General features: G+C 41.8%; 5 protein-coding genes across 19 annotated transcripts in view; 2 read left to right on the forward strand and 3 right to left on the reverse strand.

The window, feature by feature from the left end:
• Positions 1-26523: 26523 nt before the first annotated feature.
• Positions 26524-59207, reverse strand: TTC8 (tetratricopeptide repeat domain 8). The gene is made up of 14 exons (XM_033141456.1): positions 58995-59207; positions 47743-47863; positions 47292-47355; positions 46404-46563; positions 45070-45159; positions 42280-42324; positions 40523-40608; positions 39875-39962; positions 37966-38076; positions 35645-35784; positions 33758-33932; positions 32334-32456; positions 27660-27743; positions 26524-26941 (listed from the first exon to the last, which is right to left on the reverse strand). Exons 1-14 carry the CDS (start codon positions 59106-59108, stop codon positions 26822-26824), a joined length of 1521 nt encoding a protein of 506 aa, XP_032997347.1. The 5' UTR covers positions 59109-59207; the 3' UTR covers positions 26524-26821.
• Positions 59208-66409: 7202 nt separating this feature from the next.
• EML5 (EMAP like 5) lies at positions 66410-154266 on the forward strand. Of its 7 annotated transcripts, XM_033141516.1 has the most exons (46): positions 66576-66666; positions 71325-71351; positions 81927-82086; positions 84675-84736; positions 86108-86206; positions 89099-89167; positions 93754-93939; positions 96797-96932; positions 98859-99060; positions 99783-99920; positions 100420-100676; positions 101289-101501; positions 102226-102393; positions 102733-102839; positions 103756-103874; positions 105700-105886; positions 106762-106867; positions 107619-107712; positions 109107-109207; positions 110017-110219; positions 110857-110968; positions 111587-111714; positions 115973-116114; positions 118443-118595; positions 120268-120399; positions 120604-120692; positions 122520-122696; positions 126873-127074; positions 127991-128117; positions 129693-129707; positions 132417-132425; positions 136663-136741; positions 137179-137308; positions 137437-137535; positions 139632-139652; positions 141287-141460; positions 141582-141790; positions 143687-143844; positions 144756-144870; positions 146656-146844; positions 147070-147242; positions 149384-149546; positions 150649-150752; positions 151016-151169; positions 152114-152214; positions 153434-154266. In XM_033141516.1, exons 5-46 carry the CDS (start codon positions 86174-86176, stop codon positions 153468-153470), a joined length of 5511 nt encoding a protein of 1836 aa, XP_032997407.1. In that variant the 5' UTR covers positions 66576-66666; positions 71325-71351; positions 81927-82086; positions 84675-84736; positions 86108-86173; the 3' UTR covers positions 153471-154266. The 7 variants fall into 7 exon arrangements, with proteins under 7 accessions (XP_032997391.1, XP_032997360.1, XP_032997368.1 ...); XM_033141509.1 differs by lacking the exon at positions 84675-84736; XM_033141469.1 differs by lacking the exons at positions 71325-71351; positions 84675-84736 and having other exon boundaries at positions 66411-66666.
• Positions 154267-164749: 10483 nt separating this feature from the next.
• Positions 164750-192420, reverse strand: ZC3H14 (zinc finger CCCH-type containing 14). Its single transcript, XM_033141527.1, has 17 exons — positions 192304-192420; positions 189048-189090; positions 187485-187599; positions 185919-185959; positions 185388-185583; positions 183519-183939; positions 177826-177986; positions 176709-176809; positions 174725-174880; positions 173940-174014; positions 171776-171935; positions 170771-170994; positions 169754-169874; positions 167621-167757; positions 166211-166305; positions 165282-165388; positions 164750-165026 (listed from the first exon to the last, which is right to left on the reverse strand). Exons 1-17 carry the CDS (start codon positions 192337-192339, stop codon positions 165020-165022), a joined length of 2196 nt encoding a protein of 731 aa, XP_032997418.1. The 5' UTR covers positions 192340-192420; the 3' UTR covers positions 164750-165019.
• A 10223-nt stretch (positions 192421-202643) lies between these two features.
• On the forward strand, positions 202644-252386 carry PTPN21 (protein tyrosine phosphatase non-receptor type 21). Of its 6 annotated transcripts, none has more exons than XM_033141537.1 (20): positions 202644-202743; positions 206389-206746; positions 219479-219648; positions 220651-220748; positions 225328-225395; positions 227118-227188; positions 227892-227979; positions 229173-229261; positions 229607-229694; positions 230141-230220; positions 232498-232599; positions 234476-234536; positions 236860-236950; positions 238086-239554; positions 241386-241526; positions 242203-242424; positions 244082-244210; positions 245483-245717; positions 246464-246624; positions 247665-252386. In XM_033141537.1, the coding sequence occupies exons 2-20, from the start codon at positions 206567-206569 to the stop codon at positions 247791-247793; spliced, it is 3672 nt and encodes a 1223-aa protein (XP_032997428.1). In that variant the 5' UTR covers positions 202644-202743; positions 206389-206566; the 3' UTR covers positions 247794-252386. The 6 variants fall into 6 exon arrangements, with proteins under 6 accessions (XP_032997428.1, XP_032997437.1, XP_032997446.1 ...); XM_033141546.1 differs by having other exon boundaries at positions 241389-241526; XM_033141555.1 differs by having other exon boundaries at positions 236863-236950.
• Positions 252387-256234: 3848 nt separating this feature from the next.
• Positions 256235-270986, reverse strand: part of SPATA7 (spermatogenesis associated 7) — a 59371-nt gene continuing 44619 nt past the window's right edge. For all 4 annotated transcript variants that reach the window (XM_033141591.1, XM_033141606.1, XM_033141598.1 and 1 more), the window contains 6 exons: positions 266951-267017; positions 265525-265589; positions 263094-263147; positions 259157-259234; positions 258155-258212; positions 256235-256729 (listed from right to left, as the gene is read on the reverse strand). In XM_033141591.1, coding sequence (XP_032997482.1) covers positions 256250-256729; positions 258155-258212; positions 259157-259234; positions 263094-263147; positions 265525-265589; positions 266951-267017 — 802 coding nt within the window. In that variant the 3' untranslated portion in view covers positions 256235-256249. The remainder of the gene's footprint in view (positions 256730-258154; positions 258213-259156; positions 259235-263093; positions 263148-265524; positions 265590-266950; positions 267018-270986) is intronic.

Genomic DNA, 270986 nt, shown 5'->3' on the forward strand with positions numbered 1-270986 from the left:
TGAACTGGGCCAGGCAAAGTAAACCTTGGCGACCTCTGGCTTAAGCAGCCCCCTTCCAGACGTGCAATGAATATGAGGGTGAGGTGGGATCGTATGTCAGTGTCTTCGATAGCTCAGTCAGTAGGGCATGAGATTCTTAATCTCAGGGTTATGGATTTGAGCCCCACGTAGGGCAAAAGAATCCTGCATTGCAGAGGGTTGGACTAGATGACCCTCGCGGTCCCTTCCAACTCTACAATTCTTGCCTGGAAAGGGCCACACCAGTCTTCTCACTTGGGCGCCACAGAAACCCAGAGTCAGCCCAGTGAAGCTGCACAAACACGACCTCCTCCCAATGCAGCATCTGTGCAGCGCTGTACCTAAAAATGCTTCGTTTTCGGAACAGCGGCTCATAGGGCTGGACTATTAGACATCTTTGAGCACAAAGCTGCCTTTGTTATATAATCGCAATGATTCTCCCATGAAGCTTAAAGGGAGCAGAGACTGTCTGCCAGCTCTCCGTGTGAGCATTCTCCACTTGTGCCCATCCTGCCCTTTACAGGGAAACACAGGTCATATTCTTGACATCAGCTTTGCTAGCTGCATCGAAGTCTCAGTTACAGATAGATGCGGATCCTGTTCTTCCCTTACCCTCCAGATTCCCTTCCAGCAATTGTAACTTATACTGCTAACTGTTGTGTTAACAGCAAAGTGTAATTGTAGATGCTATGGTTCTTGAGTCACACAGAAGCTTACAGGCAGCTGGAGCTTTAGGCTAGAAGATGTAGCTGACTTCTGTTTTTCTTTTTTTCTGGGAGGGAGATTTGCCTCCTTTTGCAATTACATAATGACTTCACAGCGCTCTCAAGGGGATAACGACCTGCCATCTCTCCCCATGCAAATGCATGATTTCTCTTAAAGCAAACATTTACTCAAATTCATTGCTTTTTCACACAGACAATCTGGATTTATATGGTTTTTTTTAATTGACATGTAAAGTCTAGGCTGATTTTAAGAACGCAGAATGTGGATAAAAGTAATACAAACGGGTAGTGGTGATTGCTGAGAAACGCAGGTTGTCTTGGGAAGAGTCTTGGGAAAGATGCTGTGCTGTGCACTACAGGCCAAGGGCATGCTATGAAGGCACATAGTTCAGTTGGTAGAGTATTAGACACTTAATCTCAGGGTCATGGGTTCGAGCCCCACGATGGGCAAAGGATTCCTGCATTGCAAGGAGTTGGACTAGATGACCCTCGTGGTCCCTTCCAACTCTACAATCCTATGATTCTATAATGCAGCAACCTTGCTGAAGCTAAGTAGGTCTGGCTTTGGGGAGTGCTTGGATGAGAGATTATGTGTGCCACCTAGAGGACTGCAAAGAAAAAGTGGGATACATACAAATAAAATCTGTTTCGCTCCCTTGGCCTTTACGTAATGCTTCCATACTTTTAGAGATAAAAAGGTCTGGAAGCAAAACAGGAAAATGGGGGGGGGGGTTGCCCTTCTCCTCATTTGTCTGTTTTTATTTCTGGGCATTTTCATATTCCTTACTACTATCCCATCCCACCCCCCACCCCCATTCTGCCACTAAATTGCTCCCTGCACAAAACATTCAGCAAGTTTTAAAATCCAACTCAAAATCAAGCATGCAAAAAATAATGCTTCCAGTCCCTGTTTCTTTGGGCTCACAATCTGCTGTCCTCTTTGGCCTTGGCGTACACAGCGATGGAAAGGAGAACTTAAAAGAGTCCTTCTGAAATTGTGTGTGCAATATAATAATGACTGTCACAAAAATTTTAAAACGTTAAAGAAAACCTTTCCCCTTTTAAGCAAAAAAAGGCCTATTCCCTTTAATTTGGTGGCTTGGCGCAGGTCTGCCATGTGACCGTACTAGGACACATCAGTAGGCATTGCATGACATGATGGGAGGCAACCTAACTGAATCTGACACAATGTCACTTCGATACACTGGGGAGATGTATATTATTAGCATGTTAGGAGCTGCTGCAGTAACTAAAATATCCCATTACCTGAGGTTTGCCTAGTTCCTCCAGCCTCCATATGAAAATGCTCGTGTTTAGGAGCAATTCTGCTCCGCTTCAAACCTGTCCCAGAATAAACTCTCTTGTTTCGGGGGAACCTTTTGCTGGCTTCCCACTGAAAAACGTCTTTGGCTCTGTGGCTAAAATACAAACTAAGCTGATCCACTTGAAGAAGGCAAATAATTCAATTAGATAATTCAATTAATAAATAAACAATAAGGCTGGAAAAATGCAGTGGTGAATGCGAAAGCGCAACAAAGCAGGCTCTAGTCTAGTTGCAGCTTGCCAAGTCCTTCCCGTTGAATTAGAGAGTTGTCAGCCAGCACAGAGTCATATTTAACTCTGTTTGCTGCTTAAACTGGAGCTGTGCTGATTAGTGGTTGTTGCCAAGGTCAAATTACTGCAGAACTCCCTCGGTGTAAAGAAAGAGATTACTAGGTGCGCGGCGGATGGGATAGATAAATAAAAACAAGGTTGCACCAAAAGTCGTAATCCCCTCCATCGGAAGTCAATAATTACTCCCATTGATGGCAGGATTCCGCCCTGCACAGTCAGAAGAAAGTGAAAAATTGTTCTTTCCCACTCCCATTTACCAGTATATATTTGTTTTAGAGTAAAGAGATAAATTGTCAAAATAAGAGTTTGTGTTTCATGGCTTATCCCTAGAGAGGTCACCATAATTTTTCAGGTGCTACACCAAATGTTACACCTAACTCTAATCAGAGGAGAGGGAGAGAGGAGAGCGAGAGCGAGAGCGAGAGCGAGAGAGAGAGAGAGAGAGAGAGAGAGAGAGAGAGAGAGAGAGAGAACTGGTTCCCTTGCTCAACAAATACTCTGTATCTTATTTATTAAATTAGCAATATACCGCTTAGCTACAATTGGTTCTAATGTGGGATTTGATAGTCTGCTTTTCCTCTGACCCTGCTGCCAACTCTAGGGGGCCCTGTGTGCTAGGCCACCCACAATTTATTTTATTTGTTAGCGGGTGCTCAGCAGCCACAAAATCTCGGAAGCGACTTCTGGTAGAAACTGGAAGCTGCGTTGAAGTCTCATGAGGCCTCCCACATGACCTCTAGTTCTTAGAAACACACACACACACACACACACACACACACACACACACACACCATTAAATGAATAATAAGAAATATAATTTCCAGATTTGTAGCTATATTTGTCTGTTTCAGCAGAAACAACAGTCTTCCCAGTCTTTAAGGTGCCACAAGACTCTTTCAAGAAGATTCAGTTTTAGCAGAGGAAAGGATGACCTCAGAATAGCTCTGTTTAATGTTCAAAAGTATTCAAAAGTTCTCAAGTGTCACACAAGATTCATTTGCACTAAATTTTAGGGGGAAAAGATAAAAATTGCACTAACTCTCCTTTGTTTCTCCTTTATATAGCAAGACAGTTTACTCATCATGACGGAATTTAACATGTATGGGGAAAGGCATGCATAAAATCCCAGAATCTTCCAAGTTGGACTGGGAAAGACCCCCGAAGAATAACTATCTGTAGATGTAGACAGTATTGAACTAAGGCCAGGCAATAGCCCTCTGATATGGTGTTCCATTCTCTTAAGACTTTTAATCATAGGACTTCTTTCTTTTCTATTAAATTCCATAAACCAATCTAGATTATAAGCAGCGCTGTCTTTAGCATATGCGACGCCAGGGTGCAAAGAGCCGCCCAGCGCCCCCAGATTTAGTTTAGCCCCCAGATTAACTTTTATTATGCTTATGTCAGACACCACACTTACGCCTTATTTCTTGTTTATGAAAAAGAAACCAACTTTTTTTATTTGCTCATTTATTTACAATACAGATATACTTAAGTATACAACACCACAACACTTAAACTTATAAGTATTGTTTAGGCACCTACTTAAGAGAAACACCAGTTGTGTCAAAGGTGCCACTGACCCCGCTGCCGCATAGCAGAGCAATACAACACGTAACATAATATTTTAGTTTTTAGAGTTAATTTCGTGTGCAGGGCCGTCTTAGAGGGATTGGCCGCCATGGCGCGGTGATCCCTCGGCGCCCCCGGCCTGCCGCCTCTCCGCCCACCTCCCTCCCGCGCTGGCCGCCCCTCGGGAGGGGTGGTGGGCGAGCGGGGGATGGGGGCGGACGGGCGGGTTGGGGAGGGGGAGCCCGGTATGCCGGCGGGCTCGCAGGGGCGCCCCTGGGCGGCCCGGCACCCTGGTGCGCCGCGCCACCAGCCCCTATGGATGAGACGGCCCTGTTCGTGTGCATGGCGCCGTTGTGAATGACAAGCGCCGCGCTGCCGCTGGTAAATGAGCGCACAAAGTCAAAATTCCTCTAGTGAAACAGTAGGTATACATTTCGGTAATACCTAGGTATATACGTATTTTGTTTTTCTAGCTTGATCAAAATTATTTATTACTTCATAACAGGTAGATAGTTAAGGGCTTAGGTGGCTTTTTAAAAATTGTTTATTCATCATTTATACACTGTTTAACAAAATTGTACATCAAATGTTCCAAATACAAATAAATAGAAATAAAAGCTTTAAAGAAAATCCATTAACAATTATTGTCATCACTTTGTTTGGTTATTATTCTTAACTAATATCCTATTCTATTCCCTATAATTTATTACAAAAGAATCTATATTAATTTAAATAATATATACCAAACGTAACCTATCATTAAGCCAAACATGGACAAAACAGCAAAAAGGAAAAAAAGAAAAAAGAGATACGCTCACCCCCCTACCCACCTCCCCAAATTAAGAAAAGCAGTACCAACAAATATTTCAAACCCGTTCGGCTTCCTGTCAGACCCAACCGTATAACTCACTCTTACTTATGAGTGTATGTCGACATGTCTACCTATCTTCCCATATATCTTTCTTTCACTGCAATATCAACCTTTAGTGAAACAGTAGGTATACATTTCGGTAATACCTAGGTATATACGTATTTTGATTTTCTAGCTTGATCAAAATTATTGATTACTTCATAACAGGTAGATAGTTAAGGGCTTAGGTGGCTCCAGCGGCAGGCGCCGGGCGCCCCCCCCCCAAAAAAAATTCAGCGCCCAGGTGCCCCTCACCCCTTGCACCCCCAGGTGATAAGTGGCACTTCTTTAGGAATAATAAAAAGCATCATTCTTTTGAACATCTGCAGGCACAAACAGGAAGGCACAAACAGTTTAGTCCCTAATTACCTTTTATGATCAGTGAAATGAGGTGAATAATACGCCAGACTGTAAGATAATTATGAGGCACCCTGAGTGCCATATAAACAGAAGGATGACTTGCAAAGAAGTATTTCTCACACATTCCTAGGTGAAAGATCTGTATTTTTGTTTATTAGCTTTAAACTGTAAATTAGGTGTTTTTAAGATTAAGGTTGGACCAATTCATTAAAAAAAAAAAACACTACTTGCACTATTGTGATATCTATCATGGATGGTCATTTATTCATTCCTTCATTTGTTTGGTAAGCAGTTAGTTATTTTTTTACCAAAATAGATCTCAAAGCTCATGGTACCATTTGGAGGCAGGAATGGTTTCTTTAAGCCTGGTGAGGCACAGCAGGAATAGGAGGAGTACAATAAGCAAATTCATTTGTTCTGAATCACCGAGGAAGAACCTCAAAGGAGCTGTAGAAAAGTGGCAGAGCAGATTTAATCTTTAGCATCTTCAACTGAAGAGTTTTGGGTAACAGGGATGAGCAAGATCACAGTCCTGAGACCTTGGGCTGCTGCTGCTGCTAGCAATATCCCAGCTGGCCAGCTAATTCAGTTGATCAGAGCATCATGCCAATAACATCAAAGCTACAGGTTTGAGCTCATCAGGTGGGTGGCAGAATCTTCCTTTTATAGTCTGAAAGTATTATAAATCGGTTAAGTAGCGTTGCATGCAGAATTCAATCCACGGGAAAAGGAATCTGTGTGAGCCCCACTTCCAGTCATTGAAAAATGACACCGAGCGAGATAGTCCAATGATTTGATTTTGTGTTAGTTAGTTTCTTTCCTATTAAAAGCCCTGCTGGATCAGGCGAAAGGCCCATCTAATTCAGCTTTCTGTTTTCACAGGCCAGGCAAGCTAGATTTGGGCCACGTGCAAGATATTTTCCAGAAAAGGTGTGTGGATCTGCTTCCAACAAGGGGCTCTCCTAACAAGGGATATATCTCATATACACAGGAAGGGCAGAAATTATGATGATTATTGGGTAATTGTTGAGTGATAATGCCGAGGCTGGTGCCTTCCACCCCACCCCCACACGCAGCATTGCCTGGGATTCATGCCTCCGGTCTGATGTGACTCATATCCAAGGACATGAGCACACGACTAGCAGAGTCCAAACAGAAGCTCAGCCTTGAGGAGTAACATCTAAGACTAATTTATTGCAAATTAAATCAAACGTAACAGAACAAAGAAGAACATGGCTTCTCTCTCTGTCTTTCTTTCTCAGAGAGAAAACTGCAAAAACAATAGGTATACAGAGTGGAAACAGCATATCTTCATTTCTGCTCACAAGACTCCGATAATTAGTGCTGGAATGTAGACAGATGTGAGACATGTAACAATCTCACACATCTGCAGCAAGGGTGGAATGGAATTCTCAACAGCTATATGTGGCCTTTGCATTGAATTTCTAAAATGAAAAAATTGGGGTCTATGGTTGTCTCATTGTTACTGCACACCCTTCCCCAAACCTGGAAGACAGAATCCCAAATCTCAGATGTAATAGAGGTTGATTATGATTGTCCTGGTGTGATGAACTCTGCACATGAGCAGAGAATGTTACTTCACATTTTCAGGACTGTGCCATGCATTGTAAATGTGCTCTGATGTGCCCTGGTTCAAAGGAAACAATCGCTTTTTGTCTGTTCATTTGGTTGGAATCACTGGCGGAGGAAGAGGAGTGTGGGGGAAGCGCACCACCCCCGGCAGTGTGATCCTGGTAGGGTGCCATCACGGCTGCAACCCCCCCCCCGCCCCTGTTGACTCTTTCTCCCTGGAGCATTGGGTGTGAAGTCTCCATACAACATTTGAGTGGCTGTGAGTGAAGTTCCTGGTTCTGGGAGCAAGGCGGTGGAGTTTGGAGGGACTGTGTGGAAGAGCTCACATTGTACTATAGTGGAATTTCTCTCTCCTTGAAGTGGGATCTCTCAATCAAGAGCTCCCAATAACTTAGCAGCACAGACATCTCTGTTTAAGGCAGTTCTTTTAAGGAAGAGCGGAGGAAAAAAAGAACCACTGAGCCGTTCCGTGGCAGAGAGGGAAGTTAGGAAGCAAGCATTAGTACAGTGGTACCTCAGGTTAAGAACTTAATTTGTTCTGTAGGTCCATTCTTAACCTGAAACTGTTCTTAACCTGAGGTACCATTTTAGCTAATGGGGCCTCCTGCTGCCACTGCGCCGCCGAAGCACGATTTCTGTTCTCATCCTGAAGCAAAGTTCTTAACCCAAGGTACTATTTCTGGTTACAGGTAGGTAGCCGTGTTGGTCTGCCATAGTCAAAACAAAATAATAATAATAAAAATAAAAATCCTTCCATTAGCACCTTAGAGACCAACTAAGTTTGTTCTTGGTATGAGCTTTCATGTGCATGCACACTTCTTCAGATACCACGAAAGCTCATATCAAGAACAAACTTAGTTGGTCTCTAAGGTGCTACTGGAAGGATTTTATTTTTTATTTTGTTTTTACTATTTCTGGGTTAGAAGCATCTGTAACCCGAGGTACCACTGTAATGGTGCAGGCAAATGGAGCATGGGGTGGGGGGTGGGGAGTGTGATCAGACCAATTCTTATTTTGCAAGATGGTCTTCAACCCAACCTCTATGCTCCCCCAACATCCATGTATTCAACTGACGTACCAAAGTTCACACACAGAGTTCCGGGTTGGGCCCAGGGCCACACGGGGAGCAACTCTATGCATGTACATTGCTACATTTGTAGAACTTTCTGATGTACTTTGAACATGTGGGTGTCAAGGGAGCATGGCAGTTGCTTGTGGCAGTGAAGGGCGGAGCTTACTCACATGACTCCATGGCCCCCCCACCCCGCACATGGAAGGTGTTGTATGAGCCCCCATATTCTCAGCAGTATTTTGGTTTTCTTTTATTTATTGTTGGTGGGAATCTATGGGTTTTACATCTCAGGTGCCAAAATATATTGGGGTTAGTTCTGACACGAGCTGACAATGCAGGCCTGATTTTGAGTAACTCACACTTCTCTTTTTCTTTCTTGTGGGGATCCCATATCTCAGCAAACCACAGCTTTGATGCATTAATTAACTTATTTCTTGGCTCACATTTCTGCACAGTAGGTGAGAGTTACTTAGCTGAATAGAATCCACTTTGATTTCTAAGTCTATCTGTCACTGACAGGAGGAGTCTGTGCCGCATGTATAGTTTCAGTATCTTGGGGGGAAGCATAGAAGTGGAGGAGAGAATCCCCATTGATGTAAGTGGGCTCAACTTCATTTATTTCTGTGAAGTTTTATAACAAGGGAGCCTTTCACTGTCTCATTAATTTGCTTCTGCAGTGAAGTCCACTAATCAATATTTATCAGGTCTGCATTAATGCCAAGACTGAGACGGCAAACACTTTATTAACTAGATAGATGGGCTGCCTACTTGCTTCGCTTCAGGTATTTATTGAATCTTTGTACTGTTCTGTGTTTTTGGTTTTTGTTTTAAAATAAAATCCCTTACAGCTACACCTGTAATTTACACCATGCATTCCACTTTACACACATGACAAAGTTGTTTCTGGACTGAAGCATGCAAAAACACCCAAAGCCACAGCTGAATATGGTATTTTGCTGAACATGGTTGTCCATTAAATTATTCCCTAATTTGGGGAAATACTAGCATATCAACGAGGAATTTAGACTAGAGTCTAAGGTTTTCTTTTGGCAGCGATTTATGTATCATATAGGAGCAGCATTCATCCATGTTATTCCTGCAACCAGAAGACGTAAGAGTCCAAGTTCTACCTCATCTGTTCTGTTTTTAGACTTGGTCCAAATGTGATGTGTCATCCAAGTGAGGCTCAACCAACTTCTTTCCAACTATTGTCCCCTTTAGGGCAGGACTACTTCCCATCTGATACACAATTTTTGTTCTCAATCACAGAATTGCTCTGGAAAATGATTCCAGGGCTCACCAGAATTGGTTTTAGTGCAGACTCTAGCACATGTGAAGTTAATGGCCCTTTCTACAATCAACCTTATAATCACTAGTTCATCTTCTAAAAATTAACACAGATGCTCTGTGTGACCTAAACTATCAAGTATACATTGTATACAGCGTGGATATGTTGTCCACAAGATGCCTGGAGAGGAGCAGGCCCCTGGGCCTATAGAGGTGTAGAAGGGCCTTGTTTTTGGGGGAAATGGCTAGGCATGCTGTAGTCTACCTGGGCTGCATCTACACAGCAATAAAAAAACACTCTGAAAATGCTGTGGTGGTGGGGAACTGTTTTAAAGCTCACCATGGAAAATTTCAGAGTGTGCCACAGTGTTATAACGCATTTATAACGTTTTATTTTTTACTAATGTAGCTGAGTCCCTCATGTAATGCCAGTGGTGTGCCAGGCTGAAGACACTGAGTAGAATAAATATGAAAAGGAGCACTTGTGGAAAACTTGGCACACACAAGTGTTGATGGAATCCTGCTTGTGTTGTTCCTGATTAAGCTAAAGTACCCTTTAGGAAACTGATCATTAAATACATGTGGTGAGGAAACTGTCATACATTTAGGGATTGGGCAGGGAAGGCACCTTAAATCTTTATTCTCTGCCAGTTTTTTACCCCCAAATCAGCCCCTCCACCAACCGATTTTTGATCTCAAAAGGAAAACGATATAGGTACACCTTTCTTTTCCTTCGCAAGGCCACAAGGTCGTGGGAGAGGCAATTTGGAGGTGGAAAACCAGCAGAGATGAAAATGTCTCCCCTTCCTCTCCAGTATACAGTATGCTGCCCTCCTGCTGGAGACTGCAGGATCCCCTTAAGTATGCTTACCGTCATGTCTAGTTTGAGCCTTCTCATAAGTGTGCTAGTAATTCAGTGAAAATGCTAATTCATTTACATGATTCCGGTACATTTGTACTCTTGTTTGGTACGAATATTGCTCATTATGGTCAATCAGCCCTAAAAGCTCTTGCTGTCTCCTGAAAAATAAAGACTGCTGGCTCCTGAAGGCTGTCTCTGGCTAAGCAAGGATGAATGATTCTCCTCCATCTTATCACTACTGGTAGGTTAAATCTGATTTACTCTTAGGCATATGTATGCCAAGTTTGTTTTAAACTGTTTTTAAAGCCATATTTTATATTGCTGTAACCCTCCCTGGCACTTTCTGGGAAAAGGCTGGTGGCAATCATCATAATTGTTATGTATTGAAGTTCTCACCCTAGGCCACTAGGGGTGTGTGTATAAAGTTCATTCTGCTGCAGTTCTCACTCAGGTCCACACATGCAAATGAGGGATTGAAAGTGACGTTCAGGGATTGGGTAACTACAGAAAGTTGTTACTGTTGCTTGTTGCTGAGTTCCATATAAGCAGGCTACTGAGCCCTTCAATTCAGTTCTGTTCCAGCCTGAGAATAAACAGAGCTGCTTGGAGAATCACTGTGTCGTCTGCTATGCCCACCCACTATTTAATAATAATCATCATTTTATTAATTAACAAAAGGCCAGAAGCAGTATTCAAAATACAGAATACCACGATAAAATGCACTAGAATCAGGCTGGTATGTGGAGCTTAACAGGAGGAAAAGAACTAAGAAGTGTGTGCTACATAGATATCATATCATAAAGTCATCAAACAAATTATCTACAATTAAAAATGTATTCAAATCAAAGAATAAATCGTTCATTGCGTGCATTTCTTCCAACACATTTTTAAACATCTTCCTGCTTTTGCTGTGTAAAGTTCATAAATGATGCCATTCCTCCAATAGGCTCAAGTATATACATGGATAAACTACGGTGTCAGGCTGAGCAGGGAAACGGAGGACATAAAAAAATGAAGCCAAAGCTGCAGTATATGGTGTAAAGGGTTAACAGGAAGTGCGGCCATTGCTCCTCCTATGACTCGGTGGGTGAGCTTTATATTCTGTGTGCGTTTCAGCCCTCTTCCAGTTCACTTCTGGGTAAGCTGGCCTCAGACCTAGTCTTGTTTACCCTCTGCTTAACAAAGCAACTCTTCTGTTGTTCTCTTAAAGTCACTGCAGTGCTGCATGGTTAACACAAGGGTGTGCAACTGTGAACAGATGCACACAAGACCCGCTTAAGAATATTACATTCACCCAAATGTGGGGAACCTTTGGTCCGCCACACGTTGCTAAACCACAACTCCCATCACCCCTGCCCATGGGCCATGTTTGCTGTGGCTGATGGGATCTGTAGTTCAGCAACATCTACAGGGCCAATATGTTCCCCAAGCCTACTTTAGGCTATAGTCCTGCTAGTCTGGAGGTTGATACGACCCTGATTAGGACACCCACAATAAGAACAAAACTGTAAAATCACTATAAAAACAACACATGGAACAGGTAGGTTTATTTCACCAAAAGCACAGCAGAGGAGGACGAATGCCATGGTACCAGCATGAGCTCAAAAAGTCCCTGGTATTCTCATGCTGACCCAAATGCTGGGACTGCTTATAAGTAAGGTAAAGGTAAAGGGACCCCTGACCATTAGGTCCAGTTGCGGATGACTCTGGGGTTGTGGCGCTCATCTCGCTTTATTGGCTGAGGGAGCCGGCGTTTGTGCGGAGGCAGCTTCTGGGTCATGTGGCCAGCATGACTTAGCCGCATCTGGCGAACCAGAGCAGCGCACGGAAAATCCGTTTACCTTCCTGCTGGAGCGGTACTTATTTATCTACTTGCACTTTGACGTGCTTTCGAACTGCTAGGTTGGCAGGAGCTGGGACCGAGCAACAGGAGCTCACTCCATTGCAGGGATTCAAACCACCGACATTCTGATCAGCAAGCCCTAGGCTCTGTGGTTTAACCCACAGCGCCACCCGCGTCCCTTATAAGTACCCCGTTGTAAAACAAGTATACATAGTATAATCCTGCCACCAACAATGCAGGGTACTTGCGGACAGAATTGATTGGGCTTTTCTGTTGCCACTTATTTATTCCTTTATTGGATTTCTGTCCTGTTTTCCTGTTTGTTTGTTTTTAAATAAAATAAAATATCGAAGCGGGTATGAATTTGTTCATCCACCCTCACAGTAGTAACCCCAGCCGTTTCCATATAGCAAATTCTCACTCCAGGGCACAATAACCATCTGTGTTGTCAACACCACAGCCTGCCTCAGAATTGTAAAAGTTTGCTGTTAATGCGTAGGCACGGTTTGTATTACTGGCAGATTGAATGTTCAGGAGAAGTTTCCAGTAGTATGGCACTGACAGCAACATTTCTGAGATGTGGGCATCTTTGGTACAAACTCACCCCACCAACACTTTCTGCAAATGACACGTTAAATTGCCCTTTTGTTTTCAAGGGCAAGTGCTGGGTTCATCTCATCTGAAACTGATTGCAGGTTAATCAAGGGTAGTGCTTCTTGACATTAAAGCCTAAGAGAAAATAATTAGAAGCCCTGGCCAGGATAAAGAGCTGTTAAAACAATTTCTATTTGGCAGTAATTTCTTTCACACAGCAGCTCAGAAAGAGACTACTCAGCTTTCCTCTCACCTGCCTGCTTTAATTTTTATTTTATTTAGATGCGGAGAGAGAAAAGAATTTGGTTTGTCCTGATATTGTTCCAAGCTGTTTCTGGAGTTGGTTAAGTTTGAAGAATCGTTTACTTTCAGAATTTGTAGAACTAGATAGTTCTTCATTGAGTCGTCGTACCCACCAGACGTGTAAACCTACATTTAAGATTTCTTACAACAGTGAGCACTGGAATCCCCTCCCCCTTTTTCTGCTTGGTTCAAATCAGGTGCTCTTCCCCTCATCCTTGTGCACCAGTCTACATCACTAAAACATGCAGGGTGATATCCAACTAAGTTAGGGGTTCCCAAACGGTGATCCTTAGACCACCACAGATCCACAACCTTCATTCAATGGGTCTGTGCAATTTGATTTCTATCGACTGCAATAAAATGCAATATAAGAAACAAAAGAAGCAATCAAACAATTAAAACCACACAGCAACTAGCCATCACATGGCAATTACTACAGCAAGCAGAAAAATCATTAATTGGTCCATCAAGACTTTCAGCAGTTTTAAAATGTTCCACAGGGAAAAATATTTTTGGAACCACTGAACTGAGTCACCCTCATAATAGTCCCATTGATTTCAGTTAACCTGAGTTAGCTGGGCGTCACCCATAACCTTTTACAAAAAAAGAAAAAACGCTCAAATTGACCAGACCTTATCAATTGATTTTTATACAGTAGGTATTAATTGTTACTTCAATCACATTCCCGGGGTAGTTTACAGAAAGAATCAAACAATGTATGTATGTATGTAGGGGCGTAGCAAGGGGGGGCGGGGGGCGAGGGGGGCGGTCCGCCACGGGTTCCATAATGGAGGGGGTGACAAATTATCAAAAAAAAAATTTGAAAAAAATATTTTGAATTTTTTTAAAAATGCCTCCTCCGAAGGTCTTATCATACTATACTAGGGATTATATAGCTATATATGAAACTTCATGCATATCGGTTAATATCTTGACCCTCCACCAAAATAGCTGTTCACTTGGCTGTTTTCCTATGTCATGAAGACTGGAACACTTCAGAGAACACTTACTGTTCCCAACCCTAACCCTGTGGAAAGCCATCTAATTAGACTTTAATTTGATTTTGAGATGTTTTTAGGAGGTAATTTAATTATTGTTTGATTTTATACCAATGTTATGTATCTGATGTTAGCCACCCTGAGCCCGACTTTGGCCGGGGAGGGTGGGATATAAATAAAAGGTTTTTTATTATTACTTGTTATTATTCCTTTGTAAAAAAATATATGAAATAACGTAAAACATTTTTTGCCGGGGGGCGGGAATCAGTGGGGGGGGGGTTGACAATAAATTTTCCGCACCGGGTACCACCTGACCTTCCCATGCCTTGGGGGGGGGGGGTGACAAAAAAATTTTTGCCCCCAGGTACCAATATACCTTGCTACGCCCCTGTATGTATGTATGTATGTATCTGGCTGGTGTTTTCCAGTCTCGGTGAAACAAAATCAGGCCTTTTAATTCTCTGTCTGCCTGAGTGATCAATCATCACTTTATCTTCCCAGTCAACATCTGATCCGACTCCATCTGGATCAGTCTGCTTATCAGCTGGAATTATCTTCTTTTCTCTTCGCGATTCCCTTTTTCCAAGAGGCAAGTTTCTCTTTTTGCTGAACAAATCTGCAACCCGCCTCCATTTTTGGCTGGGTATATCCACCAAGCTCATGGTTCTGCTTACAGCAACCTGTCCTATCGCCTTCCCTTTTCTACACTCTGCCTAAGCTCCCTTACAAATGCATGTTAGCAGGCTCTGCCCTGTGAGGCTCATGAGCAGCCGTGTTTCTGGCTGCCTGTGCTGGCAGCACCACTATAGCTGGACGTAAACTTTTGACCTCCCTGTGCTGTATCATGGGCCGTGTTGATAGAAGCAATTAACCCTGCGCCATATGAACAGTTGCCCTAGCCAGAAAGGACCATTCAGCAAAGCCCATTATTGCCGTCAAAATGCAATTTAGGAACTAATATAACCAGTTCTTGCTTCTGCTTTTTAATTCGTTTGCATTTGTCTTCTAGCTGCTTTTTCTCTTCTCTGGCCTTTATTGTTATCTTATTCCTTTTGGAGCTATTATTTATTTGTCTGTCTCTTGCCGGTTTGGAATCCATTATGAAAGGCTGCAGTAGCGCACTGTAACCTTGGCTGAGCTGCTAGCTAATCCCTGCTTTGGAGGAAAGCAAAGCAGGAAGCAGAAAAAAAACCAGAAGCTTCGGAAGAGAAGAAACAGAAAGAAGCTGAGAAGGGGGCAGGGTGGAAATGCACTTAGAAAAGCGACTGCTTTCTGTCTGCGGTTGAAATAATGCCACGCTGATTCTCCCTAAAAACAAGTTTTGTTTTGCCGCAGATGGATTCAGCTCAACAGCCATTTCCATTGTAATAAAGCGCAGCTGGGTAGATTCTGTAATAGCAGCAGGTTCTGTAACAGCAGGTTGGCAAAGGTGCATCTATCCTGATGAAGAACTCTGGAGAACCTGAAAGCTTGCACATTGTTTTGTGACAATTTGATTGGCCTAATTCAATGCATAACCCTAATGTGAGTTTTGCTTTCTTTCTTTCTCTTTCTTTCTTGCCATACTTTTTGTATGCATAGCTACATAGTTTTCATTCTACACATCCAATATCTACGGTGCTTATTTATTTAGTGCCCCAACTATCACGAATTTTGCTTGGTGTGTTTGTGGTGCCATAAACCTATGTTGAATAGAACAAAAGAAATGGGGGGAAAGGAGGAAAGGAAAGCATTTCTAAATAAAATATCAGCATATGAAGCGGCTGTTAATGTCCCAGTTATGGACCTGTTCCTTTTAAAATGCGCACTCCAAATTAAAAACTACAGAGCAGCTGTACTCTTGACAGGAATTGATAAAGAATGTGGCTTTGCCTTTTAATACTCAGAAAATCCCTATTTATCCAGTCATGGAAATGACAAATAACATGGCGCTTTGTTCCATATACGAAGCTTATCCAATTAAATCTTATTACCTCATAACTTTCTTTGATTTTCAGACCCTTATTGATACTGTTATCTCTAGAACAGTTCTGTGGGGTTGTCAGCGGCTGCACACCCCACCCATACCCCAAATACCAGACACTGACTTGACAATATTAGCAGGTGCAGGATGAGGATGTAGCTAAGGGGTGCTTCACCTGTTGAATTTCTGCCTGCTGTGCAGACAGGAATCTGAGAAATGGCCTGAGGTCTGGTGGGATGTTTTTGGTGTCCATGAAGTATCCTTTAGAATACCAAAGCAGACATCTAGCTTTACATTAACCTAAATAAACTACCAGTTGACATTCACAGCCTGAACACATCTCACAAATCAAATCCTCAATCTACATAAAACCAGCTCAACCCTATGGTTGTCAGCTTCATCATTCTGGAATAAATAACTTGAATACTATTGCACTGGAAGGCCCTTTTCTATCAAAGAGGTACCATTCTGTAGCACAGCACAGGAGTGAATTAGCATAGGTTTAAGTGCAGATTAAGTGGTCTGCGATTTTGCTGCAATGGTGCATGTTTGCCTATGAAAATATAGCATGGCATTTACAAAATATTTTTTATTAAGATTACCTATTAATAATATTTTGATCCTCATTTGGTCCTTCCTCTTGGTCCTAGTTTAGCACTTGCATATGTTCTCCTTCTCCTTGCAGAAATTGTGCCTGAAAAGGCTTCACCGCCAACAGATGGCTCCCCTCCCCCAACCCGGCTACTTTTAGAGCCAATGGAAAAACAACAGAAAGTCAGCACTGACATTCTGCAGTTAAATCAAATTTATTTGGGGAAAAAACCCAGCGTCTACAAAACAAAACAAGCAAACCCCCATAGTACACATACAACACGAGTCATATGTTGGCAAATAGTTTACTAGCCTGCGGCTGCAATTCTAGCTCAATTTACCAGGGAGTAAGCCCCATTGAACTCAACTAGGCTTACTTCAGAGTTGACACAGGACTGCAGGGTGAGAAGGAGAGCAAGGCACAAGTGATATTTACTTACTAGGTTTCGCGTATAATAAATGTTTTCATCTGCCAAATTCAGGTTACATATTTAAAGCATGAGACTTCCTCCAAAGAGTGCTGGGAACTGTAGTTTACCCCTCACAAAGCTGCAATTCCCAGCACCCTTAACAAAATATCATTGGCGATTATTGGATTATTTGGCAAAAGCCATGTGCTTTAAATGAATGGATGATGATGGTGGTTATTCCGCTGTATACTGGCAGGCCTCAGGGCAGTTCACAGGATAAAATCACAATATAAAAACACAGAATACATACTCAAAATAAGAACAGAAACAACCAACCAAATCCTCTCCACCCACCCACCCCTGGTAGATGTAACGTGAGTCATTTGTAAGTGTACCTGGAAGCCCTAGGGCAGTAGTCAGACTCAGCACCACACTGCAACATTTCATTTATTTATTTATATTTCGTAAAATGTATACACCTATTGATTGTGGAAAAACTTCAAAGCAGTTCACAAAAAGATTTTTAAAAACCAAGGTTGGGGGGGGGGAGAGAGAGAGAGAGCGAGGAAATACAACCATACTTAAAAGCACACAAAAGTTAAAATACTAAAACAGATTTAAATTACCTCAACTTATGATATAAGCTACTAACATGAGTTTGGCCAAACTGCGAGAGGCAGTGAAGGATAGGCGTGCCTGGCGTGCTCTGGTCCATGGGGTCACAAAGAGTCGGACACGACTGAACGACTGAACAACAACAACAAAATGATATAAGACATGCTGATATTTTATTTGATGTTTAAGAATAATGGTGAATGATTGTTAAATTAGTTACAAAGTTACTAAAGTAAATTAGAAATGAACGCAGAAGGGAGAACGGGGGAAGTCCCCCAAATAAGATTCAAAATAAGAGTACGATATATAGATTGGTGTGTTCCTGTTTTTTTTTTGTAGTGTCAGAGGTTTGTATTAGTTTTTATTTGATTGTTATTTGTATTGTGTGTTGAGTTTGTTTTTACATGTATAACGTATGTTTGCTATTTGTTGTTTTCAGGTGGAAATACAATAAATTTTCTTTAAAAAAAATAAAATAAATTACCTCAACTTTCTAAGCTTGCCGAAACAATAATGTTTTTAGCAGGCGCCACAAAGAGTACAGTGAGGGCGCCTTCTTGATAGGCAAGGAGTTCCACAGTGTGGGTGCTGCCACACTAAACGCATCCACAGAGGCATTCTGTGTGGTATCGTGGTTAAACGTGTCGGACTTGGATGGAAGAGAACTGGATTCTCTTCCATAAGGTTTGTTGAGTAGTCTTGGGCAAGTCTCGCCAAGTCTTGACTTAACCTACTACCTTGTAGGGTTTCTACAAAATTATAGAACTCCCTGGCTTGCTTGGAGAATAAAAACAAATCAACCAGAAAATGATCTGAAGGCAAGTAATGCTGTTCTACTACTGAAGCTAAGCAGGTCTGACCTTGTAAGCTGCTTCAATGGAAGACCGCCTGCCTGGAAACCAGGCATAAGCTGGGCTGAGCTCCTTAGAGGAAGAGAAGGGTGTAAGTATAGCCAGAGTTGCAGCCTTCCGATTTTCAACGCGACAGACCCGTTTTGGGCTTGCAGCTGAACCAACTGTTGAAATAACCAAAAGAAGTTAATGGAAAGCTATGTTAGTGCCTGCATTTGCACGGGTGTTACGCAAGTTCCTTAGTGTGTCCTCTGCTCTGAGCTTGAGTTTGCGTTAACAATGCGGGCCAGGCTTTCTGAGGCCTGCATTGTGATTCGCTGCCCTGGCACAGAACAGCCAATCAAGCACAAGGTGGGTGTCGCCAATTGTCGCTGGCAATTATGTAAAAAACTGGAGGTGTTAAAAAGTCATAATGTAAACAAGTTCGTAGGAGTAGTATCTTACTTTAATAAGCCGAAACGAATAGAAATATTTTCTGGCTCACAAGCATATCCAAGTGGGTTTTTCATCCAGTTAATGAGATTGACCTTTTAATATTGTTTTCCCAACATCCCACTGCTTCATCACATTGCATGTAGATAAGTTTCCAGGGACAATGTAATTATTCTTATTGATACACTTCATAAAGCAATAGAGTATTAACTGAAATGCCTTTGGTATAGTATCACCCAGGTCTTACAGTTATGCAATCAGTTATTTAATTTTATCTTTCTGGGTAGATGAGTTGCACATAGTTACATTTTAGCCTAATATTTTTTTCCATTTGTACTGTATTGGCAAATGATGCCATTTGAGATAGCATCAATTAAGAAAAGCAAGTTTTTGCTAATAACTGTTTACATAACAGCACAGTACAGGGAGAAGAAAAAATATTAGATACAGTGGAAGCCAGCCATGCATGGCAATGCAATAATCCATCAGGCATGTGGGCTTAATAAAAAGCCGGTCAGACTCACATATAGGTCAGACTCATTTTAACATTTCCAAAATCAGAGTCAAGCAGAGATAGAGCAAAGATGCTCTCAGAAAGAGCGAAGCATGCTCAGCTATACTTTTCTAAGATTAGGTTGTAAAAAGATGCACACTTTCTGTGGGGAATTGCATTCAAACATGAGTGCTAGTTGATGCATGAAGGGGTTAAGACCACAGAGTTGCATTGCTAGACTCAGGTTATGCCCCTTTACCTTTGATGAGAGAGGAAGTGAGGCTTCTTCTCTTCCCTTTCCTCTCTCTTTCTGCCATGTAATTGAGCAGGAAAAACATGTCTGAGCTTGCTCCAAACACCTGCTTCGTGCTGTACCTGGAAGCACTATCTGTACACTACAAGTGTATTTGGGGGGCTCTATGCACACACCACATACATGCACAGAGTTCCTCCTCACAAGTGGGTAGGTAAAAGGGTAAGGTAAAGGACCCCTGGATGGTTAAGTCCAGTCAAAGATGACTATGGGGTTGTGGCGCCCATCTTGCTTTCAGGCCAAGGGAGCTGGCGTTTGTCCACAGACAGCTTTCCAGGTCATGTGGCCAGCATGACTAAACTGCTTCTGGCGCAACGGAACACCGTGATGGAAACCAGAGCGCATGGAAATGCCATTTACCTTCCTGCCGCAGGGGTTCCTATTTATCTACTTGCACTAGCATGCTTCCAATCTGCTAAATTGGCAGAAGCTGGGACAGAGGAACAGGAGCTCACCCCGTTGCGGGGATTCAAACTGCCAATCTTCTGAACAGCAAGCCCAAGAGGCTCCGTGGTTTAGACCACAGCGCCACCCACGTCTGGGATATCATGATTGGGCCAGGGCTTCCCTTTCTGTGGGAGACATCTATGTACATGAATGCCATAGAGCTTCTTCCGACATGCTTCAAAGTAAGAGCCCTGTAATACTTATTTATGCATCTAGGTTTATTAAACTGAGACCTGAACATCTAAGTGCAGCAACAATATACAGTCAAACCTCAGCTCCTGAACTCCTCCGTTTTGGAACGTTTCGGCTCCCGAACGCCGAAAACCTGGAAGTAAGTGCTCCGGTTTTTGAAACCTTTTCAGAAGCTGAATGTCTGACATGGCTTCCACTTGAGTGCAGGAGGCTCTTGCAGCCAATCGGAAGCCACACCTCAGTTGCTGAATATTTCAGAAGTCGAACAGGCTTCTAGAATGGATTACGTTTGACAACTGAGGTTTGACTGTATTGTTGTCATCCATCTGTCTTGAGAGACAATGAAGTGCACATCTGGAGGAGAAGTCAAACCACTGTGTTAGCAGCACTGAAGGGACCTCTCTGGGGCGCAAGCCTGGGCATTGTGTATGGAGGTCCTGGGCTGCCCAGACAACAAGACTCCCATCTTGGCCTCGCTGATGTGGTCCAAAGGAAAACAGAGCAATACGTTTGCCACCAGCTTGGCGGCAGGAGTTGCTGGAAGGAGGAGTACAAGGCACCGTCCAACTGTCTTGGGGACTCCGCTCTGGATTTGTGCAGGGTTTACTCCTTAGCCTTTTCTTTTCCCAAAGGTGTCCCATAAGGCAGTGGAGGTTTAGGGTAAGAGTTTCCCTTCTCCTAGGTGGGCTTCCTTCCCAGGTTGACAAGCCCCACCTGACCTTCACTTCCCTCTACACAGCATGTGCAAAAGCCACCTTCTTAACCGTTGGATCCACTATAAGTCTCGTCTGATCAATCCGCTAGAGCCAGTCTTCACACTCAGGGGAAATGCCTATCTCATGGAGGGTTGAGACCCATTGGCTACCCTCACCTGGTTTAGCTGGCCAGTCAAAGCCATTCCTGGGGTGTGGTCGCTGTTGCATGATGACAGCTTCTAGGAGCCAGAGGTGAGAGCTGAGTGCAGGGTGAGGATCAAAGGTGGACAAACTACTCCAGAAGGAGCAATATGTGTCTACACCAAAGGTACCCCTCCTCCCCTAACACCCCAGTATATACACCCTGGTTATAACACCTTCATGAAGTTGGTCTCCTTTCATTGCTCTTGCACGTGGAATCAAGATTGCCATCAATAAATCTGGTTCACTCAGAATAGTAGCATTCGATTTCTAACAAGAATCAAGCAGTCATTGCTTGTTTATTAAGAGGCACAAAACTGGACTTCTGCCATTATATATGTTCAATATGGGTAATTGGGCATTTGTGGCAGCTGTGTTAAATAGAGCTGGATAAAGTAGGAGCCTAAAAGTCACACTTCTTAATGTGATGTGTAGGACTTTGGAACTCATTTACTGTGAGATCCCTCAAAGCTGCAGGAGTCAATCGGGGAGCTCAGGGATTCCACTCCAGACAAAGTAGTACAGTAGGCAAGTCCCACTTTCCACATTACAGCAGAAGCTGGGAGAACTGAAGAGGTTCTCACCCATGCTTCATTTCCCTACTCCTATGCACATACTGGCTCAAAGGCAAACCAAAAATGGCTTTGCCCCCCCCCCCCCACACACACACTAGCAAAGCAAAGGGTAGAGTACAGTTCAGTGCACAAATTATGCGATGCAAACCTCAAGAACAAAACAAGTTGCCTGCAGGGAAGCAGCAGCGTTCAGAATTCCTGCAGTTTAATAAAAATGTCACACAACGGGGTAAGTGGACTCGCTCTCTTTTTTTACCCTGACCACCTGCTGGAAAAGCAGCTTTGCTTATCGCTTCATTATCCAGGCTGTTGCTTTTGCCAGTATAGGTCTGTGTCCTGCAGGACTGCTCTCGTCTGGGGTGGTTTTGTGGTTGTGGGGGAAAAAAGTAATGTTATTAGGTTTTCCAAGTTCCCTTACTCGGAAGCCCTTTTCTTAAGCAGTGCTGTCATGCCCCTTTTACGTTCTTTCATTTTGGCTTTTATTTCCAAAATGGATTTGTATTTGTGTGTGTGTGTGTGTGTGTGTGTTGCACTTGTTTGACTGCTGAGAGTCTTATCTCAGTACAAGACTGCCCTCCCTGAAACAGTTGCAGGTGCCAAGGCTGGGTCCTTTTTTGAGGCTTTTGTCCAGCTGTAAGATTTGGGGTTCACCAAGATGCAACTACATAGCTCTAGTTATAGGAATTGCAATTTTGACTCTCATGAAAGTCAATGGCTATTTTCCCTACAGACTAAGAGAACTACCGTAGATTTTCTTTATTTAGCTACCAGGCTCGGTGGTTCAAGGTGCTGGTATTGGTGTCCAAAGCTTTATTTCAGGGTTTCGCAAACTTGGGTCTCCAGCTGTTTTGGAACTAGTTCCCAGCATCCCTACCCACTGGCCCTGCTAGCTAGAGATGATGGGAGTTGTAGTCCAAAAACAGCTGGAGACCCATGTTTGGGAAACCCTGCTCTATACCATTTGGAACCAGGATACCTAAAAGACCATCTCATCCAATACATAACCCCACACACCAGGACCTGATCAGTGCATTCTGCAAGAGGCCATCCTGTAGACACCACCCTATCAGGAGGTCTGACATGACATCAGAATTGGGCATTTAATGTGGCAGCACCTCCCCTTTGGAACTCCCTCCTAAAAAAAAGGTAAAGGATGCCTGGACGGTTAAGTCCAGTCAAAGGCGACTATGGAGTTGCAGCGCTCATCTTGCTTCAGGCCAAGGGAGCCGGCATTTGTCCACAGACAGGTTTCTGGGTCATGTGGCCAGCATGACTAAACCACTTCTGGCGCAATGGAACACCGTGACGGAATCCAGAGTGCAAGGAAACACCCTTTAGCTTTCCGCCGCAGTGGTATCTATTTATCTACTTGCACTGGCATGCTCTCAAACTGCTAGGTTGGCAGGAGCTGGGACAGAGCAACGGGAGCTCACCCCATCATGGAGATTCAAACCACCAACCTTCTGATCAGCAAGCCCAAGAGGCTCAGTGGTTTAGACCACAGCGCCACCTGCATCCCTTTGGAACTCCCTCCGATTATATATCAGACAGATGCCTTTTTAGCATATGCTAAAGACATTCCTCCTTCAGTAAGCCTTCTTTATTCCAGTTGGTATCAGCCTTGAATTGATTTTATGTGTGAGCTACTTTAATCTTTCTGTATGTGCGTATGCACTTTTTTTAAACTGCTTTTATGTTTTAACTGCTTTTATCTATGGAACTGTTTTTTATGTTTTTATTATACAGGTGTCCCCCCCCTTATGTGGGAGTTATATCCCAGGCTTCCATGCACATAAGTGAAAATCATGCAAGTGGGGAGCACCCTCTAAGCATGTGTTTTTCCTGCTCTCTCTCTCCCCACACTTGAGTTGAAGCTCTGGGATTGGCTGGAAAATCACCAGCTGCTGCGCTACCACACGTGTCAGCTACTAGGCAGGGAGACTGAGCAGGCTAAACAGTGCTCTGCTGTATCTGTTGTCTCTTTGGGGCTTCCTCCACCCTCGCTGAAGTCTTCAGGGTCCAGGGAAGGTCTCCTTATGAGCCACGAGGACTCTCCAGCTCTCCCTTGCCATTTCCTGGTTTTTATCTATTCATTTATTTCCCAGCACCGCACGTATATGCAATGACACATGAATTTAAGTAGGGGGAAATCTGTATTGCAAATTGCTCTGGGGATGCCTCACAGGAAGAGATCAATTAAATAATTTCATAACAATTTACTTAGCAGTAGCTTGTAAGATACAGGCAAAACGCCGTTCCTCTTGAGCTACAAATTAAAATAGGAAATGCACAAAGCACTGTGTTCTAGGGATACTGCAACTGTATGAAGAGGTCACATCGTCTGAACAGAATTCTCCCAGAGAGATGGATACCATTTCTGAAGCTTTGTGTTATGCCATGTCATACCAAATTAACTAAAGGCAGCTTGCTCCAGGGCCAGCCGATTCGCCTGCTTATTGGTGCTCATGCAAATTAAAGGAAAACCGAGACATCCTTCCATGACTAACTGCCTGGTATGAGGATCTGCTGTTCCTGTGGTAGTGCTGCTGTGTTCTCATTTCAACATTGGCGTTAATTAGTATGCATCCAGCTCTCTGCAAATATTGGCATCCCCTTGCTTAAGGGAAGGAAAGGGTAAAAAGAGCAAGCAGCAACTAGCTTATTAAGCAAACAAATCCAGCATGCAGCTAGCTAGCCAGACTGATTATTAGTGGCTTCAAGCTGATGTTTGTTAAAGCGCTACACAATTTAATTGACCCAACTTTGTACTTCTATATTCCAAAATGTTATTATCTATATTGGATTGAAAGGAAGTGGATTCAACTTAGCTGACTCCTTCTCAGAGACTCATTCCAAGATGCTAATTACAATTGCAGCAAAATTACTATATATATTTTAATCTCTGATTTTAAAATGGTTATGCCTCTGCTTCCTCTTTACTCCCTTTTTGAGGACCCTTAAGGACAGAGATGTCATCTTTCACTTACTTCAAAAGCTAACTAGGTTCCCCTGAAAACTCAAGCCTTTCCAAATGACTATGCTTTAAATAAAGGTAAAGTGTTTTGTTAAAAAAAAAACCTTGTAAAAATTGAAGTTTGCAAACTACAAAGTTGTACATGAACTGACTGAAGGTTAAGCAGGACACAAAAGTGCCTTTGTACTCATGCCCATAATCTCGAACCCCATTAATTCCACCGGGAGTTGCAAACATAAGAGCAAGTTCAGTTTGCAACATTATTTTCTCAGGGGGGGGGGGACTAAAATGTAAGCCATTCCTCAATGTTCAGAGTTTGTGACCCATTGAAAAGAGAAATCAGACTCTTAATAAATTATAGACTACGCTTTATTATAAATAGTATTAAAAGTTAAATATACATAATAGCTTCACAAATGACAATTTAGGTTTAAATGCCTGAAATATAATAAATCACTGTGGAGTGCAGTGAAAAATTGGAAGAAACATTAACACAGATACATGTTTTACTGTAAAGCTGAACCTAAAAGGATTAAGAATTGCCTCTCCCACTGAACTGGTACAGTTAAAATTGCTGCACTCCCTGCAATTAGAATGGGGCAAAATTACTTAAGCAGTTGGGGGCAGAAGAGTGACGAACTGGATTATGGAAAGGAATGATGGGGGAAACTGGTGGCAGTCTTTTATTTACTGGCACTGGTAAAGAGATATTCTTTCATAACATACCAACCCTAGCTTGGAAGATAACCTATATGATGAATTTCTCTAGGCGGGAAGCATTACATATATATTGGCCTACAGTTGCACATATTCTGTTGATACTTTTAAACTTTAGGTGAAAAACCAAGTACTTTTTAAAAAAAAACAAAGTCCATTTTAAAACGGCTAAGTATTCCTCTTCCTCATTAGTTTTCCAACTATAGACACAATCTTCCATCTTAGAAGTGGTGATATTATATAATACCTGCTTATTTTGAAGGGGCTTGTGTGGAAGAAGATTAAACTCACAAGGTACCCTAAATTATAGCTTGGGATACTTCTCCCAATTTATTAGTCTTACTGACTTAATTTTAAACCAGACTCTTCTGAAAAAGCATTTCTGAGACAAGCTTAATGGAAATAACGCTTCCGATTTGTAACAAGGAGAACAAAAAATAAAAATAAAAAAAAATGACACGGCATATCATAAAAAATGTTTGGCCTGGTTCAGCCTTCTCCATCCTACCACCCTCCAGATGCTATTGGACCAGAGCTCCCATCATGCCTGACCAATGGGCCATGCTGGGTGAAGTTGATGGTAGTTTTGAGTCTAACATCTGGAAGGCAAGAGGTTGGGAAGGTTAGCCAAGTTCAATCTGATTAGACTCAACTAAAGGGACAGCTGCCTTTTGAGTTACAAGCAAAACAATACTTCTCTGAATACAACACTAGGAGACATTCCAGAAAATGCTTTTTTAAACTAAAAGGAAAAACCACAGCATCCAGCAAACGTTTGCAAGCACCAACTATCAAAAACCAGCACAGATTTATTTATTTTTTTAACTGCAGTATCTTCTGACTTTTCACATCTCTTTGGTCGGAAGGAATAGCTGCCTCTCCATCACCTTCTTAGTGGAAGTTACAGTTTAAGAAGCAGGATAAGTAATGGAGGGGAGGTATTTCATAGATGCCAACTGCCTGCATCTGTGTCTGACTTTTCTTCTCGTTGGAAAGTGCTCCACTCATGCTCAAGCAGCCTTTACACACACACACACACCTCATGACTCAAAAGTCTTTTCTCTCTGGGGGAGTAAAGGCAACAGCTTCTCACATTCTTTGCTAGGGCCTTAAACCCTAATCTGATGGTTCAGGTATGACTCCAACTGCTACACTTGCTGTGTGACCTACACTAGCCCCCAAATCATCAGAAATGTGTGGAAAAGGGTGGCACGGGCAGATCTTTAGAACCTGAACGCATCAGTTTAGACTTAAGGGATTGGCGATCCTTTAGTGTGCCTTATACAAATAGGTTGTTTCTTAAAAAAGGACCATATGCTAGACTTGCTCTGGTGCAACAACTTAAGCAACATGACAGCTCATGTTTCAGCTTGTTAACTGTTCAAAATGGTGGAGCACCACTACTATAATCAGATGGTGAATAAAAGGGGGAAACATTCCCTTGAAGGAAACAAGACTAGCACTTTCTGCTTAAGGAAACAGCTCTGCCTCTAGTCTGCACAAGCAATACTTCACTATAAATAACATTCTGAGGATTCAAGTATTAACTCATCGACTCTGCAAAACTGCACAAGTCAGCAGCTTTGAGGGACAAAGGTGTTTCACCGAAGTCTGGCAAAGTGCTGTTTTAACTGTTTGATTAGTTGCTTCGTATCCACGTGCTCTGGAAAAGCTTCTTCAGACTTCTGACTGGCTGCGTAACTCCTTTGGATATCTCCAGCCTGCAAAAAAGACACACAGGCCGAAGGACGTAAACATGTCATCAACACACTTGTTTTACTAGGTTGCTCACACTTCAGTCTCTTTAATAAATTCCAACTCCCAAGACACAATCCTGACTTGGCTCCAGTCACTCACACCCTCATTTATTTCCACGGATTACAGTAATGCATTCAACAGGAGACTGTTTCAGAATGCCAAGAGTTCCGATTTGAGTCAATAGATCAGATCTCAAAACATCACTCTTTTATACAAAGGAGGAGGAAAATGTGTAGAAACTAAAAAGCCCATAAAAACCAGTGATAAAAAATACTGCTGCCTTCCCCAAAGCTTCTAATATTGGATATCTTTAGCATACTCAGGAATCAAAGTCTTGTGTCTCTTTTGTAGGAAATGCATACTTTTTGTGTGTTCTGCAATTTGTTTTTGGGCTCAATTGGCAGTGCTTTAGAGTCCCAAACTTCCTGGGACCAATAGATCTCAAGCATATCCACACCCAACATGAGCTTGCCCAAGTATTCTGGATTAACAAAACTTTCAAACAATCTACAAAACATAAGGCACTTTTAAGAAAACCACTTTGTGAAACCCATCACTGGAAGTTTGAAAATGCTTCCAAAAACTACAATTTTCATACAGAACTTCCCTTGATAACCTAGAGAAGACCGTACGCTTCCTGTGCCTATTGGAGATAATGAAAGCATAAAGCAATGATGTTACCTTATCAGACAGTACAGCAAAATTGAAGTGTGGCTCATACATATGAGGTGCTATTCGTGCAGCAGTCTGCAGAAACACTCTTGCCTGAAGAACAAGAAGCAGACACACAACTGACCTATAGATTTGTCTAGGGCAAGATATTCCTACTTTTCATTTGTTATACAGTTGGGACAGTCAGAATATAGTGCATTTTAACTAGAGAGCTGGTGGGGTTTGGGTGGTAAAGTTGTAGTTTCCTTGTGCGTAACCACCACTTTACCTGATGTTTAAATAGTTTTATTGCACACTTTATTTTCAAATGAAATCATTGTATCCTAGTTTTCCCCTTGCATACTTTGTACCCTATATTCTCAATCCCCAATACTCTTTTCTTTATAATGTGACTTTGATTTTCCTTTGATTTATTATTGTTTGCATCTTTCATAAACCGAAATACATTCGCTGGTCTTCTGTTGATGTAGTTTAAATAAATTTTCTAAGCTGATCTCAGTATCTCATCATATTCCATCATAACCCTCTCATCCACAGGGGAAATTAAGGTTACAGTTTCAGATACGGGTCCATCTAGCTCAGTTTAGGTACAGGGATTGGCTGCAGGTCCCCATGGTTTCAGACATAGGTCTTTCCAACCCTGCCTAGAGGTGCTAGGGAATGAACCAGGGACCTTCAGCATACAAAACAATTCTCTACCACTGAGCTACTGCCCATTTCTCAAGCGGGGCTGCTGTAGCATTCCTCAACATTAGCAGCCGTCAGTGTTAGTAGGAGATATGTTATGCAATGTTATATAATTTTATAAAACATTATATGCACCCACACACATGCAGCCTACTCTGAAATTAGCATTATTCCTCAAACCCTGCAAATGTGCAGCTCCCCTCCCTATCTGCTCACCCTCCAGCTTTATTCTTGCAGGATGGCGAAGGATTAGAATTGACAAATGTTCTGTCCTTTGAAGTGCTTGGACAGCAGAATTCTTTTCTTAGTGTTTCCCGGAGGCTCACGGAAAAACAGACTGTCACAGGAAGACATGAAGGATGATACACTGTGCATATATGCAGCCTGACCCCCAATTTGCACAACACTCCGTTGCCCAGCCTAAGCGGCAAAGAAATTGCCAGCATCGTGATCTGCTTCTGAGAAACCAGAAGTACAATTTATGAAAGCCACGGATCAAGCAATCATGGGGTGGAATTTGGTGATGGATTTATGTGTTTTTTAATCAATGTTGTCACAGAGCTACTACTTCAGGATTCTAATCACATCAACTTTGGCTTCTAAGCAGCAACAGGGAAGTTAATTCAAGGTAACAGCAAGGATGTGCACTGTGTGCATGTTTCCTAGAAAACACATGGCTGGAAATAACTTAGAGCAGGGCACCCAACCTTGTTTTAGCCAAGAGACACAATGACTCACAGTCAACCTTCTGAAGCCTGCATGGTAAAGTGAGCACGGCTAGGATAGAAAAGTAGGTGTGGCTGATGTGGAAAATGGAATACCTTTAATTTTCTTTCTATCCAAAGTCAGACTGTTCACTTCCTTAGTCCCCACCTCAACTCATTTGCATTTCTTTCATTTTTTTAAAAAAGTTTTTTTTCCTTATTATGGTTCCTTCAAAGTCCCTCCTCCCCTCAGCCAAAATTACCCCAAATACTTGCAATTTGCTTACCAATGAGATGAACAGGTGATGCTGACTTCAATACTTTTATTCCCTTCAGTTGTTTCTATTAACTTCACTTCTATTAATTGCTGGCTGGCTGCACTGTTTGTCCTGCTTGGATGCCTTTGGCAGCACTCTGGAACGATCATTAATCATCAGCTGCTGCAGGCATCACAGTGGGAGGGACAATGCAACCAGCAGCTAATAGAAGTAAATTGAAATGGCTTTTAAGGAGTAGTGCTATTAAGAGCACACCTAGAAGCAGCAACAGGATATAATCGATTAGACATTTGGGGTTTTTTAAGAAGCCCCAGGGCTTTTCTTCAGCTGGAACTCACCAGGACTCAGTTCCAGCACCTCTCAGGAGGGGGCCATTGCCATTCTAAGAGAACAAGGGAGGTGTTTGTGGTGAGTACCAGCACCTCTTTTGCTAGAAAAATAGCTCTGAGAAGCCCCAACTAAGTTAAAAAGCAGCAAAACCTATCTAAGGGCACTTGTGAAAGCCCAATGAAGGTAATTAAACATGGAAAATTATTTTTTTTGGGAGGTCTGCAAGCCACCCCAAAACCCCTTGGCAAGCTGTTTGTATGCTGCAGTCTAGCTACCCTTGACTTAGAGGCACTCCTGATTATGAAGAAGAGGTCGTTGCTGAGTGGCTGGGTGGGGAAAAGTGTGGTGATTTCTAAGCTTCAGGAGGTAAACCTCAAGCACATGAACTGCAAATGCACTGAAAGTTTCTTGAACCCAAGTGACAATGGTTTCTTAAACAGCTTGCAACAAACACAAAAGCTCATACCAAGAACAAACTCAGTTGGTCTCTAAGGTGCTACTGGAAAGAATTTTCTATTTTGTTTCGACTATGGCAGACCAACACGGCTACCCACTTGTAACTGAAGCTTGAAACAAGCCACTTCTTCTTTCACTGTTATCATACCTTAAGCTACAAATGAAGCCTAAGCATAGGCCAACTGAATATGGCTCTGTAAAACTGATCTTTATCTATCACTACAAGGAATGCAGGAGTACATTTGAATGTTGCCATGGCAATTGCTAGAATATTTATATAGTGGCCTCAAAAGCAACTTGCTGCTTAGAAACAGAGATCTAAGGACTGCATGTTGTACTGTAGCTTATCTGCTGAAAATTTAAATCCCCCCCAAACACTTTCACTATTCAGTTAAGAAATTCATCAATCTTGTTCACAGTCAACCAAATGGCAAGTCGAAAGCACACTCTATTGATGACATTTACAGAAAGGTGCATGCAATTTGAGTAATGACAGATATTTAAGATCTGTGGGTTGTATCTAACAAAGTTGTCCCATTAGTGCACTATGGGATTTCCTCTCCCTCTCTTCCCGCTATGCGTCCCCAAATCTGTTCTGGGTTTCCTCGCAATACTCTGAAGCAGATCAGAGGGGTTGCAGGAGATGTACAAGGAGAGGAGAGGGAGAAAAGCACTAACAGGGTGACTTTGTTGGATACAGCACTTCATTTGAATTTGCCCAAAAATGTATTAATGGTACAAAATAAATGTCATGTATGTATTTAATTCTTGCATAATGCTGACTTCTTAACTTTATAGAAAGTATCTCAACAGACATTCCCTAGACATTTTTAGATATTCACTAAAGAAGTCAGCATACCAATTCTGAACAAAATGGTCATTCTAGTAGGAATCCTTGAAGTCTTGTCCCAAACTATAAGACGTTGTAAAGAAGAACAACTTAAAGATTATTCCAACACTATCTCTTCATTGTATGTGCAACAACCCAATGGTGCAAGATCCCACTGCATTTCTATTGTTGCTCTCTACCAGCAAATATAGTCCACTCTGAATGCTCAGTTTCAGGGTGGTGCTTATGGTCCTTTCATCTTGGTCTTCAGATCTGTTTCCTAGCTTTAGAATTCTCAAACAGTGCATGCTGCAAGAATGCTGTAAATAAACCTGTGCTTGTTTCCAGCCAGGTTCTTACAATGGAATTTTTATTTTTATTTTGCATCCGTCTGTCTTGGGAAACAATGGAAGAGTGTGCCATTGTGAGTAAAGTCAAACTGTTGGAGAGTTACAGCGCCTGCTGTGGTTGTAAAGACCAATATGGGAGAGACATTATTGTAGGTGGGGCAAATGAAGCTGTCGGTTTCACTGTTACAGAGGAACCATGGCATTTCTTCATCTCTGTGCTCCTCCCAGCAGTCATGTCTCCTCTGGTCACTGCTGTGGATAAACCACCTGTCTCTAGGCACTGTGGTTGTCTGCAAGGGATTCCTACACAGCAGGGTTAATGTTGCCAGCCTTCATGTCATATCTACAGGCATCTTTGTAACACAGAATTCGTCTGCCAACAGGCCTATTGTATGAAGCCAGTTCCCCGTAAAGCAAATCCTTGGGGATCCTGCCATCTTCTATTCTGTATACACGAACAAGCCAGCGTAGACGTCACTGAGACAGATACGTGAACGTGCTGGGTATGTAGAAGAAGAGTTTGGATTTGATATCCCGCTTTTCACTACCCTAAGGAGTCTCAAACCGGCTAACATTCTCCTTTCCCTTCCTCCCCCACAACAAACACTCTGTGAGGTGAGTGGGGCTGAGAGACTTCAGAGAAGTGTGACTAGCCCAAGGTCACCCAGCAGCTGCAAGTGGAGGAGCGGAGCCGCGAACCCTGTTCCCCAGATTACGAATCTACCGCTTTTAACAACTACACCACACTTGGGAGAGCACATCTTTGTTTGAGACTCTGTCCTGCCATGTGATGCCCCAAATCTTTCTGACACAGCACCTATGGAAGGCATTGAGGTGTCACTCCTGGTGGGTGTAAATTGTCTGTGTCTCACTTCCTCCTTACAATGGAGATTACACATCAGAGTATGAAATCAGCAGGAAATCCCAAAGATATGAACTTCCAAAGCTCCGGAGACTTCTAAGCCTCTTAACGCCTTCATTCATCTCAAGCAACAACTACCCTGAAACAATATGTAAGCTACTGTTTTCCTTAAGAGCAAAATACCAACCTGCTCTATGCGGCCTTTCTGCATCTCCAGCACAGCCAAGTTATTGTAAGCTTCTGCATGATCATTGTTGTTGGCCAAGGTAAGTTTGAAGCACTGGTAAGCCAAGTTTATATCCCCTATTCCCTGAGAAGGAAAAGCCAAAAACACATATTTTTTTTAAAAAAGTTGCCATCGTTATCACCCTTTACCATAACCAAGAAACAGAAGCAATAGCTCAAGGAACAGTACCCAAACCACTTTATTTTCCCTTATTTCCTTGAGAGGCCATTGATTCCTATGGTTAAGATTATGCTGCACTTGAGGGCAATATTAAGGTGAGAAAACCTGCTCAGACACAAGTTGAGCCAGCCTCCCTCCTCCCCCACAGAGATCTTGCTTGGGGAGGGGGTAGTGTGTGTGTACACATAGGAGCTTATCCGTCATCATGCCTGGCATATTCTACTAACCATTTTGTAATGCTCTATAGCAGGGGTAGTCAACCTTTTTATACCTACCGCCCACTAATGCATCTTTCTTGATGGTAAAATTTCCTTACCGCCCACCAGTGCTCAATGGAAGGAGGATTCAGCTTGTGCCGTAGAACCCCCTACCGCCCACCTAGAATCCTGAAACACCCACTAGTGGGCGGTAGGGACCAGGTTGACAACCCCTGCTCTAGAGGAAGAGTAAGTATGTGGCTGGACTATAACTCTCATCATCCCTGATATCAGGATTTAAACCAGGGAAATTTTGAATGCAAAGCATTTTCACTACCGCTGAGCTCTGGTCCTTGGCTACATGCTAACTCTAGGCTTACAGACAATATGCTGCTGAATCGCATAATTTCTCCCAGTGACTGGCAGAGGGCACTGATTTATGTTTGTGGTGTGTATGCATCTCAATCAATTATTGCACATCTGTTAATACACAGAGATGTAGACAACGTAAAGAGGAAGTCCTTTGAAGTTACTCTGGCATAGCATTGCACTGCATTAGGTTGATTCAGAGCCAGGCTTTAATACCAGAGCAGTTTTTAATGCTACGATTGCAGCATAGGAAATAGTGTCCTTGAAAGGTGTGTGCAGGGTGTTTTGCCACAGAAGAACAAAAGCTTGTCCAGAAATACTCTGATATGGCTTGGGCTGGGGGACTTTTAAGTGCAAAGGACAGCTTTAAGCAGCCTTCTGCAGTGTCATTATCTATTTTTGCTGCAATTCCCTCCTGTTTCCTTTCCTGTCTTCCCCAATATTCACATTGATTCTGCTACGTAGAACACAAAAGCACTCCTCCTTGCATCCTTTTGATCTTCAAAACTAAGTCTGTATCCCTAAACTAAGCAGAAACTGGGCAGTGTTGTTGACTTGCAAATAGCTTTCTAGGATAACGTTTCATTATTTCCATACAAATGTTTCAATGAAGTATTCTTAACTAGTACTAGCTCTTACCACAGCCACGTGTCCCAAGTTGTACCACACATCTGCAGCCTCCTCCTCACTTTCAGCAAGAGAGAGGGCACGTTCAAAGGAGCTGAGAATCATGTCATACTGCTGGGCATAGAAACAACATAGGCCCAGGTTGTTGAAGAGCTGGCTGTTATAAATACCCATCTGCAGGAGCCGTCTAGTTCAAGGGGGGGGGGGAGAAATGTTTTTCTTTTGTAGTATGGATCATGAAAGCAACTTATATATTGCATGAACACTACTCACATAATTTTTAGTAAAAAAGAAGGTATAAATAGTAATTTGACCCTTTGCTGTGGCATGATTTCTTTCCACGCAACATCAGAAAACCAAAACCTCACGGGAGAAACGCAGCCAGCGGTTCTTCCCACACTATTGCCAACCCTCTTGAAAAAACTGCATCAAAGAAGATAATGAGAAAGAACTGCAACATGGGACTCTTCCCAGCTGGCATGGAGTCCACCTGTACCTCTATTGACAGTGATGGGTCTTGGAGCATGCCCAGATTACACACCTGCTACTTCAGAGGGAGTTCATCTCCACCCAGAAGAGGCAGCTTCCCAAATTCCCAGACAAGGAAATAGCCTATCCACAGGGCCTCTGTCTTGGTCAAGAGTCAAATTCAGCATTCACCGTAGCTTCAATACCCACTTTCTAATATAGAAAGCTGGCCTTAAAATGATTGAGTGTCACTATTGTAAAATTTATATTAAAATGGGTGAAATTATTGTTTGGCACTCATGTATTTCTCTCCCGCCCCAAAAAACCCCCCTATCGTCTCCCAAAAGCAAAACAATTTGATGGGACTTTTCTAAATACTGCCCAGCCATCATCATCTCCCATGATTAGCACCTCTAAGTAGAACAGTCAAACAATGCAACCCCAGAAAGCACTTCTGTTGTCATGGGTTCCATCAGGTCCAAAACATTTCTAATGGCATAACCTTTCAAATACCAAATATACCTTTGCAATATCTAGAAAGTAAAGGGGGGAAGCTTTCCCCTTTGTTTCTGGGTTTCTGCGGAGGCTCATTCTGTCCAGCACTCAAGCACACACCTCTTTGAAATTTTATTTATCATTTAAAATTATATCCCATCTTTCTACCAAAGAGCTTTCATCAGACAACAAAGCCACCCTTTGTTCTGTGGAGTCATAATTGCTACAAATGGCTCACAGAAACTGCTGGGGAAAGCCCAGAAAAGGAATTCAAGTGCATTATTTAGGCAGAAAATCTATGTTCTGGACAAGAGGAAAAACAATTTTAACACTGAGAACATTCAGAACACTTAACAGAAAAAGGAACACAAATGTTTGCCACAGCCTTTGGGGATATGTGGTGAAGTAATGGGCTGTATACTACAGGCAGGTAGAACCAATAAAAGCTGCTCAGAAATAAGGAACTAATTCTTCTAGTGCATTTTGGAGAAAAGGTTGTATAGAAACCTACTGGGGATGCTTTATACAAACAGGACTACAGATCCTACACAGGTTCCTACTAGGGCTATCACATTAGGATTCTTGCAAAGATGATGGCCAATAAAGCTTAGCACGCCCCCATCTCCAGATCTGCATCAGCCATTACAGTCACACCTTGGGTTGCGAATGCTTCAGGTTACGTACTTTCGGGTTGCGTACTCCGCAAACCTGGAAGTAAAGATTGCCGCGCCATGCAGAAGTGTTCTGCGCAGTTCGCGCATGCACAAAAGCGTGATTATCGTGCTTTCACGCATGCACAAAATGGATGCTCGGGTTGCATATTTTTCGGGGTGCGAACAGCACCCCGGAACAGATAAGGTACGTAACCCGAGGTACCACTGTATTTTTCCTTTTCAGCTGACATAAGACTTGAATAAATGCACATGCACAGCCTACCTGTAAAACCGCAATGCTATCTCCGGCTGGTCAGAATAAAAGTGATTACTTCCAATGCATGCAATGGCTTCCACATGGGTGTTGTCTTGTTTTAAGACATCTTTATAGCACTCTGCAGCTGCAGAAATGTTGTTCATTTCCTACAGATGGGAGCATTAACACATTATAAGAATAGCTTTGATATATACATAGAACTGTAACAGTAATATTTCAAATAATAAACAGAGACCAAACAGAACAGAGATTATACAAGTTTTATTAGACAGTATACAGCACCCCAAGTTTATATGCCTTCTTGCAAATTGCCTCTTCTTCACCTACCTCTTTATTGCCAAAGAGCAACTATACTGCAGAACGATAATTTTAAACAGCACTCCATATGTTTTCTCCAAGCCTACTCACAGTAAGTAGGCATGCTATTGGGTTTCTCTTGCTATTTATAGGCTGCAACAAGGTAAACAGTACTGCATAGTAGCATCAGTTTCCTATAGCACGGAAACACACTCTTCTGATTGACAGAGTAGGTTAGGTAAACAATCATCGACAAAAGTTTTTTTAAGGGCCAGTTAAAAGCTTGGTTCTTAAAGTGCAAGGCACTGGCAAGCCTCCCTGGGGCTACAAGCCCACTTACCTTGAAGTAAGTGCCATTGAACTTAATGGCACTTACTTCTGAGTAGACACATTCACATCAGAGTGGTTGATCAAAGGCCAAACTGCTCTCTCAGTCCTCTGCTATTAGAGCAATTCCACAGAAAAGGGAGAACGAAAAGCACAATGTGGAATGTTCACCATATAGCTACCCTGAGCTTTTCTTTTTAAAGGAAATTGCAAACAAAACATTTCAAATTCTTTCTGAAACAACGTTTCAGCAAATGTTAGATGGTAGTTGTTAAACAACTGTTCTCTGCATAAATAGATAATAGTGCCTAGCAAAGTGAAGACAAGGTTACACATCAGACAAAATGACAAAACTCTTGAAAAATATTGAATTCAAAAACATCTGTATCTTCATTATAAAATAAGCACTGCAAACCCTTTAATAGCATTAACAGGCGTTCATCTTAAAAACAGATGCACTGCATTCCACCCATATTTTATATATATCCAATATTTTATATTGCTGAATGATCCTCTTCCCCCTCTTAACTCCTGTTATGTTACAAGTTGGCAAATAACTGTCTTTTCAAGATAACTGCTATCTTTTTTTTTTTTTAGCTTATCTTGAGCTATTCTGTTTATTATGTGTGGATGGTTTATTCAGAAATAAGTCTCCAGTAACTGTTTTTAGAATAGTGACCTTAATTTATCTTAAACACTGAATGTTTATCTTTGGAATTTTATCTTTTGTGAACTCCTTCACTGAATGTTATATTCTGTAAGCTCCTTCAAGCATATGGGGAAAGTATTTTGTATGTATATATAAATAAATACTGAAAAAGATGCACTCTGCTGAAAGTGAAGTGAAGTACGTAATTTATTGCAGGAATCCTTACTGGCATAAATGAATCCCCAAATGACAAATACTGATTAACTCAGTATCAGTCTATGAAAAGTCCTTCTGACAGCTTCTTTGCTCGCTCAGACATTTGCTTCTTCTGTTTGAAGTGAACAACAAATGCTAGAGGAAGACAGAGGACTACAAGGTCAATATCAGGTGATGTCTCACTGGACTAAATGCAGATTTGCCTTTGAAGTTGTTTGAAGCTAGAAAGACAATTGCAACAGAACTCGGAAGGGCTGTGCACTGAATGCAAAAAGCCCCAGGGCTCAATCTATACCATCTTCCAGTTTGAAAATGTGGAGAACCACGTCTTGCCAGTGTAAAACGCTTCAGAGCTAGATGGATCAATGACTTGACTTTCTGTATCATACAGCTTTCTACATTCCTATATTCCAGAATAAGGCTACAATAATGGGTAGGCTTGGTTCATGCTTCCCACATCAAGCACTGAATAATCTGACTTGCATTAAAACATGCTGGAAATTAGTGCAGTGAATTTTTGAGGACCAAAATGGGCATGTTGAACACTTAACTTTGTTTAATAATAATAATAATAATTTATACCCCACCCATCTGGCTGGATTTCCCCAGCCACTCTGGGCGGCCTTCAACTAAGCATTAAAACAGAATAAAACTTCAAACACTAGAAACTTCCCCAAACAGGGCTGCCTTCAGATGTCTTCTAAAAGTCAGATAGTTGTTTATTTCTTTGACATCTGATGGGAGGGTGTTCCACAGGGCGGGCGCCACTACTAAGAAGGCCCTCTGCCTGGTTCCCTGTAACTTCACTTCGTTTACAATAGAAACTTGTTTTACATACCTCGTGGATCCTGGCAATACCACAAATGAGGGAGACTTCTCCAGGAAACCGATCTAATCCTTGCTTGAAAACATTTAAAGCTGTCAGAGGCTGATCTAAGCGGGAATACACCTGAGCAAATAAATGATGGGTGCATCTGCATCAATGGCTGGAATGATTCTAACATCTGACAAGTAGCTGTTTGTTGTATAGGTGCTGCATAAAAGTCTTTGAACAAGGCAGCATCAAGGAATAATATGCCTCTCCACACTTTCCAGGACTCAACTCAGTTGTATGCCAGAGTCATAGCTCCATTCTCAGTGAAGAACTACATGGTGGAAAAGGCCCAGGGCTGCCAGGGAAAACACTAAGTTTCCCTCTGCAGATTTAGCTAGATTTAGCAGATTCCCTAACAGATTTAGCTAGAGGAATAGGCATATAACCTGTTATGCAGGTGAACTCAATACTCAACCAATTTCTTCAAACTGCATGGTGTAAATAGATTATTTTGTGAGAGCAAAACCTGTTGAGATCACGCATACCAGTGAAATAACATAAAATATGTAATGCTGACACCGCATACAGAAGAACAGAAAGTCAGCTGTCACTGGTGTTCTCATTAAATGTAATAGGCAATAAAGCAGAGCACAAAGTGGTACAAACAGTACCCAACTCTTTTCGCGAGGAAACAAATTACTATGACTACAATAGCAAATCCTCCCAAATTTTGCACTGAAACACAACCATCTCCTTTCAAAAGGCACCTTCAGCAAGAATTATGTGACTAACAGGATACAGAACAGCTTGAAAATGTGTCTTTGTAAAAAGCAATAGAAATAAGAACACCAGGATCACTGCATTCATTTGGCAACTACTCCCTACTGTCTCTTCTATTGACAAACAGAAGTAATTGCTTCCTGGAGAGAAGAAATAAATGAGATTGGCTAGGTTCATTTTTTTTTAAAGGCATGCTAGACTCTGACCATCTCAAAATGATATTACGAACAAAGGAGGTCATTTTAAGCAGTTTAACCACAACAATCGACCCTCTGAAACACTCGTTTCTATACGTCAGTCTTATATTGCATCTAAAGCAGTCTTCACTATAAATTTCTATCTGTTTATAAGCTATATAGCAGCTGCCAAAGGATTGATCCCAGCAATGCCTGCATTAAAGAGTTTTTTAAATGTCTGCATTGTGATTGTCTTGTTTCTTCTCGGTTCTTTAACACCTGAACCTATTTCTCTTTCAACAGCTTTCCATAATTGCTCCCCTTGATATAAACACATTCAGTAACAAATTTACATATAAAGGAATATTACATGGTACCTTGTTAATTCTGAAAAGCAACATAAGGGGGGGGGGGGAAGGGAGAGATGGGAGTTTCACACAGGTAGAGAAGTTTCAGTTGAAGCCACACAAAACTAAGCAAGGAATTCAACTGTTCTGACCCTTCAGTGGTGCGCACCACTACAGGTGAAAAGCCAGCTCTACTTTTATCCACAATATTGTACATATAGCTAATTAGACATGCTGGGTTTTGCATAAATAGGGGAGGGGGGTGGCAATACATGTGATGCACGAGGAAATCAGTGCAAGTTTGATACTTGCAGCACCAAGGAGTATTACAGATACCAGAATTGCGGTAAGAGCAATGGCCTAGAGAGTTATTAAAACTAACCAAATGCATGCAGCTAAAAAGAAAGGAGATCTAGAAAACTGCATTAGTAACTGAAAAACAAAGCCAAACAATTTTATTAACAAGAATAGATAAAATCCTTGACCAACCTGTAAAAAGGTTAAAATATTAGTATTTTGAAAACATTCAAATTCAAGGGCTTCAGCTCTGCCGTCACTGCACTTCCAGGTTACAGTTTCAAACTTTTAATCTGAAATGATTAATTTTTTTCATTGTAAAGTCCAACTTACTTTTGCCAAATACAGTACTGTATCTACCATATCCTGTTGTCTCAAAGCGGATTTAAATTGTGTTTCTGCTTCACGATATAATCCGAGCCTGAGGGAAAACGCAATAAAAGGTATGACAAAACTGTAGAAACATGGCAGGGGAGAGATTACATTTTTATAAATATTCTAAATTAAAAGCATCATCAATGTGGAAAAATATGGGGGGAATAGGACATTGGAAATTAAAATTTTAGTCTTCTCCACCTCCCTTTGAATTGATCTTGCTAAACCCTGTCAAAGGAAGTAGATAGCCCATGGCGGGGGAACAAGAAACTCTCAGCCTGTCTTTTTCTGCTTGGACTGGACAAAATAGATGGGGAAGCTGGACAGGGATAAGGAAAGTCCTTAAAACTGGTGTGGATCAGGTCTCTGTTATGTCCTATGGCAGGGACAGCCAATATGGCGCCCTCTAGGTGTTTTTGGGATACAACTCCAATCATCTCTCATAATTTGCCAAGCTTACTGGGGCTGATGAGAGCTAGAGTCCAACAATACCCAGAGAATACCATGCTGGCTATCCCTGCCCTATGGGGATCTCCCTCTGGGACATTCACTGGGTTGAGCAGACTGGACTGAGCCCCGGGTTTTAGAATGGGTGAGATGTTTTACCTGTAATAACATTTCCCAATTTGAACTTTCCACCACCAGTCCTTGAACTGAGCATGTTGCGTGGCATATGCTGCCAAATCTAAAGCCTTAAAATACAAAACACTTATGAGATTTAAACACACACACACACACACAAGGATTAGTAACATGTAAATAAAAGAAAAGAAAAAAGATTAAAGCGAAGAATACAACACGAGAGAAAAATACTGGGTTTTGACTGTTTTTAAAATGCTCTATTAGGTGAAAACCAGAAGTGAAAGTAATAACATTATCAGTTTTAAGGACTTTCAGAATTAACAGATGTGTTTCATAAATGCATTAAAAAAAAACCTCTCAAAGCCAAAAAATATAATTAATTGCTAAGGTGCTGCAGCACGACTCTTCCTCATCTCTAGTATTATCTGCTTTTAATTGGATCAACACTTCAGGGCTTGCAGATTTAATACCAAAAATGTACAAGTTTCCCAAAACCATACTAGCCTGCTTATAAAGCTGGAGAATGAGGGAGTAGAGTTTAGAGAGCTGTAAAAGTGGCAGTAGCAGCCAGCTAATCATTAAATTCTTCACCATTGAACAGTATTTTGAAACACTGGCTGACACAAAGAGGGGAGCTTTGTCATACGTACACAGATCTGGCAATGTGCATTCTGTGTGTGCAACAGCATTTCCCTAACACGCTTTTGTATCATACCCAGTTTTTCAACAATCAGCAGTTTCAAGGGGGCAATCTGGGGCTGGGGGCTCTATTAATAAGGAAATTCTTTAAAAGATTTAAGACCCCTGGTTCTTCTCGGTCTTGGTTAAACTGACATAATTGTTGAAGAAATGGAACTTGGAATGTTTTAATTTAGATCAGTGGATGGGGTCACATATACTCCTGCTATTCCTAAGCCATTTAGATGCAGAGAGGTTCCACTCAAGAAAAACTGTCTTAATTCGGCAATGCACATGCATCAGCTCATGTGCCCATCATTCTTTATTAGACTCTTTTCCCCTCCAGCAGTTTCCTGCAAATATACACGCAAGCTTTTTTCCTTTCATTCATTCCTTCTAGCTGGAAAGACAGCTTGTAGCTTGGAGGGAGGGGGAAAGTGCTGGAGGAAACAAAGCCTCAAACAAGCAGTACATTTGTGCTGCTTGCATATGTGTAAAGCACCTTGCCCAGAATGGGTTGTTGCGGTGCATAGAACATACATGGACATATCAAAAATGAAAGCATTGTTTATCTCATCTAAAGGGAATTCTGTGAGGATTTATATGGCTAGTATACTTCTGCTCTGAAAACAATAATTTATCAAAGAATGGATGTAACTGGTGAAAAACCTGGTAGGCCACATGATGGGAGGGGGTGGAATAAGCAACAATCTTCATACCCACAGTACTGAGAGGGAAAAGCCACTCAAGAGTGAAAGTATCTAGGCACAGGAAGCTGGGTGACCTTGGGGCCAATCATGCACTCTTAGCCAAACCTACCTCACAGGGTTGTTGTGGGGATTAAATGAGGATGAGAACTATGTATGCCACCTTGAGCTCCTTGGAAGAAAGGTGGGATATAAATGCAATAAATAAATAAATATAAAGCAAGTAGTCTTCTTGAGTTGTGAGTTTAGATTCTCTTTTGCCTTTCCAGAACTTGCAACTTTGCCCCACTTAAAACTACTGTATACCAGATGAAGAAAATTCTAGTTCTATCTCATACTCAAAAGTAACATTTCAACTGAAAAGAGCCCTTTAAGTTAGAAATAAACAAGACTTACATTCTTGACATCATTTTCATGGTGAAAAATGTATTCAAACAATGCCTGTAAGGAGAACAATTTGCAATATCCTGTCAAACTGAAGAAAAGGAACAAAAGCTATTTGCAATTAAACAAAGCAAGCACTCAAGTTGTCTGTTTAAAAGTCACAAACATCTTTTATACAAACTGTTTTATGCAATAAGGAATTTACATTGTGAACACCAGCACATGTCAGGAAAGGATTCTTAATTTTACATCTGAATCAGTGGAGTTTTTCATTATACCAGATGACACTGAAAGATCCCTGAACACTTCTACACATGTACCTGGGGCACGGGGGGGACGGGACGGGGGACGGACACGCTGACCCCACTCCCTAATTGTGAATAATGCCCCCCTCCCTAGTACTCTTCCTAAATGTTCTCCAAAAATGGAGGCAAGGCCCCCTCTGACCTTCCTGAAATACTGAGCACCATTTAAATGTGGAAGGCTTCTTTTCATTAGACTGCAGGAAATGTCAAAGCTGGCCCTCTAACCCTGGATTCCTTCTAATACCAGCACCACCTCAGGAGGTTGCTTTCACGGGATAAGGGGTGATTTCAAGACACACAGGATGTCTTGGTTTAGTCCTTCATTTCTCCTAGTGGTGACAGAATTGTGATAGGGCCATGAGAAAGTGTGTCCCACAGCTCTCCTCAGGGAAAACCCTCTGGGAATGGGAAAGATCTGAATAGACTGTTGCAGCAAGCAAATGAGTGATGACTTCCAGCTCCTTTCTGTCATTTCCCTCAATTCTGAACGAGTCACCTAACCCTGCCCTGCCTCCAGCACTTTTCAAGTCCCAACAGGGAAAATATGAGAAATAAAAATTTGCATGGTATCTTAGATGGGATTGAGACACATCTTGGTGGCATCAGGATGGGGAGATAATGGACAAGTTTGCCTTTTTGTTGGCTTTTAGCTTCCTTGAATATCAATTATGTAACATGCATTTTTAAAAGACCTTTATTTTAATGAGCAGGGAGATAGCGCAAATGTACTACAGCTACAACCCTGAAATCAAAATGAAAAAATCCCATGCAATGAGAATTTTTAGATCAGCAGCACATATGCAAGTTTGTGCTCTGAGCCAAAGATTTGCACTGCTTTATCGACTTGCATGTATGCTTAAAAACCCATTAGCTAAGGTTATCATCATCTTTTCAACTTAGCAAGTGGCCTACTTTCATCAAATTATGGCTTTTGTAGGAAATGCCTACATTAAACGGTTAGAATTGTGTTTTCTGGCTAATGCAAGAAATAAGAGAGTATAAATATTCTTAAACATATAAATTACATAAAACGAAATTGTACCTCATTACCACTTACTCACATTTGGATTAGAAGTACGGGTTCTACATCTCTGAAAAATTATTAACTATAACATCGCTGTACTTTCTGGTGTAATATATAATCAAAGCATTAATTTTGTTTTCAATGGGCTATTTGTGTAAATCAAGGATGGGGAACATGCAGCCCTCCAGATGTTAAGACAACAGCCCCCATCAGTTCCAGTCAGTATAGCCAATGGTCAGTGATCCCTGGAGCTGTAGTTCCAACATCTGGAGAGCCACAAGCTCCCCAACTCTGGTATAAATTCTTAAAAGTTCTTTTCAATACCAGACTCTTCCAACAGAAGAATAGAAAGTTCTATTTTAACCCTTTATTGCCACTGTGTGGCCAAGCAAACAAGGCTAACTAGAAGAAGAAGAAGAAGAGTTTGGATTTGATATCCCGCTTTTCACTACCCGAAGGAGTCTCAAAGCGGCTAACATTCTCTTTTCCCTTCCTCCCCCACAACAAACACTCTGTGAGGTGAGTGGGGCTGAGAGACTTCAGAGAAGTGTGACTAGCCCAAGGTCACCCAGCAGCTGCATGTGGAGGATTGCAGACACTAACCCGGTTCCCCAGATTAAGAGTCTGCCGCTCCTAACCACTACACCAAACTGGCTCTCAAGACTATGACTTGTCTTTAGCTACTTGGCCTTTCTCTGGCGTAATATTTAACTACAACCAAGTAAACTTTAGCAGACTCTGGCACTATATGTTCCTTTCTACCACACCCATTCTGGTTAGGCATTGGAGCCATTCAGACATTGTTTGGCATTAAGGGAATGATCAGGTACAAGTCTTAGGTTTGATGCTCCTTTCTCCCCTTCAGCACCAAGATGAAAAGTTTCTGATTGCATTTTGCAGCCTATCATAGTTTACTGGCTTCAGACACAACACCAAGCTATGAGAGCCCCAGGAATAGGGTGGTATATAAATTTAATTAATAATGATGATGATGATGGCTGCCACAAGCCATAAACAGAAACTTCTAATTGCAAGGATGAATGACAGCCTGCTCATTTTTTGTAACACCAAACTATGGTTTGGTGATACATCTGAAATGCCTCATTAATGTTGCTACTAACATAAACCTAGTTAAGTCCAACCAGGGTTTCTGGTCAACCAGGATTCAAAACTAGCTCAGAACCCTGGTTTAATTACTAACATTGCTGCTGATGCAACTGCTTCCCTTTGAAGGTAGAAATTTGTGCTCCATTTGTGCCTGGAGAGGGCAGGCAACCCTCCAGTCTGCTTCTGACTGCTTAACCTTGTTAAATAATTGGCAGTGTTATGCCTAAACAAAAACTAATGCAGAAACAGATACCTATTTAACCAAAATCAGCAGGAAATTAGTTGCCCCTCATACTTAAACATTTGCTTATATATGACAAGGATTTTAAAAGATACAAGAATACTATGTTTAAGCAAACAACGCACCTTTGCCAACTTTGGTTTCTGAGCATAATTATTTAAGTTGAGTTTAGACACGTTTATAAATGGGCCATCAGGATGTGTGAGCATAGAGGCCTGCAGGGGGAAAGATACCACAGAACTGCTTAATATACATGTTTAAATACCGTATTTTCCGGCGTATAAGACGACTGGGCATATAAGACGACCCCCAACCTTTCCAGTTAAAATATAGAGTTTGAGATATACTCGACCGCAGATTCTCCACCCAGTGTATAAGACGACCCCTGACTTTTGAGAAGATTTTCCTGGATTAAAAAGTAGTCTTATACGCCAGAATATACAGTAATCACCAGCAAAAAATACTGTCTAGCAAACCAATATCTGAAGAAACAACGCAAACTTACTACAGCAGGCAACTGAATTTGGTTGCCAAATTCTCCCCCACCCTGCCATGGATCAAATTGAGAGGTGGGTGGGACATCATAATGTCCTCAGGTGACTGAACTCTGACAAGTGCCAAAGGCAACCACCAAACATCAGTTACAGCAACCTCCTGTGAAGATATACTTTTGAGTACATCTTCAAAAAAGGCTCTCTGTAACTCACCATCAGCTGATTTTCAGTTATAGGGAGCACCTTTGAAGTCCATTGTTTGAACATTTTCCTCCCTGTACAGAAAAGCAATTTATACTCAAAGCAATAGGAAGCACTTTGAAAGCAAACATTTTTAATGTTCATTTGTATTCAAAGCATTCCCTTGAATGCTTTGAATACAAACGGCTTTCGGTGAGGGAAGGATGTTCCTTTAAAAATTGGCCTTTCTTTCTTTGGCCTCCTTAGAACGCAGCTTGAGTTTTTAGGGCTGCAAGAAGCATTTTGAATCCAAGCCACTTCCCCCATCTCCCCTCAGCTGCACCAGGGAGTGCAAGGGAACTCCCTAAGGTAGGCAGTCCCAGCTGACTGTCAGGGTTTCAGCTGCACAGCAATCTCTTCAACCACCAACAATCAGCTGATCAAATATGATGTTCAATCTATTATCCTCCCTTAAATAAAAAGCAGCCTTTATATAAAGCACATAACACTCTTACCCAAGGAAGACATGCAAATTAAATGTTCTATTTTCTATTACATGTGCTAATATTTTGAAAATAGTTTTTGGATTACTATAGGAGAGATTGAAGAAAATGTAGCCACGTAAAACACCAAGGACTAGCAAGATGAAAGGGGCAAAAATCAACTTGTTTTCTTATTTTAATACACACATATGCACTTTAAATTTCCAAGGTCTCAAATACTGTTATTATTAATATTAATATTATGCTTATTAACAGCATGCTCAGTTCTTTCTCATAACTTACCGTTCCAAGCCTGACATATCGCCCTGAGGCGCTAGTCATTGGACGGGCAGTGTGAGCAGTCCTTGGAGTCCTTATGGCCTGTTCAATTGTACCTGGTCGTCCACCTTGTGTACTGGGTCGCACAAATCCTGTAAGGGGTCGTCCTGTCTGAGTCACTGGCCTGAAATGATCCACAGATTGAAAGACACCATGTGTCTGCCTTAGCAGACATGCCACTGGCTGTATATGCAAACAACTTCTGAAGTTTGTGTTGCACTCGGTTACCATTAGTTCTATACTTCTTTGGGGTTTACATGAAAATTAGTTCCCAGTTAAAGGAATACAAACCATAACATAAAACCCCATGTGATTATTTGGAAAGATAATTTATAACACCCTTCATACCATTTAACTACTTTGTTATTAAAGTGTTGTAGAGTAATATTTTAGGTTTGTGTGTGTGTGTGTATATATATATATAAACGTATGTATTGGTATATATATATGCACACAATATAAAGACCTCATGTGTGCTTGTTCTCCATGCTCTGAGCATCTTCCAAATCTCACTGCTTTTGCTCACATTCCAGCACAATTATATTTTCACATGTTTGCTAACATGAGGGAAGACCGGGGCAGGGGGGGGGGGGAGGAGGTGAAGGAATCATCTGATTCAATTACCAGTCCGTGGTTATGAGTCAATGAGGGCAGGAAATGCATAAACAGCAATACAGAAGCAACTGAACAACTTAAAAGTGTGAAGAACTGCCACAGAAGGTGTAGGAATGGATAAATCAAAAATTTAAGAGACACTACTCGCAGGACAGCATTTACTAGTGAAAGGCAACAATGAACTATATGTAGTGCACAGACACCTGGACTAATGAAATTTATCAATGAACTGAATACCTCACAGCTTGGCTAGGACCTCCACCCTGACCAGTTCCAGGGATTTTCAGTGAAGTACCAGGTCCTACAAACAAAAACAAGTATCATTATTTAATGTAACCAACAGATCAATCTCACCTCTCTAATTCTCTTCCCATTTATTTATTTATTTTAATCCTTCTAACTACTCAGTAACACAAGGCAGATAGTTTTCCTGCAGAGCAATCCTAAACTCAGCAGGGCATGACAGAGCGCTGCAGCCACTACCACAGTCAGTGAGGTTATATTCATTAAAAAACAAAAATAGCAACCAACTCATATAATTGCATTAACTGAAAGTGTTCAGTTATGCCACAGTATAGTCTGTGGGAACAATACACTATTTAAGGGAATTGTTAAGTATTTTTGAAATGCTGGGAAGGGAGTCATTGTGTGGCCAAGATATTTTGAAGGAACTACAGATATAGCTTACGTGCAACTTGAGCAATAGCATTTTCGTCAAGCATCATCTCAGCGATGCCTTCCTGATCCACATCAATTTCATCCACGTAAACCATTTCTGTTAATGCTCGTATTTTTAAGCACCAAGCAGCCTAGATGATAAAGAGAGGAACCAAGGTTCAATAAGCCAAAACATCTACAAAAAGACAATGCAGTATCAAATTATACAGATAATACAGATCATAGAATCATAGAGTTGGAAGAGACCACAAGGGCCATCCAGTCCAACCCCCTGCCAAGCAGGAAACACCATCAAAGCATTCCTGACAGATGGCTGTCAAGCCTCCGCTTAAAGACCTCCAAAGAAGGAGACTCCACCACACTCCTTGAAGCAACTAAGGAATAGGTCTGTTGGCAGATATGAGCAAAGGAAGAATAGCAATATAAAAGGTAGAGACTGTGGCATAGTGGACATTGGCTTGGATGCCAGCCTGAGACACAAGAGTGAGGGAAAAAAACAGTGGATGGGGGAAGGCTATAGTTCCTCTATAGGGTCCTATACACCGAAGTTCTAGCTGAGATCTCCTTTCCCCATTAGCAAAAAGGAACAAATCTGTCAGAGCACTATCAGAACATAGACAAAGGGATTTTAAAAAACAGGATTTGTGATCTGGAAATGTATTTTACTATAACATCATAGGTTTTACAGAGTAGGATCCAAACTGCCCTCTAATGTCTGATACTTCGCAGAATTTGCTTTTAAAATACCAGAGGTGCTGTTGGTATGTGTATGGCATTTTCCTACAACTTTTCCTTTTTAAGGGCCCTCGGGCCACTTCCTGCTTTTTGAATTCCTGGACATATTTTGAGGGGGGGGGACTGTGCATAAGTATTTTGAGGGAGAAACTCAGTAAAAGTGAAGGTACAGATCCAGCACATTCATCTTCTGAATCATAAGCAGATCACTTCAAATGAAATTAATCTTCAGCCTTGCAGAGAGCACTTTTTGGGAAAAAAATACCCAAACCAAATAAAAATAATCACAGATCTGATATTCTGCTGCATGTGATTGGCTCTGCTTTAGTTGTGTACTGACACAAATTATTTAACTTACTAATAACCTGAAGGAAGGTATTCCGTGCAGACCAGTCAGTTTATCAAACAAGAACCAAAAGTAGCTTCTTCCTAATGGCTGAAAAACTCTCAACTCTCTTTTTTTGGGAGGGCAAGGAAGAGAGGTGTGCACCATCTCTACATATTCTCCCAGTCACTTAATAAAAACCTAATGAGCTAACTGTAGTGAAAGAAAAGAGCTAAAATGGTAAAGTGGAACTGCCAATACAGACCACCATCTGTTCCTCAGGCAAAGATTTGCAATCAAACTAAATATCAGGCTTTTTATTCACCACAGACATATGCTAAAAGCGATGCAAAGCAAGCATTTCAAGTATCAAAGGAAACCTTCCAGATCACAGAAAACTCATGGTTTTTCAAAGCCAAAGAGGTTTCCTAGCGGCCGCCTGCCCATAGTTTAATACAGGGATAGCTTCAAGAAACCTCCAGTTCTCTTACACAGACTACCCCACCCCCTGAAAAAAAAAGTTTCATATATTAATCTCCAGGGCAAAGGCATCCATGAACAAGATGTAAAGAAAGCAATGCACTTTAAGGCAGTTTAGCAGCTGGAAGTAAAGAGAAAGTTATATAATCAGCTCAGCCATACTTTTAAAAACCTACATGCTGCAATAATCACAGTAAAATGTCTGGAAGATCCCATGTTAGAGATCATTAGGAAAACAAGCTGAAAATAAAACTGCCAATATTGTTATGTATTTTTTTTTATAAAGAATTTATTGGGTTTTTTTCATAACAAAGAAAAATCCAACACCTACACCAACATTAACCCAGACAGTTACCCACCCACAATTATAACAAAACAAATACAAACATACCAAAGATTCTTTTTCTTGTTTAGATACAAAATAAAAAATAAAAAATTCTTATTCGAATCTTTACGGTTGACTTCCCCTGCCTTCTCTCCTTCGGTTTCAATTCCAAAATCTGCTTTAATAACTTCACCTCTCTAAAATTAAATTCATTTTAAAAATTCAAAACTAAACTTTTTCCTTAAGTTCTTATTTTTTAGTTTACAGTAATGTCTCACTTCTTATCTTAATTAAAATCATATCTTATTGTAACTTCATAATATTTAATAACAAAACTTCATTTCTTAACAAATTATTCTTAAATCAAATCAATACAAACATCTTCTTTCCTTTAAACTGCTGCTAATAACAAAAAAAATCAAAATATCCCTTTTCTGGTTTAAAAAAGACTTAAAATCTTGACACACCGGTTCCAGGGTACCATAACAGACCATTTATGTTTTACCTTTAATACAGTTCACCCTATCCCCCCTCTAACCGTTGTCCTTCTCCACCTTGCACCGGAACCACTCCTCAAATTGTCCTCTTTTCTTATAAGTCCACAGATCCAGACACAGTCCACATCATTCCTTGCATCGAGCATCAGGGTACACAGTTCATCTTCTTCCAGCTTCTCCGGTTCAATAATCCATTCTTCTTTCATTTGTAGATATATTAATTTTTTGCCCATCACTCCCGAGCTCTCACCCCGAAAGTTGGATATAGAAATCTTCGCCGTCCTGGGTCTGCCACCCCCGAAGGACGTTTCTTTTTTCCGGAGTCGCCAGGCCATTTCGCTCTGTTCTTCAATCATCCCCTTCAGCTCTTTGCCAAGGCTCTCTTCCATTGTATCAATAATCCAAAAGGTCTCCTCTGTGGGAAATACTTTTTTCGCCATATCCCGGTTCAAAACCACCAATTTCTGATTAAGCAGTTCCAGTCTCAGAAAAATAATCCTTTGTTCATCAGTTAATTCAGGGTTCAAAACAAGCTCAAAAACCAAACCCAACATGGTAGAAGCGGGCATAGGTATCAAATTTCAGTTTCAATTCCAGTGTTTTTCCGTCTTAGTACCAGTAGTTTTCCACTAACTCAGACTTTCGCAGCCATTTTCCCCGAGACCAGGGCGCAAAGATCATAACTTTAACAAGAGATATTCTCTATCATCTTACTCCCCAGAGGGAGATCTGAATAGTCTCACTTGTCAAAAGATCAAAGCCTTGTAACCATCATTGTAGCAGCAGTCTGTCAAAACAGTTATTTTCTTACCACCGAAGGGAGGGAGGCAGGCTTCCTTTCCCTGAAACCTCCCGGATCGTTAAATTCCACAAGTTAATCCAATCATGTACTTACAGCCACCGGGCTTCCTTTCCTTTCATCTTTTAAAGGGAGAACGATGTCGCTCGTCGCGAGCGGCGGCCGCCGCTTCTCCGACCCGGTTGGGGCATATCCCCTAATGGCCCAGCTCCGCCATCCCTTCACCCCCACTCCCCCTTTACAGGGGGAACGAGGGAAGGGCACGGAGCCTAGCGGGCCCGCCGGGGAGCCCGAGGCGTGGGACGCTCTTCCCGCGCCTCACCGGAGCCCCGCTTAGCGGTAGCGGGGCTCCAACCGCCGGGCCGGACTGGGTCGCCTCGCTGCCGAGGCAACCCACGACCGCCCGCGATGGCGTCCTCGCCGGAAGTCAATATTGTTATGTAAACTGATAGCCCCTCTCTGTGTCACTGCCTGCGCGACTCCCTGTGGAGTCTACGAGTGGAGCAGGGAAGCACCCTGCGATCCCAGCGCCGAGCGAGGATGGCACAGCCGGCAAGCCACCTGATCTGCTTGCTGGCCCTCCTGTAGCGCAGACTTCCCCATATGGGCACCAGCTGCTTAGAGGGAGGCTTCGCGGGAGGGCATCTGGGCTGCGATCCAGACGCCTCTTTCTTAGATGCAGCGCCAAGCGCGTGTCGGACCACGCGATGCAAATGAGCCGGACCGAAGTCCCCCCCCCCTTAAAAAAGGTTGACAACTATGAGAAACGAACGTGAGAGAGATATTTGCACTAAGGTGTTGGATACGCTTAAGATGGCCCTGATTGAGTTGATCATTTTAGCTGCTCTGAATATGAATACATTTGAACTCCCAGGACCTACCTTAACGTGGCTATTCTTGAATGAAGGAATTTCAAAGGGAGACAACAGGAAAATGCTAAATAACAATTTATAGATTCAACTCTTATCCCCTGTGGCTTAAATCGGGATAATGGGTTTTGTATCATCTTCTATGAGATTATTAGCTTATCAATGTCAGAATGTTTGTGTTTTCAACAATGTTTCACAATTAAGCTTTTGTCACTGTCTGTACTTTATTTCATTTCCCTCAGACCATATTGTTTACAATCCCCTCTCCCAGGTGCACACATAACCAGCAAGTCAGGATAACGTTTATGCATCTGATGATAATGGACTCCAGTTCATTACGCCGTAAATTAAAGTCAATACAGCAAAAACAACAGTCTTGATTGGAACACCTTAGACTGATAATATGTATCTTACTCATTTTAGCAACCACTGAACAAAGCTCTCAGTATGCCAAGTTTTCCCAACTTTTTAGTATTGGGTGCATATTTGGAAATCTAATAAAACTTTTATGGGGATCACAAAATACCTGTTTTACAGAAGAAAAATGGCAAGGCTCAGAATCTCCACTAACAGAAAAACATTTATGTATAGCCTAAACCAAATGAAAAACGGTGGAGAAACAGACAACCTTCCTAGACAAACCACAATGATAAGTTTTTTAAACTCCTCCATTTCAGGTTTTTTAACAACAACAACAAAAATTGGGAGGGGCAGGCACTAAGGGAAGATTGGTGGATGCTGTTGTGCCCACGGGGACTATGTTGGTAACCTGAGAAGTATGTCCTTCTATAGTCCTACATTTTACGTTTCACAGAGGCTTATGGAAAAAGGGTTCTATAAGCATTAAGCAGTCAGAAGTAAGAAACTACAGACAACAATCCCCAGAGTGTATTTTAAGTTAAACTCCTATTTTCCAGTTGCTTGGCAGGAGATCGCAGCGCCAAAGCCCTCATTCACACCATCTGGCTGGGATCAATACCACACAACCAGGCCCCTTCCCATCCCATCTGCTGCTAGGATTAAGAGAACAAAATTTTAAATATTACTTATTTCAGATTTTATGGACAAATTTATGCAATTCACAGTCTGGAAAAGATATATACAGAACTTGGATTACGTTTTGGATTGCGTCCCACCCTCAACTCCTTTGAAATCAACATTTCAGCTAAACGTGTGATAAAATATACATACACGTGTATGTATACATAAGCTGGCCCTGTAAGTCCCACTGAACTCCATTTATAAACTATTTTATTTATTTAAAAAAACCTATGTATCGCTTACTCTAAGCATTTCACAAAGAAAAATATAAAACTTTCTTTTAAAATAGTGGTTAAAATGAACACTAAAAAGGTTAAACCTAACATTTGCAAATATAAACAAATGTAAACCAAATATAAATAAAATCAGCAACTCAAAATAAACTGTACATAATAAAATTACTTGTTAAAATTGCATGCCTGGATAGGCTTACTGGGAGAAAAAAGCCCTTAGCATGAGCTGAAACCAACATAACTAAGGTGCCTGCTTCATATTAATGAGCAGGGAGTACTGCCACATTAAACAATCAATTCATTTTAAGAGCAGAATGAACATTATGTGGCAATACACTTCCACAGATCGAAGCAGTCAAGTGGGTACATATGGGGTAAGACAAGCCTTTAACTAAACTAGGCCCTTAAAAAGTGAAGCCACTTGAGATTAGCAGTTCCTTGCAAATGTCCTGGGTGTACTTGATGGAAATGACTTCATATATGAAGAATCGGTCAGTGAAGGACATACTGATGGACAGCAGGACCAGGATGAGGTGAGGGAACACAGCCACGTTCACCAGGCTGGTGTTTCTGCTGATCATCTCAAGCTCCCTGGATTTGCTAATGATTGCTGTGGATTCTCCTCAGAGGTTACAGGAGAACATGTCCCTTCCCACAACTCTTATTCTCATATTCTAGAGGGGACTATGAAATCAAGCGGTGTGCCTAAAGTCACCTGGAGAGTTTATACATAGCTGAAATTGTAATAAGGCATATCCCTATTAGTATTAGCTATTAGTTATTATACTACACTCTGATGTGAATTTAGACATTTATTTTTCATTAGCAAATATTCTGAGAAGTTTTCATCACCACTCCATCTCTTATTATTTCACCACTGATTCAGAAGGCACGGAATTTGCATCAATGATGAAACATGTATTAGGCAGCAGTAAGAAATTAATGAACATGGAACATTGAGCACCAGCAACAAAATACTATACGTATTTTATTGCATACATTATATAATTATTATACAGTTCAACAACAGTTGACAATTTCTTTTCTCATGTCAACCAGTACTACAAACCAGTGTTAGTTCCTTGCCTTCAAGTTGACATATGGTACACAAAGAACAATAATCAGATTAGGCAACTAATCAGGATGATCAACCACGACAGCAGCACAGAAGCATGTTCCTGCTATAAAACAAAGAAACCCAATATACATTTTTTCCTATGGTTGATGATGAAAGGTAATTTCCAGCAGCAGAAACTGACAGATTGCAATCCTGTATCCACTTGTCTGGGAGGAAGCCCCACTAAAATCAAGGGGACTTACTTTTCAGTAGACAAGCACAAGACTACAGTTAGTTCCTCTCTCAAATGCTTGTTTAAAGTGATGTACATTTACTTGAAGTTTCAATGACAACATAATCCTAGGAATGTCTACTCATAAGTCCCATTAAGTTCAATGGAGCACTCTCTGTTAAGTGTGTATAGGATTGTGCCCTGGATCACATGTGTTGCACTCCCTATTAAGTGTGGGATTGCAGCTTTAATTTTTAATGTCCAGTACCAATTTTTCTGGCAGCAAGTTAATGCTGCTGCTGCTGTTTTAAATTGTACATTTTGCAGATTAGACTCATGGACACAAGCTACTACATGAAAAATTCTCCTGCCCCCCCAGTTTGTCTGTGTCTGTCAAATAATCACTTAACAATCAGATCTTGCGACCTACAGTACAATGCATTGCACTTAAAATGGGGCATATAGCCTGCAATACCAGCATGGTATCACAATAGTTATGTTCTCTGCCATGCCATTTTGAACTCAACAGTTTTAAATAAAAGCCTGTTTACAAAAGGTCAAGTTTATGTAGTATCAATACAATAAATAAGGTTTGATTTTTTGGGGGGGAGATGACATCAAAACGCTTAAGTGCTTGATATATTAATTGATTAGACAGGCACCCTCCTTGTTGAACTTCAGGTGCACGACTAAGACTCTCCTGTTCCCGCAGGTATTTTAAGGTAGTTTTAAAGTTTCACAAATTGTTATCCTTTCATTGTCCCATTTACTGTGGAGTGTTTCTATGTACACCACATAGAAATGTGACTAATTAAACTGTATATAAATGTCTTAAATAAATATTTATTCACTGTATTCCTTTCAGTGCCTGCTGAAGACATTATTTAGACAAGCCTTCCCAGGTGTTTCGAAAGTCTGCAGTGTCAATTTGTTTTAGTCTATTTTACTGCAGTTTTAACCTGTTTTAAATCATGGTTGTGTTTTATTTTAGTGATTATTTTATTGTTCTATCCTTTTGCAAACCGCTTTGTAGTATTTATATTTTATGAAATATAAAATAATATTCCTATGAACAAAACTATGTCATAAAGATAAACCTTGTCCCCATGTCCCACTCTATCTTCAACGAAGCAAATATATTTGATCCTGGTGTATATATTTTAAAGTAATTATTTTAAATTATGGTGATGACACTGAATTATACACCAGTACTGTACTTCCCATTAAGTCCTGAAGGACTAAATAACTTTTATTTGTTTGCTCTTTCAGCTTTTTCTTAAGGTGAAACCCTACATGCAGCCCAGGTTTATATGCTATATTTTAAAATGCCAATATATAGCATTAAACCGTTATCCTGAGCATCGTTTCAGTGCTTATTGTATTACAAATCTTGCAACGAGTCTGCAGATCTGATTCTACATGCATTGCATCATGTCATATTATATGGCTGAGAGAATGCTGGGAGCATATTACAGCAGTGTCCCAGATTCTACACTGAGTTACAATTGTTCTTTGATCTCTCAGGAACACAACAACTTGCACGCAGAATACACAAGAAACCACTTCTATCCTGTTCCAATATAATTTACGAGTTGTGTATACCTTATTGAGGTTACAGTCGGCTGATTAAATAGGGAAAACTAGAATGCTGAACTTTGGAGCTGCCTCTTCCTAAAGATCTGCCATATCACAAAGCAAAGCATGTTTCACGTGAGATAGTATTTAAGTTAGGCAAATAGGCAACTGAGGCTTTTAGCATGTAGTCTTTTAGTTGCTTTAACCAAATTTTAACAGGTTTAAAATCTGTTTTAAATCTACCATTACCTGCCCTAAGACTTTGGGATAGAATTAATTTATGTCTCAGTTCAGAACATCCTACAGCTCTGGTAGGACTGGAAATTATGGTTTACTTTGGCAAAATATAGAAGCGGAAAGCTTCTAATCTCCTCCTGTGATGTGAAGGCTGGAATACACAAGGCCTAAGTTTACTGTGGCTTTTTCATGAATCTCCAAACTATGGGCTGGATCAGACTTCCAATGAGTGTAGTTTCACTCATGCGACATTCCCACTGAAGGCCATTTTCATCCAGTTGCTAGGTTCACTGCTGTCACACATAGACATAATGCACTGCAGTTAAGGTCTGGCTTGGTCCTCAGTTTTGTCCCCATCAATTTCCCTGGAACAAAAATAATCAATCTTCAACTTGGGACACTGTTAAATGGGCAAGACTTGATACCTCCTGCACATGCTGTGTGACCTTGACTGATAGATCTGGGGGGTGGATTACAATAAAAAAGCCCTTCCTTAGCTGTCACAATGTCAGACATTCAGGCAATGTATTCAAAATAAATTAAAATATCCTCACTCCTGTGCCTTTCTTCAACTTTGAGCACACAATAAACCACAACACACCAAATTATATTAGTAATGAAAAGAGTGGAGCTGCTACTTCCTAAATCTTGGAAGCAATGCTCATGATAATATAGCCTGAAGTGGTACTTGTTGTTGTTCTTACATTCCAGATGTACCTTGTCGGCTCATGTTCAACAATAATTCTCTCTTCAAGTGCTATTGCCTAGCTAGACATCTCCCATGGTGTATGTAGGCTTTGTCCGTTGTTCTCATGGCTAACATTTTACATTTCTCTTTTGAATTCTCTCAAACTAATGTTCCAATTTAACCATGTTTAATCAGAGATAAGCCCTATTAAAGTCAATGTGACTTTCTCTCATCAGTGGGGTTAGGAATGCATTTTAAATTATCATCTGATATACAGGTACTTGCAGATTCTTCCAGTTTACAATGCGAGCAAATCTAATAAGTGAACAGTCTCCTTCACCCAAATAATTACTGAACTTATTCCCTCCAAAACCAGATCAAGAATAGAACCTTCCTGAATGCTACTGAATATTTCTTTTCAATGTAACATTATAACATAAATTATTTAATCTTGCATTGGTTTCTTAGAAAGTTCTCTGCTCATCTCACAATAGCACCTTCTAAAGCATAATTATCAAAGGATACTAGGTAGTTTGGGTGCAGTTTGTTCTAAATAAAATCATACAAATTACTTATTTTATAGATTATACAGAGAACCAGTTTGTTTCAGGTTTTTGTGGTCTTTTCCATTCTCCAGTATTTCAAAGTTTGCTTTGTCAAAGAGTTCAGTCTGTTGTTGTTCAGTCGTGTCTGAATCTTCGTGACCCCATGCACCAGAGCACGCCAGGCACCCCTATCCTCCACTGCCTCCCGCAGTTTGGCCAAATTCATGCCAGTCGCTTTGAGAACACTGTCTAACCATCTCATCCTCTGTCGTCCCCTTCCCCTTGTGCCCTCCATCTTTCCCAACATCAGGGTCTTTTCCAGGGAGTCTTCTCTTCTCATGAGGTGGCCAAAGTTTGCTTTGTCAAAGAGGTTCAGTCTACTTACTTAAAAGATGTATGGGAAGAGGTTGACACAGTTGTTGCTGAAGAACTCGTAAATAATTATGTTAATAACTAATAGGAAATCATGAGCTTGTATGAAAAGAAAGAAGCTTCCATTTCCATGCTCTTCTTTTCTTTTACCCTACTTCAAAACTAACCACTTTTGTGATAAAGCTACAAACAACCCTGTGGCACCTTAAAGATCAACAAATTTATTATGGCACAAACTTCTATGGACTTCAACTGTTCATTATCCAGAGTTGCAGGTACATGCACACATGCTTTTGTGTGTGTGTCAAAAAGGGAGGTCGGAGGGAAATGAATTGCATACAAGTACAAAGGGGGCAATCATACACTTAAAAAAACAGTTTTGTGAATTGCTGCTATTAACAGACAAGACATTCCAGCATTAGTCTGGCAACTAACCCATAAAATGTGTTTTAAATCCTTTGTCTAAGTTTCAGCTTACAAGTGGTAGCACTGGAACTGCATCATTCATGACACCATGGAGCAAGTTACAGGTAGGTAGCCGTGTTGGTCTGCCATAGTCAAAACAAAATAAAAAATAAAAAAATTCCTTCCAGTAGCACCTTACAGCAGTGTTTTTCAACCTTTTTTGGGCAAAGGCACACTGGTTTCATGAAAAAAATCACGAGGCACACCACCATTAGAAAATGTTAAAAAAATTAACTCTGTGCCTATATTGACTATATATAAAGTAATTCTCTTGAATTTTTCAATTTTTCCCACGGCACACCAGGCAACATCTCGCAGCACACTAGTGTGCCGCGGAACAGTGGTTGAAAAACACTGCCTTAGAGACCAACTAAGTTTGTTCTTGGTATGTTCTTGGTTTGTTCTTGCATGCACACGAAAGCTCATACCAAGAACAAACTTAGTTGGTCTCTTAAGGTGCTACTGGAAGGATTTTTTTATTTTTTATTTTGTTTTGACCATGGAGCAAAGAGAGCTCTTTGTATCTGGTACCTGGAGTCTTCTTGTCAAGGTGGTGCGTATTGCTGACGCGCTCGCACAGGTACACAAACAAACAAACAAGAGCAAGAAGTGCAACAGGCAGTCTTCCACTGCTATGCAAAATGCCGGCGTGTGCACGGTAAGGGAGGAGAACTCCAAATGCACAAAGAGCACCTTTTAAATATGCCAGACCACGGGCCCATTTTAAGTCCTTTCCCCCGGGGGCCCAGCACCTCATACGCCCACATCCCGGATCTACCGACTTGACCTGGTCGCCGGGCTCCTTTTCCAGCAGCTGGGAGCAGAGATCCGAGCACAGCTGGAACTTCCTCCGCCTGAAGTAACTCAAGGCGTGCAGCAGCGGGTCCATTTCCAGCCCCATAGCGGGCCAGAGGCGCGGCGAGTGGACGACGAGAGCAGCGCGCCTCCTTCGGCGTCCCCGCGCTCCCTTCCGGCTAGGCCCCGCGCCCCAACTTAGCTTTGCCCAGCAACGCTACAGCCAGGGTCCTCGCCGGCGCGTAGTCGGCTAAGCAACTGCCTGCGCAGGAAAAACAACAACTGAGTGGGAGCCTGAGCTCTCCTCTCCGCTCAGCCCTTCCCGCTCGCCTTGCGTGAGAAGCAGAGAGAGAGAGAGAGAGAGAGAGAGAGATGGTCGGCCTAAAAGACTCTTAGGAGTCGCGTCCCATTTCTCTTCTTCTGTGCTCTATTTTGTTTTGTTTTATTCCCTTTCCCCTTTGCAGGGAATTAAGGTTGCCGGTTCTTTGCTGGCAGGGTTCTTTCTCCTGGTGCTACTATATCATGAGGAATGTTTTTTTGTTTGTTTGTTTGGGGTTGTTTTATTTTAAGGGCAAGCTTTTAGCAGCAAGAATGTTTCGCCTGTTTTTGTTTGTTTGTTTGTTTTGACTGCAATGAAGCTGCTTAAAAGCTCAAGAGCTCTGTCCGGGGAGCGAGAGGGCAATCCTGTATTTAGCCGTGACTGAAGAAGGGACGTCCTTTTCACTTCTCAATTCTGGTGTGGTGGTTCACCCGAGTCCAGCAGTGAGGAACTTGTGGCCCTCCAGATGTTCGTAGCGTCGTGAAATTGTAGAGTTGGAAGCATAAGACCCAACTCCTAGGAGCCGACCCCCTCCCCCAAAGTTGATGCACATTGCCATTCAAATGGTGTGTGCGCATCATATCATGTGATCAATTGTGTGGGTGGGGCTTACCTGGGCCCCCCAATATTTTATTCAGGTTGGCACCCCAGGTCTGAAGAGACCTTGAGACTCATCTAGTCCAACTTCTTACAATGCATGAATCTCAACTAAATAAGAAAATCACAGCAAAACTTCTTCTAAGACACTATATCCTTTTAGGAACCAAAGAAACAGACACCATATATATTTTTCATATACTTCTATCATAAAAAACAAGCTGAAGAAGGCATCCATGCCGAAACGGGGCCCTGTCCTGGTCTCCCTGGTTTACATTTGACACGTATTTGAGAAGCCTTGACATCTATCTCTAGAAGACTTCAAGGAAAATTTCCATATGAAACTATTTTATGTTTAAGACTGTAATTCTTTACAGAATTGATATTACATTTGGAATTACTTACGAGTAAACGTATGCTTTTTGGTTAAAACTTTAGGCCAGAGTTCTTATTTGGATTCATTACAGTGTATTTGGCAATAAGAACTCCAACTTCTTTTATGAATCTCAACTAAAGCATCCCTGATAGATGGCCATCCAACCTCTGCCTAAAAATGGCAAATGAAGTCTACCAGCGAGTCCACCAGCTTCTGAGGTAGTCTGTTCTACTGTTGAACAGCTCTTAGCGTCAGAAAGTTCTTCCTGATCTTTAGTCGGAATCTCCTTTCTTGTAACTTGAATCCATTGGTTCAGGTCCTGACCTCAGGAGCAGGAGAAAACACCCACGAGGCAAGGTGAGGCAAATGCCTTGGGCATGCAGGATCCACCAAGGCAGCAGATCCAGTCTCCAAGGAGTGCATTGCCTGCTGCTGCTTCCGCAGTGGCAGTGACAGCTGGATCTGCCGCCACCTCGGCAGCCTCCTCCCAATGCTGCTGCTACAGCAGCCTCTTGGCAAATAGGAGTTGCTGCTCATCTCCAACTCTTGTTCCCAATGTAGATCTTTATTCTCCCACTTGTTCCTGATGTAGATCTTCACTCACTCCTTTTTCCCTGGTGGGCAGGGGTGCCAATTTGAATAAAATATTGAGGGGGAAGTAAGCGCCACCCCATATTGTTGATCACCAATGCTATTTTTCTAGAAAAAGAGGTGCCGGAACTCACCATAAACGCTTCCCTTGTTCTCTTATAACAGCAATGGCACCCACCCGAGAGGAGCCGAAACTGAGTTCCAATGAGTTGCAGATGAAAAAAAGCCCTGTTGATCACAATACGTGACACGCACACACTATTTGAATGACAATGCCTATCAACAGTGGGTGGGCTGCCTTCCTCAAATATTTTATTGGGGAGGGCTGAAGGGACCTTGGCTCCTAGGAGTTGGCTCTTCTGGGACACCATTTTGTGGTTTGCCACAGGTGTCTTGGACCAGCCCCCTAACCAGCAATCAGCGGTAATGGGAATTGTGGTCCCAGGAGTATCTGAATCATTTATTTATTTACTTCCTGTTTTTCACCCTGAAGCCCACAAGTTCCTCTTGTCTGATCTAAGACTAGGACTGAGGAGACCCAGGTTCAATTTCCCACTTGCTCATGAAATTCACTGGATTATCTTGAGCCAGTTACTATCTTTCAGCCTAAGCTACATCACAGTGCTGTTGTGATGATAAAAAGGGGCTCCAAGTACAGCTGGAGAAAACTCCTTTCTGAAACCCAAATGAACCATTGGCCTGACTCCATACAGAGCTCTCCATGGTCTTAGATATGCTGCCTTTGGCTCTTTTGATTAAAGGTGGGTTATAAATATAAGAAGCAAATAATAAGAAACTTTGTGAGGTCTCATTATTACAGTATTATTATTATTTGCTACCACTCTTCTGTGCTGTTGCAAGGTTTAAATAGTAAAAGCAGGGTGATGCTGTGTATAAAGTCCTTAGGAGCTAAAGAAAATCCATTTTGTGCTATGAAATACATTCATCATAATCCACTTCCTTTGCAAAGCCTTTCCTATAAAGTCAGTCTGACCTCTGCTTTGCTAACTACCAGTAAATCCCCATCTCTACTACTCCATTAGCAAGCCTAGCCCCCCTTCTCTTCTGTCTTATGTGGGATGTGATCCTGTGCATAGTCACAATTAAATTCAGTGGGACTTACTCCTTGGTAATTGTATATAAGATTGCAGCTTGTAGTCACAAGAGTCCTAATTCTGTTCTTTACAGGGCAATCAGAGAGTTGATAGCACATGAGATCAAAAATGACAGAAGGAAGCAACAGCTATTTAATATGTTAAGCATGCTCATCGTCAGTATATATTACCTGTGATATTATTCAAAATGTTGCACTATACATATAGAACTGCAGGTGAACAAACCTTGTTTTGGAAAAAAAATTCTCCTTGTTGCAATGATTTTTTACCCAGGACATAGACCCAGTAGATTGTGCCCTCTGTCTATAATCCTTTAGTACTACACATTGCATTCACTCCATAGTATTTCTTGATAGATTTGCATCTCAAGTTGGTTGTCCAGTAAAGCTGTTTTACAGTCATGTTCTATAAAGTATAAGATACTGGTGTAGCACATATATATGCATCAATCAAACATTTAAAAATGAAAATATTACCTTGCACTAATTATACAAAAAGATATTAAAAACATACTGGAAAACACCACAAATGGTGTTTAAATGCATATAAAGTATTGCTTTATGTCATTTTAGATCACATCATAAGATAACCAGTTCTGCAATTGCAGTCGCAGAACTAGAATTTTAAAGAATTCTATACTTAGTTTTGTTGTCAGTTCAAAATCAAATCAAGCTGAGAGATGGAAATCAGATTTTCAGTGAAAGAACATTTGTAGGAAAATGAAGCAATTTAATCAGCCTACTTTTTGTGTTTCATTTATGCCATTGAGGCTTTCATATACACTGTGTTCAGTATAAGTTAGTGGTGCTCAATACAGAACATCTATTTCAACTACATGGATTATATCCACTTTTTTAAAAAGCATACTGTGCAATATGAAAAGGATGCTATATGTATATGGCAAAATTCTTTTTGCATCGAGTGCACCTAGTGATTTGAAGTGTGCTAAATGGGTAAATGTGAAAAGTGCTGGGTGATTCTTGTCACTGCTAGATATCAGTAGCAGGTGTTATAAATAAACATTTAGGCAAAGGATGCTGTAATGTTTATAATTTAGAACTTAATTTTCAGTGAACTGTGGAAATACAAAGTTTATATATCTTTCATAATAACTATTAATAGGTTGCCTTTAGGGGTATGACCCACACAAGATGGCTTGCCTTATAAAAAAATATATTATTATATGCATTACAACTTTTCTGTATTAATTGGTAATATTAATAGCTATTAATGGTACTCCATTCCAGTGGCACCATAGAGAAGTGGATGTGCGACTTCACAAATTAATGCCTCAGCTAATAGAGCAGTGCCTCGACACAACACAATATAACCGGAGCCTCTGTTTCCATGTAAGAATAGAACATCAGATCTAATATATGCTCCATCACACATGTTGTCTCATTGCACTTCTTTACTCTGGTTTTTGACATTTGAGGTGCATATTTTTAGGATCCACTTTATTTTTGTGATTGTAAGTTGTTTTAAACTGTTTATAATATTGTGTTTTAATGTAGTAACCTATGCTGGGACCTTAGGGAGAAGGTCAGGTAAATAATCATTATCACCATTCATATTCTGATCACTATCATGGAAACCAAAATTCTAAACCCTGTTGTAAATCTTCTTCAAATTTAAGAGTTAAGAACTGATTTTATCGACCAATGTAAATTATAACGTTCTTATTGACTTTGTCAGGATCTTAAGTTCAGTTTCAATTCATTCAATTTTAGCCTATTTTTCTCAGTTTAATGGAATCCAGCAATGTTCTTGAAAAAAATATAGTTTTTTATAATGATCTTGGAAAATGTACTGTGGTACCTCGGGTTAAGAACTCAATTCATTCTGGAGGTCCGTTCTTAACCTGAAACTGTTCTTAACCTGAGGTACCACTTTAGCTAATGGGGCCTCCTGCTGCTGCCGTGCCACCGCCGTGCGATTTCTGTTCTCATCCTGAAGTAAAGTTCTTAACCTGAGGTACTATTTCTGGGTTAGCGGCGTGTGTAACCTGAAGTGTCTGTAACCTGAAGTGTCTGTAACCCGAGGTACCACTGTATATGCAAATTGCCAACATAACTCAATTAGGGAAGAGTTTTAAAAGGCAAAATCTTTACCAGCTGTTGCTTGAGAAAGTGTGCTCTGCAACATACAACAAGCAAAACTAGTAGCGTACACAGTAGCTCTTAGAAGTAAACATACAGTGAATCACTAAATAAGAATCACTCCAAGATAATTTGTGCCAATGTTTTTGATGGAGGCAGAACATAGGCAAGTATTCTGTCATGTCACTTCTAAGGAGCAAGCTGACCAATGAGGTTTGCTCTTGGGGTGCTCCTGAATCTACTGTTAAGGTTGGAGATCCAGGTTTTGATGGCATCTGTTTTTTGGTGTTGGACTTTGCAACAGTTACATCTCTGTAACCATGAGGTGAGACACAAGGTGCTTCTTTGTGACTATTTGGTAACTAAGCTGGTGCAGAATGTGGTAGTCTGCTTTCTGAGAGTGGACCACTGAGAGCAGGTAATACTAGCAGCCCAGTTTGCTCACTAACTCAGCATTGGCTTTCCCAATCAGCACAGGCTGATTTCTGGCCTATAAAGCTCTTCATGTTCAGACCCTAGACTGCTGCTACTCCCATCTCCATACTCAAACCAATTGCAATAATATCAATACCAAGTTTTCCAGTGATCCTGCTTATGCAGCCAAAACAGCATTACCCATGCACAAGACAAAAGTATCAGCAGACAGAGTAGCACTATGTTATGCATAATAATGAGAGACTAGGGAAGGCAAGGGCCTGGTAACTGAGTGGGGAGTAGCTGTGGCAGGAGGACAGATGCAAATTGATAAAGGGTAGAAGTAACTAATCCTTGCCTGGAAATGTCATTTCCTGATTTATACTGAAAAGCTACTTTTAAACGTTGCCAGAGACAGAATTGAGGGTCACCCATATCAATCAATGGAGAAATCCAACATTTTAATGTAGCTTGGAATGTGCTCCAGTAACTCATGCCTCCCCAAAATTGCCAAAAGGGCACCTGAACAGAATCTAAGGCTCTGAGTAGGTACTTTACTTATTTATTTAACTGCAACACACCATCTTTCTGGCCCTTTTAAAACGTTACAAAACGAAGCCAATGGCTACTTGTCAGGCTAACAACGGTTTGTAGATAAATTCAGCACCATGGAGAGTTATACAGAATCACGCCGCGTTCATGCGAATTGTACTGCAACGAATGCTGAGAAGAGAAATAGTTGAACGGAATTAATGCTGTTCACTTCAGATCTCTCTCTGTGTTTGACCTGTTAGAGTTTCGATGTGTCGATGTTTTTTAAAAAAACCTAAAGAACCACACCAGCCGGCAACTGAATTAAACGACAAGAGACGATTTTATAAGGTCTCGAGTAAGATAACTAAGCAAGGAAGACTATTCGGTCAGGGAAGGAGGGACAGCTGCATTCCTCATGCAGCGAAGGTCGTGTTTGAAGTCTTGAAGGGAAGCTTTTAAACGTTCGATATTTTATTGTGTTTTTCTATTTTTGTGGCAGCAGCCCAGAGTGGCTGGGGCAGCCCAGTCAGATGGGGTTATTTCGATGATGATGATGATGATGATGATAAAGCGTCGTTTGGTCTCTCTGACTTAACATTTTGACCCATAGCCGCCTCCCCTTTCCCCTCAGGTAGCCTCCTCCTGGCTGCTTCCCCTCCCCCACGCCGCCTCCCCTCCCTTTTCTCCTCAGGCGGCGCGAGGAAGCCGCGAGGACAAGGACGGCCATTACGCCTTGAAAGTCCACTTTCAAGGGCGGGGGAAGCTGTGGGGGGGGGGTTAAAGGGAAAGGGACATCTTCCAGCTCATGGAAAGGGCGCCATGAGGAGAGGACGACGACGGCAAGAAGGGTGACAGACTGCGCAGCCGCAGAGTACAGGGAAAGTGTGTGTGGCGGCGACGGCGGTTGAGGATTGACGTCGCGCGAGGCGGATCTCGAGCCGACGGAGGCAGAAGTCGGAGCGCCGAGCGCCCGGGTCGCTGAGGCGCGGAAGGGGCTAGGGGTCCGTCGCGGCGGGGCTCGGGCTGGAGTTTTCAGCCGCTGCAAGGGGGTGACCTCCAGGCCCAGCAGGTGGATGGTAGTAATCGAGGAGCCGAGGCCGAGCCGCCGCGCAGCCATGTCTAGCCGGAACGGTGGTGGTGGAGGAGGCGGCGGCAAAAGCAGCAGCAGCGGCGCTGCCAGGCTGAGGCGAGCCCAGCGCGTCCCGCGACGCCTTCTGTGAGGAGGACAGAAGGGACTGGCGGCTGTTCGGGAAGGCTCCATGCCGGCGGCCAGGGACTGAGCGAGGGGAAGACACCGATCCCTGGGCTTGAGGGGACCCTTTCTTTCCCCCTCCACCCTCACCCTCACCTACCCACCCACCCCGCTCCGGGGCTCCGGCAGGAAGGACCCCGACCTCCAGGCGGGAAGGTTGAAGGCGGGCCATGGCTGACCGGAGCCCCCCGAACTGCCACCTGAGGCTGGAGTGGGTTTACGGCTACCGGGGCCACCAGTGCCGCAACAACCTTTACTACACGGCCGCCAAGGAGATCGTCTATTTCGTGGCGGGGGTCGGGGTGGTCTACAGCCCCCGGGAGCACCGGCAGAAATTTTACCTGGGGCATCAGGACGACATCATCAGGTAGGGGGGGGACACCACCCAACCCCGCCGAGAAGCCCTTTCCTTCCTTCGTTCTCTCTCCCTCTCCCTCCCTCGTTTCCATTCCCAGGTCTCCTTTAAGCGCCGTCTCTGCAGGAAGACTTGTCAGAGGAGGAGAACGCGCTCGATCGACACAGACAAGCGCTGCCTTTCCTCCCGCCTTGCGAAAAACAGCAGCGACAGGCAGGCGCCCTCCTTAGGGCATCAGGGTCCTCGTTTGATCCCAGTCTACAGAAGCGCCGTATTAATCTGGGATTTTCCCCCACCCCCAACTCCCCTCCCTGTGCAATATTATCTCTCTCCCCTCTTCTCTATTCGAGGAGGGGGATGTCTGATTATTATTATTATTATTATTATTATTATTATTATTATTTTACTATCCTAGGAGGCGGCCAGCTCTTCTTCCGCGTTCACTGCAATTTCACTCTCTTTCGTGATCTGGCGAATAGTAAATAGCCGAGAAACAATCTTCTCTCTAGTTGTCAAGGGCAGTTGTTAATAGGCGGTTATCTCCTGCTCTCGGGAGTAACGGAAAAGTTTGTTAGGCTGATGCCTGAGGATCGATCTTCCTTCTTTCCTTCTCTTTCTTGCTTCCAGAAAACCCCAGAAATCAACATTTTTACCTTATAAATACAGACTGGATTTCCTGTATTCATACCCCAGCCCCCACTCTGTCTTTCTCACAAACACATCTGTTATCGGAGATCTGTACTGTTGCAATTGCTGAGATCAACCAAGGGTGCCCTCTTAACAACACTAACCTCTTGCCTGTTTCTCTCAGCCAAAGGCACATAGAGAGGTGTTCTCAGGCTGCTGCTTGCACCCTTCATTATGAAACTACCTCTCCTTGGTAGTTTACAATAGTCCAAGCTTAAAATCTTTCTGGAGCATTGTAAGATCTTCAAGTATCTTTTCTGACTGGTTAATGTGGGTGAGGAGTAGTGTGTACTCTGTCCCTAAAACACAGGCTTGAATTCTGACATGTATACATTTTTCAACATTTCCGCAAAGTACACTATGTAAATTCAGCTTATATTTGTCTAGTTTGCCAAAAGCAAAAACAAAACCTAGTACTGCAGTACAATATACCCACATATCACCTCTAGGTAGCTGATTTTCTTGAATTTCTCTTATTTATTAAAGTCAATAAATTCATAAATATTTACTGTTGGTAAATTATATAACTGTGACCCACTTCTGCAGCTTTAAATATTTCTTTATTTGTGTTCGGCTGTTAGAAATCACAGTTTTACACATTTCGTATGGGTGCTCATAGTTGGTAGAATTGCCAAACAATTATTAGAAGCATCAATTTTGGAATCTGTTTAGTCTTATGGGTGGCAATTGATGAGACTGAATCTCAATTTTGAAGCAGTTTTGCTTTGGTTTGCTTATGCATTTTATTTATTTTAGACTGGTGACAATGTATTTTCTCACAGTAATATGTTATTTTTGTCTTGAAATTGTATATTATATACACAACAAATGGCAGTTGTGGATCCCTACTATATGAAAAAGGCATTGCTTCCTGTTGAATTCTGAACTTCTGGTGGTCTAATATTTTTTCCTTGAATGTTACATTTCTGAACAGTTCTTAAACACTGGGTTGGTATTTTAATCATGGAGGAGTGTGCTGACTTGGTATTCATTACTGAGACCTGGTTGGGGGAGATGGGTGTGCCAGATCATTCATGGTGGTGCCCCACTGAGGATTCAATGCAGCACCAAGCTAGCTTAGAGAGCCAGGAAGGTGGAGTTACCAGAGTTCATTCTTCCTAACCAGGAAACCTCTCTACCTTGGCGTGGATGTAGATCAGGCATAGGTAAACTCGGCCCTCCAGTTGTTTTGGGACTACAACTCCCCTCATCCTTAGCTAATAGGACCAGTGGTCAGGGATGATGGGAATTGTAGTCTCAAAACATCTGGAGGGCCGAGTTTGCCTATACCTGGTCTAGAGGGTCTGTATTGTATACTGAGTCTTAGATTAGGGGTGCTGTTGTGTATTCTGTTGCCCAATAGCCCCCCTGACAGAGCTTGCTGAGGTAGTCTCAAGCATGGTGTTAGAGGAATGGCCTCCATGGCAACCATGGGTCTGTCTTAGGTTGTTATAGGACCCATGTACAGAGCAGGATTACCCTTGGTCATTACTCCAGGTGGTGACAGGTGTGACGAGTCAGGAATTGGGGGTAGCATTTCTGTGACTCCTTTATCATGGTTAGACAACTTTCTGATGAAGTTTGGACTCAAGGCAGCTATCCTGCTCTGCAGTGATGGGACCAGTTATGATGGCCTGCCTCCAGAGACTTATGGATCCTGATGGATTCCTGAATACTTGTGGGGACTTAGGGAGAGGCTCTTGTTTCATTGTTGAATGGTGAGATGCAGAGGGCTATTGACACAACAGCTCCTGAGCATTCTGTGCAGTGCTGTAGGTACTGATATTCTAGGCCACTATGGGTGATGAAACAGGCTGGATGATGGCTAGAGTGCCAGTGGTTTAGATCTCACTCTGAAGCTGACTGAGCACCGATTAGAGAGCATAATTGCACCTACTTTGTAATTTAGATACTACAGTTATGGTTCCAGTTCCAGCAGAGATGTCAAATGCTTTGTCTTTTCCAATTTATGGGATCAATTTCAGTTTATGATGACATCAACGGAGTGCTAGTAAGAATGTGCCCAACTTAGTGCCCTCCTGACCCCTAGTAAAATCAAGCTGGGGGATTGATTAGGTGGATCCAGAGTGTGGTGAACACATCTTCACATAGGTAGGAGGGCTGCAACTTTAAAGGAGGCAGTGGTGCAACAACTACTGAAAAAGCCAGCCCTGAACCTGGTTGCCTCCTTTCTGGTGACTGACAAGGTGGTGCAGGATCAAGTTTAAACTAATTTTAAACTTATAAAGATTTTTTTTAATCTTTGTGAAGAGCTCTTTGTACTGTAAGAAAATGCTAGCTATGCTGATGGAGTGAAAACTAAATTATTTACACAAGGAGACATTATTAGTATTTGTTTTGGATATGAAGTACCACCCCATATCATGCCTACTGTGTAAAGTCTAGAAGGCATTGTGGGCTCTTTTCTTTCGTTGTCTTTCTGCTTATAGCACTGCATGGGCTTGAAAAGTTGTAGCTTGCATTTGGATGTCTGAAATGTCATGCTTTAGAAACAATACATGTTGGAAATGAGGCTTAGTAAAAGTATTGGCTTATGGGATGTGTCTTCATATACAACAATAGGCTACAATATCTGTAATATGTGTGATTCTATGCACAGTTATGTAGAAATCACCGGAGCTTACTCCTGAGAGAAGATGGATAGAATTACATTGTAATAACACTGATAGTCATAGTGCTGAAGTGCACAAACCTGTAGATACTTTTTGTGTAACTGACTTGTTTGAAACTCTGAACGTACACTTAAAATCTCAAATTTGCTGCAATATTGCATACAATCTTTTTTAAAAAATTAAAAGGTTGATATCTATTGTCAGGTGCAATGTTTTGTGGTTGAGAGAATATATTTTAGCTACCATTCCTTTGATAGTGAGAGCTACAAAAAAGGCACTGGTAAGCATTTTGGTGGGAAGGGTCAAGGAAGAGTTTATTTGTCATGACTTTCAACCTGAGGAACTTGCAGTGTGCAGCAGAGGACTCAGATAAGGACAAGGTTCAGGCTGTTCCCCTGGCAGAAGAACCATCAGAATCACCACAACTCATATGATGAGTCCCCTGCAGTACTTCTATCACCCCCAGCCTCACAAAATCAAAGTTTGCAAAATAGGACAAATGTCATTTAACCACCTTGCCAACCAATTGCACTTCAGATCTTATTAGCCTATAGAAGACTTCAGGTGGCTAGCTCCAGGAAAAACATCTTCCTAAATATGCCTTAGTAGCAGGACACTTCAGCCAGTGACTGCTTTGGGCTGACTTGATTTGCCTCTAGCAGCCACTGTGTGCTTCCCTTGCTAGTCTTGCTACTTCTCTTTCAACTTCCCATACCCACTTTAAGAGAACCAACTCACACTTTGAGGATGATCTAGAGCAGGGATGGCTAATCTGTGGCCCTCCAGTAGTTGTTGGACTCTATCTCCCATTAGCCCCAGCTAACATGGCCAATAGCCAGGGATTATGGGAGTTACTGTCCAGCAACGTCTGGAGGGCTATTAATTAACCAACCTCTGATTTAGATCCACAGCAAATTCATTTCCAAAGTACATAGTTTCCCACACTCTAGGCCTGGTTCCTCCATTCTAAACTGGAGCAAACTTCACTTGCTTTTTGTATAAAGATTAGAAACACTGACCCCAGACCTTCAAAGCACTATTGTGATATAAGGGCTAGTCCAATGGCATATATGCCACAGTAAATCTGTTAGTCTTTAACACTTTAAATGTCAGGTGTAAAGTGCAGGTTTAACCACCCCACAATAGAAGCAAGTGTATAATCCTTTATTTTCTTCCATAAAAGTGTGTGACCACCGATGTATAAGGAAAAAAGTGAAGCACTGAAATTGAAGGAAGTAGAAATCTTGATTTGTTGGAGCATTATATCACGCTGCTATGCTAAAGGTTTTGTGTTTAAGTTATAAGGAACTGGAGGAGTACACTGTTATTTATTTCTGTTTCCCTCCAAAGAGCAGCATAAGAAGCTGGTAGATGGAGGTAGGTACTATCCACCTTAATTTCATCCTCTTGTTGACACATTATGCATGCCCTAGTACATGTTTTTATGTTGGCCAGTGGAGTGCAGTTGATAATTACTATTATTGGCCATGTTTACAAATAAGATATGGATTGTTTGGCTCAACTGTAGTTTGTTTGCACATGTGAGCCTGTTCTGGCAAGTTAATGATAATTAACCCAAAAAATCTCTGTATGAAGCCATGATTTGAAGTTGGCTTATGAATGGTAACGATGGTTTATTGTTACATCTGAACCTACAATGTTGGGTTAATCATGGATAGTTTTAGTGTTCAACCAAAACTGCTCACATCCAACTACAGATTCATGAGACAAGAGTGGCTAGAAAACAAAACCGTGCCCAATGCTAAGTGACTCTTGCTGATGCTTTTCCACTCCTTTCTCACTCATCCTGGTAACAGGCTCCTTTCACTGCTCACCTCCTCCCTGGCAAATCCTTGGTCTCTAGTTTGTATGCTTACCTTTACGAAGAGAAAATTTAGAGAGTCACTGACTATTTTGTTAGCATTGGTTTAGGTCTAGTTGTTGAAAGCACAGCCCTACACTTTGCTGGTTACCCTAATTGTTACACACATGAGGAGGAATATAGCAGTATAGCACTAAGGAGATTGCTCTGTTGCAGTAGCTGAAGAAGTCCTTGTGTGGGCTTCAGCTAGTGGGAGCAGTTTAATAAATCTGTCCCAAAGGAATTAAAATAAAAACTTCACATGGAGGAAACAGCAAAATAAGAGGATTCAATTTAAGATTATAGTCCTATAGCCACTTACACGGGACTACTTCTGAGCAGACATGCATAAATCTGCACAAGGTGACAGGTCCCTGCCCTGAGGAACTTTTCATCTAAAATTCAACACAGAGAAAACAGCAAAGGAAGGGTATTCAGTTCAGAAGTCTAGATCTAAACCCATTTATGTGGGAGCAACTCTCACTTTCTGTTATAAGCTATGATTACATTGTGTCCTATTATTTATTTTTTAAAAATGAGACCTTTTTTGTAAGCTCAGAGTAGTAAACATCAGCAGCAAACACAGTGGTTGTATTCCACTCTTGCATGCCCCTTGGGCTATTTAACTAAATTCTTTTTGTATTTGTTGAAATCTTGGGGTTCCTACTGATGCCTCCCACTTGTGCATGGATGGTGCCATTTTGGCTACACAAGCAATGACATTCACAACCTTAAATAGATGTTGAAATCATAAGAAGACAGGTCCCTGTCATGAGGAGCTTACAATCTAAAATTCAAAACAGAGGAAACAAGAAAAGGAGAATCAAATACTGCATCCTGTTCATAAGAGTAAGTACCAGGCAGGCCTATGCAGAGCCTGTCTGAGGCCTGTGGCAGGAGTCTTGTTAGAATAAAGTTATAAACTCAAACAAAAAAGCAGCCAGTCCCTCTGAGGCCTGGGGCTGCCCACCACATTTGCACGGGACTGGTATCATTGAAGTCAGTGAGGGTTACTTCTGAATAGACATGTATTGAGTTGCACAGGAAGACAGCTCTCTTCTTTGAGAAGTTCACAATCTAAAATTCAACACAGAGGAAACAAAGGGGATTCAATCAAGATTCCAATCCTGTACACAGTTACATGGGAGTAAGTTCTACTGAACTCAGTGGTAATTTCCTCCAAGTAGACATGTAGAGATTTGCACAAGAATACAGGTCTCTGCCCTAAGGAGTCTACAATCTAAAATTAAACATAGAGGAAGAAGGAAAATAAAGAACCAACTCCTATACCCACTTTTACACAGGAGTAAGTCACATTGAACTTATTGGGGAATTATTTCTGAGTAGACATGCACAGAGTTGCACAGGAAGACAAGTTTTTGCCCTAAGGAAGCATCAGTCTTTGGGGAGGGATCCCAAACCTGACCCCTCCTGCCATATTTTGTACTTGCAGAAGATGATCGCTGCTCACTTGCAAGTTCCTGGGTAAAGAATATGCAGGAGTTGCACACACAACAGTCTACTGTCTCTTGGGATTTGGGAGTTCTGTGTTTCTTTGTCCCAACTGACTAAGCTGATGGACTACCACCCATGCTTGGGCCAGATAGCCCAGAAGGTTGAAGGAAGGCAGACAGAGAAAAATAGAAGCAATACAGTTAACAAGATGGAGGGGTTGGTTTGGCTAGTACATTTGCTTCTCTCTCATGGAGCAGGCTACAACCTGTGCCATCAAGCTGGACTTCTTGGTCATTATAACTTTCACAATATGTCTGCCAGTAGCTTCATGTACAAATTTAACAGGATACAATGACAAGATTGCCCTATGTGTGACTCTTTGGGGAAGGAAATTGTGAGGAATTACAGAGGGCTGCTGTCCGGGATCTCTTTACCATAGCAATGTCACATTTGGAATACTGTGTGCAGTTATATTTGTTCAGTTGCATCTCTAAGATTTCTGAACAGTTCTTAAACACTGGGTTGGTATTTTAATCATGGATATATAAAGCTATATCTTCTGATGGCTATGCAAGAATGTTGACACAACTTGCTACTTAAAACCCATCAATGAAGAAGACAGACAAATCCAACTTGGGAGTTCTGTAATCTCTTCACTCCTGCTGAAAACCCCCAGTCCTGTGTAAATTGTCCACTATACCTCAGATAATGAAAGGAAAAGAAGCAGGGCCTCTGAATATTCTCTGAGTTGAATGAGTAGGTTCATCACTAGTTCATTCTACATAGTAACTAAGGCTACAGTCCTCCACAGTTAGTCACAGTAAGCCCCATTGAATTCCATATTAACAATTCCATTGTTAATATTGTGAAAGGGCATGCTCTGGAACCTGACAATTGAGTTTTAACAAGAAATTCAAATATATGAGAGAGATTGAAATTTCTTACATATATTATCATTAAAAAGTTAAAGAAAACCTTGTAGTGAATTTCATTATTAAACTTTAATTTGGATATATTCCTTTTATCACAACAGTATTCACACAGGATGAATGGATTAATTTTACAGTGCAGTTATCTGACAACAAAATAAATGTCTTCCTGACTTTTAGAACTATGTCAATCCTTGTTCTCAGTTTATAATCCCTCAGCAAGAACAAGCAAGGTGCATTTTGCTTTATCTTTCATCAACACAAGGTTTCAGACAGTATCTGGGTAATTTATGAAGATTTATTAAGATTAGTCTGTGAGTTTTTAAGCTTGATTTCTTTTTAGGACTCCAGAATAGAATTTGAAAACCAGAGTTTGAAATTTTGCACTTTTATATGAAACTGCAGCCATATTATTTGATCATTTATCTGGAGTTAAAATGGTCCTGAAAATAAGCTTTATTGTGGCAATCTAACCTCCAGAATATCACCTTACCTGCCTGGGTGTTCCTAAAGGCCTGTTCATGTACTACTTTGTTCCTGGGGGATCTGCCTGGCATGTTAAAACATATCACCTTGGTAAATGGACATCAGAAAGACAATATATAATGCATTTTCAAGCCAAAAGCACTGCTCTGCTTTCCTGCATGGTTCCATAGTATGCCAACATATTCATGACTCTTCTAGAACAATGCTTCCTCTGCTCCTATCCACAAAGGTATCTCATCTATCTAAGACTGATGGCATCATCTAGGCCACAGGTAGGAAGGTCTTGAGAAATTCCCCCGGGACTTCCAACAATATTCAACCCAGCATCACTCTGAGCTTGGACCAGTCCATGCAGCAGATTCACATTTTGCATACTACTCTGCAACCACACAATGGTTATTGGGAACTAGGGATAGATGAGAAACTGATTCAGTTTGCATTTAAAAGTGAGCCTACCTAATTTGTACTTTCCGAAACAACACAAGAACCGAAACATGACCTCAATCAATATTCACACTGAATTTTGCAATGTTGTTCTCTAGTCAGGTAATGTGTTCATATATGAGTGAAAACAACATACAAAAAAGCATTATATTATGGGAATGGGGGGGGAAAGTATATTAGGAAGTAGTAAGGGATGCGGGTGGCGCTGTGGTCTAAACCACAGAGCCTAGGGCTAGCCGATCACAAGGTTGGTGGTTCAAATCCCCGCAATGGGGTGAGCTCCCATTGCTCGGTCCCTACTCCTGCCAACCCAGCAGCTCGAAAGCACTTCAAAGTGCAAGTAGATAAATAGGTACAGCTCTGGCGGGAAGGTAAATGGCGTTTCTGTGTGCTGCTCTGGTTCTCCAGAAGCAGCTTAGTCCTGCTGACCACATGACCCGGAAGCTGTACGCTGGCTCCCTCGGCCAATAAAGCGAGATGAGCGCTGTAACCCCAGAGTCGTCCACGACTGGACCTAACAGTCAGGAGTCCCTTTACCTTTACCATGCAAAATGACCATGCAAAATGTGCTAGTAGTGTAGCATAGCAGGGAGGGCACATTCTGTGGTTTGGTTCGCCTCAGGTGCCAAAATGTATTGGGCTTGCCTTGACCACACCGGACAACTATCAGAAGAAAATGGACCCCTTAAAGGCACATTTGATATACCACAAGTATCCACCAAATAAACTGAACACGTTGATTGACATGCCCAGACTGGTACCCAGGAATTACCTGCTGCAACAGGGGTTCTTAACCTGTGCTCCATGGACCTCTGGGGTCATAATATTTATACACGCATTTGATTGTAGAAAACCTCAAAGTGGTTTACAAAAAAGGTAAATCTATAAAATAAGGAAAAAATTACAATACAAGAAGTTAAAATACCAAAGCAGTTTAAAATTCACACTAGCTTTTATGCGCATCTGGATAGGCTTGACTAAACAAATTATAGGACCTAATAACATCATACACTGGCTTATCTTCCAATGTAATATATGCCCTCATCTCAAAGCAGTACCATTCTGCTTTCTACATAGAACAAAATGGTCAATCTTTATGCTAAAAAGACCAGTTCAAACCAAAGTTCAAAGAGGATAGAAGTGAAAAGAGCTGTGAAGAAGAAACCCCAGGAAATTAGTTAAAAATCTTTTGAGAGGCACAGGGGAAGAGGAAACTATCCAGTAGACAGCAGCTGGATTTCTGATGGGCAATTTCTGAAGGCATGGGCGAGCCTTTAGAAGAAAAGGGGGAAAGGAGATTTAGAGGGATTGTTTGTGTTTTATCTGCTGAATTTCCTCTTTTTCTGTTGCAACCTTTAAGGCTAGGCTTGCCCATTGACCTGAACTCCCACAGGCCTCTTTGCTTGGCCTTAATTCTACATAATTTTAGACATTTGGTTAAAATGCACCTGTTTTGGTAGGCTTTTGGAGAAGAGACATGATTAGATAAATTGATTGTCATTGCTGTTATTAATAAATTGTTATGTGTTGCTATGTTTGGTGGTGTGTTTTCATGGGGTTTACTTTTTGTTTTAATCTTGTCTGATTTTGTTGTAAGCCACCCTGTAAAGGGAGGGGAATGAATGAATGAATAAGAAAGAAAGATCTGAAATTTTAGATGAGGAAAATCTGGTGGAAATATTTTTTGTCCTCATTTGACAAAGGGAAATATAATTTTGGACTGCACTGCTCTACAAGATTCACCTAGTAATATACAGTACCTTAAAGTTTTTGAGAGATAAGTGGGATGTAATGTCATGTGCCTAATTCAGGACCACTGTCATAAACACTAAAGCAATTATATCAAGAAATTAGGATCTATAAGCTGTGTTCTGCTGCTGTTATCTGAAGGTGAGAAATTCCAACACTCATTCCTATAAAAATATAAATGTAAATAGTTCATCTATTTTATTTGGCTTAGGGAACATCAATGTATAGTTTGTTGTGTATGTAAGATCCTGCAGATGTAATAAAATGACTGATTGAGATTTGCTGTTCTTTCTACTTAATGACACTGTTATTAAGGGAATAAAGGTGCTGCTGTCACTTCATGTGTTTCCCTCTCCTGTTTTCCTAATAATAATGTGTAGTTTAACACAACATGCTATGGGTGGGATTCCACTTGCACAATGAGGCTTAGCCATCCCCCTGCAGCCCTGAAATTGGCTCTGGGGAGGTCAGGAGAGCCCACAGAACAGGTCGGGGATTGTTCCATCTGGCAAGCTGAAGAGTATGGTGTTGAGTTACACCCTATATGCTTCTGTACCTTGAATATCAACAGCTGGTGATGTGATGTGGGCATGGTGAAACACACAGCAAAATGTATGTGGTGCTACAGTAGACGAGATGTTAGACGGGAAAGAGACCTATAGTGGTGGCAGTTCCATGGCTCTCTTAATGTAATTTTGAGTTCCACCTTGTGTTATATATTTTCTAGTGTCCCATGATCTGGGTTTCTATAGAGAACTAGCTGACCCGGCCACGCGTTGCTGTGGTTTTTTTATGTTTTTTATGATTGTATTGATTTAGTGAAATTGAAGAAGTTCCCCTGTTCAACTTCCGTCTGCCCCTCCTCTCCCCCCTGTTTTCAATTACTCTCTTTTTGCCCCCCTTTTCAATTACCCTCTTTTCTGTTCCTCCCCCTTTCAATGGTTTTGTGAAATTGAAGAAGTTCCTCTATTCAACTTCTGTCTGCCCCTTTTCTTTCCTTCTTTTCAATTACCCTCTTTTTGCCCCCCTTTTCAATTACCCTCTTTGCGGCACCCCCTGTTTTCAATTACCCTATTCCCCCCATTTTCAATTACCCTCTTTTGCCCCCCCCGTTTTCAATTACCCTCTATTCAACTTTCATCTGCCCCTTCTCTTCCCCCCATTTTCAATTACCCTCTTTTCGGGGGGCCCTTTTAAATTACCCTCCTTTTGGCCCCCCTTTTAATTACCCTCTTTGCGGCACCCCCCCGTTTTCAATTACCTTATTTTTGCCCCCCCCCGTTTTCAATTACCCTCTTTTGGCCCCCCTTTTCAATTACCCTCTTTTTGGCCCCCCCTTTCAATTACCCTATTTGCGGCACCCCCCATTTTCAATTACCCTATTTTCAGCCCCCCTTTTCAATTACCGGTTTGCAATATTGCAAATGGCTGACGGAGCTGTGCCAGGGGGAAGCTGTATTAGCTGCAGTACCAGTATAACCGTTGCTAGAGGGCTGTTTTGCTTGTGACATCTAATAGTGGTGCCAATGTTCAGCTTTTGTAGCTGCAGTACCAATATTTGCAATATTGCAAATGGCTGACGGAGCTGTGCCAGGGGGAAGCTGTATTAGCTGCAGTACCAGTATAACCGTTGCTAGAGGGCGCTGTTTTGCTGGTGATGTCTAATGTGTGCGACAAATTTTTGGCATTTATTCTTTATTTTAGGTATATCAGGTGTGGGTTTTTTCGAATTTATATGATGCCAGATCCTTCCTTGATGGTCATGTTATGCTTTGTCCTAATTTGATGCGATTTGGTTCAGCGGTTACAGAGCACAGTAGTCTCCGACGTGCACACAATGGGAACATTGATATATATATATATATATATATATATATATATATATATATGCGTGTGTGTGTGTGTGTGTGTGTGTGTGTATATATATATATATATATATATATATATATATATATATATATCTCAGCCCTTACCAGCAGTGTCTTCCACAAAGTGAAAATGGGATCAGAAATTAAAATGTTTTCCTTACTGCACTGATTCTTATGACAGTGCTCCCCCGCCTCATTCAGACTTATTTTCTAAATGATGATTCTTATTGATCGTAGAAATAGAGCAAGAAAATGAATGTGTGTGTATGAGTCAAAGACAATGTCTGTGTGCAATGACATGTTCCCTATTACCATTGTTGTGTACCAAGAAATAGTTAATAAGCTGGAAGATCACCAGACTGTCACTAGGCAGCTTAACTAGATGAATCTTGCCCTTTAATGAAGACTCTAAAAGTGCTTCTTTCTTGAGGATATACCAGATAGGGGTGCAAGATTACAACCTGCAGAATGATGCAGTGGAAAATTGTGCAGCTCATATACCTCTCATCTGATTTTTCACCTGGCTCCTCTTCCCGTGCCTGCCATTGAACAAGTAGGTGAAGGACAGGAGGAAGGTGTATAAGAGGAGTGGAGAAGGAAAGGCAAGAAGGGATGGTGGCTGCACAATCTCCCACAGCCTTGTTTGTTTGCTTGCTTTGATCATCTTGTTTTAATTTGCATTTTGTTAGATTCTTTGTCCTTCCTCACTTTTGGGGCACCAGGGGCTGCAGTAAAGAAATTGAGATGGGAGAATATATTTTCCAATAAAACATGGCAAACATGTGTTTACAAGCTTGCGTTTTTGCGGTATTGTGAATGTGGTAGCAGATGGGTTTTTTATAGGGGAGAATTAGCTGTTGGGCTGGCATCAGGGGTTGGTATAATAGGGTATGTACAAAGGCTCACACCCCAGTAGAGGGCCCACTACCAATCATTGGTGTCTGGTGGTCACGCTGCTTCTCCTTGATGCTTTCCTGTCCTCAGTAAATAAGCCGTCTGTGCGAATGAGAAGAAGCAGTACACTGTATCTGCTTTATTCCCTCTTCCTTCAGGAAGTGCTGCTGATTTGAGCCCAGAGGGAGAGGCAGTAGCAAGAGCAGGGAGGAGGTAGACCCATTGAGACCATTGTGCCCAAATGGGGAACCAGCCCTGGCAGAAGGAAGTGGTGTTGTTAAAGGAAGTCTCAGTGGGTGGGTATTACTTTACACCCAAGGTCTAATGGGGATTTGAGTACTCACAAAACAATTTCCTCTCATGTCACTTTGGTTAGTAACCCTGGGTACTTTTTTATTCAGAAGTGTGCAATGGTTGGCTTGCTTGACTCATTCTATCTTATTTTTTCTTCAAACACCGCTAGTATATTGCATCTTATTCGCTGAACTTCTCTCCTGCTATTTGCTTGTGGCAAATTGTGGTTTATCATTCATTTAATCTGTAGGGAATTATGTCCAGAAGATATTGCCTTAGAGGAACTGGACTAGAGGACTTTTCTTTGCCGCTATGATTCTAATCACTTACCCTATTGCCTTTTGTAGCTACAGTCAAATATTTAACTAAAATGTAAGAAAGCCTCAATGTTAAAAATAACATTTTAAACTGAGGGAGAGGGAAATGGGCCCTTTTGTGTAATAATATATAAGCCATCTCCTTGGTAATATATTACCAGTGCTTATTTCTATGCCACTTTACTCTGACTGCTTGACCTTTTTTGTCTTATGTATAATATACAGCTTTTCTTCAAATAATTAATCTTGCCCAAAGGCTAAAAACAGACCATCTGCCTAAGTACTTAAAACTAGGTCATATATTCTGGTTATATTTTAATTATAGGGGTTAGTTCATTTCTGTTGGTCTTTTTTCTTTTATTCTTAGCGGAGCCACACAGATTGTTATTCACCTGAGCTGAGGTTTAACTGCTCACAAATTTTCTCTCATTAGTCAGTCATCTTAGCCAGTTGCAATTAGTTTTCCGTTCTATATTTAGATACTATTAGCACTGCAGGCAGGGAAAAAGAGAGAAAAGAAAATGAAAAATAAAGCTATCGGAGCCTAATGACCTGGTTCCCTCTTCTTTCTTTTTTCCATTCTTCAAATACAGTATGTCAAATTTGCCGGGGAAATCTGAAGCCTCCCATATTAAATACCTTCTGGAGGACAGGTCAAATGATATTACCCTGACTGTGGCAAAGTTTCTTTCGGAGGTCGCAAGAAACAAAGACCATCATGCTCTAGACATAACAAAATGACTACCTTGGTCTCTTTTGCCTGTTGTTTGGTTGTTTTAACTGTATCTTGTTTTGAAACTGTTTTGTGGGTCCTATGGACCGCTATATATATATATATATATATATATAATGTCTAATTTCCTGCTTTGTATGTGCGTGAGTGCGTGTGTGCATGTATGTGGACCATATCCACCCAAGGAGAGGAACAAAACTCAACAAAAAAAACACAATAACAAAATATTAAAATTAAAACAAGTACAAACATTCAGCAATATATTAAAACATAATTCAGTAAGTTATATTCAGCTAGAATAAAAAATAACTTTTATAGCTACAGTAATGATACATAATTAAAACAACAGCATGATCAATAAAACACATCAGTTAAAATCTGTTTGAAAGGTGGTTTTAAAAAGTCTGTTTTAATACAGGGACTGATTAGCCACATATCCCTTAAGAGGAAGTTGCATAAGGTAGGAGCCATTACTGAGAAGACCCTGTCCCCAGTGCTACCAAACTAACTACAGTAAATGTAAAGACAGTCCAATAATCAAGGCCTTCAATACTAATCTTAAAAACAGGGCCAGCCCAAGACATTTTGGCACCTGTGGTGGACCCCAAAATGGCACCCCCTTCCCTGCCAGGGTGAGAGACAATCTACATCAGGGACAAGGGGGAAAGGAAGATTGACATCAGGATCTGCTGTCCTGTGGATCATGCGCCTGAGGTGGTTGCCTCACCTGGTCTCATGGGTGGGCCAGCCCTGTTTAAAACGCAGGTATAGAAAAAGATGGTTAGACATATTAGCTGTAACACCTTTGAATGAAAGATCAGAACTGTATTTATTTTTTATAGAAAGTTTTATTGTATTCAGAATGCTGAACAGCTGTTTTAAATTTTAATAACAACTTCCCCCTATGTTTCTTTTTTCCAAGTCTTGCTTTGCATCCTGAACGAGTATTGGTGGCAACAGGTCAAGTTGGGAAAGAACCGTATATCTGTGTTTGGGACTCGTATACTGTGCAGACAATATCAGTAATGAAAGATGTTCATACACATGGTATAGCTTGCTTGGCATTTGACGTAGATGGTCAGGTACGTGTATGTGTTTAGTTCTCTGGTTTAATGAGTGCATGATATGTATCATTTTGCTATAAATCCTGCTGTACATACTGAGTTTGGGAGACAAATTAACTGAAATGCTCATTTTTTAAACATACTTTTATAGACGTTTAAAAATATGGACATGAGACAAATTAAGGCACATTTACACAGCTAAGATGGGTCCTGCATCATTCTAAAAAACAGGCAGCAAAGTTATTGCATGTGAGTGGCCTGGTAAGCCAACCTATGGCTTACTGCAGTAGTGGTTAGTGGGGTGGTACAGGTGGTACAGCATTGCTTGCCTGCTTTCTGCTGTGCTGTAGAGTTTGTTTTTGTGTTTTCAGAATGAACTTTGTAAGTATACTGGTCAACCAGGGCCATGCAAATGCACCCTGAAGCTTCTGAAAGAATACACATTATGGTTCTGTAGTCAACAAAATCTAGCTGGGGCGGGGGAATATTCTGATGACAAAATAGTCGCTAGGATGTCCTTGCAAACAGATTGGAATAAATGTGTGAATTCTAGTTATTATGTTTTTCAGTCTGTTTGCCCACACAAATTCATGTTAGTCATTTGTGGCATATTGACAGCTTGAAAAGAAATGGAGGAAACCCTTGGCAGTTTACAAAAACTTTCCTGACTGGCCACATGGAATAAATTCTTACTCGACTTAGGCAAGCACACAAATGACTTTCTACAAACCTAATTTAAGGTTCACAGTATTTATGAGTTTATGACAGTGTTATTAATTGATAGGTTTTTACTGAGACTCTTGCTTTTATATGAAAGAAACATTAACCTTATGATGTTTAGTCGCCTATCACTGACATTCAGTGGTCACTGGGAAGCACCTATTCAAAGTCAATGTGCACTTGAAACCCTGTCAGGGTAGGATAGGGAGTGAAATGAATGGAATATGGTTTTGAATAATAAAAAAAAGGCAAGCAGAAGAAAGGTCAAGCACACACCCACACATTTTTTGATTCCCTCACCCCAAAGTAGCTTTTCATATTCTTTTCTTTGTGATGCTGTTAGACATTTATTACTCGTACAGTGCAATATTTTTCATTTGAGACACATCTCTAACTATCAAGAGCATTTTGTACATCTTGCTTAATGTGTTTCTGGTAGGGGTGGCTAAACTTTGTTCCCACAGATGTTGCTAGACTAAAGCTCCCAACATTTCTAACTATTGGCCATACTTATTGGAGCTAAGGGACTTTGGATCTAACAAAATCTGGAGGACCACAGGTTAGCCACCCCTTATTGATGATGATGATGATGATGATAGGCAGCTTCCAAACTTTGTTTTGAAAGGCAGTCCTTAAAGCAATCATTGAAATGTATGTAAACAGTATTTTCCCTTTATGAACTGAGAATCTGATGCAGAAAAGACAACTGCTATTTCTGTTACTCCCTTTGGGCAATAAATGGAAACAGTTTCACCAGGTACCTCCTATCTTGGAGGCCTAAACTTGTGACATGTAGTGTCATTACTTGGGGCAGGAGTGTGAGATGGAGCTCTGATCAGAAGATAGAATCGGTGCATGGAGGTTGGAACAGGACCAGTATGTGCAATCTTGTCCCACCCCTGCCCACAGGCAGGATTCTGCATAGCATCTCATCTACTGATCTGTTTTTGCATGGTGTGCGGAGTTAGAGAAACTTTTCCTCCATCATAATACTAGACCTGAAGACTATCTAGTTAATCTCATTGGCAGGAGAAGCAGGAATAACAGTGGGAAATGACTTTTGCCTTAATGTCCACTTCGTGTGCTTGCCACAAGCTGACCACTGTGGGATACAGGGACCAGGAATCAATGTTTCATGGAACAGGGTTCTTAAATTTCCAGGTGCTTGTGTGTCATTCTCTGAGATCCTCTATGCCAGTCCAGATTTTTGGCTATGGGTTAACCTAAACTGCAGAATGGATAGTACAAAATATTTTAAAGTGATGTCTGATGTCATGTACTGTACATAAAGGGCTTGCTTGCATAGTAAGCTCAGATGTTGTCGTCTGTATAATAATGTAGAGAAATGAAAGGGAGATGCTTGGAAATATATTAAAAGAAATAAGAATTATTGGCACAATTTTGAGTTTGCACGTCACTGCTGATAATTTGCATATATGAATAATTGGTTGTCATTGCTTCATGCGTTTCCTAACTACTAGGAACATAAATCTTTGATAGAATTTAGAAACAGCACACTGCACAGTACTGGAAGATGCTAATCCCAGTTTAGTGGTATGGAAAGATGCTTTGGAAGGTTGCCAGTTTCTGGACTGGCCTAGAGGATCAATAAGGAAATGGGATTATTTTTTCTTTCCCTTAATTTTTATTCTTTTAGATTCTCTATGCCAGCCTCTATATAGAATCAATATAACCTTTATAGAATTAATTTAAATTAATTACATATAAAATATGTGAAGATAATTCAATAATAAGATGTCATGTTTCACAAGAAATATGGGCTGTTTTCAAAATGTTGTGGGAGCTTACAGAATTGGCAAGCCCTTTGTATACAGGCAATGATATTACCAAAAAGGATTTGTGTACTGTTTCCATCTGCTTGGCAGGGAGGATCTATATACAAACATTTGGACTGGCATAGAAGCTCATGAAGAAATGAAACAATGAGGTAAGGAATTATTTTCATACCCTGAAAAGGTTTCTTCTACAATCTACCATGGGTTCAAATTGATTTCATCACATAACATAGGCACGAGATTAGGACAAATGAAATGCTAAGAAGTAAGGGAATGTAAAACTAAACCATGACTGTTCTCAGTTGCCAGCATGGTATCATCTAACTCTGCACTGTGATGCGAGGGTAATAAAATAAATCAAAACTACCAGCAAAAAATTACATTATGTTTATCTTCAGAGAAAACTCTCCTGGTGGCACCACAGCCTACATTAGCCCATTCTATGGCAATCCTAAAATGGACCTTATCTGTAATGGCACTGGCATTGAGGAACAGACTTCCCTATAGAACTGGGCAGACATCTACAGTGGTCTATTTTGACCACTGATTAAAAACATGCCTACATGTCAAAGCATCATATTATTATTATTATTATTATTATTATTATTATTATTATTACGACTACTGCTGCTGCTGCATTTATATACTGCCCTTCATCTGAAGATCACAGGGCAGTTTACAACATAAAACACAAAATAAAAACAAAATACATAACACAGTAAGGGGAAAAAAACCACCCAAATATTTAAAATGCCATAGATTGCTTAATTAGCTGAGGGCCTGGGAAAAGAGGAACATTCTTGACTGATGCCTAAAAATATGTAATGAAGGTGTCAGGTGAGCCTTCCTGGGGAGAGCATTGCACAAGCAGAGAGCATTCATTTTCTCTCTTTATTACTGAAAATGTTCTTTCTATGCCTTAAAATATGCACCTTCTTTCTGTAAGGTAATACATTTGGGTAGGATCCAAAGAACCCATGCACAAGTGCTTCCATCTAAATTGCCAGCTTCATGAAAACCATGGTTGGCATCCCAGAAGCCAACCTCAGGAGCTTGCAATCCCCTCCTCCTTCCTTTCTTCCTCTCTTGAGCAAATTCACTATCCTGACCCTCATCTGCTTTAACTGTGGTATTGTGTTATATCTGGATCAGTGCTAACACTGGTTAATGCTCATTCCATATTTAGGGTTTCAAACATTTTTCTAATCCTGTTGAACCTGGTTACTGGTTCTTTTCTTCTCAACTTCTTGTTTTTCATCAGAGGCTATTAATGAATTCCTTGTTGAGAAGAATGGCAGATGTGGAGAAGAAGCTCTGTAGCCCAAATACAACAACCCTATGGCCCTTTGGATCCTGGCCTCTGTCTTTAGGAAGTTTGTAGTATCTGGCTGACTTTTTCAAATAATGTGTGTCATTAGATTATCATTTGGTTGAGTTCTCCCACTCACAAATTACAGAGCACATTGTTATTTTAAGTGTTAATATCTTCTTTTATTCTCTTCTAACATTTTGGAAACGTTCAGCGTTTACTTTCTGTTGGTTTGGATTCAAAAAATACAATCTGTGTGTGGGACTGGAGAAAAGGAAAGATGTTGTCTATGGCACCTGGTCATACAGACAGGGTAAGTTAAATTTTAAAAATAAGAGTGTATATCGAATTTTGGGTTGTCAAAATTTTGCATGTATTTTAGGAATATGTTTTCTGGGTGTTTCTTTATGTTGGTTAGAGCATATTTTGATGACTATACTAGAACACAGGGGGTATTTTTTTTTAAAGTGAAATGACAATTTGAGTTTGCCCCTCAAAACATATTGGTATTCTTGGAATAAAGTAAATAAGTAGCACCTTAATATTTCATCATAACATTTTTGTACTGTTATATACTTGTACCCCTTGCTTCTTTATTTGCCTGGTTTGGGATGTCCCAACCCAGTGATCCCATGCGCCGACACAAATCTTATAGGCCTGGTTTGGAAGTACAAGCACCAGTTTGCTAAAACATAGATTAGCAATCTGTGAATGGGCACCATGCTTGCATAGGCATCCCATACTCCTTTATTCATGAGCATGACAATCCTGGTTAGCTTAAACTACAGTTCCCTGTTACATCCAAAACAAGGAACTTGGATTTCATGTCGGTTTTCTAACTAGGATCTTAAATGACATTCAGTCTGTAATTATTCATCTCTAGCTTTGCAGATTTACGAGTATAAGAGATTCATTTGTCAATCAGATGAAGGTCTACTCAATCCAGTATTCTGTTTCCAATAGTAGTCAGCCAGATGCTTCTCAGCACTCACAGTTAAGTTGTGAAGGTGGTTCTAACATCAATTTGTATTAAGAAGTATACAATCCTCAGTACCTAAAATGTCATTTAGTTATAGCTAATACCTGAATTATGGGACCCAGGTGGTGCTGTGGGTTAAACCACAGAGTCTAGGGCTTGCTGATCAGAAGGTCGGCGGTTCGAATCCCTGCCACAGGGTGAGCTCCCGTTGCTCGGTCCCAGCTCCTGCCCACCTAGCAGTTTGAAAGCACGTCAAAGTGCAAGTAGATAAATAGGGAGCGCTCCATGGGAAGGTAAACGGTGTTTCCGTGCACTGATCTGGTTCACCAGAAGCAGCTTAGTCATGCTAGCCACATGACTCGGAAGCTGTCTGCGGACAAACGCTGGCTCCCTCGGCCTATAGAGTGAGATGAGCGCCGCAACCCCAGAGTCGGATATGACTGGACCTGATGGTCAGGGGTCCCTTTACCTTTACTAATACCTGAATTAATCGTCTTAGATATTCATTTTATTTTTATTACAACATTTAAAGACTGGTGTTAGTCTGTGATGTTAGTTATGCTGAAAGACAGTGACTTGCCCAAGATGACATAATGAATTTCATGGCAGAGTCCAAATTTAAGCCATGACCATGCCATGTCTTGCTGGGCATAGAAACCATGGGAGCAACTCAGGAGACAGTCATTAAATATTCACATTAGTATACTTCATATTAATATATTATTAATTACCTTAAGATGATCAGTTACCACTGAAAATAATGTAAAAGCTTTAACATTGTACAGGTCATTGGAAACCTATGGTGAAATCAGATATATTCTTAAAATAATTCCGTTTTGTTTCAGTGCTTAGAATAGAGAACTGTCAAAATCAAACTTCTTTGAATTAAAAGCTGAAGTGTTAAACATTATATTTACTGTACTACTTTGAGTAGTCACCATGTGTTTACTAAGTCTACAAATATACCTTTTATCATATGTGGTGGACATGCCCAAGGGTCAAAGTCTTCTGGGATAAGATTTACAATGAACTCAAAAAGGTAATGAAAATTACCTTTAGTAAGAAACCAGAGGCTTTCCTTTTGAGCATGACCAATGAACAGATACCCAGTCAAGACAGAGTACTTTTTATGTATGCCACAACAGCAGCTAGAATTTTATTGGCAAGAAATTGGAAGGGTGAAGAGATCCCAACGGTGGAAGAATGGCAGATGAAGTTGATGGACTTTATGGAGCTTGCCGAACTGACCGCGAGAATCCGAGACCAGGGGGAGGAGAAGGTGTCGAAGGACTGGAAGAAATTTAAGGACTATTTAGTTAATGGTGTAAAATTGAATATCTGAGCAGAATTAGCTGTTAAATAGGCTTTAGCTAGATAAATTTAAATTAAAGTTTTGGTAAGAATTTTATAGTATAAGATTCAAATAAGAATGTCTGAAGATTTTGAGAATAGATTAAGAACTATGTTTCAAGTAAAGGAATCTGAGGATAAATAAGATGGTTAATAGTTATGAAAGTAGATATATAGCTACCCAAAGTATATTTGAATTAACAATGCAGTGGAGGGTGTGGGGGAAGTCCTCCATGCGTAGAAGATAGAATAAGAATGAGATAAAGATAAGTGTTTAGACAGGTTTGTATGTGCTTTTCTTATGTTTATTGTGTTGTTGTTTGATTTGTTTGATATTGTATCTTGTATTTTCAGTGTATTGGTGTATGTCTTGTTTTCTTTATATATGCATATGGAAAAATAATAAAATCTTTAAAAAAAACAAAAAAACAAATATACCTGTTGAGTGGTATCCAAGAAAGTACAGTAGTTCTGTTCATGCAAGGATTTCTGTTTGTGCAATGGAACTCCCCCTTCCTTTTGTCTCCCTCCATGCCCTCCCCAGATTTGTTCCAGAGGGTTGGGGGAACTACCAGAACAGATTTAGAGGGTGCAGATGGGGAAGAGGGAAGGAGAGGGAAGCCAGAAGTCCTTGCATAATAGAACAGCCTTGATAGATACTGCCTGGTTTATTTATTTTTTTGATCAGTCTAGAAACATTTAACCAGGTGAAAAATATTTCAAGTTGGTAGTTATTACCATTATTTCAATCTGGTAGTTTCTGGGTTTTTCTCGTTTTCATGCAAATGATCACCTTTCTTTGTTCATTGATATTTTCAGATTAAGTGAAATACATTTTCAAAACCTTTGATTTTTTTTCTTCTCTCCCTCCTGTAGATATTTGATATTTCTTGGGACTTGTACCAACCAAACAAACTTGTCAGCTGTGGTGTAAAACACATCAAGGTAAGACAATATGTTTTGTCTGAATGGTATTCAACTGTTTTATTCAGAGTACACCTATTCAAAATATTGGACCAAACTTAGTCATATTCCTTAATTTCAGTAGGTCTACTCTGAGTGAAACCTAGTTGACTATTGCCCTATATGTTTTATTTTTATTTTTAACAACTTTGTAAATTGAATAGCAGTTTCAGTGAACAGTTAGTGAACAGTTATTAGCTCATTAACATGTCAGTCTATGATTAGGTGGGTTTTCCATAAAATTTTGAACTGGAAATTTCTCATCATACCCCAACATTTGACGAATCAGGCAGTCTTGTCTTTAGGAGTCATTGCAGTGATGGATTTCATTCTCCTAGTGGGGATAATGCTGGAATGATCTACGTGTATGCCAAGTTTTCAATGCAGAAAAAGTCTCAGTTGGTGTAACAAGGCAGAATTGGGGGAGAAATACTCAAGGCCACTGCTGTCACCCGGCAGGTCCAGGAGAACTCTCAATCAGTAAATCTGTGGCAACTTCAGCCAGAACAGGCTGAAACCTAATCCAAGATCATCAGAACCCCCAGGCAATATTACCCTCATCTCGTCTGGATTAAGGTTCAAATTTGGTTCATCCTATCTAAAGCTTCTACCAAGCACTGACTCTGATCTTCCACTGCCTCCCCAGGAATGGTAGATAGAAATGAGACAGAGGGCTGGGTGCCATCTATGCCCTGATACCCTATCACAAATCTCTGGATGGGAATGGAATATGTCCATTTTCTGGCATGGTTTGAATTGACAGCAGAGCTCAATGTTTGCAGCAGCCAGCTGATCAATGCTGATAGCAAGCCCCTTTGATTGACAGGTGGGTGGCCCCTGTCAAAATGGCCCATGGGGTTTGTGGAAGGTAGGGATTAAGGCTCTTGGTTGGAAAAGGTTCCCTACACCTGTCATAAAACAAATCCACAGGGCAGAGCTGCAGTGTCCCAAAATCACTTTCTGGATCTTCTGCACCCCCAAGTATGACTGGGGCCACCTCAGAACTTTTCCTCCAGTCCCATCCTGGCAAAGCAGTCCAGAAAGCTACTTCAGCTGATGTATCAAAATCTTCAGAGAGATCCAGGAGAATCAATAGGGCTGTACTTCCCCTGCCTTATCCCTTGACAAAAGTGATTAGGGGGTGTCTTATTTCCCCAACCAGATTGAAAACCAAACTGAAACGGATCCAGATATTATTGTAGAGATGTAGTTTAAGTTTTCTAGGTGAAAAAGCTTTTATTGGGCTATGGATAACTTGCACAAATACCATACTTATGAGAGTCAGTAAAATGCTATGATTTTAGGAAGTTTGTCAAGGGGCCGAAACAGTAGAATATTTCAACTATTTGAGAGAATACTGTTTTGAAATAGTAATATAACTAGAAATGCTAAGGGATCTGATAAGCACTGGAAAGTTTTTTAAAGTGTAAAATTTTCACACAGACACACACACACACACACACACACACACACACACTTTTATAGTGTATGTTCTTCTGGTACTTACAAATTGGTACATGCTAACTAAGTTACCAAGAAACTGGAAATATGCATGGAGCTAGCTAGAAACAACAATTAGATAACATATATCCTGTCTGGAGATAACATTCTTGAAAATTGAGTACTAAAGACTAATTGAGGTCAGGAAGGATCACTGACTAACTCTGGACTGTAGTCAGCAACAAATGCATCCCCACTTAGCCTAGTTACTTCTGACCATTAACCCTCTTGTGGCTTGTCCTGATAGTAGCAGTCAAGATACAAAATGGTAATGAATGGCTAATGCTGCAGATCTAGAGTTAATAAGGATGTATTCCTGCTAAATTCTGCAGCAAAAGCTAGTCTGTTTTATAGCAAAGATAAACTGTGGTAACAGTGATAAAGATTTGTCATGGCAAATAGAGTAGCAATGACAGGACATGATACTTCATAGGATCTCATATTCTAACCTGATGTCTTTGAAGAAAATAAAGTGATTATCTTGTCAGGTCCTAGGCAGTCTTGTCTTTAAGACTCATTGCAATGATGGATTTCATTCTCCTAGTGGGGGTAATCTGCTAGTCATATGTGTCCCAGGCTGATTGTCATAAAATGGCCATGTTGCTGGGATAGTACAATAAGTCTTGTTCTGTCCTTTGTATCCAAGTTGCCTCCTTCATGCAATTCAGACAGGCCAAAGCAATGAAAGGAGAAGCAATTACATAAATTTCCTGCACCCACTGCTGACTTTCCAAACAGGTTTTAATGTGGAATTTTGGGCGGTAAGTTCAGCTTCAAATATCTATCTGTTCCATGAAATCTAATAACAATAGGGCTTTTTGGTAGCGGTAACACAGAGATGGATTTCCTTTGGGTAGGACTGAATTTAAATCAGGCTATTTCTGGTTTTGCATATTTACTTTTTTTTCTTGAGGCATACCTGAATAGCTTAGGAGAGTCTTTAATAGTGGGTTTTTCGGGGGGGGGGGGGGTTAATGACAGCATAACACAGTAGCAAGGGTTTGAATTAATCCTGGAAAAATTGATCTTCAGTTATCTTAATAACAATTTGTATTGTTACACGCCACCCCAATCTCTGCCAGGTGGTAGCAAAATTCCAGGGTTTCCAGTCGCTCACCCAGAGTCATGCTTCCCTGGGAATTCAGGTCACAGTGGATGCTGTAGTGCTTTAAGATATATGGCTTATTTTACACCTATACACAGTTAAAGTCTTCCATGGGGTGTGTGCAGAACATTATGCCCCAGAATGTCTCTCATTACCCTTCTCATAGCTTCAGCAAGCTTGGGGCCTAAGCAGTCAGTCAGTCATAGCTCCTGGTCTCTCGGTGCACCCTCCTCCAGCAAGTGCCATGATGGTTCTACTCTTTATTTCCCCCCACAAACTCTGCTTCAAGCAACTCCCCCTCACCCCAAGTCTAGTTTTTTAGAAGCACATTTTTCCTTGTGAGCACAGCCTGCCCCCTTCCCTGTTACCTTGGCAACATCTGTCCGCCCAGGTTCAAGGATTCCCATTTGATATGGGCCATCAACACTTTTCGTTAACACCTGTATACCAGGTGTGGTCCTGACATTAGAAAGGAAGTTTAGTTTGTATTTTTCCACTCGCCTGGAATCTTCCCTCCAATACTCCAAATAATGACATTCATCAATTTATTGGGTGTAGGAGGTGTCTTTCCCCACCCAAACCTATAACAGTATTTAGCAAGACTGCCCTTTATGTACTGGTCAGAGGTAACTATTCTCCATTTCTAATATAATAAAACAAAGTGTATCCATTTGCCCATTTTTTATCCCAGTCAAGTATGAAGTTCACTGGATGACCTTGGGCAAGTCAATTCTTAGTTCAGAGTGAGAAAAAGGCAGGTTTAAATCAACATTTTCATTGATACTGCTACATACATTTCCTAAACAAAGGTGTAAATCTGACCAGCAAATCATGTTAGTTTACAACTAGAGTTTGTTATTTTCAGGAAATGCGGTTAGTTAGGATTGCAACCATCTGGAGTTATATAGTCCCTGATGTGACTGTAAATCACATTGAACTCATCCTCTAAGGCAACATGCATCAGATCACACCATAGTAGCCAGTGGTGTGGGGACATTTACCTAAGCTCCCATCACTGCTGTTTCTGCAGCTGACTGGAAGGGACCAAAGGAGAGGCAAGGCACTGCAGTGTTGGCATGGCACAAATGCACCAGTAGAACCAGTCCACTCCTGCATCATGCCAGCCTCACCGCTATATCCCCCCTCTTTTTCCCAGTAAGCTGTAGCAATGCATAAGATGAAAGGTCAGGTAAATGCCCCTGTTCTGCCAATCACTACTGGAATAAAGTTGTAAATCTCTTTTTTGTGCTCCTTATGAAACAAGGGGGGAAATACTGCATATCAGGGCACACATTGATGTTACTAGTCCCACATAGCTACTATCAATAATAGCAGCTCTGCGACTACTTTTTTCAACTTTCCTCATAATGTCTACCATATTGTGACATTATCATGCTTCAATTTGCCTTCCCTCCACAAACAGCTGTCCATAAAGTGGAGCTGGGGAACAGAAGCATGAAGTGCAATGTCTGTTGGAGTAACTGGACATGTGAAGGGGTTAATTTCATTCATGAGTGTAAATCACCCCATGAACAAGCTATTCACAGATGCAAGGTCAGCCAAGCCAGCCGTTATGGTAGCAGCCCAGTGCCCTGACTTTATCTGTGATTAATGAATGTCAGCTCAGTAGTTAGTCTGTGAGCAACAGCGATACTTTGTATGTATCTATAATGCCTGTATCTACATCCAGAACTGTTTTACTTAGCCTTATCTTGTGCAACAGTAAACTATTTGTACTTTAAGCTGCTTCTGTGTGGTGACTGGTACTGGGACCAGCTTCCACTGCTTGGGTATCTCACCTCAGATTCCCAGTAATTAGGTTGTCCATCAAGAAACTCAGCAATTTCCAAGTGGTCTGTGGTGTGGAAAATTTAGGAATTGTATATAGTTACATCACAAAACTTAAAGTTGTAATTGTTTAAAATGCCCCATGTGGTTTACATTAAATCACTTTATCTTGCAGTTCTGGAGTTTATGTGGCAATTCATTAACACCAAAGCGTGGTGTTTTTGGTAAGACTGGTGATCTCCAAACTATATTGTGCCTCGCCTGTGCAAGAGATGAAGTAACGTATTCTGGTGCACTTAATGGAGATATATATGTATGGAAAGGAATCAACCTTATCCGAACCATACAAGGAGCTCATGCTGTAAGTATCATTTTCATGAGAGAATTGATTGACCAGTGAAATAAATTAAGATTTTGTGTGACATACACAGATTACTAAATGGATTGCATTGTGGTTGACAAATGCAGGAGACTTTATCAGATGTTGAATGTCACAGTTTAACTTCTGGCAGACCCTTTCTTAAGTTTCAGGCTGAATATACAAGAAAATGCAAAATTTATGACAAGTTTGCAGTCTGTCCTCATCTTGCAGATTAATGTTTATGAGTTATATATCTGGGGGTGGCTGAAGGCTAAGTGCATTGGTGTTCAGGAAGGAATCTTCAGCTGTGTCTGTATGACTTGTGTGCTACTCCTAGGATGTTATTGCTTCACTCTCAGAAGGGGAAGGGCAAGACTGATGGCTTTGTGTGCAAATTGAGGAGCACAGCTCCTATTCACAACTCCCAATGAGAGAGTTATTCCATATAATTTTCATCTGAACACCTGTGTGCAATTTTGGAAGCATAGTGTGGTGACATTTTGTTGATGGGTTGTATTTTATATCCTGGTTTTCCTTCCAAACGGCAGAGTAGCTTGCATATGGCTGTTATGTAGTATTTCATACAGACACTGCACAGGGCCCTCTTCAGTATTTGAACCTTAGCATATGTCTTTTCTGCAAAAAGGAAAGAAGAAGATGTTCCTTTTCATCATTCTTCATTCCACCTAACCTGTAAATAGGTTCAGAACAATGGGAAGAGGGACACCACTTCATGAAACCCATTTAATTTTTTACGAGGTGCCAAAAAGTCTTAAAAACATGGGGCAACATTCAATGTTGCACAAGCAAACTTCTCACAACTGCGGACAATTTAAAAGTAATGCCATTGCATCATCCTAAAACTACCAACAAAATGAAAGCTGGAATAAGTGGGCTTTAAAAACTTGAATTTATGTCTGTGTTGTATGTGTACACACAAACACACACACGGAAGGTTCAAAATCCAAGCAGTTGTGGGAAAGATAACACTAAGCATTCACTGCCAAACCTGTGATGGAAATATCAATATATGTATTGAACCACTGTTGTAGCATGCTTTAAACTTATATACTCTCTACTGCTCTACGGTCTTCAAGGGCAGCTCTATTTTAGAGCAGTAATGTAACATGAAATAAATGCAAAAGTCTTGAGTGACCTTCCCAAGCTATAGAATAGTGTATTGTATATCAACGTATGAAATCTTCTTTTGGATTTAGAATTTAAAAAATGGATCCATTTCAGGAATTGGATATAAAACAGGGAACAAGTAAACAATAATGATCTTGGTCTTGCATGGTTACACTGGTGGGACTTTTATATGAGGAATGTATATACTACACCTCCTTAGCGGGTGAATAATTTATTTCAGTATTCTTTAACAGATGTGAATACTCAAGTTGTGTGGATTGAAGCCAAAGCTGAGGTCAGATAACAGGCACCCTGTATAAAACATCACCATGTTGCTTGGGCAAGTTTTAATTAAATATAAGTGGAAACAATATAGCAAACTTAAATGAGTGCTTTAACCCTCTTGTGAGCCAACACATAACATCCACTGTTTTGCTGTCTCTCTTTACAAGTGTAAACCAGAATGGAACTCATGGACTTTCAATGAAACTGAATGTTGGGAGATTCAGGACAAATAAACAAAAGTACTTCTTCATGCAGTGCATAGGTACACTATGGAACTATCTCCCACAGGAGGCAGTGATGGCTCGCAACCTAGAAGGCTTTAAAAGAGGATTCGATAAATTCATCAAGGAGAGGGTTATCACTGACTACTAGCCATGATTGCTATCATCTGCCTCCACAGTTGGAGGCAGCAGTACTTCTTAATACCAGTTGCTGAAAAACAAAGGAGGGGAAAGGGTTGGTTTCTCACAGGCATTTGGTTGGCCACTGTGAGAACAGGATGTTGGACTACATGGGCCATTGGCTTGATCCAGCAGGGTCTTTTTATACTTACTATGTTCCTAAAGGATAGGGTTCTCTTCTCAATCCAGATAGGAAGATGACAAGGGGAAGAGAGCAGACTGCCTGATCTCCCTGTGGTGGTGATTATGTTTCTGGACTTGGTTTCAGACTCTTTAAAAGGGATGCTACAGAGGGCCTTTTTTGGCAGCACCTCTTAAGGGCAGCATTTTCATAGAGCTAGAGTGGTGAGAAAGGCTCAGGCTTGGGTACTCACCGAAGTGTGGACTCATATGCATAACATTTTAACTTCTATTGTTATATTTTTTCACTGAGTTTGCATGTACTGTAGTTGTGTTAGTGGATCTGTGGCTTCTTTATCCAGTCATGGTGATTAAAGGGAATAAAATAGTTTGATGTGCATTGCCTCGATATGAATTAAATTTAATTAAAGAAGAAAATAACCTGATGAAGGTCATGTGTCACAATATTGGATCAGTCAGAGACCAGCATTTGGAAGGTGCAGACAACAGTTTGTATAATAGTTCAGCTACGTGGTTACATAGCAATTAAGTGAAACTGTCAGAGATATTTTGCAGTTCTGTGGTTTAGTTGCATTCACAAGCAGGCTTTCTTAGAAAAGCAGATCAGAGTTTTATCAAAATCGAAAATTCTTTCTAGTAGCACCTTAGAGACCAACTGAGTTTGTTCCTGGTATGAGCTTTCGTGTGCATGCACACTTCTTCAGATAGAGTTTTATGTAGTTGTTCTTTTCAAATTCTGATTATTATTTTTTAAAGACAAGAGTCTGTTATTTCTATAAACACATAATGTATTCTAAAGGAAAATGCAGGGAAAATATTTTGTCCCATGTGATTTTTTTTAAAAATATCACCATTAATGCAAGTTGTGTACATACTTAAATATGCTCTTTACTCCTCTTTAGGCAGGAATTTTCAGCATGAATGCCTGTGAAGAAGGCTTTGCTACTGGTGGCAGGGATGGCTGTGTTCGCCTTTGGGATTTAAATTTTAAACCAATTACTGTGATTGATCTCAGGGAAACAGACCAGGGATATAAAGGTAAAACAAAACAAAACAGTATTTTAATTACATTATCAAATAAATGCCTTTTTCATTGCCCATTGTCCTTCATAGCCCTACTCATAATTGAGGAGTCATAGCCCTACTCCAGAACAGCAACGCTGGTGTGGATTTTCTGAGTATTATGGATGTTGTATGACATGTGAGCAGGGGCCTATAATAATGGATGTCTGTGTACGGAGTGCAGTGTTAAAACTTCTCTTTGCACAGTAGTGGCACTGTGTGGTGGGAAGACCCACGCATTTAGTGGTCTTGCAGGGTTCGGTTAATGTGCTCCCATAGGAATGCTTGCCTGACAAATGATTTCCAGAGAACTCATTGTATTCAGTAAGCAGGACCTGCATGTACTGATTTTTAGGCTGCTATAAATACATGTGTCAGAAAGAGGAAGAGACAGCAAGAAACAGGCAAAGAAAGAGAGAGAGAGAGATTCTTAATTACTGTGCATGTTTACTTGAAATAAGTTCTACTGAATTCAACCATATGACTGCCCATAGGATCATGACCTTCTCCCATCATAAATGATCTCCACAAAAGAAAAAGGAGCAGAAGCTTCCACACCACACTCCCATCAGTCAATATGGTCCTAAATGGTTGTGGTGGAATCGCAACCTTGAAGCTTATTCTGAAATAAACAACAAATGGTTTATTTGTAAGGATTGTGACAACAGCTGGGGATAGGATAGACTGATGAAGGAGGGTTGATGCAGTTATACCGTAGTTTCTCGTCGATTCCCTTTTAACATAGTACAAGGTGCAGATAAAGTTAAACTCAGTTGGACTTAACTTATGAGCAAAGTAAAAAAAAAAAAGGGCAAAGGACCCCTGACAGTTAAGTCCAGTCGCGAACGACTCTGGGGTTGCGGCGCTCATCTCGCTTTACTGGCCAAGGGAGCCGGCATTTGTCCGCAGACAGTTTTTACGGGTCATGTGGCCAGCATGACTAAGCTGCTTCTGGTGAAACCTAAGCGGCACACAGAAACACCATTTACCTTCCCACTGGAGCGGTATCTATTTATCTACTTGCACTTTGACGTGCTTTCGAACTGCTAAGTTGGCAAGAGCTGGGACAGAGTAACGGTAGCTCACCCCGTCGTGGGGATTCGAACCGCCGACCTTCCGATCGGCAAGCCCTAGGCTCAGTGGTTTAGACCACAGCACCACCTATATCCCCATGAGCAGGCCCGTCTTAGAGGGATCAGCCGCCCTGGCGCAGCGATCCCTCGGCGCCCCCAGCCTGCCGCCTCTCCGCCCGCCTCCCTCCCGCGCTGGCCGCCCCTCGGGAGGGGGGGGTGGGCGAGCGGGGATGAGAGGCGTGGCGTTGGAGCGGGCGCCCGCGCTCCGGCGGGCGGAGGATGAGGGGCGGGCGGGCGGGCGGGCTGCAAGCCGGCCGCCCTCGCCTCCCAGAGCCCCAGCTGGAGGGCTGGAAGGTCGTGCAAAGCCCCGCGCCGCTCCAGCGCTCCAGCTGGGGCTCCGGGAGGCGAGGGCGGGCGGCTTACAGCCCGCCCGCCCGCCGGCGCGCGAGTGCCCGCCTGCCCGTGGGGGCGGGGGCGGGTTGGGGAGGGGGAGCCCGGTATGCCGGTGGGCTCGCGGGGGCGCCCCTGGGGTGCCCTGCACCCTGGCGCGCCGCGCCACCGGCCTCTATGGATGAGACGGCTCTGCCCATGAGCAAAGTAGTGCTAGCCAAAACATTACTGCACGCCTCTAATTTTTATTTATTGCAATGTAAAAATAAAATTTGTCATTTGGGTTAAAAGAAGGGCTTGCCTCAATGTGTACTATGTGATTTAATTAAATTTCTTCCATTTTTTCAGGAACATTATTCGGGAATATTTTACGATTTCACAGTAAGTTTTTCTTTGCTAAACATATGGATAATAAAAGCTGCATATTTACTTTCCACAGGTCTGTCTGTGAGAAGTGTTTGTTGGCGAGGAGATCATATACTAGTTGGAACACAAGACAGTGAAATCTTTGAGATTGTGGTGCATGAACGCAATAAGCCTTTTCTTATTATGCAAGGGCACTGTGAAGGGGAGCTTTGGGCCCTGGCAGTTCATCCTACAAAACCTTTGGCTATGACGGGAAGTGATGATCGATCCGTCAGGTTAGTTCCCATGGATTCTCAAAAGGCACATAAGCATCAACAGTAAAACATACTTTGAATTTAAAAATAAAAAACCTTTTTTTGCATTTGTGATAAGTTATAATCTACTGCTTTGGTATAAAATATGAACCTTAAATTTTAGATATTACATTTAAGTAAATGATTATTACATGTATTTTATTCATCAAAGTATTTACATACGACCCTCAGAAAACATCAGGACTGTGTGCAGAAAGATAAAAAGCTTTTAAAATCAGTACAGAAAAATAAGTAAAATGACTGGCCACTTAAGAAAATTTTAGACAACTGCATAGCCCTGTCATTAAATTATGGAAACAATTGTGTTAAAGCCCCAGGAGTGCCAGTGTGACTTCAGTAATGTTACTGTATTTTAAATCTTAAAATAGCAGTGAGGCTGACCTTGGCATTATACCGTAATAAAACAGTTGACTGTGTGCTAGATGAAAATGGTTCTGCAGCCTGACAAAATACTGGTAGTTAGATGGCACCTTGCCATACAGCCAACCATATTAGGTTCTGAATGCTCTGTGACACTGAGAAATGTTTGTGAATTGGATCTGGGCCTCAATCCAGTCTTGGAGAACAGGTCATATGCTTTTTTTTGGGGGGGGGGTATTTTTAAAAAAGATGAGACAACCCACTACTTTTTTCTCTGCATGTCTGATAATTGTATTTTGTTTACCCTGAATACTTTCTTGCAGAATATGGAGCCTTATAGATCATGCATTGATTGCACGGTGCAATATGGAAGAGCCAATTCGTTGTGCAGCTGTTAGCACTGATGGAATTCATCTTGCACTTGGAATGAAAGACGGTTCCTTCACAGTACTTCGAGTTAGGTAGGTTATGCATTTGAGACATTTAAACAAAGATAAACTTTGCCATTAAGTTGCTTTTACAATGAATTGTAAAATTCTGCCACCGGCTAGCATGGCATCAGTGCCAGATAAATTTTTCTATTTGGACTTATTTGTAATGCATTTGTTTGTGAATGCACATGTGTGCCCCTGTGGATCATAAGGCTGGCACTTTTGAAGACATCTGATTTTTATGGTGTTGTTCAATAACTTGAAGAAATGTGTGCAAACAATATTTTAATGCAAGCCCATGGGCCTTCTGCTGTAATCTGAGTCCTCAGATGAGTAAATGTGTATACACATGTAAATAGAGGGTGCCTTATTAATGTGTAGATGCCTCAGCTGTGTATTATATATTGCACTGCTAAGTAGATATTCCATTTGGAAGGCTTTTCTTCACTTGGTGGGAGTAAAGCTGGATTTCTTTGTATACAGACAATGACTAAACTACATGATTTTTTTTTCTTTTTTTGTGTTACAGAGATATGACAGAGGTTGTTCATATTAAAGATAGGAAAGAAGCTATTCATGAATTAAAATATTCACCGGATGGAAATTTCCTTGCAGTTGGCTCTAATGACAGTTCGGTTGATATTTATGGTGTTGTTCAGCGGTACAAAAAGGTTGGAGAGTGTGTTGGATCAACAAGTTTCATCACTCATATGGATTGGTCATTGGACAGCAAACACTTGCAGACCAATGATGGCAGTGGAAAAAGGCTTTTTTACAGGATGCCTGGTGAGATAATCTACTACTATTACAATTATTCAAGAAAATACCGTAGGTAGTGAGTTCTGTGCTTAGGTTGCCTAATGCCATTATAACATAGCACATTCCTGGTAAAGTAGTTGTAGTGACTGTAGCTAGTCATTTCTCTCCAAACAATTTAAATTAGTGGGCAGGAGGGTTGCCCAAAATTGGGCAGAGGAATCTTAGACTGCTTGCAGAAGATTACTGATTTTGACCATTTCCTTCCTGCTACTGCACTTCCATAAGACATGTCCCTCTAGAGAGACTTTTGTGGGGGCAGGGGCATTATTTATTTATTTATTTATTTATTTATTTATTTATTTGTTTGTTTGTATCCCACCCATCTGGCTAGGTCCCCCAAGCCACTCTGGGCGGCTTCCAACAAATATTAAAATACATTAAAATGTCACGGATTAAAAACTTCCCTAAACAGGGCTGCCTTCATGTATTTTCTGAATGATGGGCTGCAGGGAAGGGAGGGGGAAGAATTGGTTGCACAAGCATCCTTCTCCTTGTGCAATATTAAATAAAATCCAGTTAATATGATAATTGCCCCTATAAAGTGAGTGAATGATTAAACAAGTATCTTTCTATATCTAGGTGGAAAAGAAGTGATGAATAAGGATGAGTTAAAAGGTATCCAGTGGGCTTCATGGACTTCAGTTGCAGGCCTTGAAGTTAATGGAATATGGCCTAAATATTCAGAGATCAATGATATCAATTCTGTAGATGCAAATTTTATGGGCCAAGTTCTAGTTACAGCTGATGACTATGGAATAGTAAAATTGTTTCGGTATCCTTGTTTAAGAAAAGGTAATTATTTAGTGTGTACTTGGAATGTAAATAACAGAATACCCAGGATGGAAAGTTCTCAAAAGTTAGAATCTGGCTTTTTAAATGGGAAAAAAAACTTTTAAAATAATAGTGGAATTTTATTCTTATCCAAATGACTGTTAGCATTTGTGACCCTTGTTTATGTTTCAGATAAGATATTTTGGGGTCAATGAGATGCTGCACTCAGATAAACCCCAAAAGTCCAGATGTCACATTCTGTTTTCCACACAGTAAAAGGGTATAGGGGAAGTGGGGGCGGGGAATGTTACAGTGAAATATCCTTGACTGGCTGAAAAGGGTTTCATATACAAAACAGCATTGGTTGTAGGTAGCTTGTTGCTCTAGTTTAACAAAGTAGCACAATTGTAACTGACTGCGCTGGCATGTCAGATATCCTGCAATATACTCAGTTGGATACTACAAACCTTGAGCAGACTTTTTTCTTGCACAATATGGCTTTCCTACCTCCTCCACCCCAGTGCATTTGCCTGGGAAACTTGGAAATTAAAGTGCCCCTCAGGGACAGTATTTGATGGAATGAAACTGCAGAGGAACCGTTGGCAGAAATTGGGACTCACCTCTTGCATAAGCAAAAGCATATATCTCCTTGGGAAAGGCACAACTGGTTATAAGCCATGGTGTAAAACAACTCTTTAAATTGATACATAATTTGACACATGATAATACTGATTTTTTTTAATAGGGGCAAAATTTAAGAAATACCTTGGTCATTCAGCACACGTGACAAATGTGAGATGGTCACATGATTATCAGTGGGTTGTTTCTATTGGTGGAGCAGACCATTCTGTTTTCCAGTGGAAATTTGTTCCTGAAAGGAAGCTGAAGGATGCTCTGCACATAGCACCACAAGGTGAGTGATGTATCATTTGATATGAGTTGGAAAATAATTTAAAATATTGTTAGTGATATGTGTTTTGCAGTGATGGTTAGGACTTCTGCTTCTTGATCTGGATGATTGTAAATACTCCAATGTTTTCTCAGTTTTGAATTGACTTTCTGTTTTCTGTTGTTTTGGTCCTGGACCATTGAGTACAAGTGGGAAATTACTATTTTTTTTATTTAGGTATATATATCACAGTTGTTGTCAGTAACCATGCTTAGGACTGTGCAGTTAACTGAGTAATTTTATTACCTTTACGTTGTTTCTGCTGTTTCAATATCTACTCTTTTATTTTTTTATTTATCAAAGAAAGCCTCGTTGACTCTAATAGTGAAGAATCGGATTCTGATCAATCTGATGTTCCAGAGCTGGACTCTGAAATTGAACAAGAGACACAAATCACATACCGTCGACAGGTATTGTCTTATATTATAAACATAAATATGTTAATACACCCTGCTGCAACAAACCCTGTGTACATCTAGATTATAGAATGTTGACACCACAAAACTCACAAACTGTATTAGAACTGATCAGAACTGTTATCATAGCTGATGGCCTGGAACCATAAGCTCCCAAAAGCGGATGAGGGCTGAATGCCGAAATAAACCAGATCCGGCCCCTGGAGCCAAAAAGCTCCCCAACCCCTGATGTACAGGGAGGAGAGCTTTGGCAAAGGGTACTGTGAGGAGGGTTGGCAAGGATTTAGAAAGGGCCTGGTGGGTTGGTAAGTTAAGCAAGCAGAGGAGCCAGCTTCTAGTATGTTAAAAATTTGTACTTCATCTTATAATTTAAACTTTGTAAACTTTGTAAGGTGTTTTACAGAGTTTAATATGAAAACAGCAATAAACAAATAATGATATTAGAAAACAACAGTGGCACCCTATGGCTTCCTGTTTTGCCAGGTGTGATTATAATTTCTCTAATCAGTTGCAACCAGCATTGGCAGTTGTTGCTCCACTCATATTTCATGCAGTATACTGGTTCCCTGTTATGTTTAGGTTTGCTGAGACATGGCTGTATGTCCGATCGCTGGAGCAGAATTGCTTCAGCAGAGCTGTGGGTCATCTTAATGCTGTCCATTCTTACCAATGGGTTTTATGAACCCTCTCATATAAACCTCTGGAGCTAGTAGAAAATACTCTGATTTGGTCAAAGTACTTTTACTATTCTAGTAACAGAAAAAGCAAAGTTTCAGTTCTAATATTGCAACCATGTGGCGTATGCAGTTCATGTAGGGAGCTAAGAAAATTACCTATCAACCTCTATTCCTCAGAGAGATTTGCTTTTCAGATATGCACAATTACAGAGAACTTTATATTCTCTGCTAAGGTTTACAAAGAAGATCTACCTCAGCTTAAAGAGCAATGCAAAGAAAAACGAAAAACTGCAGCTTCAAAAAGAAGAGAACGGGCTCCAATCAATAGTATAAGATTACACTTTGTTCATGGGTATGTAAATTTATCTTTTTGCCTAAAAGCAAGCAAATCAGATTATTTTGTTTTACATGGATTTAGACATTTAAGGGCCAAACCAGATGTGATCTATGATTGGATATTCCACTTTTTATTTTTAGAAAAACATGAAAGCATTCGTGGGGGCATTTGGATTGGGACCACAGTGCTGAGGGGAAAGTATGACTCCTTCCCTCAAACTCCATTTTTTCTGATTTAAATCTCCCCCTTCCCAAAAAAGTACTATTTGCTTGCAGGTGAAAACACAGAAAGACCATACTGAGAAAATGTCTTATACCTGATTTCCATTGAGGGCAAATAACAGTTTTGGGGAGAGGGGATATAACTAGGGGAAATGATGCAGGGTAGAACACTTTAAACCTTTCTCTTCCAGCATCATGGGGCCATTTCAAACAAACCCCATCCACAGCAATATTTATCCTTAAAAAACAAAAACCTATCCACAAGACAGAGAAATTCAATTACAGCTTTCTGAATATCATAACTAAAGAATTTGCTAGATTTGTGAAAGTTTTGTTTGTCTAATGCTTGGATTCAACGAATCACTAGGACAAATAAAATAAAAATTAAAAATTAAAAAAATCCTTCCAGTAGCACCTTGGAGACCAACTAAGTTTGTTCTTGGTATGAGCTTTTGTGTGCATGCACACTTCTTCAAATACACTGAAACAGAAGTCACAAGACCCTTATATATAGTGAGAGAGTGAGGAGGGGTATTACTCAGAAGGATGGTGGGAATGGGTGATTGGCTGCTGGGTGTGGAAAACCTGTTGATGACTGTTAACGACTGCAATTAGTCTAAAGGAAAAAGCAAGGGGTGAGATGGCTAAATATAGCTTTGTCATGTACAATGAGATAAGAATCCAATGTCTTTGTTCAGACCAGGTCTCAGTGTATCTGAAGAAGTGTGCATGTACACGAAAGCTCATACCAAGAACAAACTTAGTTGGTCTCTAAGGTGCTACTGGAAGGATTTTTTTATTTTTTATTTTGTTTTGACTATGGCAGACCAACATGGCTACCTACCTGTAACTAGGACAAATTAAGGATTCTTCTAGTAAATGGTTAATTTCTATTGGTTAATGAAAGGTTAACTGGACATTCTTCTAGTAAATGGTTAATTTGGAGTAATAGTTCTATGAGAAATGGGAGAAAGAAGCAGAACACACCCTTGAAGTTCAATTGACCTTCATTAGGGACTGAGCCTTTAGTGGCAGCCTGGCCTTGTGGTACCCCCTACCAGTATAGATTTGGCAGGAACTGCCCCTGCCTCCTTTCAGATATCTTATGAAAACTGTATTGCTCTTACAGGCCTTCACAACATGAATTCCTTTTCACAACGAACCTGCATTTACTAGTTTTTTAAATTATGTTTTATTGATATTTATGAACTGCTTTTGTTACATTTTGTACGTTTTAAACTGTTTTAGTACAATTTATGAACATGCAGATTATAACTATTAAATATTTAATTAAACAAACAAACAAACATTTTAAAGGACCAGCTACACAATACTCTTAGTTTATCCTCCAAAAACAGAGAAAAACTTTGAAATATATTTTTAACCATACAAGTAATTTTCAAATTTCTTTATGCCTCCTACAATCATCACTTGAAGAGGGAAATTGTTGATGTAACCTTGCCTGATTTACTGTTCTCCCATACTAGAGATATTTTCATTCTTTTGGAGTACTTTTGATGGAACTGTCAAAATAATTTTGCAGTATGTAACTATAAAAACTAAAATATTTAGTTGATTGTACTGTGTCATGATGCCTAAATGTCTAACTGTTTTATTAGTTACAGAGGCTATGACTGTCGCAGTAATTTATTTTACACTCAGACTGGAGAAATTGTGTACCATGTTGCAGCAGTGGGTGTAGTATACAATCGGCAGCAAAACACACAACGTTTTTATTTGGGTCATGATGATGATATTCTGTGTCTTGCTATTCATCCCTTAAAGGACTATGTGGCAACAGGCCAGGTAGGATTCATGTTTAGGTGAACTAGAAATCCTTTGATGTTTTAGTGAGCTTATAAATTTATATTTCATACTGTATATCTGTGGAATATGCATCTGTGAAAAGCATCTGAAAGCAGTACAGTTGTAGAAGACAGGTTTCAGCTTGGTTACTTGAGTAAAAACAAGTAGGCATAGATTTATTCAGCTATGAAAGAGTGTGAAACAAAGTCTTGTGGCACTTTAAAGACTAACAAAAATATATTTTGTTTTTGCTGCAAGAGGCTAACATGGCTACTACCCCTCTAGAAAATCTTTATACCTGCATCATGCACTACTGCATACTTCTCCCTGCAGGAGTTTTCCTGTTTTCTTCTATATAGAGAAATGCTGTATTCCTCTTTTGGGAGATTCCTCATTACATGACTTACATGAAAGTATGCTAAAGCAGCTGCATGTACATTAGTGCCCTCGTGTGGACACTGGAAATACTGAAGTATAGAATAGCTAGTGTTTATAGAATATCTGAAATAGGAGCATTCATATTTGTAGCTGAAGTATAGAATGTGCTTGATGAAGATACTGATAAAATGTGACATTCTGCAACAGATTGAATGCAATTGAATTAACCCCAATTTGATTAATCAAAGTTGAAAAGGGTGCTCTTTTAGTAGCCCTGCATATTTCTGTTTCTTTATACACATAGCTAACATTCAAAATAAGAACATTGTCTGAGACCTTTGAACCATATTTTATTTCTTGTATCCAAATTAGTGTTTTAACCATGTGAAAGAAACATGAAATGGATGTTATGCACAAATAAGCATTACACCTCTTGGAGTTTTTTTTAGTTGGTTAGTTTTCTTTCTGCATAATGTGTTCAATCTCTTTTGTTTAAGGTTGGTCGTGATTGCTCAATCCATATTTGGGATACAGAGACAATCAAACCACTGTCTGTGTTAAAGGGCTATCATCAATATGGTGTTTGTGCTGTTGACTTTTCAGGTATTTATGATTGATTATATTTTGACTTGGAAACTATAGTTGTTGGAAATGTGACACAGCTTTTTAGATCCTAAGAATAGATCACTATTACATTGCTATAAGAACAACTGCAATATTTTGCTCTTAGCTTTGAGGAGATTAGCCTCATTTTCAGGCTTTCCTCTCATTATGCTGTAGAAAATCTGATTTAGGCTTGAAGAAAAATGATTGTGGTAAAAGTCACTAATAAAGGTGCCCTGTGTCCTTTGAGGTTGGGGTGAGGGTCATATTACATAAATTTGTGGCCAGCACTGGAATGTCCCTGTCTTTGGTACTCATTTGCCTAACTCTAGGGGAGTATAGTCCATTCAGAACCAGCTGACTCCATTCAGATCAAAGGCCTATATATATATATATATATATATATATATATATATATATATATATATGTTTTAATACATATTTTAATAGTGTCCAGTGATTGCTAGTCAGTATGTTGAAAGCCTAAAAAGGAGGAAATTTTGGAGGGACTCTGGAAAAGTGGTAATGAGTGATATTCCTAATGAAAATGAAAAAGACATGGGAATAATAAATATGGGTATACAGAGTATACCCTAATCAACACAGCTGCTGCTTAGATACAAAAATGAGTGAGAATGAGGATTTGACCATGCAGGAGATTTCCATAGACATTAACACCAATTGATTAACATCTTGCTGATTACAAAATTATGACTATGCCCATCATTCTTATTATAATTTTCTTTTATAGCGGATGGCAAACGGTTAGCTTCAGTTGGAATAGATGACAATCACACTATTGTTCTTTGGGACTGGAGAAAAGGAGAGAAGCTTTCATCAGTCAGGTAAGAGTTTAGCTTAATTATGGAAAGTAATCAAGGCATAAGTGGATAGGATGAAAAGTACAAGTACTCTTGAGGAGGTTTGAGTGACCTTCTCCTATACACAGTGGGAAAGTGAGGCTGTGTCTTCTTGAGCCACTGGACAGCGAAGTATGGATATACAGTAGTATGCCTAGGGCACAGGTCTGAATTGCATGAATGATAACGTACATTTAATCCACGAATTGACAGTGCATTTTGACTTTATATGTACATTATACAGTCAAACCTCAATTCCCGAATTCTTCCGTTATTATCGTACATTTCGGCTCCCGAATGCCGAAAACACGGAAGTAACTGCTCTGGTTTTCGAATGATTTTTGGAAGCCAAATGGCTTCCAGGGAGTTTTCTTTTTCTTTTTCTTTTTTCTCCATTGACTTTGCCAACTGCCCTTTGATCTTCAATTGTCAAACATTTCGGAAGTCGAACGGTCTTCCAGAACGGATTATGTTCGACAATGGAAGTATGACTGTATGTGCATTGGACCCACTTACAAAAGTCCTGCGTTCCCAGATGTAGGATAAGAGTACCCAGTGGGAGGCCATACTTTTGCGCCCCCGCTCCAATAAGTGCAAGAAGATAACCAGATCTGCACTCTGATACATGGTGTTTCATTTAATAGCCATCTTGTGGGTCTGGGCCCTGACCAAAAGGTGGAGTCCACATAGTGAGTAAATAAAATGAATACAGTAAAAGGGCTGATACTAGAAGCCACCATAACTCATCACCACTGTGATGGTCAGAAGTCTTATAGCCTTTATTATTAACAAAGGAAGGTGTTATATGCATCATGTAATGCAGACATAGATAACCATTTCTTAGCAGGCTGAGAACTGCTTCATACTGCTATTTCTCAACACAATTGTGTATTCTGATTCATGAGTTTGTGAACTCGGCTTTTTAAAGTCAAAATACAGTGTTAATAGAGCAGAGGTAATCTTAATACTGAATATAAGCTAGTGAAAGTAGTGTTTCAGAGTCTACCATACCAGAGTATACCATAACTGTATTGTAAACATGATCCAAACCTCTTGAAATAGTTATTGAAATATAACTGAATATAATCGTTGAAACCCATTTAATTCACATGCATACAATAAAATACAAAAATAAAACACTGCATTGTGTTGGATCAATCTTCATGTTTTTAAAAGGGGAAAAAAAATAGACAGTTCTTCCATTTTCCCCAACACAATGATTCACTATTGAGTGTGAGCAATTCATAGAATGGTAGAGTTGGAAGGGACCTCGAAGCTCATCTGGTCCAACCCAAGATTTTTGTTTCCCTTAACTTTATTGCCACGGAGAAAGCTTTCCCCACAAATCAAAAGTCAAAATATTTTGTATATTGTTCTAGGGGGAGCAAAGACAAGATATTTGTTGTCAAGATTAACCCCTACATGCCTGATAAACTTCTTACAGCTGGAATGAAACACATAAAATTCTGGCGAAGAGCAGGTAAGACAAGTCAAATTAATTATTTGCATCTCTCTTGTAGTAGTGGCCACCAACTTGGATGACTTTAAAAGAGGATTAGACAAATTCATGGTGGAGAAGGCTATCAGTATGCCTCAATATCAGTTGCTGGGGGGCACAAGTGGAGAGTGCTCCTGTGCTCCTGACCTACTTGCAGGCTTTCCATGGGCATCTGTTTGGCCGTTGTGAAAACAAGTTGCTTTGGTCTGACCCAGCAGAGCTCTTACGTTCTTATGTTACACATAAGTGTGCATAAGACTGCAGTCATAGAATTGTAGAGTTGGAAGAGACCATGATGGTCATCTAGTCCAACTCCCTGCAATGCAGGAATCTTTTTGCCCAACGTTGGGCTTGAACCCACAACCCTGAGGCTGGATCTAGACACATCAAAGAAGTGTTTCAGTTAAATGCATTGTAAATTTAAACAGGGAAGACAGGTAGAAAAAATCGGGACTCCACGGTGCCATCTGGTGGCACAATGTTATATCGCATTTGCAATGCATATAAATCACCTTTTCTTTACTAATCTAGCTGAGTCCTAAGAGTCTCGTGCTTTACCAACTGAGCTATCGTGCTGTCTAAGTCCATTTGCTGATGTACACATTTTCTCTCAATTTTGGAACAAAAGAAATTGCATGTTTAATAAATGAAAGTGACAAAAAGGAAATTAAACTTCATTTAAAATGTTCCTGTATTGTCTTTTAGAAAATTACATCAATACAGATATATAGTTATGTTCATAGAGATACTGAATAATTATTTTTATTGCTATTGTTTCATTTTAATTTAAGGTGGTGGACTGATTGGGAAAAAGGGCTATGTAGGTCCAATGGGGAAGATTGATACAATGATGTGTGCAGTTTATGGCTGGACAGAAGAGATGTCATTTTCTGGAACTTCAACGGGGGATGTATGCATATGGAGAGATCTCTTCCTCATAAAAACTGTGAAAGCACACGATGGCCCCGTGTTCAGTATGCATGCACTAGAAAAAGTGAGTGGCTTATATTGAAAATGGATCAATAATAATTTATTGTGGTTTTTTTTTTAAATGTATAGCCAATATCTAAAGAGCTACTTTAGGCATGCCTTGGTGTTTTGTCAGGCCCAATGAGCTTTCTTCTTCTTTTAACAAGAAGCCATATAATGAAGTGCATTTGAAAGCTTTCTGGTGTCCCCTAATGCTTCACAGTCTAATATGGATGATGTTTTTTACAATGAAGAAATTAACTAGCTTGTTTTAAAGTAATATTTAAGTGCAAATAAATTGAAAGCACACAGATAGTCCCACTGTTCTTAGGACAATTAAGGTTAAATCTCTTTTTTGGTGATTTGAATAGAATTTCTAACACATCTTAGAATGAAGCTGCAATTGTCACTGAAATACTGTATCACCCCTGCTAATCTGAGTTTAAATAATATATTCATCTTGGCCATATTCATATTTATTTACTGTTCTACATGACTTCAGAAGTATGTATAATGAGGATTGCTGTAGATATGCTATCCAAGATTGCAGTACTGGGATGATTGAGGAGTAGGCTAGGATTAATATTTAAATAACATACTAAAGTTTACTGTACCACAGAACTTTTCTGCTGTTCACTTTCTAATATTTCTAATGTTTTCAGGGATTTGTAACTGGAGGCAAGGATGGAGTTGTGGCTCTTTGGGATGACACCTTTGAACGGTGTCTCAAAACATATGCCATCAAAAGGGCTGCCTTGGCCCCTGGCTCCAAAGGTAACATTTATTTATTTATTTATTTAGTTCAATCATCATGCCTCTGAACTTTTGTTAAAGCTTAGATTGCTGTTCTATATATTGATTTCTGTATATTTTGATGTGGGTCAAGGCAAAATTGGAAACAGGTTTCAGCTAAGACACCATTAATTTGTTTTTTATGTTGTTGTATTCTACATCATGCTAAGGAGATGGTTTTATCCATGCAAGCATCTCTGCTTGACTGACAAAACAATCTTCCCTTTCTTTCCCCCATGTGCTGTTCTGGGGGTTCTCCTGGACGTCCAGGGCAGATCGGGGGAGGGCCTTGGGGGAAAGAGAATATGGCCCTTTGTAACTGTCAGAAGGAAGATGTTTAAAAGTAGATTGAAAAGAGAAAACCCATACATGTCCACTCCCAAATAAGTCCTACTGAATTCCACTGGATTTATTTCCAGTTAAATGTGCACTGCATTGCATAACAGAAGCCAAAGATAAAATAGAGAGATTGGGAAGTCTGAACTTTCTGTGCAAGGCAGGATTATGTTAGAAATTAAACAAGCAAATAATAAGCTTTCCAATTAAAATATTGATTTCATCCAAAATTGAGCTTTTATATCTATATATATTTTCATTTAGGTCTCCTTTTAGAAGATAACCCTTCTATACGTGCCATATCATTAGGACATGGTCATATTTTAGTGGGCACAAAGAATGGTGAAATACTGGAAGTTGATAAAAGTGGGCCAATAACATTGCTTGTTCAGGTACAGTAAATATTAACTGTATATTTCTCTTTTTTAAAAACATTTTTGGTTTTGAAATGTTAAAATACAGCTGCTATAATAATGTTTCATAATTGGTAGTGTAAAATGCAAATTTAGGATCAATGTGGTAAGGCTGTGGCTGTGTACAAACAAACATTTCCAGCTTTCTCCTGCCTTCAGCATTTGACAAACTTACTGATTAGCAACTTGGATACTGGTTCAGTCATCTCTCTTGTTTTCCCCCATGTTCATCACCTTCAGAAGAAGAAAATCCATTTTAAAAGAATGGCAAAACTGTGCAGGGGATGGGGATGAGGTGGGTTTGTTTGCTTGTCTATTTGGGGCATTTATACCCTGCCGTTTCCCCTTCATGGATCACTGCCTTGTCGTGGCGAAGGGGCTTGAATTACTCAGGGAAGCTATGGACAGGTCAAGAAGGACAGGTCATAGTGGAGAGTTTGGACCAAACGTGATCCACCGGGAGAAGGAACTGGCAAGCCACTCCAGTATCCCTGCCAAGAAAACTCCATGGACAAAGACAACAGGCATATAAAAGATATGACGCTGGAAGATGAGCCCCTCAGGTCGGAAGGCGTCCAACATGCTACTGGGGAAGAGCGGAGGACAAGTACAAGTAGATCCAGAGCTGATGAAGCGGCTGGGCCAAAGCCGAAAGGACGTTCAGTTGCTGATATGCCTGGAAGTGAAAGGAAAGTCCAATGCTGTAAAGAAAAGTATTGCATAGGAACCTGGAATGTAAGAACCATGAACCTTGGAAAGCTGGATGTGGTAAAAAATGAGATGGCAAGAATAAACATTGACATCCTAGGCATCAGTGAACTAAAATGGACAGGAATGGGCGAATTCAGTTCGGATGACTATCATATCTACTACTGTGGGCAGGAATCCCGTAAAAGAAATGGAGTGGCCCTCATAGTCAACAAAAGAGTGGCGAAAGCTGTACTGGGATGCAACTTCAAAAATGATAGAATGATCTCGATACGAATCCAAGGCAGTCCTTTTAACATCACAGTAATCCAAGTTTATGCACCAACTACCAGTGCTGAAGAAACCGAAATTGATCAATTCTATGAAGACTTACAACACCTTATAGAAATGACACCAAAGAAGGATGTTCTTCTCATTATAGGGGATTGGAATGCTAAAGTAGGAAGTCAAGAGATAAAAGGAACAACTGGCAAGTTTGGCCTTGGAGATCAAAATGAAGCAGGGCAAAGGCTAATAGAGTTCTGTCAAGAGAACAAGCTGGTCATCACAAACACTCTTTTCCAACAACACAAGAGACGACTCTACACATGGACATCACCAGATGGGCAACATCGAAATCAGATTGATTATATTCTCTGCAGCCAAAGATGGAGAAGCTCTATACACTCAGCAAAAACAAGACCTGGAGCTGACTGTGGCTCAGATCATCAGCTTCTTATAGCAAAATTCCAGCTTAAACTGAAGAAAGTAGGAAAAACCACTGGGCCAGTAAGATTCAATCTAAATCAAATTCCTTATGAATACACAGTTGAAGTGAAGAACAGGTTCAAGGATTTAGATTTGGTGGATAGAGTACCTGAAGAACTGTGGATGGAGGCTCGTAACATTATACAGGAGACAGCAACGAAAACCATCCCAATGAAAAAGAAATGCAAGAAAGCAAAGTGGCTGACCAATGAGGCCTTACAAATAGCGGGGGAGAGAAGACAAGCAAAATGCGAAGGAGATCGTGAAAGATACAGGAAATTGAATGCAGATTTCCAAAGAATAGCAAGGAGAGACAAGAGGGCCTTTCTAAACGAGCAATGCAAAGAAATAGAGGAAAATAACAGAATGGGAAAAACCAGAGATTTATTCAAGAAAATTGGAGATATGAAAGGAACATTTCGTACAAAGATTACCACAATTAAGGACAAAAGTGGAAAGGACCTAACAGAAGCAGAAGACATCAAGAAGAGGTGGCAAGAATACACAGAGGAATTATACCAGAAAGATATGGAGGTCTCATACACCCCAGGAAATGTGGTTGCTGACCTTGAGCCAGACATCCTGGAGAGTGAAGTCAAATGGGCCTTAGAAAGCCTTGCTAACAACAAGGCCAGTGGAAGTGATGATATTCCAGCTGAACTATTTAAAATTTTAAAAGAGGATGCTGTTAAGGTGCTGCACTCAATATGCCAGCAAGTTTGGAAAACTCAGCAGTGGCCAGAGGATTGGAGAAGATCAGTCTACATCCCAATCCCAAAGAAGGGCAGTGCCAAAGAATGCTCCAACTACCGCACAATTGCACTCATTTCACACGCTAGCAAGGTTATGCTTAAAATTCTACAAGGCAGGCTTAAGCAGTATGTGGACCGAGAACTCCCAGAAGTGCAAGCTGGATTTCGAAGGGGCAGAGGAACCAGAGACCAAATTGCAAACATGCGCTGGATTATGGAGAAAGCCAGAGAGTTCCAGAAAAACATCTACTTCTGCTTCATTGATTATGCAAAAGCATTTGACTGTGTCGACCACAGCAAACTATGGCAAGTTCTTAAAGAAATGGGAGTGCCGGATCACCTCATTTGCCTCCTGAGAAATCTCTATGTGGGACAAGAAGCTACAGTTAGAACTGGATATGGAACAACTGATTGGTTCAAAATTGGGAAAGGAGTACGACAAGGCTGTATATTGTCTCCCTGCTTATTCAATTTATATGCAGAATACATCATGCGAAAGGCTGGACTGGATGAATCCCCAACCGGAATTAAGATTGCCGGAAAAAATATCAACAACCTCAGATATGCTGATGACACTACCTTGATGGCAGAAAGTGAGGAGGAATTAAAGAACCTTTTAATGAGGGTGAAAGAGGAGAGCGCAAAATATGGTCTGAAGCTCAACATCAAAAAAACTAAGATCATGGCCACTGGTCCCATCACCTCCTGGCAAATAGAAGGGGAAGAAATGGAGGCAGTGAGAGATTTCACTTTTTTGGGTTCCACGATCACTGCAGATGGTGACAGCAGTCACGAAATTAGAAGACGCCTGCTTCTTGGGAGAAAAGCAATGACAAACCTAGACAGCATCTTAAAAAGCAAAGACATCACCTTGCTGACAAAGGTCCGTATAGTTAAAGCTATGGTTTTCCCAGTAGTAATGTACGGAAGTGAGAGCTGGACCATAAAGAAGGCTGATCGCCGAAGAATTGATGCTTTTGAATTATGGTGCTGCAGGAGACTCTTGAGAGTCCCATGGACTGCAAGAAGATCAAACCTATCCATTCTCAAAGAAATCAGCCCTGAGTGCTCACTAGAAGGACAGATCCTGAAGTTGAGGCTCCAGTACTTTGGCCACCTCATGAGAAGAGAAGACTCCCTGGAAAAGACCCTGATGTTGGGAAAGATGGAGGGCACAAGGAGAAGGGGACGACAGAGGATGAGATGGTTGGACAGTGTTCTTGAAGCTACTAACATGAGTTTGGCCAAACTGCGAGAGGCAGTGAAGGATAGGCGTGCCTGGCGTGCTCTGGTCCATGGGGTCACGAAGAGTCGGACACGACTGAACGACTGAACAACAACATACCCTGCCGTTTAGCCTAAAAGGCTCTCAGAGCAGCTTATAAAAATCATTACTAAGACAGTCTCTTCCCTCAAACTCACAGTTGAAAAAGACATAATGTATGAGGAAAAAGGAATGGTAGGGAGGAGGGGAAAGCAAGCTCAAGTACAAGTTCTTAAAATATAGAACAGTTACATAGTAATGTCTGTGCCAGGAGTGGAGAACCTTTAGGTCTTCCAAGCTAGTGCTGTATCTATGGGGTGGGGGGGGGGTGCCATTGAGGCTCCCAGCCTGTGTGTGTGTGAAACTGGGTCTTTGACCTGGGTGAAATAAAGCCTACTTTTGCCCCTGCACCAAGCCCATGAGGCTGTTTTAGTCTAGCCATGCCTAGGTGTGGGGCAGGTAAAGCTGGAACTTGCAGAAAGGGGCTTTGCAGGCTATTGGTAGTGCCTTCAAAGCACCTTGAGCAGCACTTCCCATGTGTCACCAATTGGCTTGGGAAGCACTGTAAAAAGAAAGTTCAGATTTTTTTATTTTATTTTTTACAATCAGTAAAATATAGTAATTTACAGCCCTCAAACTCATAATAATTTCTAGTGTGGTTTAATAAGTTGGCTGCATCCTCTGCTGTTGTTTTTAAATCAGTTCTTAATTCTTGTTTGTAATGTAGCAAATTACCAGTAAATTGAATTGTTTTTGTTTCTTATAGGGTCACATGGAAGGAGAAGTTTGGGGTTTAGCTACCCATCCTCATTTACCTATTTGTGCCACTGTAAGTGATGATAAAACCTTAAGAATATGGGATCTGTCCCCCAGCCATTGCATGCTTGCTGTTAGAAAACTGAAGAAGGGTAAGATGATGGTGCTTTTCATCAAAATTTGCAAACATTTTGCCGTTCACTCATATTAGAATCTAAGTGAAGTTGAGTTAAATAATATTAGTATTAGAACAATAAAATGTAAAAAAGATTTAAACTTTTGAAAATGTAACATGGAATTAGGTTACCCAAACTTGGATGCAAGTTGTGTGAGGAGTTTGCCAACAACAACAACAACAACATTTCCTGTAGTGGTCCTATGGTAGTTCGACTAGAGTATCAGTCACTGGTATTTGCTGTCATCACAGTGAGTCTTATTCTTGTCGCTATTAATAATAACAACAACAACAACAATAATGGTGGTTCGCAATCTGTTAGAACCACCTTCGTCACCGGGGCCTGGTAGGGACCCCAAGATCTCCTGCAAAGTTTTTTGCAGATAAAGTCGCTGAGATTCGGAAGTAGGTAGACTCCACCGTGGGAGCAGGGCTGGGGCAGGAGAGTGCTAGAGCCCTGTCTAGTCATGTTTCATCGGATCAATTCCAATCTGTTACCTCCGAAGATGTGGACAGGCTGCTTGGACGAGTGAAACCGACCACCTGTCTCATTGATCCTTGCCTATCCTGGCTAATAAAAGCGAGCCGGGAAGGGCTGGGCGATGGGCTCCGCGGGGTGGTGAATGCATCCCTCTGTGAGGGAGTCCTCCCAGACCTGCTGAAAATGCTTCTTAAAGAAACAGCTTTAGACCCGGCCAATATGGCCAATTATCGCCCAGTCTGAAATCTACCATTCTTGGGCAAGGTGACTGAGCGGGTGGTTGCTGAACAACTCCAATCATGCCTGGAGGATGCGGACCATTTGGATCCCTTCCAATCAGGATTCAGGCCTCATCATGGGACTGAAACTGCCTTGGTTGCGCTGGTCGATGATCTCCGGTGGGCTAGGGACAAAGGTGAGAGCTGTTTCCTAGTTCTGCTGGACCTCTCAGCGGCCTTTGACACCATTGACCTTAACATCCTTCTGGACCGTCTAGAGGGGCTGGGAGCTGGGGGCACTGTTATACAGTGGTTTCGCTCCTTTCTCCGGGGCCATGTCCAGAAAGTGGTGTTGGGGGATGAGTGTTCAGACCCCTGGGCTCTCACTTGTGGGGTGCCTCAGGGTTCCGTCCTCTCCCCTATGTTTTTTAATATCTGTATGAAGCCGCTGGGAGAGATCGTCAGGGGGTTTGGGCTGGGTGCTCATCTGTATGCAGATGACATCCAGCTCTACCTCTCTTTTAAATCAGAACCAGTGAAGGCGGTGAATATCCTGTGTGAGCACCTGGAGGCGGTTGGAGGATGGATGGCAGCTAACAGATTGAGGTTGAATCCTGTCAAGACAGAAGTACTGTTTTGGGGGGACAGGGGGTGGGCGGGTGTGGGGGACTTCCTGGTCCTGAATGGGATAACTGTGCCCCTGAAGGACCAGGTGCGCAGCCTGGGAGTCATTTTGGACTCACTGCTGTCCATGGAGGCGCAGGTTAATTCTGTGTACAGGGCAGCTGTCTACCAGCTCCATCTAGTACGCAGGCTGAGACCCTACCTGCCCACAGACTGTCTCGCCAGAGTGGTGCATGCTCTAGTTATCTCCCGCTTGGACTACTGCAATGCGCTCTACGTGGGGCTACCTTTGAAGGTGACCCGGAAACTGCAATTGATCCAGAATGCGGCAGCCAGACTAGTGACTGGGAGTGGCTGCTGGGACCACATAACACCAGTCCTGAGAGATCTACATTGGCTCCCAGTACGTTTCCAAGCACAATTCAAAGTGTTGGTACTGACCTTTAAAGCCCTAAACGGCCTCGGTCCTGTATACCTGAAGGAGCGTCTCCACCCCCATCGTTCAGCCCGGACACTGAGATCCAGCACCGAGGGCCTTCTCTCACCGCAAGAAGCAAAGCTACAGGGAACCAGGCAGAGTGCCTTCTCGATAGTGGTGCCCACCCTGTGGAACGGCCTCCCATCAGAGGTCAAAGAGATAAACAACTACCTGACATTTAGAAAATACCTGAAGGCAGCCCTGTTTAGGGAAGTTTTTAATCTGTGACATTTTAATGTATTTTAATATTTGTTGGAAGGGAAACCCAGCCAGATGGGCGGGGTACAAATAAATTATTATTATTATTATTATTATTATTATTATTATTATTATTATTATTACCCACATACTAATTTACCTTATAGAGATGTAAGGATCAATGAAAGTATATGTAACAGTTTGAACACTTGAAAGTGCAACATAATAATACATCACATTTCCCAGAAAAATAATGCCTGCAGGTCTCCAGTAAGAACTAAAATATGTCTCTTTGCCTTTGGCCAGGGGGAAGATCTTGTTGTTTCTCTCCTGACGGGAAGGCATTAGCAGTAGGTCTCAATGATGGAAGTTTCTTAATAGTAAATTCAGACACTCTGGAGGATCTTGTTTCTTTTCATCATAGGAAAGACGTTATTTCAGATATACGATTTTCTCCTGGTAAGTACAGGCAACCCCCCATTTACATAGGGGTTACATTCTGGGTCATCATGCGCATCAGCGGAGCATGTGTAAGCCCACCCTGCCCTCTTCCAGTGTCAAACACAGCAGTCATGGTCATACATGCATCAAACATACACAAATTGAGAATTGCCTGTAATCGGCTTCAGATAAGTCACTCAGAATTGTAGAATGCCATTATGACATGATTTCCCCCACTCAATTGCTGTCAATTTAAGGCCTTTTCAGAATTAAGATTACTATGCTGTAAGGGTGCTGGCTGGGAAAGTGTTGCAGACTTAACACACGTGCACTTATTTGAATGCTCATGTAGCTGTATGCTTGGAGGATTTTCTGGACACAATTGGAAATCTTGAATCTCATCACTTTGGGGAGAAATTGTCTTGGTTGATTCCTCCAGTGCTGGGTTCACATATCAAAAAGAAGCTCTATTATACTGAATCAGACTATCTAGCTCGGTATAGTCTATACTAACTGACAGTGGCTGCCCAAGGTTGCAGACAGGGGAGTTCCCCAGCCCTAAGTGAAGATGCCAGGAATTGAGCCTCAGACTTCTTGCATGCAAAATATGCATTCTGCCACTGACCTGTATCCTTTCCCCAACAAATGCACAGTTAAAGACATTTAAAAAAACAAACAAAAACAAAGCATTGTTAATAAAATGAACCTAAGAAAAGAATACAAAGTACTGCAGGATGCGAGGAGGTAATAAGGCCACTTAGAATTTGAGGAAATAAATATTGGACAATTTGAAAGCTCCTTACATTTACAATACATTGTAATGCTGAGGGAGAGAAGAGATCATTAAGAAAGTGGATGTTGGAAAATGTTGGCTCTTTTGGAAAGAACTCTTGGAATATATTGGAATTAAAGGAAGCCCACATTTTATGTGCATTAGATTTTAACCCTTGCTGGATCCCGGATCCCGGTAATTACAAGGGCATCATGAAGGCACCATGAATGCTGAACCCCCCCCCAAAAAACAGAACCCCATAACATTATATTCATTAAACACTTTTAAAAGTGTATGAATTTGCCTTTTAAGATTAGCAATAGAATGCTTTTGACCCCATGAACCCTATTTTCCCTAAGTCTGTACTCATCATAAATTACATCTAGGTTGGCTAGTAACTGAAGATTAATTAAGGTTGTATCTGCATCTGCAGTCCATGCCACATTTTGTTTTTCATAAGATTCTTCCAGATGGATATTTATTGTGGGATGGGTGCTCCTCTTGCATGCAATAACATTGCTGGTATCAAAATGCCAGCCTGTATTCCCTCTTCCCCATTAATCAAGACCTGCTCTTCCTGGGGAAAATCAAATACATTAAAAAAATAAAATATTTCCCAATGACATATGTATAATATCTGAACAACCCATTTACAATAATAAGGCTTATTTAGAGATACCTATTGCCTCAGTATTTATCCTCACATGTTTTCCATATATAATTGCTTTTTTTTACTTATGGGCTGCTCCCCCCTCCTTGGCATAGGTTTGCAATAATTTGCAACAAGATAGCATGAAACATAAACCATACCTCACAACTACAAAGAAGACATTTCCAAAAATTATGTGATTAACATTTATTTTTGTAGAAAATCAGGTTACTTGGGAAAGTATTCATCTCCTTATGATTGCATTTTAGGCGCTGGAAAATACTTATCTGTAGCATCGTATGACACGTTTGTAGATATCTACAATGTAATGAGCAGTAAGCGAGTTGGAATCTGCAAGGGCTCTTCCAGTTATGTGACACACATTGATTGGGATGTAAGAGGTAAGAAATACAATTGCTGCAAAATGACTATATTTCTGTAGCTTGGAAAGTGTAAACTATGCATGAATTTTGTGCAGCATTTCCAAATGGTAGTGATGAATTTCTCACAAATTTTCATAGTAAGTGAATTAATAAATATTGTGTAAACAAACTACAAACAAAAAAGTCTTCAATAAGATTTTGTATTTTGTGAACATTTTTTAGGCAAGCTTTTACAAGTCAACACTGGTGCTAAGGAACAGTTGTTTTTTGAAGCTCCTCGGGGGAAAAAACAGATAATTCCCAGTACAGAGGTAAGATTTACCATTCAGTTCAAATACAATTTTATAAATAATATCTATATTTTCTTTTTGTCATTTACATAATTTTGAAGGCACTACAGGCAGCCCCACATTTACGTGGGGTTGCATTCCAAGGCATTGGTGAAATTGTGTATAATTGAAACCTATTGAAAAAGCCTGCAGACACCCCATTCCGCCCCCCCCCCCACCTTTTAGTAACGTTTCAGTGATGTATTTATGACGTTTCTGGGTCACTTCCGGGTTCGGTATGATGCGCACATACACGGTTGCACACATACAGAATGTGTGTAAAGGGGGGGGGGTGTCTGCCTGTATGTTATTGCTTGTGCATGTAAGATGACATCAGGTGGGACTTGAGGTCCACCTAGTGGTAGAATGCAGAGGTTGCTGTTCTAAAACTCCAAAGCTTCAGGAACTCTAATCCCTTCATTGAGCGAGATCTAAATTCTGCCTTACCAATTGTGATAGTGTTTTAAGACCTTGGCAGACTATGTGGTTCAAGCTTGTTGTGTTGGTCCTTGTCAGTATGTAAAAAAGAAATTGTGGAATTTCCTCCCTGTATTATTTCTTTGGTGACGGGCAAAGACTTAACCACGAAAGTAAATGCTGCAGTTTCTCTTTTCAAGATACCCAAAATTTAAATTGAAAATTAAATACCAGTAAAATTTTACTAGATCCCAATACCCTTCTAGGCAGACCTATTTTACAAAAGTCCTATCAGATGCCATTAAGGGTAGAATCTTCATCTGCAATACCAGCTTTCCCCCCTACAAAATCTGAAAACACTTTTTATCACCAAATAATTTTATTTCCTTGCTTAATGAAATTGTTGTCAATATCACTCCCCCCACCAGAGATACCAAAAAAGCTAGTATCTCTGCTTAATGCTGTGGTTTGTTGCATTGTTGCGGCACACTGGTCAGTATTCCTCAAATGAAATGTTTTCTTAGTGGTACAGCAAGTCTTGGAATCAGACTATTAGAAACTAAGAACAAGCCATGAAATAGTTTTACAAGATCAGAACAGATTAGAATAGTGAGTATTACTGTGTTGCACTTTCAGGAAAATTAAGACACTCGCCTATATGAATTAAATTCAAATGCTACAAGTATAGTGTATACTAATCACCAGCAAGACACAGGAAGTCAAGGTACGTCAGGGAATCTTTAAGATTTCCTTATATAAAGAAAACCTTCCCAAATTATGTCCTACAAATAGAAGTAAAGAACACAAACACATTAAGGCTTCAGTCCTTTGCACACTTACCTGAGAGAGAGAAAAACCTCTGAACATAATTGGGCTTACTTCCTAGAAAATTTGCATAGGCTTGTGCTGTAAGTAGTGTAAATTCTTCTCCCCGTAGTTTATCCTCAGGACATTAAAGCAAACCATGCAAGCAACCGTTCTTGCTGTTGGATATGGAAACAATAAAAAACCCCAAAAAATGAAAAACAAAAACCGATAAAAATAAATATATTTAAGGTATTACTGTACAATGGGAAAGTATCATTCACACAGTGTTCTATCATAGTTCAAAACAGTATTAATGGTCATAGTCGTATTAATTGTGAAGGTAAGAAGGTTAGAATGTAATTGGAATAAATTTTCTCAAATACTGGGTTATAACACATCCTCATAAAACACCCATATGATCTTCCTTCAAACTGAAAGCATTTTGTCTGCAGTTGTCATAGGTAATATCTAATTATTTCAGTGGGAGATGCGAATAGCGCATACCTCTAGGATTATTAGGTTTGCTCTGAGATCAGATGTATAACTATGGATAAGTATCCTTTCTCAAACAGGCTATCTTTATAGGCAGAAAAGATTTCCTGGACATCCTGGACAAGTGTTCTAGGCTCCTGCTGTGAAGGAATTTGGCCAATAATTGGAGAAGTTACAGATGTAACTGCTTCGTGCCTCACCAGTGATAGTACAGTTTTGGCAACAGGAGATGATTTTGGATTTGTAAAGCTTTTCCGATACCCTGCCAAAGTAAGTAAATATGCAGTGTTTGCATAATGAGTCTTAAATTAAGTCCTACTGTTTTCATACCTACAATCATTGAAAATACACTTGTATTCTTCTCTCTCATTGGTATATGTGAATCAGCTTTAACACAGATCAAAACTACAGATCAAGCATTCATATTGTACCACATTTTCTCAGACACAATGCATTTCAATGGAGACAATTCACATGCTCATCTGTAAGTCAACATAGAGTATATTTTCTGTTAAATATTTTTTTTTGTTTTTCACAATTTAATTCCACATTAACATCAATAAAAAAGAACATTTTTACCCCCAATCCCTATGTATAGCAATATCTTTTCAAAACATTTTCTTCTAGAATCCAGGAATCTCCAGACTTCCCTCCATCTCCTCTTCTGGTTCTTTATATAAACAATATTCTCTTACATTTCCATATCCATTTACCCAATTTTCTAATAATTACACATAGTTAATCAAAACTTACTAGCACTTCAAATCATTTACCATTATTTAATACAGATGTCATTTAAGCATCTAGAATATCATTTAAAACAACTTTCTGTATTCCAAATCTGTGCTTAACTATTATTTTTTTCTTCTAATTTTATCCCCATCTCTACTAATTGCAAGTGTTTCATCAAAGCCTGCTAATGTACCAATATCTACAATATTTTGCACATAAACAATAACCATTTCCAAGACTATTTCCCATTCTTTTTCCTAACTTTGGCATACTTAAATTTAATCAGAAGACATCTGTCAGTTGAGGCAAGTTCCAAATCCAGCTCACCTTTCCTCCAAACTTCTCTCAGTCTCAGAGGTTGTACTTTCTGCCTCGTTTTCTCCACCACAACCTCCTCAAGTGTTTCTGCCTAAACCACAAAACTTCCAAATCTACCCTGTTCTTTTGGACTTTCTTCATATCAGTCATCTTTTCCCAGTTTTTAGGCTTCCTCTCCAACTTTTGCCTAAGAACACCCCCTTCCTCAGTTCTCCCTGTCCAAGACTCTTATTATTTCAATTGGTTCTGTCACCCTTTTAATGCTTTGATCCATTTGGGTTGTAAACTCATTTGTTATTTTATTTCCATCATCTCTTTCATAAATTCTTTTTTCAATTCAGAAAAAAGATTTATCAATTCAAATTGAGATTTATCCCCCAGGTCCTGTACTTGGGCCCTTCTGTCCAGACTCAACTCTGATTGGTTTAATCATTATCATATTTTCATCTTTCCGTTGTTCTCAAAACAGCCAGTTTTCACCACCACCTTATCAGTTTCAAGGCCATTCCATGTAAGTTCCCAGTAAACAGTAACAGTTTCTGTGCTTTCCCACTATCCCTCTTCTTTCCACCCATTTACTTTATACACATATGCAATTTAACATAAAATCCAAATTTTAAGTTGATATTCATAGATAACAAATATCTACCTTTAAAAAGAGACTGAAACAATATATCCATAAGAATTACCACTTAATTGTCCAGGAGAGAGAGTACTAAATTCAGTATCCAATTTTCTGAAATGTCTCTGGGTGGAATGAGGAGTTGCAGCACTTGAAGATCCTTATCAACCTCTCTTGCCAGTCCACCCCCCTCCTTAAAATTCCGATTTATATACAGGAAACCGAGTTTAGTGCTCTGTAGATCCCTCCAGCCGAGATAAGTCTTTCTTATATTCCCCCAACAGAGTACTTTAATTATCTTAATCCAAATCTCCTCTGCTGAGTTCAGTTTTAACGATGGCTGCAGTTCAAAATCCAGTTTCCACTTTTATACTCCAGTATCGGTAACAAGCCAAGAAGAGTAGATTTCAATTGCCTTAACCTTTCCTGCCCGCAACCGAGGAAAAGCTTTGGAAGGGCGGCGTAAGGGCTCTTAGATGTTGTCAGAGTGCTGGCACCACATTCCCTTTTCCAGACACAAATACCAAGTCATGGCCAGCTTTAAAATCCTGTAGCAATGTCAAGCAATAAAGAATGGGTTTCAATTACTTTCAATTCTCCCATCAGCAGGCCCATACCATAAATATCAAAGAAGATAATAGTTTTCCACTTGCACTTTTTTCTTGCACTTTTTTTCCATGTACAGTTAATTACCCAGAAGACGAAGAACAGACTTCCTTTTTAATCCTTCGTCTGGTGCCGAATTAAGCTTAATTAATTTCAATAGTAAATCTTTTTACGTTTCTGTAGGCTTGAATGTTGGTTATGGAAAATCTCTGCTGGTGGCTGGAGCTTCTTTTGGCTCAGGGGTCTGGGAATTGTCGGAGAGCTCTTTGCAATCTGCTGCACCCCTCAACGTCTTGAGAACCCTCTCAAGACTTTGGGGGTGCGGTATGCCTTGCCTTGGCGTTTCCCCCTGACTCTCCGCGGAGTGTAACAGGTCTTAGTTGTCACCATTTTATTGATTTTGCTTTTGTTTAACCCTTGGGTAGGGAACTTCTGGCCCACAGGCCTAACTAGGTCTAATAGATCTTTCCACTTGCTCTGCCAGGCTGTTACAGTCAAGTTGTGCCATTCCCACCTGTCATACAGCTGATGTCATATATGATGACAGGGCTTGAATGAAAAGGGCTTTGCAGGCACTGCCAGTCAGCAAATGGTACTTGGAAAGTACTATGCACAGGTTTTTTTGCCCAGTTGGTTTGATTTCAAACTGCATGGGCAAAAATGGTTTACTTGACATCATTGTGACTCTAGGTGATAGATAGATACACCTGTCAAACTTGGTCCATGGGGATTTATAGAGCTAAGGTTCCAGCCCACTGGTTGAATCTAGTACCCCACTCCTAGTGACTATTTCAGGATGAAAATATTCATTTTTGAACATGTTTGAACATTTATCAGATCAGAGGCTAGTGTGCTGGACTTGGACTAGAGACACTTGGGTTTAAATGCCTGCTCTGCTGGTACCCAAAGGACTCGTTTTGAGTCTTACATACCTCACAGAGTTGTTGTGAAAATAAAATGGGAGATCCCTCATGTAAGAACTCCTTAGCTCCTGGATAAAGACACAAATGTAAGAAGAATGTGATTGACATCCCTTCATACTACACAATCCTCCATTCACATACCAACAACTCAAATCACACATCTAACACCATATTTCCATTGCACAGCTTTTCCCACTGATAATGCTGTAGGATTTTTGTTCTAACAGTTTAAAAAAAATGGGGGGAGAATGAAAGTGTGAGGTGTTTCAGTAAAATCTTTAGTCATCTTCCTCAGGCCATGCAAGCTCATAACCCAAGTAATGATATTCCTCTAGCATCACATCTCAGCTGGCATTGCAACACATCGTTGTGGAGGCAAGGCTACAGGGGAAAAAAGAGGATGACTATTTCTTCCCTTGGGTTCGCCTCCAGCATTCTTAAGGAGTCAGGGCTAGACAAAGCGGAGCAGTGTCAGACTGTGCCTTCAAATGTTTTCTAAAAGTTGTGTAATTCTTTATCTCCCTGACATCTGATGGGAGGGTGTTCAACAGGGAGTGCGCCACTGCCGAGAAGGCCCTCTGTCTGGTTAATTTGTGCAGCGGACGTCCATGTATATGTTAGAATGTTCATAAACATTCCATAACACCTCTGCAGCTGAGACAGTGGTTAAGGGTCGTTCATTGGAGTTCGGAGTAACTCTGGTAGTGAAAAAAGGGTATTAATGTTTCAAATATTGCAGCCTGTAACTACTTCGTGGTTGTTTCCTTTTGTTGAGTTTATCTGATTTGGCGATAATTTGGCAAACCATTCCGTTTCTGAGAAATTGCGTGTTCTATACTTTAATTAAACACTCCCTTTGTCTTTGTATGGCCATAATAGTAGCTATGTAGATATGTAGGATAGCAGTAGTGGATAGTGAGGAAGGGCTGTGCTCTCAGCTGACCTCCCTTCAGCTGCACTGCTGTTGCATACCAGGATTCTTTTGCAACAGTGCCAACAGGAATGCTGGACTGTCTTTTCCCCATTCTGATATGCAGCAGCATTGCAGCCAAAGGGAGGTCAAGTAAATGACACAGACGCACCAGGCCCTCCACTACTGCCCAGTATATTGTTCAGTGTTAGTTTGACTCATACAGAGATATTTTGTAAAAGGTAAAGGTACCCCTGACCATAGATGTTTTGTAGCCTTGCCTAAAAATGGTACTGAATGAAATGTTCTACATTCTTTGTATATTTCATATTCAGGGAAAATATGGGAAGTTTAAGAGGTATGTGGCTCATAGTACACATGTAACAAATGTTCGTTGGACTCATGATGACAGTTTATTAGTCAGTGTTGGAGGTGGAGACACCTCTTTAATGCTGTGGACCCATGAGATGGAGGGCCATCGAGAAACCAGGCAGTGTGACAGTGAAGAATCTGATCTAGATTCTGAGGAAGATGGGGGTAAGTAACCATTTTAAGATAACTTCAATCTTATAAAGCAGTTTTAATTCTTCCCATTATAAATGCAATTTCCACAATCTGAATGTCAGTTTGAAAGGTCCAGGGTTTTTTTGTGTGTGTGTGTTTGTGTTTGTGTGCAAATTAAATATTTAGCAAAACCAGTTTACTGTTTTAAATGCCTTTAAAAATCCTAAGTAAATTATATTTATTGTAATTTTATGTTATTTTGGCTGGGATCCAAAGATCCATTAACAGAGCTGTGCACATGGAAGTGGGGGAGGCGATTTTCTGATTTCTTGTGCCCACTAGAAATCTACACTCCTACACCCCAACAGTGTAGGAGATTGTGTAGGTGCTGCATGCAGTGAAGGAACTGGCAACAATTATCACTTCCACCAGCAGGAACTTTCACAGTATTGCAGCTGCTTCTGCAAACAGTCAGTGCCAGGTGGCATCCCGTTTTGCCACCTGAGGCGAAATGGGAATGTACCGTTCCCTGACTTCTCACCATGGCCCCCCTTCCACTGTTGCCAGATGCCCCCCTCTTGCCAAACTCGACAAGAACCAGAGCATTCCTCAAAGTGTTGCTGCTTGTCTTCTGTACCCTGGGTGGGTGGAGGAGATGAGCGGCAATGCTGTGCACTGGAATGCCTACCTCTGGTGATGGGGGACATTCTGCTGGCAGAGGAAGCAGTGGGGCAGGTGGGTGCTTCACCCTGCCTAATCAATGGGCAGGCTCTGCAAAGTGCTCTCCCATGAACTGAAGGACTCCTTCAACTTACTGAAGGGCTGGTCTTGATCCTATCTACTGTTGTTTGTTTTCTCTGGTGCACTTATATGCAAATAGAATAATTTAATAAATAATTCACCTACTTCTTAGTTTCAATAGTTCTTGTGGTTATAAATATTTTACTAGGATATGACAGTGATGTCACAAGAGAAAATGAAATTAATTACACCATCAAAGCCTTATCAACCAACATCAGACCTATGTTTGGAATCAAGCCTCATCTGCAGCTAAAAGAGCCTTCAGTTGATGAAAGGTAACTTGGGGGGGGGGGAATGTGTAATTTTATGGCATGCTGTAATAGATAGAATTTTAAGGGGCGTGTGTGCATAAAAGGGGCTGAGGTTTTTTTCCTATTTGGTTTTGAACCATTGTGCTTGAATATTGGATAATATTTCCATTTAACTTTTCATGGACTAAGAATGTTGGCCAAGAGTAAAATATTTTCACATGTTGTAGTGAATAGCACACATACACTGCTGCTGAACACCAGTAGTAGCAAACAAATCGTCAGTGATAGCTTTGACTGTTGTTGGGACAAGGGTGCATGGAATAATACTTCCTCGCTGCCAACACCATCAGGTGATCAGTGCTATTGAAGCTGACAGCACTAACACTCATGCAGTGCTAGATGTACTCCCTTCTCCCTTCTCCCTGCTGTACTGTGATCTTGTGCATATGCAGGCAACTTACAACTTATGCACATTAAACATGTGCAATTTCAATGTTCAATGTTTAAATAATGCAAATTAAAAGCATGGAAGGAGGATAACTTAAAAGCTTTTTGTGCAGGGTTTTCCCTATGCAGGATGAGCTTTTAAGCTCTCAAACTTGCTTACTGAGCTCTAGGAAGCTCTTGCGAGATCTTGGACAACGCTGCAAACTCTGCAAGAGCCTCCCCAAGCCCGGTAAGTTCCCTGCCTTGCAGGGCAGGGAGCGCTAAGACCCATTTGGGTGCACTGGCTCTGGGAGGTAATATTGCTCATGCAGGGGCAGTTCACAGAAGCTGGTTCAAACATATCCAGTTTTGTGTATATGTGCCATCCCCGGAATGTAATCCTTGATACGAGTTACCTGTATAACAGAACTGCAGGCAGGCAGCCAAGCACTGAGACATTTGAAGATTTGAAAGGATGAAATTTTTGAGAGGTAGGGTTAAACAAGAATTTAAATAATTGGCAAATAATTTTAGAAATGTGCACAAGAGGCATCTTCAGTCCTTGCATCTAAGTGGGCATGTTTAATTCTGCAACTTTAAATGTTGTTGTTCAGTCGTTCAGTCGTGTCCGACTCTTCATGACCCCATGGACCAGAGCACGCCAGGCACGCCTATCCTTCACTGCCTCTCGCAGTTTGGCCAAACTCATGTTAGTAGCTTCGAGAACACTGTCCAACCATCTCATCCTCTGTTGTCCCCTTTTCCTTGTGCCCTCCATCTTTCCCAACTTTAAATATTTGAGGGCAAATTTTCACTTTACATTTTGAACTGTGGTTTGGAAAACTAATTCCAAAATACATAGTCTGAAGCAAACATGCATGCCCGATCCATCTTTTGGAAAACAGTCAGAAGTGACATCCAGGAAAAGAATACTCCTCTGCTTACAAATATGTTACAGAGACACACACTGAATTTTACACACAAATGCCCTTTAGACTTGATGCATTTATTTCGTTCTTGGGTATTAATGCCTATGCATGATATGTGAGTTTAGAATTGGCTAACAAACATTTGGTCCATTGAATTAATTTCAGTTTTCTTTATCCTAGATTTCTGATATATATATTGTTCATATTTTAATATCCCTGCTTAATTTTTATGCTTCCTGTGAAGGCAAGGGGTTGTAAGGTAAGAACTTACTTACATATATAAAACATTCACTATAAAGTATATTTTATCTGATTTGGAAAATAATAACCTACAGAAGCGTCAATAATAGGTATATAGACAAAATCCTAGGGAATACAATGATGCAATGAATATACCGTATTTTTCCACCTATAAGACTCTCCCATGTATAAGATGCCCCCTATTTTTGGGGACTCAGATTTAAGAAAATGGGGGAGATATGTCAGTGTATAAGATGGCCCCTAATTTTTGACATTATTTTATAGGGGGGAAACCTAGTCTTATACACGGAAAAATATGGTACTTCCTTTTCGCTATTGGAAAGGTTCTAGCGCAATCAAATGAGGCTGATATAAACAGAGAAGATGCATTCTTCTGATGGCAGTTTTTGTGTCCATACCTTATACATCTTCTGTGTGCCATATAGGTTATAGCTTCTAGCTCAGCACCAGACAGGAAACTTATCATAATCAGTGTCTATAAGCAATGTCTATTAGTTTCAGTGTTCTGGAGTTGACTCTTCTTTCCTTCATTCTTTTCCAATTGCTAGCTTCGGTGTCTAAGGAGCTGATTCTAGAGCCAAACCAAATGTTAAATGTATGATATATCTTTAACCTTTTTTAAAAATATATATAACTGTGCATGTGCAATCTGCATTAGGATATTGGCACAGAAGGAAGGTGGTTAATTACTCCCCCCTGCCTGTTTCTGGAAAATCACATCACTCTCTCCAACTGATATTGACTTTAATCAATAATCTGCCGTAGCTGCCTGTTGCAGTTTCTGTGTAGAGCAAATAGAAATTTGTAGAGTATTGTGATTTTCATCACAAAAGCAGCGAAAGAACAATGACAATTTATTGATAAAAGCTGGTATCTTCAAAAAAAAAATCCATTGAGGAATTAAATGTTCAGATTTGTTGCACTTATTTGATTTTTTTTTAATCTCCAAATACAGTGTTGTGATTTATACCTAAGCATAAACAACAAAGCAGAACAACTCTTTTCAAATCACATATCTGTTCTGTGTATTTTGGAATTTGTATGAGTTGTTTGAAAAGCATTTATAAAATAGTAATATAATACAGAGGGGGAAATAGACTCAGGACCAGGTCATCAAAATAACTCATACAAGAGTTACATTACAGGTGGGTAGCCGTGTTGGTCTGCCATAGTCAAAACAAAATAAAATAAAAAAATCTTTCCAGTAGCACCTTAGAGACCAACTAAGTTTGTTCTTGGTATGAGCTTTCGTGTGCATGCACACTTCTTCAGATACACTGAAACGGAAGTTACATTATTATGAGTTGTATTCCTCCCCGTATGTGCTGTTCTGCTGATCCTCCAGAATTGGTTCTGGGGAAGTGGGGGGGGGGTGGAGAAGAGGGGGAGGAAGCCCCATTGCACTAGTGAGCATCATTGCAGTGTTTTTCACTACTGCTGTGATTTAGTTGAATATGGCCCAATGTGTACAAGCCCTTCCTGCTAACGGTTGTGATAAAAATGGCAATAGTATGCTAAGGCTGCTGTCTTTGTTGTAAAACTTTGATTTATTTCCCTGTCATGTCTTGGTAAATAAATACTTATTTAGAGGATTATCACACACCTCCTGCCCCACTCACTTTCATGGCCACTACCTCTTCAGTTCCCCATTGCCAATGTCATTCTGAATGCAATTCTGCTTTTCCCACTTTCAACCTAAGAGCCTTGAACCCGACATGTGGCTCTGTACTGCCCTTTGTTGGATAGTGCCGAGTCTGGTACAAGAGCAGCTCTGCTTTCCCTTCTTCTGGCCTCCAAAACCTAGGGGGGGGGGGTGATTGTAACCTGTGAGTCTTGGTTACAGTTTTCTGCTTGGGTTTTCACCTGGGGTACTTGCAATTACCTATATATGTGTGAAAAAATTACAAAACTGTCTCATTGTTAACAGCTGAAGAATTATGAAAAAGTAATGAGAATTTGATATGAGAATTAGTGACTAGTGTAATGATTAGAGGAGTACCCAGGCATACCCACAATAATTTGATCCAGAAACTTGGTAAGCAGGCAGAAGCATGAAAAATGGAGTTTTCCAAACCATCCTTTTCTGTACTAAAAAGCTATATGAGCAAATATTTTCTATCTGATTTGCGATTATATTGCCTTTGTTTAATAAAACCTGTGGAATATCAAGTTAGACATCATTTTCCTGAAAGCTTGTAAACGTTCTTCTCCTGCATCGCTGTTCTATTGTGCGGTGTTGAAGCATGCTTGATGAGACTTCTTTGCCAAATAGAGGAACTTGAGTAAATAGTTAGCAAGCTTACTCTTTTGTGCCCCAAAAGAGGTAATATGTTCCTTCTCATTTTCCTTACACTATGGACTCTTCCTCTCCCAACACTCCTTCACTTTCCTATTCCTTTTCTTTAGGCTGCCAAACTACTCCTCTCTTGCAAATAATGTCTCAACTTTTTTTTAAAATCCCTCTCCATCTTATACCTGTAAATATTACCTTTGTAAACAAAAACAAAAAACACAACCACAAAATAAAATCTCGTACACTTGGATATTGCCAGAAGATCAGATCAACACAATTCTACATAATATCTTTTCTGCTATAAAATAATTTTAGATGCTTGGTTTTCTTATCTTGAAACACACTTTTCACCAATTCATCATTAAACCAAACTGGAATAAGTAATCATTCTCTCTTCCTTCTGCTGCTGAAAAGAGGTTCCAGGTAATGCTTTTACTTTGCTAATGTCTTTTTCATATTTCAGCACCATCTTCCATTTCCACGCAAAGCTGCCTTGTCATTTTGGTGTCCCTAATACACATGTATATGTTCCTACCAGCCTTCAACATCTTGCTGTCATGCTACTTTCTGTACATATATAGAACTCTGCAAATGTAAACACTTCTATTCACCCTGCCCCTCATTAAATTTGCTAAATTTCACAATATTTTTAAAATACTGAACATAAATAAAATAAAGTAGAATTACAAGTTCAAGAAAATCTTAAGGACATTTTCATATGGTATGCTTCCATAGAAATATCTCTCATGAATCTAGTTAATTTATTATTTATTATTTTGTTTATTAGCACATTCATATCCCAGCTCAAGATGGAGTGCATGGTTATTCCCACCTATTTTACTTTCACAACATAACATATTTATAGAGAAGCTTTATTTAGTAGCTGGCTAAACAAAAACCTGCAGGAAGTTCTCTTTGCCTGTAGCTTTGTTATTTAGCACTATGCTCTTCAAAGAGATATTAGTACTATTTCCTTCATGTACTGAGGTATCTGTTAGGACCTGTTTACTCCATCATCTGCTTTCTTTTCAGAATCTCACTAACTGCTTTGGTGAATCTTCTGCTTTTCTGTTCTTTCTCTTACATTGTCTTTCTGTGTCCACTTCAGTGAAATAGGCGCCTATTTCTGTCCCGAAGCTGTTATTTGTCCTGTCACAGAGCAGTTTTCAGAAGCAGTTTTGACTTCTTCATTTAAACCATGTGCAGCTGCTACCTAAAATGACATCAGAATGATAGCTGTCACTATTATTTTCAATTTCAGTGGCAAATCTTGAGTCTGCTGTAAGGAATAATTGGTAACTTGTTTCATTGTCATCTATGCTTCCCAAACTAATAGAGTATGTTTAAAGGTGTAGGATGATGACTGTACTACCTCAATATGGAAGTGGGAGGATTGCATGCTTGGGATTATACCACATGCCCTCACCAATGCTTGAATCAGCTCTTAGCAAATGAAGTGTACCTGTATGTGTAAATCCAATATATTAAGTGGAAGTGGAACCACCTTAAAAACCTTGGGGAAGCAAATAATGGTAAGTTTGGGAGCCCTTTCCCTTCCTTAGTATGAGGCTGTATCATTTACTTGGGTGAAACTTAGGACTCAGCCACACAGGTCAATTATAACGTTATATGTGCATTATAAAAATGTGGCACCAGATGGTGCTGTAGAGCTGAAATCCAAAGTGAATGGTAAATTGCATTGGGAGCTTTTATAGTGGTCTTTTTTCATAGTTCTTTAAAATATCTGTGTAGATCCAGCCTTATATCTATCTATGTGGGTTATTGTTGGCATAGAGGTGTCATGTTTGTGTCATTGCCCAAACAAAGCTTTGGGCCCAGTGCAACTCTATGCCAGAATGACAGTTGTTGTTAACTATGGTTGCCATACATCCAGATTTCTCCAGAGATGCCCAGGATTCCAAAGGTGAAATCACTATTGAGGTGGATTTTTTTAATTTTGAAAAATATCTCTTTGGGATATCCCCGCTTCTCCCCCTTGCAAAGTTAAGAGCTCTGTTGGGCCTTCCTTCTTCTTCTTCTCCTCCCCTCAGTGGCCTCCAGGCCCAGGCCTGGCTGGAGGCCCTGCAGGCCCCGCCACAGCAGAGCCACTCACTGGAGGAGGGAGGCCTGTGAGGGAGGCTTCTTGTCCCACAGCCTCCTCCTCCTCCTCCTCCTCCTCCTCCTCCTCCTCCTCCTCCCGTTCTGGGAGCGCAACATAGAAGCAGCCCCTTTTCTTGCTCCCCTTCCCCATGGTGACCATGGCTCTTCCTTTCCCCCCTCCAAAGCAGATAAGCAGTCCCAGCAGATGCCCCGTCAACCTGAGGCAAGTCCAATGCACCCCTGCCCCACACAGTGGCAGAGCTTCATGCTCTGGCACTGGGGGCAGGAAACAGGCGGGGTTGGGGTTGGTGCGCGTTCTGGGGGCGAGGTGCGCCGCCTGCAGGGGTGTGGCACGCATTCTGGGGGTGAGGCATGCATTCTGGGGGCGGGGCGTGCCGAGATGGAACCCTATCGGGATCCCGCTGCCCGGGGTGCCCCGCCCCCTACGCCCCGCCCTTCCTATGCCAGTGGCCACACAACCTTCTTTCTGAAAAAACAGTTTAAAAAAGCCATCTCAAAGCAAAAGCTATGAATCTTGAGTCTAAAAAGTATACTCTTTTCATATGATAACTTATTTAAGATTGCATAGTTACTGGAAGTATGCCTCACTGAACTCAGTAGGGCATACTTCCATAAACATTCACTTTTTAGTTTGTGAGGGGTTACTGATTTTCTTGTTCAATAAGGTTTCCTTGATATCAATTCTGCAATATCCAAATAAATCATGTCTTTGTACCTGCAGCCTCATTTGTGTAACTTTAGATTTAGTATCATTTTAAAAATGTTTTAATAATGTGAATTGGTTCATCTAGTTTCTTAGAATTCTAGTACATTTTAGAGAACAAATCTACAGCTAGCCATTACAGGAGGGGTTGCCATATGGTTATGCAGTTTTGGAGGCTTAACTCTTATTTACTTCCACTACCATTCCTAAGTATTGAAGGAAGAAGGGGGGAAAGATCAATTTAAGTATAGGAATTACTAACATGTACTTTATACCAACCCCGAGCACAGAAAAGGTACTTCTTTTGGGAACTGATTTCCTTTCACAAACTTAGCAGACATTCCTTTCTTATTCTGCTGTGGCTTCCATAACATTGTGCTTTTTAGCCCTCTGTTATATACAGTATGTTCCCTGCCTGTGCCATGTCATCATATCATTTATGTTTAGCAGGGATCAGAGGGGGTCTCCAAGATCTCTGCTCCATGATCAGGAGCCTAGTAATAGCATACAAAACCCCATCCTTTCACTCAAAGCCCATGCCTTGTCCTCTGAGTCCAGCCCCCTCCATATTGCTCTACCCCATACACTGCCCATCAGTCTCAGAAGTAGTGCAGTAAGACTGGAGATCTTTATCAGTGGTCTGTGTTACATCACCAACCTGTGCTTGTCAAATTGTCTTCATTCTTTGCTTTTGTCATTAAAGTAATGGAAAGTGCATGTCATGCAATGCTTTAAAATTTGATGGTACTGAACATTAAAGTGTGTACAGTATTATAATATACAATCATGATTTTCTGGTTGAGCCCTTGATGTCTTTGGGTGCAACCAAGTCAAACGGGCGGGGTACAAATTTTATTTATTTATTTATTTATTTCATGTTGCGTATACATACATTTAAAGCACATTTAAAACAAAGAATATTGGGAACTAGTTTTTTTATAGATGCTGAAAACTGCACTTCTGTGAGGGATAAACTACAGTTCCTAGGATACTTTGTGGTTTGCCATGTGCTTTAAATGTATTATGAATGTATGGTGAGCATGCATACAATTAAAACTGTACTGACCAGATAGTAGAACAACAATGAGGGGATTAGGAACAGAGGAACTATGAGTGCTATAAAGCAACAGAAAGCTAATAGCTGCTAAGAAAAGATAGCTTTACTGTGAACAAGTGTAGGAAACAAACCAGTGTTGGCTTAGCATTTCATGTGAATCTCATGGTTTGTGTTCTTGCACAATACAAGGAGATGGATGAGTGTGTTCATTAAGAGCCATGACTTGAAGATCATGTATTCCATCATGTGTGCACTGCGCCATTGGATTATTACTTTCCACATGGTGGAATTATACAACATTGATAAAAAGAAGTAATGAAATATACATAATAAAACAACTGTTTATAAAATGGTCCCTGTGGTACAAGCACAGCCTTGTTTTTAAGCATGTGTCTGTCTGGTGGCCCATTGGTGACCAGGAATTGCACACACAAGAGTGAATGGAATCCCATGCAGGTGAGTAACTGAGCTGGTGGAAGAGGGATGGAGCACTCTGTTGACTTCACTGTACCCAACATAGTAATGAAAGGACTGCTGGAGGAGGGTAGCCTCTTCCTCCTCAATCAGTATAGAAATGAACCTCTCTGTCCCTTCTTCGCCAGCCCCCAGCAGACTGGTATCATTTCTTTGTAGGGTAATAACTTTCAGGGTTTGTTTACAAGGCTGTCCTAGCTAAGTATCTTACAGCTTTCTCTACCCAGGCGACAGTTCAGAAGATGCTGTTTTAGTACTGAATGGGTGACAGACAACCTTTTCTTATTCACAGTTCTTTGTTTCAGACCACCAGTTAGTAGGGCATTGCCTCAGCCTGAAAAACTTCAGACAAATAACGTTGGCAAAAAAAAGAGACCTATAGAGGTAAGAAAACTTGCTATTCTTATTAACATTCTCATTTAAACTTCATTATAACCAACTATATGGGGTGTAATAGAAATTTAATTAAACAGCTTCTGTAAACAATTGCCTTGTGGACAAACAGGCAGAATAAGTGATAATTTATTCTGCATCTATTTAAAGGGAACTTTCAATAGTCCAGACAGACTGGCAGAATAAAAGGGGAATTTGGGGGCAAACTTGTGGGCTGGTCAACACTGCAAGCAGAATATTCCCTGTTTACCCCCCAATATATACGTGGTGAAGTGAGTTATAGGATTTTTTCTTGATGCTTTGGAACACTATTAAAAGAAAAAAATTAAATTCATTAAACAGCTTGTACAGTGCTATTCAAAGATGAAATCATGAAATAGCTTTTATTCACAAGGAAGCTTGTGGTGATCATAAATCTGTTTTCTTAGGATCTAGTGCTGGAGCTGGTGTTTGGCTATCGTGGTAGAGATGGCAGGAACAATGTGCATTATTTGAATGATGGTGCTGATATAATTTATCACACTGCATCTGTTGGAATTCTGTACAATGTGGCAACAGGTAGGAAACATATACAGTAGATTCCACCTGGCATTGATGCAGTGTTTTTATTTTCTCTCTTTTTTTTCTTTCCCCGTCATAGATGTGATATTTGTACTTTAAATAATATACCGTGTTTGTCTCTGTAGGCTCTCAGTCTTTTTACCAGGAACATAATGATGATATTTTGTGCCTCACTATAAATCAGCACCCCAAGTTTACCAACCTTGTGGCAACTGGCCAAGTAGGTATGTTTGTATTTTTTTTAAAAAGAAATTAATATATATGCATGAACAGTTAGTCATGTGAATTCATAGATAGAAGAAAGCATTTGCTTATGCTGCTTCTTTTTGTATGAATGTTACTCAGTTACCTGTGCCAATTATACTTTTTCTTGTACCACTGAAAATTATTTTTAAAACACATTGATGCTTAAGGATGCTAATGCTATATTTTATTGCAGATTTATCAAAATGATTTTTTAAAACTATTGAGCCCCATTTAATCACAAAACATTTTATTTTTTGATTCCACACCTGCCACAATGTACACTATCATGTCCAGCATACACAACACAGAGCAAAATGCCCATTGCTATGAGATGGAGGAAGGAATGCAGGGACCCCTAGGGGTGCAAAGCAGGTCTGTGCGCTTTGCAGATAGATGCATTTTACAAACTCCACAATATCTTCTGTGAAGACTGAGAAGCTATAGCAGTGTAGGTTGTACCATCACACCAATACTGAGCCCATGCAGACTAGTAAACAATCCTGCAAACTCTGCCCCCCTAGGATAACTTGGTCCTCTGTAACATCCTGCCAAGTGCTAAGGGCTGGATTTTTTGTTTTTTGTTTTTTCTACCATGCACCCAGTGCAGCTATGTGATAAAATATTGCCTGTTACAGCATTATACTGCTTTCAATAGACATTAATGATCATTCACTTATTTAGGAGAAACGAAGAGGAAAATATACAGTACACTTTTGAAGCAGAGATAATATAAAAAGATTGAGCTTTCAAAATATGTAACAAAATTAAAATCAAAAGTACACTAATTGAGAAGCAGTGATCATAAACAATTCAGCGCACAGTAATCAGAACAAATTGTCAAATGGGTTGATTAAAGTTGTGCAGGGCTGAAAGTGCTCCCTTTTGTACAAAACCATTGCCTAAAGCTAATCATATAATTTGGGGTAGGAAAGTATTTCTGCAATTTGATTTAAAATGATGCTAAATATGTACCAGAACACAAGGTATTTAGCCAGAACAGATGGAATTTTGAACTGCGGTCTGGAAGATTCTCAAATCCAAACATGATATGGTTTAAATGACAAGTTTAAGGTAGATGTCATGATCCAGCAATTGATTATGAGAGTAGGTGCACCAGTGTATGCACAGAATTCCCTATACTTCTCATTCGAGAGAGGGAGGCTTCTTTAAAAGAATGTGCAAGTAGATCTGCTCAATTCATTTAAATGAGTGTTGAACCTGCATCCTTGAGATCTCCTTCTGCATTCAAGAACACATATAGAATCTGGATCTGAACTATGAACTTAATATCACAGAAAGTATGTTAAGAGTGGCAATTATGACAGTGGTCATTGCTGGATCTATTACGTTTTTGGATGTTGATACTTTTTACAAACACATTGAGTTGGTTAAGATCTAACAAAACATGGATTGGAGGATCAGGAATGTGCTGTGGACTTGTGTTCTTCCTCCCCATGTCTCCAGCCCTCGCAGGCTCAGGTTTGATTACTTTCTTCCTGTTTAGCACAAATAATAATTTGCCATCGTGTCTGAACGAAAAACTGTGCTTACCAATTCTGCATTAGAGGGCAAATGTAAACCACCATTCAGCAAACTGTGACCTATTTTAAATAAGAAATTACTAACTGAATCTTAATGCAGAAGGGGAAAGAGGGGAAAGGAAAAGAACGTAGATGAGTCCAAGGCTCACTCATGTAATGTGAAACCGTGGCATTACACATAGTCCTCTGCTGGTTTTTCACAACCGTCTAAAGAAAGATGATTTTAAACCATCTTTAACCAAACAATTTTGCTCTCCATACAACTGAGAATTCAACATCACTCAAGTTTGTGTAATTTCTAACTAAACATTGTTCAAGAAAAGGCATCTCCATGCCACTCTATATATTCTGTTATTGGAAGCAATAACAACTAACTATATATGGATAGTAAGTTCCCGTTTAATATACCTGCCACAGAGTTCATATTGTTAGACAACAATTCTGAAAGCAAAACTTGTACTTTATACCACATATATTTTAGTTATCATTTTCATTCTGGTTGTAATTATTTTTCTGCTGCTTTTCCATTACAGGAGACTCAGCAGATATGTCAGGTAAGGGAAACTAAATTTTAACACCATCAGGTATAACTAGGTTTTTTGACATTGCGCACAGTGCTGTAGGTAGGTTAATTGAATATATTTCCATGATATCAAATGCTACAACATTAGCACTAAACACAAAATTCAACAAGATATAAATATGCAAGATTTCCTTTAGATGAAGTCAAAGAATAATTTTAACACATTATAAAGTTTATTGTATTATACCCACCACAACCACCCCAGTGTTTTGATAAGTGATAAAACATTTTGTAACATATTTTCTTATTTATATGACTTTTAATTAATTCAGTTTCTGGAAAACCATTGGGGCTGACAACAAATGTTTCTGTTATAAATATTATTTTGTTTAGCTATTCACTCAAGAGGCCTTGGTGACTGAGTTAATAAAGAAATCATCTTTCACATTTACTGTATTGTCATGCAGTTTTTACCAGCCATCCAGAATGCTTATCAGTGCTATCAAATCCATTTTGTGAAATATCATTATGTTCCTTTGAAAGTCATAGTCTCAGCTGTGATCTTGTACAGTTGTTTTCATCTTGCATGAATAGGTAGTCATATTACATAGTTGTGTATCAAACAGCTGGCAGAAAAGGATAATGCACATGCTTGCCTATGTAGAGCAGTTGTTGTTGTTTCTGAACTCTTATCTATTTGACTCCCTTGATTATAATGTCTTGTGCCACTTGTGTGCCTATAGTGCACAATCAGATACTATGTCTCAGCATAGTAAGTTCCTCCTGGGACAAGGGATGAGGATAGAAGCCCAGCCTTTTAGATTTCCACTGTGGTCCTTGTTGACCATTGTCACATTCCAAAACAGCATCGAACACATTTCAGAACTGGCAGAGTGTGGCCTGGGATTTTGTAGTGCTGAAAAATGCATTGGAAAATATATTTACCTGATATATTTCAGTCTTCTACAGACTCTTACCACCCATGAATGCCCCTGAACCATATATAGATATCTATACTTTATTACACATGACTTGTTGTGTTCCTACCTGGCATTCATACAATGCATTACAAGCAAATTCAATGTGTACGGAGGTCCTGCCAGCAGAGCACACTCAGGACCAGAATCTTAGACCAAGATTCCTATTTCATAAATAGTTTAATAAGTTCAGGATGGCCCATATCTAAAGACCAGTGAGAAGTCTATTTAAAAAAATAGATTAACAGGCCTCACTCTGCCTTCTTGGAACCAAGTCCTATTGAATTCTGTGGGGCTTACTCTCTGGTAAGTGCAGTTAGGATTGTAGCCTAAATTGTAAACTTGTGAACTGCAGTCTGTATTCATGCTTTGTTCCCTTGTCATTAAAAAAAATGTAAGGGTGTGTATAATTTTATATAGATAATCTAAAATTCAGTTTTTTGTTCTTGTGTTAAGGGGGAACTGAATGAGACTTAAGAAGAAGAAGGTTCTGCTGTTAGATGTATCTTTTCTAGATTTGAGTAATACTTTCCCAAATGGACACTTTTTGCAGTGTTGGCTTCAGAAAGCAAGATTATAATTTCAGGTTTTGTTCTTTTAACTAAAGTTAGTTGAATTATTTAAGTGCTACAAATCCTATAAGCTTTAACCAACAAAATAATTTACTGGTGTTCTTATATTTGTACAGCTACAGCACCTTGTATTCACGTATGGGATGCAATGAATAAGCAGACATTGTCTGTATTGCGATGCTACCATTCAAAAGGAGTTTGTTCAGTCAGTTTTAGTGCCACTGGCAAGCTTCTTCTGTCTGTAGGGCTGGATCCTGAACATACCATTACCATTTGGAAGTGGCAGGAAGGTAGGAAGGTGTTTTGTTTGTCTAAAACACATTTACAGTATCTTGTTCGTTAATCACTACTTATTGGTACAATAAAATTGTGTATATGTGAATTTAAATTACAATTAATTCTTCCTATTAGGTGCCAAAATCGCTAGTAGAGCTGGTCATAATCAGCGTATTTTTGTAGCAGAATTCAGGCCTGACTCCGACACACAATTTGTTTCAGTAGGAGTAAAACATGTGAGGTTCTGGACACTTGCTGGAAGAGCACTTCTAAGTAAAAAAGGACAAACAAGTTCAATAGAAGATGCACGGATGCAGACTATGCTGTCTGTAGCATTTGGAGCTGTAAGTAAATAAACATACTCTTTACTACAGTTACTCTTTTTACTGTTGATGTTTCCATGTTTCCATTAAACTATGACTGCCTTTACTGCTTTAAAGACTAAGCAGCCCAAACATAAGTTGCCTTATAGGGAAGCGTATGTAACCTGAAGGGAAGATGAAGATGGCACAGGAAGGAGGAAATGCCGAGATTTTGGAAGCCGTTGAATAGTATTTAAACACTTCGCCTTTCAATGCAGATATTTTGTATATTTAGAAAAACGGATTTATTTAGAAAAATATTTTAAAAAACATTTGAGGGTATTGAGGAAGGTTCTATCAGTGATTCAGACTTCTCTGATAAAGACTAGTTCTGGAACGAATGTTTTATGAGCAGGTACCAATATTGTGCTGCATCCATAATTCACTAGAATCTGATTGAAACCTCAGTTGAGTACCAGATCCGAACATTTTCCCCCACTATATTATAAACTCAGAACATTATTTATTTTTTTGTTTGTTTATTAAATGATGTTTGAATCTTGCCGGAATGGTCTAAGGCAGTTTTAAATACAGATACAATAAAATCTAATCGGAACCAGCGTAAAATTCACATAAAAAACAGAATAAACGGTAATTGCGTGTTAAGATCCCCAGAAGCTTCCCAATAAATAAAAACAAAATTGACACAGAATTTAGCTTTTAGGTTATTGGCATAATTTTGGCCACAACTTTATTAATTACAGATAGTGAGTGGTTTGCTTAGGCATTGGTTCCCAACTAGCTGCACCTGACCTCAGCAGGGCAGCACTGACAACTGGGTCCCAACATATCGTCAGTACAGGTAAACATCATAGGGTAGCAATGGTCCAGAGTCAGACTCAAGCTCACCCCAAATGCTCCAAGGGACTCTTGCTTGGCCCTACCCCCCAAAAGGGGTCGACAAAAGCATGGTGAATCCCTGGATTCCTTTAACAGAATACCTTTGCGCATTGGAGGGGACAAGTGCTCCAACCTCCCTTCTAGACCACCTTGAACCAATGCCTAACCGCCAAACCTTACGAAGTTGTGATGATTTGCTATGCGGCAGGCAAAACCCAAGTGACACCAGCCAATCAGCCAAATGGGAAAATTCCTACCGGGCCCCTGCCCCAACAGCAGACGACCCATGACGGCATAGCAAGGTCATAGCAGGACCCTAAATATAGGGAGGGTGGGTGGGTGATCCGGTGCACGAGGCGAAAAGAGGAAGCTCTACGCAACGTGCAGCGGTAAATAAAGGTCCATTGGTTAATACACAAAAAATCCCCATTGGCCAGATCTGCCCAGCAACTGAGGGACCACCAATCGAGTTGTTGTGGCTATCCAATCATTCCCATCCACACAAACAGTGAGGTCAGTCCTGATGATCTCACTGCAACATATGCCCTCTGTGAGGAGGACTTGATTTACGAGAAAACCTCCAATACCATTAGAAAGCCACTGAAGTGCAACAGAACAGGACAGACTTCTCATGACACCTAAAAAACTGTTAAGAAGGTGCAAGGCAAACCTTTCTGGGGAGGGAGTTCCATATTGATACTATCAGAGAAAATGACATTTCACCTGGCTTTGAGAACGGGAAAACCTGGACAAGGGCCATCAAGGGCAATCTTAATTGGCAGGCAAGTTCTGATGGGAGAAGGTAGTGCTTTGATTCCAGGCCATTAAAGTACTGAAACCGTAAAACCAATATTTTAAACTGAAAACATAAATCATTTTGCTGAAGATATTTTGAACTGGTATAAAATGCTTGTAGCAATTAACCACAGTTAGTATTCTGTCCACTGTGCTCTGCACCATCTGTAGTTTCATTATAAATATATGCATTTTCCCCCTTTTGAAATCATGTGATGAACACATTCCCTCCCTCCTTTTCAGAATAATTTGACATTTACAGGTACAATCAGTGGAGATGTGTGTGTTTGGAAAGAACATATACTGAATCGAATTGTAGGCAAAGCTCACAATGGGCCTATATTTGCAATGTACACAACACTACGAGATGGCTTAATTGTAACAGGAGGCAAGGAGAGGCCGTGAGTCTGGTTTTCTTAGATACATTTTACAAATATATTAATGAATGCATAAATGTGTTGAAGTAAATTACACTGTGGCAGTTCTACATTTATGTATATACAATTCATTATTTGTACATAAGTAAACTGACAGCCTAAACCTATTTATCTCTATTAGCTGTAGTGGCTTTTACTGACACAGCAGCCATGGCAACTCTTGTTAAATGTTAGGGAAAATTCCCTACCTAATTATTTACAATGAGTAAAACAGGAAACTGAATTGAATGATTTCACCTGTTTCCCACTAGTATTGCATGGTTTGCTGCTAGACTCAATCTTCTTTAGCATAATACCAATAAGTCTTTCAGAAAAGTAATCATTTCAAAGTGAGTGACTGACTTTAAGAAATAATCTTGCATTTTTTATGTTTTCCTATATTCTTACTGCAACAAAATGTATTATAAAGTAAGGAGTATCCTCAGTCATTTTATCTCACATAGGAAAGAGTTAAGCATGTACTAGATTATGCCTAAGATTAGGGGAATGAATACCCAAGTCAAGGAAGTGAAAAATTGAGCAGTCACGCTCTCACTGGCTAGCCTATTAGCCTTAACTACAATGTGACATGAAATAGTTAATGTAACAGAAGCTTCTCCTAAATAGTAAACGTGCTTAACAACTATGACAAATGTGGAAATCTAAAAATAACATACTCTTAAGTAAGCTAAAACCATTGCAAAATAGTTTGTGGATAGCAAAACTGACATACCTGTAATATTGTATATTTTAAGATAGCGGTTTTAATTATTCATTTGTGAATCTCAACTGTGATATCCATTTAATGAAAGGAATATGGGATTTGAACACATGCATTTTACACTGAGCGATTTTATTTATTCTTTCTATAATGTATGTTTATTTATTTTCACTAGATCAAAAGAAGGTGGAGCAGTTAAATTATGGGATCAGGAGCTAAGGCGGTGTCGTGCCTTCAGATTAGAGACAGGACAGATAATTGACTGTGTTCGCTCTGTGTGCAGAGGCAAAGTAGGTGCTGGTCTCCTTAAAGAGATGACAACATCTATCATATTGATATTGCTTTTATATCATCTTTGCTTATTTGTCAGCAACCTATTTTTTCTGTTTGTTTCTAAGCATCATAGCATGTCTGCTCTCAAGTTTAGCTGTTAAAATTCTATTCAAATATTAGATAAGAACAGTGCTGTCAAGTATCCCGTTTTCCCCGGGATTCTCCCTTATTTCAAGCAGTTTCCCGCTGCTCTCCCTTATTTTTTATTTCCCTTAAATTTCCCGTTTTTAATGGAAGCAGCTCCTCCCCTGCTGGCCAGAGACTGGGTGGGAAGTCCTTGCCTACTTGGAGAGAAAAGCCTCAGCCTCAAAGCAAGCGGGAGCCATTTCCCGTGCTTACAGGGGGGTGTATTCCTCCCCCTACATCAGCCCCTATCCGTTGCCACCGAGCCCCTCAGCCGGCCAATAGGGTTAGCTGGCGGGCGGAGCCTGGCTGCCTTTGAGCAGCTGCTGCTTCCTGTCCTGTTTTGATGGGATCAGACAAGAAGACGATGGGGCTCCATCGCGCAGAGCACATGGCTGCCCTCCTCTTTGCTGGTTGCCCTCCTCTTTGCTCCGCTCCAAGCCCGAGGCCGCTTGGAGTTTACATTGCTGCTCCGCCCACTTTTGCTTCTGGCTCCACCCACCACTGACATGTGACTGTCCCCAGGATAGGTGAGACTGCTGATCCCTTATTTTCAAATCCGAAACTTGACAGCTATGGATAAGAAGAGCCTGTTAGACAAAAGGCTTATGTAGTCCAGTGTTCTGACCATGGAGGTAGCATATAGCCATCAGGATTAGTAGCTACTCCTTGTAACTACTCCATGAATTTTGTCTAATCCCCATTTAAAGCCATTCAGATTGGTGACCACAACATGTTGAGGAAGCATATACGCATGTTGGCATTTTTGGTATTTAGTTTCTTTGTTGTACCTTTCGCTGCTGTTTCTTGACTTAGCAATATTGAGATCCTCTCTGCTGCATGAAAGTATTGAGGAGGGGGGAGAAGGAAAGGAGGAACACTGAGAGCAGAAAAGTGGCAGTTTTCACAACAGGAGAGGTTTGAGCAAAGAGGGGATGGAGGAACACTGAAAGAGAGGAAGTGGTGGTTTAAAGCAATGTGAGAGGTCTAATTAGATTGGAAAGGGAGGAACGCTGAGGGTTATCTTTTTGTTCTTTAAGTTTTAACAAGCTGAAAGAATGAATATGTCTACTACACAGAAGCACAAGCTAGCACCAACAAGCTAACATGGGTACAGCACAGTCTTTCCCAATTTCCTTCTTGCTCTATTCAAATCTTTCCCAATGTTTAAAATGAGATTGTGTGTGCAAAGGGGGGCGGGCTGCAAAATAGAAGAGAGGAGGAGGAGGCATGGAAATGGGGATGGTTTGTGTGCAAGGGACACTTGAAAAAAGGGGGGAGGGAGAGAAGGAGGTAGAGGTGAAAAACAAGGAGGGAGGAAGAGGCATGGAAATGAGTATGAAGGTGGAAATAGGAGTACAAAGGGGCTTCAGAAATATGGCTAGAAAGGTGAAAAGGGAGCTTAGCAGTTGCAAGGGAAGCTCAGGGGTTAACATGGGGGAAATAGTAGGAGGTTGGCAATCAGAGTGAGCAAGGATCCTGCCCCCCTAGTATTTAATACTTTCATGATTTCAACAATTCCTTTAGTGAAAATATGTTCATGATTTCTAAGTTATTATGTTATCCCTCCTCAACAAGTAGAACTAAAAATAGTTTTCATTAACTGAACATTGTTCCAGGGGAAAATTCTTGTTGGGACAAAGAATGCTGAAATAATAGAAGTTGGAGAAAAAAATGCAGCATGCAACATTCTAATTAATGGTCACATGGATGGGCCTATATGGGGACTAGCAACACACCCCTCTCGTGATGTTTTCCTTTCTGCTGCAGAAGATGGGACAGTCAGACTCTGGGATATTGCTGATAAAGTAGGTATAAAAATCACAGTAAGACTATATAATTGTTTAGAAAAATTATACATTAAAATAAATCCACTGAGAAAACTTGTACATATTTTCTTTTAAATGTATTTCCAGGAATTAAGTAAACATAAGAGCTAAAAATAAATCATGACATAATCTTGCTATGCTATATTCGTTGTACATGAATGGAAACATTTAATTGTGCTTCCTTTTAAAAACCAATTCTCACAGAAGATGGTGAACAAAGTAAATTTGGGCCACGCAGCACGCACTGTGTCTTATAGTCCAGAGGGCGACATGGTGGCTATTGGCATGAAAAATGGAGAATTTATTATCTTGTTAGTGAACTCTCTGAAAATATGGGGGAAGAAAAGGGACAGAAGATCAGCCATTCAGGACATCAGGTGAGATATTATGTTCCCTTACCTGCTGTGGTTCTGGATTCTCTAAAAATTATATCTGCATCTTGTTGGATATGGTGGATGTGCATGCATGAGGATGCAGCATTAAGAAAATAAGAGTATTCCTGCTAGATTAGACCGAAGTCCCATTCATTCCAGCATTCAGTCCCCACAGTGGCTAACCAGATGCCTATGGGAAGTCCACAAAGACATGAATGTGATTGCACTCTGTCCAGTCATGTGCCCAGCAAATAACTATTAATCTCAGGGTCATGGGTCATTCCTGCATTGCAGGGGGCTGGACTAGATGACTTTTATGGTCACTTCCAGTTCTGTGATTCTATGCTACTGGAAGTTCACAGCCTACAGCCATCATGATTAGTATCTAGTTATTGGTAGCTGTATCCTCCATGAATTTGTCTAGACTCCTTTTTAAGGCCCTCCAAACTGGTGGCAATCACAACATCTTGTGGTAGTGAATTCCATAGCTTAATTATGTACTGTGTGCACACTACTGCCCGTCACCATTTTTTGAAGGGAACAGAGTGATTTAAGCCCCTTTAAGACACACAACCAGTAGCAGCCAGCGGGGTGGGGTGGGGTGGGTCTGCCTTGCTGACCTGGCTTCCTGATGCTGCACATCTCTGCCAGTCAATATATGAGGGGGAGGAGCAAGGCAGCAGGAAACTTGGCACAGTGTAAGTGGCAGGAGCATTGGATTGTCTCTGCCGCTTCATGCCCACTGCACTGAACTCCCCACAGCTTTGCCACTCCCCCTCATGGCAGCAATGTGTGCAAAGCCAGCTCAGCAATGCTGTGCTGTGCTGCTAACCACTACTGCACACCGCTGACATAAATAGACACCTGTTTGGTGGGTGCATGTGAAAGCCAGAAAGAGAAGGTTTTCCAAGAGCATAAATTACTGACAGTTTCAGTGGTGGTATTTGCAGAGTCTGTCCTTGAGGTGCTGTTTAACTAAGGTTTATTCAGAGTAGACCCACTGAAATGAATGAACATGACTAAATGAGTAAAATGTAGTTGAATACCATCCTATGTACAGATGAACAGAGAACAAGACAGGAATAGCATAACAAGTAGAGAAAAGGATGCTATTTGATGTGGAAAAAATGTTTGAAATGGAATAAAACCATTTTGTGGCAGAGAAAATTGTTAAGAAATAACCAAGTTTGATTTGGAGAGGTTCATTTAGTGATTAAAGGGGGGGGGGAAATACTTAGATGTAAATCTCACTGTGTTCAGTGAGGCTTACTCCAAGATAAATGTGTGAGTGCTAGAAATCACCCCAGAATTGGTCTTGCTAAACATCTTCCAAGACAACAATCCCACTTACACCACAAAGAACTCATAACCCACCTACTCTCAGCAGCTAGAAACATCATAATCAGACATTGGAGAGACCTGTCTGGAGTAAGCATGGACCAATGGTACCAAGTAGTATGGGAAACAGCCCTACTAGATAAACTAACCAGTAAGCTGAAACTGACACGGGGATAAATAGAAGAAGACGCCTTCATGGCTCCCCTTCATCACACACACAGCCCAACAAGACAATGAGAGCATACAAATCAATATGGCTAACCTGATCAAAAACACTCATCCACCCCACTCACACAGGAAATCAAAGACCACCACAGCCAACCACAAATGAACAATCACATCCTACGCCAACCCCGACCTCTCTCACCGCCCAAGGAGCACAAGCAAACAACAAAGAACCTGCACAAACAACGCTGACACCAAACCCTACATATACTAAGTAAAATAGAAACATCGTCACCCCACCCCACCCACCCCTTCCCCCCTTTTCTTCCTAATGTCTCAACAAACGTAACGGATTTGTAAAAATGTTACATGGAAAAAATATGAGACATTACACATACCTTTGTAAATCAAGAAAATCTTTAATATTTTTTTTAAAAAAAATAAATGTGTGTAGAACTGCTGCATTAAAATGTCTTTTATTTCATATTTATATAGCATATGCTGTAAATCTTTGCTCCATTTTATACAACAATCATTTTACAAAATATATGGCATAAAAAGTAAATGAAAAAACAACATTCTGAGATTTCTTTAATGCAATGTCACCAGCAAGATCTCATTTAACCTCCTTATCTACATAGGTTCAGTCCAGATTCTCATTATTTAGCAGTGGGTTCCAGTGAAAATGCAGTGGATTTTTATGACCTGACATTGGGGCCTACTCTTAACCGAGCTAGCTACTGCAAAGACATTCCTAGTTTTGTAATTCAAATGGATTTTTCAGCGGATAGCTGTTATCTTCAGGTAAATATAACTGGGAGTTTTTATTTTATTAATTTAAACTTGTTTCATAAACATACCCTTTTAAACTGGGGGTATTGCTTTTGTTTGTTACTATGGTATGTATTTTTGTGTTTTTATATTGTAAACTTCCCTGTGATCTTTGGATGAAGGGCAGTATAAATTTATTATTTATACCCCGCCCATCTGGCTGGGTTTCCCCAGCCACTCTGGGCGGCTTCCAACAGAATGTTAAAATACAATAATCTATTGTACATTAAAAGCTTCCCTAAACAGGGCTGCTTTCAGATGTCTTCTACAAGTCTGGTAGTTGTTTTTCTCTTTGACATCTGGTGGGAGGGTGTTCCACAGGGCAGGTGCCACTACCGAGAAGGCCCTCCGCCTGGTTCCCTGTAACTTGGCTTCTCGCAGCAAGGGAACCGCCAGAAGGCCTCGGCACTAGACCTCATGGTTACTGATGGTTAGTTTATGTCCAGGAATTAAAAACTCCTATTTGTTTCATGTGTTACACAGGTTTGGCTCAGACATAACAAAGAACACATTGGGAAGGCGCAATGCTGCAAATGGGTTTGCAACATAGAAGCGCAGTTAAGCAAAGGTTCTGTTTGTGAGCTCTAGTGCCTCCTTGTGTCTACCAGGCCACCAGGATCTGTGTGATTTGTGAACCCTTTTTCAGGCCATTGTTATCATGCCAATAGCCAGCACCCACATTTGCAACCTCCATGCAAAGGTGCTGGTTCTTATGAATGGTGCCACTGTAAGCTCGATAGTGGCTCCAAGTTATTCACTTAGAAGCTGTCATTACGTCTGAACCAGTTTAAAGACATTTCAGCTTTTGTGTTGTGTTGTAGAAATGCATTACTTTTTATATTCCTAGAATATTCTGTTAAGTATTGTTACCATGACAAGGCTCAAGCGAAAACCAAAGCCGAATAAGACTAGGATGATTGATAGGATAGCATAGGACCAGGTACATACACCAACAATTATATTGATTAGTATCTCTTGATATGTTGACCTATTTACTCCTTAGCAGAAACGTATTTCAAGACAAAAATATCATCAGAATATCTGCAATTGTATCACTCTATATTAATTCTTATAGGTCTCTACTGGGTCTTACAAAAGGCAAGTTTATGAAGTGCCTTCAGGAAAACAGCTCCTGGATCAAACTGTGATTGATAGAATAACATGGGCCAGTTGGACCAGGTAAATCCAGATATACTGTAGCTTACTTAAAATACACCACATCATTTCCTGCCCAAATTTATGCAATTCCTGTTTTATGGATGTACCTGTATAAGTAGTTTTTCTGACACTATTTGTGCTGTAACATAATTGCTATGCACCATCCTTGTACTCTTAATAGAATAAATGATCTATGTAAACACTTTAAATAAATAAAATTACATCAATCCTCTAGATCAAAATGTATTTCTTTAAATGGCTCCATTTCCTACCTTTTGCTTCAGCATTTTAGGAGATGAAGTTGTTGGAATCTGGTCCAGGCATGCTGAGAAAGCCGATGTAAATTGTGCCTGTGTTTCTCACTCGGGAATCAGCCTTGTAACAGGCGATGACTTTGGCATGGTCAAGCTGTTCGACTTCCCTTGTCCAGAAAAATTTGTAAGAACCTTTTGATTGAAGATTATGAGAGCTCCTTTACTAAGGTGAACCACTGTAAAATTGGAGAAGGAAAATTGCAGGATATTTTTCTTTACCACCTAGTTTTCTTCAGCAGGACCTCTGGAGTCCTTTGAAGATTGAAAATGAAAGATACAGTACAAGTATCATTGCTTGCTTGGTGGTTTGAGTCAATGGGACAGTCCTGACTCCATTCATACATCTTGCCACAAACCTGTAGCAAGTAGCTGTTGTGTGCCCAGGTGCTGTGACCCCGCCAATCTGACCCAGTAAAGAAACCAGTCAAGACTCAAGGCCACAACTTTATTGATTCCAGATGTAAGAGGTCTGACATAGCCATTGGCTAATTTGGCAGGTAGTCTTCCTGGCCGTCAGAGATCCATTTTGGTTCCCCACCATCTGAGATTCCCCCAGCAGAGGCAGCCCCTCATCAGGAAACATTGGGCAAAGCAGCACCGGCCTGCAATGCTGTCCCACCTTCTGAGATGTAAGGGGATTTGCATGCCCATGTGCTGCCTGCAACAAGTAGCAGTTGCAGCCCTTTGTGGACAGTTGAGTAGCAGACTGGACTCAACCTAGCCCCAGAGTGCTGTTTCCCAGTGGAGGAGCACAACGCTGAGAGAACAAATGAGAGAATGCATGTGCAACTGCTGTATCACTGTGCCGTAGTTCTCTACATAGAAACAGAAGTGTGGTTCAGCAGCTGGATCAGTGCAAACATTAAATCGATCCAGCTGCTGAACCACATTTCTGTTTCTAAAGGGTCAGGAAAGGTTGGGAAAGTGTGGCAGTAATGTGGATGGTAGCAGCAGGTTGTGGGGGTGGGGGAAGTAGATTAAAAATAATTCTACATATGCATACTGTGGGATTAGGGGCTCATTTTAAAAATAATGAAAATGACATGTAGATTTTGTTTTATTTCAAAGGCAAAACATAAACGATTTTTAGGTCACTCAGCCCACGTGACTAATATTCGTTTTACAAGTGGGGACAGATATGTTGTTAGTGCTGGCGGAGATGACAGCAGGTATGTAAATCTTTATCTAAATGCTAGGGGGGTGGGAAACAGATTAAAGCAAATTATTTTCTGCTTTTTCTGAAAATGGATTCAGTGTTGGTATTCCGTTCCCTCGCTGTGCAGACGTGTGGGAATGTTTTAATCACATGTCTGTGTTTTACATTCCAGCACTGATTGTTGGAGTCTTGTGGATGGAAGTTCTGTTCTGTATTGCTTTTGTGTTCTCTCTTCTCTCCGAGAGCAAGAAGGAGAGGAGCCATGTTTTTCTTTGTCCTGATTTTGTATATAAAGAAGCTCTCACCCCAGAGCCTAGCTTCTGCTGATGTTGTTTCGATGCTAATGTGTGCTCAGTGTCTCTGGACATGAGTCACAGAATCTCATCAGGGAAGAAGATTTGAGTAGCGTCACGCAGATGAGAGGAACGAGCTGGCACGTATAATCTCGTTGCCTGGTCGCCTGCCCTGCCTGCCGGCAATTACTGTATTTTTTGCTCCATAAGACACACTTTTTTCCTCCTTAAAAGTAAGGGGAAATATCTGTGCGTCTTATGGAGCGAATTGTGGTCCCTGGAGCTGAATTGCCCAGGGGCCAAAAGAGGATCATGCTTTTTATTTTATTTTTTTATTTTACAAAGAGAAAGGAGGGTGTTGAAAGGACCCCGCTCAGCAGCTGATCAGCAAGAGATCGGGAGAGAGATAAGAGCTCCTGGCTCCCTTTCAGCCCCACCCTCCTTTGTTGAATGTGCTGCAGAGGGAGGTTGTTTGTTTCCCCAGGACATGTGACTGGCTGATTAGATTATCTGTCTAGAAACCGTAGAAAAGGCTCCCTTTCTTTTAGAAGCTGCATAAAAACAGAGCTTTTCCTCTTTGCTTTTCCCCCTTTGCAAAAGGAGCTTTGCTTTTCCCCCTTTGCAAAAAAACTGCAAAACTTTTAGCTGTTCCTCAAAAAAACATGGCTTTTCCCTTTGCAAAAAAAGCTGCAAAACGTTTAGCTGATCTTCAAAAAAAACAGGGCTTTTAGAGGAGGAAAACCAGAAAAATGGTCCAGTGCGCCCTATGGAGCGAAAAATACGGTACCCCTACACTCAGATGCTTGAAAGACAAGCAGTCATATTGAACTAGCAAAAAACCAACCATAACAACTTTAAATATACATTGAAATTACTTTTAAAATCTATCAACTTGCTGTAACATTTATTTCTTCTCTTACTTTCTGTTTGAAAATACAGCATATTTGTCTGGAAATGTGTACATATGCCACATTGAGAGACATGGAGACTTTCCAAAGAGGACACTACTGAAGAGGCATTAGTGCCCCACAATTGCAAAGAGACATTCTCCAGTGTCCAGCATGCTTCGAGAAATGGTGCTGATAAAAACAGACAACAGTCCACCTGACTGACTAGAGTCTATCAGAAGGATGGAGCACTGCAAATGTATTGAGTCTAGTCACATTACTGCAGTATCAGATATCCTACATCTGTTTCCCACTCACTGCCAGATGCTGAAACACATGGAAAGGAAGAAGTGAGTTTTGGCTCAGTGTACAGTTTCCCAATAAGATCCTGAATTTGTAATCAAGAGATGTTATTTCTGACCTAGTGCTGTACATTGCTGTGTTTACTTTCAGCATGAATGTTTAAGTACTGGGGACTGACTCTCACTCAGATAGAAGACTCCTTATTTTATTACTGAAATGAAAGCCACCTTGCAGCTCTTAAACTATAATATTTTTTTAAATGGGTGAAAATAAAATAGAAAATAAAAGAGATAAACCAGCAAAAGGTTTATCTAGTTCACAAAAAAAGTCCCAAGAATTAAGTTTGTTCCTAGGACCTGCAGAATTCTATTGGTTTTAAGGCTTGGGTTGTAATCATGTCTGGTGAATGCTAGTAGACATGCGTGAACCCATTCTTCAAGGCTAATTTAGTGTTTTTGTATCACAAGCATTAAATTAGTTCTGTGAGCAGAATAACATTTGCTCACATTGTGAGTGCCTTGCCCACAACCTAAAAGTCTAACTCTGGTTTTTGCCTTGTGAATAAAAGTGTTCTCAATGAAAGATAAATCGCTGTGTTTGCTTGCAGAGCTGTGCTGGAAATGAGGACCAGGCTGCTCATGTTAATGTTTATACATTTATGAAGCTGTGGGGTGCCATTAGATGCAATAGGATTTATTAATTGCATTTTCACAGCATTGCTTAGTGAATTCAAAGTGAATAGATAATTCAGATATATTTTACCAATTATTATTATTATTTTGCACAGAATAAGACTCATTGAATCTCTTGCTCTCCGGCTAATAATCTTACAGCTAGTCCATTCATTCATGCATGCATGCATACAGACACCCACAGGTTCCACCTCAGAAGGCACATGAGGGATCATTTGTTCTGAAAGCAACCCCGTGTCAAAATCGTATCTACACAGGGAAAAATTACACGCAAGATAGCGAGTTAGATTTTTGAAATGCAAGTGCCTGTATGTTTGAAATGGTTCCAACAACCAAATGTAAGCATCAAAATAAGCATACATTCTGAATACACTGGTTTGTGCTTCTTAGTACAAGTATATACCTGAGAATTGCAGGTGACAAATGAATCACTTCTGAGACGTTTGTGTACCTGGCACATTCCACTGCATGCACAGTCTTGGCACCCCTCTTTTACTTCCCTCACTGAGTGGTACTGAGAGGCATCCTGACTCCCGTGTGAAACATTTTAGATCTCATTTGAGGCCAGGCACACCCATTACCTACCTGTTTCTCTGAAAAATGAGAATTCAGCATCCCAGCAATCATGCAGTCTTCTGCTGGGTTCAGGTTATCTGTATATCCCGTGCATTATGGGACATCAATATAATGAGATGCGAAAATAGAATTAACATTCTATTGCAATATTCACAAAATTATGTTCTAGTGTTCCGCGAACCCTAATGTAAATGTCAGATTTACCCCAACGCATGCTTGAAAGCATGCTTGAAAGTGGACCGGGAGGGGAAAACCCATCTTTTGACATAACTATGCTGATTTACCATTCAGCAGAGTGTTTAACTTATTTGGGGGTAACTAAACAACATAAAATTGTCTTGAGTATTGTCTAGAATTATTTTTCCATGTACAGTAATTATACACGGCAATCCAGGAAATGTGATATCTTTTTTTAAAGCCACTTTGATTGCATATCATGTAGGAACTCTCTTCTCATAATCAAATACATGATAACACCCATAACCCATGTTTTGAAGTTGGCTTATTTAAACCATGTTTTTGGGGATTTGGACAAAATGATGAGCTGCAGTTAATTAAAAAACAAAGAGAAGTGAAAGCTTTCAAATGCCACCTCCCAGTTATGCAGGAAGAGGAAGAAGGAGGGGAAAGTGTACAAGCCAGAGGCTCACTGCAGCTTATTTGCATCATGAAAAGCCTCTGGCTTTTTGCCTCCCAGCATCCACATTCATACAATGCGGATAAACATGTGAGCATGCTAAACCTACTATGCACTCACCAATCACTGTGATACAAGCAAACCAAATTCTTCTCTTGGTTATGTTACTTTAGACCTTACAGAACAAGCCTCCAAATTCCATTATCCTTGGCCATTGGCCATATTGGCTGGGGTTGATGGAGTTGGAGTCTAACAACCTCTGGAGGACTACAGGTCTACCAGCCACCCTCTACCATCTGCCTTGGTTTGCACTTTTAACACCTCATAAATTAGAAGGGATCTAACGAGAGACCATATTTGGATGGACTAATTAGGGTTTATCTGCATGCTTACCCAGCCAATGTAATTTGCCATGGTGGAGGGAAGAGCACATGTCATATTTCCACTATTTGCATACAGTGTTATAACACAGGTGCTTAAACAGGTGTTTATTTCTTCCCCATCAAGAGAAGAGAAGATCATATGAATTGGGCCTGCACTACCTTTTGATTTATGAGCATGGTGAAGGGATATGTAAATAACTGTTGTATCAAAGGCGTTCAGCAAGCTGAATGCTCAGATTGAAATAATCACAAATGTGTCAGTTTATTTTGAAAACACTAACTGTTGATACCACTCTTCAAGTATAAGCATTTGCATAATATAGAGACTATGGTGAGGTGTTCTGGAAGCCAAGCTAATTGAACAGTTACAAAAATGAGTCCAAGCAGGCATTTCAAAAACCACAAAATATATGTGTGAATGACGGTTCTATATTATGTAAGAACAAATATTAGGTACCCAAGCAACAACTTGTTATTAAAATTTCCATCCCACACTTCCTCAATAAGGAGTCCAGGGCAGCAAACACCAGCATCTTAATACAATGAAAAATAAAATTCAAACACATTCAAACATTAAAAACAATAACAACATCCAACAACATTTTGAAATGTCTAAAAGCGTTTTAAAACAATCACATTCACAGCTTGTAGTTATAAGGCTGCCAGGAACAGTACCTTTCAGCTGTCAAATGCCTGGGGGAACAGGAATGTTTTTAAGTTCCTCCTGAACATTAGTAATGAGAGAGACAGATGCATCTCACCCAGGAGGGCATTCCACAAACAAGAAACCACCAAGGTTACTTCATAGGTTAAGGCTAACTAAGCAGCAACTAGCAGCAGCAGCACCAACAGTACCCCTCCTGCTGATCATAGGGCCTGTGGGAATATTCAGGGAGGGAGGAGAGGATATATTGTTTAATTATATCCTTCCCAACTTATGTTAATAAGTTCTACAATTTAGAGTAACATTCCCCTTTTAAACTTACACAGCAGATAACGTCTTTGCCAGGCTTGATTAAACCTCTAAAATAAGTTTCCTGGTAATTCCCCTTTATTCCCTCTTAAAAAGAATAATACAAGACACAGTCTTGTATAAAAGTATAAAAGAGTTTACTCACATTCGGTTCACAGATGGATCCCAGAAGGCAGACTTAAGTTTTCAAAATATATACACGTGGAATCTATCCCATAAGGAGATAGTTCTTTTGTCCTCCAAGAGAGCATCTCAGGCTAAGGAGATGTTGCTTCTTTGAGGAATGGAGTCAGAGAGAGATGGCTGCCTCCCCTATGCTATTTTGTTACCTGCACAGGTGAGGTCACGCCCACCTCTGGTCACATGTAGAGGAAGTTTGTCCCAGCCCAGGAGGAAACAGGAAGTTCCGACTAGCTGGTCCACACACCCCCTTTTATGTCCACTCTAGGAATGTTGTATTTGACTGCTCTATGTTTAACACCCCACAGGGCCCTGTATGGTTGATACTTGAGGAGGTGCTCTTTTGGGTACTGTTCAGAGTTTTGTGCTAGTACTAGGACCTTGAATTGAGCCTAGTAGCTCTGACAGCCTGAGCACTGCTTTCAGGACTGGTGACACACGGTCCCATCCAACCTAGCAGCCATTCTGCACTAGCTGCAGCCTCAGATGATCTTCAAGGGCAGCCCTATGTATAGTGCATTACCATTGTTCAGGTGGGAGGTCACTGGAGGATGGACAACTGAGGTCTGCCTATCCAGTGCTGGAACAGCTAAGTAGAGCATAAGCACTCATAGCCATGGAAACCTCTTGAGAGGTTAGCAATGGCAGACTAGGGAAACCATGCTACAGATTCATGGATGATAGCTCCAAACCATGTCATAAAGATGTTAAATAGTGCAGGAGACAGCATAGACCCTTTCAGCACCCCACAGATCAAAAGCTGAGGCTGAGCAAGTCTCTTAGTACTACTGTATAATGACTCTGCCAATAGGGGTGAAACCACCATAATATGGTGCCTCTAACTCATGCTTCTGAGGCATTCCAGAAGGACACCATGGTCAATGGTGTCAAAAGCCATTGAAAGATCAAGCAAAATGAATAGGGGCACAGTCCCTATAGGACAATCAAGACTGTTTCAATGCAAAAACTGGGCATGAAACAAGACTGAAATGGGCATATATAACCTGCTTCCTCCAGGCATATGTCCAGCTGGTCAACTACTAACCTCCTAATCACCTTGCCCAGGAAGGAAATGGCTCCATCTTTATTACAGCAGTAATGTATAAATTGCATACTCTGAATACATCCATTTCAGCGGGTCTTCTGGTAAGGGGCACACGGCACATGCGGTTAGTGACTGTGCCATGTGCCAGCCCTCCTTCAAGCCTGGGAAATTGTGGTTGTCCTGAGCCAGCCTTTGGGTCTGCGGCTGCTATTGTTGAATGCCAAGCCAGTTTTAATAACACCTCTCTCAACCATGATTTGATCGTGGATGAGGAGGCTGATCTGGTCTGTGTTACAGATCTGGATAGGTAAGCAGGATGGGGTTGGTCTGTACCAGATCCAGGAGCTCTTGGAGGAAACTGATTTTCTAGATCAATTTCAATCAATGTTAAGGCCTGGCTTAGGCACAGAAACTGCTTTGGTCACCCCGTATGATGGAAGCAAGGAACCACTGTTGCAAGAGAGACAGGGGAAATGTGTCCTTGTCAATTCTCAACCTCTCATTGGCTTTCAATACCATTGGACATGGTATCCTTCTGGGGCAACTGTCCAAGTTAGGACTGGGTGGCACCACTTTGTGGAGCTTCTGGTCCTACTTGTATGGTTGTTTCCAGAGCATGATGCTTGGGGAGTGCTCATTGGCCCCGTAGAGCCTTCAATGTGTGGTTCCTCAGAGTACAATTTTATCTCCTATGCTGTTTAACATCTACACGAAATTTCTGAGTGGGGTTATCCAGTGTTTTACAGTGCATTATCAGCAATATGCTGATGACACATAGCTCTACCTCTCCTTTACACCTGCAGGTGTGGCAGTGGATGTACTGGACGATTGTTTTGCCTCGGTAATGCACTGGATGAGAACTAATAAACTGAAGCTCAGTCCAGATAAGACTCAAACACTCTTAGTGGGCGGTTTGCTAAACCAGATGGCTGTGAGGTTGCTTGCTCTTCATGGGGTTACACGCCCTCTGAAGGAGCGGGTATGGAGCTTGGGGATACTTCTGGATCCTTTGCTGTCACTTGAGGCTAAGGTGGCCTCAGTGGCACAAAATGCCTTTGGCTGGTGGCCTAGCTGCACTCCTGGACAGGGATGGCCTAACCTATGTCATCTATGCTGTGGTAACCTCTAGGTTAGATTACTGCAATGTGTTATGTGTGGGGCTGCCTCTGAAGACAGTTCAGAAATTTCAGCTGGTACAGAATTCAAGGCCAGGTTGCTCATCAGCGAAAGGCGGTATGAGTTTATTACACCGTTCCTGGCCCAACTGCACTAGCTGCCAATTAGTTTCTGGGCCCAATTCAAAGTGCTGGTTTTGACCTATAAAGCCTTAAACAGCTCAGGACCGTTATAGCTCAAGGACCACATCTCTCCATATGAACCTACCTGAGATCCTCATCTGAGACTCTTCATTGTTTGCCTCCTCCTCAAGAGGTCCAGAGGGTGGCAACACGAGAACAGGCTTTTCTGCAGTGGCTCCCCATTTGTGGAATGCTCTCCCCAGGGAGGCTCACCTGGCACCTGCATTACATTATCTTTAGGCGCCAAGTGAAAATGTTTCTCTATAACCAGGCCTTTGGCTGATTGACATTCTATGGACTTTTAAAGGTCTTTGTGGGATGGGGGGGGGTTATTGGTTTGTTTTTATTATGCATTTTGCGTTCTCATTTTGTATTTTTATGTTGTGAACCATCCTGTGATCATTGGGAAAAGGGTGGTATGCAAATTTAATAAATAATAATAATGAAAAATATTGAGTTTAACTAATTTTGAATACCACCCAAATGATTTTTACAGCATGACAACCTTTTTGCACATAGTGAAATCTCTAGGCCTCTGGGAAGGAGGGTCCTAATGCCAAATGCAGTTCACAGACAACACACTTAAAGAGCTCCAAAAATCCAGCCTGTGGAGTGTAGGGGGAGCTTCAAAGTCTGTAACTGGCTGCAAAATAGGCAGAAGCTGTCCCTGGACTGATATTCCCCCCACCCACAAGCAATTTCTATCTATTATGGCTGCTAATTGAGAAATTCTAGCATAGTACCAAACCCAGAAGTCCATACTGACTTGTTCTTGCAACTCGTAACAAAAATGGCAGTAGAAAAACCATGTAGGAATGGGAGTGAGTAGGGAGCTGCAGCACAATTTAAGGGGCTCCAGGAGTGAAATGAAAACTTATGAGAAAGACATCTCCAGCCAGAGGCGGACTTTGGTAATCTTTTGTAATATGGTGAGGCCTGTGCAGAGCCAAAATTTGGTGCCTCCAATTATAGATCTTCTTAGATTTGTGCCCTCTTGGCTTGGCGCTCTGTGCGGGGGAACCATCCACACCGCCTTAAAGCTGGCACAGCTCCAGCCTTGCAAAGCCTACTGACTGTGGCACACAACAGCTTTCTGTATTGCAGATTCCTAGCCTGTTCCTCCTCAGGTTCCTCCTATCCAGCACTTGCTACTCTCTGGCAAATGTTTGTGCCCCCTAGAGGCACAAGCCTCACACTTCCAAGAACCATGAGATCTGGATAACCATTTAGTCTGAGAGGACATTGATTTCATTCATTTGCAAGATATGGGCCCCTAACTAAGGCTGTATTTTGCTTTGCATCTTGTGCACTTTTTAAAAAAAAGAAAAATGTGTTGAGTGTAGAATTCATATTTCAGGTGTATGAATGTTAATTTCTAAACTCCAGACTGTATCCTGCTATGGCCATGAAGGCTGGTGAATATTTTGAGAATTCTGTAAATTATTATTTTAACCCCAAACCCAAATGCATGAAATCTTGCACAAACTACATGACTTTGTGGTTCATCTTTTTTGAAAAATCTTGGTGCTTTCAATGCTTTTCCATAGTGATAAAGCCTGTTTTGTTTTTTTGTCATTTTACTGCAAATATTTCTTGATGATTGTGTTTTGGAGCCTTGGGGCATCTAAAGTAATTTAAAAGAACAATTGTGTGGCAAAATGTAAACCTTCACCTTGCTGCTGAGTTCTTCAATACAGAACCTTGGCGCAGAAAACATTGATTTATTTGCAAACAATATAACATTTTAGTTGCTTTTTCTTATAAGTGTGACTCAAAATAAGGGCAAAACTATAGACTAGTTGGTGCTTACTGGAAATTTATAATTGTAGGACTGAAAAGACATCCTTTTGAACTCATCCAGTGTCTCTATCTCTCTGTGTTTGAAATTAATAGGGAATACAGTTTTAACAGCTGTCACCTGGTGAAGTGACCTGTGGTCTTAAACCACTTGATAGCACTCAGTAAGTTGGTCCAAAATCATAGGCTGTACAAAGGCAAATTATATATTTAAATGGACCTATACAGTACTCTGTATTTAGAGAACAGCTCTGTGCGACATCTGACCCGCAACAAATCCAGTCCACCAGCTATGTTTGGCAACCCACAACAGATTTGATATACTGAGTTTTCTGCTTGCACAGGAAGACAAAGAACCAGGCAAAGTAGGGGACAGTTGTCAAGCACCTAGCACATGGGTGCTGGGCTGGATTTGCCCATCTGTACAGGACTGATACAAAACATGCCAAGTTTGGAAAACTTTGGCATTACAACAAACAAAACATCTGCAGGGAGCATTGCAAGTGGCTAACCTAGGTAAGAAAGGATGCATTGTGTGGCAATGTCCTCCCTCCCCGTGGGAAATAATGACTTTTGACACATCGTATGATTTTTAGTGGGCGAAAAGGTCACAACTTTATAGGTTACGGATGTTGAGCGGTATTGGCTTAGGCATTGGACCCTAACCAACTATATCCAACCCCACCCGTGTGTTGGGAGTCCGGGAAGGGTTAACCACCAGTAAGGAGCCCAGTGATGCACATCGACTGGAACTCCCCCTGTGATCACCGTCAGGGGCGTGCCTTAGGCCCTAACCTCCCTAGGCTTTCAGACAGGGCCACACCCCTGGAATCCTTTAATGGAATACCCTTCAAAATGAGGGGCAGATGATGGCGCTACCTCCCCTCCTCACCTCTATAGAAATTTTCCAATGCCTAACCACCAAAACCAAAAGTTGTGACGGATTGCTACAAGGTAGGTGAAAAAAAACCCTTGGCTAGCCCAAGTGGAAAAAGTCCTACCAGGCCCCTTGGCCAACCAAGGCGACCAATCGAGGTCCATAGCAAGGTCAAGAGATAAACCTAAGGGCGGGTGGGTGGGTGATCCAATGCAGCTGGGGAATGGGGTGAAAGAGGGGAGGGGTTCCCACCCGTCTCCTGCTTAAAGGAAGCAGGACACGCCCCCTGGCAGACTGGGTTGGTCGGCCCGCAACCAATGTGGGCTGGAACCCACCAATTATACAGGGGCTGAGCTTTCAGCCCCTGCACGCATGATCGGGTCATGACGCCCGCAACTCCCCCTCCTGCTAATGGCGGGAAGTGGCTTTATCTGACCCACTATGCTGGTGAAACCTAAGCTTGCCCAAAGTGTGCCCACTTACTTGACATCCCTTGTACTACTTATTTTGAATCAGGTTGCCCTGAAATCAACAGGACTTGCTTCCAAATAAATGTTTTGGATCTCAGGCTGAGAGGCACTGGAAAGTGTGTTTAGAGGGATTTAATGATGCTTGGCTTGTCTGAAGCCAGATTGGAGATGTGGGTGGGAATTGGGTCAACAGAACCTTGTTTTCGATTTTGCCAAGGAGCGCTGGCAACTGCAGGTTAAAGCTGCACAGTATTAAAGGTCAGCTTCTGCCACAAAGGGCTTAATATCACCAGGCTGCTTCCAGCCATTTTAGGCCACAGCCAAACAGGGCCGGCCAAAGGCATTTTGGCACCTGAGGCAGACCACAAAATGGCACCTCCTTCCCTTCCAAGGAAGAAGGGGTGAGAGAAGATCTCTATCAGAAACAAGGGGGAAATAAACATATACAATGGGATGTGCTGCCTCTGTGTTTCTGCTGCTTGAAGCGGTCGCCTCTCCTTTTCTCATGTGAGGGCAGCTCCTGGCTAGTTTTGTCCTCAGTGAAACAGGAATAGCTTCCTGCAAATTGAAAGTATTTCCATAACGAAGGTTACAAATAAGTATTTGAATATGCGATTTCCAAAATCCCTGAAGTATTCATCATTATGAATTGAAAGCAGCAGCTTTCCTTAACCAGAAATGCCATGCTTTGTCACTGTTCCTATTTTTTTCACACACACACTTTTTATGCCTTTCACTGTCTGTTTTACCACATTTCACTGAATTTGCTGGAACGATTTATTTTCTAGGTCCACAACATCTCTAATGTGTTTGTCAGATAATCCATTTTGCTTTAACAGCCAACAAAATGTTACATCAAACTATAACCCAAAGGTGTATCTTAACTATGACCTTTATTACAGTAGCAAATTGTGTTCTCTTTTGGGTTTCCATCATAAAGAGCTAATCCCTGTGATCAAATAATCTTAAAATTTGTTATTTAAAAAGTGTATCAGTTAAGCCTTTTTTTGCATAAATCAATTTTTTATTTAAAAAATCTGAAAACAAAGATTTTGAAATTATTTCCTCAGTTGTTAAATTTCAGAATTCAAGAATATATTGGTCAAACTTGAGTTTAATATGTTGAGTTAACTTTTGTTTTCTGATATCTGATGTAAATATTTGTACAGAATATTATCTTTTGTATATTTTTGTGAAAATGTAGTTCCCCCAAAGATACAAAAGATTTAATAAAAAATACATTTATGTTACTGCTTAATCTTTTATATTATACCCTAAGAAGCCCAGAAGAACACCCATTTCTGCCATTTAGATTCCAGGATATACCTATGTACTTCAATACACAGACTTATTAGCAGGCCTGTCCATACTCCTTTGCTCCTGAGACTAGCCAACCAGACTAACTGCAATGAAGGCAACAGATACAATTTAGGCCTTTCCCTAAACAGCAGTTAAAAGACGGAATGCTCTTTCCCCCATACAAACTACCTTCCAGGAGTCAATTCTAAAGCAAAGCTGAAGGATACGTCAATAACTTAGCAGCTAGCCAGACTGTACTTTAACCAGGTTTACAGCCAAACTTTAAAATCTGGTTTCAAATGCTAATTGTAGCAAGCTTTGACACCAGTACTAACTGCCCGACCCCTTCATGTAGACAGTTTGAATAAACTGGGAGAGGGAAATTCAATCTGTTGGGATGGGGTGCTGACAGCTGACCTGCAGTTACATCTCTCCACCAACCTGATTTCCATTCAAAATAGTTCTATTTAATTTATTCCATTTATATCTTGCCTTTCTTCCCAGCTGGTCTCTCATACAGGCACTGACCAGACCCAGACCTATCACAATCCACATACTTTAGATGTCATTAAATTGGTAACATTTCCCTACTTTTAAGAGCTTGCTTACTGTTTCCTAGAAAAGGAATTTAAATGGCAAAAAAAAATCTAGAAGGTGAGGTAATCTATACAGAAGATGATGGTTTCTTTAAAGCACATATGAGTTATATTACTTTAACAACGATTTCCCAAAACAAACCATTTCTTTGTAATGCAGTAATTTTTTCCAGTCTTGGAATGGATAGTCCAAAGGAGATTTGTAAAATTGTGAGCAAAAGGAGAAACTTACTGGCCCAACGTAAGTAGGACAATAACCATGCCTTGACATTTTTTATTAATGTTAAAGCAAAATCCTCTTCCCTACTGACATTTTTACAGTAAAAATATGTAAAACCAGTTATTAAATATACAAGTTTTGAAAATTTCACATTTCAAGTAGGCAATCAACTTCATTTTATGAAACAATATAGATTCAAAGCCTGGCATATGCAATAGCTTTTACAGCATCTTGTTCCGTCAGTGAGTATCTGCCCATCATTGTACATTGGTGTATCATGGGGTTGTGCAAATTATTCACTGAAAAAAATAAATACAGAAAATTAGAAAATGTGTCATGATAATTATCATTCTGCCCTAAAAATCACCAATCCCCATATATTTCAAAATTAGGAAGAGCAAAACACTGAAAAATGAGTTCTCAACATATAATGAAGAACTGCTCTTACTCAAGTTTCTTGCAGTTTTTGCCTAACAGCTTGTTGAGCAAAATGATTGTGCATTTTCATGTTTGATTAGCATGTGCAATTTAACAGAGTAAGAGAAATACATTACCTAGTTTGGGTTCGGGTCCATTTTAAGGCATGACGTGGTGGTACAGAAACAGAAGGATGGTAAAACGTACAGTCGACTCTGGTACACTGAGTGTTAAACCTGCAATGCTAAGAAAATAACAGGACTGAGAATAGGCAATGGCAAGGGAGTTCAGTTCTGCCTGTTTAGTCGAATCTATAGAGCGTACACTACTTGCACATTTCCATTTGAAGTACAGCATACCTTTAATACAACCTTTCAAATATGACTTATCTTAACATAGAGTGGAAGATTTCTGTGGTTGATTGACTACTACAAATCCTTCGAACCAGTTCAATAAAATTCACTTGATGAATAGCACCTGATGAATATGTGAACTGAGTCAATGTAAAAACATTGTATTTATAAGGTGATATGAAATTCCCGTCTGGATTGTTATCGACGGTTCATTCACAGATGCATATCACCACTTGATGCTGCATACATCAAGGAATGAATATGCATATGGCAACCAAATCCTACCACGGAAGGGGAAGTCCATTTTCACTTATTTCCCCCTTTCCTCTGGTCTCCCCTACCGCTGTCCCTCAAATCTGCTCCAGGGGGTTGGGGGATCCTTTGGAACAGCGAGGGACAAAGGGTGGAACAGGAGAAGGGGGGCACAATTGGATTTGACAATAGTTAAATTCTAAAATAAAGTGCGTATAAATTGCAAACAGAGTATAACAAGACCATAGGCCTGTGCTTAGCCCTCCTTCCAGGTTGATGCACACAGATGTTGTCAAGTTAAGCATAAGGTACTCTTGAAGGCTCAAAATATTATTAGTGATTATTTAACAGGGCTGGGCTAATATTTCATATTCCCTGGGAGCAGAATGAGTTCCACTTAAAACTTCATCCCAACTTTTTGAAACTCCCCTGCAGAGGAAATGAAAATATAGTATACTTACTTTGGGATGGTAGAAAGGGCATTCCATTTTCTTACAAGCAGGGAAGAATCGACAGAGTTGGCTGTTAGAAGATGTTGGCGGTGCTGGAGATGGAGCTGTAAAACCAATTAATAGAGGAGGGAAGTGACTGATACCAGACACAACAGTGAATGGTTTCATGTGTATTGACAACATTCAAAAAGACTGCAATTTCAGTTCCTAAAGTTCAACTGCATGAAATTGTTTCTGGAGGCAAGTGAGACAACCACCTTGCTGCACTAAGATGGTCTGGATCTGGTCAGTGTCTGGATGGGAGACTGTAGGTCCATTTGCTTCAAATCCCATAAAATTATGACAGACCAGATATAAATGTAATGAATAAATAAGCAGTTCAAAACCAAAATTCAGGTTGCTTCAGAAAAACGCAACATTGACAAAAACACATAACCATTTCTCCATCTGTGTTCAAAACACAGCTTTCTGTAAAATTTCATGGTCTGTGAAAGGGGAAAATATAGCTCAAATCATGTTGCGCCACAAAGTTGTTTCCAAGCTGAAAAGCAAGGGGGGTGGGGGTGGGGAAACAGAGACTGGGAGTCTTTGGTCCTCCAAGGAGGGCAAGGAATTGGCTAGCCATAATATTTGCTAGAAGCAGCAGCAATGAGCTAGGCAAAGAAGGGGAGCGCCTTCCCACCACCCCACAAGCTGCTGTCAGTCCTTGTGGGATAAGGCTGAGTTCAGAGACCTGGGCCTGCCTCCTCTTATGTTAAAAAGACAACTTTGTGATGTCTTTTAAATTATCATTCAGCAGCCTGCGCTGCTGCAACCAAAACATTATGAAACATGCATACCGCAGACTGCAATGGTCACGACTACCAACAGTTGCAACATGATTTTATCTTATACATTCATGATTGTTTGCAACACACTGGTTGGCAGAGCTGTTGGCCTGGCATATTTTGTTTTATGCTTTTTTGGCAGTGGTAGTAGGGGGAAGGCAGAGCTGTTGAAGAGCACTGCAAACTTTTTACGTCGTGGTTTGGCACAGCGGATTTGCTGCTGGACTTTTCTTTTGTCGTTAGCAAATGGCAAGTCTGGTGTGCCGCTGTGCTGCTTTGTTGCATTTTCAACAATTGTTTCAGCCATCCAGGAGTGACAGTGTGTGTGTGTGTGTGTGTGTGTGTGTGTGTAGATCAGAATCAACAACTGCCCCAATTGATAGCAGAGGCAGGAGGAACCTAAGAAGAGCCCTGCTCCACCAATCAAAGGTCCATCTAGTTCAGTATCTTCTTTCCCAACTTGGCCAATCGGATGCCTCTGGGAAACCCACAAGCAACCAGCCTTTGGTTTCACTAGATCAGATTCTGCTGTCACCAGCACATTCTTCCCAGCAAGCCCACATCAAAACCTGGAATAGCAATAAATCTTTACCTGGTTTAGGAGGAGGCAGTGGGGTCCGCCGACTGGCATGAGTGTAGGGGCAATCTGGCTTGGTGCACTTGGCATCGTATTTACAATTTGGATGGATGAACAAGCATTTGTCAGCAAATTTGCAGTTGGGAAAGACTCTGGAATGTGAAAGGCAAAGCTGCTGGGTAAACTTGTTAGAATGCACTCACTTTCAAAATAACACCTGTGTTTATACTTCAGTCCTCATCCCTGGCATCAAATATAGTTTTACTTAAACCAAGACATTGGTGCTCTCGGGCTAGAATTCCGATTTTTTGAAAAACCCTCTGGCTTCGAGTGCTTTCCATGTTCAAATAATGAATGGGCAGAAATCTGCAAGCCAATTCTAGGGAGTTTAAAGCAACAACAACAACATAAAGTTGCACGTGTGCCAAAATCAAGGTCTACCAAATTGGTAATGTCTGGGGTTTTCCAATGAAATCCCCAAACTCCAAAATGGGCATAAAAGGGCCAAAAATGGCTCCCAATGATGTCAGTGGACATACAAAGGGGCCTACTCAATGCTGAACTGAAGGGGGGGGAATGTTAGTTGTCAGACCTCTAGAGAACTGATCTGATGTTTGTGGATTAAGAACTGGAGTTGACACTGCCACATCATCATGAGCACTCAGCCCTCTGCAGTGACCCTATTTCATTCTATGTTTTGTGGATTTTTTAGATTACAATATATGAGGTAGCAATGCCTTCTGAAACACTAAAAACAGCTTTTCAGCTCTTCCCCCAAACCTTGCTGTACTATATATACCTCACAGTCATATAGTATTAATTGTATTCCCTCTTTTCTTAATGATTTGACTCTATCACAATTAAATATATACTTCTATAGTATATATTTCTCACAGCTATTTTCTTCACAATGTGTAAATACTTTTTTCTGGAAGGGCCAATATTGTCTTAGCACAACAGGTGACTTTGTTTCAACCCCCTTAGTTGCAGACACACATCCCCAGTCAAACAGCTGTAGTTTCGGCAGGGCTTCTTGTACCCCAGAATATAACAATAATTGTGATCTCTGTAGCGTCATCAATAAAGGTCACTGCCCCAAAGGAGTAGACAATCTGAATGTTCCCAGTAGGGGACTATCAGAGGGAGGGAGAAAAGGGTAACAGGAGTCCAATAAATGTGCTTGCTAGATAGAAAGCCAATGACAACAGTAAATCAGATCCAGTGATGACCTGCCTCTGAATGCCCATCATGAAGGGAGAGATCTCTTTTCTCCCCTAAATTCTCCCTGCGCTGCAGAGCTCGTGAGGAATAGATTCTTAAATGTCAAGAGTCTGGCATAGCTCTGTGCTCATTCCCTTGGCTAGTAAAATTAGAATCAATTATTCAAGCTAGTGAACATGCTCCATTTGCATAATGTCCACAGGTCACAGAAAACACTTTTTTAGTGTGTAATTTGATGGCCCTAGTTTGAGGACTGGGAACCTGTGTCGCTCTGGATGTTGTTAGCCTGTGTCTCCCATCACCCCTGACCATTGGCCATGCTGCCTTGAGCCGTAGGGTCCCTCAACTTTAGCCTCGGTTGGGTACATGAAACCCTGACTACGCTACACCTGTTTGGCTACACCTGTTCTACTGTGGTGATGCAAGAAGCCAACTAACTCCACAGCTGTTAGGAAGCAGAGCTGAAGACCCATGATCAGATCCACCCCCTTTCTCTCCCAGAAACTTTTGTGCAGCAGCCTGCTCAATCAGACCCCATCTAGTCGAGCATCCTGTTTACTACTGTGGTCAGTCAACGGCTTTTGCGAAGCACACAAGCTGACAGAAAGGCAATTGCCCTTCCAATATAATCCCTCTGCCTGGTCTTCAGAAACAAACTGTCCTGACCCTGGAACTTTGATTAGGTATTATAACAAATAGCCAATGGCAAACCTCTCCTCCTCCTTGCCTCTGTCCAATCCCCTTTGGCCCTTTAAGCTAGTGGCCATTGCCAAAACCCGTGGCAAGGAAATTTCATTCCAGTGCAGTGGAGGCTTTTGCTCAGGACTAATAAAGAGGAGAGGACAGGGAGAGAAGCTATTTTTTTGTGAATGCTGTGCCTGAAGACCAGGAGGGCCAACTGCACCAAGAAGCATTTGTACCACTAACTTGCATGGCAATGTGGGGTGATGGAAGGCACATTCATCTCCATTTTTGCAGGCGGGCCAATACTTGCAGCGCTCGGGTACTTTTTCTGCTTTGTGCAGGGCACCAACATCCTCCATCTCCACTGCAGAGAGAAAGCAAAGAGGCTCCAGTTGATCTCAAGTGTTTTGGCTGTTCAAATTTAAGACCCGTTTCCATCACAGGGATTATTTACCCGCATCAAAACCATGCAAATTTGAGACTCAAAAGTGTCAAAATGTGATGGGGTATGCTATTTATTTAAAATATTCCCTGCCCCACCTAGGCCTCCAAGTCAAGAGAAGAAAAATAAACAGAATATTTGTTTAAAATAAAAAAACAATAATTATAAGGCAGCAGTGATTGAAAAATACAACACACAACCAGCTGCAGTTACACATGTGACATGGGGAAATAACTCCTGGCCCATGATTTCATCTCTGGGACAGAAGCATTTCCGTCCTAGGCAACTGTATAGCCTGTGGCTCCTGATCCAAACAGTAGAGATGATCATAACTGGCCACCCCCCAGGACTTAGATTCTACTGTTTGCTGCTTCAGTCCCAGATGAGCTTCCAATAAATCAGGAATGCAGGGTTGGAAAAAGTGGTGATCCCTTCAGATGATGTTGTGCTCCAACTGTCATAAGCCTCACCAGGTGCATGGCCAATGGCCAGGGATGACGGGAGTTGTAATCTGGCAATATCTGCAGGACTGCAACTCCCCGACCACTGCCTTAAATGTGGTGCATCCAACCAGGGCCAGTGCTGTTTGCTAATTAGACGTAGACAACGGTGAGGGTGGGAATCAAAGCTGTGTTCTTCCCAATGTTGAGAGGTCTGTTAGAAAAGAAACCTGCCATGGGAACTTAGGCTGCAGTTCAGTCACTGCATTCCTTCCTGCCTTGTGCTCAGCTCAAGTTGCCCAAAGAAAGCAATGCAAATAAAGAAGCTTTGCAACGAAGCTAACAAAAGATGCTTATCCACTGGGGATGGACTGTTACCATCGGTGCTCTCCAGCTGTCTGGATATAATGTGCATCTGTTGCGCACGAAGGCTTCTTAATCCTTTGTTGGCTGTTGCTTTGGGGGCAACTGGCTTTACTCCTTCCATGAGACTCATTTCCTCCTCCTCTTGATCAGACAAGTATCCTGGCGGGCTGGGGACTCCGTCCAAGGTGACTATGAACTTCGGACTAGCAGGCTTCTCTGGCTGCACAAGCTGCTCCCTGAGATGAGAGAGGGGAACCCAGAAGGAACGTCAAAGCTACTGAAACAAACAGCCGACTAAATGTGCAACAATACAACACATTCACACCCAATTCATGACAATCTGTGAAAGTTTTCTGTTGACAAAAGACTGCTTTGTTTTTTTAAAGATACGTTCTTATCTCTAAACCACTTTCCTTAAACTTCTGGCAACTGAGAAATGCTTTTTTTCTAAGCTAAAATAGAAAAGATGCTGCCCTCTCAGTTTCTTTAAGGAGAGAACATAAGATTCCTGATGGACCAGACTAGAGGCCTCTCTAGCTGAGCATTGTCTTTCTTAGTGGCCATGCAGATGCCTTTGGGAGGTCTCCAAGCAGGATATGAGACCCAAAGGATTTCCTGCCCCCAGAGGCGAATGATTGGCCGAGTCTGTATGAGTCACTGCTCTTCCAATCAGAAGGCCCATCCAGAACTGTGACTCATACAGGGACACAGTAAGTAGGCTTCTTGCTATCACAAGGCAGGGTGGTGGGCACCTGTTTAAGATGGTTTTAATAAGGAATTAAACACATTTGTGAAAAATTAAGATTGTCAGTGGCTACTGGTCACAACAGCTGTATTTATGATCATGCCTCTGGACACCAGTTTCTGAGGAACAACAAGCAGGAGAGGGCTATTTTCCTACTATCTGATTGCACCCAATAAGGACATGGCACAGGCACAATGACCTGCCCTCAGCTGCTTTTGTAGGTGGGTCCTTTCGGCACATTCAATCAATTGATTTAAGGAACAACTTTTTACCTTGTCTGTATGAGCCGTCCTGAGAGTGCCTGTAAGGCCTCCGAGGCCCTCTTACTCACTTCCAGATTCTGGGGCACCATTATCTCCTCAGACAGCTTGGGCTTCTTCAAGATAAACGATCTGGTGTCTGTGTGGACCATCGATTCCAAGTCATAGTAATCTAAGCCAGAGAAAATAGCAGAAGTGTTTGAATCAGGCTATTGTAACTCAAGCACAGGGACAAGTGTGGAGCTCTTTAATGAGGATAAGCAAAGTCACGCAGCCTGCCCAGTTGAGCATTAAACTAGCATATTTTCCCCTGCAGCAGGAACAGAACTGTACAGGCATCCCCTCACTTGCGTGCAACCACATATACACGCAGCACCAGGAAATCAATCTATCAATTTTAACCTGAAATTGTAGGAGAGCTGGAAAGTCCTTGTGGCTTGTGAGGAGACCCTCCCAGAGCCCAAAGAGGATGCTAGTGAGCCAAAAGTCCAGAAAAAAAGACTCCAAGGGCCCCAAATGGCACACAGGAGCTCTCACTGCTCCCACACTACCCTACTCAACAGCTGTTAGGTGGGAAGCTGCATTTACTGTAGTGGGCTTCCGACTAACGCACATTTCACTTAGAATCATAGAGTTGGAAGAGACCACAAGGGCCATCCAGTCCAACCCCCTGCCAAGCAGGAAACACCATCAAAGCATTCCTGACAGATGGCTGTGAAGCCTCCACTTAAAGACCTCCAAAGAAGGAGACTCCACCACACTCCTTGACAGCAAATTCCACTGTCGAACAGCTCTTACTGTCAGGAAGTTCTTCCTAATATTTAGGTGGAATCTTCTTTCTTGTAGTTTGAATCCACTGCCCCGTGTCCGCTTCTCTGGAGCAGCAGAAAACAACCTTTCTCCCTCCTCCATATGACATCCTTTTGTATATTTGAACATGGCTATCATATCCCCCCTCAACCTTCTCTTCTCCAGGCTAAACATACCCAGCTCCCTAAGCCGTTCCTCATAAGGCATCGTTTCCAGGCCTTTGACCATTTTGGTTGCCCTCCTCTGGACACGTTCCAGCTTGTCAGTATCCTTCTTGAACTGTGGTGCCCAGAACTGGACACAGTATTCCAGGTGAGGTCTGACCAGAGCAGAATACAGTGGTACTATTACTTCCCTTGATCTAGATGCTATAGTCCTTATGTGTGCGGGGGCTCAGAATGTAACCTCAGAGTAAGTGGGGAGTTGCCTGTGCAAGCAGCCACTGAAGTCAAGATGGCACTGCACTAGACAGGCTGCTAATTCAGTTCATATGCTTCCTGGACCAGTGGTCCTTTCATGGATACATGAGTGGATACACGAGAAACCACACTTTGCAACGGCTGCAGCGCACAGTGTTAAACGTGGCACAGCGCTGTGCTGGTAATGTGCACAGTCCTATTCCTGCCGCTACCTCTGCGCTAGGAGAAGCAACTAGCATTGGATGTTAAATGAGCAAGAGTGGCATTGGTGGGGAAAGAGAGAGCAAGCAAAATAGGGGAGCACAGGGTGGATGGCCAACCTGTGCAGCCCACTGCATGACTGAATTAAAAGCACCCCTTAAGTACACGGGATGTTGTGTGGAAAGCTATCTAAGATTAATTGCTTGAACAAAGGTGGCTTTTACAGTGCAATCAGAACGAATGCCTTTGATGTGACCCATCAGGAATTTCCCCCTGTGCAAATCTCACTGAAATAAATGGTGCCAGCCCAATAATCCATCTGCTTGATTCCATCTATTTAAACTGGACTTTCCTCAGAGAAGCTCCCAAGAGGGCTTTCAGGGCAAACAGAATGAATGGATCTGTGCTTCAGACCACGCAGTCAAATGAAGGCCTTCAAAAGAAATCCACAGTTTGCTACAATCTGAAATAAAAGTAATTTATGCTTCTTTCTTCAACACAAAAGTAATGCATCAACATTGGACATAGTAACACAAAGTCCACTCAGGATTGGCTTTGACAGCAGGTGACAAAATAAGTACCTTCCCATTAGCAAAACACTGAAGGGACTTAAGTTTTTCAAATAAGATTTGGACTTTAACCTAATAAAAGTTAAATGGCACTGTTTCAAACCTAAAAAATACAGATTTTTGGCAGCTAGTGGATTTGGGAAGCCTTTCTTTTTCTTAATAAAAACCAAAACTAACCTTGTGCCTTTTGTAATGCTTCTCCAATGGCCGGTTCGATCTGGAGACGAGAAAAGAGCTGCCTTTGCTGGGTTCCTAAAATAAATGTGGAATGAAAAAGTATTTTACTGCCTGTTCAACTCAAATTAAGGGACAGCTGTGCAGTCACTTCCTGCAACTCTATTCTTAACAAGTGCTCTCCCACCCCTCGCAAGGCACGGGATTCTCTTACAATCAGCTTCCACTTATTCTAGTCATCTGCACAATGCTAGATTTCTGCCTCCTCTTCTATGGACCTATTTGATCAATACTTTACTCTTGGATTCTACCTAGAGAGACTGGAAGTGGAATTTGGGCTTCTGCACAGCCTCCCTGCTCTGTAGCTGGTTTTATCTCATAGAGTCAACATTACCTTGGGTGCCTTTAAAAGGGGATTAGGCAAATTTAAGATGGATAGATAGGTCCACCCTTGGCTAATTGGATAGCTACCCCATAATGGCTAATTGGAACATCTCCGTATATAGAGGCAATGAATGCCACTGAATTCCAGTTGCCAGATTGGTGGGAAAAGAGACTTTAAGCCCTGCTGGTGGGTTTCACAGAAGCAGTCCAATAACAGAAAAGGTGTCTTCCCCTCTCCCTCATTATAGTGAGGAAATGAAAGAGCAACACACAAGAATCTGAGGCTTATTGGGTTGAGATTTCTGTTCAACAGAATTACATGTGCCTGCAGCATAACACACATTTTTGGGCTGGAGAACAGAATTAACCTCTCCTTGAGAACAGAGCACTTTATTCAGCATCACCTGGAAGTCTCCCTAATGCTTGTTCCTTTGGCTCCTCTTCCTGTATCTGGGAGTTCCCTCTGGATGGCCGGCTCTGGCCATGCATCACTTCCAGAAAGGTTTCCTCCTGAGATGTCCGGGTTCTGGGAGCCACAGGAACTGTCTGCTTTGCTGGCACTTTCCACAAATAAAAAACAAAAAAACAATCAAAGGCTGATATGCAAAGAACAAGTGATTCATTACATTATCACAAAAGTTAATTGCATTCTCTAAAAATCCAGATAAACATGCCAAAAGAAGCAGCAATTTCTAACCTTATAAGTTTGGCTTTCAGACGGATTTCTGGCACGAAATTAACTCAAGACATTAATTAATAAGCTACCCTTTTATCACTCCACGAACCTGCTGCTTTGTCTTTTACACCATCTATACTTCTGCTTTCACTTGAATGTGTTGGTTTGGAGAACATTTGTCTCAGTCAAATGTTAGCTGACACACTGCCTAAGACAGCCAGCAGAGAAATGATAAAACTGTCCGGTTGCACTGATGCTTCCATCTGGATGCTAATACAGTATCATCATCCAGGGGGCAAGAACATTTGCCAGCACTTCTCACCGTCCTTTCTTACTGGAGGGGGAGCCACTGAAGGCCCTTCCTGCCAATGCCAGAAGATTACAGCGAGCTTTAAATTCTCAGCAAGGCTATAGTGCTAGAACATTAATGTGTGGTTTCAACGCTCCATTTCATGGTTGTTTTTTTTAAAACTATTGCAATGTAGTCCTTAAAGCTGCAAGCAATCTTGAAAACCTTCTGCTAGGAAAGGTGGAATGTAAATCCCATCAGGGAAATACAGAAATATTTCAAAGACTTAAGGACCGATCTGCACATTGACCTTAAAGTAAGATTTATACCTGCTTAACCATCATGGTTTCCCCCAAAGAATCCTGCTAATTGTACTGAAAATTCTGTGTTGGGTACTTCTAGTTCTCTCACAGCACTACGGATCCCAGCTTTAGCCTGCAATCCACACTTCCCTGGGAATAAGCTTCAATAAATGTGCAAATAGACATGTCTGTTAGTCCAGGGTATAGATAGGGCATAAGAGAGACTGTGGGAGCTTTTCTGTAACAAGTGGGGCTTCTGTTCACTTGCAGCACCATTTGGTGCCAGCTCTGCAGCAAACATCTCACTTGTGATCTCGCAATGAAAACTGATCTGTGGGGCTGGTGTTTGCAGCGTCAAACCAAAAACCATTTCCAGAGGGGCAGCAACATTAAGTCTACTGCAGCTAAAACAACAAGCAGTGGCACCTTAACATGGATGAATCTTTCAGGGACTAAAGTCCACCTCATCAGATGCTCGGTGTGTTGCCTGATGTTAAAACTTAAACATATGCAAAATAAGCACAGTGAGCATTCACAACAGATCTTAAGTTCAATCCCTTGTGTCTCATGCCACTGGAGAGTCGCTGCCAATCAGGTTTGACAATACTGAACTAAATGGACCAATAGTCTGACACGGTAGAAAGCAGCTTCCTATGACCCAAACAGCAATAATCAAAGATAAGAAGAAGAAGAGTTTAGATTTGATATCCCGCTTTATCACTACCCGAAGGAGTCTCAAAGCGGCCAACATTCTCCTTTCCTTTCCTCCCCCACAACAAACACACTGTGAGGTGAGTGGGGCTGAGAGACTTCAAAGAAGTGTGACTAGCCCAAGGTCAGCCAGCAGCTGCATGTGGAGGAGCGGAGACGCAAACCCGGTTCCACAGATTATGAGTCTACTGCTCTTAACCACTACACCACACTGGCTCTCACAAACATCCTAACTTAGAACACTTGTAGTTGTAGTAAGATAGAAAACCATTGTGACTCATGCCACAGGTAGTGGCAGTGATCTTCTGGATACGTTGCTGTTTAGGTTTATCTTCCTGTGTCTCGACTCATTCGGACTTACTAAACTGGGCTTGGAGCTCACATGTCCCTGTCAAACTACAGTCACTTACCTGCAGAATAATTTGTTGTCTTTGTAACAGATTCCTGGGCTTCAGAGATAGCTTTCAATATTAAATTCTTATTGGCCTGTTTGTTAGGCGGCAGCGAAGGCCTGGAGGGATTGAACAAAAAAAGATACAAGGAAATTAATTTGTCATTGTAGAACTATAGAAGAGTGAAGTATTGCTAAGCTGTGTTTTCAAAAGCTTGGCTGAAATCCTCACGAGGTGCACAGATGAGAATTTTTGGAGTTATCTAATCATCAGCTGCCCTATTGCGTCCATCACCTTCTGTGCTACTCTATGAGCCACACATCCTATTACTGAAATATGACTGATTTCTCTCCTCCTGGCATTCATCTCCACACAGAAGGCACCCTTCAATATTCTGCAATCCCCTGCCATACATCCGGCGACTGCAGAAATCACGCTTCTGCTGTGGCGGCAGCAGAGGCCAATATGGATGCGCTCCTGATCTTCTGTAGTCCTTTCTGACCTCATTCCCTTTTCGGCAAACATAATGAAATAACTGTTGGACCCAACTTTTGGATCCGCAGCAAAATACACCTTGAGATCAGCACTGGCCTGCGAGGTACTGCTGGGAAAACACTGCACAGAAGCTAAGGTGGAAGGGAAGTCCCACCATTATAGCAGCTGGTTGTTGGCCTGGGAGGTGGAGGACACCCTAGTCAGCACTTTTAAACATGCAGGTCACATGACCTCTTGACACCAGCGGCGTGATAAGTCAGCAACTATGGGTTCACACAATGCTCACCGAGGCATCTCCTACCCATCAGTTTCTGGTTAGGTTGGCAATTCCTCTCCCCACTTGATCACCCTGCAGCAATGGCAGCAGTTCCTACTAGCGTGCTACTCCCAGGTTGCCAGGGCTTGTATTTGTTTTCTCCTCCATAAGCAATCATTTACTGTAAAAGCCAGGCCTTAAATAATCAAGCAATACGATGGCAACAAAATTCCTTCTATTGTATTTTCCTGGGCATATGGCATCATTTGATCTTGCAATGTGGCCAGACACCCAGAAACAGCTTAGGCACATCCGGAACTCAGGACAATCTATTTTGATGCTTACTTTCTTTGGCCTAATTCAAACCCCACAATTCTTAGGTACCTTCTCTCAGGTTTTGCAGGCACAGAGACGCTGCTGGAGATGCCTCCCAGACGGAGTCCACAGTCTTCCTCTTCCTCCTCCTCCTCTCCATCGTTGCTGAACCGTTTCACTCGAACTACAGAGCTTACAACTGGGAGTTTTCTCTTCCTCAAGTTTTCTTCCTGCAAGCAATACGATAATTTATTTGATACGTTTTTGTTTGAGAAATCTGTAGCATCCCCTTTAAGGCAGGCATTTCCAGGACAACGTAACTATCATTGACTTTGCTTTGAAAAAGTGGCTGGTTTTCCCAATGTCCAAAAGACATGTGTTTTCCATGCCTGATTGTGAGTGAAGCCTGTTAACAAGCCAACCCCCCCCCCCCAAAAAAACCCATGTAACATGAAGTAATCACAATTATACCCCTGCTTGCTCCTGAATCCCTAAGGGGTTTTCCTGTGTTGAATTTCCTAAACATCATGTAGAGGTTTTCCTGTGTTGAATTTCCTGTGTTGAATTTCCTAAACATCATGCATATTTCTTGGTGAATATACAGAGAAAGGTATGATTACGTGTGTGTAAAACTTTAAACACACACATGCATGCAAATGTGGACAACTGGATGGATCAAAAGCATGTACTTAATCTTTGAAGAAACATGACGTTTTCTAAAGTGCAACATAATATGTTCTGAACAAGCTGTTAAAATTCCAGAAACGGCACCCAGATTCACAAGTACTATGCTGTGTTCAGGCCTTAGTTCCCTTCACCCCAAGAGTGATTTAGATGATCACCAAATTTGCCCTGCTGTACCACTCAAAGCCAACATCTACCACAGGAAGTCCTCACTTCTTTCTCATCCACCTGCCCCCTCCAATTTTGCTTCGGAAAGTTGTTTTGGAATCAGCGAGGTGGCTGGTTCCCAGTGGATCAATTAGTCAAACTCCCCACACTATATTTAAAAGCAATGGCAGGTGTTCAGTGGACTTTTTCTTGGGGAGCTGAGCTCGTTTTGTTTTGTTTTGTTCCTCTTCCTGTTACCCCAACCTGTCCCATTTTCAGGATAACCTCAGGATCCCACTGCAACAAGAGGTTCTTAGCACAATGGGTGGGTCAGGTTGGGTTTTCAACCTTTATCACATTCACACCCTGCTTTCCCCTCAAGGAGCTCACAAGAGCAGGTGGGTGGTTTCTCCATTTTATCCTCACAACAGCTCTGTGAAGGAGGGAAAGCGGAGTGTCAATCACTATGGTTGCCCAATGAGCTTTGTGGATTTTCAGTCTGAGTCCCCTTTGTTCAAATCCATGACACTTTCATCAGTAACTCACAAAAGGAAGAGCTGGAGGGAAAGAATGCATGCAGGATACAGCTTTAAAAGCAAAACACACAAGAACAAAAAAAGGGCAATCACCTTCATCAAGGCAGCTTGCATTTTAAAAAAATCCAAATTCTAAAATAATTCACCAAGAATTATGGATGCTAGGGCAAAATTTGTGCAGATTTACTTGGCTGACTTACTGCAAAAGTCAGAGGCAGCGAGGCGGGAGGAGAATACAGGAAGAGCAGTGAGAGACAGAATGAGTGTTTGTGAATACGCATGAAGGGCAGCCTGGTCAAAGACTAGGGGCTCATCCACACTAACCTTTTGCCCCACACTTCCTAGGCACAGATCCAAGCTTTAAAGTGCCATGTCCAAGCGTGGCTTTTTGTTTTTTGTTTTTTAATGCCCTGGCCCTTTCCAGCGAAAACCTGTTTTAATGCTGGATCAGAACAAAGAGCAATTAGGGCTTTATGCAGATTGCAGATTGCTCTGGTTCAGGGGTAAATAGCTGGTTTGGGCAGGGAAAGTGCCAGGGCAAAAAAAGAATAAAGGACTTGGACACAGTAGATGTGTGCCTAGAAACACAGCACAAAAGGGTGTCTGGATGAGCCCCAAGATGGAAAGCCAGAAACTCATGTACAATAAAGAAATTATCACCTGCTAAATAACAAAAGTTATTTGGCAAGTCCTTCTTGCATTCTCTCTCCCCGCCCCCCCAATCAATATGTACATTCACAACCAGGGAAGTTAGAAATCTGCCCTCTAAAGAAAACAAATTTATATTTATACTCCCAGCCACTTAGTCACCCATACCTAAGAATGTAATGATTGATAGTATCCTGCCCCCTTTACACAATGGGTGAATGCAGAAGACACTAACACACAGCAAAAAAGGACAGGAGAGCCACATCCGTCATGAAGGAAAGGAACCAGTAGCTAATATCATGACAGCCCAAATATGGTGAGATTAGCTAGATGAGACTGCGAAGAGCAGGTCCAGAGCAAGATTCTCAATTTTGTATGATTAACTGTTAAGAGTGGGGGATTTGTTGAGAAGGGCACCTACAACATGTGTGACTTATTTTAATACTTTGCAATAAGCTAGTGCTGGTCCTTCCAAAATAATCCACTGATGACCAAACTGCAGGAGGCAGTGGAAGACAGGAGTGCCTGGCGTGCTCTGGTCCATGGGGTCTCGAAGAGTCAGACACAACTAAACAACTAAACAACAATTTATTTTTAAAATAACACACTACTCAAGTTATAAAATGGATTGAAACTGTAACCTGAGGAAGAACTCACAAGTCTCCCACTTCCCATTAGTGGTTCTGCTTACCGCCATCAATGTATGCACTGATATATGGAGTGACGTATCAGGGTTTTCTAATGTCCCAAAGGCTTTACAAAATTTTGACAGAGGAGACCATGGGAAAAGGAGAGGCAGACGTGACAAGGGGCGGTATTTTATTATTTATTCATTTAATATTTATATCCTGCCGTTCCATGCCTTTCAAAGATGCAACACCACAATAATGTAAAATACAGTCTTAGAAACGACAACACCGATAAAACACACCAGCAGACATTATCTGAAGGCACTTGACTAAAAATGGTCAGCTGGTCTAAAACAGTTTGATGTGCCTGCTCATTAAGGGGGTTGTTCCAAAGTACAGGTGCCACTACACCAACTGCAGCTCCGCTGATGGGAGGACAGTGAAAGTGGTATTAAAAACTGAGCCAAGATCTCATGCAGGTTCAGAGAGAAGATGATCCACAAGGTACATTGGTCCCATGCCAGTTTTGAAGGTCAAGGCCAGCGCCTGGAATTGAGCTTGAAAGCAAATTTGTAGCAATGAAGCTTGTACAAAATAGGTGTAAAATGGTAGACCCTGCTGGCCCCAGGCAAGAACTATGGGCCCCAGCATTCTGAATCGCTTGAAATTCCTGGATTGCAGCTCCATACAGTATAAGGCACATTAGAGTAATCCAACCTAGAAATAACCATGCTAGATTTGATTTCTCCTGGAAAGAGAACAGCTGGCAAATCAGATGGAGTTGGTCAAAGGCAGTCCAGGGCACTGTTGTCACTTCCACATGCAAGAGCAGAGACAGTTCTAGCAGCACACCCAAGCTGTGAACCTGTTGCTTCTGGGGAGGGTAAGTCTATCCAAACAGGTTGAGCTCCTTGCCCAGGATCATCAGCACCACCTGTCCAAACCCTGAGGTCATCTACAGAGGTCCTTCTCTGTGTGCCCTCTCCATTGGAAGTGCCTCCATCTTGAAGGATGTGATGTCTCTAAGGAAGCTTTCTTTGTCATCCTTCTGCTACTGGGCTAAGACTTTTTTTTTGTTCTCCCAGGCCTTTTTAAAGATCTCATTAGTTTAGTCCCTGTGCTACAGCTGATAGTGCTAACTGCAGTATTTGCTCGCTGTTTTCAGCTCATGTGGTCTATATTTTCTTTGATTGGGTTGGCCTTTCAGTATTTCTGTTTCTTGCCGTGTTAGTTTTTTTTTTTTAAGATTCATTGGATTTTTTTTTTTACTGAATCATTCTTATGTTTTTAATGGACTGCATACAATGCCTAGAGAACCTGTTTTATGAAGGGGGGTCTAACAAATATGATTAACAATGAATACATACAGGCATACATATGTCTGTCTTGTCTGGAGTTTCAGTTTGTTCACCCTCATCGACTTCAAGCCTCCCAGACACAGATTATGTATACAAAAACTCTTTTCTCCTCTGGGGCTATTGGCTATGACAACTTAAGTCAGGGGATCACATTCCCGCCCAGGTTATCTTCCAGTGGTCACATGCCAGAGGTGGGTGAGGCCAAAGGAAAAAGCTGACAAAGCAAAAAATGAAACTATTACCATTGTACAGTAGGCTAGTTTCTTCATGCAGCCACTGCAGGAGGGAGCATAGAAGGGTTGATGAAGCATTTGACCTCAGAAGGGGGTGTGGCCTGGGGAGAACCTCAGGGCCAGAGGCAGAGGCCTGGAGGGACCCAAATGGCCCCTGGGCCTGAGGTTCCCCACCCTTGGCTTGAACCAAAGGCTTTCTACATGAGGATCCCAAACTGAAACCAATTATTTAAAACAAACAATAATACTTATATGCCCTTCTAAAAGATCTGGGGTGGAGGAAGCAGCCACCGAGAGTGTAGAACAAGTGGTCACAAGGATATTGTGCCATTAGAATATGGGGCAAATAGGTACTGAAAGCCACATATCCACTCATCCCATTTGCTTTCCTACAGTGTGCTTTGCTCTACAAAAGACTAGAGAGCTAATGCTGGGATTGACCACAAGCAGATTCAGTGACCAACTCTAGAATATGCAGGGATCTGGAAACCAAAAGTCACACAACTTGAACAGGCAAGGTTCTAAGAACAGCAGCCAGATAAACAGCAGCCCTCAAGTTCAGCTTAGTATGATGATTTTCAAACCTCATTCCAAGGAACTCTCATTTTTCCTCGCAAATGTTCAGGGTTGCTCAGTGACAAGGTCAGCAAATGCAGTCAAACTTCTCTGAATGACAGCTGGCCCATCAAGAGTGCCGAGTGTGAACTCAGGCGCACTCTTAGCTCATACACTGCTGCAATCTGTGCCTATCTATTTATGACCCCTCTCTCTTTTCAAGGCACTTAGGTGCCATACAAGGTTCCTTCCACTTTATCTTCACAACAACCCTGTGATGTAGGGTTAGGCTTAGATATGGAGACTAGGCCATGCTCACGGATGAGTGGGAATTTGAACCTAGGTCGTGGCGTTCTAATCACTATACCACACTGACTCTCTGGATAAGTGAATGTACACCTTAGACCATTGGTCTTCAACTGGAGGGTTGGGAATAACTATCAGGCTGTGGCCTGATCTAAGGTGGGTCTCAACAGCACCATACAAATATTGAGTAAAAATTAAGAAATGGGTCTGCAAATGCATTACATTGGGTTAAAGGCGAGTGCTGGGTCTGGAAACATTGAAGACTATTGCCCAGGAGCATTCTCCAGAATATTCTACAACATGAAGGAGTTCCAGTTAGACACATCAGTGTGACAAGAGCTCCCCAAAGACAGAAAACTTGAAATCCTCTTATTTTGTATTAGCCAATGAACAAACCAAAGAAAAATGGACACATAACATTCATGCAAGGCCCAGCTACAACTGCTATTCACCCTATTTAAGGCTAACACCACACACACACACATTTTTCACCCCCTAGTCACTAAAGCAACTAGAATCTGGATGTCACGAGGTTTAGATGCCATGCGTGAGATATTTTTGTCCACTCTTGCTATGTTTAGAACAGGGGACTCCAAGTGTCCATGGTGATCTCCGTTTGTTGAGTACATGTTAAATTACCGGCATAGCTTGGGCTTACATACTTACCTCACTGCTAATTTTATCAGCATTCCCTTTGGCAGTGGGCCTGTAACTCTCAGCCAAGCTGCCAAACACGTCTGGATCGCAGAGCTGGACGGCTTCCAGTGACCTGCCGCCCTGCATGTCGAGCTGCTTGTCAGTCTGTATGCTACTCTGTTGTGGCATTCTCTGAAAGGGCATGTTGCCTTCTGCACCTCGGCTTGCTGGTGGGCGGTAGATTTCAGCAGATGGGCGGGAGGAACCGTAAGTCACCGTCACGAGAGGTTTCTTCCGGGGCAGCCGATTCTCCTGCACAAAATTGAGGTCTTCATCAATGAGGTCATCCGGCTCAGGCTTAATGTCGATCACAGCTTCCAAGGGGGACAGCTCCCTGAGAGGTTTCACAGTTGACATCAGGAGAGATGGGGAAGTGTCTTGGCGAGGCTGCCTGCGTGAGAAGAGAGAATGTTACCTCTACCTCATGTCAAGAAAATGCTTGCTTGAACCCTCCAAATTGAGCAGGGAGCATAAGAACATATTTGTCAAACTTTCACAGCTTTGTTCCAGGTAGTCCTCACCTATGAAGAGGCGTGAATTGCTATAAGGTGCTTCAGGGTCAACCCAATCCTAAATTGAATGAAAAATCTATTTTTGCTTCTGCTGCTTTGGGGCAATTCTAACCCCACTGGAATGACTGAGAAGACCAGAAAAAACCCATGTACATGGGCTACTAGAGGTCACAATGACCACACAAATTCTTGTTTTAAGTTGTGAAACCTACATGTTTAGTTTAGAACCTACTCAGTCCATTTCATGTGGGAAATTACATACAGGGTGAAAAAACAGTTGCTGTTTTTCTATTTCCATACTAGACACTCATTTCTTCTAACATCACCACAAACTGTATAGTACCATACAGGTTTATACACACCCCTTTCAAACCTGAATTGTTGAAACTCTTCCCCTAAGTTAGAAACTTTGCTATGATGAAGGAAAATTGTTTTCTTTTTAATTATTTTGCATAAAACTTTCTAATCTGACTTGTGGTTCACTGAGACTCCAACTGCACCTGAATATGGTTGCAAGCAACCAGCAACCTCATCTAAGCAGCTGGTCAGACCTAATGGCAACTCTTGAATCAAGGAACTTTAGCTGACCACTATTCCCTGCTCACAGTAAGATCTCTGCCAATAATGTGGGGTGGAATTTTTTTGCATTTCCTAAGTTAATTAATAACAATGAACTGATACCAATAAAGTCAGGCAAGCTTGGTAATTTCAAAGTTTTCAGCTCAGCTTACTAAATTCAAGTAAAATAAGCATGCTGATTTAGATAATTCTCTAGACCAAATGAAAATTTCCCGGTGCAAATTATCCTCATTAGAAATGTTCAGATTCAAATTTTCCCATTCAAAACAATTCTTTCTGCCTGCCCCAAGAAAACCCACATCACAGATTTTATGCTGCTGCTTGTGTTGTTCCAGGTTGCCCTTGAGACTTCTGGGGCACAATGTCCCTAACCTCTTTCAAAAGTCCTCCAGGTTGATGATCAGCTTCAACACCAAACTATCAATGTGTGAGACAAGCACAACCTATGGAATGCATTTACCAAGGCTCCCACAAGGCTTTATTTCATATGAGAATGTTGTTGTTGCTATTTAAGGTGCATGCAAACACACACCACTTAATCATCAGTGTTTCTAAGCGGTGTTACAATTGTGCTGTTCAAAAGATGATGTCCAATAAGGCAGTATTACTGCTCTATTTATTTTAGCATTTCAAAATTGTAAATAGCAATTGGGTGGCTTGGCAGAAAAGCAATACATAAATGCAATGAACAAATGAGTGAATAAATAACCACTATGTGTTACTGGTTTTTAAGACATGAGAACCTTACCGGGAAGCAGCAATTTTCTGTTCCTGGGAGCTGGTTGAAACTCGAGAGTCACTCCTTTCTGGTCGAGAACTTGAGACTGTAAGGGGCTGTAGGACTTCCTCCCCACTTCTCTCCTCATTTCCACTTGAAATGCTTTTGACAGAAGGCAAACTGCTCTCAAAGATGTTCGATTCAGAAGATTTTAAGTTGGTAGGTTCTGGAGATACAGGTATTCCTTATCTTATTTCAAAGTTCAATGAAGTATTTACACACAACTGTAAAATATGTTCCACTGCAGATCTTGATAGAAATGCACTTCCTTCAGTTCACATTGAGTAATATATGTTTTCAAAATAATATTTCCTGTTTGCATGAGAACGTTTCTTAAAATTCTAATTTCTGTACAGTCATAACAAATAAACTCTTACATAACGACACACAACAATAATTATTTTTAATGTCTGAAATGTAAATGAAAGCATACACACGTTAACTCTTACTGAAGATGCTTAATTTCCAAACAATAAGGCAAGTTCTCTTTCCTTTATTTACCTGTAGTTACAGACCGAAGCTTATCTAGCACACCATGAAGCCTGAAAAATAAGGAAAATGTTTTAATGGCTAACATCTGTTTCAAATGCAGTTTCTGAAGGGATATGTCACTTTGTTATGTTGATTAGTGTCATCAAATTTAGAATAAAGAGCAAATGACTTTCTGAATGCAAGTTATCAGCATGGAGGCAAGTGCAATGCAGTGTAGCACACTGGATTGGAATACTGGAAACCAAATTCAAGACCCTGCTCTGCCATCAAATTTTCTAGATCAGTGTTTCTTGAGCTTGGGTCTCCAGCTGTTGTTGGACTACAACTCCCATCAACCCTAGCTAGCAGGACCAGTGGTAAGGGATGATGGGAGTTGAGTTCAACAACAGCTGGAGAACCAAGCTTGAGAAACACTGTTCTAGGTCAATGAGAACAAATCATCAACTCTCAAACTTGTTAAGGAATGCAGTTATTGAGTTAATTATCCATGAGTCAGCACCTGCAGGCATCTTGTTGGCAGATTTGGCAAGTAACTTTGTGTATATAAAAAAGGGCTTAGCTTAAAATATACTGTGTGAGTTGTTGGAAGTTGGCTGTTGCAGCACTGTGGAGTTGTCCAAACACTTTGTGAAGAACTTGTCTGAGAGAAAGGCCACACTTCAGGACTCACAGAACTCTAAGCTGTTGCAGGATTCTGCAAATTGACTTAGAACTTCGTTCAGCAAGGAGTATGAATCAAAGACCGCCTCTGGGCTCAGAGAGAGAAGACATATGTAACATCTGTAAATAGTGTGGGTGAGTGTTGATGTTGGCCTAGTAAAGACAACTCTGCTGCATGGCTGTTTTCTGTGGTGAGCTTAACTGCTTGACTGAGCTTCTGCAGCACATATTCACAACCCCAGCGAAAGTAACATACCACTCAAAGTAATAGTTTTATTATTTTTTCTGACCCCCGTTTTTATCAATACCATCAGCTAAAGGCATATCCACATAGATGCCTCTTGTGCTTTGAATTCAGCATTTCAGTGCAAAATTGGAAGAATACCAAACAGCACATGTATCACACGTAACAACAGCAGATGCACTGACCCGTTTCAAAGGAGGGTCCAGGAAATGGGTGGGTGGGTGGGTGGGTGGGTGGGGAAACTCGGAAAACTGAGTTGTTCTCCTAGCAACATCAAGCTGGAAGTTATACTTCATTTGACAACTAAGGTAAAAGCCAACCATAAAATGACTCAGTACATAGAACTAGTTCATGAGTTTTAAGATGCATCAGCTTTACCATTCAAATTCAGGAAAAGGAGATGGTCAAACCATAGCATTCTTCCTTCTGTGAAATGGAACCAGTTCTTATGCCATGACACATTTGCTCAGCACCTGAAAAATAAGCTGAACCCCCTAGTCCTGGCCATTTCCACAAGCTCATCCGCCTTGGATGGCTTTATTTTGCAATGTTGTACAGGTGAAGGGTATTCATGTGCCCTGACCTAAGCACTCATCTAGTCGTGGAGAAGGTTTCAGGATCAGACTACCAAAGAATTATAGTTCAAAGAATTAGAGGGATGAGAAACATACCATACAGTGAATCTCACAGTGTTGTTTCCTAGAAAGAGGGAAAGGTCCTCCGTCATCTGCTCCTGGCTCTTCTTGTTGGCCACCATGACCATGATATAATCAGGCAGCTCTTCATCTGATTTAAAGAAAGGGAAATATAACTGGATGTTATATGTTTTAAGGGCAGCTGTAGAGCTTGACTACGAAACAGTCATAAAAAAGGGAGAGGGCAATTTTCAGATTATCCCAGGCATAGAACAAGAAAAGAAACAGAATCATTACAGGAAATGGCATGGACCAGAGACAGTATGAAGCCATTTATTTTGGCCATTAGTAAGACTCCCAGGGGTATAGATTAAAGGGACACTATTAGAACATAGATGTTGCTGGTTGCAAACAGTAGCCCTGATGGCAAAAGGCCCTGCAGCACAATTCTATGCATGCTTTAGTTGGGATTAAGCACCATTGAATTCTGTGGGACTTAATTCCAAGTGGAAGTGCATAGGAATACTTAATATGGAGTTCTTGGAAGGGTCTTCTTTTCTTCCCTTCCCTAGCCTATGTTTTATTGTGGTTTTTTTTTTTTTTTTACTAAGTTTGTGGTACGGAATTTCCTTTTTATTTTCTTATTTCCTGATTTTATTTTCAATGCCCACCAGTAAGGGGAAGCATATATGAAGAAAAACGTGGCACATCTGCTTTGGATATGTGCTCATTATTATATCTATAGCACCTACAACCACACACTTTACAATTAAAAACAAAACACACAAGAGTTACACAGAAATGCACACCAAGGTTATTAGGGTTGCATAAAAGCCTTTCCCCCTGTATCCTGATGGCTACAGTGTGAGACAGGTTAGGCCAGGGATGGGCCAACTTTTTCAGCAGGGGGTCGGTCCACTGTCCCTCAGACCTTGTGGGGGGCCAGACTATATTTTGGAGAGAAAAAAGGAACGAATTCCTATGCCCCACAAATAACCCAGAGATGCATTTTAAATAAAAGGACACATTCTACTCAAGTAAAAACATGCTGATTCCCAGACCGTCTGCGGGCCAGATTTAGAAGGCGATTGGACCGGATCCAGCCCCCAGGCCTTAGTTTGCCTACCCATGGGTTAGGCTGAGAGATGGTAGCAGGCCAATACCAAAGTTGACGAACCTGTGGCCTTCCAGATGCTGCTGAAGTACAACTCCCATAATCCCTTACTATAGGCAATGCTGACTGGGGCTGATGGGAGTAGGAGTTCATCTGGAAAGTCACGGGTTCCCCATCCTGGCTCAATGCCTTTAACAACTGTGGAACAGACAGAAATTCAATAGGTGCTGTTTTCCTCAGCATGGAGATATAGTGATGGGAAATGTGGCACCTGCTTACATTATAAACCATTATGGGATACTTGGTAGTAATAACAAATGGTGAACAGTCTTTGTACATACATGTAAGAAAATAACCCCAAACTAGATCTGCAATCCTATTCCCATTTACCTGGCAGGAAGCCCCACTGAATAAAATGGGACTTACTTCTGAGTAAAATGCATAGTTATGCCCTATTTTTACAATTAAAGGCACAATAAACTTACCAACATATGCTCCCAGTTCCTGTAGCTTTCCTTTTATAGCACTCTATATGAAGAACAGAAGAGCAGTCATTTAGGATTGCATGGTTTCAAACAAAAGGCATTCTGAAGTTGCTCTAGAAGTCTCAAACTCAAAACCAAGGTTTAAATGAGTTTGTTGACATTGAGGGACTGCCTGATGCAAATGGTAACAAAACATTATTAATTTAGACTTAATTTAGACAGTGCCATCAGCGGGCATGGTACTTTACAACCTAAAATTCAACATCAAGAGGAAGGGTTGAAAAATGGAGACAGGCGTAAAAAGGAAAACAATATGCAGCTGTTACATGGACTCAGATTGCGTTTCAGTAGGGAGTGACAGACTCCAATATAATATTCCTTCCTGTGCTGCAGGTGGGCTAATGTAAACATATTGTTATCATATAAACACAATCTACTAATATAAGTTCATCATTATATAGAGGCTTTCCATACAAAATTATAAAAAACAAAGGACTGTATTTAGCTATAGCTTTCATGGAGAGTTAAGGCTTTAAGACTGCAATCCTGCACACTCACATTTTACTTGCAAGCAACTTTTAAATGCAAAGATTCCTGCCTTCCTCGACAACTGGACTCATGGCAAGCATTTTGTAAAATAAAGGATGATTTGGAGATTCAGTGTGTTTGTTTTGTGAGTATCCTTACAGCTGGTGGCATAGAGAAAGGACCGTTTGCTTTATACCTAGGTGGATAAGAATTACATATTGCTTCTAAAAATAAACATACTGTATTATTATTGACTAAAAAGTCTGAGAGGAAATCTGAATCAAAACATGTTAAAGCCTATACTTATAACATCTTAAAACCGGTTTGCAACTAACTGTATTAAAGGTTGCTTTTCTATGCTAGAGGGAAAAAACCTTGCGGGGGAGGGGGGAAGTATATGACTTCTGAAGACAGGCATGACCCAAGTTGTGTACTGTGTGCTTACTACTGAATCCAGGGTCTAACAAGGTCCCACATGTGCTATACTCTGGGAGACATCCTCCCCCATTTCACTAGGATCATCCACTGATCTCTCCAACAACCTGATCTCTGCAGTGCTTTTTGTTCTCAAATCACAAATATTTGAAATTCTACTTACTAAACAACATGTGATTTACTGCACTTCCATTCCATGAAGAAACACTATTTTGCCAAGTAACTATTAATCACTGATTGTAGAAAGTTCTGAATATTTATTTACTCTACCTTGAATTCTGTGATGAAATATAGAAATCAGTATTTTGTCTGTAAACAGACATAATTCTGCAGTGCAAAAGGTGTATGGGCTACATGTTCAAATATTTTAGATCATACTCCTAGGTTACATAAAGGCTATTTGCATTTGAAAATCAATGCGTTTGAATTTTTACAGCAATCAGTTACGTGTGCATGACTGTTCAGGAAATAGAAGGTGTCCAGCACCATTTGTTTATTTAAAAGATGTTTATCCCTTCTTCTAGGTATTCACCCTAAAAACATTGAGAAACTTTACTTAAATAAAATAAATTAGTCATGGTGGCTCAAAAATAATGATTTAAAAGCAATTCACCCATGCACAGCAAAATATTTTTTACAAGGGAATCATACAACCCCAACACACAAGCCAAAGCAAATCATTGAAAATTTACCAAATAATGACACATTCTGTTGGGATTTACACATATTCAAATCACTTTCCAGGCTAAGAAGGTTGAAAGAACTAGCTTTCTGTGAAATATTTATTCCTCTTAATATATTTGCAGATTTGGTACACTTCAGTTGAAGCAGTGCAGGTCTCCAAAATTTGTTCTGCAAACGGAAATGAGGAATTCTGCATTATTGAACCACTGTATATGGATTTCTGAGGCATTGTGTCATCTCTATGACTTTCTGCCTAATCAAATCATAAGGATGTTTGTTCTGTGCTATGGTTTCTATGGTGACTGAGCTACAGGTCCAGGTCCTAGGAGGGTTGTCCTACCTTTAGGAATTGCGTAATGAATAAAATTACACTGGCTGGTTTTGGAAAATTCTGTTGTTTCTTTTCCTATCATTGCAGCGTTGTGGTGGGAAATTCTGCAGGAGACCCCCAAAAGCCAACACTTTACTTTTGAGCGACTAGAAGTCACTCCATTCTGCAATTTCCACAGAGATGCATCTGAACAGAGTAAACAAGTTCCCAAAATCAAGGGGGCAAGGTCTGGTTTAAAAATATTTATTTTATTTTACTCATTATAGATGGTATCCAATATGGCCTGCCCAATGACAGAAGGACTTTTGTCAGCAGAACTGAGGAAAAACAATCTACAATCATTCCCACTCACCCCTCCGTCAAAATCTGCTCAAAGGTCTTTCAACCTTCTGAAACACGTAGGGGGGGGGGGTTATCGGGGCTACTTGGGCAAGCGGGTAAAGAACAAAAAATGCCCACCTCCCATTCTGATATTAGATTTCTTCTAGCGAAGACTGTATTCAAATACCTCCTAATATCCATACCCCACATCTTTCATCCATGGAGCTCATGTGACATTTACATGGTTCTCCCCTGCCCTTTTCACCCTCAAAACATGTAAGGCATGTTAGGTATGGAGAGGTAGCGACTTTGCCCAAAGTTACCCAGTGGGCTTTCAGTACTTGGCGGAGAATTTGAACCCGGGCTTTGTTGTTGTTTTGCTGGCTACGTAGGAACACGGGGATGGGGGTGGGGGGAGCGAAAACAAAGCAATAAAGTTTTGGCCTTTTGCAGCGGAGGATGGTTAAGACGGAGGAGGATGCGTGTTTCCATAGTACTATATGAGCTTTTTTGGGGGGGGATGCAATATCCAGGCAGGCAGGCAGGTACAAGTCTTCCCACATCTCTCTGCCCTACAAGTGCGTGGTGTGGGTGGGTATTATCTGTCAGGATATCTAAATAGGCAGAGCAACCCCACAAGCCCTGGGTGGGGGGGGGTGAGAGCTCGGATTTGTCCTGTGGGTCACACATCAAGCTCTGGAGGCTGGAGAAGACTCCGGGTCGAAGGGCGTCGCGGGGGAAGCCTCTCCGTCGCCGCCTCCAGTTTGCCAGGAGGAAGGGCCTTGCCCCCCGCCCCAAACCCGCCCATGGGGTTTCCTGGCGGGGCGACGGGTGTGGGCCCACCCCGAAGTTGGGGACGACGACGAGACCCTCTTTTCCTTTTCACCCCGCCCGGCTTCCCCCTTCTCCTCCTGGCTGCCCTTTCCCCCCCCCCCCGCCCGCGGCCCCGCCTCTCACCCGGATCTTGCGGCTTATCTCGGTGCCGATCTCCATGGCCTCGGACCGGTCTCCCGTCCCGCTCCTGCCGCGCGCGGGGGTGATGGTGAGGGAAACCAAACAAGTGAGCTAGGCCCAGGCCTGGACCAGAATCGGAGCCCGAGCGAGCGAACGAGCGAGGTGGGCCGCGAGGGAGGAGTGGCCGCTCGGCGAGGCAGCGCCCCCTGCTGGCTGGAGGAGGCGAAGGCTCAATCCCCAGCAGAGGGAGGAGTGAGCGGGCGCTTTTGGGGAGTAGCTCCTTCTGCTGGCAAAACCGCACAGAAGGAAATAAGCAGAGCCTGGCTGGGTCAGGCCGGTGGCCCCATCTAGGCCCAGCATGCTGTTCTCACAGTGGCTGAACAAGCAGGGCCCTTGTGCAAGAACAGCTCCCGTCCTGTGGTTTGGGATTCAGAGAAGCATTGCTGCCTCCAGCAGCAGCGACCTCCGATGGAGCAGATCTAAGACAGCACCACTGCCAGGGGGATGCTGGTGGCACTGTGGTCTAAACCACTGAGCCTCTTTGGGCTTCCTGATCAGAAGCGAGATGAACTTCGCAACCCCATAGTCGTCTTTGACTGGACTTAACCGTCCATGGGTCCTTTACCCTTCCCTTCCCTCCAGCGAGCCCCATCCAGGAGCCCCAAGGCACCACAGCCCTGTCTCGTGGGGTAGGAGAGCTGGAAATAATGCCAATATATTTCACATCTGGCACCCAGTGTGCCCCTTTGGTTTTGGATAGTACCAGTGGACCCTCCAGATACAAACTTAATTCATTCCGGGGGTCCGTGCGCAACCCGAAAAGTGCAACAAGAGGCGCCGTTTCTGCGTACGCATGTGGCACGATAGAGCGCGTCTGCTCATGTGCGTACAGCGAAACCTGGAAGTATACACTTCTGGGTTTGCCGCATTCGCAAAGTTACATTACCCGAAGGTATGGTGGCTCATTTACCAGAAGTAGTGTATTTACTTCTTGGAAGTGTATACTCAATTCTGCTCCTCCTTTCTCCCCTGCATTTTTTCTCCTTCCATTCCCTGTAGCGATAAGTCTGTAGTTGAGAGAGCAGCTAGATTTCTTTATGCTGTTATCAGTTCCTGCATCACAAGTATTTTTGCTTCAGGTCACAGATGTTTAAAAATATGCCCTTTGGTCCATCTGTACTGTCCATAAACTTAATTATAATATTTCTGGGAGTTATAAAAATAAGACCATTACACTTGGAGAGATTTTAATTGGAAAGGCTTGATATAAATGACCATATAATGAAAAAGAACTGATCAGCTGCTACTTCTTGTTTCTCCCATATGTATTTCTGCAATGTCCCTTTAGCCAAAGAAGCAGCTGTCCCATTGCTGACAGTCTCCCTGTTAGGCGTTCCAACTTTCTAAGGTAATGACTACAAGCACACACAATATTCTTTCATATGAGTAAAATGGACACAGCATCTTCATGGCTCCTAAGTCATGTTTTCAGGCCTCAGATTATTCATTTGAGTCCCTTTCACCATCCATTTCCAATTACTCCATCCCATTGCAAAATTTTATGCTCCCCATGCCTTACTGTTGCTCATTTTCCTTCTATTCATCTCCCACTTCAATTGGGCTTTCCTGCCTCCCCCCCCCCATTGACACCCCCTGTATCCTCTGAGAAGCCTTACCTGAGAGTCAGGGAATCTTCCCAGATTCTGCCAATTCCCCCGCCCATTGCACATACCCTTGCCACACCCCAGGCTTTTCCTGGGATCCTTGGACTCTCAGGATATGCTTTAGGGAGAGCAGAAGACTGTTGTGTGAAAGGATATGTAGAAAAGCCCCATTACATGTGTACAGGTATGCTTCCATTCACACAACTCTAGAACCATCCCACTGAGTTTGCACAACAGCCCTGCAAGGATGCTCACCATCCTATGACCTTCACATTTCACAAAAGAGTTGTTGTTGTTGTTTAGTCGTTTAGTTGTGTCCGACTCTTCGTGACCCCATGAACCAGAGCACGCTAGGCACTCCTGTCTTCCACTTCCTCCCGCAGTTTGGTCAGACTCAAGTTGGTAGCTTCGAGAACACTGTCCAACCATCTCGTCCTCTGTCTTCCCCTTCTCCTTGTATCCTCAGTCTTTCCCAACATCAGAGTCTTTTCCAGGGAGTCTTCTCTTCTCATGAGGTGGCCAAAGTATTGGAGCCTCAGCTTCAGGATCTGTCCTTCCAGTGAGCACTCAGGGCTGATTTCTTTGAGAATGGATAGGTTTGATCTTCTTGCAGTCCATGGGACTCTCAAGAGTCTCTTCCAGCACCATAATTCAAAAGCACCAATTCTTCGGCGATCAGTCTTCTTTATGGTCCAGCTCTCACATACATCCCTACTGGGAAGGCTGGGTGCCAAAGTAGATGTTGCATGTGAGTGCATGTAACACTACTCCAGTTAGGAGTAGTTAGGACCAGAGAAGAGTTTGTGGAGGAGGCATAGCATAACCCTTTCCTCACTTGCCACTTTCCTGCTTTAGTTTGTCCCCAAGTGACCTTTCCCCTGGGAGCTCAGAGGATAGTCTCTCTCTTACTTTATGAACCACTGACCCCATGGCTCCTGCCATTGCAGCTCAACTCCAACAATGCTGAACTAACTCAGCTCTTCTGTGAAGGAAAAACCTGAGGATTTCCCCTGGACTCGAATGGGGAATAAACACAGGAAGCCGAAAGGAAAGTCCAATGCTGTAAAGAAAAGTATTGCATAGGAACCTGGAATAAACACAGAGATGTGAAATCTGATCCTGAGACTGTGATCTCTGTTCCAACTAGATCTGAGCTCTGTTTCACAACAGAGCCAGTATAAAATCCCAGACATTGCTTGCTGTCCACTCCACCATGCTGTTGCACAGTAGGTGCCAGCTGAGGAATATGTAGATTTCACACCAGCAGGGCATTCAGAGGAAGGGTAAGGAAGAAAAGGTTCAGGTTGTCTCTAAAGAAATTGGAAGCTAGACAGTAAGCTGAGTACTGCAGCCTCCCTCTCTGCTACTCTAGCTACATGTGCTACACATTACTGCTCCCCAAAGCAGGTTAATCCACCTGCTCTGGTTGCAGATTGAAGACACATGGGACCTATCTAACCTTGTTACCAGTAAATGTCTCGAAGGTGGTGATGCTGACATTTACTAGTAAGTCTTGAGATGTGAATAAGCTCAGGGGAATGTCAGAATACTTAATAGTAAATGTCAAGACTTAACAAAAATGTCCAGATATCATCCTCATCTTCAACATTTACAGATGAAAATGGTAAGAGGATCATTTTATAGGAAAATGACATTTGCCAGGCCATGAGTGTTGTTTTACTCACCCAACCTCACTGAGCTTTATGATAGCTCTAATCATAGACATCTGATAGGAAGCCCACAACAGTGCAAATGTCAAGAACGTTGCAAGGATGTGCAAATGTTCATCACATAACTATTTCTGACATTTCCTGTTGGTTCCCCTGTTTACATTCTCCTATAAATGTCAACATTCACCAAGTTTCTGACTTAAAATCTGTATGAGGCATGTGTTCACAGTGACATTAAACTAGCAGGCTGCATTGTCACTATAAGGGACTGGAACTGAGGAGGATGGGGAGAAGGGGCATTAATAGGGGAGAATTCTTGGTGTGTGTTTTTAAAAAGGGTGAGCAACCTGGCCCTGAATTCTGCAGCAGCTGAAGTTGCCAAACTTTCTTCAGAGGCAGCCCCCTGTATAATGTGTTGCCATAATCTAACCTAGAGGTTACCAGAGTATAGACAACAGTAGTTAGGTTGTCCCTGTCCAGATAGGGGTACAGCCTATCTTTATCTTTAAGCCTGATGAACTTTGTAATTTATTTTTACTCTCATCATCCATATTTCTTACCAGGAGTTGGGTTTTATCTTTATTAATTTTAAGACCTGCTATTTCTCTGATTTTTTAATCTCTTCTAGTGCTTTGGAAATTGCCTCTATTAGTTCTTCTACAGATATCACCACATCATCTGCAAAATATTTTAATTTATATTGTCTCTGTCCCACCCTTATTCCTTTAATTTCTTGATTACATCTGATTCTTTGCACCAAAACTTCTAAAACTATTATAAACAATAAAGGTGACAATGGGCAACCTTGCCTAGTTCCTTTGGTTATTTTACAATTCTCAGTCAATATATTAATTACTATAAATTTTGCTGATTGCCTTAACTCCTTTCATAAAAATGTCTCCGCAACCCATATATTCCAAAACCTTAAACATAAATTCCCTCCAATTCCATTTCTGAATACTGTACACACATTGATTTTAATGGAGCTTTGGCTGCAGTTCAGAAGGAAAGTCCTATTAAGAACTGGGACATTTCTGTGTAAACATAGTGGACTGTTTGCTTGATACAATAACTCTTAAGTGTACTAATGATAATGTTGTAGTGAAATCTGTGGAACCTATTCACAAGAAAGAAACTGTATGTAAAGATAAGCGGATTGGGGCCTGACCAGTTCCTGGACTGCAAACCCCTAGAGCTCCATACACAATGAGAACTGGTGTAATCACTAAGGGTGTGTTGAGCTGCGAGCCATGCCACAGGAAATGTCTAGTTAAGATTCAGCTATGAAGTCAGTATGGTGCTCAGCCTTCCTCTGCTCTCTGGAAATAATAACGTTGACCTACATTTTCAGGTAATTGAAAAGATTCTTTGCAATTACCGGTATGTAAAATGGTTTGAAGAGTTTGTGTAAAGGTGATATGTGAATACCAAGAGTTGTGACTATACCGTTGTGAGTCTCATCGAGTAAGGTAATAACGTGCCCTATATTTTACAGAGGGGAGTCCTCTGTTGAGGAGAGTTCTCTATTTGAAAGGCTATTGTGTTCAAGTTTAAATATACAGTGCATAAGAATGGAGAGCAGGCACCTCTTGGTTGCCCATTATCAGTTAACACCAGGACAGCCAAGGCTTTTAAACTGGAACTTACTGGAACTCAGTTCCTGCACCTCTCAGGTGGGTACCATTGCCATTACAAGAGAACAAGGGAGGTGTTCATGGTGAGTTCCAGCACCTCTTTTTCCCCTAGAAAAATAGCACTGAGGACAGCAGACTGAACAGGCAAACGGGTCACTTGGTCCCAATCTTCCACAAGATGGTGAGACATATTTTTATTTAAATGATAGGGATTATTTCTAGATCTCCATCTATACATATAAATTAGTACATGCAAGTTTTATGCAGATTGGTGGCCTCTCTTGTCTTCTTTTTTTGAGGATGCGTATCATGGAGGGAAGATAAGATATATGTACCAAATAAGCAAACAAATACATTTAGTATAAGTATAGGAGGATAAACTGCAACCATGTTTTATGAATGTTTTGCTAGTATTAGAAATACTGTAATTCCTGAAAAGGGGAGTTCATAGAATCATAGAGTTGGAAGAGACCACAAGGGCCATCCAGTCCAACCCCCTGCCAAGCAGGAAACACCATCAAAGCATTCCTGACAGATGGCTGTCAAGCCTCCGCTTAAAGACCTCCAAAGAAGGAGACTCCACCACACTCCTTGGCAGCAAATTCCACTGTCGGACAGCTCTTACTGTCAGGAAGTTCTTCCTAATGTTTAGGTGGAATCTTCTTTCTTGTAGTTTGAATCCATTGCCCCGTGTCCGCTTCTCTGGAGCAGCAGAAAACAACCTTTCACCCTCCTCTATATGACATCCTTTGATATATTTGAACATGGCTATCATATCACCCCTTAACCTTCTCTTCTCCAGGCTAAACATACCCAGCTCCCTAAGCCGTTCCTCATAAGGCATCGTTTCCAGGCCTTTGACCATTTTGGTTGCCCTCCTCTGGACACGTTCCAGCTTGTCAGTATCCTTCTTGAACTGTGGTGCCCAGAACTGGACACAGTATTCCAGGTGAGGTCTGACCAGAGCGGAATACAGTGGTACTATTACTTCCCTTGATCTAGATGCTAAGAGGGTTAAATCTCTCCAGGATGCTTGGAGGTAATTTAAAACCAAAAAGATAGACGCTCAACTAAAATATATACAGCAAAATAGGAATAGTACTTTCAAATCCAAGTGCCAGCAGGGTTAACAATTGTAGTCAAAGACACCATAAATGGCAAGAAGGCTTCTTTTCTTGCCCAAATGAGGAGAATAAAAAGGCGCATTTCTGTATTTCAGAAGTAGAAAAACAGCCAGGGAGGCGGTTGGACTGCCTGTTGACAAAGGAATGAAAGGATTGCTAAAGGAGGATTCAGAGACTGCAAAGAAGCTGAACCAGTTATTTGCATTGGTATTCACTGTAGAAAATGCTGGATAGATATGTACGCCCAAAGTGATGTTACTGGAGAGGGAGTTGGGCAAAGCAATCCCATATTGCAATTACATCAGGGTGCTGGGTAGGAAAGATGCCACCACTTTGCCAGTGGAACAGCTTTCATGTCCTATACATGCTCAGCCCAGGATTGTGAGGGGAAAACACAATAGAGAAAAAAAGAAAGTGAATGGCATAAAAATTGATTGGTTGATTGATTTATATACCGCTTTATATTTTTAGTAAAAATCTCAAAGCAGTGTACAGCATATTAAAATCAATAAAACATTAGCCGGGCGATGTTCCTCCGGCCTCATGTGGAGCCTCTTCAGTAGGGCTGGTGAGTGTGGGCCCTGCCCCCTAGGCCAGGTGGAAAGGGCCTTGCGGGGAGCAGCCTTCACGCCTCACAGCTGGGCGATGTTGGACAAACCTCCAACACCTCTGGAAATGCAACCAAATGCGACTGATCAAGGATTGTGCCAACACTACCACTGCTTGCTGCCCACACACAGTGCCAATGGGGACCCCCAGTGCCCCCCATCACATCGCACAAAACGCCACAGTGCTCCAAACCCATCAACCCCATTGCCCCAGTCAGCACTGACTCCAGTACTGCCTGTCCCAGGAAGAGAGTGCACACAGCCCCCCAGGACAAGAATATAAGACTCCACCCAGGGAGGGGAAAAGCTCCTTTCCCAAGTAGCCAAAAGAAGGGACCAGGATAGGAAGCAAGGGCAACCACAGAGATATGCATCAACAACCGCAAACTCCAGTATCTTCCTCCATTGGACATGGGGATGAGCAGAGAATGCACCCCCTTTACCTTTTGCATGCTGTTTAAAATATCATGTTAAAAAATAACCAACCTAATGCCTTTTTTTATAAAGAGTCTGGGCGAGCCAATATATTTGTTAAACTAATCTTTTTTTCTAGTTAAATTGGAGGAAGCACATTTAAACACAGATTATATTAAGTATAAAGAAGAGGAACTGTTGAGGGGTTAGCATGGTTTCTGCAAAGAGAAGTTCAGACCCTTCAGGGTTGTGAGCTCTTTGAGAGTGTCAGTATTAAGCATATGAATGAGAAAAACTTCAAATCCCCAAAGTTGGCCAATGCCTTTATTGGGACCAGCCAAAATGTTGCAAAAGTGTGGCGAGCTTTCAAGTTCTCAATTAACTTCAATGGATGAGTAAAACATACCTGAAATACAACCTACAGAGAATTTTAGTGCTGCTAGACAACCAGATTGTTATTTTGCTGTGGTTGAGCCAGCCTGTGGATGGCTGTGTGTTGATGTGTCCTCCATTTAAAGCATTTTAAAACCAGGCTCATTCATCAGTCAGTGCACAACCCATGTTTGTTTGTTTGTTTGGTTTAAAAAACACACACACACACACACTCCCAAGGACACATTTAAAAATTATTTCCAAGAACTGTATGCATAAATTATATTCAGTCTGGAAGGCTTGCTTGAATTGGAAGGGATTAAAATAACTGAAATAGATTTAGCCCTTGATGCTCTAAATACACTTTTATTGACACATACTATAATAATAATAAGCAACTGGCAGAGAGAATTGTTATGCTGTGCGATAACCCCAGCAAAAATTCTCTGTACCAACAAGCACTGAAGGGAATCTGAGAAAAAGAAAAACAGAAAAATGTCCAGGAATAGCTAAACTTGTTTTGTTAAGAACTAGGGAAGGAAGACGAAAGTGTAGGCTGCTTGCCTACAAAAACTGACACTTACTTTATGGAGCACTGGCATAACAAAAGACCATCCGTCATGGTAAAACAACAGAGTATTGTGCTGCCTTAAAGACTAACACATTTATTATGGCATAAGCTGGGGTGCACTCCATCAGATGCCGTACGTTATTATCATGAGTAAATCCAGGATAGTACTTCATATATCTCTGATGCAGTGGACTTTAGTCTACAAAACCTTATGCCACAATAAATTTGCAAGTCTTTTACCAAAGGTAGGGGGAACCTATGGCCCTCCAGAAGCTCTTGGGCTCCAACTCCTGGTCAGCTCCAGCTAGCATGGCCAATGGTCAGAGAAGATGGGAACTGGGAGTCCAACTACACCTTGAGGGCCACAGGGTTTATTGTCTCTGCCCTAAGGCTCTGTGGCTGCTTTTGCTGCAGTGGACTAATGCCCTCTGGAAACTATTGCATCAAATGATGCCAGGCATCCAGTTTGTCGCCAATCTGTGTTACACCTGTGTTCCCACGAAGAACTGATCTGTGCATCTCGTACAGCATCTTTCGATGCCTTAAAAGTAGAAGCACAGAACTTGTGTTCCTCCATGTGTTGTAGGACTCCGGCTTCAGCATGGATGGCACTGGGTGGCGGGGGAGGGGGCAAGTACCCACCATGCAAGGAGCTCACCCCCCACTTGCCTCGCCTCCATCGCTGGATTCCTGTTATTAACATATACTGCTATTTTTTTTAATGTGGGACACAACTCGTCCACCTAGAAATATATTTTGCCCCTTCTGTGCCCAATAATCCCCCCCCGGGTGTCTCCAGAACTCCAGTCAGCCCCAACCAGTATGCCCAGTAATCAGGGATGATAGGAATTGTAGTCCAGCAACATCTGGAGAACTAGGGGTGCCAACTTAAATATGGGGGGAGGGAGGTAAGCTCTGCCCCACAGAATCAATCACATGCTGTGGCAGGCACACAGCATTTGAATGGCAATGCCCATCAGCTGGGGGCCCCTGATCCCCTCAAATATTTTCGTGGGGGGCTGAAGGGACCTTAGCCCTTAGATCTGACTTTTAGAAGACATCTGAAGGCAGGCCTGTTCAGGGAAGTTTTTCATGTTTGATGTATTATCATGTTTTTAATACTCTCTGGGGAGCCGTCGAGAGTGGATGGGGTATAATTAATTAATTAGATGTTGGCTCCTACGTCTGGAGGCTCCCAGCTTTACCACACCTCAAGACAAGACAAAACTACTACTACTACCATCACCAGTGCTTTTTTCGGGGGGGGGGGTACGCAGGGATACGCATACCCCCTAAACATTTTGTGAATCTTTGTACTTTTGTCCATTTACTGTACAGTATTTATTTTCCCCCATTTGAACGATTAAATGGTCATTTTCTTGAGTCAAAATGAGAGTACTGTATTCCTAAACATTTTTTTTTAAATAGAAAAAAAGCACTGGTTATTATTATTCCTGGTAAGCTTCCATGGGCAAGACACTTTTGCCGCAGCAGGCTAACACAACTTGAGATCGGGGAAGTTGTATCGATTCCATTTTTTGGCGGGAGGGAGGACTATTTCGTTGTCGTTTGTTGTTGTTCCAAAGCGACGGGAGGTTCGCGGCAGTGGCGGGCGGGCGGGCGGGCGTTCAGTTTCCTTATCTTCCTTTCTGCCATGCCGCCTCCTCCTTCCCTCCCTCCTCTCCTCTCCTCTCCTCGTTTGAGCAGCTGTCCCATTGCTGACATTCCCCCGGCCGACATTCCACATCTCTGAGGTCATGGGGCTGCAAACATAAGAGGGCTGTGCTTTAATGATCGCGCGCCGTATCCTTCCGCATGGCTGGAGCAAAGGGGAACGCCTCCCTCCGGAGGGGAGAGAAAGAAAGAAAGGAAGGGAAGGCAGGCAGGAGAGGGAAGAAAAGAGAACCCCGCGCGCTCTCGCGGCGCACGCACGGGCCGCTGGCAAGCGCGGCGTGGAGCAAAGCGGCTGGGGGGCGCGCGCGCGAGAGAGGGGGCGGGAGGCCGTCCTGTGCGCTCCAGCAGCCCGGGGGCTTCCTCTGTCACAGGAAGGCGGCTGGCTGGCTGAGGGGAAGCCTCCTTTGGCTGGACTGTATTTCTCCTCCTTCCTTGGCCCCGTGGAATGATCTCCAGCCTCGGCTTTTTCTCGCCGCTGTTGTTGTTGTTGTTGTTGAGGCAGGAAGCGAGGAATGTTTTCGCTCTGAGAAGAGGGGAGAGGTGCAGGAGGCGGCTCTTCGCTTCCAGGGAAAGGGGACCCGAGAAGCCTTGCTGACCTTTCCACTCCCCCCCCCAAAGGAATACCCATGAAATGGTTTCATCCGGATTGCTCTCCGAAGTGCGCTTGGATGGTTGCAGTTAAAAGTCCTCTTTCCTTGAACTGCTGCAACAGGTAAAGGGGGCGGCGCGGTGGAGCGGGGGTGGGAATGGGATGGGGGGGGGAAGAAAGGCGGGGATGCTGCTTTTGTTTTTAAAAGAGTTGTTGCACATATCTAGCGCCGGATTTCAGGACCGTCGCCACTTATTCTTGAATCGCCCGGTCGGAGCCCTTCTGAAGGTGGCAGTGCGAAATGAAGCCTCGAGCGAGCGGATTGGTGCCCTGGGCATCCTTTTTGGGGATGGCGTTCAGAGCAAAACTTGATTAAGATCGGGCTGCGAAGTAGATCGCGGCGCTCTCTCGAAAAGGATAAAGGACGAGTGCCAAAGAGTCTCGTATCTCGGTGTCCTTGTTCATTTCTGTATGGTAGGGTCTTAATTGAAACGAATAATTGTTTCTTTAAAACGTTAACACACACACACACACACACACACCCCGGTTTTCTGCAACCCTCCGTTAATAATGAATCGCGATGGGCGGGGTATTTATCATCATCATCATCATCAGGCTTCCTTTATTAGAATTATAACACTAGATGCAAGAAGTTAGAAGGGTATTTTTGTTTTATCCTTTGTACAGCTCTTGTCAGTGAAACACTTGCTGTTAGTTCAGTTGTTAAAAGGAGGGAGTGTGGTGGAGATGGTATAGTTTCTTGCATTAATAGGGAAGGTATTTTGTACTTGGCCAGCAAATGAATAAACAAACTAGTTTTCAGTCCCAGAGCAACTTTCATCCTCACCCCCCCCGCCCCCAAATTTCCAAGAACATTAACATTTCCAAATGATTTCAGGGGTTGATTAATAAAATGAGGACATAATCTTTATTTGTGGATTTCCCCCTTTAAAAATGATTTTCCTTTCCATGTACTCCAGTTTTATTTTGGCCATGTATGGAGCTCCAGGGCAACTGGAGAGGAAAGAAGCAGAAGTTAAGCGGGGAAGGTTGAGTCTTTGATATTAATACTTAAATTTCTTTAAAAGTGTAGGCTAAATCAGAATATAACATCTAAAGTGTTCCTAGACCTGCTAAATAGGGAACGATGATTTCAACATATGGTTGATTGGATTTGCTAGTGCTGGCACTAAAGTGCTATCCTCTTACTGAATGCAAACTCCCTTAATCGTGCAGATAGACATTATTTTGAAATAGGCGTATGTGGCAGCGGTGGCGGGGGGGGGGGGGCGGGGACGGACGACTAACATGACAGCAGCTGGTAGCAGAAAATAACAGTTGCTAAACAAAGCTTGGTTGTGCTGTGTTTGCAAGAATTGTGCTTGGCCAGCACGAAAACTTGTTGAATAGGTTTGAAGCATTATTCTCCCCCAAGACATTTTATAATTGCCTTTGCTGTAAATGTATTTAAGTGTAGCAATGCTGCATGTGCTCTCCCCTTTGAAAATGTTTTTATATAAAAATGTATGGGGAAAGTGTCCTGAATTCTCATTGGAGCAGCCTCAGGAAAATTTCCCCACCGTGTATGTGGACACGACTTATAAATTATTGGAGGTTGGGGGAAGAATTTATATTTGCTTATGAAGTCAAAGCAAATGTTAGAGCAAATCTAATGGACTTTGAACATAGTGGGCACAAGGCTGCCTGATCTCATCCAGTTTTGCTTAGAAGTGAATCCCACTAATTTAACTGAAAACCAGGAGTTAAGCGTGCATAAGATTGAAGGTTTAGACTTTAAGCATTGCTTAGTTCTTCCATTGGAATCAGTGCAAGCAAGGTAACTTTTTGGATTGTTCCATGCAGTTGAAGGCTTCAAATTCCTTAAAAAAAAAAAATTATATAAAGACCACCAAAGGTTTTCTAAATGTCAAAATTCAGTACAGTATATGCCCTCTAACCTGGGTGTTTGCTCTATTGACTCATTTCTGAGCAGACATGCATAGAATTGTAGTTCAGGTTGGTCAGTGCTGAGGCTGGGGAGGGAGACTAGTTTAAAAGTCGAACGTTTTGAAAGAATGCTTCATCTTTTAAAATGTAGATGTAACTGTTTATCCCATGGATAAAACACTGCAGCTGTCTGCAATTGAGAACTAAATGGGAGCCTCCTCGGTAGACTTTATAAGCAAGAAATAGGTTGTATTCTTCACAAATATTTCAAAAGAATAATCAGAGTGAAGCCTGAAACTCATTTACTCTAGGTCGGAGAATCATAAAGAGAACTTCTCCAAAATGCATAAAGCTATGGATTGTAGCATTAGTAGGGTAAATATTGTCTATTCATGAATGAATGAATGAATGAATGAAGGTGCCATTTCTAGTTGGCTTTGTAATGCTTTGTTGTATGTTTTCACAGTAAAGGGTGTCGGTTTGTGGAGGGGGGAAGACTATATGTGGAATCACTTTTTTTCAGCCTCCAAGTCATGATGTCTAAGACCACACAGAATTAACATGAAGGAAGGTTCTGTTACGTTCCTTTAAACTTAGTAGTAATCATATGCTTAGCACCGGGTTTATGTTCGGGTCTGTTTAGAACAGGCATTATTTCTGCACGGAAGAAGGCTTGCAATCTGCACTAGGTACTGCTAGAATGATTTAGGAATGCCCTCTGCTAGAATTTGGTTTTGAAAAGGGTTTAGAGCTGCCTCCTCCAATACATTTTTTGTGTGAAAAATAAAATAAAAAATCAACATGTTTCATTTTTCTTGGCATGGAGATGTAAAGTAACGATGCATGATGATATGCTGTGCCTGTTGCGTTTCTGCCTGTCACACAGCCAGTCTACCAGTTCTGGCAGCGGTTTAAAGGGGCTGAGGCAATGTGGTAGGATTGAAGTGGGTGGGAGAGGAACATTGGATGAGAGCAAAAGTGAGAGAACAGGAAGAGGCACAAACAGCCTAGCAAGTAAATTAGCCAGAGGAGTTATCACCAATCGCAGTTCTGCTTGCCTGCACCCCTTTTATACATCATGCATAACTGCTACTATTTAACATGTGTTTAGTTTCAGCTGTGCATTTGAATGCTGTAGAAAATTTGGAATTGATATGGTCCCTGCCCAATAAATTAAAAATATACATTAAGCTTGTGAAGTAGTTTGCTTTTCCATAAATGTCTCTAATTTCCATATAGAACATGTTTGTTTTTTTTTAAATACCATTAGTTGCAAAACCCTTTTATCTATACAGCACATACTTGTTACACCAACACAGATTAGTAAATGTTAAAGAGAGCTGGGGTAGTAGCTACAAACGTGAGCTGAGAAAGTTCCCAATTCCAGCTAATTATCTAAGCCATGTATTTATTGGGGAGGGATAGATAAGACCTATATTATCAGTCTCAACCCTCATCTTCCCCACCTGTAATATGGGGCTAATAATATTGGCTGAGCCAACAAGTTTGTTGTTAGGATTCCTGAGATCATGTAAGGCAGGCATAGGCCAACTCGACCCTCCAGATGTTTTGAGACTACAACTCCCATCATCCCTGACCACAGGTCCTGTTAGCTATTGATGATGGAAGTTGTAGTCCCAAAACACCTGGAGGGCCGAGTTTGCCTATGCCTGATGTAAGGGCTTTGAGAGTTGCGGAATTTTCTGTGTTGAAAAAAACAAGCTATACTTTTTTTCGGGCTAAGCTCGCCAAATTTGAACTGACGTTGTGAGCTAAACCCATCTCTTTACTTAAACTCCTCTTTGCTTTCTCCCTCCGCAGAATTTTCGCCCATGCTTCCTTTGCTCAGATCTTGGAGGAGGACCTGCCACTTTTTGATGGCCGCTGCTGCAGCTGCCGGTTGATCATCTGGGGACTTCATAGCTCCTGACTATTCGTGGGAGGCAAGGCATTCCTGGAAGGCTTTCTGTGACTTCTTGTGAATGTGCTAGGGAAGAAAATGCCTCTGCCTTTCGGGCTGAAGCTGAAACGAACTCGACGCTACACAGTGTCTAGCAAGAGCTGCTTGGTGGCCCGCATCCAGTTGCTTAACAATGAGTTTGTGGAATTTACACTGTCGGTGGAGAGCACCGGGCAGGAAAGCCTGGAGGCCGTGGCACAGAGGCTGGAACTTCGAGAGGTAGGGAAGGTGGCAGCGGGCTTGCGGGACTTTCCATCCTGGGATGGAGGCACCATTCAGGGTTTCCCGTTCAGGGACGTAGGAAGCTGACTTATGCTTGGAGAGACTATTTGCCTATGCTGGGAAGGGAGCAGCTTTGCAGGGGAGTGGGTAGAGACCAAGCCACACCTACTGTTAGACAGAATGAGGCAACTGCCTCAGGTAGCAGATATTGGGGGGGCAGTTCCCTTCTTTGGAGGACAGAACTGTGTGGGCCACATGCACCCCCTAAGCTGGCCAGGTGCCCTCAGCTGTAGGGGAGGGAGCTATTCAGTCACCAGTACCAAAGTCAGATTCAGCTGCCAGTCTAGCTGGCTTCTGTGCCTAGTATGGAGGCAACGGTGGAACTCCATCTTGCCTTTAACCTCAGGCGGCTAAATGTCTTGGGCAGCCCTGACCTTTCCCATTACTTATTCTTTTTAACTGGAGATGCCAGGGTTTGGGTTTGGGTCAGGACTTGGAACCAGGGATGGAACTTGGGACCTTAGAATGCAAAGCAGTTCTGGTCCCCCCTACAAACATCTCACACCATGTCAGCATGTACATGCACAGAAACAGGCTTGTGGAAATGAGAGATAAATTCCACCGGTATATCGATGTTGAATCTGTTGCAGCCAAAACAACACTTTGAAGACTAAGAAAAACATTTAGGCACGGAGATTTCTGGATAAGACCCTGCTTCCTCAGAAGCAGAAAGTGGTCACCTAAAAGGTGAAGATAAATCAGAAATTAAAAAAATAAAAATTTCTGTTGGAATTTATATATCACTTTGCTACTTCACTAACCCTCAAAGCAGCTTACATTCAACATGCAAATAAATATATGATGTAATGATCAGTGTAAGCTGCTTTAAACTTTTAATGTTGCGTGGGATAAAAGTATAATAAAATACACATCCAATGCTGCTCAGCCCCTGAAATCTCTTTAAAAACATGCTGCTAATTTCTGCCGCATTCTGTACTTTTGAAGGTAAAGACTTTTGGTTACTGCATCCTGGCTTGTTGTAAAAACAGCCTTTATGTGCAAAACAATGGCAGGAACTCTTTCTGCACTTGGAGCCCTAGCCTTTCTATCTCCACTAAGCTGGAAGAGTCCTGAAGATATATGAAAATAGGAAATAGCCCTGAGTCAGACCACTGGTCTGTCTTGCCCCTGTCTCTGGCTGGCGGGAGCACCCCAAGATCTCTCCCAGCCTTGTTACCCAAGATCCCTATAGCGGGGATAGGGTGGCCCTCCAGATGTCGTTGAACTCCAGCTCCCTCCACCCCGCATCAGCAAGTCACGCCAAATGAAGGAGGCGAAGGAAGCAGCAGCAATGTGCTTCATTTCGATCACATTGTTGCAGGGTCCAACTTTTCAAAGTGCCGAACTGGAGTTACCTTGGTGCGGCGTGCTCTGTTTTGAACTGTGTGCGCACGTGGATCAGTCTCGTTCTCTGTAACAAAGCAAACCCTTGCACATTGCTCCACATGGGGCAAGGGGCATGCTTTTTCTTACTTCATATCTCTCACAAAGTGGTCCTCAGTGTGTGCAGCGAAATTGGACTTCAAGCTGAGTCAGCTCAAGGCGTTGGGTTGTTGACGGAGCTTTTGCATGCCTGCGAGCAAGCATCTTGCCTGCACGTATATTTCCTCATGGACTTACATTAGCACTGTTGCCCCTTTAAGATTTTTCTCCATTTATATTCCATTTTATAAGTGTGGTGAGAGCAGAGAGAGGGAGAGGGAGAGGGAGGGAGGAAAGGGTGGCAGAGAAAGAAAGGAAAGAGGGTGCCCCACCCACTTTTGGCTCCTGTCCTGTCAACACCTATTGTAGCTCTGCCAACCACTGGTATGTGGCATTCAGCAGATTGTGTGCAAGGAAATGTTACCCTGCTGTAACCACTGTTGTTGTTCAGTCGTTCAGTTGTGTCCGACTCTTCGTGACCCCATGGACCAGAGCACGCCAGGCACGCCTATCTTTCACTGCCTCCCGCAGTTTGGCCAAACTCATGCTAGTCGCTTCAAGAACACTGTCCAACCATCTCATCCTCTGTCGTCCCCTTCTCCTTGTGCCCTCCATCTTTCCCAACATCAGGGTCTTTTCTAGGGAGTCTTCTCTTCTCATGAGGTGGCCAAAGTACTGGAGCCTCAACTTCAGGATCTGTCCTTCCAGTGAGCACTCAGGGCGGATTTCTTTAAGGATGGATAAGTTTGATCTTTTTGCAGTACATGGGACTCTCAAGAGTCTCCTCCAGCACCATACCGTGTTTCTCCTAAAATAAGACACCGTCTTATATTTTTTTCCGCTCTACAAAACACAGTATGGCTTATTTTCAGGGGATGTCTTATTTTAACCGCGTCGCATCGGTACGCTGCATAGCCACGCCTCCCCAGGCTGTTTTAATGGGAGGTACCACGTCACTATGGCTTATTTTCGGGGTATGGCTTATTTTTGGGGAACGGCTTATATTTCGCAAATGCATAGAAATCCTGCTATGGCTTATTTTATGGCTATGTCTTATTTTAGGAGAAACAGGGTAATTCAAAAGCATCAATTCTTCGGCGATCAGCCTTCTTTATGGTCCAGCTCTCACTTCCATAAATTACTACTGGGAAAACCATAGCTTTAACTATACGGACCTTTGTCGGCAAGGTGATGTCTCTGCTTTTTAAGATGCTGTCTACGTTTGTCATTGCTTTCCTCCCAAGAAGCAGGTGACTTCCCATCACATCCTGGCAAATAGAAGGGGAAGAAATGGAAGCAGTGAGAGATTTTACTTTCTTGGGCTCCATGATCACTGCAGATGGTGACAGCAGTCACGAAATTAGAAGATGCCTGCTGTAACCACTACCCACAGATATTTTTCCTTATCTGAGCTGTGCTCCTGGTATCCAGGGCAGAGTCAGAGTTACCAGGGATGGCAGCAGTGGCATAGGTCCGCAGCTAGTGTTGCTGAGTGAAGGGTCTGGCCTGCTTTGAATGTATCTGAGTAGAGATGGCTGTTGCGGCAAAGTTTAGGGAATACAGTATCATTTATGCTTGAACTGTTAGCGGTAGATCCTGCCCTTCCTGAGGACCGTCTTTGGGCACTGACCAGTGCATGAACCCCTTATGGAGGGCACTCCAGTCACCTGATCCTCTTTTCCATTTTAATTTGGGTTCTGAAATATTTTGGGAAATGGCAGGAACCTCCTTAAAGTGAGGTTAGTAAATCAGATTTAGGGAGTGCAAACCAGACTGCTGAATTTGAGCAGACTTCCTCACGCTCTCTCCAGAACACACTGTTGTGTACAGATTATTTTGGCAAATAAATACTTGTGCAGCAAAAAAAAGGAAGCAGAGCGATGATGGGATGGGATGGGAAAGGAAAGGAAAGGAAACAGAGATAAGGTAGAAGAACAGCACTCACTAAGTGTGAAAATAATATTCTTGGCAAACTGAAAACATGTTTGGCTTCCAGGGCTGTTAATTTTTTTTTAGCTGAAATGTTCAGGCAGTTATGTCCACTTTTAATATTACATAATTCTGGAAGACTGTTTACCACATTCCAGGTGTGGTTTGCTTCTTAGGCAACCACCTCAGGACTTTATTTTAGGACATAAAGCCACCAGAGATCTTGCATGTAATTTTTTAATTCCATTTTTATCCCAGCCTTTCTCCAAGGATCCTGGAAAGGTATATGTGGCTACTCCAGATGTTTTCAATCTTTATGAGTCCACGGCTCCCTTAACCAAATGCATTCTTTCTGCAGCACCCCTGTGGGGTTCAGGAACCCAGTTACATCGTCCCTTGCCTGCAGAGCTGGCACCTCTCACCCTTTTCCGAACACCCTCCCTTGTGGAGTGTTCCCTTAACCCCCAGCCTCCTCTCCTCTCCCCTTTCCTTGGGAGTCCTCCGGACAGCTGCTGCTGTCATCCCTGTTCTCCAAGCGTCACAACTTAATTTGAACCCATGTCTTCTTGGCCACCCCAACAGTCTAATCCAGGGCTGGGGAATTTATGTCCTTGCAGATGTTGCTGGACTACAGCTTCCTTCATCCCTGACAATTGGCTTTGTTTATTTGAGCTGATGGGAGTTGGAGACCAACAACATCTTGGTTCTCCATCCCTGCCCTAACCACTATGCCACACAGTGATTACAGCAACAAGTCTCTGACCTTGCCTCCAGCTGTCTGGAAGGCATCCTTGAGTTGTCTTTGTAACAAGAGGAGTCCATGTGGACTGTGGCAGCTCCTCCAGTGCTCCTCCAGTTTCTGGGACGGACAATACTAATGCTGGGAGGACCTCCACAGGCACTTCTACTATGATGCAAAGAAATATTTTGCAGCAGCTCCCACGCTGAGAAGACAACCTAAGGAGAAATAAATGGGGGATTAAAATTCATTGAATGGGGCACAGACACCAAGAGGCAGGGAACAAGAGTTGCCAAAGCAAGTTGACGTTGGAGCTAGAGAAGAGAGCAGGGAAAGTGCAGGAGGGGAGAATGAGGGCAGTAGGGCAGGAGGATGGAGCAGGGAGCTTGAGGGAGCAAGCCAGGGCAGTAACAGGAAGCAACCAGGATTAGAGAGAGACTGAGCAAGAAGGCGGCAGAGATCCCTGGGGCTTATCGCACAAGCATTTAGTCCGGTAGGCTGGCACAAAATTTAGAATCCATTCAACTTCCAGGGTGTTAAAAGGAAAATGCAAGGGTCTAGTGCAGGGGATAGGCAACGTGGTGCCCTCCAGATGGTGTTGGACTACAGCTCCCATCAGCCTTAGCCAGTGTGGCCAGTGGTCAGGCATGATGGGAATTGTAATCTATCAACATCTGGAAGGCCACCATGCTAGCTGCCCCTGGTCTAGTCCTTATGGTTTTGGAGAATAGTTTAGTCATTACTTGCAGAAGGCTTAGGAGATGATGAAACATGGAATAGTTTCTCTTAATAATCTATCCTTTTCTGCCTCTTTCACTTCTACAACTGCTGTACCACTTTGTCATCCACTCTGAAAACTGCCATCTAACCAAAGTCACACCACTCCTCAGTTGTTCTTTCTCCATTAGTGAAACCTGCATATATTATGTAAAATAACATGTGCCTGTTGATCTGACATAATTCAGCCCTGAATGTTGTGTTTCTATGCAGTAGATATATTTTTTTAATGCCACATGTCACCTTGTATATGTTGAAAGCTTTGCTTTTGGTCCAATCTCCCCCCTCCCCCACCTCTTTTAAAAATTATTGTGCACTATAAACATGATAGAAAAAGCTAGTTTCCTAAAGCAGGGTAGGCTAAGGCACATGTATTGTGCTATTTGCAGAATGTGAATTGCAGGGAATGTAAATACAATCTGGTTCTCTTTTGCCACACCCTGGCTAAGAGGCCAAGTGGTAAATGCGCCTTCATTAAATTCCAGGAGTCTGTGTGGGCAGAGTAAAGAGACGATTGAATGGAGCACAAGCAAATTTTGCTGCCGTAGTGTGTTCAAGAGACTGAACACTCCCTGCAAAAATGCATCCAAAAGCATTTTATACTCAGTGTCAAACTACAGGCAGGACGCCAAGTTCCATGTTTCTTTTCAATTCTCTCTCTCTTTTTAAAGATAAAAAGTTGCCCTGGAAGATTGTGATCAGCAGTAGAAGAGGCAACGGGCTGCACAACCCTTCCTCTTCTGCCATTATTTGTGCCACTGCCACCAAGCTTTTCTTCCCGCAAGAGTGAAGATACAGGCCCATTTTGCACATGGTGTCAAGCTATAATTTAGCACTATGTGCATAAGCAGCAGTGAGCCTCAGCTTGGTGTACACCCTCCCTTCTGGTCTGTCTTCTTTACTCCTTTTGTGAAGCTGTGAAAATATCTAACTTTGAACTGGGGGAGAACTGTAGTTTAAACACAGGCAAGCCGGGTCAAACCACGGTTTATGATCCTGGCCTATCACGCTTCAGTTGAAACTAACTATGATTTCCTTTTCTAACACAACGGGGAACTCTAGTTATTTTAAAAGTGGATACTTTCAATTTCTTTGTTGCTACAGCAGAAGAAGAGAGTATGTTCAGGGGAGTGTGTGGGCCTTAGGCTTCCTGCTGCTCATGCACACAACAATAAGTTATAGTTTACATCCAAAACAGCCCCCATTGTCTCGTATTGTTACCCTAAAGGTGTATGAAGACAGAACAGGGGCAATTTTCTGCTAGTGCGTTTCTGATCACAGCCTTGCAAGGCTATGCTCCCCATCCCCTCATTTTAGAAAAAAAAGACATTACATTGAGTAAAAATGATTGGCTGATTGGTGCGGAAAACCTGTTGACGACTGTTAACGACTGCAATTGGTCTTACAGGAAAAAGCAAGGGGTGAGGTTTTCCACACCTATCAGCCAATCACCCATTCCCACCACCCTTCTGAGTAATACCCCTCCCCACTCTCTCACTATATATAAGGGTCTGGTGACTTCTGTTTCAGTGTATCTGAAGAAGTGTGCATGCACACGAAAGCTCATACCAAGAACAAACTTGGTTGGTCTCTAAGGTGCTACTGGAAGGATTTTTTGATTTTTGATTTTGTTTTGACTATGGCAGGCTACCTACCTCTAACGATCCAAACTCGAGCATCTTTGTCCCCAGAAACAGGAAATGAAAAGTATGTGCAAGCAGATGGCCCCAGATGCAAATATTCAGTCTCTTTAGATTCTGGTGTCTGGAAATTTGCAGATACTCTCACAAATCTTGCCTCTCTAGAGAAATGTCTCGTTTGTCTGATGGGCTGGTGCTAATTAAAAGATAATCTTTTAGAACATGCATCTGCCACATACCTAATTAGGTAATAAGTCAGTGTGAGTGTGATTGCTACATCAAACACTATTGCACCGTGGATTTACGGCATAGGCTATGATCCACAAACTAATTAAAGAGACTTGGACGGAAGCCTGTTCTACTTGGAATAAAATTGGCTTCAGCGTGAGTATTGTGACCAGACCTGTTTGTGAATTGCCCATTCACGTTAAAAGGTGACAAAACTGATCTCCATTTCAAGGCTGTAGGATTGCTCAGAAGGACCATGTATCTGCTTCAGGCAAAGTCTTGAATCCAGAACTAAAATGGGTTGCTTAGGAAAAATTCAGACTTTGTCTTAACTTTACCAAGCATCATTGTTATTATAATAATAGTAATAGTAATAATAATTTATTATTTATGCTGGGTTTCCCCAGCCACTCTGGGCAGCTCCCAATAGAATATTAAAAATGTGATAAAACATTACACATTATAAGTTTCCCTAAACTGGGTTGCCTTCAGATGTCTTCTAAAAGTCAGACAGTTGTTTCTTTCCTTGACATCTGATGGGAGGGCGTTCCACATGCAGTAATCACTTAATTGTGTAGGGCAAGTAACTTAAATAAGCAAAGAAACATTTCCATGAAGAATACTACCAGGTAAAGCAACCAGTTCCTTCTGAAGGTGAATGGAAGAAATTGTCTATTTTCTGTATTTCTACTGTAGGTTAGAAACTCACGCCGAATTGTGTTTGTGTGTGGGGGAAAACAATCTCACTTTGACCTCATAAAACCCTTAGCTTGTAAGTTACTTCCCCTCAAAAAAGGGTGCTTACCATACCCTAGCATTCCTCTAAAACTGGGCTATAGTCACCTGTGCTCCTGCAGGCAGGTGAATGATTAACTCTTTAAAGTACAAACCCCTATCTTCTTCTTTTTCAAACAACTTTAGGAGAGCTACCTGAGCAGTAGACATAGCATGGTGATGATCTGTTATCGCACCAATTTCTTGAAAACTATCATTGGACTTTGGACAAATCCCACCAAAGTTGACGATGGGTAGCGGAAACCTGGCAGGCCCTCCAGCACCATTTATGTACTCATTTTAACTACAATTTCCCATCTCTCACTGAGATACAGTGGAGGGGGTGTTTGTTCCACATACCTTATATAATTGAGTATAAGCCGAGGCACCTAATTTAACCACAAAACTGGGAAAACTTATTGACTCGAGTATAAGCCGAGGGTGGGAAATGCCGACAGTGGCAAGAAGAAGAAGAAGAGTTTGGATTTGATATCCCGCTTTTCACTACCCGAAGGAGTCTCAAAGCGGCTAACATTCTCCTTTCCCTTCCTCCCCCACAACAAACACTCTGTGAGGTGAGTGGGGCTGAGAGAAGTGTGACTAGCCCAAGGTCACCCAGGAGCTGCATGTGGAGGAGTGGAGACGCGAACCCGGTTCCCCAGATTATGAGTATACCACTCTTAACCACTACACCACACTGGCAAAGGCGGAGGAGGAGGAAGGAGCTGTTTATAACTGCCCTTTTGAGAGGAGCGCGGCGGTGGGAGGAGCTCCTTTGGGCTGCCGCCGCCGCCGCGCTCCTCTCAAAAGGGCAGCAGGGATCGGTGCCGCTTTTGGGAGGGCGCTGTGCCTCTCCCAAACGCGGCACTGATCCCTGCCCTTTAGAGAGGCAGGCGACCGTGGCGGCCGGAGCAGCGGCCCGAAAGGGCTCCTTTCTTGCCTCTCCTCCCCCCACCGCCGCCTGCCTCCCCCAAGTATAAGCCGAGGGTGGATTTTTCAGCCCCAAAAATGGGCTGAAAAAGTCGGCTTATACTCGAGTATATATGGCATCTTGTTCAACCTTATAACGTAGACTGAGCTCTTTTCCCCGTATTATTCTGAGACCATCTAGACTCCCTGGACTCAGATTTTAAGAGAAGTTGGTAAAGTTTCAAAACCAGTCCCTTCGTGCATCCATCAATATATCTCACTATCCCCCCCCCCTCAAATCCAAGAGTTGTCTGGTAGCAGTTTCTCAAATAGCCCTTTTGTTCAGAAGAAATGGGAAGCTGCGCTCAGAACAGTCAGGATAATTGGAAATCTCTTTCGCCGGAATGGGGACCACGTTTTCAAAAAAGTCGCAAAGTGACCTAGAACTTTATTGAGTGATAATCACTAATCTGGGCTGAATTCAGAGCTGCTTGTAGGTGCTGTGAGGGGCTTCTTCATTGACTGCCTTTTGCTAAGCCTCCCTCTGCATCTGAGACGGCTTGAGTCAATCAGTCCCAGGCATCTGGTGTTTTGGATTACTGTTACGAAGTAATCTGCTACAAGATTTCCAGCTGTCTGGGTAGTATAAAAGTGTCTTCACTGGATTCAGCAACAATTCATGTTCTCAGTTTCAAGGAAGAGAGATTTAGTACAACCCCCCCCCCTAATAATTTTGCGTTTTACTTCTCATCAAAGTGCCTTAGACTATGTGAATACTAAATTTCATGGTTTTGAGTCACATGCTCATAGTTTTGGTACCTGTTGGTGCGCCTAGGTAATTTTGAAATCTGAATTTAGCATTTACTGGTGTGTGTTCTTTAGATGGTTATGTTGTGTTGTGTTGGTTATTTATTTATTTGTTTATTTATTATATCTATTACACATACTCTGGTGCATCCATATCACAAGCGCTGGAGGTTGTGGCATAATATCCAAGACAGTGTGAACTTCCATAGCCTTGATACCCTATGATGCATGGAGCATCCCAGATTTGGGCGGGGGGGGGGGGGGGAGGGAGTTGTTTCCAGTGTTCAGCAGAGCAGTCCCATTGAAATCAATGGATATGTCTAGGTCCAATAACGCCAGTGGCTCTACTCTGAATGGAACTTCGTTAAATGCCACCCTTGGTTAGGATATAAACACTTGCCTAAATCCCGTTGAAATTAAGTTAAGTTCAGGTTCCTCTGGTGTGTCCTGGCAGTTGGCTAGAGAGACCAGAGATAATTATTCTGCTAGTATATCAGCTGGCAAAGTCCCAATACAATACAATGTATTCGCTTGATGAATATTCAGAACTTTATAATGTTCTCTTTGGAGTACTGGCCCAAGTCAGTCTTGCCTAGTTTTAAAAAAATACTGTTGCCATTCATGTGTTCTTTTGAGGGAAATCTTTCTTTGCTCCTGCAGCTCAGATTTCCTTAATTCAGTGTCCTGTTCCCCACATATATTTTGTATTATTCGCAGGGTTGAGTGCTACCCACCCTTCCCACCTTTTCAGATGGTCCATGCACATTCAATAATAATGCTATTTCTTGTACATCTAACAAAGAGGGGAATTAGCTGGAACATAACTGTGTAGAAAATCCACCATCCTTTCTGTCTAGGGTTGATTTACTGCCCGGAGGTTGAATGATGAGTAAGTTGCTAAAATAAATAAACCTTGCAACAGTGTTAATCTCAGAAGCTTAACATATTTCAAGAGTTATGTCATGTCGTTTCTGCAGGGCTAGGTAATCTCTTGTGCTATGGATAGCTTTAGCCGTGATTACAAAGTGATTCGCTTTTAGCCCATTCAGCACCAGTGCTCCAGGATGCCTGAATGCTGCCAAGAGCTTGCAAAACTGAAATATACCTTTGCAGCCGTGTGTGAGAGCTTGAAACAGCACATTTTATCCCAGTTCTACGGAGAATCGCTTGTCCTATCTCAGGAACTCTAGAACTGAAACGCTAGAACTTTCTGGTTGTCTGAATTTGGTGCCTGCGTCCTTTCCTCTGTAAAGCCAAAGGGGTAAACAGGATTCTGCTGTACGTACTTTAGATTGTGTCTGTTTTATAGTGGCAGCGTGAATTGTTACATTTTGTGTAAGTTAGAAAGGGGAGGGCAAGCTTGTTATCAATCCAGTATTGGCAAAACAGTGGCATAAGCTGCTGCTGCTGCTGTTAGCATTAGCATAGCAAACCATAGCACATGAATGGCACATCTCTAGTAAAGGAACCACAATAACATTCACATTCATCCCTCCTTTTGCTTGCCTCTCCCTCCCTTCCCATGCACAAATGTCTACATTTAGATTGCAATCTCTGACAGGTGGAGAACTGCCATTTCAGCCAGAAAATCTGAACCAATAAAAATTGGGCTTATTTTCTTATAAAGTAAAACATTGGGCCTTATCTTTTATGTTCACATTAATGGATGCAATCTATTAGGACAGGAAGCAGCTCTGACATTTTCATGGGGTTTCCAACAGTTGCAAACTAAGGCACTATTCCCAGTGACTCAGGAACATTGCTATTTTTTCTGGATCATGTGGCAGGGGCCCATGCTGCATCTCGCCATTCACTATTTGGTTTTTTTTTGGGGGGGTGTACATTTTTGCATGTGATTACATATATGAAACAGCTGGTCTTTGGTGCAAGGATGGTGATAAATTCAGCATCAGTTGCACAAACACCAAAATGTCTCAGTGGCCAGCTTAAATCATGGCACAGAGCCGAAAGATTAGCAGTGGTAGCCCACATTTGTTACTATAACCGGCAAGCCTGCTAAATGCATTAGCACCTGGGCAGATAGAGATCACCTGCAGTCATGGCAGCTTTGTGTAAGAAGCATTATCATAACTTCAAGCAAGATCAAGTTCATATACACTAGTATGCCTTGAGAGAATTGCTGTGGTGCTATAAGCAATTAATGCATGAAACTAAAGTCCCTACCAACAGGAGAGGGTGCCCAGTGCATCTCATACAGATCCACTGTTCTGGCCTGGCCTCCTTCCAATCAGCTATCACTGGGGACTGGCTACCTTGCTACATCATTGTGTTGTTATAATTTGATCATTCTCAGATGTAGCAGCGTTGCTGATCCTCGGACAGGGCTGCCATGCATCTTTGCATGATGAGTCATACTGCTTCGTGAGAATGCTCAGATCAGTGACTCTTGCAGAAATGGAGCAGGTGGGAACACCGGAAGCTGCCTCATATGCCAAATGAGACCACTAGTCCTTCTGGCTCAATATTGTATTATTATTATTAGTAGTAGTAGTAGTATTATACTGCCCTATACCCACAGGTCTTAGGGTGGTTCACAGGATAAAATCACACTATAAAAACACAAAATACATAATCAAAACAAAAACAAAAACAACTCAATACCCCCCCCCCAATATACTGTATTTTTCCGTGTATAAGACTGTATCCCCCCCCATTTTTTTAAAGCTTCAAATTGCGGGTTGTCTTATAAACGGAATGTTGAAAATATTTATTTCTTAATTTTGGGCTCAAAAAATAGGGGGCGTCTTATACATGGGGGCATCTTATACATGGAAAAATATTGACTGTCAGCAACTCTTCAGAATTTCTGTAAACAACATGTGCTCTGCTGCTGCTTCCCCAGAGGGGAGGTGATTTTTTTTTTTTTTTTGCTTTGTTGGAATGAAATGTGCCATTAATTTTGTTATCCTTAATAATAACCCTCATAATGTACTCCTCAAACAGCAGAAGCTTGGGAAGCACCACTGTAGAAGCTGATTCTATTTTAATTGATAAATCTATCTATCTATTTTAATTGTATTGCTTTGCTGTTTTGTTGCTTTCCACCCTGGGCTCCTTTGAGAAGAAGGGTGGGATGGAATTTTTTAATAAATAAGAAGAGTTTGGATTTGATATCCCGCTTTATCACTACCCGAAGGTGTCTCAAAGCGGCTAACATTCTCCTTTCCCTTCCTCCCCCACAACAAACACTCTGTGAGGTGAGTGGGGCTGAGAGACTTCAGAGAAGTGTGACTAGCCCAAGGTCACCCAGCAGCTGCATGTGGAGGAGCGGAGACGCGAACCCGGTTCACCAGATTACGAGTCTACCGCTCTTAACCACTACACCACACTGGCTCTCACCACAATAATAAATTAACTGCAGAGTGTTCCAGGTTTCACTTTGGAATAACTGAGCTCTCCCTTTTGCCCCCTTTCTCCTACTAGATCACTTATTTCAGCCTTTGGTATTTCAACAAGCAAAACCAGCGCCGGTGGATAGACTTAGACAAGCCTCTGAAAAAGCAACTGGACAAATATGCCTTGGAGCCGACTGTATTCTTTGGTGTGGTGTTTTATGTGCCTTCTGTCTCCCAGCTTCAGCAGGAGATTACCAGGTGGGTGGTGCAAGCATGCATCCCATGTTCTGCAATGTGGAGGGAGCATCTTTTAGCTATCTTTACCTGGCACTTTTCAGCCTGTAGTTTTCTGTGTATATCTTCTTTTCAGAACAGTGAGCACAACGTAGGTTGTTGAGGTTACGGTCTGCCCATGTTCACTACAAGCCTTTCCTTTTAATTAACTGAAAAGGTGTAGCAGGCAGGTAAATTGTATTAGCGCATGGTGTTGCACTCTAGGTGAAGGTTCCCAGCCGCACCATGAAATCCATAGGGCACCAGCTTCTAAAAACTTTTCTTCTAAACAGAAAACTTGGTTTGTCAGTAATACTACTTAGGTCAAACAAGGATATTGGATTTAGGATTAAGGACAAGGTAAAATATGCACTCTTGCGCCACCTTTAGAAATATTTATTATTTGAGTTCTTAACTATGACATGGGTGTAGATACGTTTTATGTTGGCCCATAAGTGAACCTCTCCTGCATATAAAATAAAGTACGCTCCTTTTGGTTGAGGGCGGTGGGCAGGGAGGAGTCACTTTTGTGTGTGATACAGGATAGTCCCTCTGTTCTCTCCTTAGCATGGATGCTGCATTCCTCCTATGACACCCCCCAAAAAAGCCAGGATGCTCCCAAGTTCAAGACCACCTCCAACTGCATCTAGAAATGCTGCTAGGTTGTGTGTTTGGCAGCACACGGTCAGAATCCCCAGTCTGACCCCTGTGGCCAGACTCCATGTTATACACCCAAACCCGAAATGTTGTCTGCAGAGGGTGATCATAGTGTCACCCTGCTGGCCAGGCAAGCAGGAAAGAATATAATTGTGCAAGCATCAAACAGGGTTGGTTCACCTCCAGATGTTGCTGAATTATAACTATAGTCATCCCTGACCTTTGGCCATGCTAGCTAGGGATGATGGGAACTGTTGGATCAATCCATCAGCCTCTGTATTCACAGGCTTCGGAAAATTGCCCTGAATGCATGTTCTCTTTCCATAATAGATACCAGTATTATCTACAGTTAAAGAAAGACATATTGGAAGGAAGCATCCCATGCACGTTCGAGCAAGCAGTGCACCTGGCTGGCTTAGCTGTTCAAGGTAACTAACACGTTTAACTGATTTTAGGAGGTGAAAACCTATACAGCTGCTTGAACTTCGTGTTCCTGGGAAAAGTGGGTGCATGGCCCACAGCCCACCAAGGCTCTTGTCCCCTAAAAGGCGTTTCAGCACTTTTCTGTGGAGCAATCTGGGTTGAGGGACTTAGGTATACAACAGCTGTTTCTCCAGCCCATGGCCATCGTTGTGTAGCTGTTATCTTTTCAGCTGGGGAATACTCTTTGGCAGGCTAGAGATAGCAACAAACTTCAGGTCCCTTCCCGCTCACAACCCTGCAAGGTAAGGCAAGGCTGAGAAATGGAACTCCCTTCCCATTTGAAGTCAGTTGAACTTCTGGCACCTCCTGAATACTCTTATTTTAAACTGGATTCTGATTTTATCATTTTGTTTTTGTACTGAGTTACTCGCACACCACTTACAGACAATTAAGTGGTATATAAACAGATGATGTAATGAATGAATGAATGAATGAATGATGTTTTGCCTAAAGCTTTGTTAGTTTGATTGAGCCTGGGATTCAAGCGCCGACGCTCATCACTCTGCCCAGTCTGCAGCACTACACGGATCTGGTGTGGTACCCATAACTAGTTTCATAACCCCAATACATGCTTTTTAAAAGTGCTGTTGTAAACTTACATGTAACACAATAGTAGCATTATTTTTTAAGCTGTAACTAAGACAAGTAGGCGATAACTGTTCCGTATTTATTTTCCCCTGCTGACACCATCAGAAGATTGTAATATTATTTTATTTTATTTAATGAATCTCTAAAAGTGTTGAGGTTCTGTGACACCCTACTTAAAGTCTAGCAGTTATAAAACAAACTGCTTTGTTGCTGCCGTTCCACCTATTAAGATAAGGAGGGATTCGTCTTTCAGTACTGATTTGCTGATTCAGGAAGTTTTAAGTTCTTTAAAAAAGAAAAAGAAAAATGCACAGGTAAATAAGAACCACACAGAAACGACTACTTATTTTAGGCTGATGCAGTAGCAAAGATCAGAATACATTGAAGATAAGAATACATTGGCCTTCCAGTACTGATTTCCTTTTTCTTTTTAAAATATTTATTTTAAAAATGGTTTGTGGGGGAAATCAACAAAATCAAATAATACAATAGATAAATAAACAAGATCCATAAATAAGGTTCCATGCACTCAATTGCGCATACAAATTGCACATGCATTGATGCACCCATGGCTCATTCTACATCTGCACATGTTCTTCCTCACTTCCGACAATTGCTGTAGTCCAACACCCACCATTGCATAGCTAGAAAGGCCGCATTGTAACCCTGCTAGCCTTACATGATAAACCTAAAACCAAATTCACTCTTGGGAATCCACGAGCGGCGCATTCAAACAAACCACTTTCTTGTTGCTTTTAAACTCTGTCTCAATTCTTGTTGTGTTTGCACAAGTCACATCTCCCAATAGCATGGCCAAAAGGCTAGTACAGTGGTACCTCGGGTTACATACACCTCAGGTTACAGACGCTTCAGGTTACAGACTCCAATAACCCGGAAGTAGTACCTCGGGTTAAGAATTTTACCTCAGGATGAGAACAGAAATCGCTCGGTGGTGGCGCGGCGGCAGCAGGAGGCCCCATTAGCTAAAGTGGTACCTCAGGTTAAGAACGGTTTCAGGGTAAGAACAGACTTCCGGAACGAATTAAATTTGTAACCAGAAGGTACCACTGTAAGAAACTTTGCAGGGAAGTGTGCTTATTAACATTGTTAATAAACTGCAGGTACTTTATTAGAATTGTAGAGTTGGAAGTGACTGCAAGGATCATCTAGCCCAACGCCCTGCAATGCAGGAATCTTTTGTCCAACATGGGGCTCTAACCCACAACCCTGAAATTTAACAACCTCATTCTCTACTGACTGTATAACTCTAGAGAGAAAAGCTCAAATAACAACTCTTTATTTTAGAAAAGAGTTGGAGTCAAATACAGTCCTGCATATCATTATTTTTTGTGAGCCTTTAGGTCAGGGGTCAGCAAACTTTTTCAGCAGGGGGCCGGTCCACTGTCCCTGAGACCTTGTGGGGGGCCAGACTATACTTTGAAAAAAAATAATGAACGAATTCCTATGCCCCACAAATAACCCAGAGATTCATTTTAAATAAAAGCACACATTCCACTCATGTAAAAACACGCTGATTCCCGGACCGTCTGCGGGCCAGATTTAGAATGCGATTTGGCCGGATCCGGCCCCCGGGCCTTAGTTTGCCTACCCATGCTTTAGGTTGTTTTTTTTTAAAAAAAACTGTGACTGAACTGGTATACGCACGACTACAGTACCACACAAGGCGTATGAACTGCAGTTCAGACAGCATGATTTGAACATGCACTACAAGAAACTCAGGTTTCCTTTGGACCACTTTAAAACCATTAGAGCCCCAATGCCTTTTGACAGTTGCAGGATAACTGCATGAATATAGCAAATGTGCTTTGCAGAAACTGAAGTTGAAACCAGGCTTCCCAGAACTATAAGGGTGTTTCAAAAGGTAATAGCAAAATGACTGCCCAGAATGTTGAAAATGGCTGTTATTTTCTGAAATGCCTTTGAATGATGCACTTGTACTCCCTTGGTATGTATAAGCGGCACGCTGAAGGGAAGTAGGCTTTAATACCTAGGAATTATGATTTTGTTCCTTTCCTACGATCTTCATATTTTCTTTCTTGCCATTTTCAGTGGCGTTACCTACCTATAAAGCCCATTTCTACTACTTTACACAGAAAATAGCAGTGAAATTGCAGCAGACTCTGAGCAGAAGATATGCAGTGCAAATTTGCGCTGTCTCTCCCCACTCCCACCCCCGCCATCTTACTTTTTCCTTTCCCTACTTCTGTCTTAATGTTTTCCACTCTCACTTTTATCACTCATCCTCGGTTCCATTGCCCATCCTAGGTTACTGCAGAATGTTAGGTCCCAGGAAGGACAAGAAGTCACATTCTCTTTGTGTTCCCATACACTCTAACTTTCCCTATTTGCCAGGAGCCTTCCCTTTCCTTGGTTACCTGTCCCAAGTAAATTGTTATTATTATGTTCCCATTTTTGCCCTTTTGGGGATGTCCTTTGAAATGGTGGCATGTGAGCTGCTGGAGTTGTCATTTTCAAGGTTTCTCCTCCTGGTTCTTCAGCGGTCAAATCTCTTGAGCAGGGTGCAGATTCTTCTGCCACCCCTAGCTTTTGGGGGCAGGGAGTTCCTTGGCAAGATGCCCTTAGTGAGCCCCACCCAAATGGGCCCCCCTCTTTGTAGCCACTACCCCTTCCCCCCTGTTTTCCCTTCTCTTGCCCTCTTCTGCTTACAGCTGCCAAAATAAAGTGGGTGAAACAAGCAGGGGCTTCTCCTTGCTCCCTATCACCACTGCCTTTCTCATCTAGTTAGTTAGTTAATTGAATTCAAGGATGGCTTCCCAGAACAAAACACCCCAAATTGTTTGAAACAAAAATTAAAATGTTGGAATAAATTGCAAAAACATATTAAGAACGTAGAGTAAAAAAAAAAAAAAAAACACACAAAACCCCCCCACCAACCAATAATTGGTGCAGCTCAAATGCCTAGGAAAACTAAAGCTTATTTTCCTGGTGCTAAAATGAAAGTTGGTGCCAAGCGGGCCTCCATTCCATAGATAAGGATGGGGGCTTTGCCTGACATCATGAAAGCAATGCACAACATGACATTTTACAACCTGCAGAGGCACATTTTGAGCTGCAGCAGCATAATATCACACATTTGTGTTTTTTAAAAAATATATCGCCAGCTCAAAGAACAAATGCACCATCTTGGCTTTCAAAACCAGTGCAGGACGGCCCTAAATGAAACCAGCATAGCACAAGAGAGAGTTGCAGCCTTCAGCAATTCATGATGCTCACAGATAGCAGTTTTTAATTTGGGTAGAGAGGTGTTACAAGTGTAGCCTTATTTTCATCTGCGAAATGCGGGAGGCGGTATCACTCTTGGTTTTAACTTAGCACCTTGGTGTAGCTGCTATATGCCAGAGAAGAAAACAACCACAAGAATGAGGTGGATGCCTGGCAGGGAAAACAGATAGAGTGCTCTAAGCCTCTTGTCTATTTTCCTTTGCTGCCTCCGTTTACTTGCTATGAATGGTGATCTCGTGTGCTAGAAAAGACTTGCCAAGAACGTTATTTGCCAGTGAGATCGAACTGATGACTTGAAATAGCTTGTTTATGCAACAACATTCTTTCATTTTTTTTCCTTTAGCCTCATCTGGCTCTTTAATAATGACTGTTCAACAAATTATTACTTGTTTAATTGCTCTTGTACAATTTAGGCAGTATAAACTATCTTGGCTTTGCACAATTTTATTTTGAGATGAAAAACCAAAGGGCACCAACCACTATGCTATATCTTTTATGTGACTTTTGTGGAATAGTGAACTTCCCTATGCACTTGAGCTAGGGTTAGCTTGTGGTCCTGTTGCTCATCATTCAGATAATTAGACTTCATTGTTAACAGGCCTGTTATCAATAGAATCCCTTCTTGCTTTTTGTGAATACTTAATTCCTGCCTGTTTTCTCTTAATTCCTCAGCTGATTTTGGAGATTATGACCAATATGAATCACAGGAATTTCTACAGAGATTTGCCTTGTTTCCTGTGGTAAGAATAGCTCATTTCTCCCCCCCCCCCTCTCTTCAATTCCATTTTTGGAAATTACTGGAAAAAACTGATGTAGAATTATCAGAAGTAAACACATTCTGCCTGGTGGTTGCTAATATTTTTATTTTGTCTTTTAAACCAACAGATGTGTGTTAGTCTTTATTGTATCTTTACTTTATTGTAATTCACTTTAGAGGATTGCCTGAGAAGCTTTATAAATAGAAATAGTTTTTAAAAAAAATCATTCTTCAAAAGTAGTACCATTCTTTACTAAATCCCCCCCTTTTTTTTCAAAAGGGTCATTTAGATACCCTTCCTGTTCTGAAAACTTGTTTAATGTTAATATCATAATAAAAAAACCTGGGAGAAGTTAAAATATTGCTTCTTTCAAGGCAGTAGGCATAACTCCCTCCTGCAGTGAGGCACTGACCATGCCATTTAGTCAGTCACCTTCTAGCCCGTTTTATCAGCCATGGTGGGCAGGAAGGGATGAAGAAGGCATATTGTTGGTCTCACTGCTGCAAGCATTCCACATCAGTGGGCTGAAGCCACTGACCCCACAAGGTGTAAATCTTGGTTGTTCCCAGGACCTCCCAACAGATCTGAACCAACTGTGGTATCCAGTTCAGTACTGATCCAAGTGATTTGGCTCTCAAAATGATTCACAAATCTCTCACCTCAGGCTACTGACTGGTTCAGTGTCAGTGATTTAACACTGTTCTGAGCCAGCTCGTTTACCACTCTGTAAACAGCCCTGCTTGGAGATCCACTGAAGATGCAATAGAGACAGAGAGTGATGCTCTCCTCACCTGCCATGTGGTAGGAATGGCTGTGCATTTGCACCTCTGTTTGGTCAGATATGTGCCAAATTTAGCGCCACCTATGCTCTAGCCCAGGCTTCCGCAACCTCGGCCCTCCAGATGTTTTGGCCTACAACTCCCATGATCCCTAGCTAGCAGGACCAGTGGTCAGGGATGATGGGAATTGTAGTCTCAAAACATCTGGAGGGCTGAGGTTGAGGAAGCCTGCTCCAGCCACTGACCAACCTCCTTCATAGCCCGGAACTCCTCAGGAAACTCAAGGAGCCTACTGGACTCTTCATGAGCAGAGAGATTCCACCCTCTCTGCCTAAAGGCAGTTGGTCAATCCCTCAACAGGAGAGCTCACTATCCAATTACCACCCATTAAGTATCTTGCATATGCACACATGGATGTTTTCCATGCTTTCACCAGGTCGCCATTCCCTACCACACCATATCTCACCAAGAGGCTGGGTTAGGGCACCTACTGGTTGTTCCTGGTATCAACCCGCCAGCAACCAAACATTCCAAGGACTAAACACCCTCACCCAAGTGGCTCCCAATGGGGGGGACACCCTTTGGTGGTGAGCCCACCGCCCAAGGCAGTGCTTCTTAAGGAGGTACTGATGAAGGCAGACACAGGTGCCTGCAATCAAGAATTGCTGAGTCAAGCCTGAGTGGGCCCTCTAGGAAGCCAGGCTCTCTCTCACAGAGCTAAACTGCTCTGCAAGCCTACCAGAAGTTGAGATAGCAGGCAATAGATGTTAAAGCGCACTACTTGCTCTCTTCCTGGGTAGATAGCCCTGGCTTCTCCCTCTGCCGCTGCCTGGGGTATGTGAATGTTAGCCAGCCCTTCATTAGGTTTGGAGGGTTGTGAATTTACATGGGAGGAAGGCTCATGGTTTCCGTTCTGTTGCTTAAGGGTTGGTTGCAAGATGAAAAGATCCTGGAAGAAGCAACCCAGAAAGTGGCCTTACTCCATCAGAAGTACAGGTAATGGTTCTGAAATTGTGCTGCTGTTTCCGGTCTGAATGTTGCTAGATGAGCTTGCTCACATATGGGCTAGTGCAGATGTAGCCCTGGTTCTGTGCTAACTAACACCAATTTAAGCTAAACGTGATTTCCAGTTTTCAGAAAGTTGCTTCAAAGAGGGTTAATAGAAACCCCGGTTTGCTTTAACCCATGTTGTTGTCAGCATGTTATTAGAGGGAGAAGGAGAAATTTTGCTCAGATATTGGGCACAGATTCCTTGAGTGTGGGTTTGTTGTTGCTAACCACATTTTTCAGAGATCCAGCATTATTTCTGCACTGGCCCCAAGCCAGAAGGCTGCAACGAACCTTTTGAGTACCAGAAACCTGACCATTGGAGATATATAAAGCAGGGAAAACTATAAAAGCCTTAGAATTATAATCCTAGATATAATTCTTAAATGCCCTGATATTTCATGATAGGGCAGTAAAATACTTCTATCAGCAAATATCTAAAAAATAAATAATTCCACAGGTGTTTATGGAAGTTAAACTGGTTGCTTTTTGCAGTTTTTCCCCCCCTGCAGCAACAGATATTGCACCAAATGTACCGTATTTCTGTTGGGGAACATACAAAAACAGTGGACTCTTGACATGCTAAAAGAAGCAGTCTAACCTGCCTCAAGAAGCTATGTAGCAAATTGAATTTCCTTTTTCATTTCTGAAGGGGCCTCACTCCGCCTGATGCAGAAATGTTATATATGCAAGAAGTTGAGAGGATGGAAGGATATGGTGAAGAGAGTTATCCTGCGAAGGTAAAGCTAAGTTTCATCTGTGAATTTGTTGACTGTTTGTGCCATGACTTCAGAAAGGCACAACTATAATAAAAAAAGAATCTCTCTCTCTCTTTGCATTTTTTAAAAAAAGATATGCTATGCTTACTCAGGCCTAAGTCACTTTGGCTTGTTACTTACAGTTCTGAGATACTGGAAATTTTTTGCCGAAATTTCAACAGATTGCTCAGGTCTCTGTATAGCATGCAGAATTTCTGTACTTAAAACATTCCAGATTTTCAGTTTGGAAACAAATTAGGTAAACAGGAACATTGTTTGATTCTTTTATCGTGTATTTTATATTGCATTTTATGTAGAAAGGCAGGGTTGTTAAAACACAATCAATTTTTTATTGTTTTCACATAAATCCATAAAAAGGCAACTATCCATATGCATCAACACAATAAGAAAAAAGTAATATACCAAATACTGTACACAAAGTCATAATATACCAAATAATAAACCATATACCAGACACGAACCCACAATATTCCAAATAATAAACACAAAGCCATAAATTTAAAAAGGTCTTCTTGCTTTAGACCAAACTTCCCGTCCACTCCTTACTTCAGTTACTCATCACTAACTTGCTGCCGAAACATAGCAGATTATTAACAGAATTTAAATAAATTTTTATCTATCTTAGGTCTCACATCATACTTAAAACTACTACTGAAATTACTCAAATGCTGCAACAGAGTTTAAACTGCAACAGTTGTTTTTCAAATATATTTTGAAGACTACCCATTTTGAGATAAATACTTGTTTTGGTTTTGTTCTTTATTCTTTCAGACATATTATCTAGTTCTGCATATTCATCCAACTTTTGAATCCATTCTAGCCTTGAAAGAACTTTATCATTCTTCCAGTTTGCTGCAATAAGAACTCTTGCTGCGACCGTGGCATATAAAAAGATCTCTCTTACATTTTTGGGAATATCTGAGTCTGTAATTCCCAGAAGAAAGGCTTCTGTTGTTGTTTTTTTTATTAAAGGAGATATTTAGCATTTCAATTTTTAATATATCTAATGAGCTTACTTTGCATTGTTGGCGCAAATTCAGAGCACAAACATGGGAGCAGGGTGCTGTGGGCAGGGTATGGCGAATGGAGCTATTGCCGCAAGGAAAAAGGTGCAAGCGATAAGCAATTTCTGTACTGTGATTTGTATCTTTCAGGACAGCCAAGGAAGTGACATATTCATCGGAGCTTGTCTTGATGGAATCTTTGTGAAACACAAAAATGGTCGGCCTCCCGTAATCTTTAGGTGAGCTCATTTCCTGCAATGGTGATTCTTTTAAGAGTCCTTGTCCCTTAACCTTTAGGTGCCCAATCATGTGGTCAGTTCATACCTTGTGATTCCCTGTGTTGCAGGTGCATGCGTGCGTGCATGTAAGTAAGCGTCCAGCCAACCAAATCATAAAACCTCCTGAAGCAGAAACTTTTCAAAGTAGCTAAGAATTTTTGCAACTATGTGGGAAATAGCATGGCGAATTCAGATCCCCTCTTATACACATGCAGTTAAAGCAGAGTGCTTTGTGAGGCCTCTGGAGGTCTCTCTCTCTCTCTCTCTCTCTCTCTTACACTCTCTTCTTTCCTTACCCCTGCCTAGGTGGCATGACATTGCTAACATGTCCCACAACAAGTCCTTTTTTGCATTAGAATTGGCAAATAAAGAAGAGACTATCCAGTTCCAAACTGTAAGTGAGTGAGATTTTATTTATATGCATTTTAAATAAAATGTATGGCATGAGAAAGGAGGCATAAATCACCTGTTGGCTTTTAGATATCAGACCTTTGTAGACCCAAACTGTGGTCTTTTAAATGTGTTTTGGGGGGGGGGGTTACTGGTGTTTTTCCGTTGTTGTTGTTATGTTAATGTATTTTGAGTTTTCCTTTTGTATTTTTATGTTGTAAATAGCCCAGTGATCTTCAGATGAAGGGCTGTACTGTATATAAATTTAATTAACAACAACAATGGCTGAGTGGGATTCTGTTCCTTTCCACTGTCCTTGATGTTTATGCAGCACGAAGATAGGCCAAAGCAGGCCCTTAATTTGGTCCTGAGAATCCTCAGGAAAGTGATTTGAAAGAGATGCATCTAGCCACTCATTTTGTCTTACATACAATCTCTTTTGTTTAACAGGAAGACATGGAAACGGCAAAATATGTGTGGAGGATGTGTGTGGCCAGGCACAAATTTTATAGACTAAATAAATGTAGCCTGTAAGTATAATAATCCTTTAGTGAATCTCCCTCCGTAGTAGTTTATATTCTGTAATTTACTACTTGAACACCTTAACCAAATAGCTTTGTTTCTGAGTGCAGACTCCTGAGACTGGAACTTATTTTTCAGCGTTCAAACAGGAGCCGTATCTGAGGCCACAGAAGTCTTATTCTTGGTGCTGAATCTAAGAATAATGTATTGCAGTGGTTTTCAACCAGTGTGCCGTGGCACCCTGGGGTGCCTTGAATGATGGCCAGGGGTGCCACGGGCAACACTGGCCTCTGTCCCTCTTTCCTTCCCTTCCCCTCCCCATGCCCTCTTGCATCTCTGCCTCCCAAAGGCTTGCACAGCTGTTTATTGCAGCAGCCCTGGCTATAAGCTCTGCAGGTGAATGGTACCTCTGGGAGGCACCTCTGGGGTGGGGTGGGATGGGATGGGGGCTGAGCAGCTCAGAGACCAGGGATGGCAGCAGCTGCCTGGAGGACTCCCAAGGAGAGGGGAAAGAAGAGGAGGTTAAGGGAACACTACAAAGGAGGGTGTTCAAAAATGGGTGAGAGGCTGCTAGCTCTGCAGACAAGGGGTGACATAATTGGGCTCCTGAACCCAGGGAATGTAGTTGGTCAAGGGAGCCATGGACTCAAAAAGGTTGAAATATTTATTTATTTATTTATTTGTACCCCCCAAATCCGGCTGGGTTTCCCCAGCCACTCTGGGTGGCTTCCAACAAAGATTAAAATACATTAAAATGTCACACATTAAAAACTTCCCTAAACAGGGCTGCCTTCTGACGTTTTCTAAATGCCAGGTAGTTGTTTATCTCTTTGACATCTGATGGGAGGGCGTTCCACAGGGCGGGCGCCACTACCGAGAAGGCCCTCTGAAAACCTCTGATGTATTGGATCCAAAGTACCTTGGGTTAAGGGTGCTTAAAGGATTCTGTTTTTGTGAATTCCAGAGCAAACTGACTTCACACCTCCTGGAATAATGTGTGGATCAGAATGTAATTATCCTTCAAGTTTCACAGTCCTCCTACTGTATAATAAGAAGGTCCAGTGCTATAAGATGGGTTTTGTGAAGGGGTGGTTAGCCAACAGCCCTCCAGACATTTTTGGACTCCCAACTCCCATCAGTCGACATTAGGAGGGCCACGGCTTCCTCACCCCCAGTGTAGTAGCAGACAGCTCCCAGTGGACAAAGGTGCATGTTACAGGATTACCAAGATGTCTCACAAAGGCTTGGTTCTCTTACTGGAAGTATAACAAGGTGCAAAAGGATTCCATTTATATGTCACATGCTCCCATGAACCTGTTCCTATGAGGACTTTTGTCAGAGAACATCTGTGTTGTGGGAATGGTGCAGAGAGAATGGCCTGGCATTTGGAAGAGCTGCCGTACAACTGATTGCCTGAAGAGGGATGAAGGAAGAGGCCAGAAATCCAAAATGGTGTCATTTGGGGGAGAGGTCCAGTGCTATGTCTTTTAGAAAGCAATGCTTGTTACAGTGCGGTGATGTTAGATGTTATGTCTGCCCCCTCGTATCCTCCATGATTTGAACAAGCCACTTTATTAAAGCTTAACCAGGAACAGTTTCAAGAAATTACTCTTAATTTTCATTATCACTTTACCAGAACACTTTTATAGAAATATAGGAATTTTTGTTGAAGGGTAGTCTAAAAATATAATAATAAATCATTTCTTTTATTACTGCGAACACGATCTGTTTTTTATTGCTTTGCAATATTATGGTGTAATAAATGTCAGGTGTTGTGACAACACTAACTCAAGTCCCTTAGAAAACCACCCACAGCCAAATAAATCTATCTCCTCCCTTCTATTGGGTTTCAAATACAATGAGATTTGAGGTGGGGAAACTGTGATGCAGCTGAGCATCGTTTTGTCTGTCCTTGTTTCTTTAAGATACACAACTAGCGTTTTTTCTTCTAGCTGTGTGGACTAGGAACTTACTTGCTGTAAAACAGGAACAGAGACTCTTTGACTCCTAACTCATGCCTGCTGTCCAAAAACACATGACCTCAGAAACCACATCTTTTCCATCCCTGTCGTAGACTAATCAAATCATTTTCCTATAGACTCTGCTTTATCTTTTCAATTTGTGATTATAGGAGGGACTTGGGTGATCATGACTATAGAAGCACCCTTGAGAAGCCCACTTGACAATCTCTTGAAATGTCTCCTCCATTGATAACAAGCATCCTTTTTTGTTATAAACGTGTTGTTTCATTGTCTACATTTTGTCTGCATGTACCTTGTCTTTAGAGACTCCCCAGATTCTCCGCCTGAGGAAGGCTCTCAGAAATCTTTCCTCATTCTTTCCTTTCCACGCTTTCCAATCCTTTCTCGTCCTTCTCTGCTCAAAGGGTGAGCCAGTGAACATTCTTTCTTTCCTTTTGTGTTCTTTGCATGCGACGTATTTGTACTGCTCCCCTGTTAGCTCCCATGATAACCAACACAATGCAGCCGTGCATTGCTCAACTCTCGGAGGCAGCGTATCTCTGAATATCATTGCTGGGCATCAGATGTTGCGGGGGAACACTGCTTTTGGGCTTCCCATAGGCATGCGATTGGCTCCTGCGAGAACAGGACCCCGGACTGGGTGGGCCATTGGCCTGATCCAGCAGGATCTTCTTATTGTTACAGTGGGGACAAAATGCCCCCCCTCCATATGGCATTAAACACATGAGCAGGCTGCGAGGGTGGGGTGAAATAATTGCTTTGGATTCAGGCCAAGCATATCTAAGGTTGGCATGGGCAGGGCTTTTTTTTTCCAGCCAAAACTCAGTTCCGGCACCTCTCAGGTGGGCACTATTGCCATTACAAGAGAACAAGGGAGGCATTCATGTTGAGTTCCGGCACCTCTTTTTCTATAAAAATAGCATTGGGCCTGGGCTTGTTCTGTTACAAACTGAACATACCGGATGGGACAGAAAGATTAATGATACTGCTTGATCCCCAACTTCAGCGTAAGTTAGTGAAGTGATAATGTGCACCGTAGGACCAATTTATGCAAGAAGTGGGGTATGCCTTGTGCAAGGTTCTGCACAGGTCACAAAATGATTTATTTCCATTGTAACACGAGTGATTAGACCAGGAGTACTCTGCACTGCGGCCACCATTATGTGTTATTTTTGGCTAGTAGCTCCATCTGGCAAGGAGCACAGCTGGGACTTTCTGCAACAACTGAGGCAGGAAGTGCCCTGAGACCTGATGGATCAATTAATGCTGGTGTGTCATGAATGTGCTGCAGCGGCTGCAGGAAGCGCCCATGTCTTACTTTTAGACGTAGTGGTCTTTCCTGTGTTTCTCTTCCCTGTCGCTTGCAGCGACAGATGGACCCAGAGCAGATAGGGGAAACAAATTAGATTGGGAGGATCTGGAGGGGGGTACAGAAGGAAAGAACTCAAATGGATTGAAAAGGGCAGGCAGGTATGTTTAAGCCAGCAGTAGATAACTTACGGTCCCTGAAATGTTGCTGAGCTACAAGCCCCATCTTTGTTGACTGCTGGCTTTGCTGTTTGCAAGAGGTGAGGCTACAAAAGTCCAGGTTCTGGTCCTTGCCATATTGCAGGAGTGCGGCAGGAGTGTGTCCCTCCTACAAGCCAGGCAGGGCTTATTATTGGGACATGGGTTTGCCTCTTCAAACAAGGACAGCTCTTTCCTCTGTTACCAGCATGCCTGAGCCACTCAGAGGTGAACTGAGCAAAAGTAGTAAATTGAGCAGCCTGATCTATCTAATTAATAAAGACAAAGAACCAGGTGTGTTTAAGGTTTACTTGGGAATTCACTAACTATGAGCAAATATATCCTTGCGGCAAAACCTAGCCATGCAGTTATGAATACAGCTACAGTATGGGCAGGACTGCTTGAGGAGTACTGTACTAGATTGCCAAGCAAAATGCTACTGTCTCCTTCCAGCGAAATCTGAGTTGTCCTCCCTTTGAACACCTGGCATTAATGCAGTACATGCAACATGAGCATTGATGCCACCATTTCCTGATGGAGAAAGGATGTTCAGAAAGTCACAATATTTTCTTCCATTTGCCTTTCTTGGTGGCCTCTCTCTTACAATGGAGTAACAAGCACTTCACACTTTTTGTCCCCAAGACTACAAGCCTAAACACACTTAACTAGGGTGGGGGGAGTCCCTTTGAACACAGTGAGACTTACTTTTGAGTATGCATACATAGGACCGCACTGCTTCAAAATCTGTTTTTAAGTGTGTAACTTTGCTTTGTAGACAAGCTCAGGCGGTGACCGTGAATCCGGTTAGAAGAAGGTCCTCCTCCAGGATGTCTCTGGTAAGGTCTTTAGCTCCAAGCTCTTCCTTATTCTCTGAGGTTTCATTTAAAAGGTTATTAATTAAGGAGGAAAGGTTTCTCATTGGTTGAAGGGCTGTTGATAGGAGAAACTAGAAAAAGCTAGAAAGGACCGATTTCCTTTGTGGTGGATGGGCTGCTGACTCCTATGTGACAGAAGGCCCTATGGATTTGAAATAAGCACTAGAAATCTGGTTTAGTCATGAATATTTGAATAGCCTATCAAAATTTGAAGTCAATGAGAAATTTAAAAAAAAAATCTGAGCACTTTACCTTCTACTCTCATACAAAACCCTACAACTACAGTATTTAATGGGATTGCAAAACCATAAAAGAGGCCCCATCACCACCACCTGCTGGCTTTAGCAGTTTCTGCACCTCAGTTAAACTCGCTTGTATCTGTCAAAAACTTCCACAAAGTCTTTAACCTCAGACCCCAAAGACAATTTCTGTTCTAAAGCACATCCCCCAAAGACAAAATTGCAGTGCCCAACTCATTATGTTTATGGACAGGGTCAAACAATCCCATATTCCACGAACAGCTGTTTCCTCTGCCTCACAAAACTTTACACAGATCAGTGTTAATTCTCCTGAATTCGAAGAGATTACCCTGAACAGCATGTCCTGCAAAAGCCTAAACAGACTGGCTTGTTCCATCTACAATTTGCAGCTTGAAATACCTGAAAATGGTCTAGTCAGGGACTGCCTCTGCCATCCACTTGTCAATTTCCACTTAACCCAACTTTTTTGCTTCCAGGGAGGACAATGGCAATAAAGTGCCAATGACTTTAGGTCTCAGGGCTTCCTTAGAATCCAACAGACACCCCCATTACTGCTATCATGAATTCAAGAGCCATATTTCATTCACCAAATTGCATTTGACCAATGACTCGGACAGTGAATCGGTTTGGATTATTCTGTGAATATTCCTGCTTTTAGGCTAATCCCTTTAATTCAGGTATAGGCAAACTCGGCCCTCCAGATGTTTTGGGACTACAACTCCCATCATCCCTAGCTAACAAGGCCAGTGGTCAGGGATGATGAGAATTGCAGTCCCAAAACATCTGGAGGGCTAAGTTTGCCTATGCCTGCTTTAATTAAATAAATAAATAAATCTAAACTTCTTCCCTAGCTGTTTTTTGCTGGGAGGAAGCTGTCCCCACTCATGTCCTCATCATAGCTGTCAACTTTTCCCTTTTCTTGCGAGGAATCCTATTCAGAATAAGGGAATAAGGGAATTTCCCTTAAAAAAAGGGGAAAGTAGACAGCTATGGTCCTCATATCACACTGTGACTCAGCAGCCAGCGTAGTAGGTTCTTCTTTGTTAAGATACAAAGGCTAGTTTTGCTATACTGTACCAACTCTATTGGATAATCCAGGTTTTGCACAACTGGAGTGAGTAATTTCTTCATATTAGCCTTGAGTTGGCTGTTACATGCTTATTGGTTTAACTTAGATACTGCTGATTGGATGATTGGCAGGTGCTCTTGGCTGCGCCCTGTCAACTTCAAGAGATGCATTTTAGCTACCCAAGGTTGTGTTTGCCTGATTCAGCAGTTTTCTTGCAGACATGGGAGTTCCAATAGGTGTAGGCTTCCCCCACCCCACCCCGCAGCTGTGGACATCCTATTCTGTTTCTAGTCCAGAATTTCCCGGACATAGCAGGGATTCGGCCGTTGGAAACGGCGTCCAGGTGGAAATTGCTTTGATGTCTGGGAAAATCCTGATGTATGACGACCCATGTCAGAAGTGTAGATTTTGGCAAATTTCCTTTTTAAAAAGCTCAAATACTTCCTTTAAAAAACCAAACAAACCGATTTTGCAAAAAAAAAAACCTCAACGACTTTGGCCCAAAACTTATTTTTTCCAGATTTTGCTTTCACTTTGTGAAATATGACAACCCCAAATAAGTTAGCTAGTTAGAATGAACCTTCCTTTTTATTACAGGTAGGTAGCCGTGTTGGTCTGCCCTCATACCAAGAACAAACTTAGTTGGTCTCTAAGGTGCTACTGGAAGGATTTATTTTTTATTTTTTATTTTGTTCTTCCTTTTTATGTACAGCTCTCTTCCGCCAGCGAGGTGTGTGAGGCAGCAAGTGCTTGCAAATAACACTGCATGCATACTGGATGCTGGATAGTTATAATAAAAATAGTTTTAATAATAATAATTTTCTTATTTGTACCCCACCCATCTGACTGGGCTGCCCCAGCCACTCTGGGCAGCTTCCAACAGGTATTAAAATATATATATAATCATAATTTTGTGTAGATCGCCACTTAGTTGTATAATATCTTTTTTTTTTAGCAGCCCAAACCACAGCCTTATATGATGGCTCCGCCGCCACCTCAGTTGCACTACAATGGACCCTATGCAGACCAGTATACATCTTCCCAAGGTAAAGGTTTAAGGTGCTTGGGAAACTTCAATATTTTACTCTGCCAATAAAGGGGTTTGAGGAAAATTACATTATTGAATTGGAAGTGGTAGAGAAGAGACTGGGAGGTCATTATACTGTTATTAATGTTATTATTAGTGTTATCAATGCCGTCAGTGCCTGGATGGGAGAATGTGACCTGATTTGCACCAAGCCGAGGTTTATTAAAAATGGATTATTGAACTGTGAATTGTTTGATCATTTGATTTGTTTGATTGAACCATGCCCAATGGCTTAACTCTGGTTTGTTAATTGCTAGCACACCACAATCTGTAGTCATGTTTTTTTTTTTTTTTACTTATAAACCTTGGTTTGTTTTATCTATGCCTTGACATTGCACATGGACCTGTCATGTGTATGTCGTCTTATGCCAGGTCAGCCTACTTGTTCATTTAGACCAGAGTTTCCCCAACTTGGGTTTTTCCAGCTGTTGTTGGACTACAACTCCCATCATCCCTAGCCAGCAGGACCAGTGATCAGGTATGATGGGATTTGTAGCTGGAGATCCAAGTTTGAGAAACACTGATCTAGATTAACAATGCCTATTTTGATTGGCAGTAAGATCTCAGGCCAAGGTATGACCCATCAATTGCTACCCGCTCCTTAAAATTGGAGGTACTGGAAACTGAAGCTGGGTAATATTGCAAGGTTGGGGACTTATTGGGCTCTTCCATTAGCTACATTCCCTCCCCACAGTGGGAAGCAGTAATGCTTCTGAATACCAGTTGCTAGAAACCACAGGACAGGAGAGTGCCCTTGCGCTCTGGTCCTGCTTGTAGGCTTCTCCTATTGCACCCAGTGTGAGAAAAGGATACTGGATTTATATAGGCCACTGCCTGATCCATCAGGCCGTTGTTATGTTTAGGCTGTTTTATGCAGTGGATTGAAATTAGATATTCAGGCCATTTTAGCTGTTGACCATGAAGTTGTCAGATTAATTTGCTGATATGGAGAGAGGGACGATTCCGTTACCGATCTAAAAGCACACAATGCACACGGAGGAGAGGGGAGGTTGATACTTCGTTAACAACTATTACATGCCTTTTTTGAAGCTTCTGTGGGTGGCTATAAATGGGCCCTAACTTGTGTATTTCAGATAACCTCTATGGGAATAACCAGAACGGCTATTACTGCCACTCTCAGACCAGCCTGGACAGGGCGCCGCATGACTACAATGGCAGAATCCGCAACGGCAGCGTCTACAGCGCTCACAGCACAAACTCGTTGAATAATCCACAACATTACATGCAGCCGTCGCCCATGTCCTCCAACCCGAGCATCACCGGCAGCGACGTCCTCCGGTCTGATTACGTCCCGTCACACCGACACAGTGCCCTTATACCGCCTTCGTATCGGCCTACCCCGGATTATGAGACGGTGATGAAGCAGCTTAACCGCGGAATGATACACTCGGAGAAGCAGAGCCACTCGATGAGGAACCTTAACATCGGCAACTCCTACGCCTACAGTAGGCCCGACGCCATGGTTTACAGCCAGCCTGAAATCCGAGAACACGCCAGTTTCACCTCCCCTCATTCTGGCCACTACCCGTTCAACCTGAATTACAGTTTCCACAGCCAGTCGCCCTACCCCTATCCTGCCGAAAGGCGCCTGGTGGTTGGAGCGGTGAGCGTCCCTGAGCTGACGAACGTTCAGTTACAGGCCCAGGAGTACCCTGCGCCAAACATCATGAAGACTCAAGTGTATCGCCCCCCACCTCCTTACCCTCACCCGAGACCCGCCAACAGCACACCGGACCTTTCTCGGCACCTCTACATCAGCAGCAGCAACCCAGATCTCATTACCCGGCGGGTCCATCACTCGGTCCAGACGTTTCAGGAAGACAGTCTACCCGTTGCACATTCCCTCCAGGAAGTGAGCGAGCCCTTGACGTCGGCCCGGCACGCTCAGCTGCAGAAGAGGAACAGTATTGAGATAGCTGGCTTGGCCCACAACTTTGAGGCCATGAGGATCAAAGAGAGGACCATGTCGGCATCAGCCGCAGATGTGGCCCCTCCAAAGGTTATACTTGCCAGCTCGCAGCCCACTGTTTTCCTGGAGAGGATGAAACAAGAGGAAAACGAGGAGCAAGAGGAAAATGTGAGCTATGGGCATAAGAAATCTCTTTCAGATGCCACTATGCTGATTCACAGCAGCGAGGAAGAGGAAGAATTTGAAGACGAACACAAGGCCAATGCAACCCTCTCTCCCTTCGTCAATGGGAAACCCCAGCTTCCTTCTGTCATGGGATGCTATCCTTCTGAATCCTTACTGAACTACCCCTACAGCTCCATCACTTCACACCCTGGCCCTTTGCACATACACGAACCTAAGTTGCATATTACTGAGACCGAGAAGAGAGTAAAAGATACGAGTCCTGCCCACATCGTGGCTGACACTCAGGTACAGAGAAGAGGCGATGGGCTGCTGACTCCGTCTGTGTCAGAGTCTGACTTAACAATGTCTGCAAGGTACAGGGTGCGGAAGGATTCCGTAAAGAAGAGGCCTGTGTCTGAATTGCTTTCCGGGAAGAAGAACATAGTGGAAGGGCTTCCTCCTTTAGGGGTGAGTTTCTCTAGGATGTTCCTCTTTTGTCTTTCTAGACACATGTTCACACATTACATAGAACACAGGCAAGCAGTCTCTACACATGTACAAATGTCTGTGTGGAAGCATGTACACTTGTCGATTTGTGCAGGCCAACTGACTGTATACAATATATGCGTGCATGTAATGTGAGCTTTACAGATGAATATGCCATTGAGTGTTAATATGGTTAATAGCTCCCAAACAAGCTAGGATATAAAGTCTGCTTCAAACAATAACTTTGTGTCTTGACTTGTTTGGAAGCCAATAACCTCTGCAATTTCTACTTCATATTAAAGATCACCTGCCAACTTACATGCTCAGCTGGCATAATCCTAAGGATTCTCACCATATTGCTTGTGTGCTAGACTTTGAAAGGCTGAATACTCTGGGTTGGTAAATGTTACCTGCCTGCCAATAAAAAAGTTCAAATTTCTGGAAGCTAAATGTTGACAGGTTGTATTTAGGGCTGTGTGTATTCCACAGAAGTGCAGGAAATCTGCAGAATGTGATAATGGCTGAAAGGCAACAATGCTTTGAATACATCTTTGTCCCAGAAACAGGATCAATTCTGCAAAGCAGTAAAAATTGCTGTGTCTACTGTGCAAAATGAGAGTAGGAAATCTGCTTCTTCTGTAGCAGAATGTTTGTTTGTCCCATGCATACCTTTGTATATGAAGTCGGGGGGCAGTGGAGAGAGTGTTTTTGTAAAGTGCTTTGATGGGCTATTGTTATTGATTTATAATCAAGTGGTATATAATTTTATTATTAAGTAAGCGTACCAGATGTTCCTTCACACTTTCCTCTTAATTTCCATTTGTCTAGTTCAGGAGTGGGGAACCTGTGCCTCTAGAGACGGTTTGTTGCACTCCAACTCCCATCAGCCACAGGGATGATTTGAGTTGTAGTTCATCAACATCTGGAGGGCCACAAGTTCCACATTCCTGCTCTGTGCTAACTGATTCCAGTTGTGCACATTTAGGCTGTTCAAACCTCACTGTAAGCCAATGTGGTGCAGTACAGTGGTACCTTAGTTTACAACCATAATCTGTTCTGGAGATCCGTTTATAAACCAAAACAGGTTGTAACCCAAGGCGCGCTTTCGCCAATGGGGCTTCCCAAAAAATAAATTGTTCGTAATCCCAAAAAAATGGGTTGTAATCCAAAAAAAAAGGTTGAAAACCGGGACACGCACTTCCGGGTTTCACGTGTTTGTAATCCAAAACGTATGCAAACCAAGACTTATGCAAACCAAGGTATGCAAACCAAGGTAGTTAGAAGACTGATGTTGGGGAAGGAAGACCTAGGTCCAAAGTTTGGGCCAGTCACACATACTAGGCTCAGCTGTAAAAAAAAACCCACACAGGGTTGTTTTTGTGAGTATAAATGAAAGCATGAGGCACACATCTGCCTACCCTGAGCTCCTGGGAAAGAAGGGCAAGAAGAAGAAGAAGTCACTGGGACCTATGCAACTTGGGTGCACAATTTTGCTGTCCTGCAGTAATTTTTGGACTGTAGCCTGTGGCTGTTCATGAAAGTCCATTGTCTGCAACGATCCTTTCTCTCTAAGGTCTATTTATCCTTCCTATGAAATTTCGAAAACCTGAGGAATGAAGACAGACCAGGTGGAAAGAATGTTGCTTTGCTACTGACGTCTCTGTAGGGTTCTGTTGGCCAGAGGAGGTCAGGGCTGTCGGTTATGCCCTTTTTGGGATGAGCCCCCTCCCCTCCGTACTCCGCCACCCACCCTAGCAATTTCGTTTGAGCCAGGTTTCTGCTGCAGCACATTGTCAGGTTGCTTTGTTTCCAGCAGGTCATGAAAAAGAACAGAGCCGAAGCCAAAAAAATGGGACCTTTGAAGTTAGCTGCTCTAAATGGACTGACGTTATCTCGGCTGCCACTGCCAGACGAAGGGAAGGAGGAACCTGCCAGAGCAACAAACGATGAACGGGTTGGTTGGATGTTTTCTTTGAGCTGTATGTTAAGAAGGTTTCATATTCAGTTCTCATAGTTGCAGAATCTTGGTTGCCGTCAAGCAGAAGTTTTATCCAAGTAAAGGCATCAGGATTTGGTTTTATTTCTGCACCAAGTTTGGAAGAAAAGTGTCAGGTGCTTTTTATTGCTGCTGATTTTGTAAATCTTCTTGGACCAGCTCTGTGGTTTTGAGATAATTGTATTCTGCAGATGTGTAGAGAATTGCCATGGGGGTCCTTACAAAGCAGAAATCTTAAGTTGTGTTTTTGTTTCGGATCTTAATATTAATGAGCTGGACGGCTGTTTTAAACAGATTTTATGCATGTATATAGTTTTAAATCTATTAATGTTTATCTGCTTTTTAATATTCTTTTTCTATGTTCTTTGCGGTTCTTGTTTTTATCTGTAAGTTGCCTTGAGTCCTGTCAAGGAAAAAGGGGAGATATAAACAACAATAATAGTTTTATTACAACCAACAACTTTTTAATCAATTTTTTTTGTGTTTGTGTGGTTTTTAAAATTCTATAAGCCTACTTGAGAGCACACCATATAAAGGCAACTGAAAAGTATTGGGGGTGTGTGTTAAAAAATAGAGCACACACACAGAGGTAGACATCTGTTGAAAAACAATAAAATGTGTTCTTTCTTTCTAGTGTAAAGGTCTGGAACAAGGGTTGGAACAAGGGATGGTGTTTACAGAATATGAGCGGATCCAGAAGAAAAGGCTTCTGGATGGGGACTGTTCAATTGCCCGCCTTCCAGAAAATGCAGAAAGGAACAGGTTTCAGGATGTGCTTCCTTATGACGACACCCGAGTAGAGCTGGTCCCTACTAAAGAAAACAATACGGGTTATATCAATGCATCCCATATTAAGGTGAGCTCAAGAAGTAATGGGAATGATTTCTTTCACCTATCGATGATCTTTCTTGTGAAATGCTTTTTAAAAAATTAAAAGTCAAAGCATGCCGCAGGCTTGTTTAACTGGATGGCGTTGGGGATGGTGCAGAGGAGCAGGAGCACTGGAGAATGTTGCTTTTCTTAGTAGACAAAAGGAACCGATAAAACATCTGCTGTACATCCAACATGCCACTTGCCATCATTTATTTTCCGTAAGGCTAGGCAGAAAAAAGAGCCTACATTCTTTGCATTTTCTGATCCTTTTGACTTATCCCACCTCAGAGCGTATCTATCAGAAAGTAGGTTTTAGCTTAGAGCCTTTTGCTTTTTCTCAGTAGGGTTTATCTTGGAAGTTTATCGTTTCAGGTTCTCTGTCTTTGAACTAACTCAATGCAGGCCCATATTATGAATTTATCATGGGCCTGGGCCCTACCATAAAGCAGACTGAGGCAACTGCCTCAGGAAGCTGATTTGAGGTATCCTGAAAGGGCAATAATTTTTAGTTATCTGATTTTCTATTTTTCACTGGCAGAAAGGGGCAATTGTGGATTTTTTTTTTTTGTCTCTGGTGCCAGAAACAAAACCTAGGCTGGCCTTGCATACAATGCTCTTTGACTTGGGGGCACCTTTTGCTGTTTTGCCTCAGGCAGCAAAATGTCTTGGGCTGGCCCTGCTTATCGGTCAACCTTCCTTCACTCTGAAGTGATCTGAGGCGTATTATGATACTGCCTGAGGGTTATGGCTCTGCCAAGCATATTTTGAGCTTTCTAGTTGCCGTGAAGGTGACAACAGTCAAGGAAGAGGCCCCTACCCATGTTCTTATCTCATCATTATGATACGCTGGGTGGTATGAATTGTCTATTTTTGGGATTAAATGTGAAGAGAGGAAATAATATGGCAGGAACAAAAGGTATACAGGTTGATCAGTGCTGACTGACTTCTACCTCTCCATTTTTAAATCGGAGGGTGATATCTAATGTTTTCCATGCTCTGACAAATCCAGTGAAATTAATGGCTTAAGTTACTTAGGTCTGTTGATTTCAGTGGGTCTGTTCTGAGTATGGTGAACATTGGGTATTTCCTACCTAGAACCATAGAATTGTAGAGTTGGAAGAGGTCCCAAGGGTCATCTAGTCCAACCCCCTGCGATGCAGGAATCTCAGTAAAAACATCCATGACAGATGGCTATCCAACCTCTGCCTAAAAACCTCCCAGGAAGGAGAGTCCACCACCTCCTGAGGGAGTCCATTCCACTGTCAGAATCTCCTTTCTTGTAACTTGAAGCTAATGGTTTGAGTTCTACCCTTCGGAGCAGGAGAAAACAAGCTTGCTTCATCTTCCATTATTATTATTATTATTATTATTATTATTATTATGAATTTATATTCCGCCCTATACCCAGATGTCTCGGGGCGGTTCACAGAATATGGCTGTTCCATGTGACAGCCCTTGAGATATGTGAAGATGGCTATCATATCTTCTCTCAGTCTCCACTTTTCCAGGCTAAACATACTCAGCTCCTTCAACCGTTCCTCATAAGGCCTGGTTTCCAGACCTGTTGCTGCTGTTTTCTTTCAAGTCTTACAATCCACTCATCCCCTGCATCATCCCCCCCCCCCATTTCTTTTTCTTAGGTCTGCGTTGGGGGCATGGAATGGGATTATATTGCTACCCAAGGTCCTTTGCAGAATACATGCCAAGATTTCTGGCAGATGGTGTGGGAGCAAGGGGTTGCCATTATAACCATGGTGACTGCAGAAGAGGTGGGTACTTGCGACACTTCTGGGGAGGGAATAAGCTTGGAGGCTGCTGTCTTCATGGCCCTGACTCTGAATGACCTTCCTCTGTGCAAGAGCATAATAAACACGAAGCGACTTGATTATGTATGAATGTACCGACCCAAGGAACATGGGAGGCTAGCTTATACCAAGGCAGACCAATGGTCCATCTTCCTCAGTATTGTCCACACTGACTGACCACAGTTCTCCAGAGTTTCCCCCCAGTTAAGAACATAAGAAGAGCCTGCTGGATCAGGCCAATGGCCCATCTAGTTGAGCATCCTGTTCTCACAGTGGCCTCCCAGATGCCTGTGGGAAACCTGCAAGAGGGATTTGGGCCTAAGAGCACACTCCCCTCCTGTGGTTTCCAGAAACTGGTATTCAGAAACATGGCAGAGCACAGCCATCATGGCCAATAGCCACTGATAGTCTTAGCTGTACCTGGGGAAGCCAGGGTTTGAAGCTGGGCCTTTCCCCATACAGAGCAGACCGTCTCCCTCTGAGGTATGGCCCTTTCCTTCCAGTCTAATTTTGACTGACCAGGTTTGACAGGGCAGTGTAGAAGGGCCCGTGTAGTTTAGTGGCTAGTGGGAAACCAAGCTTCAAATCTTCACTCCCTGGGCGACTTTGAGACATGCCCTTCTTTCTCAGCCCCAACATGCTGCATTGGCCTGAATATAAGCCGCACCCACAAACAAGCTGCACCTTTAAAATTTAAGCGGGGAAAAGAATAAAAGACAATACCCGAATATAAGCCGCTCCCTTAAAATTGGGTTACAGGCTGAAAATCGCTGCAGTTGGTAGAATTGTAACTCCAAGCCAATTTAAGCCGTTGATCTTGCAAGCCTGCAAGAGTTACTGTGCAATCGCTAAAAATCGCAAATCGCTGTTCAGTTGCTACAGTTCCGCAGGCACGCAAGCTTGGAAATCGGCAATAAAACTTTTTTTTTTGTTCCGCTTTACCGTATGTCTGTTTCAGCAGCGATGCCGTAAAAGCCAATTTTCGTAAGGTTGCAAATATAAGCCGCACTTTTAACTTTTCATGGTCAGAATTTGGGGGGAAATGTGACTTAAGATCAGGCCGATACGGTACCTCATAGGATCGTTGTGAGATTGGAATGAGGGTGGGTGGTTGGGGAGAGGAAGAACCGGGATCTGAATTTCGAAAATAATAAACCACAAGTCCTTTTTGAAACAATTCTGTTTCCGTGGAAGGGCACATGGGGGCTTTCTGTTGACGGAGCTTAATATTTCCAGGAGGGATGCCGAGAGAAAAGCTTCCGATACTGGCCGCGGCTTGGCTCGAGGCACAACACGGTGACGTACGGGAGATTCAAGATCACCACCCGATTCCGAACAGACTCTGGCTGTTACGCCACGACAGGCCTGAAGATCAAGCACCTCCTCACGGGGCAAGAGAGAACGGTTTGGCACCTTCAGTACACAGACTGGCCGGAGCATGGCTGCCCAGAGGACATAAAAGGGTTTCTTTGTGAGTGTTCCCAAGGGGCTTTCTTGTCTTTCGTTGTGGTAAATGAACCCTTTCTTGGGAACTAGGTGTCAAGAGATGCTATGGAAATGTCTTTTGTGGCTAGAAGTACCCCGCTCCCAGGTTCCAAGTAAAGAATTTGTGTTGTTTTTGTTTTGCTCAAGTTCTGGTGTGATCTGGGCATGGTCTTGAAAAGCGCATAATAAGGCAAGCTTGCTGAAAGGGAGCCAGCCAAATGCTGGCCAGCACACAACCTGGGAACGCTCCTGTGTTGTGCCATGAGTTCTTTTGAAGAAGGGAGGGATAGAAATAGTTTTTTGGGGGGGGGGTGGCAGCAGAGCAGATGCCACTCCATGGGGAGAACAAACCAGAGTCATGGCCTCACCACGGAGAAAGCCCTTCTGTGAGCTTTCTGACTACAAATCCTTACGGGGACTGGAAGTAAGGCTCCCCACCCTCCCCTGATCTTAAGGATTAATTGAGTTGGCTGGTATTGGAGTTGAGGTGCTCCCGCAGATAACTTGGGCCGTGAGCCATTTGGGGCTTTATAATCCATTAGCAGCATGTGGAACTAGGTCTGGTAGCTTATAAGCATCTTTAAGGAGCGGCGCTGCGTTCTGAGTGGATGTGTATCGATTGCGCTCTCTGCCGCCCTGACTTACTTGGCTGCCACTTTCTGTACTTGGTCGTGTTATTGCCCGGTGTAAATAATTTCTCTCTTCTTTCCCCTTTTCTGTTGGATCTGACAGCATACTTGGAAGAGATACAGTCAGTCCGGCGCCATACAAACAGCACCGCGGATCCCACAGCCCCCAACCCTCCCCTGCTAGTGCATTGCAGTGCTGGCGTTGGGAGAACCGGCGTGGTCATCTTGTCGGAGATCATGATTGCCTGCTTGGAGCACAATGAGGTTAGTTTCTTGGCCTTTTAAAACTCTGGCGCGTGTGTTGGGGAGTTTGATCGGGGGGGGGGCGTCCACAGAGCAGGGGTGGGGGTAACCAATGCCCCTCCCATGCAGTGATGTCAAGGAGCAGCACTAGGGGTTGCTGGTGAAAACTTAAAGCTGCTGTAGTCTTGGTAGGTGCCCCAAGAGGCATAGCTGTCAACTTTTCCCTTTTTTAAAAGGGAATTTCCCTTATTCCGAATAGGATTCCTCGCAAGAAAAGGGAAAAGTTGACAGCTATGCCAAGATGTCATATTTATACGCTCAATTTTTTCCCCTGTTCATCATCCCTGTCCTGCCGCGGAGTAACAAAGCCTACCAATTGCTTCACCAAATTTTGCTTTCTTGGAGATGGCAGCTTTAACAGAGCGTGATCTGGGCAAGGATGAAAGACAAGGAGCGTTAATGAAACTCATCCCAGTTCTAGCAATCTGGGAACGACTAATTTTATGCCAAAGGTTTCAAAGCATACTTCTCACCTCCTTCTCTTATTTACAGTCTATGTACACAATATGCATAGTGCTGCAAAACGAAACTCACCGAAACTGATTCCTTCTGAGAATATTATTATTTAATGAAGTTTGTATACCGCCCTTCATCTGTAGATCTCAGGGTGGTTCATAGCATGGAAGGACGGTTTCCTGTCCTCTCCTACACTTACCTGTGACACCTCCCCCCCCCCCAAAAAAAAACCAAACCTGGGTTGAGGGGGATGCTGGTAGGAAGAAGAGATGAGAAGCATCTCTTTAACATGTCTTAGGGTACCACTGTTTGAGCAATTTCCTGTCATACCATTCCCCTGTTGTTCAGAAAGGCCTCTGGCTCTCCAGAAAGGCACTTTGGAGCGTACAGCAAGGGCAAGAAGGGGACATGAATCTTTCCTTCCATTCACTTCCTTAGGTTAACTGATCCCCAAGGTAAAGTCTGCAAATGATCCTGTCTGTCTGGGGCAGAGACCTATAGACTTGCAAGCATGATGGTTTTCCATTCTGATCTTTCTTTTACAGCCACTGGACATCCCAAGAATGCTGGATATGTTAAGGCAGCAAAGGATGATGATGGTGCAGACCTTGTGCCAATACACATTTGTCTATGGAGTCCTCATCCAATTCCTTAAGAGTTCAAGGCTTATATAAACCTTCCTTACTCCGCTTCCTCAGCCTCGCTGTTTGCAAGAGTTTACAAAAGCAGTTTTGCCTTCTGCCGGGGCAACCTTTCTGGCTTGGTTTGAAGATGCTGAGTGCAAGTCCAGTGACTTCGCAGGTTTCTGCAGAGCAAGACTTTGGGGTGGATGGATTTTCTTCTTCGTGTGCAGTTGGAACAAGAAAGGAATGAGTGTGTGTGTGTGTTTTTAAATAATGTACTGGTATGCAGTGCTTTTCATGTACTTCTGACACTGTGTGACTGTCGGCAAAGTAAGTGTGGATCCTACCAAGACATCACTATTTTGAAAAACAAGGATGGATAATTTTTAATTCTTTTTTTTTTAAAGCCCGCTTTTAGAATGAAGAGAGGAAAAACCCTGAAACTATATTCATGTATATGTTTAGATACATCATGTGGGAAATACATGTGCCCTGCAAACTGAGAGCAATAAGCTATGCATACTCAGAATAGACCCATTGAAATCAGTCTATTATTTCTGTGAGTTTTCTCTGGGTTGGCTACCACCCTGAAGTTGCAAACGGCATCACTGTGCTTTGAATTTTGTATTTAAATCAGTACACACACACACACACACACACACACACACTTTAAGACGCTCATGAAATGTACAGATTTCATATTGGAACCAGCATATGCAAGAAGGTGGCACTTAAAGCAGTTACTTTTTTGTACTTAACTTTTCCTTTTGTATTATTCTAAAAACTCCCAATAGCACAATATTTCAGAGTATATAATATGTAAGGGGGAAAGAAAGGGTTTGAATCTGCTGGTTTGTAATGTGCAGAGGGAAGTGGGAAGAAATGGGAAGTGACAATGACACGTACAGTTTGAAGTGTCATAAAATGAGCAAGAACAGTGTCGGTTTTGAAAGAGTGCTAGGTTTAAAAAATGAAGAAGTAAGGAGGAATGGTTACAGCTGGCACTTTTTTTTCTTTTAAAGCTAAGAAAAGGAGAATGCTTTTTGCTTACAGTTCTAGGTCAAAAAGGGGGGGGGAGGCATTTCCTAATGTTGTGCTATGTAACTCCTAGAAGCTCCAAAATGAATGAAGTATATCCTCAGTATTATTCTCTTATAAATATTTGTATTGAAAACTGGTTGCTACTACTGGTTGAAATCAAGGTGAAATTGAAGCACTTTCTTGGCTCTTATTTATCTAGGGAAACATACTAGTATGTTCTAAGTGGTTAACATGCCCATTACTAAGTCGTTTTTACTTTTTGTTTTAGAAAAAAGTTTTTTAAGGCGGAGTCGGTGAGTGAGAGGAACTTGTATGTGAGAGTGGGTTACTGGTTTACATGCTTCAGCAGAGAGGCTGCAGTATTAACCCTTCTAGTTTTATGTCCCCCTGTCAAGGAAATCTAAAAGTATCTTAGGTTCATAGTCTGTGCTATGGCAAAATGTTTCCTTTCCTTTCCTGGGTCACATCCCTTCAGTGAGGTTGAAACGAGATAGGAAGGAAGGAAGGAAGGGAGGAAGGTGGGTGTATGCATTTTGATGGGCCTGCAATCACTTGGAGAACCAGAAACGGCAAATGTTCTAACTGGATGGCTATGGAAGGCATACAAAAGCAACAGGTTTCCCATAATTGCTTAAAATGGAGAGGTGTTCATTCTCTCTATAGGCACTTACACCATAAACTCATTTTATTAAGTAAATAAGCTGTTTCAAAGCACCTCTGGCTGTGCTTTGGGGATTGTGGTGAGCTTTTTAGTCAGGAATTAAATTGATCTATGTGTGAGGTACATGCCTCTAGGTATTATTTTTCTTCTCTTGAATTTTGACCGTGCCTGTCCTTGCTGTGTACAACCCCCAGTGAGATGAGGTTAAACGACTGTCCAAAGAGGTTCATGGCATACCTTGAAGAATCTCATTAGGTCTCGCGTCATGTTTTAGAGCTGGCCCAAGAGCACTTTGGCTGCTTTCGATATCACTGATGCTAATTTACACTGCGTAGGCTCAGTTATGTTGGTTTTTTCCCCTCTGTTTGAAGTCAGTCTGGATGAGCCAGTTTTGCTACCAGCCTTTAGCTGTTGACCACCAACAGCAGTTTCTGCAAATTTTATGTTTGTGGCATTTTGGCTGAATTCCTTGACTCAGCATTTTATTCATAGATTCTGGAAATGTAGCGTTTCTTTTTCCCCAAGAGAGCTTTCCCTCAAGCTGGGTGCCTTATGTCAGCATTGAAAGGTGGGGTGAGTTTAGGCAGGGAAGGCAGCACAGAGGGATTTGGAACTGTTCTGAATGCACAATATGGCAGTCAGAAGGGCTGTCTTCTTACGTGAAGTCAGAGACCATAGAGCAGGGCTGGGTAACCGAGGGCCCTCCAGATGTTGAAGTACAACTCCCAAAGTCTCTGCCCATTGGCCAGAAAGCTTGAGCTGTTGGGAACTGCAGTTCAGCACCATCTGGAGAGCCAACGGTCAATCTCACTATAAAGAATTGCTTTTAATATTTTGCTTTTAATTTTCTGATCGAGTTTCCTCTCTTGGTTGTATTGGATGTTCCCTGGAGATGTACTTTGGCGCAATAGTTTCTGAATAATGGTACTGAGACTCTGTTCGTCTAGTAGCCTTACTTGCACAGCACAAGGAGGAAGGGAGGGCACTGCACTGACTCCCTCTGCGTAACTAAGCATGCCCTCCGATATGTGCAGTTCAGAAACACCTTATGGTGCAACATTGCCCTGTCTGCTCTAAGCACAACACAGAGAATCACAGAACTCTAGTCCCTTACTAATGGAGGCTCAAGTCTCTCCCCGCGGCAAGCCCGTTGCCCTGCAAACCATTGCTTAGATTGCATTTGCTTTTGAAAACTGAGGAAACTTCAGAAGTGGTTTGGGATGGAAGAATAGGAGGCGCAAGGTAGGGGTGGGTAGTTTGAATATGGACAAGACTTTGAGATGGGAAAGGGGGATCTCCAAGTGTGTCTTTTACTTCAGTTTCCTTGGTTTTCCTCCGTCTCGGTACAGTCAAACATTTTGGGGTGGGTGGAAATGCAAGCTGTAATGGCGAATGTTTTTAGAACTCCAGCAAGAGCAAAAAGAGCATTCTTGCTGCGAATGGACAAGGGTGTGTGTGTGTTTCTTCTCTACTTATCCTGAACTGGCCTTTTCGATTATTCTGATTTCCTTGAAGCTGCATTTCGTATCTCAAAAATGCTAAATCAGTGAACTTGAATAGAAGTGGTTTGTTTCTTTGTTTTGGTATATGTAGCCAAAACGTACGTTGACATGATGCTGTCTTGTGAAGTAAAGAATGTGCCACAATTTCCCACCCCTAAAACGACCCGTGGTGCTAAATGAGGTAGTGTTTGACCCAGTTACTACAGATTAAGCAAGACATAGAAAACTGGTGAGAGAGAGAGAGAGAGAGAGAGAGAGAGAGAGATCTGCAGCTGCTTTAGTCACGCTAAACTCCCTCTTGAAACGACTTGAAAAGAAAACCTTCCTAAAAGAATAAAGGGAAGTTGCATGCCATTTTATTTCACCGGAATGTCCCAATATGCGTCGAGGGTGTTTGAAACAATCTAAACGGAACCTTAAGGAAGATTCTGGAAGGAAAATGACCAGTCAGGTGATCTAACCCATTTTCTTACTAAAGGTCAGATACCTTTTGTCAAAACAGGTATGTGAGGTTCCTTTTCCTGAATGGCTCTCTTGGACCCAAAACTTAACTTCCCTGCTGGCTTAATCTAGGTAGGATGTGAGTCTGTGTTCATTTGCTCCTACTGTAGTGTGGAATTGCCCCCCCCCCAAAAAAATATCCAATTCTCAGCTGCTCCTGTCATGTTTCTCTGTAGGGGCTACATGGGTAAGGCAGATGATGTCGTTTGTTCCCACACCAGTATTGTGCTTGCTGTGGGAAGGAACCATGTCGTGTGCATGATCCTTCCATGCTGCTGGGCTCCCAACTCGCATCATTTTCAGCTAGCATGGCCGTTGGTCAAGGATGATGGGAGTTTCAGTCTACCAACATCATTAAGGGCACTCCTGATCTGCACGATTCCACCATAGTGGGGAGACGAGAGACTGGACCACAAGCAGTTCCCATGCCATTCTGGAAATGTGTGAATCTGTCTAGGGCTCTGGAAGCTTGTTGGGGAGCAGGGTTGACCTTGCAAGGTTTCCTGAGATTTGGAGACTTCAACATCTCATTGGCCTTAATTGGATGCTCAGAATTAATTGTATGTGAGTGAAAGACGCTGGATCTTGGGCTTTATTTCCACTTCTTCTTTTTTTGTGCCAGTATACAGGGATTTATAAATTTCTTTCCTTTAACAGTAGCACGTGTCTCCTACTCAAGTATTATTTTTCTAGCATCAAGCTAAAGGTTTTTTTTAAAAAAAAGTTTGCTCTGCTTTGTGTCTCTCTCAATCAGTACTGTAAAAAAATGTAAAATTTATTCAGCTTTAAACCTTGTACAATTGAAATGGGGTTTGTAAAACAATGTACAAATTGTATTTGATAGACAGAAAGGCTTGTTTTTCTTTGATATGTAATATATGTGAAATGAATTATATCATAGTCTATTTTTGCCATGGAAATAAATATTTGAAGCGCTTACATACTAGTTTTGTTTTATTGCTGCACGAAATGTTTTAAGAGGAAGCATCTTTTAAGTGCCGTTTAAATGGTTTCGTAACCCGGAAGCTGATGCCAGAAATGGATTGGTGTTTGTTGCACTTGCTTACTGCTATATTGTATTTTAGCCAGACAATCCGGTGAAGGGAACAAAGGATCCCAAAGCAAGGCTCTCCTACAGTTGGCAAAGGCTGAAGGAAACTAGCTAGTGGGAGGTTTGATATGGAGCTTTGGCTCACACTCTCTGTCAAGAGTGGGGAAGCTCAGGCTCATGGTCCAAATGTGGCCCTCTAAGCCTCTCTAGCAGGCCCTCGAGACTCTCCTTAGACATACCACTGAGTTCTTTTTCCTGTCTGGAATGTGTTGTTGAATTCTTAAAATGCATCCCTGGATGGTGCATAGGGGTTTGTGTGGGTGTGTAAAAATAGTAGTAGTAGTAGTAGTAGTAGTAGTAATAATAATTAATAATAATAATTAATATTCATACCCCGCCCATCTGGCTGGGTTTCCCCGGCCACTCTGGGTGTCTCCCACCAGAATATTAAAAACACGATGAAACATCAAACATTAAAAACTTAACAGGGCTGCCTTCAGATGTCTTTTAAAAGTCAGGTAGTTGTTTATTTCCTTGACATCTGATGGGAGGGTGTTCCACAGGGCGGGTGCCACCACCAAGAATGCCCTTTGCCTGGTTCCTGTAACCTCAATTCTCGCAGTGAAGGAACCGCCAGAAGGCCCTTGGAGCTGGACCTCAGTGTGTAGGCTGAACGGTGGGGGTGGAAATGCTCCTTCAGGTATACTGGGCCGAGGCTGTTTAGGCCTTTAAAGGTCAGCACCAAACACTATGAATTGTGCTCGGAAACATACTGGGAGCCAATGTTGGTATTTCAGGACCGCTGTTACATGGTCTCGGCTAGCTTACAATACAAAGTTAAAATGCACATTCATGCCTCCAGCCATTTTTGCCTCTGCCCCCACCTGCTACTGGCATGGTGTTTCAGTGGGTGGCCTCTGTTGCCAAACCCTTGCTTTCATTTCTTACAGTTGTGTAGTTGGAAGGGACCCCAGGGGTCATCTTGCCCAACCCCCTGCAATGCATTTGTTCCTCACTTGAGCAGAACTTCCGCCATATTGTTTCTGATGTCTCTTAATTAACAAAGAAAATAAAAGTTATTTTCACTGATTGCTGCATGTCTGGTTTGGAGGAGATAGATATTTGCTAGTAACTTAAAACAACAACAACAACAACACCCTTATTTGAACCTGAACTCAGATCTCATGCTTCAAATACAGTTTGGCCCTTAGTAGCACTACTGGAAAAAAGAACCCAAACCCACTCCACTAATTCAATTTCTGACTAATTCCATTTCCAGAATTATTTGCCTGTGAGTGGCAGACAAGCACCCAAATTTAAACCAAACATCTGCCACCCTAGACATAGCAACTTGGTATTATTTACAGTGCTGCATATTTCCAGAACTTAAGGTATCTTGCGCTTAATGACCAAAGCATCTGGGAAGAATTTTGGAGGACTCGCCGAACAGCTTGCTACTGTCTGACATTATTTTTGTGTGACTCAACAAGATTATTATTAGCAATGGTAAAGTGGGTGCCATGTGCCTTATTTAAATTTAGAGCACCATTTTCTTTCTTTCTGAGAATGCCGTTGTGCTCATCTGGTCCAGTAAAGGAAAACAAAAGATTTTTCACTGTGATTCAAAGTTCTTAAAAGGGAAAGCATTTGTCAAGTCCAGCTCATGTTGCTAAACGATCTGATGCAGCCCAAAATACCATATTTTAATGATTCTTTTTCGTTTACTTCTATTTAATGAAATCTATGTTCGACTTCCTTTATTTGTCAGTGTATGACTAAAGGACTTAGAACGGAAGGGGGGGAATCTGCACTCATACTCACACCTCCAGCGATGTAGTCCAGTCTCCACTGGACGCAGAAGTATTTATGAACACAAATGACAAAGTACTAATAAAGGCAAACACAGAAAACAGAACACAGCTGTATGTAAACCAAACCTAAAAAAAAACAACCTAGGGCCAAAGTTGTTTTATTGTGTGTTATATTGGGGTGGATGAAGTGATTATTGCTTACATATATAGCGGACAGACGAAGAATTGGAAGTTCTTTAGTTTCAGAACTATGTATTCATTCTCTTTTAAGCTCTTTTCCTCCTCTCTTTATTTCTCTCTGTTTTTTATCTTATTCAGATTAACGTTGAATAAAAGCGATATTTGATATTAAGTATTGTATTTCTCTTTACAAACTCTAATAATTTTTTTTTAAAACTGGGACCAAATTTTTTTTTGGGGGGGGGGCGATGCATGAAAAGTGATACTGCCTAAGCAACTTAAGGCACAGACAACAAGCAATTTTAAATCTCTTGCTGAAATTCGGAGACTAATGAAATGACTAATGAAATTTCCCCCTTACGTATATTCTGCCTTTGCATGCATCGGAAGGAAAAGGAATCAGAATTGCAGGCAGGCCCTGAAGACCCTCACCCTCTTAATAATAATAATAATAATAATAATAATAATAATAATAATAATAATTTGTACCCTGCCCATCTTTCTGGATTTCCCCAGCCACTCTGGGCGGCTTCCAACAAAAATCAAATACATTAAAATATCACACATTAAAAGCTTCCCTAAACAGGGCTGCCTTCAGATGTCCTCTAAATGTCTGGTAGTTGTCTATCTCTTTGACATCTGAAGGGAGGGAGTTCCACAGGGCGGGCGCCACTACCGAGAAGGCCCTTTGCCTGGTTCCCTGTAGCTTTGCCTCTTGCAGTGAGGGAACCGCAAGAAGGCCCTCAGCGCTGGATCTGTGTCCGGGCTGAATGATGGGGGTGGAGATGCTCCTTCTTGACTTGATCCAGCTCTAGGTACCCTCAAATAGTTGTGCATGCTTATTTGTGGCTCTGGATAGAGATGAGAAGGCCTAGCAAAATCGGCCAGATTACCCCCTTATCCTCTCAATGCTACGAATGCTCCACATGTTCTGTGACTACAAACTCTTACTGCTAGATGGTGGCAGCCTTATGTCAGAGCTGGAATACTTCATGATAGGTATGAAAATTTCTGCTGTGGAAAGTATTTATCGGACCCTGGGCTGGTTGGAGCTGGGATCAATCTGTAAGCATATTGCACATATCTGCGTTAGCGGTATGTTTATGCCCTTGTCACACATGCAGCGGTGAGCTGTCCTGCTGCTGCCTGAAAGGATCGGTCCCACCAAAAGATGGGAAACACTTGTCATCGTGCTGATCACCTGCCGCCAGGTAGAGTGCTGGGACTCAGCCCCTCCAATCAGCTTATCCATGCTTTCAGAGCTGACGGTACCACACATCTCTGCAGCCACCGAAATAAATGCGACAACCCTGGCTCAGAAAACTCTGCACTGGAATGCACACAGCCGTAAGAAATCACTGGGCCAGGGCAAGTGTGTTAAAACAAATGGCTACACAGCGCAGGCACATCAATTCAAAGACTGTCTTTTACCGTTGCAAACGTTATATTCATTTATTATAAATAAATCTTATAAATAAATCACACCTGCCTTTAAAATATATAGAAAAGTTCTACATTCAAGAGTTTTCAGCAGTTAATCTCATTGCGTTACATTACATGTCAGCTGCCCACTTGCGTGTGTGTGAGTACTCAGTTCGCTACAGCCTGATTCGTAAAATACTCGGGCCCTTTTTTTTTTACGAGTGCATCCAAAAGAGAAGGTTTTTAAAGGGGGGGAGGGATCATTTGCTATTGTTTTATTAAGTTTGCAAAGTTCAGGTATCTGCACCCCTGGCTGGCTTGGTGCTTTGCTGCTAGTCCTACAGCGTGTTGTCGGTGGAGATGGAAAGCGATTCTGCAAAGCTTTCTTTGAGCTCATCAACTTCCCTCAAAGAGTCGCTCGTTTCAAAGTCAGCATCGCAGGTGGTTGAGCTGAGTGCCGGCGGCAACGTGCACGAGGTATCTGCAGTTTCATCGGTGACCACAAAGGAGGAAGGATCCAGCCCCATGCTCACTGGTTCGCTCAGATTTGGGGGGAAGCCAGCCTTGCCCTCCACCTTCTCAGAGTCATCGCTCTGTAAGGGAGATACAGCGGGATCGTTTCCATTTAAATCCACCGCTTTTAACAGCACCTCGCTTTTCGCTGGCTTGTTTTGTCTTTGAGCTTTGCTGCGATGCTGGCGGTGCTCAGTTGTCTCAGGCCTGCGCAGACCAAACATGTCCAAGCCTCCCGCAGGTTTTTCCTCCTTGCTGCAGCCCAAGTCTACTTTCAGAATCTCCAGCAGGTGGCGCATTTTGGTCTAAGATTTCAAGGAGGAAATAATATAAGAGTTCGGGGGAAAAACAATTTTAATGTATTATTATTATTATTATTATTATTATAATGATTATTATTATTATAATGATTATTATTATTATTATTATATTACAATGGTTTTGTTTTTAACTATCAGAAAGATAATCAAATAGGTGATTTTCAACCCAGGCTTTTCTAGGTAAGTGAAACTGAAATGTAACATTTTAAAATCTTGCTTATTCCCTGTTATAATGCATCCACTTCAAAGTGTGATTATCATCTTCCAAAGCATCTACTTTATTCCAAACTTTAAAATGGTAAGCGTAATGGTGGTGGTCAACAAAAGAGGCTCAAAGACTCTCTCAAGGCAAATCTAAAAAAACGTTACAGGTAGGTAGCCGTGTTGGTCTGCCATAGTCAAAACAAAATAAAATAAAAAATTCCAGTAGCACCTTAGAGACCAACTAAGTTTGTTCTTGGTATGAGCATGCACATGAAAGCTCATACCCAGAACAAACTTAGTTGGTCTCTAAGGTGCTACTGGAAGGAATTTTTTATTTTATTTTGTTTTTTCTAAAAAAAAATGTAGTATAGACACTGACAACTGGGAAACACTGGCCTGCGAGCGCTCCAGTTGGAGAACAGCCTTTACCAAAGGTGTCATGGGCTTTGAAGATGCTCAAACTCAGGATGAAAGGGAGAAACGAGCTAAGAGAAAGGCACGCTTGGCAAATCCACACTGTGATCAACTCCCGCCTGGACACCTATGTACCCACAGTGGAAGGACGTGTGGATCCAGAATTGGCCTCCACAGTCACTTACGGACTCACTGTTAAAACCATGTTTGTGGAAGACAATCTTACTCGGCTATAAGTGATCACCAAGGAAGAAGAAGATAATGTATCCAAGAATGAACAGTTCAGTACAAGTTCTTAAATGGGTCTATATAACATGTATGTATATGAAATAAGGAACTCTCTACGTGTGTGTGGTGTGTATTTTCTACTATACAGAAAAAAAACAGATTCACAGAGACAAGTGCTTATGTCAGTCAGTAGCTGTCTATGAGTTTAATGCGAAGCCAAAAACTATGGTTTAGTCAGTAAGTCATGCTTGTTCACAAATGCTCCATGTGCTTCTGCTTTGGGTAAATAAACTACAAACCTACCCCGTTTGTTTTGGTCTAACAACCCACAATCGCCATCCAGCCTTAAGCCACGGTTTGTTGCTGACTTAGCAATAAAGGTTTGTTAGGGCAAAATAAACCACAATCTCAGGCTGCAGGGACATCGTGCTCTTTGTGGTTTGTTTGCCTGGTCATTCCAAGGGAAGAGCAAAGTGGGTGTCCCCAGTGCACAGGACAACCACCACAGCGTATGCCTTAATGTTATGTGGCCTTATCAAAGGGCCTTGTATACACAGGACATACCTCATCCAGGTGGTTCTTATTTTGTTCTATGTGACGCTCAAATAACATTTCCAGAGCCCTTTTAAAAAAGAAGAAGAAACATTTTGCAATGAAGGTGCTGGTCATTTTTCAGAAGGAAACCATTTTTAAAAAATGCTAAAGGCGTCTAAAACACCAACATTTACAAGTGTTTTCTGGGGGGAAAAGGAAAGAAGAAGAAGAAGCTAAGATTCTCTTATTTATTCTTTGCCAGGAATATTTCTCAATAAAATAAAATGCCATTAAGCAAAAGTTTTAAAAGTTATTAACAAAGTCAATACTTTACTCAGTTCACTTGCACTTGCAGAACCTGCACTTCTACAAGTGCCCTGCAGTTTCCATTCTGCATTCATCAGGAGTCAGGAAATGTCCTTTGGAACTCCCTGCCTATTGACATTAGGCACGTGCCATGTATTCTTTCTGACGCCTGCTTAAAATGCTTCCTGTTTGGGGGCCAGGTTATTCAGATACATGACTCCTTACATGCTTAATTGTCCTTAACTGCTTTTGGATGTTTTTAACACCCTTTGAATGTTTGAATAGGTTTTTATTTTATTGTTTAACTGTATTTTTATTGCAGATAGGTTTACTGCCCCGGGCTCCTTTTGAAGGAAGGACAGGATATAAACGGCTAAAAGGAGAGAGAAGGGTCATGTCCAATTATTTCCCTTTTGCTAATACAACACTCTTTGATCCAGGGGAGGCTTAAATGACTGAAAAGCGGGGCGCAAGCAATTATTGGTGATTCTTGGTTCCTTCTGCAGCCCCCTGTACCTGCTCCTTGGGAAGAGCATAGGTAGTTTTGCTGGATCCTTCTTACAGAACTGTTTTTGGTTTCCTCTTGTCTGTTAAGTCGCCTGACCAGGCCTCTTCACTTCTGACTCCCAGTCACTTATATAATGCTTTTCACACCATCGCTGAAAAGCTTTTTACAGTAATTTCCCCCCCCCAATTTTTTAAAAATAACCTCAAATATATCCAAACCTGTTGGAAAACAATCCGAGCTTAAGGATCTCATCTGTTATGTCCTGGATGAAATTTAAATACAGAAGTTCTTCTTCTCTGCAGAGGAAAAAAGAAAGAAAGCTGATATCTCTCTCTAAAATAGTAGAAGATATAGATGTAAATATAGCTATTGATAAATTTAGGCTGGAGATCATTAAAAGCAAAGGATGTCCAATACATGTAGATTTTGCCTGCTCACTATGTAAAAATTATGCCCAAACCTCCTTATAAACCCTGCAAGGAATCAGATAACCAAACAGCTATATCAGACAAATCAGAGAGCAGGAGAGATCAGGCAAATCAGTTTCTCCTTTATCTGCAGCCATTTCAGAAAGAAACTTTGGGGGGGGGGGGGAGAGAGAGAGAGAGAGAGAGAGGAGAAATCACAGATTAGAAATCACAGTCGAAACACAATAGAAAATTCTTTCCAGTAGCACCTTAGAGACCAACTGAGTTTGTTCTTGGTATGAGCTTTCGTGTGCATGCACACTTCTTCAGATACACTGAAACAGAAGTGTATCTGAAGAAGTGTATCTGAAGTGTATCTTCAGTGTATCTGAAGAAGTGTGCATGCACACGAAAGCTCATACCAAGAACAAACTCGGTCTCTAAGGTGGTACTGGAAAGAATTTTCTATTTTGTTTCGACTATGGCAGACCAACACGGCTACCCACCTGTAACTAGAAATCACAGATTAGACAGTTCCCATGGGAATCAATGGAAATTGTGGAATTGTTATGCGAACATTTGCCTAACAAATGATTTCCATGGAACTCATTGTGTTTGGTAAGCGGGACCTGCATGTAGTTTCAAAATGCAGCCATATAAAGCTATCAAGGTTGAAATGAGTAATTTGAACCTGATAAACTGCTGGGGTTAGATGGGTAATATTCAACAAAGTTTTAATGAATGAAATTAATGAACACTAAATTCGGCCCATTAATTTCAATGGGTTTACTCTATGTCAGTCGAATATCACCCTCTGCTTCCATAATGGGCTGCAATCCTAACCCACTTTACCTGGGAGTAACTCTCACTTAATTCAACAGGCCTTGTCAGACAATGAATAGAAGTGTGCTGCAAATAGGTTTGATTAATGAACTTCTTGAATGACTAAAGATGCACCAATTAATTGGGCAGCAGATTTTTGAAGAAGTTCTTTAATAAAAGTACTAAACTGTTTAAAATAATACACCCTAAAGATGGCAAGCTGTATTGTAAAAGAGGCATTCTGCTTTTTCCCTCACGCAAGAGGGAACGCCTATTCTGGGATGCTGCCTATTCTAAGACACACTCTCATCACCTAAAAACAAGGAATGTTATTTTTATTTCATTTGCTTTCACATTTGAATTCTTTTTATGGCTTCAGAACATCTCTCCCCCCCCCCAATACACAAATGTGAATCAATGAATCAACAAAAATGTGTATGATTAATTGGGCCAGATTTCTGTTATCAGGCACCTGCCTTCATTCTTTACCCTGCCTCCTAACAGATTAGATCACAACAGGTGCCACTATGCTTCTGTACTCAGGAGTTAACTGATTAACCTACTGGTGCTACGAACCTCCACTTCAGACTCTCCCCTTTTTACTAAGTGAATTTTTAATCAGGTGTTCTGGGTCAAATTACAATGCACCCCACCTGTCCCTCTGAGGTCCATCTGTTATTGCCCTTCCCTTTGATTAATAATCTGGGAATTTCTTAGTAACGGGAGTTTTCCTGTCCAGCAGCCGTGGCCAGTTATATCCTCTGCTCAGGGCTTCAGGGGTTAACCTCTTCTTTGCCTACAGTTCGGGGTCTCTCCTTATTAGATCCCCTCACTATATCAGTTGGCTAAGCCCTCTTAGCAACTCTGTGGCAATACCAGGGTTTCCGCCCGCTAGCCCCTCCTGAGGGAACTCCAAGACACAAACTATCGCCTTTCAGGTTAGTTTTGTCCTTTCCCTGAGTTCCCCTCCTCAAGAGCCTATATAACTCGCTGGACCAAAAGAACGACGATATTTTCTTAGCTCAACAACAAGAGATCTTTATTTCTTACAGAACATAACGGTTTCAGTATTGGTTCATAAGCTTAGTTTCTTAACAGTGTAAATTCTTCCTTTCAGCAACACATACACATCTTCAACAATCCTAACCTAACCTAACCTGGCCCCACACCCTCCTTCTTCCAGTCACCACTCTCCTCACACTAACAGCTGCTCCCTCCTTTTAAAGAGCGGAATGTCCCGCCTCCCAAGGGGTATCTGCCACTCAAACTGGGGAGCCCATTAACTCCTAAAACACCGTGGGTCTCTGAACAGCCCCTAACTTAGATCTGATTCATTACAACTGGCAAATGGGAATGCTTTCACTTCTGCACCTCCGCACCCATTGGAAGCAGGTAACCCCGCAAGGCTGTTCCCTCTCCTGTTCCCACTCAGTCTCAGGTTGCCCACACAATGTTGCATGTGACTATAATATCTGGGGCTTTAATGCTCAAACAATCTTCTCTTATAATGTTATTATATCTCTTTCCCACCCTTTAACAAACATGTTTAATAAAACAAGACAAAACATTTCAAGTCACAGGAATGTAATTTAATTGCTCAGATGTCTAAATAGTAAGCAAACAGATGCAAACTAATGTCGGGGAGTTGCAAACGCTTAATAGAAGTAATCAACCATCAGTATGCAAATCTGTTGATAGGTGCTGCTAAATTTCCTTCCATAAACAGAAATGGCATCTCTAAAGTTGTTGCCCGAGTGAAGGGTGCTGAGCATTGTGAACACTCTGAATGACTCTGGAACAGGCTCCTTTGCACCCACCGTAAATCATACAGAGGTTGGAAACTTTCCAGCTACTTGGCATTCTGATCAGACCCCATGTTGATGCTTATAATACTACATTCCTGCAGCGCCTTCCAAGGAATACTAGAACGCCTTTCAATATTGTGTCTTGCAGCCCAGATGTCTTTGGGAATGGGTTCGAAAGACAGAAAGGGAATGCAAACGGCCTCCCCAAAATCAGTGGCAAAGCAGGGATAGGGGAGACTTCTTAACACCATTTCCTTGGCTCGGCCCAAAGCTTTGGGCAGGGAAAGAATCAGACAGTTTTTCCATCTTGGGTTCCCAGCTTCAGCTGGACTACAAACCCCATTATCCCTAGCCCAATGAGCATGGGATGATGGGAGTTGTAGTCCAACATCTGGGAACCCTAGGTTGGAGAAAGCTGCTTTATCCTGTGGTGGCGTGCCTTTCTTTATGGTGAAGGAGTGGGGCATACCATCACATCTCCACCATGAAGCGGATGATGCTGGGTGACCCACACCAATGCCTAATTATTCTGTGATGCTCGTCGTTCTCATTCCTCAAAGAAAGGGAGGTGTGTGAGCCTGTGTTAAAAGTACACAATTCTCTCTTGCAACAAATTGCTGGCATGCAGGGCTGCATGTTTACTCCCACTCCTTGCCCCTCGTGTGTACAGAGCTTAGATTCAAGTGTCTGAGTATTTCCCCACCGTCTCGCACGGCATCTGACGGGCGTTAATTTTTATTCATAGCAGTGGCAGATGCTGTTTAAACCAATCAACCAGATAAGGAAGCCATGGCTTGCAGCACCTTGCGCTGATCTGGTTGTAGTTGGTTCCCTCCTGTCACTATGTGCCTCGTTCAGGCGTCAAAGGTGGAGGGGCAGAAGAGGAGAAAAGGGAAAGAAGGAGCCCCTGGAACAAAGGAATGATTTGCCAATGGGAGGCTTTTGCCGCCATTGGGCTGATGGGACCTGGAGTCCAACAGCAGCTGGCAGGCCACAGACTCCTCTTCCCTGGCATAAAGGGATCAGCTCAGAAGGTGCTCCGTCATTATTGGTTCAGCTTTGTTATTAACAATTCTGAACGTTCAGAATTTTCGCAGTGCTGAAATGAAAACGGCACTTACTCAGCTTGGATTCTTTTCATCGTTGGGGACTGCGCAGAAGACGGTGACGTCACCCTGAGCCACAAGAGGGTGGGAGAGAGGACAGCAGAAGTCAGACACTGAAGGCCGCCGTGCATTTATGCTCATATATACCTCAATCAATTGACTAAATGTGGAGGAGGAGGCTCCTATTGTCAGAGGGTGAGCTGAATACCATGTGTTTAGTCTACATTTGGAGAGGAACATGTGTAAAGGGTTTCTGTCTAGCTGTTCCTGCTTCACTAAATAATCTTGGGACTATATGGCTTGGGGAGGATGCAGAGAATTTTGTTAGTGATTCCTAGCCCTCCTAACGTAACTACATTTCCCAGGACTCCTTGTGAAGAAGGGCATCACTATTCACCTGGTTTCAATATGTAACATACACTTGTAGTGAAAGTAAGGCTAAGCAATATTCTAGAGACTGGCTTCATTCTCTTGCATTCATCAAATCCTGGCAACTCTTTCTGAAATGACCTTCACATCAAACCATCTTTTAAGGAAGATGCCCAGGGATCTCTTATAAGCCAAGGAATGCCAGCCACTTCTGATGGGCCTCAAGAACGTGACCTGCAAGCCATTTAGACTGAATTTTTTTTTAGCATGAGGAATTTATCCAAAGAATGGCCCCGTTGGTGTGTTCTACATACTAATGCCTTCGTGATCACAACAAAGGGTAGTTTGAAAAATCACTTCTGACAATGCTGCTTTTCAGCTCAAGAAAAGTACATTGACTTTTATAAGCTTCTGAATTTACAATATCTCGTTTCCTAAAGGGAAATGCTCCTTAAGTAGGTCTTTGATTCAGTGATTTTACAGCATGCCTATCATAGAGCTCTCATGTTGCCGAATATGCCACCCACTAAATCTATTTTATTTCAGTGCTTTTGTCCTCGATGCAGATGGAGAGTGCACAGAATGCACAAATACCTGCTGCACCTTTTTATTTGGGGGGGGGGGGGCTCTGTGGCTCAGCACAGGTGAGTCATCAAGAATATGAGTAGGCTTGAGTTTGGCTGTAAACTCAAGAGGTTTCATCAGGAAAATCAAAACAAAACACAACTGAGCTGTATCTAATGAAGCCGTCTTCCATTTGTGGAAAAGAACTTCCCTTCTCCCCAAAATCAGTCATGGAGGCTCTTCTAACCTTCCGGAGTAGATGTGGGGGAATGTGGGGGGCGGGAATTATGCTTGCATTAGCAGGACAGCTTTGTTGACTGGGTTGTATTCAATATTACTCATACAGAAGCAGATCCATTAAAATTAATGGACACAACTAACTCATGTCCATCAATTTCAAAGGGTCTACACTTGAGTAGAACTTAGCTGGATACAGCCCAATGCGTGGTATCCAACTAAACTGTCACATCAGTTCATAAATTTGTCTTTGCCTTCTCCCCTTCCACGTGTGCCCTGCACCCTCGACACATCTGCTTTGGAGAGTTGGGGGAACCCCTAGAACAGATTGGGGGGAGCTGCATTGCACAAGTGTGAATCCTTGTGCAGCTCAGTTTTGTGGGGTGTGTGTTTGTGTGTCGGGGAGGGGCAGGACAAAAAGGTATCTCAGCTATGGTAAAAGCCAGTGAAAAGAACTGCAACTTAATTTGAAGAAGGAGTTTTTAAATGGTATATCTATTTGATGTCACAGCCATATTGGTGCTGGAGCATAAGAACAGGACAAAATTTGCCTCAAAGCACTCAAGAGGCAGAGGTGTACAAGGGCTGGCTAATCTGGAAGGTCAGGTGTTTCCTCACTAGGCCCTTAACCCTGACTCTGTCTGCTGATACGAGAATCAGAGCCTGAGAGGGGATATTAGTCTAGCAGCCACATGACACAGCTACTTCACATGCTCACCTTTTAATATGACTAAATGAAGATTATCTGACACACAAACCCCATTTAAATTTCTTCATATGCATTAATATTCATAGCCCTTCCACTCCCACCCCTTAGCCTGGTCTTGTTTGCTATTATACTCTTTATTAAACATTAAGGCATCAAGTATTTGGGCCACAACCAAATGAACTTGAACCTCCTTTCCATCTTTTGTTACCAACAACTTGCCCGAAATAATTTCCTGGTGTACCACCCTGGGCCAGAGTTACTTCCAATAACCATTTTGTTTTATCGCATTCTCGCCATTTATTGGTAGAGAGAGACATGCTCTTGCTGTTAACAAAATTGCCCCCTCCTTTCAAACACACTTTCCCTCTTACTAGTTTTGCTGCTGAAATTTTGTTTGAAGGAATATGTAAATATGTCTGCTTAGAAAGCGTATATAATAGCCTTAATCTCAAAAAAGGGCGCCTTTTCCGGATTTCACAGAAATGGTCACGAGCCCAGCATCACCAGAATGGCAAACAAGTAGAATTGAGTATGAATATAGCCACCCACCCCCCAAATGCCATGTACCTTGGTGAGGAGAACTGGGGGAAAGACTTCATTTCATCAGCCTTGTTATCTGCATTGTCTTCCACCTACAACCCAGAGAAAGCATCTGTGTTATTGGTGTAAAATAAATGAAAAGAGAGAGGAAGGAACTGTAGTCTGTTAACATGTGGAACCGAACCTGTCCCCTCCCCAACCTGCATGTGCTCTGCCACTGTACCAGGAACACAATGCGCCTGGACTTTTCTGGTGTGAGAATGGGCCATACCTCAGCAGTAGAACATTTGCAAGCAGGAGTTCCAGGTTCAATCTCTGGCATTTCCAGGAAGGGCTAGGGAAGGACTCCCGTCTGAAACCACGGAGAGCCACTGCCAGACAGTGTACATAATAGTGAGCTGAATAACCCAGACAGCTAATTATGAGAACATGAGGCCTGCTAGTGTTTCATATTTTAGTTGACACACAAACCCCATTTAAATTTCTTCATATGCATTAATATTCATAGCCCTTCCACTCCCACCCCTTAGCCTGGTCTTGTTTGTTATTATACTTTTTATTAAACATTAAAAACACATCAAGTATTTGGGCCACACCCAAATGAACTTGAACCTCCTTTCCATCTTCAATCCTTTCCATCTTCAATCAAACATTAGAAACTTCCCTAAACAGGGCTGCCTTCAGATGTCTTCTAAAAGTCAGGTAGTTGTTTATTTCCTTGTCATCTGATGGGACGGTGTTCCACAGGGCAGGCGCCACTACCGAGAAGGCCCTCTGCAGTGAGGGAACCGCCAGAAGGCTCTTGGAGCCGGATGATGGAGGTGGAGACGCTCCTTCAGGTATACTGGGCCGAGGCCATTTAGGGCTTTAAAGGTCAGCACCAACACTTTGAATTGTGCTTGTAAACAGCTCCATGGAAGATGGAGCAAGCTTGTTTTCTCCTGCTCCAGAGGGTAGGACCTGAACCAACAGATTCAAGTTACAGTGGTACCTTAGGTTAAAGGCACTTCAGGTTACAGACTCCGCTAACCCAGAAATAGTACCTTGGGTTAAGAACTTTGCTTCAGGATGAGAACAGAAATCATGCTCTGGAGGCGTGGCGGCAGCAGGAGGTCCCATTAGCTAAAGTGGTGCTTCAGGTTAAGAACAGTTTCAGGTTAAAAACAGACCTCTGGAACAAATTAAGTTCTTAACCTGAGGTACCACTGTATATGAAAGCAGATTCTGATTAAAAATCAGGCAGTAAGAGTTGTTTGGAACTGGGACAGACTCTCTGAGGTTGTGGGCTTTCCTTCTGGGACATTTTAAAGCAGAGGCTGGATGGCCACCTGTCATGGATGCTTAACACCAAGGGTCTAAATAGTGATCCATTTCAATGTTATCACCGCTTGGAAGGTTAAGATGTAAAATGGCTTGTTGACCGAAATACATTTAAATATATCACTTGAATTACCTCCTTTATCATCTTCTGAAAGTCAGCCATATTACTTTTTTCTGACCCTTCAGACGCCACTTGAAAACTGCAAAATGTAATATGATATATTAGGCAGATCTTGAAGTTACCTTTAAACAGCACACTGGTTTTTTCTTCTTCTTCTGTATGTCAGAACATCCAACTTCCAAAAAACAAAACAAAACCCTAATGGAAATTGTAATGCTTCAGCAACCTCCTCAGAATGGGAAGATTTGACAATATTAGATTGGGAGAACGTGTGTTTTGGCAAAGAGGGTGTCCACTGTGTATCACACATATTTCTCAATAATTGGATATATTTCCTACAACACTGTTGCTGCTTATCTTCCATTATTTTGGGGAGAAATTAAAGAATAAAAAATACGTGGAGGATATGCAGTAGTAGCAGTGCTTAGAGAACTTACTGTTGATTGAAACAACCCCATGAATGTATATAGCACTTCACCGCATAAGAAAACACATGCATATACAAAATAATTTGATCAGTGTCCAATACACTTATCATACCCACAATGCCAAATGTAAGAAAGGGATTGAGGATCAAAACTTTGGTTGTTTTTTTTTACCTTGCTTATATCAGTGTAAATCCAAGGGAATTCTTGTTGTTTCAATCAATGACACTAAATTTGTATACCAATGTAAGTCACGGTGGTTCTCAAGTTAGGATGTTGGCCTTGAATCTTTAGAGAATTGAGTTCAACTGTTAAGTCGCAAAGTGACCTTGGGCAGGTCACAGTATCCTAGTTTTAGTCTAACCAACTTATCTGTTGACATGATCAGACACTGCATATGGCAACCTCTCTTTTCTCATTTCAACTCTGGAACAGAGGTCACCATTTGCTAATGCAATTATTATTATTATTATTATTATTATTATTATTATTATTATTCTAACCACAGCCACTCTGAGCAGCTTCCAACACACATAAAAGTATAAAAAAGCATAAAACATTAGAAACTTCCTGATACAGGGCTGCCTTCAGATGTCTTCTAAAACCTGTGTAGTTCATATATCACAATGTGAATACATTTCAATATTCAGAGCATTGGAACATTAAGTTTCTGTAATTATGTATTAATATTGAATTCCATGGCTTAGGGCCAGACTAACTTCCTGTTCGCTTCTGAGTCTAATTCACAGCTTAACACTAAAGCCCTAAATGGGTTGGAACATGAGTATTTGAAGGAGCACCTCTCCTGGCACCAACCTGCCTTTTGTCTAAGCATCAGTGGATGAAAAGTGAGCCGAAAATAAATTTCAATAAATACATTAAATCAGTTAGTTGAATTTAGGACCTATTGAAATTAAGGGGACAAATTATAAAAATTATGAATTAAAAAAGAAAGAAAGAAATTAAGGGGACAAATTAGATTAAGGCCGGTGTCCAATGCACTTATTCTGTTAGCACAAGGATTCCCACTTGTGCAATGGAAATCCCCCCTCTAGTCTTTGTGCATGCCCGGCACCCTCTCCAAATCTGATCTAGAGGGTTGGGGGAACCCTCTAGGGTGTGGAGGTGTATGTGGACATAGGAAAGGGAAGGGGAAAATTCCATCTGGTACACTGGGTGCAAATATGAAGTCGTGGGTGGCAAGGAAGCATGCAGGTCCACTGCCCCACGACACGTATAGGTTTCCATAGCTGAGATTAGACACGAACCGGTAGCTAGATGCAGCGTTCATTATAAGAAAGCTTGCAGCATGACTGAGCACAGACTGCTTACAAAGGTTTTTCACCTGCTTATGTCGGTCTGCGTTTCTGCTTCCACCTGCTTGGTGATATTGCTTATTTTCTGTCTTGCTGGCTTATAATATCGGTACTGTGAAAGGAAGGACTTAGCATCTGATTTCAAAGTGCGTGGAGTGAATGGCTGCCGAGCATTGGTGAAATGTTCAGAGTGCTTGTCAAGGAGATCCCCGCTGCACACTTTGGGTTCAGGGTTCGGGGCCTTGTGAAGATGCTTGTTTGCAATGCTGTCGGAAGAAGAGTTGGATGAAATTTTGGAGGGCAACCTCTGGAGACTCGGTGTACTGGCACATGAGCTTGGGTCTGAGATGTTGGAGGCTTTCGGAGCATCTTTCCTGGCAGGATTCGCAGCATTTGGAAGGGATGTGTTTTGCCTCTCTGGAGTTGCCTGGGGGCCCAACACACACCTTTGTTCACTAGGTGTACACGAGGGTAGCCCAATGTTGTCTTCTGCTTCTAAGGTATCCTAGCAGGGAATGAAAAATAAATACACAGAGAGTAAGGCTCCTTCTGCTTTATTTCATTAAAAAGTACAGTCTTTCCCCCCAGCTTTAATGTGTGCAGAGGAGGGCAGTCAAAATAATAAAGGGTCTGGAAACCAAGCCTTATAAGGAACAGTTTGAGGGAGTTGGGTGTGTTTAGCCATTGAAACGAGGAAACTGAAAGCAGATATGGTAGCCATCTTCAAATATCTAAAGGGCTATCGTGTGGAAGATGGAGCAAGCTTGTTTTCTCCAGCTCCGGCAGAAGCTAGGATCTGAACCAATAGATTAAAGTTACAAAAAAGGAGATTCTGACTCAATATCAGGAAGTATTTTCTGACAGTAGAATGGACTCCCTTGGAAAGTGGTAAATTCTCCTTCAGACTCTCCTTCCTTAGACATTTTAAAGCTGAGTTTGACAGCTATCTTTACTTGAGATTCCTGCATTGTAGGGGGTTGGACTGCTTAACCCTGAGGGTCCATTCCAACTCTACTATTCTATTATTTATATGATTCTCTCCCCCCCCCCCCACACTATGTATTTATGCTTTGTTAGCCACCTTGAGTATGGTACATGAACAGGCAGGTTATTAAACTGAACAATAAACGAAAGAACTTGCAACTTAATATCATCCCTTTAGAATCATAGAGTTGGAAGAGACCACAAGGGCCATCCAGTCCAACCCCCTGCCAAGCAGGAAACACCATCAAAGCATTCCTGACAGATGGCTGTCAAGCCTCCGCTTAAAGACCTCCAAAGAAGGAGACTCCACCACACTCCTTGGCAGCAAATTCCACTGTTGAACAGCTCTTACTGTCAGGAAGTTCTTCCTAATGTTTAGGTGAAATCTTCTTTCTTGTAGTTTGAATCCATTGCTCCGTGTCCGCTTCTCTGGAGCAGCAGAAAACAACCTTTCTCCCTCCTCTATATGACATCCTTTTCTATATTTGAACATGGCTATCATATCACCCCTTAACCTTCTCTTCTCCAGGCTAAACATACCCAGCTCCCTAAGCCATTCCTCATAAGGCATTGTTTCCAGGCCTTTGACCATTTTGGTTGCCCTCCTCTCGACACGTTCCAGCTTGTCAGTATCCTTCTTGAACTGTGGTGCCCAGAACTGGACACAGTATTCCAGGTGAGGTCTTTAGATTGCTGGGATTGTGATACTGCTAGAGCAGTGTTTTTCAACCACTGTTCCGCGGCACACTAGTGTGCCGCAAGATGTTGCCTGGTGTGCCGTGGGAAAATTACTTTATATATAGTCAATATAGGCACAGAGTTAATTTTTTTTAACATTTTCTAATGGTGGTGTGCCTCGTGATTTTTTTCATGAAACAAGTGTGCCTTTGCCCAAAAAAGGTTGAAAAACACTGTACTAGAGAAGACACTCCAGCAGCAAAAAAATTAGGAGTACTGACCAGGTTCTTGAAAGCACAAGGCCCCAAGCCCAGATAGCTTTTTTGAGAGAGAGAGAGAGAGAGAGAGCAAACCAGTTAGCACTGAAACAGAACATTAAAAAAACAAAATGCAGCACATGCACTATTGCCACACATACTAATATTATCAATGAAGTGTGGATTAAATACTTAAATAAATCACATGGTAGGTTTAAGGCATCTGAAAACTGAAGGCTTCAAAGAAAACACCAGGCATGCTACCTGCTTCCTTTCATCTTTCTTCATAGATTTATCAGGACTCCTATTAGTTGGAAGTCTTGTGTCCTATGTGCCCACTTCTTATTAAGGACTCTTAAGTGGAAAGCACACCAGTGTCTCATGGAGT

This window comes from Lacerta agilis, chromosome 1 (genome assembly GCF_009819535.1).
Source record: "Lacerta agilis isolate rLacAgi1 chromosome 1, rLacAgi1.pri, whole genome shotgun sequence".
Taxonomy (NCBI): domain Eukaryota; kingdom Metazoa; phylum Chordata; class Lepidosauria; order Squamata; family Lacertidae; genus Lacerta; species Lacerta agilis.

Bases quoted from the DNA above. Each gene is read 5' to 3' on its own strand.
- TTC8 (XM_033141456.1), bottom strand. From the start codon at position 59,108: ATGGGGCTGGAAATGGACCCGCTGCTGCACGCCTTGAGTTACTTCAGG. The intron at 39,963-40,522 runs GTAAAACATCTC...GTTTTCCCTCAG, and splicing joins ATTGGGAAATGTTATTACAG to GCTCGGATTATATCGTGAAG. The intron at 26,942-27,659 runs GTAACATCATTG...TCTTTTTTGCAG, and splicing joins TTGCTGTACTGTCTGATAAG to GCTGGAGATATCCAAAGGAG.
- EML5 (XM_033141469.1), top strand. From the start codon at position 66,470: ATGGCTGACCGGAGCCCCCCGAACTGCCACCTGAGGCTGGAGTGGGTT. The intron at 102,394-102,732 runs GTGAGTGATGTA...TATTTATCAAAG, and splicing joins TCTGCACATAGCACCACAAG to AAAGCCTCGTTGACTCTAAT. The intron at 136,742-137,178 runs GTAAGAAAACTT...CTGTTTTCTTAG, and splicing joins AAAAAAAGAGACCTATAGAG to GATCTAGTGCTGGAGCTGGT.
- ZC3H14 (XM_033141527.1), bottom strand. From the start codon at position 192,339: ATGGAGATCGGCACCGAGATAAGCCGCAAGATCCGG. The intron at 189,091-192,303 runs GTGAGAGGCGGG...TTCTTCATATAG, and splicing joins AGATAAGCCGCAAGATCCGG to AGTGCTATAAAAGGAAAGCT. The intron at 185,960-187,484 runs GTATGTTTCTCA...CTTATTTTTCAG, and splicing joins ACTGTGAGATTCACTGTATG to GCTTCATGGTGTGCTAGATA.
- PTPN21 (XM_033141537.1), top strand. From the start codon at position 206,567: ATGCCTCTGCCTTTCGGGCTGAAGCTGAAACGAACTCGACGCTACACA. The intron at 206,747-219,478 runs GTAGGGAAGGTG...TTCTCCTACTAG, and splicing joins AGAGGCTGGAACTTCGAGAG to ATCACTTATTTCAGCCTTTG. The intron at 227,189-227,891 runs GTAATGGTTCTG...TCATTTCTGAAG, and splicing joins TTACTCCATCAGAAGTACAG to GGGCCTCACTCCGCCTGATG.